Raw genomic sequence first — 220,470 nt, forward strand, 5'->3', positions numbered from 1 at the left:
TCCAAACATGAGCAAACCCTGACAGGCGGAATAATGGATTCAGTGATCCTTACTGTTTGAACACCTCCTCACTTCGTGGCCATGACAACTGCTACATCCATACAAACAGAATTATAGATTCAGGCTTTAAAACTGGGCCGTGAACAGGAAGAGACTGCTGATCTGGATTTTACACGCTGTTATTGCATTCAACATGAAATACACAGTCGAATCGTCACACTGCAATCCTCCCAATTAAAACAATGTTCAGCGTAAAATAGGAGCAGCAGGAGTTAACATGAGAAACACGAACAGGCCAGCTTTTCTTCCCTTGTAAAATAAAGTATATTTCAGTGTATTTTTATTAAATACAACCTAAAAGCATAAACTTCTGCTTTTGTGTGACACGTGAAGTTTAATGAAGGAGCACCAAGGCAACAACAGCCAGAGCAGTAATCCAAAGATCAGGAAACAGCATCAAAACCAAAAGAAGTTGGCAATATTTTGCAAAGGGAAGTTACAACCAAGTGCATCTTTTTGCCTGGGCTTAGAATAGAATTTTTAACAACACCAACATATGGATGGATGGTGTTGGTTGGTAGGCGTATGGGGCTTAAACCCCTCATAATTATATCAAAGTCCCTATTTTGTAATGTTTGTTTCTTCAGCGCATTAAAATGCATGCACGTCCTTTAGTGCTTTTTCTCATTTAAGGCACTTCACACATTAACATTTACAACCCCGCGCTCTGTAATTCCTCTCAAAGTCTACTCTCTGGTGACGTCAACAACACAAATTACTATAGGACAAGAGACCTACAAGGCAGGTAGTTTTCATAACACTAATTTACTATTTTAGAGCTGCAGATGAATACTAAAATGTAATACTAATTTAATTAAAAGGTTTGATAATGTTAATAAATAATGTTAGACTGATGTCAGCTTGACAGCCAGCCTGGAAAACATTTATTTGACAAGCTGATGTTACTGACAAACATCAGGTCAAAGTTTTATAGGTTTTAAATAATATGTACAACAGAATTAAAGGCAACGCAAAATATATAATAAAAAATGTTTAATGCTGTGTTGTAAAATGCGTCCACAATATTCTATATGTTCACCATATGTAAGGCATATGTATTGCTTACAATTAAATTAATTACACTTGTGTGATAGTCTCTGAATTCAGAATTCTAAAGTCTCTGAAGAATGGATCTTTTTATGGAAGAAGTTTCTTTTTATAGTCAGTATATCCATACGGTATGCGCACACATACATGTGGACACCAGTTTTAATGAACACAGTCAGTTACTTTAAGTTGCACATTGAGCATGTCTAGTCTCTGTAGAGAAGAAGAGTACTTTTGGGATGAGTTGGGGATGAGGTGGGATGGTGATCCTTCAACACCTTGAATGCAATCAAATCCTCACAGCAATGCTTCAATATCATAGCAAACATGTTAGCATTAGCATTAGCCAGAGGTGGAAAGTAACTAATTACATTTACTCACGTTACTGTAATTAAGTAGATTTTATGAATAATTTTTAATTTTCAAAGTAGTTTTTAAAATAGGTAATTTTACTTTTACTCAAGTACATTTTGACACAAGTATTTTACTTTATTGCTTTGGAAAACTCCCCGTTACTGAGTAACAAACAAAATGCTGGGAAAAAAAAACAAATTGTGTAAATAAAAAAAAAAGAGTTTTGTTCTCCATGGCAGTGCAGCTGAACTTCTCCATGCAGTGTTTATTACGGTTAGCAGGAGAGACGCTGTGTAAATCAGCTGTGCTCTGGAGAACTGGTGTTCTGTCGAGTTATGCTACCCATCAATATGTGCCTCTTCACGGCACTGCGCACGCGCCAAAAAACAGAATTTTTGTTTGATTTCATGTTTTTAATGATATTTCCTTAAGTTCTTATTGGAAACATTAAACAATCTGCTTGGGTGTTAAAAAAACATGTAAATAGCAGTTAAAGCAAAGCAATGGCAAGTTACAAAAAAATACAGTTTCTAGTCACATATATGACCAAACTTTATAACCTTTTAACAGTGAAGAAATGAAATGGATCATAGAAACCTATGCCACTTGTTCTTAAAAAATGTTTTATGGAGTGGTCTAAACAAATACTGCCTGAAAGGTCCAAATGTTTTAATTTAAAAATTATTTAATTTATGATTTGTTGTATTTTTTTACATCAAATAAATAAAAGTAACTATGTAACTTTTACTCAAAGTACATTTTAAATTGAGTACTTTTTTACTTTCACTCGAGTAGATTTTAAGATGGGTACTTTTACTCAGGTAGAATTTTAGCAAAGTAATTACAATTTCTCAGTACTTTTTCCACCTCTGGCATTAGCATTTCCCCCTGCATTTTCACTTTCATCTTTCATCTCATTTGGTGATCTCCTTTAAGATCTTTTCACTTTATGGAGCGAGGCATTTAGCAATATTTCCCAAGATATTTAAACTTTATGGATTGCGACATTTAATAATCTCCTTTTAGATCTTTTGATCATATCGAGTGAGGCATTTAGCAATCTCCTTCTTGCTCTATTAAACTGATGGAGTGGGCCTTTTTCAGGTAACGTATGCCATTAAAGAATATGAGAAAAAAAAAAACAGAAAGAAGAAAACCTTAAAAGAAAAAAGATAAAATAAATAAAAAATATGAGAAAACTGAAAAACAGACATGAAAAGAGGGGAAAATAAAACAAAAATGACCTTTTATCTGAATATTGTTCACCATGATGAAAGTAATGAATCTTGTAAAAATTATTTTAGTAGTCTTTATTATTTATTTAAAAAAAAAACACTCACAACATAACTAGAAAAATATGTTTTTTTTCCAATTTAGTCAAAGATTTGCATGTGGTGAATATATTGGAGGATATATTGGTGGATACAGTGCCTTGCAAATGGATCCGGCCCCCTTGAACTTTTCAAACTTTTGCCACATTTCAGGTCTCAAACATAAAGATATGAAATTGTATTTTTTTGTGAAGAATCAACAACAAGTGGGACACAATCGTGAAGTGGAACGACATTTATTGGACATTTTAAACGTTTTTTAGAAATAAAAAAGTGAAACGTGGGCCGTGCAATATTATTCAGCCCCTCTAATTTCAGTGCAGCAAACTCTCTCCAGACGTTCACTGAGGATCTCTGAATGATCCAATATTGACCTAAATGACTGATGATGATAAATAGAATCTACCTCTGTGTAATCAAGTCTCTGTATAAAAGCACCTGCTCTGTGATAGACTCAGAGTTCTGTTTAAAGCACAGAGAGCATCATGAAGACCAAGGAACACACCAGGCAGGTCCGAGATATTGTTGTGGAGAAGTTTAAAGCCGGATTTGGATACAAAATGATTTCCCAAGCTTTAAACATCTCAAGGAGCACTGTGCAAGTGATCATATTGAAATGGAAGGAGTTTCAGACGACTGCAAATCTACCAATACCCGGCCATCCCTCTAAACTATCAGCTCAAGGAGAAAGAGAAGGAGAAGACTGATCAGAGATGCAGCCAAGAAGCCAATGATCACTCTGGATCAGGGGTCACCAATCTTGTCCACATTGGGCCGGTGTGGGTGCAGGCTTTCATTACAACAAAGCTGTGGCACACCTGATTCCACCTGTTCAATCAGCCTCAGTCTCAGTCCCCAAACAGGTGGCCACCCATAGAGGGTGTGCCCGTGCCTGGTTGGAATGAAAACCCGCAACCACAGCGGCCCTTTCTGGACTGGATTGGTGACCCCTGCTCTGGATGATCTGCAAAGATCTACAGCTGAGGTGGGGGACTGTACATAGGACAACAATCAGTCGTACACTGCACAAATCTGGCCTTTATGGAAGAGTGGCAAGAAGAAAGACATTTCTCAAAGATATTCATAAAAAGTCTTGTTTAAACCACCTGGAAGAAACACCAACCATGTGGAAGGTGCTCTGGTCAGATGAAAACAAAATAAAACTTTTTGGCCACAAAGCATGGGAAGATGGATGAAGCCAAATACAGGACCATTCTGGAAGAAAACCTGTTGGAGTCTGTAAAAGACCTGAGACTGGGACAAAGATTTACCTTCCAACAAGACAATGATCCAAAACCTAAAGCAAAATCTACAATGGAATGAGTCACAAATAAACGTATGCAGGTGTTAGAATGGTCAAGTCAAAGTCCAGACCTGAGTACAATGGAGAATCCAAAGAGCTGAAAACTGCTGTTCACAAACGCTCTCCATCCAAGCTCACTGAGCTCCAGCTGTTTTGTAAGGAAGAATGGGCAAAAATGTCAGTCTCTCAATGTGCAAAACTGATAGAGACAAACCCCAAGCGACTTGCAGCTGTAATCGGGCGGGGGAGGGGAATAGTATTGCATTGTTGTTGATTCTTCACAAAAAATTACAATTTCCAAAAATTACAATCTTTATGTTTGAAGCCTAAAATGTGGCAAAAGAATACTTTTGCAAGGCACTGTAGATGGTGTGAGGAATCACTTCCAGAATCATTTAAATGTATGAAGTTGTAGATTGGACATTCTCTTCTATGTATTTTAATGCACCACAGAACATTCACCTCCAAGTTCTTTTATCTTCATCATTTGGGCCACTTAGCATTCCCTTTCACATATTTCCACCTGTACAGTGTGTGACATTTTACAATCTCTTTCAAGTTCTAAACGGTTTGAATTGGGGAATTTAGCACCATGTAAGACACAACTTGGGATAAAGTCCTTTTACACATCATTTTCAAACATGTAGTCTTATACAGCATTGTTTTTGTCTTTACGCTCTTATATAAGAATAACCACTCAATCACCAAGTTTGTTGCACACATACAGTGGTATGAAACAATTTGGGCACCACTGATCATTTTCATAAATTTCATTTAAATCATTGGTTGTTCTGAGTTTTTAGTTTTAGTTATTAGGATTTACAGAACGTGTGCAATAATTCTGTAAACTAAATTAGGCAGGTGTATAAATGTGGGCACCTCAACAGAAAATTTACATCAATATTTAGTAGATCCTTCTTTTGTAGTAATAACAGCCTCTTAACGCTTCCTATAGCTTCCATTGAGAGTCTGGCTTCTGGTTGAAGATATTTTGGATATTTTTTATTTACAAAACATCTCCAGTTCAGTCAGGTTTGATAGTGTCTGATCATAAACAGCTCGCTTTAAAATCACATCACAGATTTTAATAATATATAATACATTTTTAATAATATTCATGTCTGGGGACTGAATGTTGTACTTGTTCCTCTGCATAAATGCTTTAGTAGATTTTGAGCACAGTTAAGGGTCGTTGTCTTGTCCCATGGAGACCATTTTTGTATCTTTTTTGATACTGAATCATCAACAGTAAGACCTACAGTTCTTTAAATGGTGCTGTTTTTTTGGGACCTTCTGGATGAGTTGTTTATGCCCTTTTGGGGTAATTTCAGAAGGCTGGTCACTATTGTGAAGGTTTACCAGTGTTCCAAGTTTTCTCCATTTGTGAATGATAGCTCTTATTGTGGTCTGCTGGAGACCCAAAGCTTTAGACATGACTTTGTAACCTTTTCCAGATCATCTATCCTGCTTAATGCTGTCAGATAGGTTCTATTTTATTGATTCTTAATAAATCAAAATGAAATATATTTTATTTACTCAGGTTATATTTGTTTCATATTATAACCTGAAAAATGTAAAGTATGCAAAAAACAAACATACATTTTTTTTTTTAATCAAGATGTGTAAATGCTATGCTTGTTCACCAAAAATATTATTAAATAAATGTAAATATACCATAAACATATCATTTTTGTTGCCCCAATTTAGGGAAATAGGTTTCCAAATGTTTTATGATTTGAGACAGTTCTAAGAGTACATCTAAAAATAAACTCAGACACAGAGCTGCAGGGGGGTATTTTAGCTAAACACCTGTATAAAAAAAGACTGTAAAGACAACCTGGCACTTACAGATATGATCTGCATGCGCGCTGTGCGTTTTTCATTTTGTGTAGTTTAGAACACATTCTGTATATTTTACAGTGTGTGTATATTATACATTGTGCAGATTTGATGCATTAGTATTATGTTTCACATTACATTTTAACAGTTTACATTGTACATATTATGGTAATTTACTTTAAAGTCTATATTTTTACAGGTTAGTAAGATTGTGGTTTTAAAAAAGTATTTTAACTCCCAAACACACCACTCTTCAAAACACCTCAACAAAAGAAGTGGTGGAAGGTACGCTTGAAACTAAAGAGCTTCAGGAGCTTAGATACAAAAATAGCAAAGTAAGATCTGTTGCTCTGTAGTCGTCTGAGAATGTGGAGGTGTTTAACTGACAGTCTGACAGCTTGGCTTTGGGATAGCCCCTGATTCTGCTCCAAGTGGGACGTGTGTAACAGCTGCACACCTGTTGGCTGACAGGATCACAAGAGCGGACGCAGGTCCAGTCATGTTCCATTTACCCAAAAAAAAAAAAAACAAGTGTGATGCTGAAAATAAAGACATTGGCAGAAGATCTGAGGTAGGTTAGTTTGATGGTCCGAGCCAGTTTGAGTTCCAAAATGGATCATTGAAGCATGCCACATAAACACGTAATTACACAAACATCTTTACATTAAAAAAAAGGTTTATTTATCAATACAAAGATAAAAGGTTTTGTGTCTATATCAGACAGCACATAAATATCATCTTTCCCATTCCTCTGCTCTTTTTTAAATCATTTGACAATAATCTGTACAACACTTGCATTTTGAATGTACCACAGCAGAGCAGTACAATTACATCAATCCATTACATCACGAAAAGGTGCAACAGCAGAAGGTGTGTATAATGCATGCACAGGGGATATATGCACATTCCATTAACACCTAAAGGGGGATTCCACTGTATCAAGGTCAATGGTTAAAATGTAAACAAAGTCGTTCAGAGTGGTTTAAAGTGGAAATATGCAGGTCTATAAGAGCTTTTAAATGGCAAAACTGTTTTATCACAGTGGTGATGAATGGAACCAGATCATCTTGGGGTTAAAGGTATGTATAAATGGCTAAACCCCTAAAAGGTTTAATAAATGATTGTGAATACAAAATCAAACAATATTCATTCAGAGTATTCAGATACAAGGACTGAGAAATGTGAGCTAAAATCCGAGCTAAAATCCAGCGACAAGAAATCGGAGCATGATGTTCACATGACTACTTGAATAATCACAAAAAAAAAACTGCAGAAATCTGTTCATAATATCTGTTATGATTAGATTTCTGTGACTTCTACACTGAAGAAGCACATGCAAGGCATTGGGAAATAAAATAGACTCCATAGTTTGCCAATCACTATTTCAATATAACCATGAAATCAATGAAGACATGTGTATCTCTACAATGCACCAATCTGTATGACTTTGTCTTCTTTTTAACAACTGAGTTATGCAGAAATTGTGAAACATTGGTGGAACTACAATTTAAAGAACACGATCATTGCATCAATTTATGCTGTAAATAAGCTTAAAGCAACTCCATCCTGTCTTTTGAGTGAAGCCTCTGAAGTAGGAAAAAAGTACCGGTCCTAACCAGTTCTGCATGCACTCTCACAAAAGTTTAGTTTTGTCCTGTAAAAAGTAGAAAAAGGAGGTGTAGAGTGTGTAAAGACTGGTGCAGAGTGATGAAGCCGAGGTTTGCCTCATGTCACACATAAGCACCTGTTGCTGGATGGATACTGACCCTGACCTCAGACACTGGCCACCCAGGTCTAGCATGGCTTCAGCTGTTAGAAAATACTGTAGTAACATGAATTTGGTGCACACAACCGGTCAACAGTTAGAAACATACATACATAAGCATACATCTAACACACACACATTCTCAACACACTCATCTCTCTTTCTCTCTCACACACATGAAGTTAGGCTTTGGTTAAATATTACTTTTCTTCTTATACATGTATTTTACACAGTAGTGCTTCAGTTGCTGGTCGTGGACAGAAGACAGTCATTCATAAACTCCAAACTGACCAAGCTTTCTCTCACTGCTTCACGCACAGCATTAGGGGAAGACTTCACTCTGCCAGCAGATTGTCCAAAGCAGCCGGCAGCCTGCAAGAGTACCTCATTCATCATTATCTGCAGAGAGACAGAAAGTTAGAGAAAGACCAAAACAAAACGAAAGGGAGAGAAGAGGGAGAAAGGAGCTGCATGTTAAAAAGGTTCTACAGGTTCGGATCTGAACTTAAGTTTATACTGAGGTTTGTAGAGGTCAGGTTATTCTCAAAATACTAAATGCAAGTGATTACAAAATAAATAAAAAACAAAACATATGAAAATACTTTTTTTTAAATGTGGCACATGTTCTTTACAGGCTAACTGGATCTGTGCACAGAGAAATTCAAGGGGAATATAGCCTGTTCCTACATTAATTGAATTACTTGTGGTACACATACAGTTGCAAGGGGCGGGATTTAATTGTGATTTAACTGGTTGATCCTCCTCAACCAAACGTTTCCTGTAGTTCCTGACCAGACCTGAACAACAGTCAGGAGGAATATTGATCATTTCTCTTCACTAAACTGTTTCAGTTCAGCAATATTATTGGGATATCTGGTGTGAATCGCTCTCTTGAGGTCATGCCACAGCATCTCAACTGGGTTAAAGTCAGATCTCTCCAGAAGGTATATTTTCTTCTGTTTAAGCCATTTGGTTGTTGATTTACTTTTAGGTTTTGGGTCGTTGTCCTGTTGCATCATCCATCCTCTGTTGAGCTGCACTGTGAATGTTAACATGTTCAATAAAATCATGCAAACAATTTTTTGTAAGTTACTAGTTTAAGCAGACTGTGCTTGTCTATTGTTGTGACTTAGATGAAGATCAGAACACATTTAATGACCAATTTATGCAGAAATCCAAGTAATCCCAAAGGGCTCATATACTTTTTCTTGCAACTGATATGTCTCTTAGCTTGTCCAGAAATGAACAGTCACTGAAAGTGAAAAAATGTTAACTGAGATGTAATATTAAGTAATATTAAAGGAATTACATAAATATGACTGGTTATGCAGCAATACATGCAGTTATGCAGTTAAATTATGAAGTTAGCACCAGTTGCAACAAAAGTGGTGTTAAAACAGGTCAGTGGAGCAGCAACATGATTTAGAAGCTGTTATTTTTAGGTAAAATGCTACCAGCGCTACTGAACAGACACATTTCTCATACACTATATTGCTATTTGCATATACCTTCTTGGTATGCTCCATCTGCCATCACCAAGTGGAGGATCTTGGGATACAGATGCTGGTGTTTGGTTCCCAAAATGTTCTGGACCATGCTGGAGCCCATATCGATATTCTCGTCTTCATCTTCGTGGATGGCCTACCAAAACAAATAAGAAGTAGACAGCAGTACACAAGATTTAGTGAAAAGCTCAGTTGATATGAGATGTGTTTCAATTCATTTATCCCTTATGGATTTTAAAGGAGAATGCAGAGTTTTTTTTATCCATTTCCCCACATGATTCATTTTGACCAGACTCAACCGAACACATCACATAAGGATGAGTGATACTAGTTAGTAGAAAACTAAAATAAATGGACACATATGTTTTTAATACTGAAACAAATATAACAGGCATATTCTGCAGCAAGAAAGGAGACTATTATAGAAAACATGCAGTTTTGAAATTTCACCTTCCAGCCTTGCTTTTTTTTTGCTTAACACAACACTTGCATAATTAGTCTTTTAAACATTTTTACAATTTAAAAAACAAATTTTAAACAGTAAATAACAATACACTGTTAATTGTGGTCACTCAACTGGAAAATTGAGTGATGCTTTAGGCTCAAAAGAGAGAGAGTTACAGAAAGTGTAACAAGAGATAAATCAAGCTGACCAAATAGTGAAAAATGTTCACTAAAAAACTGAAGAAAAAAAAAACTGAAAAAACTGAGCGCGGATAGCTCGTTAGAGCCACCGCGAAAAAAGAAAGGCTATGGAGCTCTCTCTAACCGTGTGGACTCGGTTGTATCGGAGTTACACCAGCTAAAGAACCTGATCTTAGCTATGAACAGCCAGACACAGGACCGAGCAGGTGAGAGCCCCTCGGTTGAGTTTAAGGAGTCCGTTTCGCCGAGGCGGGAGGCTGAGTTTGACGTTCTCTCAACGGCTGCCTCCAACGCGAACTTTACGCAAGGGTCGGCTCTCGAGCACGAGATGGGGTTTGGATCTTTTCCGACCGATAGCTCTCCTGCACCCCCACACTCCCTGTCTTCGGATGGAGCCAAGGGAAGTGAGGACACACACCCCGCAGCCTCTCGCAGGGCTTCAGTGGAAGAGACGCTTAAGTTAGCCTTAGCTAGGCTAGGCCTGGATACACCAGCAGCAGGGAGCGTACGCTCTAACGCGCTGTTTAAACGCCTGGAAGCGGGTGCTTTCGCGGTGCCGCCTTGTCAGGACTTCGTGTCTGAATTCTCGGCTGCCTTTCAGAGCGAAAAAGCAGGTCGGCCGACGGAGACGGCGCGCTTGCTAGCATCCATGGACGGAGCGGCTGACTATGGACTGGCCTCCATGCCTGCGATCGACCCCTGTGTGGCTTCCACGGTGGTTTCGCCAGACGAAGCGCTACGGCCGGAACCTCGCTGCCCGAGCGCGGAGTGTAGGCGCACGGACGAGCTGGTTGTTAAACTGCACAACTCAGCGACGCGGATGGGGAGACTGCTGAATTCCCTCTGCATCCTACTCATTGCGCTGCACAATTCCCCCGCATCCACGGAGGACTCAAATAGCTCGGAGGAGCTTCTGAATCTAGCCCTCTTGACCGCGGTTTACATGACCCACGATACTGGTCGGCTCGTCGCTACGAGCCTGCATGCTCGGCGCCAGGTGTGGCTGGCCCAATCCTCTCTGCCCGAACCTTGCCGAGCTACGCTGCGGTCCGTGCCTCTCAAACCCGGGTCTCTCTTCGGACCAGCAGCCAAGGAAGCCCTGGAACGACAATCCTCCCTGACGGAGGCTCGAAAGCTGCATAATACCGGGCAACCACAGAGTTTTCGTCGCCCACTACAGCGGGCTCGAGGACACGATAGAGAGGCGCTTCGGAGCCGCAGCTCCGCCGCCGCGCCCCGCAGGCCCCACGGTCCCGCCGAGAGCGCCTAGGCGACCCCCCCACCCTTCCAAGCCGCGCGCAGCTGCCGCTGCTGACCGCCGCTGACATGCTACGGCCGGTGACGCTGTTGCTCTCACCATCACATTTGGCCTACTGGACAAAGATGATCTCAGACCCGTGGGCTCTGAGCACCATGACAGTGGGTTACAGACTGCAGTTTCGCCGCCGGCCACCAGTATGTTCTCGCCCTACGGTGACCAAAGTTCGGGATCCCGTTCGGGCTGCAAGCCTCTCCCAGGAGATAGGCTCCCTGCTGGCCAGAGGAGCCATAGAGTTAGTAGACCCTCACGTTCACCCCGAGGGGTTCTACTCAATTTATTTTGTTGTTCCGCAGAAAGACGGCGGTTTGAGACCGATCTTAGATCTCCGTCGCCTGAACAAATTTTTGAAAGTTCTTCCATTCCGGATGTTACACACCGCGACTGTTCTCCACGCGGTTTCCGAAGCGGAGTGGTTCACCCTAGTGGATCTCAAAGACGCCTACTTTCACGTTCCAATCGTTCCAGAACACAGACGGTTTCTCAGGTTCGCCTTCCGAGACAGGGTATTCCAGTTCAGAGTGCTACCGTTCGGCCTTTCACTGGCACCAAGGGTGTTCACGAGATGTATGCGGGCGGCCCTGTCCCCCCTTATGGCTCAGGGGCTGAAAATCTTGCCCTATCTAGACGACTGGCTGCTGTGTGCCCCCTCAGAGCAGAGGGCTCACACAGACACACTCAGATTACTGCAGCACACGCAAGCGCTGGGGCTCGCGGTGAACTGGAACAAGAGTGTTTTAATTCCTGCTCAGTCCATAACCTTTTTAGGCATGGTCTTGGATTCACGTCGCATGTTGGCCACCCTGCCTTCAGCTCGCGCTGCGGCTATACTATCGGCCATTCACAGCCTCAGGTGGGGCGCCAAGGTGCAGTATGTGAGGCTTTTGCGACTACAAGGTCTTCTCACCGCCGCTACGCAGGTGGTGGCACTGGGGAAGCTCCACATCCGACCATTTCAGATGTGGCTCATCAGTCTGAAACTGGATGCGGCACGGCACAGGCGCACACGCGTTCGCATTACCAGCGAGTGCTTGGCTGCCCTCGATGTCTGGAACTCTGCTCCCTTCCTGCTGTCAGGGGTAACGATGGGCCAGATTCCTTCTCGCAGAGAAGTGATCACTACAGACACGTCAGCCACAGGCTGGGGGGCTGTCTGGAACCACAGCGCAGTGCAGGGTGTTTGGTCCATGCGGCAGGCGCGAGACCACATCAACATCCTGGAGTTACGTGCCATAGTGCTCGCCCTGAGACATTTTCTCCCGGTGCTCCGCGGCAGACATGTCTTGGTGAGATCGGACAATGTGTCAGCAGTCTATCATGTAAACCACTTCGGCGGAACACGGTCCCGCAGGCTATTAATGCTGGCACAAGAACTCTGGACGTGGGCTCACCCCAGAGTGTTATCTCTGAGAGCATCTCATGTGACAGGCGCCACCAATGTCACGGCGGATGCGCTATCTCGCCGTTCTCTTCACCCAGGACGATGGAAGCTACACCCGCGTGTGGTACAGCTGGTGTGGGAACGGTTCGGGGAGGCTCGAGTAGACCTCTTTGCCTCTCCAGACACGACACACTGCCCTCTCTGGTTTTCGGAGATGGCACTATACAGCCCATTGGGCCAGGATGCCCTGGCTCACAGATGGCCGAGAACTCTGCTCTATGCCTTTCCCCCTTTGCCTCTGATTCCGGCTGTATTGGACAGAGTACGCCTGGAACAGCATCGGGTCCTCTTGGTGGCCCCGAAGTGGCCGTATCAAACATGGTTTCCAACGCTGCTGTCATTACTCCATGGGGTTCCATGGGAACTTCCGTGTCGAGCAGACCTGCTTTCACAGCTGAACGGACAGGTGTGGCACCCACGTCCGGAGCAACTCCGGCTATGGCTGTGGCCCTTAGGCCCACCAGCACCTTAGACTCGTGCACGGCCCAGGTCAGACGCACGATCGATAATGCTAGAGCTCCTTCTACGCGGGCTCTATACGAGGGCAGGTGGAAGGCTTTTGAAGCTTGGTGTATTAACCAAGGTGTGGTACCACACCTCTGCACACTACAGACTGTCTTGTCCTTTCTCCAGACGCTACTGGAGGAAGGCAGGGCCGCTTCGACGCTCAGGGTATACGTGGCGGCCTTAGCCTGTCACGTGATGCCGGTTGACGGTACTTCCTTGGGCTCTCATAAGCTTGTGACTGCTTTTTTGAAGGGAGCTAAGAGACTAGCTCCCCCTCGTAAGCCGCGGTATCCCCCCTGGGATCTTCCGCTAGTCTTGAACGCTCTCTGCAAGGCTCCTTTTGAACCGCTAGAGCGGGCAGAGCTGAAATGGATCTCTCTAAAGGCTGCTTTCCTGTTAGCTGTTTGCACAGCAAAGCGGAGCTGTGAGCTGCATGCGCTGTCTATCAGCCCCCTGTGTTTACAGTGGGGCTTGGATGATTGCAGTGTGAAACTGAGGCCGAACGCTGCGTTTCTGCCTAAGGTGTTGAATCCTGCTTTTGTGAACCAAACCATTGATCTTCCAGCCTATGGGGACGATTCTGATACCAGGAGGCTGAAGTTATGCCCTGTAAGAGCTCTACGGGCATATGTTTCTGCTACGACGGCTGTTCGTCAAACGGACCAGCTGTTTGTATGTTTTTCTGCTGCGAAGTTGGGGAAACCACTTTCGAAGCAACGGCTATCCCACTGGCTTGTGGAGGTTATTCAGGGGGCCTACAGGGCTGCAGATCGCCCTTTGCCTGCCCCGACTACAGGACATTCTGTCAGAGGCATCGCCACATCTTGGGCTGCGCTTCAAGGAGTGTCTCTACTAGAGATTTGTGCAGCGGCCACATGGTCGTCACCATGCACCTTCTCTCGTTACTACAGTGTGAACGTGGCAGCCGCCGAGGGCTTGTCTACGGCGGTTCTGTCTGGAATCTCCTCGTGACATCGCTGGTATGCATCATCCACATTAAGCACCGCCCTGGCGGTCAGTAACTATGAAACATAACGCTAGTTACGTATGTAACTGTGGTTATGTGAATAGTGGATGACCGCCAGGGTTCTTGGTCACTCGGATTGCGAGTAGAACCAAGTTTTGAGGAGGAGCAGCGAGTGCCAGGGGGCATTTATACCCCGCTTGCGTCACACGCTGTGTCACGTGTAGTGACTTCGTTGGTATACAACTCTCGGTTCGCCGTGGGCACGGCAGGGAATACATTCACATTAAGCACCGCCCTGGCGGTCATCCACTATTCACATAACCACAGTTACATACGTAACTAGCGTTTTTGGTAGACCGAAGCTCTCCACACTTTAGCATTGACTTCAAATAACAACTCAATAATTTCAGCTGGCCTTGCTAATTTGCTAATCAGGTTTAATAAATATGGCTAAAAGGTCATATCTACAAGGATTGGGGTGTGACACATTGTTGAGTCTCTTAAGCTGATCTGTCTTACAACACGTGCACACAGACCTTGATCTTGTTGTAGGCCTGGATGAAGTGCTCGAAGCCCATTGCCTGCTCCAAATGGAAGCGCAGCTCCTCCAGACGACTGAAGATACTGTCCTGCTGCTCACAATCACTCTCCTCCTCTTCCTCACTATCGTCTACTCCCAAACACACAAGAGACAAAAACACAAACACTTCAATATCTGGCCATAATTCACATTACTGCTTCATGATAATAGTGCCAGTGGACAATCTATAGAGAAGGCCTGTGCCAGTGATTAAACAGCGTTTCAACAGCTACAACTGACGGTAAACATTAACCTAATTACAACTGGTTTAAAAATCCTAATTCTTTAAATTATTAATTGATTTCATTTTTCCCTCCCTGGACGTGGCCGCAGGAGAAAAATTGACAACAAATCAAAGAGATGGATAATACGAATGGTAACAAAAAAGCCCAGAAAATCTTCTATAGAGATTAAAGGTGAACTTCAAGCTCAAGGAACATCAGTGTCAGATCACACCTTCCTTCCTTGTTTGACCAAAAGTGGGCTTAATGGAGACGACCAAACAAAACATAAAAAAGCCAGAATGGAATTTGCCAAACTACATGTTGACAACACACAAAGCTTCCGGGAGAATGTCCTGTAGACAGATGAGACAGATCAGCTCTATGGAAAAATTAACCATATCAAGAAAAGACATATGTGTTATAACTTATTATTAATGATTTTTAAGGCCTTTACAACCTAATTAGCAACAGTTAATAAACTAATTATAAACCATTTATAAACCCTTTATAAAAGGTAGTCTTATTTTAAAGTGGTACCAAAACATGCCATCTGGAAAAGGCAAAATACCTGCTGAAAGGTGCAGAAGTCTCATTAACAGTTACAGGAATTGTTTGAATGCAGTGATTGCCTCAAAAGGTTGTGCAATAAAATATTAATTTAAGGGTATCATCATTTCTGTCCAGGCCTTTTTATGAGTTTATTTTTTAAAGCAAATTGAAGCATGATTGAATTGAATTGAAAGCAACTGAAAAGCAATGACTTTCATTTGTTCATTTTCATAGCATTTATTAATACTTTTGTCAGATTTAAGTTACTTCTGTGAGCATTGTGGGTTTTTCTTTCATTAACCGAGGGGTACAAACTATTTTGTCCATGTGTATATTGTTTTTAATATGTGTTATATGTTTACCTGCATATGGAATAAAGAGGGAAATTAGTGTTTTAGCTTTATCTCATTTAACTAAACTATTTGCTATTACTAATACTAGTAATAATAAATAGGACATATGCAGCAAGTGCAGCAATCAAATCAAACAGTTGGAAAGGTAACTTGTAAAAAATAAACTAAATACTAAAAACTGTGTTTTGATATGTTAATATGATACAAATCAAATAAATCACATCGCATCAACATACCCGAGTGCCACTCTTCATCGAGCTGCCTCTCGCTACTCTGCTCTTCATCCTCTGCTACATCTAGTCCATTACTCATCAGCTCTCCTTCCTCTTCTGCAAGACTGACATCGGCACTCTCATCATCATCACCACAACCAAGATCACCACCACCATTCTCCACTTTAGCTGTAGTGCCATTCAAGCCTTCTTCTGCTGGACCGGTCTTGCTTTTTTTGTCAGGTTCATCTTCATCGGGAGGGCTACCATTAGAGTCACCATTGTCATCACCATCATCATCGTCTTCATTTTCATCGTCATCACTGCGCTGCTGCTGGAGCAATCTCTCCATTGATGCTCTGAGCTCTCTGAGGTCCTCATCCTCATACACACTGAGAGAAAGATGTCGAAAGTAAAGAGGGGGAAAAAATTGCAGATTAAACTTGATGCAGGTATGGGAAAGGACAGCTGAACAATAGCAATAGTTTACACGTTTCTTACTCTTCAGTTTCGGACTGTTCATCCTCTTTGTCTTCCAGGTCCTCTATCTCCAGATTCTGATCCTGGGTGGCAGCTCCATCAGGTTCTGTGAAGCCAGTGAAGAGTTTACCGAGATCTGGCAGAGAGCATGTCCTCAGCATCTAACATTTGAAGATATACGAACACAAAATCACAGGAACACACAGACAATTAGAAAGAATTACATTAGAGAAATACCCAGACACTCTCAGCCAACAACACTGAAATATTACAAGTATACATTGTAACAAGAAATACACAGATAAGTAGAGCGGACAGATGCAGACATCCAACATTTGCATGTTTGTGCACTGCTTACAGTAAAATCATTTTCACAAAAAAAAAAAAATCTATGCATCCAGCAGTATTAGCATTAGCCTCTAACCGCTAGCTCTTTCGCTGTTCACAAGTGAGAATTATCAGACTGATGTGTGTTTACCATGTTAAAACAAGCTACGTGGGACGAACCGCTAGCTGATATTACTGGCTAACCGCTAGCGGTTAGCACTAGCAGTTAGCTGCTAATGCTGCTGCACCCAGCTATAGTGGTAATCTGGAATTCTAAGCTTACTGTAAATAAACGAAAGCGCATTATTCACCCCCAATAAGAGAACTATATTAGAGAAATGAGAAACAGCCAGACACTCACAGCCAACAACACTGTGTATTTCTTGTTACAAAGTACACTTGTAATATTTCAGAGATATCAGACATTTGCATGTTTTTGCACCCCTTACAGTAAAATCATTTTCACAAAAAAATAAAAAATAAAAAATATATATAATAATAAATCAATGCATACCATATTTTTCGCACTAGAAGGTGCATTTAAAATCCTTTAATATTGCAAAAAAATCGTCAGTGCTCCTTATAATCTGGTGTATACATTTTACCAGTTGGATTGTAAGGAGCAGTAAAGGCACGCCGCTGAATTGCAGAGTAATACAGAAGTTTCAGTTTATTCCTTCAGCAGTATTAGTATTAGCCTCAAACCGCTAGCTCTTTCGCTGTTCACGGGTGAGAATTATCAGACTGTAGTCTGCGTGTTTACCATGTTAAAACAAGCTACGTGGGACGAACCGCTAGCTGATATTACTGGCTAACCGGAATATGTAGGGTTCTTCACTGTAGCAGCTAGCACTAGCGGTGAGCTGCTAATGCTGCTGCACCCAGCTATTGTGGTAATCTGGAATTCTAAGCTTACTGTAAATAAACGAAAGCGCATTATTAACCCCCAATAAACAGTTTTCAGAAAAAAAATCTGAGTAGATAAATGTCTAGCACTTTGTAATTTTGTAATTCTTAAAAATATTTTCTTTTTAAGTCTTAAGTCTTTTTGTTTACATAACTTAGCCATAAAAGGTCTTGCCCAGTGATGAGCTCGGCTGAATTAGAAGGAAAACATGGTGACACCCTTATTCCTTACTAGTGTCTCATAACACAACTTATAATCCAGTGCACGTTATAGTGTGAAAAATACAGTAAGTTAATGCAGAAAAACTTCTCGTCTGTGCTTAGTGGTTTAAAGTGTCTACATGGTCCTGCTCACACCTGGCATTAACATGAGTTCTGGATGATCTGATCGCCAAAAAAAATAAATAAATAAATAAAAAAAAAAATCACACCTGCTGTTGGGTATGCGTAGAGTTGCTTTGCTGTTCACAGTAGAGCTGTGACGATTTAAGATTGTGTTTACTGTGATACAGCAAGCAAGAGGTTTTGATTGGGTTTTCTGTTGTAATAAAAACTGTGACCTTTGCCACTAAAGGTCTAAGCGTAATGATGGACATGCGAACATGCTTACAGAGAGAAGTGTGGGAAAGAGGGATTGTTTAAGGTACGTGCATACATTTCACTGTGTGTGTGGGGGGGGGGATTAGCTGAAGGTATTATACTGTATGTACGTGCGTTTGTGCGCATGGGGGCGCAGGCTAGTGGACAGGCCTCTGGTATGTTGACACATCAGGGATGTGGAAGAATCACATTAATAACGCTTCACTCAGAAGCTCTGTTGTGTACTGGGCTTCTAACATAGCTTTGCCCTGCAGCACAGACACACACAGACACACACAGACACACACAGACACACACAGACACACACAGACACACACAGACACACACAGACACACACAGACCTAGATCATGCACTTGCACACTGAGCCTAAAACACACAGCTTTTCTCACGCATCAAAGCCCTGGAGCATGCGCACCAAGTAGAGCCTTTTTTCTTTTTTTTTATATACAAATTGTTGCCTTAAACATACAGAACAGTCATGCAGTCAGCTTCAAAACACACATTTGTAGTTCTTGCTCTACTGTGTGTATATTGTTTTTTTTTAAGTTCATTGTGGTATGTAGGACAGAATTTTATTAGGGAGAGGACTCATTAAGTCAGAAGCTGTAATTTTGGTAACTAATTAAAAAGACACTAAATAAGAAAGTCTGTTTCAGATTTTTAAAAAAACATGGCTTAAGGAAACAATTGCTTAACTTAATCGAAGAAACCAAAAAATTTTGGGCTGATAAAGTTCTTTATAAGAACTTTACATATATACATACATATACAGAGGATTATCACCCTCTTCACACAAAAAAATGTGTTTAGAGTGATGAATTTTATACACTATAAAAGGCATTTAAAGAGATGGCAAATTTATTAAGTCCTTACTTACTATCCATGGCAGTGCTCACCTTGGGATTGTTGGCATCAAAGAGACCGGTAGAGAGGCCAATGAGGAGCACGTCATCAGGACAGTGGGTGCGCAGTGGAGACACAGAGCGGGAACGGGACGCCACTGAAGAAGAGGAGTCTTCCACTGAAGACTGGGCAGAGAGGAGAGACAGCACCACTGTGCGGCGGTGCGCAGGACTGCAGGTCAGCTTCATAAATGCAGCCTCTTCATTCACTGAAAGGTTAGACAATCGTTTAAAAAAAAACAGACAGTATGTGAATGCTAAAACTACCTGTACAATTTTAAAAGTATCTGTAAAAATATCATATCATATATAACACCGGAGTAATTACACACATGCAAATATGCAAAATATAAATTTATATTGTGTGTAAAACAAGGATGTTTAATGATGTTCATCTGTCCAGTTTACATGGTACTGCAGTCTTACAAGCTTCAATACAGTATTTACTGGTTAAAGAATGCAATAAAATAAAGCAGGTATTATAAGAATAATCATTTTCCTGGAAAACCTAAAAATTGTAAAGTGAACAACACTATGAATTCACATAAGACGATTATAAAAGAAGAATAATAAACACTACACAAATTAAAACTGATTTTAAATATTTCAGCACCTGAACAGTGCATTTGAAAATATTTGGTGTAAAACTGATGTGTAAAATAAGAGTAGATTTTCCCATCTCTCCCATCTTTCTATTGATAACTTATCCCTCCCCTAGATAAAACATTTTTCCCAGACAAAGCATAAACATTTAGTCTTTTAATTAGAAAAGCATGCATCAGTCAGCCAGCAGATACCTTTGTTCTCAGTCTGCTTTGCCTGTTCTGGGTCTACTTTCTCCTCAGTCTTCTGTTTCTCAGTTAGAGCTGTCCCAACGTCCTGTCCCCATGCATGCATCACTGCAGCTGTGGGTTTGGAGACTTGCTGTGGATCCTCTTCCAGAATTAAAGACTCTACCTCATCTGCACCTACAGGCACTTAGCAATGAGAGAGATCAAGTACAACACAATTCTTTATTTTACATCAGCATGTTTTATGCTGTTTTTATGTATTTATATAAAAAAATAAAAAAATAATTTCAACATCTTAATATAGGGCAGAGATATACTGTACAAAATAAATGCTCAATATAAGATTCTTGATTACAATTTTGTTTTCTTTTTTGCTAAAATACACTGAACAAAAATATAAAATGTTCATGAGCTGAACTCAAAGATTCCTATGTACACAAAATACCTTTATGAGCCTATTTGGGATGTTCTGGATCAGCATATACGACAGCGTGTTTCAGTCCCTGCCAATATCCAGCAACTTCACACAGCCATTAAAGAGGAGTGGACCAATGTTCCACAGAACACAATCAACAACCTGACCAACTCATGATCAACATGTGAAGGAGATGTGTTGCACTATGAGAGGCAAATGAGGATTACAGCAGATACTGACTGGTTTTCAGAACCCCCTACATTCTTACAACACTGTAAAACTGCACATTTTAGAGTGGTCTTTTATTGTGGCCAGCCCGAGGAACACCTGTGTAATAATCACTGCGTCTAATCAGCACCTTGATATACCACACCTGTGACTGGTGGATGGTTTAGCTCAGCAAAGGAGAAGTGCTCACTAACAGATTGAGCCCCAATTGTGAACAAAATTAGAGAGAAAAGGGTATTTTGTGTAGATAGGAAAAGTCTTAGACCTTTTAGTGTAGCTCATTAATGATGGGTGCAAAATCAAAAGTATTGCATTTATATATGAAGCTTCGTTCAACCCTATAAACAGCTTTTATACTAAACAAAGTGCAAAAATAACCACTTTATATTTCAGTTAAGAACAAGTGCAAGATATATAAATATACCTGTAAAGAAATCTGGCAGTAATTTTAAAGAGAGTTTAAAAATATAAGTATATACAGCTCTGGAAAAAAGACCACTTAAAAATGATGAGTTTCTTTGGTTTTACCAAATTGAAAACAATTTTTACACCAGGAGTAAAGGCATCAAGTTATCCAAAAGCAGTGTGGCGGACTGGCGGAAGAGAACATGAGAAGATGCATAAAAACTGTGATTAAAAACCAGGATTATTCCACCAAATATTGATTTCTGAACTCTTTAAACTTTATGAATATGAACTTGTTTTTTGAACTTTGTTATTTGAGATCTGAAAGCTCTGCATCTTTTTTGATATTTCAGCCATGTCTCATTTTCTGCAAATACATGCTCTAAATGACAATATTTTTACGATATTTATAGAATAATGTATTTTTCGGTTAATTTTACTCAAACATATACCTATAAATAGCAAAGTCAGAGAAACTGATTCAGAACTGAAGTAATCCCTTAATTTTTTCCAGAGCTGTAAATACATCCACAGTTATATGTTTCAATTTTTCTGTTTAAAACAATTAAAATTGAATAATTTCATGGCAACATTGAGTTTGTGATAATTACCATCAGTCTCTCTTTCACCAGGGAGACTCTTCTGTGTCTTTTCTGCTGGGCAGGTCTGTTGTTCATGATTTCTGGCCTCCACTGAATCGGACACAGCCTCCATATTTTCAGACTGTTGCTCATGATCCTGGTCATTGGCAGTGTGAAATTTTTGGTCCTTGCCAAAGACAACCTGCTGTTGGTTCTTGCCAATGGAATCTCTGTTTTCATGGTCGTGGGCAGTGGCAGTTCTGCTTTTTTGGTCCTGGTCTGTGACAGCTTGACTTGGCTGAGGTTCTGGTATGGGTCCATCAGCAACATCTGAAGGCCCAACTTTAGTCTTATGGCTTTCTGCAGAGACAGACAATAGATAAAGTAGTATAAAGCAACCAATTCACAAGGTCTGAGGCAGTAGTAAATTCATTAGTGACTCACTGGTGAGTGTGTCGTCAGAGATGCTGATGTTATCCAGGCACTGAGTGATGGGCTGCAGCTCTGCCTCCTCTAGTATCTTCAAAACTTCTGAAATCGGAGTAGGTCCACATTCCTTATGCCCTTCTCCCTGCCAGGCTTCCATGGGAATTACCTCACCAGTTGTTCGTTCTGCAGCACAGAACACAAACAAATCATTAAAATCTAAAAAATACTATGAAACACAGTACAGACACTTCCATTATTCCTACAGAATTTACAGTGGTTCTCTTACCTGTATACCAAATGAAAAGAAAACAAGAACTCTGTTTCACTTCACTTTAGAAATGGGTTTATCTTTAGCATCTCTGTTGCTATGACTGTTTTAGGAACCAGTGTTGTAGCAGTCATTATGCACCACTGCACCCACTCCATGGAAACACAACAACAAACCAGTATATACGAGTTAACAATATGCAAGGTGCAAAACCAGTTTCAGTGTCAACAACAACAAAAAAATCCAGCCACATCAAGCATGGCTAAGATCATTCTCAAAGGGCTATATGCATTATTTGTCACAAAGGACATTTATCTCGCATCTAGAAAGTAGTGAGAGGCTTGATCTAATTTCACTAGCCTGGAAAGAATCTTTTATTTAAAGAAATAAAAAAACAAGGTTAGTCCAAGGTTAAGAATCAAAATTAAATGTAGCCGATACTAATCCAATACTAAATTAATTTTTTTTAATTAAAAATCTTATTGAACAGTAATGGATTACAATATGAAATTGTGTTCGTTCCAATGACTAGGATTATTCGATTTATAGTGTTAAAATAAAGTGTACAAAATAAATAAATCAGCTTTGAATGCCACTTTATCCCCACACCACAATGGAAAAATTTCTTAATAATTAGACTTATTAAAGCAAAAAAAAAAAAAAAAAAAAAAAAAAAAAAAAAATTATATATATATATATATTAAATGACAAGATCTCTGACTAAACAAGGGGAAATAAAATACAAGGTGGGGAAGGCAAAAGAGGTTGTATGCTAGATAGGGGTAAAAGAGGCATAAAGAGAAAATATGCATGTTATCGTATAGATAGGAAGGCTGAGGCATGGCAATTACTTAAGAATCTTTAATGTACTAAAAAAAAATGTATCCCATTTCGCATAATACTGTTTCATTCTGCCCATCAAAGAAAAAGAGATACACTCGTATGCGGCCACACTAGTAAGCAGATTATGCCGGTCTGTAACTGATGGCGCTGATTGTTGAGCAATCAATCGTCTACCCAACATAATGACAGTCTGAATCCCATCAGTGTCATCAGCTACAAAAAAAATACATCATCTCGACCGAATCAGCTTCAGCTGTTGCTTTACATTAAAGTAGTGCATCAGAATGCAAATTTAACACACCTACTATAATAAATAAATACATAAATAAGTAAATAGTGAGAGGGGAAATTGTTGATGAACATTTACAATGTAAAAATATTAACTCACCTGCTGTATTAATAGTGGTAGTCTGCAGAGTTTGTTGGGCCATAGATAGTGGAGCATCTCCAGCCTGCCACCTCCTCCTATCACCACCAGAGGGAGCACTTTGCTCTGGAGACACATCCTGAGAGACTGAAATGATGAAAGAACATTAAACTAAGAATTAGAACACAATAAACTGAATATAGAACGACTAGTAATCTAAATATTTGGCAAAAATGGATAAAGATGAAGACAGAAAAATGGCAGCAATGATGACAGAAAAATGTTTGTGGCAACTATATCACAAAATCAGACAATTTGAGACAGTATGCTTTTTTGCATAGTATGGTATTTTCCAACTAGTCATCAAATGCACAAATAAAAAGAAACAGAATGTAAATTAACTAGGCAATAATGTTTCCAGCTGCTGAATCCCATGCTACAGATTAGTAATTCATGTCAACCTTTTCTTTAGAGATGCTTTCTGTTCATACCTGCCATAGTGCTACAAGTGTCCTCCAAAGTCAACTGGGCTACTGAGAGAATGGGTGGCTCTCCAGCATCCCATTTGCGCCTGTCACCCCTAGTTTGTGGTCTCTCCTCTGCAACTGACTGGCTGGTCTGAGGAGTGGTTTCTGGCACATCAGGGGGCATCACTTTACCCTCATTGGCTTCAGCAGGAGTCTGAACCTTCAGGTTCTGATTTAGCCTTCGCAGAATTTCTTTTCGCTCACTCTGAAAGCATTAAATCAAAAAGGCCTCAGAAGTCACATCTAATAGAGCTTATTATCCGTCTACTTTAGGTAGGGTAATTTGTGCAAAAGATGCAGTTAATGAAACATGAAAAACCAATAAAGGCTGAATTGGAATCCAAAACATAACTCACCTGAACATCTACAGTCTCTGTTTTTGGGAGCTCCTCCTTTTTTGGGGAGGTATGCACAGTAGCAATCTTAAAATAAAAAGAACAAAAGAGTTTAAAAGTGTAAAACACTCAATATCACAGCAATCCTCACTTCTATATTGATGGATATATTTTGGGGCTTACTAAATTCATTTAGATGTCTGTTAAGGATACTTTAACTACATTCACAAAAACATCAAACTAAAGCTTTATCGGGACAGGATTAGTTTATCAGGGGGACGTCTGTAAAAAATATTTCACACTTCTAATCAGTGAGAAGAATCTTGCATCTGGACTGCAGTGAGTTTTTAGGTTTCTTGGTCACATGACATCACGTTCAATAGCTCCTCCATTTCCACTTGCTGTTGTGTTCACGTGGATCTCCATGGAAATTTGCTCCCAAAGTGCGTAGCAGTAGACAAAGTTATTTTATTAAACATGAGGTGACGAAACTCAGAGTTGTGCGTCCGGACGGGATTAAAATTATCAGAAGATAATTCAGCCTGTTATTTTTCTCAAAGGACGTCTGAGGAAAAAAAAAAAAAAAAACACATACATGGCCGTTCGGGAGGGGAATAAAAACACAGGACCCCCCTATAATAGAGAAAATTAACTCAGAACCGCCTGAGAAACTAATTCCATCCGGATAGGGTTTAACTAATAGCTAGAGGTTTGATGTTGATTATTAAGGTGTTAAATTTGCCTGGGGGCTTTTGAGTGACACCCAATCACCAGGAGGAATGGTTGTTGGTACCAGTGATGCCACAGCCATCTGTGGCCTAAAGTCACAGACAGAACAACTGTCTTCATTTTCTTTGAGTGAGAAGAATGACCCTCCCGCTCCCTGTCTGTTGGCTAGTTGGCGATTCTGTATTAGCAGTATTTAAAAAAAATAATAATAAAAAAAAATAAAAATTGGCTGGCATTATCACTGAGGAAGCTGTATAAACAATGAAACAAACAATAGTATGATGTCTGTCAGGACTGACCGCGCCCACGTCCTTCAGAGCTGCTGTCATTGAGATGGCCGGAGTGCTGGGTCTGCTGGAGGGTGTGACTTTAGTGACTACATCCTGAGGGGTTGGCTCAGGGTGAGGTGGTGGAGTAGGAGAAGGTGTAGCTGCATTTGCATTTGCAGGTCCAATAGCAGCCTTCACACCTCGAGCAAGCAGCTGTTTACACAAAGAGATCAGTTACATTCAGTAGAAGTATTTTTTATTGTAAACAAGTATTCCTGTATTTCTTACTTCAATAAGTATTTTGTAGTGCACATTTAACTTATTAAAAAAATACAATGAAAGGAAGTTGCCTCAACTTGAATTGAGCTGTTTATGTAAAAGATGTGCACCAGGCTTTTCATCAAACTATTCTCACAAGACCAGGATATGGTTTAATACACAAGATGCCAAACTTTGCTTAAGCTTGTACAATGTAATCAAGTAATGACTAACTAAAAGACATACAGGCAGAGAATGTGGGAAAATAACAAAAGAGAGAAAGTAACTGGAGATAGAGAGAGAAAGTTTACGTACATGATCCTCCCATGCTTTCTTTTCTCGCTCATAAGCTTCTCTCCTTTTCTTTTCCAGTTGTTCTTTCAGCACAGCTGCACGCGTTTTTGACTGGGCCTGCCACACATGGACACAGTAACGAGTATCCAAATTAAAGAGCTTCACACAGCAGTTACGAGCAGTTGGAAGAAATGCAGTATTTATTCACACTAGTATAAAAATCTGCAAAACAAACAGCTCACCTTCAGAGCTTCTATCTTTTTTCTCCTGAGCTCCAACTCTTCACTGGACTCCTGACTGTCTGAACACTCACTGTCATACTAAAACAATCCAAGACCAGAATATTACACTCACAGTAGGTGCAAAAACATTCAAAGTAGAAAACTTAATACAGATGAAAGGATGTCTTGTCCATTTAAGAAACACAAGCACTGATTCATAATAATAATAAAAATGTCAGGTTTAAATAATAGACAGGTTTCTTGTAAACCAACCTTGTATTAATGATGTAACAATATTTGTAAACATGTGTGTACTGAAAGATATAAAACCAACACCTTAATCATCTTAAATTAAATTTGTGCTCAACCTTAACATTAAGACCAATATTACAATTATTAAAATTAACAAATAGCTCCTAGGTAACTCAAACACTCTCTGGAAAACTAAATAAAGCATCATTATTTCTGCATGATCTCTAATTATTAACAACATTATAAATTAATCAGAATGTAAGATAACATTTTCTTCACTGTTGATCCTTTCCAATGGTGTAAATATACATTTCCACCAAATTATAACACCTTGTTATCTTTAGTATTTTATCAATTATTGTCTGTTTGCTCATTTAACCCGAATACTACCTGATCATGGACACCAGCTGCCACAGCAATGCAACATTTTATCTAACCCACTTTTTATTCAACTCAATAAATTAATTTTAATTTCTTTTTTCCAGCAGTGGTTTTGGATTATGCGAACACAGGAACAGATTGTTCATTTGCATGTGTGCACGTGAACGTGCGCGTACCTTTTCTCCTCTGAGGCGTGCTTTGATCTGCTGACGCTCATTAAAGTTCTGTAGCCTGATCTGCCTCAGCCTTGTCAAGTATTCCTGCAAGGCACACAAACAGTATGTTACAGACAGATCAAAATATCTACCCACAATCACTGTACACCTTCATATGCAGTGCGTACGAACAAGACACTTGCAAAATGCTCTCATGCGACATTTATATATAATACGGCCTTGTTAACATGTACATTCACATGGAACTTAACAATACCAATAATACCATGAAAAATACCACCAAAGGAATCATTCAAAATCAGGCAAAATATGTGACAATTAAACAGTTACATCTTATTAAACATGCATATGGGTAATAATATGGAGGGGAAATAAATAAAAAAAAACTCAAGGAGTGCTAAGATCAGGGTTGTTACGAGACAAAAACACTGAATTCAGACAGCAGGATGGGAAGCCACAGCTCATTTACTCTTACAAAAAAAACAAAAAAACAAAGGTGATCCAAAAGCAGGAGGAAAACAAAATTACACCAACAAAATAGTACCGTGCGAACCAATAAGTAACTTGGGTGTAAATGAAGTAGCATTTTTGATGTGTTGATAAAATGTTAAACACCACAGTGCAAGTGGGCAGTGCAGTTATCCAGTGGCACTGGTGAGTAATTACAGCACGAAACAAACAAGGTTGTGCGGGAAGACAACAAAACTTAAACAATGGAGGTTAGGTTGTGCAACGATGAGACGTAGGAGAAAAAAAAAAAAATGATTTGAGGAGGAGCACATGGTCGTATCCATCCTCCTACCTCCTCCTCTTTGTTGACCCTGGGCCTCCTGCATCTAGAAGAATTAGTCCGACTTGCAAAGATGGCGGCCAGGTTTTGTCGGGCACCCTGTTTGTTCATACCGTCAGTTTCAACAACGGCAACTTTACAGAACCCATACAATCCAAAACATGCAACCAACATCTAGGCCTTAATATTAAACATAAACTGTACTTACCAGCTGACCTTCAGCACGGACTTTATTAATCAAGGCTTCTCGCTTCCGCTGCAAGAACTCTTCTACCTGTTTGGACCGCTCTGCAGCCATCTGAGCTCTCAACCTGGAGTCAAGATTACAAAAAGTAATCCCCACTATGAAAACAGTAATACTGATATGCTATAGCCAATTACGCTCTAATTAAAAAGTGAAGATATGAAATGAGCTTAGCCCTACCTGCTAGCGTAGTCATTTTTAGAAACTGCGTCGCTCTGGAGGCTCGTCCTTCGTGGCTCTTTCTTAAGACATTTCCCTTTTGGGAGGCAGGGGTGACCATTTGGAATCCCATGGTCTCCTGCAGGCCTGTGTGTGAAAAGGTGGAGAAAAAAAAAAAAACACAACAATAAAAAACCATGAAAATCTTTCTGTAGAGCATTAAAATAGTGATAAACATATTCTGCTGTAACATTAATCATTAGAATGATAATAGGTCGTTTTTCTAATCAGTATTTGGAAGTTGTCTTTAATTAACCCTTTAATCCCCAACAGAGATAACAAATAATGGTCCAAGGGTTGGAAACAACTTTGAACAGAGATGAAGAAATGAACTGACTACACTAACAAATGCACAAATGTTAGGCCAAACTGAGAAAGGGAAAAAGAAAAATATTAAAAAATATATTGAAATGTTTAACTTCTATAAATTATTGCTGCTGCCAGAACTTAAAAAAAAAATAGCAATTTATAAAATAAATTAGCATTTATTTGACACAGCATGTTTGATACGCAGTAGAATGTTTAATGTTTAACCGATGTCTTGGCCACTTTATAAAGCCCACTGAATAAACAAAAATCCATTAGTTTACAAATAGAAAAATAATACAACTATCTGATCTGACAAAAATAGAATTTAAATTCTAACTACTGAAAACAAATCTGCTAAAAATTACTAAAAAATTATCAAATTGTTATTGCTTTTAAATGTGGTATTGCAGTGTATATCAGAGTAGTCATTTTAAAACACTAGTAAGTATTTAAAAGGCCTATTGTGACAGGATTAATTTTACATTGGAAGACGAGGTAATTCAATTTGACATCATTTAATTTTCATGCTATGCACCACAATGAGAGTAGTTCCTCGATTTGGGCATTTGGGGTAATGCCAAATAAATAAATAAATAAATAAATAAATAAATAAATGGTTTGGCATTCTCCCCCCCCCCCCCAAAGGGTTAAATAAAGCAAGGTTGGCCACCTTCCACTGTGCCACAAACGTGCAACATGAGTTAATGCTTAGTCAAGTGCTTCCATATTTAAGAAAACTATTGCTGTATATATAACTATATGTAATTTACTGAACAACATTTTTATTTTCATGGGTCATTCTATACATTGTCACACCTCCCCTAATAATAATAATAACATTTCTGAATATGGCTGAAGCCCTGGTGTTCACTCATTACCTCACTGGACTGACTTCTCTTGAAGCTTTTGGCCCCTCTTTGGGAGCAGGGGCTGGACAGGGCAGTGGAGCTGGGACGAGTGCAGGGCCGGGTAGAGGAGTGGGGCCAGGTGCAGGAGCAGGCTGGCCTCTTATGCCTCCACCACCATAAAACTATTATGACCAGGGCAGATTAAAAAATAAGCAGATTAAAACGTGAAACAATTAAACAAGACAGTTCACAGTTACGCCTTTTGAGATTCCTATTTGCTGACCATGCATTGTATATTGACTGAGCGAGTGATTTTTTTGGTTGTGCTCTCAAAAGGCGATGAGCATGAATACTGTACCTTTCTCTCTGGGCTGCTGCCTCCACTAGAGCTTAAAACGTGTCTCCAGCCTTGCTCCCGTGCACGATTGATCCGGTTAAGCTGAGGATCATATTCAAACTTAACATTTGATTTCATTTCTATACACAAATGTTTCTTTGTTCTCCACTGGACAAATTATACAGGCATTTAATTCTGAATGGGTAAATAAGTCATTTCTGTGCAACAAATAAATGGGTGGAATCATAAAATAAATAAAAAGGCATGTGCACATTTTTAATTGAGAAAAAAAAACAGAAATTGCATGTTGAATTTTGCACAAAAATGTATTTAGAACAACTAACTGTAGACTAAAAAACAACACAAAAAAAACACTACACACCTTTTCCCTCTCAAATCTTTTTACTTGAGCAGCTTTAAGAATGAACATCTGGATAAAAAACAAAAACGAAAATTCAGGTTAACATGATAGCTTAAAGAACAAATGCAGTACAATTATGCAACATATTTGCAGACATTTAAGATGGGATTTAGAGACAATCAGTAGGGAGACACAGTGTGATAGACTACAGGGACAAAAGCAGACCTGCTCTCTCTGTTTCCTTTCTCTCTCCATCAGTTCCATCCGTTTCTTCCTCACTCCTTCCTAGTATCAGAACACAACAGAGATATCACCACAGTGGCTTTAAACACACAGTTTTCTACAAAATATTGATGGATACTGATGGATAGAGCGCAACCAATTCTTTATAAAACAGTTTTAAATTAACTCAAGGCAGGTATTCTAAAGAAAATACAGATTCCTTCAAAATGTTTTCTGCTCCACTGATTTAACTATATTAAACTGATTGATTTAAACTGTATAAACAATTAAATGAAATGTAGGCAAATAAAGGATATTTATGGACATTACACTAAACGTGTAAATGTACTTTGTTCTAGTATTAACATGTAGGAATGTTGTCACTTATATAAGCACTTTAAAAAACTATTACTGCATATACTGTAATACAGTAAAAACATACAAACACACCACAGCAGTGCAAAATTCAGCAAGACTGGAATAGGTGCAGACTCAGACAGGATTGTTAAAAGAAAAAGAAAGAAAAGAAACGGTACTGGAGGGAAGCAGGAGGACACCACAAAGTGAGTATCAGAAAAATAATTTTCTACTCTTTTGTCTAAAATATTATAGAAGAAGAAACAAGAAATGGGATGTTCTAAAGCAGGGTTAGGCGATTTCATTCCTGGAGGTCCGAATTCCTGCACTGTTTGGAAACAGGTGTGCTTCAGCAGCAACAGATTCAATCACCTGTTAATTGCTAAGTCTATAAGAGCAGGGAAATCAGCAAACTGTGCTGGACTCCATCCCTGTTCTAAAAAGGAGGGTGCCAGGAAATGGTTGCCACTGACAATACGTCTACTTTTAAAATAATCTCAATAAAAGTGCTATGTTAAGTTTTTACTGATTTTTTTAGTACAAATGTAAAAAAAAAAAAAAAAAAATATATATATATATATATATATATATATATATATATATATATATATATATATATATATATATATATATATATATATATATATATATCACCCAAAAGAAATGAGCAAGAATAGTGGCGTGGTGGATACATTTGAGTTTAGATTCTCGGTCTGAGCCGGACCCGATGCCCAATCTGAACTTGAGTCGGGTCAGGCTCAAGGTAAATGGTCTGTGACGTAGGCCTACGTATTTAAAGCGTTTTTTAATATGTTTATAAAGCTATGGTGTGATGATCACAATATAGCAATGCAACAAATCACACTGTGATTGTTAAAAAAAAAGGCACTGGCCTGCACAATAAACAGTTTTCTTTAATAATAGGCCTATGCTTCTTCCCTGCTGCACTGTTTAATAACATCATTCTGAACATTCTAAAATTTCAGGCATTCAAGCAACTTGGAATTATAGTTAAAAATGTCGGTTTTTATTCTCTACTTACTTACAATTTTACAATATCGAACATAGCAAACGACTTCAGAAAGAGGAACTGATTTATATAGGCCAGCACAATATTTCATCTTGGACAAGAATATATTAGAACCCAAATCACAGATGTTTATTTAATAATTTTCTGCAAGTTTTATTTATATTTAAAAGAGAAGTTCAGTTGCAGGATCATCCTGTGGAAGAAGAGCCGTTTGTTATGTCGAAAATGAAATTAGGCTGCAATTCACATCATATACAGAGTCTCATTTACTGATTTTCTATTGCATTCCCATGACTGTGCTGACTTACTTTCTTAATATGGTGGAATTTAGAACAGGAACTTAAGCACAAGGATTTTCCATGACTGCACACAAACTATCCAAAATCCTCCTGCAAATCTGCTTAAACCAAGATAATATAAGCATGTGATAGTTGAGTTTTTCCAGGTCCAATATAAGTGGATGGGGTGGGCTTTTACTAAATCAAAGACAACCAACAACTCAATGTCTTGACATCTGAAAATAGGGGTCACAGGACCGGGTTAGGGATAGGGTTGTCAATCTAGTTAAAAAGGAGTAAGGAAAGGAGTTTGGGTGTGTTAGTACAGGGGGGTTGCCAATAGGGGGCACTCTGGTGTACCTCATACTTCCTCCTCTCCTCCTCCACCCGACTCACTCTCCTTTGACCTGCTGCTGGAGGGGGAGCCTGGACAATACATGACATTGAGGACGATCAAGCATTTCTCACTTGCACACACATATGTAGCACATCTAAACACACAAAATAATAAAACTGAACAAAAGCTTGACATCGCAGTCAAACAAATATGTATCTTATGTTAATTTCAATTATGGCAGTCGTTCTTTACATTGTGTAAAGATTAAAGATAAATTGACAAATATGCTATAAAATGATTTTCAATAAAATCTTATCACACAGAGTTTTGTTAAAAGTTAAGAAGGTTTCTTCCTGCTGTAAAGCTGAGGATTTGGATTTTGGAGATAAGGCTTTTCGTAACAAAGACGTCAAGCTCCTCACACAACAAATCAGCAATAAATAGTCAAGTATTTTTCTGCTGAATTGCCTCTGTTACAATGCATTCTCCAAATGCAGAACACACACAACCAGGTACAAACGCAAACGTTTGAAACCTCCTTTTCAAATGACAATTTGCTGCTTTTCTAAAGCAAAAGCAAAGACATCTTCAAAAACATTCTTAGATAGAGCACACGTCTGTAAATTGTGTTCCTTTAATATTTTAAATAAAGAATAACCCAATATTAAACTGCAGAATTGTGCTTCTTTCGGTGGATTTATACCCATTTCTACTTGGAAAAATGACAAAGGATGTAATTTGGGTTTTTTACATTATATAAGTAGCTGAAATCAATGTGCAGTCACCAATCACTGGTGTGTATTACCTGTTTAAGTTTGATCCCAGGCTTTCTCTCCACCTGTTTTTTGGCTGCATCAGCCACCTTTCTTCCAGCATCAGCAGGTCTCTTTACAGTTAAAGGCACTCCATATTTGGCAGCTGGTTTGGTGATTTTCTGAGCTGGGGTGATGGGGGATGGACCCGGGGCAGGACGCTTGGCTGGTGAAAGGGAATAAGCTTATGACTGACTAAAATAAACAGAACATTTTTTTATCAACTGGATGGTCCTAAAAATGCAGAACCATTTGTGTGCATGCGTGCTTGCATTAAGAGGCAGTATTGTGTGTACCTGGTAATCCCTGGGCAGGGGTTTTGGGTTGTCTGAGGAGAAGAGACTGGCTGAATTCCTGAGCAATGAGCTGAAACAGAATATAACCAATAGAATGAAGTGAGAAAACACATTTACTGTACATTTGATAAGGTAGATAATGTACACCCATGAAATCCCAAAACGCACCCTTTACTGGATTCATATGATGAGGAGTAATTTTAAACAGGTTAAAAATATCTAAATCTAAATGTATAAACTGTTGCAATATTTCTTGTTTAAATAAGCAGGATCAAAAATGCTATCGCAAAACCTGTAACCCCAGTATTTTGAGGGGAAGAAAAACCAGCAGAAACTCCAAAACAAGCGTTTAAAGTGAAACCATACCAAAGAACACAGCAACTTCATCCAGGCCAACACAGTTCAGCAGCAGTTTTCAGAAGGTGCATTTCTAAGACTGAAAATTACCCTCCTGACAGTGTAAAACTAAAACCAAATACAAAGAACTAGTAAAATTCTTGGTGCTGGATAACTAGCCCTCATCAGTGCAGGGTAAATGTTGATTTTTGCCAAATAATTGAACATTTAAAACAAAAGTTTCCTTTTATCTTCTCAGACCTACTTTACAGAAACATATTCTTCATAAAGAAATGTGTTAGTTTGGTTACTCAGTACTAAGGGGCTAACAGTACACTCTGCTCATGATTCAATTTGATCCATGATACTGAGATCACGATTTGATTTTATAATGATATTAAAAAATAAATATATTGTTTTTCTGAAGTGTAAACAACGTAAAACAATGACAATTTCATCTGCGGAGGTTTTCAATGATTTTTTTTTTTGCGATCAAGGGAAAGTAAATGCAATCAGTTCCAGTCAATAATACAAGCAATAAAACTTTTACTGATGGAGGAGGACTGTCTGTGTCTCATCAAATATACTGTGAAGCGTGATATGGATGGCAACGTTATGATACAATGTGGCATTGTGTTTATTGATTTAGTTCCAACTGTACACTATAAATATGAGGTAAGATAAATAATATAAAAATGTATATTGTGGAATTTGGGACAGTTCCATAAATGGCTAAAATGAGACCTGCTTTAAATCTGTAACACTATATACACAATTTACACAATAGCTGGTCTAAAATAATAATAATAATAAATTAACCAAATGTAATTCTAACAATTAGGACATATCATGATATTACACTAAAAACAATTATACTTTTCATAGAATTAATTTGTAAGCCTAATATAAATTTATGGTAAAAAGTAAAAACGTGTTTACAGTACTCAGGTGTACTCTGTCCTCTTCATCACGCAGTGTACTGAGATCAGGGGGGGGGGGGGTATAATTTCCGCAGGCATAAAAATGAAACTGCCAAATATCAGGTATTCAGAGGTGAACTTGGTTATCTTCACAGACTTGACGATTAAAGCTCTATTTAACATGTTCTCCTAATATTGAACAGTATGTCTGAAAGGCGCTCAGTCCTACAAATTATTGAGTACTGCAACACTAGCACTGCTGGAGTCTGTGTTCTTCATATCTTAATGTGTTCTTAGTGAAATATAATTATAAAGTGTTATTTACACTCAAAAACTTTAATTTCTTCAGCTTTTCATCCAAGCCTTCAACATAGCTGAGAGCACCAGCCTGAGAAATGAAGACAGGTTGCCGTTCACCAAGTTTTGTATTTATAGACCATTTGTGGTCACTTTCTATGAACTAGATATAGGACTACGAATAACAGTCTTTATAAAGTAGGTCAAACGGCATTTTAGCTCTCTTTCTTGCTCAAACGATCTGGGCCCTATTTTAGCGGTCTATAGCGCACCGTTCAATTGTGTATTTAGTGCAGCTGGATTTAGGGCATGTCAGAGTGTTGAGAGTGCAAAAAACAACTCATCTTGCTGCAGATGGAGTCACTGTACATCGTTTAGCTATTCAAAACACTTTACACAAGGAGAGGCTGTATGGGAGAGAAATGCACACGCCACAAACAGAGTCGCTTCAGATATGCTAAAGCACATTTAGACATGTCAGCTTCATTTTGGAATAAGGTTTTGTGGACTGATGAATCTAAAATTGAGTTACTTGGAGGACTGTATGCATCGTGGAAAAAGAACACAGCATTCCAAGAGAAACACTTTACTGCTCCCCACAGTAAAATGTGGTGGTGGTTCATCATGCTGTGGGTACTGGAACCTTGATAAAGTTGAGGGTCGCATGGATTTCAGTCAATATCAGCAGATTCTTAAGAACAATGTTCAGTAATCAGTGAAAGTTAAAGTTGCGCCGGGGCTGGATACTTCAACAAGACAATGACCCTAAACACTAAACTCTGCTCAGAATGTACTAAAGCATTCATACAGGAGGAACAAGTACAATGTTCTGGAATATGAATATTATTAAAATCTGTGGTGCGATGTAAAGCAGGCTGTTCATGATCCAAAATCATCAAACCGGACTAAACTGGAAATGTTTTGTAAAGAAGAAAGCCAAAACTTTTTTATGCCTTTGTATATATATATATATATATATATATATATATATATATATATATATATATATATATATATATATATATATATATATATACAGTGAGTCCAAGAAGTATTTGATCCCTTGCTGATTTTCTTTGTTTGCCCACTAATAAAGACACTATCCTTCTGCACTTTTAATGGTAGATATGTTCTAACATGGAGAGACAGAATATCAAGACAAAAATCCAGAAAATAATTTTAAAGAATATATTTTAATTAATTTGTATTTCAATGAGGAAAATAAGTATTTGATCCCTCTTGCCAAACACACTCAATACTTAGTGGCAAAGCCTTTGTTTGCAAGCACAGCGGTGAGACGTTTGTTGTAGTTAACCACAAGCTTAGCACACACACCAGGGGGAATTTTGGCCCACTCTTCTTTGCAGATCCTCTCTAAATCATGAAGGTTGGTGGGCTGTCGTTGGCAACTCTGACCTTCAGCTCCCTCCATAGATTTTCGATCGGATTGAGGTCTGGCGACTGGCTGGGCCACTCCATGACCTTAATGTGATTTTTCTTGAGCCAATCCTTTGCTGTATGTTTAGGGTCGTTATCATGTTGGAAGACCCAACCACGGCCCATTTTCAGATCCCTGGCAGAGGGGAGGAGGTTGTCCCTCAGGATTGTGCGGTACATGGCTCCATCCATCTTCCCAGTGATGCGGTGAAGTAGCCCTGTACCCTCGGCAGAGAAACACCCCCAAAACATTATGCTTCCACCTCCATGCTTGACGGTGGGCACAGCGTTCTTGGGGTCATAGGCAGCATTTTTCTTCCTCCACACATGGCGGGTGGAGTTGAGGCCAAAAAGTTCAATTTTGGTCTCGTCTGACCACAAAACCTTCTCCCAATAACTTGGTTCATCTTTCAAATGATCATTGGCATACTTGAGGCGTGCCTCCACATGTGCTCTCTTCAGCAGGGGTACCTTTCGGGCACTGCAGGATGTGAATCCATTGTTGCGCAAAGTGTTGCCAATTGTTTCCTTGCAAACTGTGGTCCCAGCTGCCTTCAGGTCATTTGCTAACTCCTGCCGAGTGGTTGCAGGACGATTTCTGACCGTTCTCAGCATCATTGCCACCCCACGAGGCGAAATCTTCTTTGGAGCACCGGGCCGAGGTCTGTTGATTGTCATGTTATACTCTTTAAACTTTCTGATAATTGCACCAATAGTTGTTACTTTCACATCCAACACCTTACTAATCTTTTTGTAGCCCATTCCAGCTTTGTGAAGGTCAACAATTCTGACTCTGAGGTCCTGTGACAGCTCTTTGGTTTTACCCATGTTGGAGACTTGAAATCTGTGTGATCTGTCTGATTCTGTGGACAGGTGTTTTTCACACAAGTGATTAGTGAGAACAGGTGGCTTCAGGTCAGGTAACAAGTTGATTGGGAGTGTCTAACTGGTCTGTAAAAGCCAGAACTGCTAATGAATACTAAGGGATCAAATACTTATTTCACTCCATGAAATACAAATCAATTAATATATATTCCTTAGATTTATTTTCTGGATTTTCTTTTTAATATTCTGTCTCTCCATGTAAGAATACATCTACCATTAAAAATATAGAATGATCATGTCTTTATTAGTGGGCCAACGAAGAAAATCAGCAAGGGATCAAATACTTCTTGGACTCACTGTATATATATATATATATATATATATATATATATATATATATATATATATATATATATATATATATATATATATATATATATATATATATATATATACACACAAAATGATACTTGCTGTTTTTGAAAGATGACACAGTTTATATGTTTCTGGGTATTTCACAAGCTCAGCTTTTCAAATGTGCAATTACTTAACCAGTGAATTGTTTTCTTATTGTATCTTATTTGGGACACAGAATACTGCCTTTTCCAAAATAAAATATATATAAAAAAATACATATTAGCAGATACTTGAAAACATGTTATTGGTACCGGAAGTAAAATAAATGTTGTATTAGTGCATCCTTAAGTTCATAGTCCTACCAAACACTAACTATCTGACTGGTTTACAGTCATTGTGGTATAATAGTCCTACCAATCGATTAATTAGGTATACTATGCAAACTAATAGTGTATTACGAGGAAACAAAGTTAAGATATGGTTAAACCTAAGAGGATTTACATGAATTAAATCATTAAACTAAATTAGCAACTTTGCATGTTTAAAAAATGTAAATATATATTATTTTATGTGTGTATGCAGATGTCTAACCTGTGGGGAGAGGAACCTGTGGATTCTGCGGACAAGGAAAGGTTTGTCCAGTATTGTGCAAACGGATGGTCTCTCACGGGGGTTACGCTTGAACAGAAGTCCCAGAAGAGAACGCAGGTCCTGCGAGTAGTGCATGGACACTGGGGGGTACGAACCACGGATAATCTTCAATACCAGGTTCTTCATGTTCCCAGCCTCAAACTAAAAGCCCATATTTAAAAAAAAACACAAGGCAAAAAGAATGTATATAAAGAGATTAGAACATGTGAATGTGATGTTAAAACATTTGTTTATTATTTTGGTAAAAAAAGAAAGCAGAAAGCAGCTTTTAAACTAAAAGAGCAAACAAATCAATGAGGATGTTTCTCTGCTCTCTCATTTCTTTTGCTGTATTGAGACAACATCTTTAAGCATGACATCTTTAACATGACATATTTAAGCCCTGAGAGTGAGACCACACAATTCCTGACTGTCCTACAGGAAAAAATGGTTTAGACAAAGTTCAGCATTGTCAATATACAATATAGGGCCCCATGTAGCTCCTCCACAGCAACCCATTATGTTATGTTATGAGATTTGTGTAGTCAATCTGTCTCTGCATCCTTTATTATCCACCTTTCACCCTGTTCTTCAATGGTCAGGAGCCCACAAGATCACAACAGAGCCATTGCTTCTCAGCACTGCAGTGACATTGACAGGGTGGTGGTATGATGTGTTTGTGTGTGTGTGTGTGTGTGTGTGTGTGTGTGTGTGTGTGTGTGTGTGTGTGTGTGTGTGTGTGTGTGTGTGTGTATGTATACGAATGGATCAGACATAGCAGTGCTGTTGGTGTTTTTAAAGGTCTCATTCGGCTAAAATCCATTTTTTCTAGTTCTTTGTGAAATGCAGTAGGTCTCTGAGTTGTATATGCATGCTGCATGAAACTCTTCCTCAGTCTCCATTGTCTGCAGTAGCTAGTAAAAGAAAATATTCAGAAAACCGAGTCAATCAGGAAAAGTATGGTGTCTACGTCAACCCGTAAAGTAATATTCATAGCCTCGCCCACCTTGGCTTGTGACCGTTTACAGGCAGAGCTGAAGCAAGCCAGGCATGTCTCGTCAGACAGGAGCTTACAGCGCTAGGAACAACATGGCAGTTCGTTATTTGTGCAAATATAACAATGTTATATGCTTTTCCCAGTAATTTAGAGTTAAGAAACAAATGATTAGGATTTGTCTATTCAACACCACCAGTGAAGTTCAACTGAGGCATGTGTAAACATCGACTCCGGGGTTTTGTTCCAACTGCCTGGGTGGCTCTGCTGCGGCTCAGCTAACAAAACCCCAGGAAAGATTTTTACTTTCTGGACCTGAACTAACCACCTCTGTGTGTTTACATAGGATCTCCGGTGGATTTGGTGTTTTACAGAGACTCTAAGACTAGGTCAGTGGCTGAACTGCACTTAGCAGGGCATTGCACATTTTGTAAAGTAACATCTCGCTGGTGTCGCAGTGCTGTTAGCCCATCAGAGGCGATATGTTTGCATATATGAATATTCATGAGCAAGACCCAAAATCCTTTTTCATCTTTTACATGAAAAGTCAGAAGCTCATTGCTATTGCTGGACAGTTTGTATTGGTCATCCCTTAGTTCTTAATCAGTGGTCACAGGACGCTGGTGGACTATTTTCAGTCCAACAGGGACAATCAAATGTTTAAAAACACTTCACTGTGTCTGTTAATTAAGCCATCTCTAATAAAACCAGCACAACACACACTAACAGCACCATTATGTCAGTGTCACTGCAGTGCTGATAATGACCCACCACCCAAATAATATCTGTTCGGAAGTGATTTTGTGAGATCCGGGCCATTAAATAACAGGGTAAAAAAAAGAGGATAATAAAGTATGCAGAGAAAGTCTGTAGCTGTAGAACTACAAAGTGCTCCTATATACAGTCAGTTTGTGGTTCTGAACATCTCTAAGGAAGTAAACATGTGCACTTGGATTTACTAACAAGATGGGTGTTCAAACATGGTCATACAGCAATATAGAGTAATATTAAACACAAACAGAGACGAGGACCAGAATACATGGGTTATGTGGTACTTACGGCATGCTTTAGCGTGCACATTTCATACAGGACACATCCCAAGGCCCAAATATCACTAACAGACAAAGAGAGACAGGGAAGAGCGGGGGATGAATAGGCACAAAGGCAGGAAATAAACTATCTGCATTTGGCACAGACACACAAAGATACAGACACACAAAGTTTTTCTAATCAGAATAAGTCATCCAAAATCAGGACACCCAACCTATCAAAATGTTTTTGATGTTCAATCTGTTAAACAGGCAGACTTTGCAGATGGTACATTGCTGCTTTGGTCTGACAAAGAAAAAAAAATTCAAATCATATACTAAAAATTTTAGTTTAGTGTGGATCATTACATTTGTAATATTTGTTCTTATATTTAGTAATCTGAAAAGGGTCCCTTGACATAAAGTTCAGATCAAGCTAAAGAAATACTTTTCATACGAAGTCCCCAATAAGCAAGGTAGGTATGAAAGCGTCTAAAGGGTGCATTCATATTTATTAAAACAAAACAAAACAAAACAAAAAGGCATGATTGCACAGTCAGTGCCATTCACTTAAACAAGTAAAAATGTTGCCAAATAAAAACGAAATGGTGTCCACTAAATAATTGTACCAAGACCCCTTAAGCAAAGTCAGGTGCAGTTAAATAGCAATGTGAATGCAAAACAAAACTTCAGCATCTAAAAGCTATTTTCACTCACAGATTATCATCTCTTCACACATTCTAAAAGGGTAAGCACAGAGGGGGTTTTACAATGAGGTGTGGGAACACAGCAATTTTATAAACACTTAGTATAGACACAAACACGAAAATTATACTGTGTATTTAAAGGTTTTCAACATTTTTTAAACCATTTAGTCACTCAAGGACATGAGTTTGTTATTTAATACAGGTTTACCATATGGAAGGACAATAGGAATGCGAAGTTTATTACTGTAGATTAGAATATGACAAGACTTGTGCCCAGTTTTACCAGACTACAGCCTGGTTTGCAAACAACTGTACCCCAGTTATTGTTGGCAAATGGGTTCAATAAATATACAATTAAATCATACTGTTAACTGTATGACAGACTTCTGGGTAAAAAAAAAATCTGAATTGCAAAGAAAGTGGCATGGTTTACTGTACAAACTAATTATGTTTATTTTTTTGTAGAGACCAACAAAATAAGCACGAACTTGCCCCAAAAATGGCAGCTTAATAGTTAGTGTTAAACTAATAGTTAGTGTATAACTTCCAAACAGTTCTTTATAAATACATAATATAAGTCTAGTTAGTTCTGGTTAATTTGAGAGCATATTAGTTAGTAAGACCCTGGGAAATACATATTTTTCTCACTATAATCTACACAGATTTCTCTCCTGAAAACAGTTTATTTAGGTGAGTAAAGCACTTCCATTCATTTACAGTAAGCTGAGATTCCCAGAATTACACTAAGGCTGGGTGCAGCATTAGCATTAGCATTAACTGTGGCCCGACAGAGCTACACTGAGGAACCTTGAGTATTCTGGTAAGCCCGGGCGCCATCAGCTAGCGGTTCGTCCCATGTACCTTAGTTTAACACGGTAAACAAGCAAACTACAGTCTGATATACTCACCTCTGAGTGGCAAAAGAGCTAGTACTAAGCAAGATTAGCAGCTAATGCTAATACTGCTCTAGCAGTGCCAGCCGGGGTTAGCAGCAGGCTATGGGCTGCTAATATCAGCTAGCGGTTCGCCCCACGTAGCTTGTTTAAACACGGTAAACATGCACACTACAGTCCGATATACTCACCTCTAAATAGCGAAAGAGCTAGCGCTTAGTTAAAGCTAATACTGCTGGAGAACTAAACTGAAACTCCTGTATAACGCTGCACTTTACTCATACATAAAGGTGCACTGACAATTTAGGGGAAAATTAAAGATTTTAAGTGCTTATCATTACTAAGCCTTCGGGTTACACAGTTTTTACACAGAAAGGTAAAGATAAAATGATATGACATGATTGTACTGACACTATGTCCATGCCCTTAAAACTAGAATATCTTGGGAAATGCCAAACATTAATTACGGTCTACATACACATATACCACTTGAGGATCCATCAACAGGGGAGCAACAGCAGTGAAAGGACTGGGTCAGGATGATTGGGTTACACTGAGCATAGAAATAAAAGTGCCCAGAGAGATCAATATCTAGCTGAATCTCCAAGCCAACACATGTATTCTCATAGCCTGTGCAGGAATACAGGAATAGCATTACCAATTATCAGCATAATGACTCAGCATTCAGTAAACGTGTCTGTAGTCACTATGTGCCATTTACCATACAAGCAAAAGGTCCAAGAATTTAACATGACATACAAACACAAACATGCACAGATATTTAGAAGCACTACCTTTTGTTGTTGTACGGTTTATTTTCACATATCTCAGGTGAAAGGTAGTAAGGCGTGCCGATGCAGGTTCTGGCCAACTCCACAGTACTGCACACAGAAAACATCCAGTACTACGCAAGTTCTGTACATAAACACAAAAAAATTCTCTTACAGGTTATCCAGTTAAAAGCTGTTAGTTATACAGTGGTTTACCTGTTTAAAACTCTGGCAATGCCAAAGTCCCCAAGTTGTATCGTACCATCCTTAGTCAGAAAAATATTCTAGAAAGAAAGGACAAGCTGGTGAATGCCAACATATATCTAAAAATATTTGGAAAAGGCACTGTGAATGTGCAATAACCTGTGTGCATGTGTGTGAACAGTACCTGTGACTTAATATCTCTGTGCAAGATCTTGCGATCGTGCACATGTTTGAGAGCTAGGCATATCTGCACAAACCAGTCAAGTATCTGCAGGACCCAAAAAAAAAAAAAAAAAAAAACAGAAAAGGAAAAACAACATTAGAAATCAATTATGTTATAAAATTATGTCAAATTAACAGCATATGAGGCCATGCAAAGTGTCCTTTATATGTTGTTAATAAAAATAATAATTAAAAAAAAGACTGTAGTAGTAAACTATATTTTTCCATTTAATAGAAATTCTCCATTCAAAATTTAAATATACAGTTTTGTATGTATTCTTATGAAGGTCACGATCACAGAAAAAAAATATGTTAATGGTTGACAGGGTAAAGACATTAAAATATAACTTCATATAAGAAAAATAAACTTTTTCCAAAGGGTGGAATCTCTCGTACTGTGGCTGCCAATACAAATGAGTCACAAAGTCTAATCACAACAGTGCACTGGGAGGCCACAGCTGACATGCAGTTATAGGAAAACTCCAGCATCATAAAACTGATATATCTGTAAATATCAGTTACTGCAATTACAGTTTTTGTTTATGGACATTTAGACTGTTGTGTGTTGAACTTAGTACCGAACCAAAGGGAATGCACAGGCTTAATTAGAGTGCTCTACTCACTTGCTCCTCAGTGAACAGAACTCCTTTCTGATTATTGATCTTCTTGAACAGGTCACCTCCCTCACAGTAGTCCATAACTATATACAAGCAGCCACCCTCTGCAGAGACAGGCAGGGCAGGGGGAAAACGGTAAAACAGTTTCCAGTCAAACATTAAACACTAAACGCTTCATGGCACAGTTTAAGTACCTCTTTGACATTTGCATTTCATTGGTATATTCATCAAAAGTGATGTACTGCCTTATCACAACAACCAACAGCAGAGTGATTTCTTCTTTGCCCCACTCTCAAGCTGCTGCACAGCTTAATATGGGCTAGCAAGGAATTAGCTCATGCAGATCCTCTCTACAATTAAATTCAATGGCTTTTAGCTTCCTCCATCACTCAAGCTTTGCTGGCCTGTCAAACAGTGTGCTATCTACAGATGGAACATGCAAAATGGGAAGCTCGTCCTCATTCTTTGCTAGAAAGATTTCTTTCAGCAGATCTTATTCATTTTGACAGGTTAATAAAACATGCATTTCAGTTTGACAAGGGAACAACTGAGAGCAGCCGATCAACCAAGGCAAATGTTTGCCAACAAGCAAGTTGAAGATAAACGATAAGCAATGGAAAAGGAAAACTATTACAGGGAGGACCAAAACCTTTGAAATCTCTTTTATAGGTAAATGTTGGGCACTTCAACAAGAGCCTTTGGGACATTTTATCTATAAGCAGAGTGGTCAAGTGAAATCTTTCTAGGGCTGGGCAATATATCATAAAATAATTCAATGCAAAACTTAAAACCTCTAACTAACATAATGTTGCTCAATTGAAATAACCAACATAATATTTTCAATTACTCATTTTCTTATTATGTTAATTGTGCTAAGTTTTTTTTTTTTCCCAATAAATCTGGGATGTGGAAACAACATAAACGAGAACTCAAATGCATAACCAACTGAGACAACTCAAGCAGTACCCACCAAAGACACATTATGTTTTTTAATCAATAAAATAACAGTCCACTCAGTACGGTTGGGCAAAATAGCCCTAAAATAAGATTACAATATTTCAGGGTATTTTTGTGATAATTTTGGCAATAGGACATAACATTCTGAAAAATATTTTAAAAATTCTTATAAATTTGTGCCTATTTCATAAACAGTAACTTGATAAAACAATAATTTATACAGTATTTATACACGAATGTATAAATTAGTGTAACAAAATAAAAAATGGAACAAAAATAAACAAATGTAACAGCAAAAATCTACCACAAAACTAAAGTGCCACATATTTATTGCATGTGTATAAACTTAGATAAATAAAAATTTAATACAGTAAATATTAAAACAGATACAAAACACACAGCTTCCAAAAAATAGCATTATCACAACATGGAGTTTTTTCATGTGTCAACAATTTTGCTGATGTTATTGCATTAGATACAATATGGCGCTCCCCTGTCACCAATCAACAAAATGTTCTTCCTTTTAGCTTAATATTAGCTTTAATCTGAGAGTGGAAACTGAAAACAAATCTGATTTGTACCAAATTAAGGACTTTACCTTCAAAGGACTCCTTGTATTGCACAATGTTAGGATGGCTCATGTTAGCAAGAACTGCCACTTCTTTGCGTGACTCCTGCCTCTCTTTGTTTGACATCTGTGAAAGAACCATCAGTGCAACATTAAACAACCAATCAACCATATAAAAGGGCATTACATTTACAGTTGCATTATGCATTATGTTTACAGTATTACATAAACTGAACATACTAGTAGTAGGTCTCAAAGATATCACATGAGAATTCTTGGAAATGTCAAAAGCTTACTCTAGAGATGCCAATCTCTTTGATGACATATTGATGGCCATCTTCCTTGGACCTCACCAAAATGGCTTTCCCAAAAGAGCCCTCGCCAATCTTCTTCACCTTCTCATATTTGTCCATGTCTGGCTTGATCTCTCATACTGTGGCTGCCAATACAAATGAGTCACAAAGCCTAATCACAACAGAGCACTGGAAGGCCACAGCTGACATGCAGTTACAGGAATACAGGAATCACTGCATCTAAAACTAATATATCTGTGAATAACAGTCAGTTACTGCAGTTTCAGTTTTTGTTTATGGACATTCTGAAATTACAATCGACTTAATGATAAAACTCTGGAATAGGGGTAGGTGATATGGTTCTAAAATAATATCTTGATATTTCATGGTATTTTTGTGATAACATTGCTCTTGGCAATATGACAAAACACTGAATTAAAAGATTTTTTTTTCAAGAATACACTACTGCAACAAAATGAAAATTTTATTTTATTATTGCATATGATATGGCACACCCCTAACTGAGATATTACTAGATACTAGGGTTGCAACGGTATGAGATTTTCACGGTATGATAACCGTCTCAGAAAATACCGCGGTATCACGGTTATCACGGTATCACAGTTTGTTACATATATTATTAAACTGACCCTTAAAGAAATTACAACAAAGTTTTTTGTTCAATTAACTATTTATTGTAGAAACCTGGAACAACTATATAGATAATGTCTCCTTAAAAAAAATAAACTGTACACCATTAGGTGAAGGAAACCAGGTTTTTCCACTACTCTTAAGGTCATTAAGGGTGTATATAATATATATATATATATATATATATATATATATATATATATATATATATATATATATATATATATATATATATATATATATATACACACACACACACACACACACACACACACACACAAACACACGTGTCACACATTACATGTCCTCTAAGAAGTAAAGATCCTGTGTTTAAACTATTCAGTACAATTATTTAAGTTTAAATTATTTAATATCTGATAAACTGAGTCTGAGTCTGGGTCAGTGTCTGATCAACAACTGTTGTAAACGTCCGTTTTACTGCCAAGTTGGTATATAACCAGATAGAGGGGATTTATTTCTGAGTCTGGTTTTAACATATGAAAAACAGGCACGTCAGAATTTGAAAATTAACGCATGTAAATGAATGGCGTCTTTCACATCCAGTCCGGCGAGCACCTTTACACGGACACGTGAATCCGTCGTAGCACGCACTTCACGCCTGTACCTGCGTGCCCAAATTTCGGATAACTCAGCGCTTTTGCGGGCGCTTACCGCATGGGTTGTGCACGACTACAAAGAGATTTTATTTATGTTCAGATTAAAATTATAAACTAAACACATACTTTGCGCTGCACGGCGGGGTGGTGTTCTTGGAGATGGGAGAACAGGTTTGACGTATGTCCACCTTTAGCTGTGACTTTACGGCCACATTGATTATAAATCGGATAACCATCCTCGGGTGCGTTCGGCGGGTCTCTGAAATAGTCCCACACTGCTGATTTTAGTTTAGCCTTTTTTTAGGCGGACGGAGATTTGTTTAGTCTGATGCACTTTCTGCTGTTCTCACCGCTGTGTGCTGAGCAGCTGAAGCGGAGCAGAGTTGCGCATGCGCGGGTGAGTTTCTCCGCTGGCTTGCGTTTTACCGGTAATAAGCAAACACACACGGTATGATAACCGTGCATTTTAATACCATGGTATACCGTGAAACCGGTTACCGCTGCAACCCTACTAGATACTAGATATTTTTTCAGATTTGTAACAAGTCAATGATCCATAATGTCATGATACTAATAATGCACTTTAAATATCTCCATATATCCAGAACTAAAGTAAAATGAATGATACTGGCCAGATATAATCTGTCTTTAGTAAATACATCATGCCAAATATTGCTAAAGTATACCCTGATGTAATACTAAGGGGTGGGTGATATGGCACGATATTTCAGGGTATAATGACGTTTACGATATACAAAAATGTTGGCAATATGAATGCGTACGGTATAATATGACACACCTCTATTCTGGAGTACATAGGAATTGGGGACCAATGTAAATATCTAATAACCTAAAAAACATATATACACAGCTCTGGAAAAAAATGAGACCATTTAAAAATTATGAGTTGTTTTGATTTTACTTAATTGAAAACCTCTGGAATATAATCAAGAGGAAGAGAAATGATCATGAGCCATCAACCCAAGCTTAACTGCTTAAATGTTTGCACCATGAGTGGCATAAAATTATCCCAAAGCAGTGTGTAAGACTGGTGGAGAAGAAACATGCCAAGATGCATGAAAACTGTAGTTAAAAACCAGTCTTTTTTCAGAGCTGTGTACAATGTACAATGTGTACAATGTACAACAATCAGTCAATCAAAACATATGTCCAACAGTGAAAAAGTTTTTTTTTTAATACACATCATAGCACAAAAACTAAACACAACTAAATAAACAAATAAACGTGAAGCAGATTTCATCCTGTATGCTCACTTCCCAATTACTAAGCCATTCTACCTCATTACACAACATATTTAATGCCTGGCATCGAGAGTTAACTTGAACATCCTTGTATCTGGTCCAGTATGGGTTATAAATCAGTTTATTTCTCGTTAAGCCAGAGTACTGCCCTGCGGAGGGGCTCTGGTTCCTCCCATTGAAACGAAGGTTAAATATAGACGCCCTGCAGACTCCCAGATAGCACCTTATTACAATTTCCATCTGCTCTGTGCACTGACCAGAGCAGCTTTGAGCTTTAGAAAGAATCTAACCCACGAAAGGCAACATAGAGATATTAAATGAAAGAGCAGTGTGTTAAGAAAGGAATCAAAAGCAACCGAAAAAGCAGGAGAACACACTGTGCAAATGGGCTGCTGAATTAAAGATGATGTGTCAAAAATAATTATCCAATGGCCTTTTATCTCTCAAGTTATAAAGGGAGGGACCTAGACAGATGTGAGCTACAGCAAACAAATATTTTTAATTTTACTGTCTGAAAGTGCAATCAATTAGGCACTTCGAAATTCTGTTAATGTGTAACGTTAGGCCATATAGGACTATAAGAGGAGGGGGCATCTAGTTCATCGGTTTTAAAGCGACAGGAGGAGTTATAGGAGTGTGGGGGTGCAGCTGCAGCAGCATGATGATGATGATACTACTGAATTAGCCCACTCAGGTAAAGCGTGGTAAAGTATTGGTTAGGCAATTAAGATACCAAACCGTGCAGCAGGATCATAACACAGACCCTTAAGCGCTCCCTTAGCTAACAAGAATCATCCTCAGCAGCAGATCAACTGTTAACTGGTTAGTTTACCGCTAGCTAACTAATTACCGTCTTCTGCTCGCCAGCCAGCCCGCTAACATGGCTGCTTATATACCGCTGCTGAAACCCTCAGTTCATCAGCTGCTGAGGCACCGGCGCTGTTATATGAGGACTAAACAGTGAAGAAAGAGAAAGGCTGTACCTGCCCGTCTGTAGAGTGAAGAAGCTCCTACAGCTCCAAACCGCCACATTCAGCTCTGTTACTCTGCTCAACCAAGCCGCCTCTATAGCCTGACGCGATTAAGAAACACAGCTGTCTTATTGGTTGAGCGCTTGAGTTCTGTGTTCTGATTGGTCCGCTGATCTGTCAATCGATCACGCAGCCGACAATGGGTTAGGTTGTGAATGTTTGGTGGGAAATCTCTCCTAGCAACCGTCACCGGCTGGTACAAGAGACTGAACACAGAAGTACTATAATAATAATAATAATAATAATAATAATAATAATAATAATAATAATAATAATAATAATAATAATAATAATATAGCCGCAAGCGGCGATTTACGGGGTTCGAGCGTTACAGGCAAAGAGACCTCTGGAGGCCAGTTAGGCTTAAAACATGTTGCCGGTTGACCGGCATCGCCAAACTGGATGAGGATGACCAGCATGACCGTGAAGACCAAGCTAGATTACCAGCATGACTAATCTGGATGACAAACTTGTTGACCATATTGACCAAGCTGGAAGACCATAATGACCAGACTGGATGACCAGCATGGCAAAGGTGGTTGGCCAGTATGACCAAGCTGGAAGACCACCATTACTATGAGGACAAAGCTGAATGACCAGCAGGACCATAATTACCAATGTGAATGGCCAGCATGACCAAGCTGGATGGCCAGCATAACCAAGCTGGGTGACCAGCGTGACCATAAAGACCATAATGGCAATGCTAGATGAGTGGTGTGAGTAAACTAGTTGAAAAGCATTGATAAATTGAGCTGTAGTGTTCATCAGGTTTTATGTGGTGTCTTACTGCACTCTAGTGCGCATTTGGTGAAACAAATTCAGTTCTTAAATTGAAAAAACACAAGGCATAAAAAGGGCATATAAATAACCCGTATATAGTATATAAGTTTTGACCTGATTAACATTCTGCCTGTTAAAAGCTTGCTGGAATGTGATTGGCTAATAGTGACCACAAAAGTGTCCATATCAAATTTTCATTTGGTGTACCATTAGTGCATGGGCCACAGATGATAATTGGCTAGGATGACCTTGATAGCTTGTATGGTTCTAGAGAAACAGCTATCGAGTGTTATAAGTGTTAAAGACATTTTACTGCACCATGGTAGAACTCATTTGCATATGGCGGCCATATTGTTTATAAATGTAAAGATTTTTTTTAATAATTATTGAGGAGTAAGCTCTGCTGAACTGTTTGACACCAAACATGTCATGATTGGTCAAGGATCCAAGGACAAGATCTCAAAAGTAGGTTTTGCATATTATGCAAATTTTAAAAAAAATTAAGTGGGTGGAGCATAAACAAGAATGACCCAGGCGGCTGACCAGCATGAACAAGAAGGATAAATATGTTCAATTAAGCAAGACAAGCAAGATTGAATAAGTTCAGCAGAGCTTTAATTTAGAATAATTCACCTGTAGCTGTTCCACCAAATGACCACCAGAGCGCAGCAAGAGACCACATATAACCTGCTGGAAATCTATCACTCTATCAGAAAGACAGAACATTCCCTATCAGTGTGTTTCTATTTATTAAAAAGAGAAGAAACGTCCGATTGGGCTCCAAATTGGTACTCATGATCAAGTGGTCTGTATATACATGTATGTAAATTTGTGTGTTGATAGGGTCAAAGGTTCCTGACTTCTGACCATTTAGGTTTGAAAAAAGTGATAATACAGGCTTATGGCCTACAAAATGGCTGTTGCTCTTTGGCCATATTAGAGGCATAAAATATCTGAATTGGCTCAAAATTTGCAAACAGGATCACAATATCAGTCTATATATGTATGTCAATTTCTGTGTCAATAGGGTCAAAGGTTCCTGACTTCTGTCCATTTAGATTTGAAAAAAGCGATAATACAGGCTTGAGGCCTACAAAATCGCTGTAGTTTTCCAGCAGTTGTAGAGGCAAAACATGTCCGATTTGGCTGAAAATTTGCAATCAAGATCAGATTATCAGTCTATATATGTGTATAAATTTGTGTGTTGATAGGGTGAAAGGTTCCTGTCTTCTGTCCATTTAGGTTGTAAAATAGCGATAAATAGAATAAATTGAAAATAGTTATTTTTTCACTGTAGAGCCTACTGAAGACTTATTTGGCTCATACTTGGCACATGTACTTCAAATGTCATTGTTAATTAGTAGCTTCAACAGTTTTGGCATGTTTTAAACTTTGACAGAGTTTTGGCCAAATAACTCTGAAAAGGCTTTCACGTACATGTTTGATCAAGGTTTATGGGCCTCAAATAGTTAAAATGTCAAGATTTTTTTGATAATTATTTACCTACAGGGTCTCAAGATTGCATCAAGACCAAATTTGTTTTGATTGATTGAGGATTGAAAGACAAGTTCGAAAAGAGACATTTTTACGCTTTTGGCCATTGATGAAAATCTTTGCATTTTTGGTAAACACATGTAATTACAAAGTTGTAAAGGCTACAGCAAAGTATACAACTAAAAAAGAATAACAAGCCTAGGCCACTTGTACCTTTAGATATAACTGATTTTCTGCTATAGCGCCCCCTTGAGGCCAATCAACGCCATATTTTAATGGATGATAGAAGGCCCTGAGATACATGTAGGGTATAAGTATCGTCCTGATTGGTCATTGTTTAGCATGTCAAAAGCTTGCTGGAATCTGATTGGCTAATAACGATCGCAAAAATTTGCATATCAAATTTTCCTTCTGTAAAACATTAGGACATAGGCCATAGATGATACATGTCAAAGGAGAGCTTCATAGCTTGTACGGTTCCTGAGAAACAGATTTTTAGCTTTGGCTCCGCCCCCTGTGGGCGTATGTCTACACAGATTGACGGGCTACCTCAGAATCATGTTGGCATCAAAGTTGTAAAGTGGCATTAGTGTAGGTTTAAGCATTCAAAAGTTACAGCTGTTAGAGTAAATTTGGGAGTGCCACGGTAAGATTAATTTGCATATGGCGGCCATATTGTTTAAAAATTTCTCAATTTTTTCGATAATTATTGAGTTTGGGACTCTGCTGAGTTGTTTGACACCAAATATGACAGGATTGGTCAATGACCCTAGGACAAGTTCTCAAAAGTAGGTTTTGCATATTATGCTAAATAGCAAAAAATCTAAGTGGGCGGAGCTTAGTGGTTCTATTGACCTTTTAGATTTGCCATTAACCAAGGAATCATATAATGCAAGAATTTTTGCTCTAGCTATCAGGGCGTAGGAGTTACGAGGCCAAACGCGTTGACCTTCGCCATAGCGCCCCCTTGAGGCCGATCGGGCTCATCTTTTGAATCTGAGTAGCGGTGAGAAGTACTACCATATGACCAAGTCTCAGCCCTGTAGGCCTTACGGTTTCTTCTGCCCAATCACTTCTATGGCAGAAAAAGAATAAGAAATATAGCCGCAAGCGGCGATTTACGGGGTTCGAGCGTTACAGGCAAAGAGACCCCTGGAGGCCAGTTAGGCTTAAAACATGTTGCCGGTTGACCGGCATCGCCAAACTGGATGAGGATGACCAGAATGACCGTGAAGACCAAGCTAGATTACCAGCATGAGTAATCTGGATGACAAACTTGTTGACCATATTGACCAAGCTGGAAGACCATAATGACCAAACTGGATGACCAGCATGGCAAAGGTGGTTGGCCAGTATGACCAAGCTGGAAGACCACCATTACTATGAGGACAAAGCTGAATGACCAGCAGGACCATAATGACCAATGTGAATGGCCAGCATGACCAAGCTGGATGGCCAGCATAACCAAGCTGGGTGACCAGCGTGACCATAAAGACCATAATGGCAATGCTAAATGAGTGGTGTGAGTAAACTAGTTGAAAAGCATTGATAAATTGAGCTGTAGTGTTCATCAGGTTTTATGTGGTGTCTTACTGCACTCTAGTGGGCATTTGGTGAAACAAATTCAGTTCTTAAATTGAAAAAACACAAGGCATAAAAAGGGCATATAAATAACCCGTATATAGTATATAAGTTTTGACCTGATTAACATTCCGCCTGTTAAAAGCTTGCTGGAATGTGATTGGCTAATAGTGACCACAAAAGTGTCCATATCAAATTTTCATTTGGTGTACCATTAGTGCATGGGCCATAGATGATAATTGGCAAAGATGACCTTGATAGCTTGTATGGTTCTAGAGAAACAGCTATCGAGCATTGGCCCCGCCCCGTAGAGGTGTATGTCTACTTAAACTGACAGGGTATCTGAGAATCATGTAATGATCAAAGGACTGAAGTGGTATTAGTGTCAGGTTAAGCATTCAAAAGTTATAAGTGTGAAAGACATTTTACTGCACCATGGTAGAACTCAGTTGCATATGGCGGCCATATTGTTTATAAATGTAAAGATTTTTTTTAATAATTATTGAGGAGTAAGCTCTGCTGAACTGTTTGACACCAAACATGTCATGATTGGTCAAGGATCCAAGGACAAGATCTCAAAAGTAGGTTTTGCATATTATGCAAATTAAAAAAAAATTAATTGGGTGGAGCATAAACAAGAATGACCCAGGCGGCTGACCATCATGAAGAAGAAGGATAAATATGTTCAATTAAGCAAGACAAGCAAGATTGAATAAGTTCAACAGAGCTTTAATTTAGAATAATTCACCTGTAGCTGTTTCACCAAATGACCACCAGAGTGCAGCAAGAGACCACATATAACCTGCTGGAAATCTATCACTCTATAAGTAAGACAGAACAATCCCTATCAGTGTGTTTCTATTTATTAAAAAGAGAAGAAAAGTCCGATTGGGCTCCAAATTGGTACTCATGATCAAGTCGTCTGTATATATATGTGTGTAAATTTGTGTGTTGATAGGGTCAAATGTTCCTGACTTCTGTCCATTTAGGCTTGAAAAAAGCGATAATACAGGCTTATGGCCTACAAAATGGCTGTTGCTCTTTGGCCATATTAGAGGCAAAAAATATCTGATTTGGCTCAAAATTTGCATTCAAGATCACAATATCAGTCTATATATGTATGTCAATTTATGTGTCGATAGGGTCAAAGGTTCCTGACTTCTGTCCATTTAGATTTGAAAAAAGCGATAATACAGGCTTGAGGCCTACAAAATCGCTGTAGTTTTCCAGCCGTTGTAGAGGCAAAACAAGTCCGATTTGGCTGAAAATTTGCAATCAAGATCAGATTAACAGTCTATATATGTGTATAAATTTGTGTGTTGATAGGGTGAAAGGTTCCTGTCTTCTGTCCACTTAGGTTGGAAAATAGCGATAAATAGAATAAATTGAAAATAGTTATTTTTTCACTGTAGAGCCTACTGAAGACTTATTTGGCTCATACTTGGCACATGTGCTTCAAATGTCATTGTTAATTAGTAGCTTCAACAGTTTTGGCATGTTTTAAACTTTGACAGAGTTTTGGCCAAATAACTCTGAAAAGGCTTTCACGTACATGTTTGATCAAGGTTTATGGGCCTCAAATAGTTAAAATGTCAAGATTTTTTTGATAATTATTTACCTACACGGTCTGAAGATTGCATCAAGACCTAATTTGTTTTGATTGATTAAGGACTTAAAGACAAGTTCGAAAAGAGCAATTTTTACTCTTTTGGCCACTGATGAAAATCTTTGCATTTTTGGTAAACACATGTAATTACAAAGTTGTAAAGGCTACAGCAAAGTATACAACTAAAAAAGAATAACAAGCCTAGGCCACTTGTACCTTTAGATATAACTGATTTTCTGCTATAGCGCCCCCTTGAGGCCAATCAACGCCATATTTTAATGGATGATAGAAGGCCCTGAGATACATGTAGGGTATAAGTATCGTCCTGATTGGTCATTGTTTAGCATGTCAAAAGCTTGCTGGAATCTGATTGGCTAATAACGATCGCAAAAATTTGCATATCAAATTTTCCTTCTGTAAAACATTAGGACATAGGCCATAGATGATACATGCCAAAGGAGAGCTTCATAGCTTGTACGGTTCCTGAGAAACAGATTTTTAGCTTTGGCTCCGCCCCCTGGGGGCGTATGTCTACACAGATTGACGGGCTACCTCAGAATCATGTTGGCATCAAAGTTTTAAAGTGGCATTAGTGTAGGTTTAAGCATTCAAAAGTTACAGCTGTTAGAGTAAATTTGGGTGTGCCACGGTAAGATTAATTTGCATATGGCGGCCATATAGTTTACAAATTTCACAATTTTTTTGATAATTATTGAGGTTGGGACTCTGCTGAGTTGTTTGACACCAAATATGACAGGATTGGTCAATGACCCTAGGACAAGTTCTCAAAAGTAGGTTTTTCATATTATGCTAAATAGCAAAAAATCTAAGTGGGCGGAGCTTAGTGGTTCTATTGACCTTTTTGATTTGCCATTAACCAAGGAATCATATAATGCAAGAATTTTTGCTCTAGCTATCAGGGCGTAGGAGTTACGAGGCCAAACGCGTTGACCTTCGCCATAGCGCCCCCTTGAGGCCGATCGGGCTCATCTTTTGAATCTGAGTAGCGGTGAGAAGTACTACCATATGACCAAGTCTCAGCCCTGTAGGCCTTACGGTTTCTTCTGCCCAATCACTTCTATGGCAGAAAAAGAATAAGAATAATAATAAATATAGCCGCAAGCGGCGATTTACGGGGTTCGAGCGTTACAGGCAAAGAGGCCCCTGGAGGCCAGTTAGGCTTAAAACCTGTTGCTAGTTGACCGTCATCACCAAACTGGATAACCAAGGTGGGTGACCAGTATGACCATAAAGACCCAGGTGTTAGACCAGCATGACCATAAAGACCCAGCTGGTAGACCAGCATGACCATAAAGACCCAGCTGATTGACCAGCATGAACATAAAGACCCAGCTGGTTGACTAGCATGAACATAAAGACCCAGCTGGTTGACCAGCATGACCAAAATACCCAGCTGGTTGACCAGCATGACCAAAATACCCAGCTAGTTGACCAGAATGAAAATAAGGACCAAGCTGGTTGACTAGCATGACCATAATAACCATGCTAGATGAGTGATGTGAGTAAACTAGTTGTAAAAAGCATTGATAAATTGAGCTGTAGTGTTCAGCAGGTTTTATGTGGTGTTTTTCTGCACTCTAGTGGGCATTTGGTGAAACAACATCAGTTCTTAAATTGAAAAATACAAACCACATTAATCCTGATGGGAGCCTAGTGGTGAGGCATAAAAAGGCCACATATAAATAACTCACATATGGTGTATAAGTTTTGACCTGATTAACATTTCGCCTGTTAAAAGCTTGCTGGAATGTGATTGGCTAATAGTGACCACAAAAGTGTCCATATCAAATTTTCATTTGGTGTACCATTAGTGCATGGGCCATAGATGATAATTGGCTAGGATGACCTTGATAGCTTGTATGGTTCTAGAGAAACAGCTATCGAGCATTGGCCCCGCCCCCTGGGGGTGTATGTCTACTTAAACTGACAGGGTATCTGAGAATCATGTAATGATCAAAGGACTGAAGTGGTATTAGTGTCAGGTTAAGCATTCAAAAGTTATAAGTGTTAAAGACATTTTACTGCACCATGGTAGAACTCATTTGCATATGGCGGCCATATTGTTTATAAATGTAAAGTTTTTTTTTTATAATTATTGAGGAGTAAGCTCTGCTGAACTGTTTGACACCAAACATGTCATGATTGGTCAAGGAGGCAAAGACAAGATCTCAAAAGTAGGTTTTGCATATTATGCAAATTAAAAAAAAATTAAGTGGGTGGAGCATAAATAAGAATGACCCAGGTGGCTGACTAGCATGACCAAGAAGGATAAATATGTTCAATTAAGCAAGACAAAAATGATTAAATAAGTTCAGCAGAGCTTTAATTTAGAATAATTCAAATGTAGCTGTTTCACCAAATGACCACCAGAGCGCAGCAAGAGACCACATATAACCTGCTGGAAATCTATCACTCTATAAGTAAGACAGAACATTCCCTATCAGTGTGTTTCTATTTATTAAAAAGAGAAGAAAAGTCCGATTGGGCTCCAAATTGGTACTCATGATCAAGTGGTCTGCATATATATGTGTTTAAATTTGTGTGTTGATAGGGTCAAAGGTTCCTGACTTCTGTCCATTTAGGTTTGAAAAAAGCGATAATACAGGCTTATGGCCTACAAAATGGCTGTTGCTCTTTGGCCATATTAGAGGCAAAAAATATCTGATTTGGCTCAAAATTTGCAATCAAGATCACAATATCAGTCTATATATGTATGTCAATTTCTGTGTCGATAGGGTCAAAGGTTCCTGACTTATGTCCATTTAGGTTTGAAAAAAGCGATAATACAGGCTTGAGGCCTACAAAATCGCTGTAGTTTTCCAGCCGTTGTAGAGGGAAAACATGTCCGATTTGGCTGAAAATTTGCAATCAAGATCAGATTATCAGTCTATATATGTGTATAAATTTGTGTGTTGATAGGGTGAAAGGTTCCTGTCTTCTGTCCATTTAGGTTGGAAAATAGCGATAAATAGAATAAATTGAAAATAGTTATTTTTTCACTGTAGAGCCTACTGAAGACTTATTTGGCTCATACTTGGCAAATGTGCTTCAAATGTCATTGTTAATTAGTAGCTTCAACAGTTTTGGCATGTTTTAAACTTTGACAGAGTTTTGGCCAAATAACTCTGAAAAGGCTTTCACGTACATGTTTGATCAAGGTTTATGGGCCTCAAATAGTTAAAATGTCAAGATTTTTTTGATAATTATTTACCTACAGGGTCTCAAGATTGCATCAAGACCAAAGTTATTTTGATTGATTAAGGACTTAAAGACAAGTTCGAAAAGAGCAATTTTTACTCTTTTGGCCACTGATGAAAATCTTTCCATTTTTGGTAAATACATGTAATTACAAAGTTGTAAAGGCTACAGCAAAGTATACAACTAAAAAAGAATAACAAGCCTAGGCCACTTGTACCTTTAGATATAACTGATTTTCTGCTATAGCGCCCCCTTGAGGCCAATCAACGCCATATTTTAATGGATGATAGAAGGCCCTGAGATACATGTAGGGTATAAGTATCGTCCTGATTGGTCATTGTTTAGCCTGTCAAAAGCTTGCTGGAAACTGATTGGCTAATAACGATCGCAAAAATTTGCATATCAAATTTTCCTTCTGTAAAACATTAGGACATAGGCCATAGATGATACATGCCAAAGGAGAGCTTCATAGCTTGTACGGTTCCTGAGAAACAGATTTTTAGCTTTGGCTCCACCCCCTGGGGGCGTATGTCTACACAGATTGACGGGCTACCTCAGAATCATGTTGGCATCAACGGTCTAAAGAGGCATTAGTGTAGGTTTAAGCATTCAAAAGTTACAGCTGTTAGAGTAAATTTGGGTGTGCCACGGTAAGATTAATTTGCATATGGCGGCCATATTGTTTACAAATTTCACAATTTTTTTGATAATTATTGAGGTTGGGACTCTGCTGAGTTGTTTGACACCAAATATGACAGGATTGGTCAATGACCCTAGGACAAGTTCTCAAAAGTAGGTTTCGCATATTATGCTAAATAGCAAAAAATCTAAGTGGGCGGAGCTTAGTGGTTCTATTGACCTTTTTGATTTGCCATTAACCAAGGAATCATGTAATGCAAGAATTTTTGCTCTAGCTATCAGGGCGTGGCAGTTACGAGGCCTAACGCGTTGACCTTCGCCATAGCGCCCCCTTGAGGCCGATCGGGCTCATCTTTTGAATCTGAGTAGCGGTGAGAAGTACTACCATATGACCAAGTCTCAGCCCTGTAGGCCTTACGGTTTCTTCTGCCCGATCACTTCTATGGCAGAAAAAGAATAAGAATAACAAGTTCTCAAAAGTAGGTTTTGCATATTATGCTAAATAGCAAAAAATCTAAGTGGGCGGAGCTTAGTGGTTCTATTGACCTTTTTGGCTTGCCATTAACCAAGGAATCATATAGTGCAAGAATTTTTGCTCTATCTATCAGGGCGTGGGAGTTACAAGGCCTAACGCATTGACCTTCGCCATAGCGCCCCCTTGAGGCCGATCGGGACTCATGTCATGCGGCTGAGTGGGGGTCTAAAGTACTACCATATGACCAAGTCTCAGCTCTCTAGGCCTTACGGTTTGTTCTGTGCAATCACTTCTAGGTCAGAAAAAGCAAGGGAAGCGATTATAAATACCAATATAGCCGCAAGCGGCGATTTACGGGGTTCGAGCGTTACAGGCAAAGAGACCCCTGGAGGCCAGTTAGGCTTAAAACATGTTGCCGGTTGACCGGCATCGCCAAACTGGATGAGGATGACCAGCATGACCGTGAAGACCAAGCTAGATTACCAGCATGACTAATCTGGATGACAAACTTGTTGACCATATTGACCAAGCTGGAGGACCATAATGACCAAACTGGATGACCAGCATGGCAAAGGTGGTTGGCCAGTATGACCAAGCTGGAAGACCACCATTACTATGAGGACAAAGCTGAATGACCAGCAGGACCATAATGACCAATGTGAATGGCCAGCATGACCAAGCTGGATGGCCAGCATAACCAAGCTGGGTGACCAGCGTGACCATAAAGACCATAATGGCAATGCTAGATGAGTGGTGTGAGTAAACTAGTTGAAAAGCATTGATAAATTGAGCTGTAGTGTTCATCAGGTTTTATGTGGTGTCTTACTGCACTCTAGTGGGCATTTGGTCAAATTCAGTTCTTAAATTGAAAAAACACAAGGCATAAAAAGGGCATATAAATAACCCGTATATAGTATATAAGTTTTGACCTGATTAACATTCCGCCTGTTAAAAGCTTGCTGGAATGTGATTGGCTAATAGTGACCACAAAAGTGTCCATATCAAATTTTCATTTGGTGTACCATTAGTGCATGGGCCATAGATGATAATTGGCTAGGATGACCTTGATAGCTTGTATGGTTCTAGAGAAACAGCTATCGAGCATTGGCCCCGCCCCCTGGGAGTGTATGCCTACTTAAACTGACAGGGTATCTGAGAATCATGTAATGATCAAAGGACTGAAGTGGTATTAGTGTCAGGTTAAGCATTCAAAAGTTATGTGTTAAAGACATTTTAGTGCACCATGGTAGAACTCATTTGCATATGGCGGCCATATTGTTTATAAATGTAAAGATTTTTTTAATAATTATTGAGGAGTAAGCTCTGCTGAACTGTTTGACACCAAACATGTCATGATTGGTCAAGGAGCCAAGGACAAGATCTCAAAAGTATGTTTTGCATATTATGCAAATAAAAAAGAAATTAAGTGGGTGGAGCATAAACAAGAATGACCCAGGCGGCTGACTAGCATGACCAAGAAGGATAAAGATCTTCAATTAAGCAAGACAAGCAAGATTGAATAAGTTCAGCAGAGCTTTAATTTAGAATAATTCAACTGTAACTGTTTCACCAAATGACCACCAGAGCGCAGCAAGAGACCACATATAACCTGCTGGAAATCTATCACTCTATAAGTAAGACAGAACATTCCCTATCAGTGTGTTTCTATTTATTAAAAAGAGAAGAAAAGTCTGATTGGGCTCCAAATTGGTACTCATGATCAAGTGGTCTGCATATACATGAATGTAAATTTGTGTGTTGATAGGGTCAAAGGTTCCTGACTTCTGACCATTTAGGTTTGAAAAAAGTGATAATACAGGCTTATGGCCTACAAAATGGCTGTTGCTCTTTGGCCATATTAGAGGCAAAAAATATCTGATTTGGCTCAAAATTTGCAATCAAGATCACAATATCAGTCTATATATGTATGTCAATTTCTGTGTCAATAGGGTCAAAGGTTCCTGACTTCTGTCAATTTAGATTTGAAAAAAGCGATAATACAGGCTTGAGGCCTACAAAATCGTTGTAGTTTTCCAGCCGTTGTAGAGGCAAAACATGTCCGATTTGGCTGAAAATTTGCAATCAAGATCACAATATCAGTCTATATATGTGTATAAATTTGTGTGTTGATAGGGTGAAAGGTTCCTGTCTTCTGTCCATTTAGGTTGGAAAATAGCGATAAATAGAATAAATTGAAAATAGTTATTGTTTCACTGTAGAGCCTACTGACGACTTATTTGGCTCATATTTGGCAAATGTGCTTCAAATGTCATTGTTAATTAGTAGCTTCAACAGTTTTGGCATGTTTTAAACTTTGACAGAGTTTTGGCCAAATAACTCTGAAAAGGCTTTCACGTACATGTTTGATCAAGGTTTATGGGCCTCAATTAGTTAAAATGTCAAGATTTTTTTGATAATTATTTACCTACAGGGTCTCAAGATTGCATCAAGACCAAAGTTATTTTGATTGATTAAGGACTTAAAGACAAGTTCGAAAAGAGCAATTTTTACTCTTTTGGCCACTGATGAAAATCTTTGCATTTTTGGTAAATACATGTAATTACAAAGTTGTAAAGGCTACAGCAAAGTATACAACTAAAAAAGAATAACAAGCCTAGGCCACTTGTACCTTTAGATATAACTGATTTTCTGCTATAGCGCCCCCTTGAGGCCAATCAACGCCATATTTTAATGGATGATAGAAGGCCCTGAGATACATGTAGGGTATAAGTATCGTCCTGATTGGTCATTGTTTAGCCTGTCAAAAGCTTGCTGGAATCTGATTGGCTAATAACGATTGCAAAAATTTGCATATCAAATTTTCCTTCTGTAAAACATTAGGACATAGGCCATAGATGATACATGCCAAAGGAGAGCTTCATAGCTTGTACGGTTCCTGAGAAACAGATTTTTAGCTTTGGCTCCGCCCCCTGTGGGCGTATGTCTACACAGATTGACGGGCTACCTCAGAATCATGTTGGCATGAACGGTCTAAAGTGGCATTAGTGTAGGTTTAAGCATTCAAAAGTTACAGCTGTTAGAGTAAATTTGGGTGTGCCACGGTAAGATTAATTTGCATATGGCGGCCATATTGTTTACAAATTTCACAATTTTTTTGATAATTATTGAGTTTGGGACTCTGCTGAGTTGTTTGACACCAAATATCACAGGATTGGTCAATGACCCTAGGACAAGTTCTCAAAAGTAGGTTTTGCATATTATGCTAAATAGCAAAAAATATAAGTGGGCGGAGCTTAGTGTTTCTATTGACCTTTTTGATTTGCCATTAACCAAGGAATCATATAGTGCAAGAATTTTTGCTCTAGCTATCAGGGCGTAGGAGTTACGGGGCCAAACGCGTTGACCTTCGCCATAGCGCCCCCTTGAGGCCGATCGGGCTCATCTTTTGAATCTGAGTAGCGGTGAGAAGTACTACCATATGACCAAGTCTCAGCCCTGTAGGCCTTACGGTTTCTTCTGCCCAATCACTTCTATGGCAGAAAAAGAATAAGAATAATAATAATAAATATAGCCGCAAGCGGCGATTTACGGGGTTCGAGCGTCACAGGCAAAGAGGCCCCTGGAGGCCAGTTAGGCTTAAAACCTGTTGCTGGTTGACCGTCATCACCAAACTGGATAACCAAGCTGGGTAACCAGCGTGACCATAAAGACCATAATGACAATGCTAGATGAGTGGTGTGAGTAAACTAGTTGAAAAGCATTGATAAATTGAGCTGTAGTGTTCATCAGGTTTTATGTGGTGTCTTGCTGCACTCTAGTGGGCATTTGGTGAAACAACTTCAGTTCTTAAAAAAAAACACAAGGCATAAAAAGGGCATATAAATAACCCATATATAGTGTATAAGTTTTGACCTGATAAACATTCTGCCTGTCAACAGCTTGCTGGAATGTGATTGGCTAATAGTGACCACAAAAGTGTCCATATCAAATTTTCATTTGGTGTACCATTAGTGCATGAGCCATAGATGATAATTGGCAAGGATGACCTTGATAGCTTGTATGGTTGTAGAGAAACAGCTATCGAGCATTGGCCCCGCCCCCTGGGGGTGTATGTCTACTTAAACTCACAGGGTATCTGAGAATCATGTAATGATCAAAGGACTGAAGTGGTATTAATGTCAGGTTAAGCATTCAAAAGTTATAAGTGTTAGAAGACATTTTACTGCACCATGGTAAAACTAATTTGCATATGGCGGCCATATTGTTTATAAATGTAAAGATTTTTTTTAATAATTATTGAGGAGTAAGCTCTGCTGAACTGTTTGACACCAAACATGTCATGATTGGTCAAGGATCCAAGGACAAGATCTCAAAAGTAGGTTTTGCATATTATGCAAATTTTTTAAAAAATTAAGTGGGTGGGCATAAACAAGAATGATCCAGGTGGCTGACCATCATGAACAAGAAGGATAAATATGTTCAATTAAGCAAGACAAGCAAGATTGAATAAGTTCAGCAGAGCTTTAATTTAGAATAATTCACCTGTAGCTGTTTCACCAAATGACCACCAGAGCGCAGCAAGAGACCACATATAACCTGCTGGAAATCTATCACTCTATAAGTAAGACAGAACATTCCCTATCAGTGTGTTTCTATTTATTAAAAAGAGAAGAAAAGTCCGATTGGGCTCCAAATTGGTACTCATGATCAAGTGGTCTGCATATATATGTGTGTAAATTTGTGTGTTGATAGGGTCAAAGGTTCCTGACTTCTGTCCATTTAGGTTTGAAAAAAGTGATAATACAGGCTTATGGCCTACAAAATGGCTGTTGCTCTTTGGCCATATTAGAGGCAAAAAATGTCTGATTTGGCTCAAAATTTGCAATCAAGATCACAATATCAGTCTATATACGTATGTAAATTTCTGTGTCGATAGGGTCAAAGGTTCCTGACTTCTGTCCATTTAGATTTGAAAAAAGCGATAATACAGGCTTGAGGCCTACAAAATCGCTGCAGTTTTCCAGCCTTTGTAGAGGGAAAACATGTCCGATTTGGCTGAAAATTTGCAATCAAGATCAGATTATCAGTCTATATATGTGTATAAATTTGTGTGTTGATAGGGTGAAAGGTTCCTGTCTTCTGTCCATTTAGGTTGGAAAATAGCGATAAATAGAATAAATTGAAAATAGTTTTTTTTTCACTGTAGAGCCTACTGAAGACTTATTTGGCTCATACTTGGCACATGTGCTTGAAATGTCATTGTTAATTAGTAGCTTCAACAGTTTTGGCATGTTTTAAACTTTGACAGAGTTTTGGCCAAATAACTCTGAAAAGGCTTTCACGTACATGTTTGATCAAGGTTTATGGGCCTCAAATGGTTAAAATGTCAAGATTTTTTTGATAATTATTTACCTACAGGGTCTCAAGATTGCATCAAGACCAAATTTGTTTTGATTGATTAAGGACTTAAAGAGAAGTTCGAAAAGAGCAAGTTTTACTCTTTTGGCCACTGATGAAAATCTTTGCATTTTTGGTAAACACATGTAATTACAAAGTTGTAAAGGCTACAGCAAAGTATACAACTAAAAAAGAATAAAAAGCCTAGGCCACTTGTACCTTTAGATATAACTGATTTTCTGCTATAGCGCCCCCTTGAGGCCAATCAACGCCATATTTTAATGGATGATAGAAGGCCCTGAGATACATGTAGGGTATAAGTATCGTCCTGATTGGTCATTGTTTAGCCTGTCAAAAGCTTGCTGGAATCTGATTGGCTAATAACGATTGCAAAAATTTGCATATCAAATTTTCCTTCTGTAAAACATTAGGACATAGGCCATAGATGATACATGTCAAAGGAGAGCTTCATAGCTTGTACGGTTCCTGAGAAACAGATTTTTAGCTTTGGCTCCGCCCCCTGGGGGCGTATGTCTACACAGATTGACGGGCTACCTCAGAATCATGTTGGCATCAAAGTTGTAAAGTGGCATTAGTGTAGGTTTAAGCATTCAAAAGTTACAGCTGTTAGAGTAAATTTGGATGTGCCACGGTAAGATTAATTTGCATATGGCGGCCATATTGTTTACAAATTTCAAGATTTTTTCGATAATTATTGAGGTTGGGACTCTGCTGAGTTGTTTGATACCAAATATGACAGGATTGGTCAATGACCCTAGGACAAGTTCTCAAAAGTAGGTTTTGCATATTATGCTAAATAGCAAAAAATCTAAGTGGGCGGAGCTTAGTGGTTCTATTGACCTTTTTGATTTGCCATTAACCAAGGAATCATATAATGCAAGAATTTTTGCTCTAGCTATCAGGGCGTAGGATTTACGAGGCCAAACGCGTTGACCTTCGCCATAGCGCCCCCTTGAGGCCGATCGGGCTCATCTTTTGAATCTGAGTAGCGGTGAGAAGTACTACCATATGACCAAGTCTCAGCCCTGTAGGCCTTACGGTTTCTTCTGCCCAATCACTTCTATGGCAGAAAAAGAATAAGAACTATAATAATAATAATAATAATAATAATAATAATCAGAACAATTACAATAGGGTTTCTAGCACTACGTGCTCGAACCCCTAATAATCAGAACAATTACAATAGGGTTTCTAGCACTACGTGCTCGAACCCCTAATAATAATAATAATAATAATAATCAGAACAATTACAATAGGGTTTCTAGCACTACGTGCTCGAACCCCTAATAAATATAGCCGCAAGCGGCGATTTACGGCGTTCGAGCGTTACAGGCAAAGAGACCCCTGGAGGCCAGTTAGGCTTAAAACATGTTGCCGGTTGACCGGCATCGCCAAACTGGATGAGGATGACCAGCATGACCGTGAAGACCAAGCTAGATTACCAGCATGACTAATCTGAATGACAAACTTGTTGACCATATTGACCAAGATGGAAGACCATAATGACCAAACTGGATGACCAGCATGGCAAAGGTGGTTGGCCAGTATGACCAAGCTGGAAGACCACCATTACTATGAGGACAAAGCTGAATGACCAGCAGGACCATAATGACCAATGTGAATGGCCAGCATGACCAAGCTGGATGGCCAGCATAACCAAGCTGGGTGACCAGCGTGACCATAAAGACCATAATGGCAATGCTAGATGAGTGGTGTGAGTAAACTAGTTGAAAAGCATTGATAAATTGAGCTGTAGTGTTCATCAGGTTTTATGTGGTGTCTTACTGCACTCTATTGCGCATTTGGTGAAACAAATTCAGTTCTTAAATTGAAAAAACACAAGGCATAAAAAGGGCATATAAATAACCCGTATATAGTATATAAGTTTTGACCTGATTAACATTCCGCCTGTCAAAAGCTTACTGGAATGCGATTGGCTTATAGTGACCACAAAAGTGTCCATATCAAATTTTCATTTGGTGTACCATTAGTGCATGGGCCATAGATGATAATTGGCAAAGATGACCTTGATAGCTTGTATGGTTCTAGAGAAACAGCTATCGAGCATTGGCTCCGCCCCCTGGGGGTGTATGTCTACTTAAACTGACAGGGTATCTGAGAGTCATGTAATGATCAAAGGACTGAAGTGGTATTAGTGTCAGGTTAAGCATTCAAAAGTTATAAGTGTTAAAGACATTTTACTGCACCATGGAAAAAGTAATTTGCACATAGCGGCCATATTGTTTATAAATGTAAAGATTTTGTTTAATAATTATTGAGGAGTAAACTCTGCTGAACTGTTTGACACCAAACATGTCATGATTGGTCAAGGAGGCAAAGACAAGATCTCAAAAGTAGGTTTTGCATATTATGCAAATTAAAAAAAAAATTATTGGGTGGAGCATAAACAAGAATGACCCAGGTGGCTGAGCAGCATGACCAAGAAGGATAAAGATGTTCAATTAAGCCAGACAAGCAAGATTAAATAAGTTCAGCAGAGCTTTAATTTAGAATAATTCACCTGTAGCTGTTTCACCAAATGACCACCAGAGCGCAGCAAGAGACCACATATAACCTGCTGGAAATCTATCATTCTATCAGAAAGACAGAACATTCCCTATCAGTGTGTTTCTATTTATTAAAAAGAGAAGAAAAGTCCGATTGTGCTCCAAATTGGTGCTCATGATCAAGTGGTCTGTATATTTATGTGTGTAAATTTGTGTGTTGATAGGGTCAAAGGTTCCTGACTTCTGTCCATTTAGGCTTGAAAAAAGCGATAATACAGGCTTATGGCCTACAAAATGGCTGTTGCTCTTTGGCCATATTAGAGGCAAAAAATATCTGATTTGGCTCGAAATTTGCAATCAAGATCACAATATCAGTCTATATATGTATGTCAATTTCTGTGTCAATAGGGTCAAAGGTTCCTGACTTCTGTCCATTTAGATTTGAAAAAAGCGATAATACAGGCTTGAGGCCTACAAAATCGCTGTAGTTTTCCAGCCGTTGTAGAGGCAAAACATGTCCGATTTGGCTGAAAATTTGCAATCAAGATCAGATTATCAGTCTATATATGTGTATAAATTTGTGTGTTGATAGGGTGAAAGGTTCCTGTCTTCTGTCCATTTAGGTTGGAAAATAGCGATAAATAGAATAAATTGAAAATAGTTATTTTTTCACTGTAGAGCCTACTGAAGACTTATTTGGCTCATACTTGGCACATGTACTTCAAATGTCATGGTTAATTAGTAGCTTCAACAGTTTTGGCATGTTTTAAACTTTGACAGAGTTTTGGCCAAATAACTCTGAAAAGGCTTTCACGTACATGTTTGATCAAGGTTTATGGGCCTCGAATAGTAAAAATGTCAAGATTTTTTTGATAATTATTTACCTACAGTGTCTCAAGATTGCACCAAGACCAAATTTGTTTTGATTGATTAAGGACTTAAAGACAAGTTCGAAAAGAGGAATTTTTACTCTTTTGGCCACTGATGAAAATCTTTGCATTTTTGGTAAACATATGTAATTACAAAGTTGTAAAGGCTACAGCAACGTATACAACTAAAAAAGAATAACAAGCCTAGGCCACTTGTACCTTTAGATATAACTGATTTTCTGCTATAGCGCCCCCTTGAGGCCAATCAACGCCATATTTTAATGGATGATAGAAGGCCCTGAGATACATGTAGGGTATATGTATTGTCCTGATTGGTCATTGTTTAGCCTGTCAAAAGCTTGCTGGAATCTGATTGGCTAATAACGATCGCAAAAATTTGCATATCAACTTTTCCTTCTGTAAAACATTAGGACATAGGCCATAGATGATACATGCCAAAGGAGAGCTTCATAGCTTGTACGGTTCCTGAGAAACAGATTTTTAGCTTTGGCTCCGCCCCCTGGGGGCGTATGTCTACACAGATTGACGGGCTACCTCAGAATCATGTTGGCATCAAAGATGTAAAGTGGCATTAGTGTAGGTTTAAGCATTCAAAAGTTACAGCTGTTAGAGTAAATTTAGGTGTGCCACGGTAAGATTAATTTGCATATGGCGGCCATATTGTTTAAAAATTTCTCAATTTTTTCGATAATTATTGAGGATGGGACTCTGCTGAGTTGTTTGACACCAAATATGACAGGATTGGTCAATGACCCTAGGACAAGTTCTCAAAAGTAGGTTTTGCATATTATGCTAAATAGCAAAAAATCTAAGTGGGCGGAGCTTAGTGGTTCTATTGACCTTTTTGATTTGCCATTAACCAAGGAATCATATAATGCAAGAATTTTTGCTCTAGCTATCAGGGCGTAGGAGTTACGAGGCCAAACGCGTTGACCTTCGCCATAGCGCCCCCTTGAGGCCGATCGGGCTCATCTTTTGAATCTGAGTAGCGGTGAGAAGTACTATCATATGACCAAGTCTCAGCCCTGTAGGCCTTACGGTTTCTTCTGCCCAATCACTTCTATGGCAGAAAAAGAATAAGAACTATAATAATAATAATAATAATAATAATAATAATAATAATCAGAACAATTACAATAGGGTTTCTAGCACTACGTGCTCGAACCCCTAATAATAATAATAATAATAATAATAATAATAATAATAATAATAATCAGAACAATTACAATAGGGTTTCTAGCACTACGTGCTCGAACCCCTAATAATAATCAGAACAATTACAATAGGGTTTCTAGCACTACGTGCTCGAACCCCTAAATAACTACAACAACAATTATTATTATTGTATAGAAGGTCTATTAAGAAAATAATATATTTCTATCTAATTGTCTTATATTATTATTCATAGTTATGTAAGATATAACATTTTTATATGAACATCCTTTAGTTAACCAAAAGTGTCCATGCTAAATTGCCCCCGAAAAGTGAGTTTGTTTATAAGTAACTTAGTTGTGTGTAGTACCCTGTGATGGGTTCTCATATGGGTACATTACATTTACATGATACCTAATATTTTTAAAAAGTTGACCCTGATATGAAGACACTGCCCATAACATCTATGGTCACATGGCAACAATACAATCAATTTAAGATGCAGAAATTTGAGCCAGGTAACTAGGCTAATTACTTACTCTAGAAAGCGAAATTTTGTTTTCAGACTATTTGTGTCCTTCTGATCCCAAATGTCAAGGATCATTTTTACATGTTAAAACAAATCTACTGTGCACTAAGCGAAATCCTCTATCTATGGAGGTTAATGTTAAAGAAATTAGCAATACAGAATACATGCAGAATTATGCAGTAAGCAAAAAGTGTTAAACAAACGAGAGTATACTTTGTATTTCAAATTCTTTTTCGAGGGCAGATCTGAACACTCTTGTTATTTTAATCTCAGTGTCTTGATGAGGTAGAGTCACATGGAATAGTTTTCTCAGCATCTTGAAGGAGTTCATGGAGGTGCTGAACAATAGTTGCTGCTTTTCCTTCATGCTGTAAAGCTCCAGCTCATCCCAAATCACCATCTCAGTGGAGTTTAGGTCAGGGGAATGTGGAGGTCAAACACTATATTGTTTACTACGTAATTCCATTCCGTATGTGTCACATTGTCTTTAATATTAAACTAAAACGTAGAAAATCAGTAAAAAAAACTAGAATATAGCAAGACATTGAATAGAAATGTATGTCCAAACTTTTCACTGGTAGTGGTATACTTAGACTTTACTGTACAACTCTCAGTGTAAGTCAAAAATACTTTAGTATAATTTTGGTTAGTGCATCACTGACAAGAACATAAAAAAGTAAACTGAAAGAATACTATGTTTTTAGTTTAGAATAAATATACTAATGGCATACTTAGAAAAGTCTTGTATGTGAGTGTTGTGTCTCACAATACATTGTGTTACTGTGTAAATCTTTGTTCTATTAATAAACCTTCTATAAATCATGCAGGATGTTTGGACCACTTGCTTAACCATCAGATGATTTCAGTGCAACACTTACATCATTGTAGACATTTCTGAAATATCTTGGCCACCTCTTTATTCTGAGCTGTGGGGAAACTCTTCACTGAACTCGTTTTTCGGTCTGCCTGTTACCAACCACAAACCTTTATAGCGACTGGACATCATTTGTTGTCTGATGTTTCCAAAATAGAGATATGACCAGTCCTGCCTACCAACAGAGCTGTAATCACTAAACTAAACTCAGACAGTCAAAAACACAAGTCAGCTATGGTCTCCTGTTAAATTCATCTCTTACATTATTGCAAACTGTAAAAAAGTATTGAGATTAAAATATCACTTTCATACTGTTGTCCCTGGAGTTATTTTGGTTAAAATGTAGCCTACTGCTCCAAATGATGGAGAACAATACAAAAATCTACAAATCTACATTTAAAGCTGATCCTCCCAGCAGTTTCCTTTATCTGATCTCTTTTAACTTGTATCTAATTTCACACTATTATTTCTGTAGTTAATGATGTAATGATGACGAGTGAAGTGACAGAGTGATTAGCAAAGGTTGTGAGAGATTATGTAAATGAAGAAATGATGCAGTGACTGTTGAGGCTTCCTGATATGAAAGAGAGACAAAGGCATCTGGTTGAGTGAGTGTTTTTGTGGTAGTGATAATGGAGTGTGTGTATCTTTTGCTGGTTGTGTTTCACTTCACTGCAGGTGAGAGCAGATATTTCACATCTTCATCCAGAGAAATGTGTGTTTTTATAATTTATATTCATGTTTGTGTGTGTATGTATGTGTGTGTGTGTAGGCTGCACTCTCTCAGGCCAGAGATACAGGGAGTTCACAGGACTTTCTGGTGGTTCAGTTCTGCTGCCCTGCTCCTGCTCTGACCTGCAGACGACCCCTCAGAGAATCAGCTGGAAGGCAAAGACAAGAACAGCAGATTTTACTGAAGTGATCACTGATGATCAGTACAGAGACAGAGTTCATCTGTTTAATAAAGATTCTCCTGCTAATCTCTCTCTGCTCATATCTGATCTGAGAGAAGAAGATGGTGGAGACTACATTTGTCAGACTGAGAAGGAAACCAGAATGTTCAGGCTATTAGTTAAAGGTAAAAAAATTGATACACCAAACTTTATGTTCTTTTTTTACTTTACTTTACTTTTATTTTAAGTATTCTAGATCTCAAAGAAACACATTTAGACCCTTTAAAGAATTACCAAACAAAAACACACAAAATACTGCAGTCAGTTAAACTAAGACCTGATTCTCTTTTGAATATATATATATATATATATATATATATATATATATATATATATATATATATATATATATATATATATATATATATTCTCAATGAACACATTATTAAGAACACACTACTAAAAATCAGACTGTAATTAGTGAGCTTAAGAAGGTGATTTTTTTTCATAACTGGTCCAATAACTAATTTCATGACAATAGCATGCAATGGTTGAAACATTAGAAACATTAGGCAGAAACATAAGTGTTTAAAAACCTGTTGGCACATGATCAAGTAAACATTTAAGTATTTATAACTTAATAAATAAGCAAATACTTTTCATTGGCTGAGCTAAAGTACTCTCCATGTGCTTCTGGACTATTAAGACATTCATCTGTATATATGGTTTTGAAATGACTACTAAAATCAGAAAGAACCAGAAAGAACAACAGTGATGTTTCCTTACTGTTACCAGTTATTTTAGAGACAGCGCTAAAAAGCCGCAACAACTAAGCGTACTTGTGTTTTGTGAATAGTTGCTGTTAAAAATAAAAGCAGTGACTGTGAATACTGAAAGCTGTGCTGATCTTAACTGTAAGATTTATTTCTGCAGGTTGTGATCTGGTAAATAGTGGAAAGATTGAGGAAGTGACGGGTTTCTCTGGAGAATCTGTATTGCTGCCCTGCTCCTGCACCAACCTTCACTTCAAACCCAGCACTGTTAGATGGGAGTTTAATCCAAGAAATTCTGGAACTGCTGATGAAGAAATCTACCCTAATCAGAATAAACAGCACAGAAACAGAGCTAGACTAACCAATCAGAACTCAAGAAACCTCACTCTACTCATATCAAACCTGACTGCAGAGGATCAGGGAGTCTACAGGTGTTCAGTACAGCATGATCATAAATATATCAGACTTTATATTAAAGGTAAAAATCGGTCAAAAAATCATTATTTTTATATTATTTGTGACCAGTGTCCTTGTTGATGATGGTTACAGAGAAAGTGTGTGTATGTGTGTGTGTGTGTGTGTGTGTGTGTGTGTGTGTTTGGTTGTGGCTTATTGTTACTTATCCTTACAGCGAGAGAAACTCCAAAACACCGTCCATCAGAAGAGCCTCCAGCTACAGGTGATACTGAAAAGGAGAGAATGTGAGTTGAGCGTCCTCACATTCAGAGTCCAGAATAACTAAAACATTTTACACACACTAAACAAGCCTTCATATGTACAACTAGTGATAATGAAGATGAAGAAGATCATTTCTAAATAAATCACCAACATTTAACAGATCATACACTCATCATATCTCATACTGAACCGCATGTGTGTGTGTGTTCTCTACAGGTGGTGTATTGAGCTTTAGGGACAAGGAAATCTGAAGAAGCAACACAATCTTTCTCTGATTCACATCTGAAGAAAGTTTCCACTGGTCTGTGTGTTTGTTGTGTAGCAGAATCAGATTCTTTTCTTTTCCAAATTGTAGCTTTTCCATCACATTGGTAAAGGTTAACGTCTCATCAGTCCATTATCAGTTCATGGGCTTGTCTCTGTACTTCATAGCAGATTCCAGCCTAGTCTTCCTATTCTTCTGGGTAATTAGTGGTTTTCATCTTCATGTGGATTTTATGGATTTCTGTTCATTAAGTCCTTTGTGAACAGTAGACTGTATTACCTTCATCCCTGCCCTCTGGAGGATGTTGCTAATGTTATCAACAGTTGTTTTAGGGTTTTTCTTTACAGCACTCCCGTCATCAACTGCTTTGGTTTTCCTTGAACTACCTGTTCAACAGCTGTTACTTAGTACACCAGTGGCGAGGGCTGTTTTAAGGCCCTTTTTTTAGGCCCCAAGCAAAATGGACCCCACCCTCTCTGACACCCTTGGACCACAGCAAAACAAAATATATAACAACCAACTTATAAAGAAATTTGTAGTGTTGCATAGTAACTATGAAGGAGGGCCCCATATTCAAAAATCTAAATAATGTCCAGTAAAAATATTTGTGATCATTTTATAACAATGTTACATATTGAAATTAACTATTAACAGTTTAGAGAAATTTACTGTACCTTCAGTGCAGTAATTTATCCAATGTAAATTATGGCTTACCACTGTTGTTTTATTTTTATTTATTTCTCTCCTTTCTTTTCTGGCTTCCTGAATGGTTAAATAACTGAGCTTAAACATTTAGTATTTTGCCGGCTGCAGGACTAATGACAATGGCTCACTGACAACTGTCATTAACTAGTAGAAGGGGGGCCCCAGATTCTTTCCTACATTGACCATCACAGAACTCACACATTTTATCGTTGTATTTAATTCAAACACAAGTCATTGTCTGGGGGACCCAGGCCATCTCGAAGCCCCAGATCAGTGTGCGGTCCTAGGGCATTGATTTGTTTGCTTGTCTTGTTGCAGCAGTTGTACTGGTCATAGCCAGTATTTGTGCAATATCTCTGATTTTCCATCTTTTCTCAGCTTCAAAATTGTCTATAGACATTTCTCTGGTTTTCATGTTGGTTACTTCTTTAACCATAAATGCACAGTCTGCACAGGCCAAACCCAATGTAAAACTGAGCGTAGACATTTAGCACTATTTTTTTTTAAATGTATCAGGACACACCTGGGCACCCAAACACAACTGCCAGTCACATGTTCCAATACGTTAGCTCCCAAGAAAACTGGGTGGATTCATACAAAGGGTGCTATCTGTTTATCTAACTGTATATCAGATTCAGATGTAAATACCTGCAAATAAAAGCTGAAATGTTGATCTTCTGTCTCATATTCATCTTTTAATATTGATCACAAATGTTTTCAGTTTACAGTAGAAATAAAGGGATTTGCATTACTGTTTTAATATGTTTTGAGGGGACTGTATATCTCCATGTTTAACCTGATCTCTGAGCAGAAGATCTGATCTGTTCATTAATGATCATCCAGTCTTTATATGAACTGTGAATAAACTCGTCAAAATGAGTTTCGTTTTACTGTCTTTCTACAGTCACTAGTGGATCTGATCTGATTTTCAGACAGCACAGTAGTGTGATCCTCATTTCTTAAATGGAAAACTACATTATAATAATAGTAGAGTAAATTTGATTTCACTGTCTGATCTCTAAAAACCTCTAAATCATTCCTTTATATAGTCTGAACACATTAATACTGAGACTGAGTCTGTGGCCCTATTTCTTTTAAGATTTAATGTGTATTATAGGAGAGTGTTTCCAATGTAATACCATCAGGGGGAGCCACAGTGCTGTAACCCTACTGTACTGCTGTGGGTCCCGCTGTGATAGACTTCTTTACACCAGTTTATACAATAATGAGCAATGTACAGTGGTATGAAAAAGTTTGGGCATCCTTGATCATTTTCAGGATTTTCCTTTATTGGTTGGTTGGATCAGCAATTTCAGTTAAATATATCATAAAGCAGATGAACACAGTGATATTTAACAAATGAAATTAAGTTTATAGATTTACAAAAAGTGTGCAATAATTATTTAAACAAAATTAGGCAGGTGCATAAATTTGGGCACCCTTGCCGTTTTATTAATTTTAATACTTTTAGCAATAATTATTGGAAAACAAAATTCATTTGGTAAGCTCATTGACCCTTGACCTACATACACAGGTGAATCCAATTATGAGAAAGGGTTAAGTGGTCAAGTTTTTCTCCTCTTTGTATCTTCTCTGAAGAGTGGCAACATGGGAGTCTCAAAACAACAACTCTCAAATGACCTGAAAACAAAGATTGTTCAACATCATGGTTTAGAGGAAGGATACAAAAAGCTCTCTCAGAGATTTCAGCTGATCAGTTTCCACTGTGACGAACAGAGTGAGGAAATGGAAGATCACAGACACAGTTCTAGTTAAGACCTGAAGTGACAGAACAAGAAAAATCTCAGATAATCAGAGGGGAAGGATGGTGAGAACAGTCGTAGTCAACCCAAAGATCAGCTCCAAAGACCTCCATCATCATCTTACTGCAGATGGAGTCACTGTCCATCATTCAGACATTCAGCGCACTTTGCACAAGGAGAGGCTGTATGGAAGAGTTAAGGCAGAAGAAGCCTTTTCTGAGCACACGCCACAAACAGAGTCGCTTGAGGTATGCTAAAGTACATCTGAACAAGTCCACTTTATTTTGGAATAAGGTTTTGTGGATTGATGAAACTAAAATTGAGTTATTTTGAGGGCGGTATGCATGGCGGAAAAATAACACAGCCTTCCAAAATAAACACTTTACTGATCTTCACAGGAAAAATTGGTGGTGGTTATGCTGTGGGGCCGTGAGACCGGTGCAGATACTGGAATCTTGTTAAAGTTGAGGTTCTCATGGATTTCAGTCAATATCAGCAGATTCTTCAGAACAATGTTCAAGAATCAGTGAGAAAGTTGCGCTGGGGCTGGATACCTTAACAAGAGAACGACCCTAAACTCTGCTCAAAATCTACTAAAGCATTCATGCAGAGGAACAAGTACAATGTTCTGGAATGATCATCTCAGTCCTCAGACCTGAATATTATTATAAATCTGTGGTATGATTTAAAGCGGTTTGTTCATGCTCAGAAACCATCAATCCTGACTGAACTGGAAATGTTTGGTAAAGATGAATGGTCCAAAATCTCTTCAACCAGAAGCCAGACTCTGATTGGAAGCTATGGGAAACGTTTAGAGGCTGTTATTTCTGCAAAAGGAGGAGCTACTAAATATTGATGTAATTTTTCTGTTGGGTTGCCCAAATTTATGCACTTTCTGTACATCCTATTAACTTCATTTCACTTCTCAAATATCACTAAATATCAAATTAAATTTCAGTATGTAACTGAAATTGCTGATCTGAACAACCATTGATTTTATAAAGGAATTATCAGAAATTATCAGGGGTGCCGAAACCTTTTCTTACCACTGTAAGAAGGCTTTGTGGTAAATGTTTCAATACTACCCTTTCTGTGAAGCAACGCACTTCCCTAACTGCTGGCGTGATGATCTGTTCCTGTTGAGGTTTCCTGAGAACCAGTATAAAAGAGAGACACAGACAGTGCATGTGTGTGCGTTTGAGGGACGGTAGTGTGTGTTTGTGTGAGTGTTTTTGTGGTAGTGATAATGGAGTGTGTGTATCTTTTGCTGGTTGTGTTTCACTTCACTGCAGGTGAGAGCAGATATTTCACATCTTCATCCAGAGAAATGTGTGTTTTTATAATTTATATTCATGTTTGTGTGTGTATGTATGTGTGTGTGTGTAGGCTGCACTCTCTCAGGCCAGAGATACAGGGAGTTCACAGGACTTTCTGGTGGTTCAGTTCTCTTCTACACTCTCAATGCTTTCCTAAAAAAAATAATTTTAATAACAAATGTAATGATTTTAATGCCCCTTTTTACTTTGCTAGACAACAGTACAGGCTAAAAGAATAGAAAACAAACATTATATAGATGTTTAATGTAAGTTTAATCCAAGCATACATATTAAAGCATAACTTTGAATTAATGTGCACATACAGCTCTGGAACAAAACACTGAAAAATGATGTGTTTCTTTGATTTTACCAAATTGAAAACCTCTTGAATATAATCAAGAGAAAGGTGGAAGATCACAAGCCATCAAACCAAGCTGAACTGCTTAAATCTTTGCACCAGGAGTGGCATAAAATTATCCAAAAGCAGTGTGTAAGACTGGTGGAGGAGAACATGCCAAGATGCATGAAAACAGCGATTAAAAACCAGGTTTATTCCACCAAATATTGATTTCTGAACTCTTATTTGTACTTTATGAATATGAACTTGTTTTCTTTGCATTATTTGAGGTCTGAAAGCTCTGCAACTTTTTTTATTTCGGCCATTTCTCATTTCTGCAAATAAATGTTTTTTGGAATGTGGGAGAAATGTTATCTGTAGTTTATAGAATAAAACAACAATGTTCATTTTACTCAAACATATATCTAAAAATAACAAAATCAGAGAAACTGATTCAGAAACTAAAGTCTCTTACTTTTTTCCAGAGCTGTATGAATCAATTCTGAAATTAGAGATCAGGGTTTTTTAATGCATTAGAGATAGAAAAATAAATGCTAATTCAACATTTATTTGCTATCTGTAAAGGTTTTACCCAGCACACCCCAAAGATGCTTTTGGGTTTGTATAAAAATGATGTCTCATGTTGAATCACTCTTTCATAGTATGAGCCTGATGTATCCTGAATCACTCATGCAGTAATTATCCAGTGGAAGACTTTTATCTATTTGTTTACTGATATTCAGGTGGTGACCTTTTTTGTCCAGACAGTGTATTTAATTAATATTAAAGTGACTGAAGCTCACAGGTTGCTCAAGCTTAGTTAAATCCATCAGTAAAAACTGAAAGAAATCTGGCACATAAATGTAAATGTGAAAATCTGCCTAGAGCAGACCATGCTCACAAACTTTGACTACTCTGAAGCAGCTGAAAAGGGAGATACTCTTCATACAACAACTGATACAGCTGACAGCTGGCTGCATCAGTTTAACCCCTTTAGAGTAGTCACAGGTGTCTTGGTGAACTACCTCACTCGTTACCTTCTTACACAGTAACTCAGTTTGGGGGAGTGAAGAGTGCAGAAAGAAATGAGAGAGAGAGAGAGAGAGAGAGAGAGAGAGAGAGAGAGAGATTGATTGGATATAAATCCAAGCTGAAATACTTAATGAAGGCTATTATTTGGGGGTAGGTACACAGCTACTGTGGCATTACTTTTTCTAATTTTATTGATGAACAAAAAATTTGATATCAGACTGTAATAAGTGAGCTCAAGAGGGTGAAGAGATTTTTTTTGATAACTGGTTAGATGGATATACATGTTTATTTATCCAGTGCTCTGGGATGCTCTGGCATCCCTCTCCCTGGGCTGCCACCTTATCGTGGTGGAGGGGTTTGAGTGTCTCAAGGATCCTAGGAGCTATGTTGTCAGGGGCTTCATGCCCCCGGTAGGGACACCCAAGGCAAACAGGTCCTAGGTGAGGGACCAGACGAAGTGCAGCCCAAACGACCCCAATGAAGAGATACAACATTGGATTAAGTGTTCCCTCGCCCGGACGCGGGTCACCGGGGCCCCACTCTGGAGCCAGGCCTGGAGGTGGGGCACGCTGGCGAGCGCCTGGTGGCCGGGCTTTTGCCCATGGAGCTCGGCCGGGCATAGCCCGAAGAGGAGACAGGGGCCCCCCTTCCCATGGGCTCACCACCTGTGGGAGGGGCCAAAGGGGTCGGGTGCAGTGTGATTTGGGTGGCGGCCGAAGGCATGGACCCTGGCGATCTGATCCTCGGCTGCAGAAGTTGGCTCTTGGGACGTGGAATGTCACCTCTCTGGAGGGGAAGGAGCCGGAGTTGGTGTGCGAGTTAGAGAGGTTCCGGCTAGAAATAGTCGGGCTCACCTCGATGCACGGCTCTGGCTCTGGAACCAGTCTCCTTGAGAGGGGTTGGACACTCTTTCACTCTGGAGTTGCCCCGGGAGAGAGGCGCCGAGCTGGGGTTGGCATACTTGTTGCCCCCCATCTCGGGGCCTGTACGTTGGGGTTCACCGCAGTGAACGAGAGGGTAGCCTCCCTTCGCCTACGGGTGGGGGGACGGGTCCTGACTGTTGTTTGTGCCTATGCACCGAACAGCAGTTCAGGCTACCCACCCCTTTTGGAGTCTTTGGAGGGGGTGTTGGAGAGCACCCCTCTAGGGGACTCCCTTGTTCTGCTGGGGGACTTCAACGCTCACGTGGGTAATGACAGTGAGACCTGGAGAGGTGTGGTTTGGAGAAATGGCCCTCCCGATCATAACCCGAGTGGTGTTTTGTTATTGGACTTCTGTGCTCGTCATGGATTGTCCATAACCAACACCATGTTCAAGCATAAGGGTGCCCATATGTGCACTTGGCACCAGGACACCCTAGGCCGCAGTTCAATGATAGACTTTGTTGTCGTGTCATCTGATCTGCGGCCGCATGTCTTGGACACTCGGGTGAAGAGGGGAGCGGAGCTCTCCACTGACCACTACCTGGTGGTGAGTTGGCTCCGATGGTGGGGAAGGATGCCGGTCAGACCTGGCAGACCTAAACGAATTGTGAGGGTCTGCTGGGAACGGTTGGCAGAGTCTCCTGTCAGACGGAGTTTCAACTCCCACCTCCGGGAGAGCTTCAAACACGTTCCGGGGGAGGTTGGGGATATTGAGTCCGAGTGGGCCGTGTTCCGCACCTCCATTGCTGAAGCGGCCTACCTGAGCTGTGGCCGCAAGGTTGTCGGTGCCTGTCGTGGCGGCAATCCTCGAACCCGCTGGTGGACACCGGCGGTGAGGGATGCTGTCAGGCTGAAGAAGGAGTCCTATCGGGCCTTTCTGGCCCGTGGGACTCCGGAAGCAGCTGACGGTTACCGGCAGTCCAAGCGGCATGCGGCACGGGTGGTTGCTGAGGCAAAAACTCGGGCGTGGGAGGAGTTTGGAGAGGCCATGGAAAATGACTTCCGTACGGCTTCGAGGCGATTCTGGTCCACCATACGGCGTCTCAGGGGGGGGAAGCAGTATCCCACAAACACTATTTATAGTGGGTGTGGTGTGCTGTTGACCTCAACTCGGGACGTTGTGGGCCGGTGGGCAGAGTACTTCGAAGACCTCCTCAATCCCACCAGCACGCCTTCCATTGAGGAAGCAGAGCCGGGGGACCTTGGGGTGGGCTCTCCAATTTTGGATGCTGAGGTCACCGAGGTGGTTAAAAAGCTGGATGAGATCCGCCCGGAGTTCCTTAAGGCTCTGGATGTTGTAGGGTTGTGTTGGTTAACGCGACTCTGCAACATTGCGTGGACATTGAGGGCAGTTTCTGTGGATTGGCAGACCGGGGTGGTTGTCCCCTTATTCAAAAAGGGGGACAGGAGAGTGTGTTCCAACTACAGGGGAATCACACTCTTAAGCCTCCCTGGTAAGGTCTATTCGGGGGTCCTGGAGAGGAGGGTTCGTCGGATAGTCGAACCTCGGATACAGGAGGAGCAGTGTGGTTTTCATCCTGGCCGTGGAACACTGGATCAGCTCTATACCCTCAGCAGGGTCTTGGAGGGGTCATGGGAGTTCGCCCAACCAGTCTACATGTGTTTTGTGGACTTGGAGAAGGCGTTCGATCGTGTCCCTCGGGGAGTCTTGTGGGGGGTACTCCGGGAGTATGGGGTACCGGGCCCTTTGATACGGGCTGTCAGGTCCCTGTATGACCGGTGTCAGTGCTTGGTCCGCATTGCCGGCAGTAAGTCGGACTCGTTTCCAGTGAGGGTTGGACTCCGCCAAGGTTGCCCTCTGTCACCGATTCTGTTCATAACTTTTATGGATAGAATTTCTAGGCGCAGCCAAGGTGTTGAGGGGATCCGTTTTGGTGGCCTTGGGATAGCATCTCTGCTTTTTGCAGATGATGTGGTCCTATTGGCTTCATCAGCTCGTGATCTACAACTCGCACTGGAGCAGTTCGCAGCCGAGTGTGAAATGGCCGGGATGAGAATCAGCGCCTCCAAGTCCGAGGCCATGGTCCTGAGCCGGAAAAGGGTAGAATGCCTTCTCTGGGTTGGGGAGGAGGTCCTGCCTCAAGTGGAGGAGTTTAAGTATCTTGGGGTCTTGTTCACGAATGAGGGAAAGATGGAGCGGGAGATCGACAGACGGATCGGTGCTGCGTCAGCAGTCATGCGGGCGCTGTACAGGTCCGTCGTGGTGAAGAGAGAGCTGAGCCAAAAAGCAAAGCTCTCGGTTTACCAGTCGATCTACGTTCCTACCCTCATCTATGGTCATGAGCTTTGGGTCATGACCGAAAGAACGAGATCACGGATACAAGCGGCCGAAATGAGTTTCCTCCGCAGGGTGTCTGGGCTCTCCCTTAGAGATAGGGTGAGAAGCTCAGTCATCCGGGAGGGACTCAGAGTAGAGCCGCTGCTTCTCCACATCGAGAGGAGCCAGTTGAGGTGGCTTGGGCATCTTTTTTTTTTTTTTTTTTTTTTCTTTATTTAACCAGGCAGATCATTAAGAACAAGTTCTTATTTACAGTGATGGCCTGACATAAAACACAAATAAGTAACACTTAAAAAAAAAACAACAAACAAAAACATAAAAACAGGATAAGAAAAAACATTAAAAACCATTAAATCAGCAGGCCTAGGTATAGAGGCAGGAAACTAAACTGAAGGATTAGATGGAGGGGAAACATTTGCAGGGATCCGTGAGATGGTGGGAAATAAAACGTTTGAAGGCTGGGACGGAGATAAAAGTAACCAGTTTGAGGTGAGTTTGTAGTGCATTCCAGTCTGTGGCAGCAGCTGACTGGAATGATGCACGGCCAAGTATAGATCTGGTTTGAGGAATTGTTAGCAAAATACGAAGAGAGGACCGAGTGTTATACATGGTAGGTAAACGGTGCAATAGACGAGACAAATAAGGGGGTGTCTGATTAAGAATGGTCTTATAGATAAGAGTGAGCCAGTGAATATGACGACGAGTATGAAGCGATGGCCAATTTACCAGAGAGTAAAGACTGCAATGATGAGTATGTAGGGGGGCATTTATAGCAAAACGAATGGCAGAATGATAGAGTGTGTCCAGTTTAGCAAGAGTGCCTTTAGAGGCAGTTCTATAGATAGTATCTCCAAAATCAAGTGTGGGAAGAATAGTCATTTTTATAAGCGTGAGTTTAGAAGAGAAAGTAAAAGCGTGACGGTGGCGGTAAAGGAAACCAAGTTTGGCCCGCACCTTGGACTGTAACTGAGAGATGTGATGTGAGAAACACAATGTAGAGTCTAGCCAAATACCCAGGTATTTGTAGGTAGAGACTTCCTCCAAAATTTCCCCCTCACAGGTTGATCTGATTAGGATGCCTCCTGGACGCCTCCCTGGTGAGGTGTTTCGGGCACGTCCCACCGGGAGGAGGCCCAGGGGAAGACCCAGGACACGCTGGAGGGACTATGTCTCTCGGCTGGCCTGGGAACGCCTTGGAATTCCCCCGGACGAGCTGGCCCAAGTGGCTGGGGAGAGGGAAGTCTGGGTTTCCCTGCTTAGGCTGCTGCCCCCGCGACCCGACCCTGGATAAGCGGAGGAAAATGGATGGATGGATGGATGGATGCTCTGCGATTACTTGATTATAACATAAAATAGGTGGCAAGATTTGTTCAAATACTGTCTGGTACAGGAGTCAGTATAAAGAAAGACATTTTTGATTAACTAATTAACAAAGCAAATCCTTTCATTAACTGGGATAAAATACTCTAAGCGTGCCTTTAGAATAGTGTGGCATCATCTAGAAAAACAGTAGCTTGGACAGAATTAAATCTGCTTTAAAATTTAACTAGCATTTTAATCTTAAAAATGTGTTTAAATCTTTAGTAAAAAATCTGAAAGGATAACAACAAGAGTTGTTTCTTTATTGCTACCAGTTAGTCTCTGAATGAAAGACTTAAGAACTGAGTGTCAGGATAGGCTTTACTTGTATTTAGTGAATTGTTGCTGCCTCTGTTGCTGTTTTTGCAGGTTGTAATCTGGTGAAGAGTGGGGAGGATTTGGAGGAAGTGACGGGTTTCTCTGGAGAATCTGTATTGCTGCCCTGCTCCTGCACCAACCTTCACTCTAAACCCAGCACTGTTACATGGAAGTTTACGTCAAGGGAATCTTCTGCTGATGAAGAAATCTACCCTAATCAGAATAACCAGCACAGAAACAGAGTTAGACTGACCAATCAAAACTCAGGAAACCTTACTTTACTCATATCAGACCTGACTGCAAAGGATCATGGAGTCTACAGGTGTTCAGTACAGCATGGCCACAAATATATCAGACTTTATATTAAAGGTAAAACTAATTATTTCCTCTAAAAAGTGAGAATCACTGTGTTTAGTGTTAAAACAGACAGAAAGAGTTCATATTAATAGTGTGTGTGTGCGTGCGTGTGTGTGTGTATGTGTGCGCATGTGTTTGGTTATTTATTTTTGCAGTACGAGAAACTACAGTCGCTCCACCAAGGCCACACTACACAACCACACCAGTTCAAACAACAGGTAAAATTAACATCAGAAATGAAAGAAGTATGAAATGAATAGTGATGACAAATTTGTGCAGGAAATAGCAAGAGCCTTTAGACCAGAGGTGTCCAAACTACGGCCCGTGGGCCATTTGCGGCCCGTTTCCTTTTTTGGAGCGGCCCGCGAGGTATTTTTAGAAATAAAATGAAAGTTGGCCCGCTGTTAAGCAGGTTTTTGTAATGTGAGATTCAAAGTTTAAACGCTAGGTGTCAGAAACGGGCCAAAGAGTCGGAGAGGGAACCCATTTCTAGCGCAAAAATGGGGCAAAGAATCTAAAAGCGGAGAGGGTGCGCATTTCTAGCGCAGAAAAACGGGCCAAAGAGTCTAAAAGCGGAGAGGGTGTGCATTTCTAGCGCAGAAAAACGGGCCAAAGAGTCTAAAAGCAGAGAGGGTGCGCATTTCTAGCGCAGAAAAACTGGGCAAAGAGTCTAAAAGCAGAGAGGGTGCGCATTTCTAGCGCAGAAAAACAGGCCAAAGAGTCTAAAAGCGGAAAAACGGGGCAAAGAGTCTAAAAGCAGGGAGGGTGTGCATTTCTAGCGCAGAAAAACGGGCCAAAGAGTCTGAAAGTTGCCGTAATTAAGGAGTTTTATATTAAGAGTTAGGGTTAGTTTTCTCAGCATCTTGAAGGAGTTCATGGAGATGCTGAACAATAGTTGCTGCTTTTCCATCATGCTGTAAAGCTCCAGCTCATCCCAAATCACCATCTCAGTGGAGTTTAGGTCAGGGGAATGTGGAGGTCAAACACTATATTGTTTACTACGTAATTCCATTCCGTATGTGTCACATTGTCTTTAATATTAAACTAAAACGTAGAAAATCAGTAAAAAAAACTAGAATATAGCAAGACATTGAATAGAAATGTATGTCCAAACTTTTCACTGGTAGTGGTATACTTAGACTTTACTGTACAACTCTCAGTGTAAGTCAAAAATACTTTAGTATAATTTTGGTTAGTGCATCACTGACAAGAACATAAAAAAGTAAACTGAAAGAATACTATGTTTTTAGTTTAGAATAAATATACTAATGGCATACTTAGAAAAGTCTTGTATGTGAGTGTTGTGTCTCACAATACATTGTGTTACTGTGTAAATCTTTGTTCTATTAATAAACCTTCTATAAATCATGCAGGATGTTTGGACCACTTGCTTAACCATCAGATGATTTCAGTGCAACACTTACATCATTGTAGACATTTCTGAAATATCTTGGCCACCTCTTTATTCTGAGCTGTGGGGAGACGCTTCACTGAACTCGTTTTTCGGTCTGCCTGTCACCAACCACAAACCTTTATAGCAACTGGACATCATTTGTTATCTGATGTTTCCAAAATAGAGATATGACCAGTCCTGCCTACCAACAGAGCTGTAATCACTAAACTAAACTCAGACAGTCAAAAACACAAGTCAGCTATGGTCTCCTGTTAAATTCATCTCTTACATTATTGCAAACTGTAAAAAAGTATTGAGATTAAAATATCACTTTCATACTGTTGTCCCTGGAGTTATTTTGGTTAAAATGTAGCCTACTGCTCCAAATGACGGAGAACAATACAAAAATCTACAAATCTACATTTAAAGCTGATCCTCCCAGCAGTTTCCTTTATCTGATCTCTTTTAGCTTGTATCTAATTTCACACTATTATTTCTGTAGTTAATGATGTAATGATGACGAGTGAAGTGACAGAGTGATTAGCAAAGGTTGTGAGAGATTATGTAAATGAAGAAATGATGCAGTGACTGTTGAGGCTTCCTGATATGAAAGAGAGACAAAGGCATCTGGTTGGGTGAGTGTTTTTGTGGTAGTGATAATGGAGTGTGTGTATCTTTTGCTGGTTGTGTTTCACTTCACTGCAGGTGAGAGCAGATATTTCACATCTTCATCCAGAGAAATGTGTGTTTTTATAATTTATATTCATGTTTGTGTGTGTATGTATGTGTGTGTGTAGGCTGCACTCTCTCAGGCCAGATATCTACCCTAATCAGAATAAACAGCACAGAAACAGAGCTAGACTAACCAATCAGAACTCAAGAAACCTCACTCTACTCATATCAAACCTGACTGCAGAGGATCAGGGAGTCTACAGGTGTTCAGTACAGCATGATCAAAAATATATCAGACTTTATATTAAAGGTAAAAAACGGTCAAAAAATTTGGAATCATTATTTTTATATTATTTGTGACCAGTGTCCTTGCTGATGATGGTTACAGAGAAAGTGTGTGTATGTGTGTGTGTGTGTGTGTGTGTGTGTGTGTTTGTGTTTGGTTGTGGCTTATTGTTACTTATCCTTACAGCGAGAGAAACTCCAAAACACCGTCCATCAGAAGAGCCTCCAGCTACAGGTGATACTGAAAAGGAGAGAATGTGAGTTGAGCGTCCTCACATTCAGAGTCCAGAATAACTAAAACATTTTACACACACTAAACAAGCCTTCATATGTACAACTAGTGATAATGAAGATGAAGAAGATCATTTCTAAATAAATCACCAACATTTAACAGATCATACACTCATCATATCTCATACTGAACCGCATGTGTGTGTGTGTGTTCTCTACAGGTGGTGTATTGAGCTTTAGGGACAAGGAAATCTGAAGAAGCAACACAATCTTTCTCTGATTCACATCTGAAGAAAGTTTCCACTGGTCTGTGTGTTTGTTGTGTAACAGAATCAGATTCTTTTCTTTTCCAAATTGTAGCTTTTCCATCACATTGGTAAAGGTTAACGTCTCATCAGTCCATTATCAGTTCATGGGCTTGTCTCTGTACTTCATAGCAGATTCCAGCCTAGTCTTCCTATTCTTCTGGGTAATTAGTGGTTTTCATCTTCATGTGGATTTTATGGATTTCTGTTCATTAAGTCCTTTGTGAACAGTAGACTGTATTACCTTCATCCCTGCCCTCTGGAGGATGTTGCTAATGTTATCAACAGTTGTTTTAGGGTTTTTCTTTACAGCACTCCCGTCATCAACTGCTTTGGTTTTCCTTGAACTACCTGTTCAACAGCTGTTACTTAGTACACCAGTGGCGAGGGCTGTTTTAAGGCCCTTTTTTTAGGCCCCAAGCAAAATGGACCCCACCCTCTCTGACACCCTTGGACCACAGCAAAACAAAATATATAACAACCAACTTATAAAGAAATTTGTAGTGTTGCATAGTAACTATGAAGGAGGGCCCCATATTCAAAAATCTAAATAATGTCCAGTAAAAATATTTGTGATCATTTTATAACGATGTTACATATTGAAATTAACTATTAACAGTTTAGAGAAATTTACTGTACCTTCAGTGCAGTAATTTATCCAATGTAAATTATGGCTTACCACTGTTGTTTTATTTTTATTTATTTCTCTCCTTTCTTTTCTGGCTTCCTGGATGGTTAAATAACTGAGCTTAAACATTTAGTATTTTGCCGGCTGCAGGACTAATGACAATGGCTCACTGACAACTGTCATTAACTAGTAGAAGGGGGGCCCCAGATTCTTTCCTACATTGACCATCACAGAACTCACACATTTTATCGTTGTATTTAATTCAAACACAAGTCATTGTCTGGGGGACCCAGGCCATCTCGAGGCCCCAGGTCAGCGTGCGGTCCTAGGGCATTGATTTGTTTGCTTGTCTTGTTGCAGCAGTTGTACTGGTCATAGCCAGTATTTGTGCAATATCTCTGATTTTCCATCTTTTCTCAGCTTCAAAATTGCCCATAGACATTTCTCTGGTTTTCATGTTGGTTACTTCTTTAACTATAAATACACAGTCTGCACAGGCAAAACCCAATGTAAAACTGAGCGTAGACATTTAGCACTATTATTTTTTTAAATGTATCAGGACACACCTGGGCACCCAAACACAACTGCCAGTCACATGTTCCAATACGTTAGCTCCCAAGAAAACTGGGTGGATTCATACAAAGGGTGCTATCTGTTTATCTAACTGTATATCAGATTCAGATGTAAATACCTGCAAATAAAAGCTGAAATGTTGATCTTCTGTCTTATATTCATCTTTTAATATTGAACACAAATGTTTTCAGTTTACAGTAGAAATAAAGGGATTTGCATTACTGTTTTAATATGTTTTGAGGGGACTGCATATCTCCATGTTTAACCTGATCTCTGAGCAGAAGATCTGATCTGTTCATTAATGATCATCCAGTCTTTATATGAACTGAGAATATACTGATCAGAACAAGACTCATTTTACTGTGTTTCTACAGTCACTAGTGGATCTGATCTGATTTTCAGACAGCACAGTAGTGTGATCCTCATTTCTTAAATGAAAAACTACATTATAATAATAGTAGAGTAAATTTGATTTCACTGTCTGATCTCTAAAAACCTCTAAATCATTCCTTTATATAATCTGAACACATTAATACTGAGACTGAGTCTGTGGCCCTATTTCTTTTAAGATTTAATGTGTATTATAGGAGAGTGTTTCCAATGTAATACCATCAGGGGGAGCCACAGTGCTGTAACCCTGCTGTACTGCTGTGGGTCCCGCTGTGATAGACTTCTTTACACCAGTTTATACAATAATGAGCAATGTACAGTGGTATGAAAAAGTTTGGGCATCCTTGATCATTTTCAGGATTTTCCTTTATTGGTTGGTTGGATCAGCAATTTCAGTTAAATATATCATAAAGCAGATGAACACAGTGATATTTAACAAATGAAATTAAGTTTATAGATTTACAAAAAGTGTGCAATAATTATTTAAACAAAATTAGGCAGGTGCATAAATTTGGGCACCCTTGCCGTTTTATTAATTTTAATACTTTTAGCAATAATTATTGGAAAACAAAATTCATTTGGTAAGCTCATTGACCCTTGACCTACATACACAGGTGAATCCAATTATGAGAAAGGGGTAAGTGGTCAAGTTTTTCTCATCTTTGTATCTTCTCTGGCAACATGGGAGTCTCAAAACAACAACTCTCAAATGACCTGAAAACAAAGATTGTTTGACATCATGGTTTAGAGGAAGGAAACAAAAAGCTCTCTCAGAGATTTCAGCTGATCAGTTTCCACTGTGAGGAACAGAGTGAGGAAATGGAAAATCACAGACACAGTTCTAGTTAAGACCTGAAGTGACAGAACAAGAAAAATCTCAGATAATCAGAGGGGAAGGATGGTGAGAACAGTCATAGTCAACCCAAAGATCAGCTCCAAAGACCTCCATCATCATCTTACTGCAGATAGAGTCACTGTGCATCATTCAGACATTCAGCGCACTTTGCACAAGGAGAGGCTCTATGGAAGAGTTAAGGCAGAAGAAGCCTTTTCTGAGCACACGCCACAAACAGAGTCGCTTGAGGTATGCTAAAGTACATCTGAACAAGTCCGCTTTATTTTGGAATAAGGTTTTGTGGACTGATGAAACTAAAATTGAGTTATTTAGAGGGCGGTATGCATGGCGGAAAAATAACACAGCATTCCAAGATAAACATCTTCACAGGAAAAATTGGTGGTGGTTATGCTGTGGGGCCGTGAGACCGGTGCAGATACTGGAATCTTGTTAAAGTTGAGGTTCTCATGGATTTCAGTCAATATCAGCAGATTCTTCAGAACAATGTTCAAGAATCAGTGAGAAAGTTGCGCTGGGGCTGGATACCTTAACAAGACAACGACCCTAAACACTAAACACTGCTCAAAATCTACTAAAGCATTCATGCAGAGGAACAAGTACAATGTTCTGGAATGATCATTTCAGTCCTCAGACCTGAATATTATTATAAATCTGTGGTGTGATTTAAAGCGGTTTGTTCATGCTCAGAAACCATCAATCCTGACTGAACTGGAAATGTTTGGTAAAGATGAATGGTCCAAAATTTCTTCAACCAGAAGCCAGACTCTGATTGGAAGCTATGGGAAATGTTTAGAGGCTGTTATTTCTGCAAAAGGAGGAGCTACTAAATATTGATGTAATTTTTCTGTTGGGTTGCCCAAATTTATGCACTTTCTGTACATCCTATTAACTTCATTTCACTTCTCAAATATCACTAAATATCAAATTAAATTTCAATATGTAACTGAAATTGCTGATCTGAACAACCATTGATTTTATAAAGGAAAATCATGAAAATTATCAGGGGTGCCGAAACCTTTTCTTACCACTGTATGAAGGCTTTGTGGTAAATGTTTCAATACTACCCTTTCTGTGAAGCAACGCACTTCCCTAACTGCTGGCGTGATGATCTGTTCCTGTTGAGGTTTCCTGAGAACCAGTATAAAAGAGAGACACAGACAGTGCATGTGTGTGCGTTTGAGGGACGGTAGTGTGTGTTTGTGTGTGTGTTTTTGTGGTAGTGATAATGGAGTGTGTGTATCTTTTGCTGGTTGTGTTTCACTTCACTGCAGGTGAGAGCAGATATTTCACATCTTCATCCAGAGAAATGTGTGTTTTTATAATTTATATTCATGTTTGTGTGTGTATGTATGTGTGTGTGTGTAGGCTGCACTCTCTCAGGCCAGAGATACAGGGAGTTCACAGGACTTTCTGGTGGTTCAGTTCTGCTGCCCTGCTCCTGCTCTGACCTGCAGTCGACCCCTCAGAGAATCAGCTGGAAGGCAAAGACAAGAACAGCAGATTTTACTGAAGTGATCACTGATGATCAGTACAGAGACAGAGTTCATCTGTTTAATAAAGATTCTCCTGCTAATCTCTCTCTGCTCATATCTGATCTGAGAGAAGAAGATGGTGGAGACTACATTTGTCAGACTGAGAAGGAAACCAGAAACTTCAGGCTATTTGTTGAAGGTAAAAAACTTAATTCACAAAACGTAAAAGTCTTTATTTAAAGTCTTTTGGATTTTAAAAAGAGACAGATTTACACCCTTTACAGAGCTACCAAACAAAAACTTAAGATACATTGAATAAAAAAATATTCTGGTTTATGATGGAGAAACAACCTCAAATTTAGTTTGCTAAATGTTAAAATTCTGACATTGAATCAATCTTCTAGACTCTTCTACACTCTCAATGCTTTCCCAAAATAATAATTTTAATAACAAATGTAATTATTTTAATGCCCCTTTTTACTTTGCTAGACAACAGTACAGGCTAAAAGAATAGAAAACAGACATTATATAGATGTTTAATGTAAGTTTAATCCGAGCATACATATTAAAGCTTAACTTTGAATTAATGTGCACATACAGCTCTGCGAAAAAAAAAAAACACTGAAAAGTTCCTTTTATTTTACCAAATTGAAAACCTCTTGAATATAATCAAGAGAAAGGTGGAAGATCACAAGCCATCAAACCAAGCTGAACTGCTTAAATCTTTGCACCAGGAGTGGCATAAAATTATCCAAAAGACGTGTGTAAGACTGGTGGAGGAGAACATGCCAAGATGCATGAAAACAGTGATTAAAAACCAGGGTTATTGCACCAAATATTGATTTCTGAACTCTTATTTGTACTTTATGAATATGAACTTGTTTTCTTTGCATTATTTGAGGTCTGAAAGCTCTGCATCTTTTTTTATTTCGGCCATTTCTCATTTCTGCAAATAAATGTTTTTTGGAATGTGGGAGAAATGTTATCTGTAGTTTATAGAATAAAACAACAATGTTCATTTTACTCAAACATATATCTAAAAATAACAAAATCAGAGAAACTGATTCAGAAACTAAAGTCTCTTACTTTTTTCCAGAGCTGTATGAATCAATTCTGAAATTAGAGATCAGGGTTTTTTAATGCATTAGAGATAGAAAAATAAATGCTGATTCAACATTTATTTGCTATCTGTAAAGGTTTTACCCAGCACACCCCAAAGATGCTTTTGGGTTTGTATAAAAATGATGTCTCATGTTGAATCACTCTTTCATAGTATGAGCCTGATGTATCCTGAATCACTCATGCAGTAATTATCCAGTGGAAGACTTTTATCTATTTGTTTACTGATATTCAGGTGGTGACCTTTTTTGTCCAGACAGTGTATTTAATTAATATTAAAGTGACTGAAGCTCACAGGTTGCTCAAGCTTAGTTAAATCCATCAGTAAAAACAGAAAGAAATCTGGCACATAAATGTAAATGTGAAAATCTGCCTAGAGCAGACCATGCTCACAAACTTTGACTACTCTGAAGCAGCTGAAAAGGGAGATACTCTTCATACAACAACTGATACAGCTGACAGCTGGCTGCATCAGTTTAACCCCTTTAGAGTAGTCACAGGTGTCTTGGTGAACTACCTCACTCGTTACCTTCTTACACAGTAACTCAGTTTGGGGGAATGAAGAGTGAAACAGAAAGAAATGAGAGAGAGAGAGAGAGAGAGAGAGATTGATTGATTGGATATAAATCCAAGCTGAAATACTTAATGAAGGCTATTATTTGGGGGTAGGTACACAGCTACTGTGGCATTACTTTTTCAAATTTTATTGATGAACAAAAAATTTGATATCAGACTGTAATTAGTGAGCTCAAGAGGGTGAGGAGATTTTTTTTGATAACTGGTTTGATGGATATACATGTGTATTTATCCAGTGCTCAGGGATTACTTGATTATAACATAAAATAGATGGCAAGATTTGTTCAAATACTGTCTGGTACAGGAGTCAGTATAAAGAAAGACATTTTTGATTAACTAATTAACAAAGCAAATCCTTTCATTAACTGGGATAAAATACTCTAAGCGTGCCTTTAGAATAGTGTGGCATCATCTAGAAAAACAGTAGCTTGGACAGAATTAAATCTTCTTTCAAATTTAACTAGCATTTTAATCTTAAAAAAGTGTTTAAATCTTTAGTAAAAAATCTGAAAGGATAACAACAAGAGTTGTTTCTTTATTGCTACCAGTTAGTCTCTGAATGAAAGACTTAAGAACTGAGTGTCAGGATAGGCTTTACTTGTAATTAGTGAATTGTTGCTGCCTCTGTTGCTGTTTTTGCAGGTTGTGATCTGGTGAAGAGTGGGGAGGATTTGGAGGAAGTGACGGGTTTCTCTGGAGAATCTGTATTGCTGCCCTGCTCCTGCAGCAACCTTCACTCTAAACCCAGCACTGTTACATGGAAGTTTATGTCAAGGGAATCTAAAACTTCTGCTGATGAAGAAATCTACCCTAATCAGAATACACAGCACAGAAATAGAGTTAGACTGACCAATCAGAACTCAGGAAACCTTACTTTACTCATATCAAACCTGACTGCAGAGGATCAGGGATTCTACAGGTGTTCAGTACAGCATGATCATAAATATATCAGACTTTATATTAAAGGTAAAACAACGGTCAAAAAATTTGGAATCATTATTTTTATATTATTTGTGACCAGTGTCCTTGTTGATGATGGTTACAGAGAAAGTGTGTGTATGTGTGTGTGTGTGTGTGTGTGTGTGTGTGTGTGTGTGTTTGGTTGTGGCTTATTGTTACTTATCCTTACAGCGAGAGAAACTCCAACACACCGTCCATCAGAAGAGCCTCCAGCTACAGGTGATACTGAAAAGGAGAGAATGTGAGTTGAGCGTCCTCACATTCAGAGTCCAGAATAACTAAAACATTTTACACACACTAAACAAGCCTTCATATGTACAACTAGTGATAATGAAGATGAAGAAGATCATTTCTAAATAAATCACCAACATTTAACAGATCATACACTCATCATATCTCATACTGAACCGCATGTGTGTGTGTGTGTGTTCTCTACAGGTGGTGTATTGAGCTTTAGGGACAAGGAAATCTGAAGAAGCAACACAATCTTTCTCTGATTCCCATCTGAAGAAAGTTTCCACTGGTCTGTGTGTTTGTTGTGTAACAGAATCAGATTCTTTTCTTTTCCAAATTGTAGCTTTTCCATTACATTGGTAAAGGTTAACGTCTCATCAGTCCATTATCAGTTCATGGGCTTGTCTCTGTACTTCATAGCAGATTCCAGCCTAGTCTTCCTATTCTTCTGGGTAATTAGTGGTTTTCATCTTCATGTGGATTTTATGGATTTCTGTTCATTAAGTCCTTTATGAACAGTAGACTGTATTACCTTCATCCCTGCCCTCTGGAGGATGTTGCTAATGTTATTAACAGTTGTTTTAGGGTTTTTCTTTACAGCACTCCCGTCATCAACTGCTGTGGTTTTCCTTGAACTACCTGTTCAACAGCTGTTACTTAGTACACCAGTGGCGAGGGTTGTTTTAAGGCATTTTTAGGCCCCAAGCAAAATGGACCCCACCCTCTCTGACACCCTTGGACCACAGCAAAAAAAATATATAACAACCAACTTATAAAGAAATTTGTAGTGTTGCATAGTAACTATGAAGGAGGGCCCCATATTCAAAAATCTAAATAATGTCCAGTAAAAAATATTTGTGATCATTTTATAACAATGTTACATATTGAAATTAACTATTAACAGTTTAGAGAAATTTACTATACCTTCAGTGCAGTAATTTATCCAATGTAAATTATGGCTTACCACTGTTGTTTTATTTTTATTTTTATTTATTTCTCTCCTTTCTTTTCTGGCTTCCTGGATGGTTAAATAACTGAGCTTAAACATTTAGTATTTTGCCGGCTGCAGGACTAATGACAATGGCTCACTGACAACTGTCATTAACTAGTAGAAGGGGGGCCCCAGATTCTTTCCTACATTGACCATCACAGAACTCACACATTTTATCGTTGTATTTAATTCAAACACAAGTCATTGTCTGGGGGACCCAGGCCATCTTGAGGAGCCAGGTCAGCGTGCGATCCTAGGGCATTGATTTGTTTGCTTGTCTTGTTGCAGCAGTTGTACTGGTCATAGCCAGTATTTGTGCAATATCTCTGATTTTCCATCTTTTCTCAGCTTCAAAATTGCCCATAGACATTTCTCTGGTTTTCATGTTGGTTACTTCTTTAACTATAAATACACAGTCTGCACAGGCAAAACCCAATGTAAAACTGAGCGTAGACATTTAGCACTATTATTTTTTTAAATGTATCAGGACACACCTGGGCACCCAAACACAACTGCCAGTCACATGTTCCAATACGTTAGCTCCCAAGAAAACTGGGTGGATTCATACAAAGGGTGCTATCTGTTTATCTAACTGTATATCAGATTCAGATGTAAATACCTGCAAATAAAAGCTGAAATGTTGATCTTCTGTCTTATATTCATCTTTTAATATTGAACACAAATGTTTTCAGTTTACAGTAGAAATAAAGGGATTTGCATTACTGTTTTAATATGTTTTGAGGGGACTGCATATCTCCATGTTTAACCTGATCTCTGAGCAGAAGATCTGATCTGTTCATTAATGATCATCCAGTCTTTATATGAACTGAGAATATACTGATCAGAACAAGACTCATTTTACTGTGTTTCTACAGTCACTAGTGGATCTGATCTGATTTTCAGACAGCACAGTAGTGTGATCCTCATTTCTTAAATGAAAAACTACATTATAATAATAGTAGAGTAAATTTGATTTCACTGTCTAATCTCTAAAAACCTCTAAATCATTCCTTTATATAATCTGAACACATTAATACTGAGACTGAGTCTGTGGCCCTATTTCTTTTAAGATTTAATGTGTATTATAGGAGAGTGTTTCCAATGTAATACCATCAGGGGGAGCCACAGTGCTGTAACCCTGCTGTACTGCTGTGGGTCCCGCTGTGATAGACTTCTTTACACCAGTTTATACAATAATGAGCAATGTACAGTGGTATGAAAAAGTTTGGGCATCCTTGATCATTTTCAGGATTTTCCTTTATTGGTTGGTTGGATCAGCAATTTCAGTTAAATATATCATAAAGCAGATGAACACAGTGATATTTAACAAATGAAATTAAGTTTATAGATTTACAAAAAGTGTGCAATAATTATTTAAACAAAATTAGGCAGGTGCATAAATTTGGGCACCCTTGCCGTTTTATTAATTTTAATACTTTTAGCAATAATTATTGGAAAACAAAATTCATTTGGTAAGCTCATTGACCCTTGACCTACATACACAGGTGAATCCAATTATGAGAAAGGGGTAAGTGGTCAAGTTTTTCTCATCTTTGTATCTTCTCTGGCAACATGGGAGTCTCAAAACAACAACTCTCAAATGACCTGAAAACAAAGATTGTTTGACATCATGGTTTAGAGGAAGGAAACAAAAAGCTCTCTCAGAGATTTCAGCTGATCAGTTTCCACTGTGAGGAACAGAGTGAGGAAATGGAAAATCACAGACACAGTTCTAGTTAAGACCTGAAGTGACAGAACAAGAAAAATCTCAGATAATCAGAGGGGAAGGATGGTGAGAACAGTCATAGTCAACCCAAAGATCAGCTCCAAAGACCTCCATCATCATCTTACTGCAGATAGAGTCACTGTGCATCATTCAGACATTCAGCGCACTTTGCACAAGGAGAGGCTCTATGGAAGAGTTAAGGCAGAAGAAGCCTTTTCTGAGCACACGCCACAAACAGAGTCGCTTGAGGTATGCTAAAGTACATCTGAACAAGTCCGCTTTATTTTGGAATAAGGTTTTGTGGACTGATGAAACTAAAATTGAGTTATTTAGAGGGCGGTATGCATGGCGGAAAAATAACACAGCATTCCAAGATAAACATCTTCACAGGAAAAATTGGTGGTGGTTATGCTGTGGGGCCGTGAGACCGGTGCAGATACTGGAATCTTGTTAAAGTTGAGGTTCTCATGGATTTCAGTCAATATCAGCAGATTCTTCAGAACAATGTTCAAGAATCAGTGAGAAAGTTGCGCTGGGGCTGGATACCTTAACAAGACAACGACCCTAAACACTAAACACTGCTCAAAATCTACTAAAGCATTCATGCAGAGGAACAAGTACAATGTTCTGGAATGATCATTTCAGTCCTCAGACCTGAATATTATTATAAATCTGTGGTGTGATTTAAAGCGGTTTGTTCATGCTCAGAAACCATCAATCCTGACTGAACTGGAAATGTTTGGTAAAGATGAATGGTCCAAAATTTCTTCAACCAGAAGCCAGACTCTGATTGGAAGCTATGGGAAATGTTTAGAGGCTGTTATTTCTGCAAAAGGAGGAGCTACTAAATATTGATGTAATTTTTCTGTTGGGTTGCCCAAATTTATGCACTTTCTGTACATCCTATTAACTTCATTTCACTTCTCAAATATCACTAAATATCAAATTAAATTTCAATATGTAACTGAAATTGCTGATCTGAACAACCATTGATTTTATAAAGGAAAATCATGAAAATTATCAGGGGTGCCGAAACCTTTTCTTACCACTGTATGAAGGCTTTGTGGTAAATGTTTCAATACTACCCTTTCTGTGAAGCAACGCACTTCCCTAACTGCTGGCGTGATGATCTGTTCCTGTTGAGGTTTCCTGAGAACCAGTATAAAAGAGAGACACAGACAGTGCATGTGTGTGCGTTTGAGGGACGGTAGTGTGTGTTTGTGTGTGTGTTTTTGTGGTAGTGATAATGGAGTGTGTGTATCTTTTGCTGGTTGTGTTTCACTTCACTGCAGGTGAGAGCAGATATTTCACATCTTCATCCAGAGAAATGTGTGTTTTTATAATTTATATTCATGTTTGTGTGTGTATGTATGTGTGTGTGTGTGTAGGCTGCACTCTCTCAGGCCAGAGATACAGGGAGTTCACAGGACTTTCTGGTGGTTCAGTTCTGCTGCCCTGCTCCTGCTCTGACCTGCAGTCGACCCCTCAGAGAATCAGCTGGAAGGCAAAGACAAGAACAGCAGATTTTACTGAAGTGATCACTGATGATCAGTACAGAGACAGAGTTCATCTGTTTAATAAAGATTCTCCTGCTAATCTCTCTCTGCTCATATCTGATCTGAGAGAAGAAGATGGTGGAGACTACATTTGTCAGACTGAGAAGGAAACCAGAAACTTCAGGCTATTTGTTGAAGGTAAAAAACTTAATTCACAAAACGTAAAAGTCTTTATTTAAAGTCTTTTGGATTTTAAAAAGAGACAGATTTACACCCTTTACAGAGCTACCAAACAAAAACTTAAGATACATTGAATAAAAAAATATTCTGGTTTATGATGGAGAAACAACCTCAAATTTAGTTTGCTAAATGTTAAAATTCTGACATTGAATCAATCTTCTAGACTCTTCTACACTCTCAATGCTTTCCCAAAATAATAATTTTAATAACAAATGTAATTATTTTAATGCCCCTTTTTACTTTGCTAGACAACAGTACAGGCTAAAAGAATAGAAAACAGACATTATATAGATGTTTAATGTAAGTTTAATCCGAGCATACATATTAAAGCTTAACTTTGAATTAATGTGCACATACAGCTCTGCGAAAAAAAAAAAACACTGAAAAGTTCCTTTTATTTTACCAAATTGAAAACCTCTTGAATATAATCAAGAGAAAGGTGGAAGATCACAAGCCATCAAACCAAGCTGAACTGCTTAAATCTTTGCACCAGGAGTGGCATAAAATTATCCAAAAGACGTGTGTAAGACTGGTGGAGGAGAACATGCCAAGATGCATGAAAACAGTGATTAAAAACCAGGGTTATTGCACCAAATATTGATTTCTGAACTCTTATTTGTACTTTATGAATATGAACTTGTTTTCTTTGCATTATTTGAGGTCTGAAAGCTCTGCATCTTTTTTTATTTCGGCCATTTCTCATTTCTGCAAATAAATGTTTTTTGGAATGTGGGAGAAATGTTATCTGTAGTTTATAGAATAAAACAACAATGTTCATTTTACTCAAACATATATCTAAAAATAACAAAATCAGAGAAACTGATTCAGAAACTAAAGTCTCTTACTTTTTTCCAGAGCTGTATGAATCAATTCTGAAATTAGAGATCAGGGTTTTTTAATGCATTAGAGATAGAAAAATAAATGCTGATTCAACATTTATTTGCTATCTGTAAAGGTTTTACCCAGCACACCCCAAAGATGCTTTTGGGTTTGTATAAAAATGATGTCTCATGTTGAATCACTCTTTCATAGTATGAGCCTGATGTATCCTGAATCACTCATGCAGTAATTATCCAGTGGAAGACTTTTATCTATTTGTTTACTGATATTCAGGTGGTGACCTTTTTTGTCCAGACAGTGTATTTAATTAATATTAAAGTGACTGAAGCTCACAGGTTGCTCAAGCTTAGTTAAATCCATCAGTAAAAACAGAAAGAAATCTGGCACATAAATGTAAATGTGAAAATCTGCCTAGAGCAGACCATGCTCACAAACTTTGACTACTCTGAAGCAGCTGAAAAGGGAGATACTCTTCATACAACAACTGATACAGCTGACAGCTGGCTGCATCAGTTTAACCCCTTTAGAGTAGTCACAGGTGTCTTGGTGAACTACCTCACTCGTTACCTTCTTACACAGTAACTCAGTTTGGGGGAATGAAGAGTGAAACAGAAAGAAATGAGAGAGAGAGAGAGAGAGAGAGAGATTGATTGATTGGATATAAATCCAAGCTGAAATACTTAATGAAGGCTATTATTTGGGGGTAGGTACACAGCTACTGTGGCATTACTTTTTCAAATTTTATTGATGAACAAAAAATTTGATATCAGACTGTAATTAGTGAGCTCAAGAGGGTGAGGAGATTTTTTTTGATAACTGGTTTGATGGATATACATGTGTATTTATCCAGTGCTCAGGGATTACTTGATTATAACATAAAATAGATGGCAAGATTTGTTCAAATACTGTCTGGTACAGGAGTCAGTATAAAGAAAGACATTTTTGATTAACTAATTAACAAAGCAAATCCTTTCATTAACTGGGATAAAATACTCTAAGCGTGCCTTTAGAATAGTGTGGCATCATCTAGAAAAACAGTAGCTTGGACAGAATTAAATCTTCTTTCAAATTTAACTAGCATTTTAATCTTAAAAAAGTGTTTAAATCTTTAGTAAAAAATCTGAAAGGATAACAACAAGAGTTGTTTCTTTATTGCTACCAGTTAGTCTCTGAATGAAAGACTTAAGAACTGAGTGTCAGGATAGGCTTTACTTGTAATTAGTGAATTGTTGCTGCCTCTGTTGCTGTTTTTGCAGGTTGTGATCTGGTGAAGAGTGGGGAGGATTTGGAGGAAGTGACGGGTTTCTCTGGAGAATCTGTATTGCTGCCCTGCTCCTGCAGCAACCTTCACTCTAAACCCAGCACTGTTACATGGAAGTTTGCGTCAAGGGAATCTTCTGCTGATGAAGAAATCTACCCTAATCAGAATAACCAGCACAGAAACAGAGTTAGACTGACCAATCAGAACTCAGGAAACCTTACTTTACTCATATCAGACCTGACTGCAGAGGATCATGGACACTACAGGTGTTCAGTACAGCATGATCATAAATATATCAGACTTAATATTAAAGGTAAAACTAATTATTTTCTCTAAAAAGTGAGAATCACTGTGTTCAGTGTTAAAACAGACAGAAAGAGTTCATATCAATAGTGTGTGTGTGTGCGTGCGTGTGTGTGTGTATGTGTGCGCATGTGTTTGGTTATTTATTTTTGCAGTACGAGAAACTACAGTCGCTCCACCAAGGCCACACTACACAACCACACCAGTTCAAACAACAGGTAAAATTAACATCAGAAATGAAAGAAGTATGAAATGAATAGTGATGACAAATTTGTGCAGGAAATAGCAAGAGCCTTTAGACTAGGGGTGTCCAAACTACGGCCCGTGGGCCATTTCCTTTTTTGGAGCGGCCCGCGAGGTATTTTTAGAAATAAAATGAAAGTTGGCCCGCTGTTAAGCAGGTTTTTATAATGTGAGATTCAAAGTTTAAACGCTAGGTGTCAGAAACGGGCCAAAGAGACGGAGAGGGTGCGCATTTCTAGCGCAAAAACGGGGCAAAGAGTCTAAAAGCAGAGAGGGTGTGCATTTCTAGCGCAGAAAAACAGGCCAAAGAGTCTAAAAGCAGAGAGGGTGCGCATTTCTAGCGCAGAAAAACAGGCCAAAGAGTCTAAAAGCGGAAAAACGGGGCAAAGAGTCTAAAAGCGGAGAGGGTGCGCATTTCTAGCGCAGAAAAACGGGCCAAAGAGTCTGAAAGTTGCCGTAATTAAGGAGACATCATGAAATTAAAAATCAATTTGAAAAATTTTAGTTTACACAACACTGTCAAAAATAAAGATAGTTAGTCAAGTAAAATGGTGTGTAAATGAAATAATGAGGAAAAAAGTATTATTTAAATTGGTATATTTCATTATTTGTTTTATTACAGAGTGTGGCCCGTGACTTCAAATATATTTCTCCTTCTGGCCCCCAACAAAAAAAAATTGGACACCCCTGCTTTAGACTCTCTAGCTTCTGCTAAACAGGATTTTATTTAGGATTTAGAAGAAATGAGAATGGAAAACTAGATGTCCAAGCTTAAGGATCTAAAGGATCATCAGACTGACCAGATCTAAATGACCTATATTGGTGAACTAATACAGAACTAAAATGGACAGCGGTAAATTTAGAATATGTTAATGTCTCTAAAACGGTAGTGAAGGATCCATTTACTGTGGTTGAATTCTGGAATAATGGAATAGTCTATCAGCTGCAAGGTAGAGCATCAGGATAAATATTGCTGGAATTTTAAAGAATAAAGCAGCTACAATGTCGGTCTAGCTTGAGGCTTTAAAGAAAAGCTGACCAAACTGTCATTTGCTGATCATTCAGTACCTCATACTATTTTTTAGAAATGTTGTATTTAGCAAGGAGAATCTTATATTCCATGTGAAAGCACGTCTACAGATTCTCCCAACTAGATATTACCTTTCGCTTTAGTATCTAGCCACTCACACTTTTTTATGCTGCACAACTCAATGCGATATCTGGAGTCTGTTGCTCATATACTGAATGGTTGTAGTTTGCTTAAAGGCTTGTATATTGCCCAACATGACAGAATGGTGGACCTTACAGCTGCTCAGCTTCCACACTGATTTTTGAACACTCCACAGTTAGATCTGAGTGGTTTGATTTATTGCTTGAGTTTTGATCATTCAGTTTTTCATATTATTTTTAGAAATGCTGTAGTTAGTGAGGAGATATTTATATTCTGCGTGAAAGCACGTCTACAGATTCTCCCAACTAGATGTAACCTTTCGCTTTTATTTTGATAGCTGCTCAGCTTCCACACAAATGAAATAAATATATTTTTAAACTCTTCAGTTAGATCTGAGTGGATTTATGTATCGCTTGAGGTTTGTTCAGGAATTGATAACACACCAGATATTGTTTGTGTGTCCCAGAGTCCCAGGAAGGTTGTGCTATATAAAATATCATGTGTTCAATCTGTATTTGGAAGAGTCATATATCTCAAAAATGATGAAGTACCAAACACTGAAAACATAGGATTGGTAAAGTTTTGCTCTATTTCAGCTTACTTCTGTGAGCATATTTGAAAAAGGCGCCGTTTTCTTTATCTATAAATAGAGAAAACTGTATGAACTGTATGTCACTATGTTTCAACAATTTTCTGGAATATTTTGTTTCCTATTATTGTTTTATATTGCATACAATATAACAAAATAAAGTATTGTTTTTTTTTCGCAGTGCGAGAAACTACAGTCTCTCCACCATGGCCACACCACACAACCACACCAGTTCAAACAACAGGTACAATTAACATCAGCAATGAAAGAAAGACACGTTCCTTAACCTTAGTGTGTATTTGATTTACTATGTAATCCTCAATTAATTAGTGTGACTTGATCTTAAATCTTAGTGTATTTTTTTATTAAAGGCACAATAGTTGTTTCCCATAAAAACTGTAAGAATTATTATTAGTAACTCTATCAGGAAGTGAGTGATTGACACACCAGTTCAAGCATACATTAATATTGTTAATTATTTATTTTTAATTGTTTATTCACATACTGACTGACAGCAGACCCAAAAACAGGAGGTCAGGATCCTTCTAAACAAGTCCAACATTTAGGTAAAAGAAAAAAATCCATTTGATTCAGCATAAAAGACTGCATCATTTTTAACTCTTATGGTTACAGTTGTGTGTGTTTCATTTTATGCAGTTATTGGTGTCCTGATGGTTGTGTTGCTTCTGTTATTTGGAGTAGTGGTGTTCATCTGTTGGAGATGCAGAGGTACATGTGTGTCAGTTTAACACACACACACACACACACACACACGTTCATCTGTACAATTCAAGTATTCACACAATAATATTACATCACAACATCTCACTATACATTCTTAGCCTACCTCACACTTAAAGAACCAGTGGCAATGTAAAAGTTGGGCTGTGACATGATGGGCCCTATTGTACACCCTGCACAAGGCGTGCGAGATAAACAGCACTGTTAAAATAGCGTCTTAATAGAGTTTAGTAATAAATCTATACTGATGAGTGTGGTGGTCTGGAAGTGAGGAGTGTTTAGGTTAATTTCTGACATACTGCTATTTTGGCAGTGGAAAAAACAGATGCATCACTGGCTTAAATGAACCTACAGTCATTTGTCAGAGTCCATTCTTATAGGTGTGCCATGTGCGCAGACATCCCAAGTTGCAAAAGTTGATTTCAGGGAGGCCCCCCCCCCCACCAAGGCGGCAAAAAAAAAAAAAAAAAAAAAATCAACCAACTCACCAAATGATAACGAAACTTTAATTTTATATTAATTAATTTTACGTTTTTTTTTTTTATATAAAATTAAGAGTATTCAGAGTTGAAATAAAATGAGTTTTATCTTTTTTCTTTTTGGAAGGCCCTGCCTCTGCTTTCCTGCCTATGCTTTTTTTTTATATTGACAAAAATTGACAGTAACAATATCACAAGAAATTGAACAAAATCAAAAACATTTCATATCATATTACAATAATTATTAATATTGCCTCTGCCATGATCTGCTTTCTCTCACTCTCTTAACAAATCCCATCCGGGAGGGGGGAAAAACACTGCCCGCCCACACTAAAAACTGATTGGCTGTCTCGCAGACTCTTTGCAGAGAACAGGCCAATCAGAACCCTCTCTGTTTTCTCTCTTTCCTTCCCACATGCGATTAGAGAAAAAAATCCTGTCGTCTGTGTGCGCGTTTGCATGCAGTGCGCGTTTGAGGGTCGTTCTGAATTCCGGGAGATTATATGTGACTCGCGGGCATCAAGGAGCCACTGCCGAAATGCGGGAGACTCCCGCAGCTTCAGGGAGACTTGGTTTGTCTGTGTGCGCCATGTGCGCCTGGTGCACGCACACATACGCTGTTAAGATACAAACTCATGACAACTGGCCCACTAATTGGTTTATTTCACGTTATGCCTAAAACAAACCCATGAATAATTATGAGAATTAGTACATCCATTTGTACATTATGAGCTGCAGTGCAAAGCATATTTTTTGTACCCCCTTGATACCAAAGACACACAGACATGCCCTAAATTCAGCTGTGTGATCCGAAATTTACAGGTTGCACTACAGATCGCTAAAATAGGGCCCAAATGAATGTTATACCAGCCCAAGCGCTTGATCATGGATCACATTTCCAGTGGAGGTGAATGCAGCATTAGAGGTTATTCCCAAAGAAGTTACTGACAGGCAAATCACATCCTGCCAGCGGAAGGCTTTTATTGTACCCACTACATGAAACCAGTCACGTCAATGCACGTTAACACAAAAACAGGCAACTCTTCGCTCTGTTTGACTGAATCAGAACTTGAAAGATAAACAAAGTAACATTTCTTTACCCTCACCTCAACTTATTTTTCTTTTAGGAAGCAGAGACGTCAGACAGAGTGTGAGCACTGGTGGACATCTGGGCCTTGACAAAAAGCAGGAGATTCAAGTTAGCACCCTTAACTTTTGTGATACTGAAGTTTAAATTTCTATCTTGATTTTTTTTATATACTGTTTATGTAAAGGAAATATGTGAACTGAACTTGTTATGCAGTCTTGACGATGAATAGGCTAATCTGTAATTCTGTTTACAAAACTAAACACATTTCAGAAGTGTATTGTAATTGGAAAATGCTTCCATTTAACTTACAGCTGGGTTTTATTGTTTTATTATGGCAACGTAGTGATCATGTACTGTACACACCTACACACCAATTAGCAATAAGATACATTTGTTTATTTCCTTCATACATTTTCATACACTGTATGCTTCTACTTCTTTATTCATTTTGTGAGAAGTAGATAAGAATCATGGAACCTCAGTTTTTCAGTTAAACAGTTTTACTGTCTGTTTCTGTATGAGAGCTCTGTCTTAAATGATTATTTACTCTATTTTTTCTCTTTCCACAGGTTCATTCTGTTGAAGTGACATACTCTACTATAGCCCACCTTAACATAACCACACCAGCACATGTTCAAATTAACACCGAGGAGAAAACTGAATATGCCTGCATCATAAAGTAAATCCTTTATTTAAAGTTTTTATTTGAAGAAACATTTTTGGTTGCCATGTGAGTCCTGCACATTTGTTTATGTTTATGTTTACATTTAATAACATGTTTCTTGTGTTTCTTTTTGTTTAGACTAATATTTTTCTATTTAAATATGCACTTAAATTTTATTCAGGCAATCTAATAGAACATCACAGTAAAATTACCTAATTTCTCTATATTTTTCATTCTATCCAAAAAAAAAAAAAACTTTATGCATAACTTTAAGATTCAATGATCCAGACATTTTGTTGCTGACTGAATCAAAGTTAAAACAGTTTATTAGGAATTAGCCCTTACAGCATAAGTGCCTTCCTGTGCTGTCACTGAAAACTACTATAACTTATCTCTCTAAATGCTCAAAAATCACCATAGACCCTATTTAATAAGATTTCAACAGATTTCTAATCTTTCCACAAAGATTCTGGTATTTTTCTTAGGACAATGGGAACCATCATTATAAACTGTGATTATAGCTGTGAACAATTCTGTGGTTGAGAAAATCTGCTTTTAGCTACAGTGCACCAGTAAAAAACTAATGCTCTAACCCCATTCTTTTTATTCATGTGTCATACTCTATCAAAAAAATAAATAAATAAAAGAAGAACCTAACTTGGTGTGATTTGTTTTTACAAAATTATGTGGAATGAATGCCATAAAGATTTTAAGCTGGCTTAAGAGTAAAAGCAGGCCTTACCCAGTATTAGCATAGTGTTCCTACTAAGATACTAGTGGGTGTATATGACCACGTGTATTTGCTAGTTTAAAAAGGGGGCATGCGTGAGTGTTGCCAGTAATTTTACCCTATTTGGTGTCATGGGAAGCCATGGTCATTGGTGACAGCTCGCTTTAGAAAATGACAACACAACACAGGAAATACAACCCTCAAGACAAAACTACTTTATCACTTGTGACTTTCTATCCATATATTTTATCCCTTGTTCACATCTTTTGGTTTGATATCTAATCAAAAGTACAGTTTGAAATAGTTTGAAGCAATAAAAAGCTAAAATCTAATTTTAGCCAAGAAATGTGTTACAGATTTTACATGTGTATCATTTATATTTGCTTTGTAGAACCAAAATTGTGTTTAACCTCAGATAGACTCAAAGCTACAGAGATCTTTGTGATCCACTGCGCACTGTGAGCAACAGTATTATAAAGTTTACAGCACAAGTGAATCTTGCTAACCTCCCTGGATGTGGACAGAAGAGAAAAAAATAGATAAAAGACTGCAAACGGTTTGGTAAACTAGTTGCAAAAGAAACATTCTTAATACATTCTAGCTGACCTGCAGGCACAACGTGTCACTTTACACTCTCAGTCACTATTTGAATGAAAAGGGACATCATCTGATTTATTTGCTTGTGTTAAATCAGCACTTTTTGAGAGGCATGAACGATAAGAGTGCTGATTTAACACAGGCAAGTTTACTGGTATGCGATGCAGAAGAACAGAGTATCATTCCCCAGAAAAAGAAATGAGGCACTCATTTCCCTAGTCCCTACAGTCAGGAGGAAGTTTAAATAGGTTTTGGGGACTTGGAGACCTGAAGCAGTTGACAAAACAAGAGTAGCCAGGAATTCCAGTGGACACTAGTAAAAAAACTAATTCATGGTCACAGAAAGTGTCTGATTGTTTCTAAAGGGTGTGCTACCAAATAAAATAATAATTTTGTCCAGTTAATTTCTATAGTTCTGTGTAGAATCACAGAATTGTATCAGAATATGGTCAGTCATATTAGTCATACATTCATATATTTTCACAAATATACAGGCTATAGGTGTGTTCCAATTCAGGGGCTGCATCCTTCGAAGGACTCATTTGAAGGCCGATTACGCGGAAACGAAGGATCCACCGGGTGTATTCTTCACAGCCTACAGTATCCCAAGATTCATTGCGTGCCGGCTTATTTTAGCAAAGAAAGGGCGGTGCCAGCAGAGGAGTCGGCTGTATTATGTATTATTATGCATAATGTAGTTTATAGATATATAAATACTTATAGATATTAATAATATGTATATATATATATATATATATATATATATATATATATATATATATATATATATATATATAGTATTTATATATCTATAAACTACATAGTACTATATATATATATATATATATATATATATATATATATATATATATATATATATATATATATATATATAAATATATATATACAGTGAGTCCAAGAAGTATTTGATCCCTTGCTGATTTTCTTTGTTTGCCCACTAATAAAGACACTATCCTTCTGCACTTTTAATGGTAGATGTATTCTAACATGGAGAGACAGAATATCAAGACAAAAATCCAGAATATAATTTTAAAGAATATATTTTAATTAATGTGTATTTCAATGAGGAAAATAAGTATTTGATCCCTCTTGCCAAACACACTCAATACTTAGTGGCAAAGCCTTTGTTTGCAAGCACAGCGGTGAGACGTTTGTTGTAGTTAACCACAAGTTTAGCACACACACCAGGGGGAATTTTGGCCCACTCTTCTTTGCAGATCCTCTCTAAATCATGAAGGTTGGTGGGCTGTCGCTTGGCAACTCTGACCTTCAGCTCCCTCCATAGATTTTCGATCGGATTGAGGTCTGGCGACTGGCTGGGCCACTCCATGACCTTAATGTGATTTTTCTTGAGCCAATCCTTTGTTGCCTTTGCTGTATGTTTAGGGTCGTTATCATGTTGGAAGACCCAACCACGGCCCATTTTCAGATCCCTGGCAGAGGGGAGGAGGTTGTCCCTCAGGATTGTGCGGTACATGGCTCCATCCATCTTCCCAGTGATGCGGTGAAGTAGCCCTGTACCCTTGGCAGAGAAACACCCCCAAAACATTATGCTTCCACCTCCATGCTTGACGGTGGGCACAGTGTTCTTGGGGTCATAGGCAGCATTTTTCTTCCTCCACACATGGCGGGTGGAGTTGAGGCCAAAAAGTTCAATTTTGGTCTCGTCTGACCACAAAACCTTCTCCCAATAACTTGGTTCATCTTTCAAATGATCATTGGCATACTTGAGGCACGCCTCCATATGTGCTCTCTTCAGCAGGGGTACCTTTCGGGCACTGCAGGATGTGAATCCATTGTTGCGCAAAGTGTTGCCAATTGTTTCCTTGCAAACTGTGGTCCCAGCTGCCTTCAGGTCATTTGCTAACTCCTGCCGAGTGGTTGCAGGACGATTTCTGACCGTTCTCAGCATCATTGCCACCCCACGAGGCGAAATCTTCTTTGGAGCACCGGGCCGAGGTCTGTGGATTGTCATGTTATACTCTTTAAACTTTCTGATAATTGCACCAATAGTTGTTACTTTCACATCCAAAACCTTACTAATCTTTTTGTAGCCCATTCCAGCTTTGTGAAGGTCAACAATTCTGACTCTGAGGTCCTGTGACAGCTCTTTGGTTTTACCCATGTTGGAGACTTCAGGTCTCCAAGTCCCCAAAACCTATTTAAACTTCCTCCTGACTGTAGGGACTAGGGAAATGAGTGCCTCATTTCTTTTTCTGGGGAATGATACTCTGTTCTTCTGCATCGCATACCAGTAAACTTGCCTGTGTTAAATCAGCACTCTTATCGTTCATGCCTCTCAAAAAGTGCTGATTTAACACAAGCAAATAAATCAGATGATGTCCCTTTTCATTCAAATAGTGACTGAGAGTGTAAAGTGACACGTTGTGCCTGCAGGTCAGCTAGAATGTATTAAGAATGTTTCTTTTGCAACTAGTTTACCAAACCGTTTGCAGTCTTTTATCTATTTTTTTCTCTTCTGTCCACATCCAGGGAGGTTAGCAAGATTCACTTGTGCTGTAAACTTTATAATACTGTTGCTCACAGTGCGCAGTGGATCACAAAGATCTCTGTAGCTTTGAGTCTATCTGAGGTTAAACACAATTTTGGTTCTACAAAGCAAATATAAATGATACACATGTAAAATCTGTAACACATTTCTTGGCTAAAATTAGATTTTAGCTTTTTATTGCTTCAAACTATTTCAAACTGTACTTTTGATTAGATATCAAACCAAAAGATGTGAACAAGGGATAAAATATATGGATAGAAAGTCACAAGTGATAAAGTAGTTTTGTCTTGAGGGTTGTATTTCCTGTGTTGTGTTGTCATTTTCTAAAGCGAGCTGTCACCAATGACCATGGCTTCCCATGACACCAAATAGGGTAAAATTACTGGCAACACTCACGCATGCCCCCTTTTTAAACTAGCAAATACACGTGGTCATATACACCCACTAGTATCTTAGTAGGAACACTATGCTAATACTGGGTAAGGCCTGCTTTTACTCTTAAGCCAGCTTAAAATCTTTATGGCATTCATTCCACATAATTTTGTAAAAACAAATCACACCAAGTTAGGTTCTTCTTTTATTTATTTATTTTTTTGATAGAGTATGACACATGAATAAAAAGAATGGGGTTAGAGCATTAGTTTTTTACTGGTGCACTGTAGCTAAAAGCAGATTTTCTCAACCACAGAATTGTTCACAGCTATAATCACAGTTTATAATGATGGTTCCCATTGTCCTAAGAAAAATACCAGAATCTTTGTGGAAAGATTAGAAATCTGTTGAAATCTTATTAAATAGGGTCTATGGTGATTTTTGAGCATTTAGAGAGATAAGTTATAGTAGTTTTCAGTGACAGCACAGGAAGGCACTTATGCTGTAAGGGCTAATTCCTAATAAACTGTTTTAACTTTGATTCAGTCAGCAACAAAATGTCTGGATCATTGAATCTTAAAGTTATGCATAAAGTTTTTTTTTTTTTTTGGATAGAATGAAAAATATAGAGAAATTAGGTAATTTTACTGTGATGTTCTATTAGATTGCCTGAATAAAATTTAAGTGCATATTTAAATAGAAAAATATTAGTCTAAACAAAAAGAAACACAAGAAACATGTTATTAAATGTAAACATAAACATAAACAAATGTGCAGGACTCACATGGCAACCAAAAATGTTTCTTCAAATAAAAACTTTAAATAAAGGATTTACTTTATGATGCAGGCATATTCAGTTTTCTCCTCGGTGTTAATTTGAACATGTGCTGGTGTGGTTATGTTAAGGTGGGCTATAGTAGAGTATGTCACTTCAACAGAATGAACCTGTGGAAAGAGAAAAAATAGAGTAAATAATCATTTAAGACAGAGCTCTCATACAGAAACAGACAGTAAAACTGTTTAACTGAAAAACTGAGGTTCCATGATTCTTATCTACTTCTCACAAAATGAATAAAGAAGTAGAAGCATACAGTGTATGAAAATGTATGAAGGAAATAAACAAATGTATCTTATTGCTAATTGGTGTGTAGGTGTGTACAGTACATGATCACTACGTTGCCATAATAAAACAATAAAACCCAGCTGTAAGTTAAATGGAAGCATTTTCCAATTACAATACACTTCTGAAATGTGTTTAGTTTTGTAAACAGAATTACAGATTAGCCTATTCATCGTCAAGACTGCATAACAAGTTCAGTTCACATATTTCCTTTACATAAACAGTATATAAAAAAAATCAAGATAGAAATTTAAACTTCAGTATCACAAAAGTTAAGGGTGCTAACTTGAATCTCCTGCTTATATCTCCTGTGTATATATATATATATATATATATATATATATATATATATATATATATATATATATACACACACTAAATAATACTTTATTCTAAGCTATTCTCTTTTTTCCAACTTCATTTCAAACGCACTGTTTATGTTCAGTTCCACCCGTTCACATTTAAAACATTTAAGTATTTGCACAGTTAATTAACCTGGACTTAATTAATTTGGTATTTTGTGGTCTGAAGCAAAACTAGAATCAAAATCTCTGCCTCATTTCTTAGCTCTGACTTTGGTTGTGGCGGGTAGAATCTCAAACAGGAAATACTCCGTAGGGTAGACTGTCCCATTTCAGTACTGCCACGCAGCCTACCCATCCTTCGAAGGACACACCTTCGTAGACAGAGTCCTTTAATGGATGCAGCCCCTGAATTGAGACACACTGTATACATGCATAATTAGTACCTAACCGCTATTAAGTTAAACACAATCATGTAATGTTTGACACAAACAGCCAAAACAGGTGTCTATACATGTGTGTATATATACTTGTATCCCAATTTCAGAAATCCTTTATTTTTGCCGATGAAAAAATTTATGTTGAACTCTGAGTGCCAAATATGGGCATAACATGGACTTAAGAATCATGGCATAAGTGGTCTATCTATGTCTCACTGCCTAAGAGATAGCACTTTACAAATTTACATGTACAGTAACATCCTACTACTAAACATTACCACTTAATTAAAAAACAGATTGGGATATAAAATGTGTTTATTTTTTACAATTACGTGAGTGCCTGGCAATTATTCTGTGCTTGCCTTTCGCTGCTTACTGAAATGTTGCGACAATCTGTAAACGTATGTAATTAAACTAGAAACTATTGTAACATAGACAGAATGCATATTAAATTGTGTAACCCTATGATGGAATGTTTCTTATAATTTAACTTCTTCATACAATCACTGTGCTTGTACAGATTTTAAAATAGATACTTTTCTTAGGTTTTTAGTGACAATAGACGTTTCTGGTAGAACATGTCCTCAGCTATGTCTTATTGTAATTCATATTTCTATTTTCAATAAACTGCAAAATGCCAACTGTTGTCGTGGAAAAAAAGAAAACCTGATTGGATTTCGTTACAAATCTGGAACAAGACCATTTAGACAAATAAAACCACAATGAACATGAAATGATGAGAAAACAAGAAAACATCTGTTAAACACGGTGGTGGGAGTGTTATAGGATCGGCATAACTGGCAACAAATTGTGCTACTGGTGTTTATAGATGGTGTGAAGGATGATAGAAGTGGCTGAAATTTCCCATGGTAAAAACCCACAAGCCTGCACATCATCTGTCACTCAATTTTCTAAAAAGGGAAGTGGCCTGTCCTTCCTGAACTGTGGTCTCTGAATCTGTGAATTTCTCACAGTCAAAGGTGTCAAAAATATTCACATTCATTAAACATACTTCTGTATATGTTGAATTATCAACCATAGCCATGATGACTATTATGTTATATTTAAATGGTAATGATGAAAAACGTTGCGTATGCGTTAGACTCCCTGTTTCAGCTGCTTACAGTCCCCTCCAAAAGGATTAATTTCCGATCTAGACAGAAAATACTTGAATTTGAAATTTAAAGATTAATATGAGACAGAGGATTTTATGAGACCGAGCTTTTATGTTCAGGTACTTACATCTAGATCTGATACAAAGTTCAGAAGACAGCACCTTCTGTCTGAAAACACACATTTTTATTGTGAGCAAAAGTATTGAAATATGTGACTGTCAGGGGTGTTTTGTTGTTCATGTGTGTCTTGATACATTAATTATTTTAATAAAATAAAAAGCACTAAATGTCTACATTCAGTTTCAGATTTGGGTTTTATCTGTGCAGACTGTGCATTTATAGAGCAGTATCCAACAAAAAACCAGAGAGCTGTATATGAGTGACAAACAAGCAACTGTGAAGCTGAGAGAAGTTGGAAAATGATTTAGAGCCATTACACAAACATTGTCCATGGCCAGAACAACTGTTTAATATGTCCTGAAGAAGAAAGTCATATATAAATAACAGATATTAAAACAGGTAGACCAAGGAAAACCACAGCAGTTGATGATGGAAATATTGTGAGTTCTGTAAAGAAAGAACTTAAAACAACTGTTAGTGACATCAGCAACAACCTCCAGAGAGCAGGAGTGAAGGTATCAAAATCTACTGTTCCTTATCATGCAAGATAATGACCCAATACACACTGCCTGGAAAAGCATCACAGAAGAGGAACGCAGAAGTTTAGTGATTTCAGAGGGTCACAGAAATGATGCAGATACTGCCAGTCCGTGCCAGACCGCCTGAGAGAGATCTAGCTTCACCACCTGCCTGAGCTTTTTGAGACATGCTGAGGCTTTTTAAGCTGTGTAACAACTAAGGTTTAAGTGAACCAGCCCTGCTAGCTTCTGTGCTATACCACTGATTATTTGCTGTAATGTAGGTAATGGCCACCTCGGGGGTGGAGTTAGTGTTGGGGAACGAGCAGCAGACGGAGTCGCCATAGTAAACACAGATACCCGGGACGCACTGCACACTCCAAATAGGAACGTACTGACTGAAGCCCTGTTGACAGGAGCTGCCAGTGCTTTAACTCAGCATGTTTTCTTAATATCTGATGATACATCCTGATAATTTTATCATATCATTTTTTTATCAATATTACAAATAATATGTATTTTATGCATGCACTGGTACTTTTATGCTTATAGACAAAATGTTTAATGTGCTCTGCCTTTAAAAAGGCCAATAGACCAGACATGTTGTTTTGTAGTTGACAACATATTGTTTATGTCCATTCTTAGTACTTCTAGGTTCTAATGTCGATTTCAATGTACGAAGTTAAACAGGGTTTCCAAACCCTTCCAACATCACATTCTGTTGTTAATAAATACAGTATATGTTCAGAACCCTATACATTCATACGGTCCAGTAATATTTAGGAAACTTCTGTACATAGAAAAAAAAAACATGTACAGGGATCCATGGGCGTGGTAGTGGGGGGGGGGGGGGGTGGGTGGGGGGGGGGAAGTGGACCTGACATCCCAGGGCCCGATTTGGAAGATGGCCCATGAAAATCCTGATTTGTGTTTTTGCTCACATTTCTTGTGTATTGGCATGGATAGGGGCCCACTGACATTGAGAGTGTACAGGGCCCAGAATTTGCTGCTATGCCCCTGCAGGAATCTAAACATATTCTTTTACCACAGCACGACATCCACTTCTGCCATTAAAAATAAATGCTGAACCCTGAGTGCCAAATATGGGCATAACAGGCCTACAGAGTGACTCATGACATCAGTGATCTATGTCTCACTGCCTGAGAGAGATAGCACTTCACTTATTTACATGTACATTAAAAACAGTAATACTTATTTAAAGAACATAAAACATAAGAGAGTTCATTAATTGAGTTCTGTCACATCACCACCAATCCTGTCACACAGGATATTAAAAGGGAAATAAGGAGGTTGTGCTGTGTGCTGATGAAAATGTTTTCTATTCACCACTGCATGTTTGTAAATGAGTGCCAATTATTCTATTAATTCAGACCAATTAGGAAAATATTTTAACATACACAGATTGATCTGTGAAGAGGCCTAACATTATAGGTGTGAAATGCCTATTAAATTGTTTTAAGCTTAGACAGACCAATATATGTTTCTTATAATTTAACTTCTCCACAATATCACTTAATGTGCAGGTTTATACTAAAATATACTTTTCTTAGGTTTTTAGAAGTGGCAATATAAGTTGTATAAATCACTGTAAATGCAGTTCAAAATGGTGTCAATGCAAATAAAGAAGCCATCACTAAGAGACCGCAAAAAGTTGTTTCAGTTTTTAAAAAGACTTGTCCAGTTCTGAAACAAGACCATTTGAACAAATGAACCACAATTAGATGAGAATTGATGAGAAAAGAATGGGCTTAGCTGCCAACAGAAGAGGGGTACTGGTGTTTATGGATGGTGTAAAGGATGACATAAGTGCCTGGATGAATTCTGAAGTATATAGTAAGTTAAAGTAATTAAAATGTGTTTCTATAGCACATTTAAACCAAAATGTTTAACATTGCAACAGAAAACTAAAGGCAAAGTCAGAATCAGACCACTCTATATGGTCACTACGCACACTACTGGTGAATCTCAAAAATTAGAACATCAGTGAAAAGTTACTTTATTAGTAATCAATAATTTTGTTTAAAATATGAAAAATATATGTATTACACATGTAAATAGATGTATTACACAAATCAATTGGTACTTTTGGCACTGTTGGCAATGTACCAGTTAGTCTAATAATCTAATTTTCTGAGATACTGAAATAAAGTAACTAGTCAACTGTATTAAATTTTTTAAAATGCACCTGTATAAAGGTCTTCTCTACTTTGTGAAAGCTCCACCTCTCCCCCTTGTGCCAAGGTAGTAAGAGTTAGTGTTCCATATCAATCAGAAGATGTGGCGAAACTACCGTTTAGGACATGAAAAGTTTAAAGCAGAAAAGTGAAAAGTGACTACATGTGGTCACAGATGTACAGTGAATTCTGTCACTGTCTAAAAACTAATGAATGTATCTAAAAGACAAAATAACAAACAAGAACATAAAATAATGTAAAAGGGCAGTTAAAAAATGACAATCAATTCCATGAGCTGCAGTAGATGAAGTTACAGTGCCTTGCAAAAGTATTTCAGCCCTCTTGAACTTTAGCCACATTTTAAGCTTCAAATATAAAGATATGAAATTGTAATTTTTTTGTGAAGAATCAACAACAAGTGGGACTCAATCGTAAAGTGGAAAGAAATTTATTGGATATTTTTAACATTTTTTAGAAAAAAAAGTGGGGCGTGCAATATTATTCAGCCCCTTTACTTTCAGTGCAGCAAACTCACTCCAGAGGTTTACTGAGGATCTCTGAATGATCCAGTGTTGACCTAAATAACTGATGATGATAAATATAATCCACCTCTGTGTAATCAAGTCTGTGTAGTTATCTGGACAGGACAACTATAAGTAGTGCACTCCACAAATCTGGCCTAATGGAGGAGTGGCAAGAAGAAAGCCAATGTTGAAAGAAAGACATAGGACGTTTGTACAGCAAACATGTGAAAGAAGGTTTTGTGGTCAGATGAGGCCAAAGTTGATCTTTTTGGCCTAAATATAAAGTGCTTTGTGTGGCTAAAAAGGTAACACTGCTCATCATCCTGAACACACCATCCCCAAAGTAAAACATGGTGGTGGCAGCATCATGGTTTGGGCCTGTTTTTCTTCAGCAGCGACAGAGAAGATGGTTAAAATTGATGGGAAGATGGATGGAGCTAAATACAGGATCATTATGGAAGAAAACCTGTTGGAGTCTGCAAAAGACCTGAGACTGGGACGGAGATTTGTCTTCCAACAAGACAATGATCCAAAACCTAAAGCAAAATCTACAATGAAATGATTCACAAATAAACGTATCCAGGTGTTAGAATGGTCAAGTCAATGTCCAGACCTGAATCCAATGGAGAATCTGTGGAAAAAGCTGAAAACTGCTGCCGTTTAAAAAACGCTTTCATCTATTACTAAGAAAAAGGCAAAAATATCAGTCTGCAAAACTGATAGAGACAAACCCCAAGCGACTTGCAGCTGTAATCGCAGTAAAAGGTGGCGCTACAAAGTATTAACGCAAGGGTTCCAAATAATATTGCACGCCCCACTTTTCAGTTTTTATTTCTAAAAAAACGCTTAAAATATACAATAAATTTTGTTCCACTTGACGATTGTGTCCCACTTGTTGTTGATTCTTCACAAAAAAAAATACAATTTCATATCTTTATGTTTGAAGCCAGAAATGTGGCAAAAGGATGAAAAGTTCAAGGGGACCGAATACTTTTGCAAGGCACTGCAGCTGTACTTATTTATGGTTTGACACCCACAGAAGCTATGAAGCAAATTTTCCACTCTCTTTATGCTAGATTTGTATCACCATCAGGATGTTGAGGTTATTTTCATTCCATCCCTAATAAGTAAATGTTTCTTAAATGGTACTACTGAGTATTCAACTCAACATGTTTGAGAAGAAGCAGTTCAGTTATTGTTATTCAGTTATTATAATGTTTATGTACTCATACTTTTATACTCTGTAAATAAGTACTCAAAAACACTAGAAATATGTAAGTAAAGTATAAACTATAGTACACATTGATATGATGATCACAGGGTATGGTAAATATACTATAGTAATTACTATGTATAGTATAGTAAAATGAACAGTGTGGTTTTAGTTGCAACACTTTGGCGCCCCCTATTGGATTCATATTGATAAACTGACATGCCACATACATGCACAGAACTGCAGGGATATGTGTGAATAAATATAAATGTACTACTTGTCTGTTTGCATGGACCAAAATGTGGGCCACAATTCTTTTTTTTTTTATAAAGATAGAATTACTCTATTACCTATAAATCTCACACAGCACAATGATGCAGGTTTTAATGGATATATGTAGTTCAACATGGATAAAAAACATTTCAAGTATATATTTCAAATATGCCTCAATTAAATAATCCTAAATTACTTTATATTACATCCATGGGTTAAGACTGTGTATATTTCTTAGAGACAAGACACAAACCATGTCTGAAACGTAAACAATGCTGCCTACTTAGAAAGAGCTCTATAAGCAGGAGGAACACAGGCATGCCTAAATTGACTAACTTGACTAATGTTCAATGTTAACAGCTAATGACAACACAGTTAATACCAGCATACCTTGCAGTGAAATGGTATTTTATGGCAATTTTATGACAAAGCATTGCCTTTAATTGTGTTAATATTCAAAACCCTGCTGTAAGATAAAGCTCTAGACCAGTTTTTGCTGGTAATTTAGTTTTTCATGGTCAAGGTAGTTAAAAAGCTGTTCAGCCATATAAAAAAGTAACCCCATACTAACTGGTTAACCAGCTCTTTTAGATTAGCTTAGCTTTAACTTTATTGTCATTATGCAGATTACAGGTACAGAGCCAAGAAGTGCAATATACTGTATTATTTACATAAAGTGACATAGTAACCATGACAGATGGTGCACTGGTCTTGACCAGTATAGTGTATGGTGCCTTTGATTTTGTTCATGCCAAGCTTGAGTATAAGTTCTCGACATTGTCCCCATTCGAAATCTGATTGGCCCCTGATGTGCCCCTGTCCTGTCACTCATCTGTCCTTCGCCAGAGAGCAATGATCAGATTATAGGTGGATGCAAGCATAAATCATGCAAGCAGAATTTCAAGAAAAATGAAAAGGAGAATCTTCTTATGATTTTCAGATTTGTCCGTTTTTGTATCTTGTTACACAATTCTGATGGTACTATTCAACGTGCAATATGCAAAAACGAAAAAAAAAAAAAAAAAAAAAACAGAAAATAAAGATTAATTTTCCTGAAATACAGATTGTGAGGGGCAGAGATGAAAAAAACTAAAATTGGAAAAAATGGATAAAAATGTATTTCTTGTACACTGCACTTAATAAAAATAAATAAATAACTAATGAGTTCTTACATCCAATTTTCTATTTTTGCATGTAGCCTATTATGAAGAAAATTGAATTAATAAACTTTACACTAAGTCCAAACCTTTGCATGGCCCTATAAATACAACACATTCTAGTAAACATGCACTGCTTGTTTGTGACCTGTTTTTTGAAAGTTCACTAAATAGATTTTACATTTTGAATACATTTTCATTACTGTTTTAGGCTAAATGCAAATATAGAAAATTGGATGTAAACTTATTACTTAATTGTTTTATGTACTACAGTGTACAAGAAATCATTTTTCATCCATTTTTTCCAATTTTCAATCAGAATTCAGGAAAAATAAAAAATAAATAATATTTTCTTTATTTTCAGATTTTTCTACTCTACAAGTTGGATTATACAATCAGATTTGTGTAACAAGATACAAAAACGGAAAAAATTGAAAATCGAGAGAAGATTAAACTTCTCATTTTCCTTAAAATTCTGTTTGTAAAAGGCCAAAATGAAAAACTAGATAATTGAAGAAATTGGATCAAAACACATTTCTTCAATCTCTACTGAATGAAAAAGTTTAATTTAAAAGAATTAAATTTTATACACAGTTTTCTATTTTTGATTTTAGTTTGATACAGTCAGAAAATTAAACTGCTAAACATTACACTGACCAAAAGCAACCAAAAACTCGGTGTAAAGCTGAAGCGTTGTGCGCATGACAAACGAAAAACTTGCGTTTTGGCGCGAAATCACTCCAACTCCGGTACTTACAGATAAAGCAGCTCGTTGGTACAGTGAAAACCCTGGTTTCCTGCAGCTGCTATGCTTCGGTCAGGGGGCTGTGTGGGTTTTCTGAGCTGTCCGGTGTGTCTGGAGCGTCTCCGGGATCCGGTAACGATACCGTGTGGTCACAGTTACTGTAAGAGGTGTATCTCTCAGTGCTGGGATGAGGAGCAGCTCCAGAAGAAGGCGGTGAGCTGCCCGCAGTGCAGGGGCTGCTTCCCGGCGAGGCCTGCCCTCAACCGGAGCACCGTGCTGTCTGAAGTGCTGGACAGTGTGGAGCCCAGCCCCGCGGAGCCTCGGGGCTCCAGCCCGGGCTCAGCCTCGCTCGGGGGGGAGTGTAACTTCTGCAGCGGAGCGGTGAAGAGCAGGGCCGTGAAGTCCTGCCTCACCTGCGTGGCCTCCTTCTGTGAGACACACCTCAGACCTCACCTCCAGTTCCCCGTCCTCCAGAGACACGCGCTGGTAGAAGCGACTTCAGGCCTGCAGGAGATGATCTGCTCCCGACACAACAAGCTCCTGGAGGTCTTCTGTGTCCAGGACAAGCGCTGTATCTGCCTGCTGTGCGCTATGGACGAGCACAGTGGCCACACCACAGTCTCTGCTGCTAAAGAGTGGTGCAGACTACAGCAGGTGAGATCAGAGCTGAGTTAGGGCTGCAGCTTCTACAGATACATTATCAAGAAGGGGGTGACTAAATATTAGATTAGATATTTTGTATGGAAGAGGTAAAAGTTCATATTTACACACAATTCAAAACAACAAATTAATAGGGCTGCAACGATTATCAGTATAATCAAGAATTAATTCATTCATTTGTAGTTAACTTTTTAACAGCACTGCACTACACGAAGTGCTGGCAATAGAAACTCAACAGAGAACAATTGAGTGTTCAAACACAACACACTTCATATCTACTCTCTAAATATCAGTACTTTCAACATTTAAACATGTTCTAGCCATTTTAAGGGCACAAATCTCACGTTCACCTGTCCTCTGAGGTAATCAACAGATTAGTTTACTACCAAAATAGTCATTAGTTGCAGCCCTACAAATGACTGGTTACAAATTCTTACATTAAAAATACAAATTTGTCCTTTCATCGGTTCTTACAATGAAACAGCAAAGAGTTTTTTTTGTTCACTCACACACACAAACACAGACACACAAACACTTACTTTCTACCTAACAAATCATTTAATTTACTTAATAAAAGAGAAAATATCAAACAATGTATTAATCTCTCAGGGGGAATTAAACTGTTCCAGGAACTTGTACAGAGAACTTGTCAGATTGCAAAGAGTATCGTTATCACAAAAATCTTATGAAATATTGTGATATTATTTTAGGGTCATATCGCTGACCCCTAATTTTAAATGTCTAATATATTGTTTCTTAAGTCTGACAAATCTGATGCCTTGAGAATTAGGCCCAAAGTGCATTTTGACCATATCTTATGATATTACATGCACTCTTCACAGGGTCCTTTCTAAAAAAAAAAAAAAACAGTAATATTTGTTTTTTTAGCCTTTTATCAGTTTAATGTATTGTGTCCTAACTCTGACAGTTTTTTGAGACGACTTGAGAATGAAGAGATGATTCCTTGAGATTCAGACCCAAAGTGCAGTTTAACCATTCATTCTATGGGTCGTTATGGAGAATATCGACAGTAAAATTTGTTCTTTACAACTTTTTTTTAGTCCGAAATATTGTTTCCTACGCCTGACAGTCAGTGTTTTTAAAACATAAAACTGATTAAATGCTGCTCTGGAAATTAGACCCAAAGTGCAATCTGACAATCAAATCGGTTAAATAACATACTATTTTCAGTATATTTAAACAATATATCAGAAGTACTATTTGCTCTGAGCTGTATCTTGCATCTACACTTACATGCACATTTTTATTCTTCCTCTAATTGTTATTTTAATTAGTAATATAGTATAGCAGTATATGGACATCTCTTGGTTAAAAGCCTCTTTTCATTGTTAAAATTCACGATCTACAGGCGCCCGCATGTAACTGCAGCAAGCGTTTATGATGGAACAGAAATCTGGATAAGACGCTGGTAAATACAGTGAGTCCAATAAGTATTTGATCCCTTGCTGATTTTCTTTGTTTGCCCACTAATAAAGACACTATCCTTCTGCACTTTTAATGGTAGATATATTCTAACATGGAGAGACAGAATATCAAGACAAAAATCCAGAATATAATTTTAAAGAATATATTTTAATTAATTTGTATTTCAATGAGGAAAATAAGTATTTGATCCCTCTTGCCAAACACACTCAATACTTAGTGGCAAAGCCTTTGTTTGCAAGCACAGCGGTGAGACGTTTGTTGTAGTTAACCACAAGTTTAGCACACACACCAGGGGGAATTTTGGCCGACTCTTCTTTGCAGATCCTCTCTAAATCATGAAGGTTGGTGGGCTGTCGCTTGGCAACTCTGACCTTCAGCTCCCTCCATAGATTTTCGATCGGATTGAGGTCTGGCGACTGGCTGGGCCACTCCATGACCTTAATGTGATTTTTCTTGAGCCAATCCTTTGTTGCCTTTGCTGTATGTTTAGGGTCGTTATCATGTTGGAAGACCCAACCACGGCCCATTTTCAGATCCCTGGCAGAGGGGAGGAGGTTGTTCCTCAGGATTGTGCGGTACATGGCTCCATCCATCTTCCCAGTGATGCGGTGAAGTAGCCCTGTACCCTTGGCAGAGAAACACCCCCAAAACATTATGCTTCCACCTCCATGCTTGACGGTGGGCACAGTGTTCTTGGGGTCATAGGCAGCATTTTTCTTCCTCCACACATGGCGGGCTGAGTTGAGGCCAAAAAGTTCAATTTTGGTCTCGTCTGACCACAAAACCTTCTCCCAATAACTTGGTTCATCTTTCAAATGATCATTGGCATACTTGAGGCGCGCCTCCACATGTGCTCTCTTCAGCAGGGGTACCTTTCGGGCACTGCAGGATGTGAATCCATTGTTGTGCAAAGTGTTGCCAATTGTTTCCTTGCAAACTGTGGTCCCAGCTGCCTTCAGGTCATTTGCTAACTCCTGCCGAGTGGTTGCAGGACGATTTCTGACCGTTCTCAGCATCATTGCCACCCCACGAGGCGAAATCTTCTTTGGAGCACCGGGCCGAGGTCTGTTGATTGTCATGTTATACTCTTTAAACTTTCTGATAATTGCACCAATAGTTGTTACTTTCACATCCAACACCTTACTACCGTATTTTTCGGGCTATAAGGCGCACTTAAAATACTTATTTTTTCCCAAAAATCGTCATTGCGCCTTATAATGCAGTGCGCCTTGTGTATGGATTTTGCTTGTGTTTACTGACCTCGATTTTTATGTGGTACACGGCGCTCTGTTGTGCAGAATTCCTCACCCACGCCAGAAAAAGATCCCCCTCTTGGGCTAGCGCGCGGTTACCTTTGACTGCCGTACTGCCTCTCGGCTGTGGTTCAGGGTAGCTAGTTTCCACTGTAGCTCCGTGGCCAGAACAAGGTGCCGGTAAACTTTCCTTTCCACCCGTTCTGGGGTAATAGCACAAACTGTTTCTTTTTAGCGCCCACTTCTAAGTAAAGTTAACCTCTTAACACGCGCTGGCCCACCGGCGGGCCAGAAATATTTAATATTTCATAACTGGCTGTGTTTCTGAATAGTTATGAACAGTTACAGGTTCAATATAGACATCCAATATACCATTTTAAAGCTTAGAATCTCTGCTTTTGAGCTATTTAGCCTATTTAGCGGAATATCCTTTCAGAAAATAAACATTTAGGGCGAAATATGCCTTGGTTATGATTTTAATAATTCATAACTCTCATATTTGCGTTTATCGTTCGTCCATATTTCATCGAATGCGGTCATGTCATACACCATTCGAACCGTCTGGCTCTCCGGATTCCAGAACTGTGCTTTTACTGTAGGATGTATGTTTCATGAATTAGAGCTGCGTCAGAGCGCATGTTTCCAGTAATAAAAGGCTCTCCTTTTGTCCTGGGGTAACCTCCGGTCACTGCCGCCACCCCCCCGAACACACACCCGCGCTCAGCCACAGGTCCTACCTTCAAAACGCGTCCAGACTAAAGAGAATCCATCAATCCAGTCTCCTGTAATCCACAGTTATATCCAAACAGCGCTGGAAATCACTTCATCCAGAAATGAAACTTATCCAATCTTTATCTCTGTTTTAAAACCGTTTTATTCACCGAATTCGGCACAACACGCTATTATAGTCAGAAGCCTCGCGGAGTAATGCGGTACTTGCTGTGCTTCAAGTAGTATTATGGTCTGTCGGAGCGTTGCGGCTACCGTTGTCAGGAGCCTCGCGGAGTAATGCGGTACTTGCTGTGCTTCAAGTAGTATTATGGTCTGTCGGAGCGTTGCGGCTACCGTTGTCAGGAGCCTCGCGGAGTAATACGTACTTGCTGTGCTTCAACATAATATTATGGTCTGTCGGAGCGTTGCGGCTACCGTTGTCAGGAGCCTCGCGGAGTAATACGTACTTGCTGTGCTTCAACATAATATTATGGTCTGTCGGAGCGTTGCGGCTACCGTTGTCAGGAGCGTCGCGGAGTAATACGTACTTGCTGTGCTTCAACATAATATTATGGTCTGTCGGAGCGTTGCGGCTACCGTTGTCAGGAGCGTCGCGGAGTAATACGTACTTGCTGTGCTTGTTGATTTATTGCTCAGAGATGTTGTTATTTTTCACAGATATTGTGAAGGATTTATTGCTCAGAGTTATTGTTACTGATATAAATAAAGTTTCATTTAGTGCGCCTTATAATCCAGTGCGCCTTGTGTATGGACTAACACTAAAAATAGACCGTTCACTCATCGTGCGCCTTATAATACGGTGCGCCTTATAGTCCGAAAAATACGGTAATCTTTTTGTAGCCCATTCCAGCTTTGTGAAGGTCAACAATTCTGACTCTGAGGTCCTGTGACAGCTCTTTGGTTTTACCCATGTTGGAGACTTGAAATCTGTGTGATCTGTCTGATTCTGTGGACAGGTGTTTTTCACACAAGTGATTAGTGAGAACAGGTGGCTTCAGGTCAGGTAACAAGTTGATTGGGAGTGTCTAACTGGTCTGTAAAAGCCAGAACTGCTAATGAATACTAAGGGATCAAATACTTATTTCACTCCATGAAATACAAATCAATTAATATATATTCCTTAGATTTATTTTCTGGATTTTCTTTTTAATATTCTGTCTCTCCATGTAAGAATACATCTACCATTAAAAGTATAGAATGATCATGTCTTTATTAGTGGGCCAACGAAGAAAATCAGCAAGGGATCAAATACTTCTTGGACTCACTGTAAATAAGAAACTTCAGCGTTGTATAAATAATGCTGTTGTCATTTTATGCCACTAATATACTGAGAGAAATGCAGTTATACAATTTAACTTAAATATCCTAAGTAACTAAAAATAAAGGAATTAAGAACAAATGCCGACTTATTCAAACAAATATTATAAACAATAATTTCATGATTTTTTTTACGATAAACACATCACATAAATTGGGATAGCATTGTGAATAACAGCAAACTCATATTGCACACTACACACTGCAGATACACACACATACACATCAAACTACTTTTAATTGATCACTTTTTACATTAATATTGGTATATATTCACATTGTGTGCGTTATCCATAGTAGTTATTGGTGTCATCGCTGTAAGTTAGCAAAGCCATTAAAAGAGCAACAGATGACCATGTTTTTTTTGTTTTGTTTTTTTTGTAAAAATAAATTGCACAACATGTTAAATATTAATTTGTGTTTCTATTCCATGCTGGAGCATGTTACAGGAGGACTTGCACTCTGAATTATCCCAAAGGATTCAGATTTAGTGATGCGGTTTAATCATAAGATCTGCACACTACTAACAGTAAAAGTAAACCCCTGTATGAGTGTGTGATTTGGTGTCTGCTTTTGTATTGTTGTTTTAGAAACCACTGCAAAAGATCCAAGAAAGATTTCATGCACTAATACAGTGTCGGGAAAAAGAGTTGCAGGCACTTAATGAGGCTGTGAAGGCTTACTCCGTAAGTTTTGTTTTAATTTTGTTATTCAAATTAGTGCTTTTTGTAATTAAATCTTTTATGTACTGATTTATTTGTGTGGTATTTGAACCAGACTTCAGCACAGGCGGCCATGGACTTAAGTAAGGAGTTCCTGGCTGAGATAACTAAGTACATGGAGAAGAACCTGTCTCTGTTCTGTTACATGATCCAATACTATGAGAAGAAAGAGTTGCACCAAACACACATGCTCCAGAAGAAGCTGGAGCAGGTGATTGCTCATCTTAAGCGGAGTGACGCTGAATGCAGTCAGCTGAAACACACTGATGACCCCATACTCTGCCTGCAGGTAATGACACTGGTCCTATTTTTGACCATTCTCATTGACTATACAACAGTGCATTTCAGATTAGTTAATCATCTTTTTTTTGTGTTTCGATAGAAATTCCTTTCTCTCACTGCAGTTGCTGAGTCTGAGGTCCCCAGAAGCAACCCTGTGAGCAACAATCACTCATTTCTGAGTGCCAGTCATCTTTTATTAGGGCTGAAGGAGCAGATGAAGAAACTCTTTGATGAGGAAATGATAGAGATGAACACTGGTGGTAAAATGATTTATAAAATAGATTCAAGGTGTTTAAGGCCATTTGGTTCATAATAACATGTATTTCTTCTATTTCTCTTTTTCTGCAGTTAAACAAATTAATATAATCCTGCCACCCAAACCCAAGACCAGACTGGAGTTCAAAAAGCGTAGGTCTATCCATCCAACATTCACACAGTATCTGAAATGCACTCTTAAGACAGTTCTTGTAGCCCTGTGCAGATTGTGTGGTGCTGTGTACCTTACTCTTTTTAAAACAGATTAGAGACTGTTTTACTCCCAAACATGTACATGTATTTGAATGATATGTTAATGTTTTTATATAAAAGTAACTGGAAGTGTACAGTCAACATTTTTGAAGAAATTCCCATTTGTAAAAACAAACCTGCTTTTCAGAATTGAATTCTGAATGGATCTCAGGGCCAGACAGTCTTCATTGCTATGGTCCTTCATGCAATAAAATTGACTAAAGCATCTAGGGTGCCTACAGTTATGCTTCAACATTTGTGAAACAGTTAGAATGTTCTATATTTAAGCAATAAACCACTCTATGTACATGCTATGACGTGTGATATTGGCACTGCTGTGCTGCAGTTGTAGGCACGAGGCCGCAGGCCAAATATTACGTTATAGCAATAATAATTAGGGGTATGAAGAGACACTAATATCACAAGACGAGACACGATACTGGGTTCACGAGAACGAGATTTAAAAATAAAATTTAAAAGAAAACCTCAAAAAAAAACTAGTTTTATTTGACAAAATCATATAACGTAAACTTCACAGACTGGTTTCTCTCAAATATTGATTTTATAAGTAATAGAAATAAGAATAAGATTAAAGAAATAATATAGTTATATATTGCAAACAATAAGTGCAAACCACAACCAGTCATATTAAGACTATGGTTTGTGTTTTTTTTTTTTCTCTAAATCTCTTGTAATTTAACTATTCATAACCATAGCCAGTCATATTAAGCCTATGCTTGAAGTGCAAACAGAGACAGAACATTTGTTTAAATACAGTACAGAGCTAAGGGATTAGTACAACTGCCTATGAAACAGTCACGTGTATGATTTACAGATTTACATATGGTTTGTGTCTTTTTGGTCACTCTGTTACCGTTTATTGTTTCCAAAATGCAGCCAGACATACAACTTAAAAAGGGGGTATACAGCCTATGCGACGCATATGGGGGCTGCACTAAAAGGGGCGCCAAATGAAAGCCCCAAATAATTTTTTTCTCAGGAGAAACCAATCAGCTTGCTGGTTTTGTGGAGCGTCGTGGGCTAGTTTGCATACACCACAAACAGAAAGTAGTTGCACTCCTGCTGTGTTGCCAGATCCCGCTTAAAAAGTCCACACTAAACTTTTTTTTCCACGAGACAGGTTAAAGCTTGAAGAGAAATATCATCACATTTAGTCTCGCGAGATCTCGTCACACCCCTAGTAATAATGCATATTTTCGAATCGCTGGGCTTATTTGTGGGACTGCATCTTTGCTTGTGCCGCCTATTGGAAACATGGTTTGTATTTGGTTTGTAAGAGCTGGATCGTTGCACAACATTTCAATTGGATTAATGTCAGGAAATTGACTTGACCATTCCAAAATATAACGCTTATTCTTCTGTATCCATTCTTTGGTAGAGTGACTTGTGTGATTAGGGCCAATGTCTTGCTGCCTTACCCATGTTTGCTAAACATTCAGTTCACAGACAGAAGTCCTGACATTTTCCTTCAGAATTTGCCTGGACAAATCTATTGTACCATCACTGTAGTTAAGCTGCCATTATCACATATAAGAATAGGTTTTTATGGTGACATACAGTGATTTCCTTTCTCCAGATAAAATGCTACATTGTTACAGTAGTCTTCTGGCTTACCTGTCTTATAAAAACAATATTCAGTATACATTTTGTAAATAAATACATGAATATTAGCCAGTGTTGACCTGCTAATCAAAAAAGTACAGTGTAATTTGACCATGTCTAATGTCTTTGTTTCCGTTTGATGTGGTTCCCTTATCTACTTTCAGGAGTTTTAGGTCAAATTTATGCTGAAATATTTAAAATTAAATTAACCTGTTTTTCATAAGAAAATATATAAAAATAATATAGAATTATAAAAAATAAATTTATAAAAATCTAAAAGTAATCCATTACATTGATTCTGCAGTGTGATGCATATGCACGTGAGGGAGAGTCAAATTCTGGCATGGAGAATTCAGCACAACAAACAGAAAGGCAACTTGCAGAACTGGAAACATTCTACAAACCAATCGTCAAGTATGGAGGGAGGCAGCCCACTTATGGCTAATTGGTCTGCTCAGTAAACTATGGCGTGGAACCAAAACTACCGTATTTTTCGGACTATAAGGTGCACTTAAAAACTTTTAATTTTCACAAAAATTGACAGTGCGTCTTATAATACGGTGCGCCTTTTGTATGGATTTTACTGGTCAGGTTGTAAGGAGCAGTAAACACACACTCCGTGCAGCGTTATAGAGAGTTTCAGTGCTATACAGAGTCCAGAGCCGTGCAGCTCCAAGGCTGAGCAGCAATAGCATTAGCTAGATGCTAACCGCTAAGCTAGCTAGCTTATTCACTGAGATCAGTATTATCTAAATTTTACTCGTCAGGTTGTAAGGAGCAGTAAACACACACTCCGTGCAGCGTTATACAGAGTTTCAGTGCTATACAGAGTCCAGAGCCGTGCAGCTCCGAGGCTGGAGCAGCAAATAGCATTAGCTAGCTTATTCACTGTTCAGAGATCAGTATTATCTAAATTTTACCCGTCAGGTGTAAGGAGCAGTAAACACACACTCCGTGCAGAGCCGTGCCGCTCCGAGGCTGGAGCAGGCAATAGCATTAGCTAGATGCTAACCGCTTAGCTAGCTAGCTTTTTCACTGTTCAGAGATCAGTATTTTCTAAATTTAGCACTTTTAATACTGCTGGAGCAGTATTATTAGAGTTAGATGCTAATCGCTAAGCGTTCACCGTTCAGAGGTGAGTTATCGGCCTGTAAGTCTGTGCTGCTTTGCCTGGCTAGCATTAGCTAGATGCTAAGCGCTAACTCTCTCAGAGGTGAGTTTTATCAGCCTGTAATCTGCTTGTTTACCGTGTTAAAACAAGCTACGGGGGACGAATCGCTAGCTAATATCTCACTGTCTTACCAGAACACGCAGGATTACTCAGTGTAACGCTGTCGTTTAAGTTTGGGTTAACTTTACTAGTTTAGGTGACTAGCTAGCGTGCTAGCGGATAGCTATGCTAACGCTGGTGCAGCAAGCCTTAGTGGACATCTGGAAATCTAAGCTTACTGTAAATAAACTGAAGCACGTTACTCACCCAAATAAACAGTTTTCAGGAGAGGAATCTGTGTAGATTAATATCCAGCACTCGTTTGACTTTGAAAGAGCTAACGTTAGATTTGTATACTGAGACGCTCCACCGGCAAGCGACCACCCCCGGTGGGGGAAGGGAAACATGGCGCCACCCCTGTTCACTTTGATATAGGCACCCTTTCTAGTGTCACTTAACGCGCCTTATAATGCGATGCGCCCTATGTATGGAAAAATAGCAGAAAATAGGCGTTCTTTGATAGTGCGTCTTATAATACGGTGCGCCTTATAGTCCGAAAAATACGGTAATACAAAACGTTTGTGCCAGGTAAATTAAAACTGCACTTTGGTATGTTGCCTTGTTTAAGGTGGCCACTGTAAGCTGGTTAAAGCAGCAGCGACAGTCACAAAGGCAGGAAGTAAGTAATGAAATTCTTCTCAGGCAGTGCAAGCCGTGAATCAAACATTAAAGCACAGGGATATGGTAGGAGAGCTTCAACATAGGAGCCCAGGACTAGGGTCTGGGGAATGTTGGGATCCGTTGGAGGCATTCAACAAGGCCATGTTACCTGAGAGTAGACAATTGGTTACTAGTTTTATTCAAGAGCAAGGGAAGGAAATATGGCATGCAACTTCAGCCTCGCAAGTTACATTATGTGCTGGGAATGGGACTTTGAAACACATTCTATGTGCGAGTGTAATGTTAAACAAATGCAAACTATGAATATTTGGTAAATGGGCTTATGGACAAGATGGGAGTTGATGTAGGTTTAATTCTGCTGATTGCATCTTAGCTCTTGGGTGCCATATAGAGATGGACAGCTCAGGGATTTTGGGGGCAATTGCCAGTTATCTTTTATCTTAACTAATTCAAAAGGTGGGGATAGGTGCTGCCTTAACCTCTCCAGATAAATGTGTGAGGCATAAGTTTGCCATGTTTTCTCTCCTACCTGGTTTAATTTGCCTGTTTCTCTGCTAGCGATGTTTGATTAGAAGTTATTGTGCTGTTTTTGTGGGATGATTGTTTGATTCTGTCTCTTTTTTTTAGATTACTGCCAGCTGAAGCTGTCACCCGACTCATGTAACTCGTCTCTACAGCTGTCTGAAGAGAACCGTAAGGTTCAGTTCCTTTCATATGGAACATATTCCACTGCTGAGCCTCATGCAGACAGATTTATTCATACAAATCAAGTTCTCTGTGATGGTGCCGTAAGAGGGTGCTGTTACTGGGAGGTTAAGTGGCAGGACAAGGTCAATATCGCTCTGTCTTATGGAAGTATAGTCAGGAATGCATGTGGTGACAGTAGCAAGTTTGGATATAACGATCAGTCTTGGAGCTTGGAATGTGATCGTTATTTTTGCAAATTCCGACACAACAGCATTGTCACAGAAGTCTCCACATATCCACCAGAACATATAGGAGTTTATCTAGATGAAGATGCAGGTGTATTGGCTTTCTATCGTGTTTGTTCCCAAGGCCCTATGACACTGCTGTACAAAACACAGGCCGAGTTCACCAAACCCCTTTATCCTGGCTTTACACTCGATTCCTTTTTGGGTTCCTCATCTGTGACTCTGTGCTAGAAACCACTGTGGGCTATGGGTTGCTTATAATACTGCATAATGTTTTGTTTATGCCATGTGAGGAAAGTCCTATCAAATAGTTTGGTGGATAATGGTTTTTGAGTTAAAGCGTTTGCTTGCATACCCATGTCAGTTTCCTAGGCTTGATCCCTTTCTCTGAAACTGACTTAAATCAGGCGATTGTGTTCCTTCACACAACTGAACTTATTATTTATGTTTCATTACATTATTTACTTTAAGAGTGTCAGTAGTAGTAGCAGGAGTCACTTATATGACAAAAGAAAATCACACAACTTGTAGACATATTGTTAATGTATGTTCGGTTTCTGTGGTTCTGTAAGTTTTAACAAGTTAGTGCGGTTCTGAACACTTAAAACTCTGAACTGAAATAAATCTAGTTAAACAGGACTAAGTATACGTTCCAACTTTTGTGCCATTTCAATGTTCTGCAAGTACTGGCAGTATGCTATTGAAAGAGTTAATTAGTATAATGCTATACAAATGCTGCACTTTTTGGGGCACCCCTGGGCAAAATACTTGTTACCTTGAACAGCTAACTAACCAGATGGTGTGCTGGTGATTTTTAAATGCCATTAAACATTTAAATGCCAGTGTATAAGGTTAAAATCTAGTGATGTTTAGTTTGACATGTTTTATAAAGAAGTGATTCATTGTTTAGTTAACTTTTTTTTCACTTACTTGTTGATCATGTGTGTATAACCAAATAAATAAAAGTAAATACTATGCATATTATCTAGTTTGTATTTGTTTATTTCTTTAATTAGTGCATTACAGACTTTACTATCAACTACTTTGGAAATTTGGGACTTCACTATGGTAAACAAACAAGTTCTAATGTCAATCGGATAAACTGTTGATTTTCTTCAGTGATCTATATTCTTTAGTACAGATGGAGGCATTACTAAGCCAAAGTTTGAAGAACCACTGCTGCTGTGTAATAAGTTGGCACCTAAGTAACAGACCCATGGGTTTGTCAACATATAATTCTAAAACCAGAATCCTGCATCAGAGCCAATGTCTTTCTTTGGAATTTGCACGTATAAAATTCTACTTTTTTTTTTATTCTAACAGCACAAAAAAGTTTGTGATTTTGCCATAAACAGTGCTTTAAAGTAATATATTGTTTCTGTTTTGTTTTTGATATTTAAAAAGTCACCAGGATTCACAAGAAGTGTTAAAAATAGAGGTTATTTGGTTAGGTTTATTTTAATGTAATATAATTACTTTTCTGATTGCATTGGTTTTTGTGTCCAATCATACAATACGCAAAACACATATAATACACACATGTAGATAAAATCATTTTAAATGTTTTTTGTAATAATCTTTATGATAAGGTATTTCATGTTTGAATAAATCCTGCAATACTGTTAATATGCTGAACATCAGCTGTTTTGTTTTTGGGTGGTTTTCTATGCATTTTAGCGGACAAAATTGTTTTACCAAGCAACTTGTTTTTAACTCAAGCTGTTTAGCTGATTAGTCCAACAAAAAAAAAAAAAGCTAAAGATAAAGAAATATTAACAAGAGGCTGTCACAAATTCTTTCGTTTTTAGACATTTAGACATCATATTTTGGTATTGAAGTATTTACAGGGGTGAATGTAGTATTTACTCAATAAAATAAAATATTAAAAATACTCAATATCTAGGTCAATGCATGAAAAAAGCATATTATATCCCCATGGTTCAGATTCACAGAGATGTTGGTTTTCTTTTAAAAGAAAGAAGCAAAGTCTCACACAAAATTTAGATACAATGGACATTTAAAAGAAAGATGTGGTACTGATTCACGTTCTGATTGACAAAACGAGAATTCAACATCTATTTATTTTTAAATTTTGCAATTCTCTCGTTCATAGTGTTGATGGACAACTATCTTTGTCCCGCGTGTTCGTTTTGATAGGAAAAACAGAAGACGTAGAGAATTGCAAACAAAACAGAGTTTATTTAAAAACAGGATCCTGGGGAGAAAACCATACAAAAATTAAGACATCCTACAGCTATCCCTGGGTGTTTTCTCCTACATCCCAAATCTGACTCCCCACTATTATACCGAAAATGACGTACATCTTGTTGCTATGGTGTTACTAAGGATTGTAGGTGGTCTTTTACTGTAAGTTTACCATTCATGGGATTTCTTAAGTTTTGCAACTGTCTCTTTGTTTTTACCAAATACGGGTTCTCGTTAAGAAGTAGTGTCTTAATGTAACTGGGTTCAATCAAACTTTTGTCAGCTAATTTCCTGCTGAAGCAGCAAAGGAAAAGGAGTATACCTGTTCCTCTGCCAGAAAACATCCCGTTAGGCTCACCACCCACAGGCAAGAAGACAGTGTGTTCCGGTGATTAATTGTTGTGCTTTGGTGCATCGAGTACAAGTAAGGATTATATGCTGTCTATAATATCAGGAAATGTGACAAGTATAACAATCAATAAATGCATAAAGGATATATGATTACATTCAATAAATACATATAATGTATATGATTATATTTAATGGATATATGAATCACATATAAATGGTACACTTTTGATTATAATGTTTGCTTGTATTAATAATCAGAGGTGAGGAATCAAGGCATAAAATGAACACAAGTAAAAATATAAGACAAAAAGGTTTAAATCTGCAACAATAGGAAATATGTTGTAAAGTATTTTTAAATGCACTTCCTTAGCTTTATTAGGGATACAAAATGTATAGGGTAAAAGCAATGCTTTCTTACAGTTTATATCTTGGATCAAGATATTCTAAAAGGAAAAATCCATATTTTCTTGAATGAAACACATTTGGGATTGCTTTTATGACAGTTAAATTCTGTATGAACAACAAATAAACAGTGTTTACTTAAAGTTACAGTAGATATAAAGGTTCCCATCTTCATCACATAAATAAAGCAGATAATATATTCCTTTACTATGCCAGTTCTCAAGATAAAGTGATTTACATCTTGTCATATAATTCATTATTCCATAATTTTCCAGAAACTGTGTACAAAGCAAAGCTTCCATGCTAAGAGAGCCTTGGTAGGAGAGAAATTACAAGAAAGAAGGAATTCTAAACCACCTACACTTTGTGAGGGATTAAAAAATATATATTGAATCAGATGACCTAATACATCTTTTAACACAATTGACTTTGAAGGTATTATTCACATAAAAAAAATCAAACCAATCCTCCATTTGCTTTCCCTGCACATAGAACAGCCTTTTATTTCTTTTATTTATGGAATCCTGTATATGGATGGTTGACATATTTGGATAAAAAAATGTAAAAAAAAAAAAAAAAAAAAAAAAAAAAAGTCATGGTAATCACTGGGTTACATTCTACCAACTCTTTTATCTTTCCAAACCTATATATGGTGTTGTAGATTTTTTTCTTGAAATTTACATTTATTTACTAGTTTATGGTCTTAGTGACCAAAATTGTCATATGGTGTGACATGAATTTTATTGTGTATTAAATTAAAAATGGGTATAATGTGATTATGTAAGTCAATTTATCCTGATTCTTTATTATAACTATATAAAAGAATAGCATCGTTCACACGCAAATATGCTACCTTTTGCATTATTTTTCATTATCTACACGAGTAGTAAGGCGTTTAATTGAATTCTTTCAATATACTTTAAATTATTTTCGGAATACCTTGTTATAAAAGTACCAGAATTCTTGTAACATTTGCTGGCACTATTTCCCATCTGTCTCATAAATAACCAAAATCCTTTTTTTTTTTTTTTTATTCTGAATGTCACACCATATGACATGGCGTCACACCATGTGACGAATCACACCACACAACAATCTGTATGCAAAATCTGTATTAGCTGCATTTAGCAAACAAACAAGCTTGGTTTGGCAAGTGATTAAAATCATTTTCAGTTACAGCAGAAACACAGAAGAATGTTTATAACATATCCACTTACTGTATTTCTTAGATGTTGTACTTTTTATTTTAATCTGTTGAATGTTAGCTACAGGAACTTTAATAATCTTTAATAAACTTTATTAAACTTAAAGAGTAGAACCAAGTAATGAACTGGATGTTCAGGTGTGCTACAGTGGACTGACACTGGGTCAGACTGAACTTTTCACTTATATACTATACAAATATGTTAAATATTTAAAAAACTTAACTAGTAGTTATAATATATGTATCTAAGAGCATTATTTATGTATTTAAATACAGTTCATATCATATAGCTTGACAAAATAGTCATATGGTGTGACAAGAAAACCCTGTATGACATTGTGTAACACCACATGACGTTTCATGTACTTAAAATGACTTTAAGCAATGTGGCTTTATGCTAGCATCATAAAATCATGCTAACTGCAATATGACAATATGGTTTTAAAGGAAATATTGACTGAAAAGTAATTTCATGTGGGCCATTTTTGTGTAAAATGTGTCACACCGTATGACAGTGCAAAATGGAACTGAAGCAGGAGTAGTAGATATACTTGATTTTTCTAAAAGAATAAAAAGCGATAACAAACCTTGTAACTGTCAGTGTCCCTTTAAAATTTTGTTCTTTCTCCCTAAAAGAGGAACCCCCCACTTACCTAAGGTGTCCAATAGCCCGTTTAAAAAGAGGAGTGTGGCGTCACAACATATGAAATTTATTTTTGAGACAAAATGTTTTAGTTAATGGTGGCTTTACAATATTATGCCCGAACCTTTAGCCAAGTAGACCCACAAGTAGACACCTGGATTATTAATACATGATTGATTAAACAGAAAATAAATTAATTTGCTTGTTTTTTTCAAAATCTAACTTTGTCAAATGTGATTGGGACAGACTCGCCATATGAGCTTTTTCTGGTTTGACTGAATTTGTGGAAAAAATTAAATGTTAATCTAATGAATGCTCTGTAAATTCATATAAAACAGCACTTTCTGAACAATATCATCAGTTTTTGACATTTTTGTCTATAATTTACATATATTTGACAAACTGGACCAAAAATAAATGCCATGTCAACCACCCATGAACAATGACAGTCCTGGGTAAACAAAACGTGACAAGTATAGAAAAATATCTTAGCTTTTGTGTTGCATGTTCGTTGATCCAAGGAATTCAGACGACACAGAGATTGAGAGTGAACAAGTATGATTTTTTTCAGATCTGGGAAGAACATTACAGGCATGCATCCCAGCCTAAGCTAGACGTCGCCCCAAGTTCTTCAACCTCGTAGCTTCTGACTCCATATTATATACCCCTCTCTGACGTATCTAGGTTGCTAGGTGGTTGCTAGGCATGAATGAGTAATAGATCTCGTTTTATGCTTATTCTTCCAAATATGATATAGTTATGCATTACACTTTAGTTTTTTAGACCTTCTCGGGACCTGTGAGATGTATTGATTGACCTTTGTCCAGTAGGCCCTCTGGGGAATCGTGGGTTGCTAACTTCCCTTGCTTCGGTGACAAGGGGAAGGTTCATTTCCCCTTTGTGACAGGCCTTGGGTTCATCAAGGTTCACATTCTCTCTTGATCATGCTTTCCTACATTTACAGTAGCCCAGTTCATACTCTCTGTTGATAATAGTTTTACTACATCTACAGTAAGATTAGTTAGTTAGTATATCTTTAACAAAGCTTGAAGCTGTATGTATAATTTTGTAGACGCAATCTTTTAATGTAAGGTTACAAAATGTACTTTATTCATTGGTTTCAATCTAGCTGTCCTCTGCTTGACCTGTCCCTAGACCGTAGGAGTAAAAAGAGGAACCCTTTAGTCTGCTAACCTCTGTAACCTCAAGATGTTTAGCATTTGAAGATATATTTGTGTAATATGTGTTTTAATTATAGGTTAAGGCTTTGGCTAGCATGATTATTTTAAGCTAAGCTTGTTATCTTAAGGCCAATCTTTCACACAAGCCTTCTGCTTTTTATAAAATAATTCTTTCTAGAAATGAGAATAATCAAGCATTAAATTCGTGTTCTTTAGTCTGTTTGCAATTGTTTTTTCTGACTGGCCTGAATCGTTTTGTATATGTGGATACCTGGATGATTCTTAATGGGTATTCTCCTCACTAGCATGAAGCGCTCAGCATGAAGCTCTCCTATTGGTCCGTGTTTGACAACGCAGCGCACCAATCAGAGCTGTGCAATGCGCGGAGGTTGAGCTGAAGCACTTCCTGTGGGCTGAGTGTGGAGAAGAGCTACAGCGCTGCTGTGTGAGACTGAGGGGCTGTGGTGATCCGAGTGTCTCTCTCTGAAAACTGTTCACCACAGGACCGGACTGAGAGTGACCGGGGGCCGGGATCAGGGCTGCTGGTGTGTAAGAGAGATCCATGCTTTAATTTGGGTTGTGTCCGGTGTAAAACAGCTCCGGTAACGCTAGCAACAAGCTAATAATATGACTTAGATAATGTCAACAGTAAACTTTACTCTTCAGCTGTTCACACTTTAAACAAGCCAGTTAATCTAGGTTAGCTAAGTTAAGTTAGCTAGCTCAATATTGCTCTTATAACGTTAGTAATGGTGAGCCGGTGCCGCGTATTCAACACTGTTGACGTGGGTTATTTTTTTAAACAACGTTCTTCATCAGCTAACTACATTAATGCTAGTTAACTAGTTACAGTGTTTACTGTATAGTTAGCTAGATGACAATAACTCATAAGCTGCTGTCAGTACAGCTAGCTAGCACTGTCTCAAAGGTTAGAGTAGATAACCTCTCATTACTAACACTTTATTACACTTCATAATAATGCTTACAATAAGTTACAATAATGGTTAACAGTACTAATTAACTCATTATTAGCTAGCTAGCTAATTTGCACACCTTAAAGCATTATTAAGCATTTATACATTTAAACTAATGTCCCTCATTATTATTATTATTTTGTGATGCCTAATAACGTCTTAACTAATGACAATGAATTAGCTAGCAACTTGAGTCATTATTTAACCGTTTAACAATGTTTTTGTTTAAAGTGGAAAGTAGAAGTACTATTAATTAGTGCTGGACGATATGGCCAAAATTCATATCACGATATATTCCTTAATTTCGGTCGATACGATATAATTTCGATATCGATATAAATACTTAGAAGGCCACAGAAAACTGCGAAGAATCCCTGCAATGGAAATATGTACCTACTACTGTCTGAAAATTTAATTTAAGTCTTTGAAACCTCCTTTCACAAAAACATTATAATACTTAAGAAATAAAAAATAGTCAAGATAAATCAATGCTCAATTTTATTTGCATATAGCAAAATAAAAACATGACATCCCTGTCAAACATAAGCCTATATAACTATTACCAATAAAAATAACTTTAAATTAGGACAGAAGCAGAGCTTCTTATTCTTTTGTAAACAAATTTAACAGATCAAAACAAAAGTGTTTCAACTAGGATAAAGAATAAAAGAAGCCTTTATATACATAAAAGCAACAAGATTTTCCCGTCAAATAAACAAACCTATAGGGTTTATCAACTATAAATAACTTAGTTACAATATAAGCTACAAAAGTGCTTCAGCCAAAATACAACTCTTTATAAACATAAAAGGAACATGATATCCCCGTCAAATAAACAAACCTAAAGGATTCATAAACTTTAAATAACTTAAATAACTTACAACATACGCTATAAAAGTGATTCAGCCAGTATAAGGAAAATATTGTATGTAGTGGAACTGATTGAGGTGGTGGAACAGATTAGATGTTTTAACGTTACCGCTGCTAACCTGCTCCACTCTCCGGCACAATTTGCAGCAAACTGAAGTTTAGCAGACCTTCGAGAGTTGAACCAAATCCTCACCACTGAATTAGACCTCCCTCCTTCAATTGATCACTTGTGGAAGCGGCAGGGGCATTCATTTTGCATCAAAAATGTCCCGTGCTGGGAGCCAAGAGGACCCGCGGCTGACCGAGAGGACCCGCGACTGACCGCTGACCGAGCGGACCCGTGGGTGGACCGAGCGGACCCGTGGGTGGACCGAGCGGACCCGTGGGCGGACCGAGCGGACCCGAGGCTAGGCTCGGCTCGGCTCGGCTTGGTTCCGCTCCGTTCCACTCCAGCGCGGAGCATTTCAGATGCGAACCGAGCCTACCTTAGCCTTGGATCCGCTCGTCCCGGCTCCGTTTGGCTCCAGCGCGAGGCATTTTAGATGCGTAGCGGACCCGAGCCTAGCCTAGCGTAGCCAAATCTAGCCTAGCCTAGCCTAGCCTATCTGGCTACGTGCCTATGTGATTACATCATCACGCACAGAGATAGTCCAGCTACGGAGGCTGATTGTGTTCAGCTGTGCGGCGAGCTGACGCCAGTAAAACGCCTGTCCGTGACAGATTCTGTAAATAATACATATCGATATACCACAAAAATGATATCACCGTTATTGAAACATTTCTTATCGCGATAAATACCGATATCGAATTATTGTCCAGGCCTACTATTAATTATTGTGTCCTTATTCTTAAGTGTTATCCAACACTCTTTACTGAGCCCTTAATGTTCATTGAGACTTCATTCAGCTTTGCTAGCTAATATTTCAAGTACTTTTATTTTCACTACAGAGACATTCAATGTTAAACTCTATTGTAGCTCTACAGTTGTGGTTAAAATTATTCAGCCTCCACTGCATTAAACTGTTTTAGCAAGTTTAACATTTATTTTTTATCTTGTTCACAATCAGATCAAATAAGGACTTGTATAATAGTAGGGCTGCAACGATTAGTCAATATAATCAACAATGTCGATTCATTAAATTTGTTGACTACAAATTTCATTGTCGACAAATCATTAATTTGTAACATGGAAAATGGCTCATTCACACAGTTTATACTCCACTCCAAAAGTGCCCAAACCCAACTGATAACATATTTACTTACTAAACATCAGTAATTTCCACATTCAAACAACACCTATACATTTAAATACATTTTTAAATATCATGTTCAGCTGTTTCCATTGTTTTAGAGATGGAAGACATGACAGAAATAATCGTTGAATAATTAATTAGTCGACTGCCAAAATAATCATCAGTTGTAGCCCTGTACAGTAGACAAATTCAAGTTAAATTACAACCACATTTTTATATACCAAAGTCCTTTTTGTGATTTTCTCATTGATAAAATTATTCAACCCCTTAAAGATAGCCACTCTCAAGAACAGAAGTTTAAATCAGGCATTAAAAGCACCTGTAGATCTGAATAGAACTATAACGAGCAGCAATTAAACAGATTTAGATACTCAGCTCCTTCTAGACAGTTAATGTGCCTTTGCAACATGGTGAAATCTAGGGAATGTTCAGAGTCTAGAAAGGAGGTAATTGTTCTTCCTAAGCAAGGATATGGATATACAATATTAAAAACACAAACAAATGGAAGGATATTTTACAAGTTTTAAGATGAGACAAAATTGGAACTCTTTTGTGCTATGGCTCAGCAATATGTCTGGTGGAGGAAGAACGAGGCTTATACAGAAAAGAACACCTTGCCTACTGGGAAGCATGGTGTGGGTCAGTCATGCTATGGGGCTGTTTCACTTCATCAGGTACATGAAATCTCCACCGAAGAGATTTGGGGTTGAATAATTTTAGACACATCTTTATAGGTATGTTGAGCTAAATGTCCTTAATACAAAAAGAAGCAGTAGCGCAGGTTTCCGATATCCCACATCTAGTTGTATTAATTGGCAATAGTTACTGCAGTCACTGAACATTAATGTTTATTATACCAGATTGTATTTTCTTGTCCTCTTTAACTCAATATCCTTTAATATCAGTGATAATGGAACTGTGGTATAATCGCAATAATACACTCGAGGTTCGTGCTATACTGTGTAATATTGGCATTGCTGTGCTGATCTACGACCGCAGCACAGCAGTGCCAGTAATACATGTTGTTATAGCACTCCCTTTCATGTATTAATGCTTAAATATGCATAGCGGCTGGGTGATATAAAAAAAAAAAAGAATAAATCTCTTTTCTTTTTTTTCCCCCAAATACATGGCCAATACAAATACAAGGTCAAAATAGAAACACGGCATCATTTAGAGCTATCAAATTAGCAAACTAGTTTTTTTTTTCTTTTCAATTTTCTGTCATTATTGTGTGTCCCCAGTTCTAAATAGAGCGAACACATTTATTTCACTGCAGTGTGTAAAGTATGTTTGTACCTGTGCCCAGTTAATGTGATAGTAACACCTTTGTTCTTTATCACAGACAACCAAAATGCCCAAAGAAAGAGCTAAAACAAAAAAACACAAGAAGGAAAAGAAAAGATCGTCCACACCCCGCCGTGAGGATCCAGTGAAGGTAAGGTTATTGGTTATCAATACACCAGTCTTAATTGTTCAGTGTTATTATTATGGATTAACATATTGATTTTGTATTTTCATTTTTTTAGCATAGAGATGACCACAGCACTCCTGGTGATCCCAAAGATAGAAACTCACACAAGTATGTGGCCAGGTGAGACTGAGTTTAGCTAACTGAGTTTAGACCAGTGGCTTTCTACTTTTTTCTTTGTTCATTGTTCAGCTCTGAATAGTTTTTCTTGCTTTCTCTGCAGAAGAAAAAGTAAAGATTATTCACCATATTCGTCAGAAGACCACAAAAAAAAGAAACATGAAAAATCAGATGGGCAAAAGAAGCAGACAATATGCAAAGAAAGCAGAGCATCTCAGGGCGGTGATCACAGAGCATTTTGTGGCTCAGTGAAACGATCCTCTTCAGGGCATTATGTCCTCAGTCCAGGTAAAAGCTCAGGTGGCCACACTTCATCCAAATCTGATCACAGTGTCTCGTCCAAAAAGCTGGAGGAGCAGAATAAGAGGCTGGTTAAGAAAAGGTCGACACCACTGGAGCCCAAGCAGAGAACACCTGAGGCTGCTGTTCGCTCTGAGGAGAAGAGCAAAAAGCGAGAAAAGAGGATTTCCTCAACAGATGAGGATTATCAAGCAGCAAAGATGCGAAGCATCAAAGAAGGACGGGTTGATATTGATGAGATCTGCCGAAAGTCTAAGGAGTTGAGTCAGCAGAGAAGGAAGCAGGTGGAGAAGAGATCCGAAGAGGCTTTGCCAGTAGAGAAATGCTGTGGTGATAAGAGAGAAAGCAGCCGTTCCAAAGAGGGTTTATCCTCCGTCAAAAATGTGCCATCTGCTGTTATACCTAAAGTTACACAACATGTCAGTCCCAAACAGCAGGATAATGACAGAAAAAGACGACTCTCTGAGGCTACAAGTTGTCCAACCTCAGAAGAAAAGCGGTTATCACATCTTCCTCCTCCACTCACTTTCAAGATCCCAAAGAAACCCAGTGTTCTAAAAGCTCAGACCAACACAGACATTTGGGACAGTATTGATAAAACTCCTGCTGTCTGCAAAAAGACCCCTGCCCCTGTTTCTGTTACCACAAGATTATCATCATCATCATCATCATCATCATCTACACTTGCTTCCACAGCTCACAATAAACTGAAACCCTTACCTTTGCTCTCCCGCTCTCGTAAACCCTTTTCTTCACCTAAGGTCCAGCTGCCACATTCTAGTCCGGTGAGGGACTCGAGCTCACCAAGCAACACTCCAACAGATCATGTAAGGCAATATGTTTTTTCTTTAGTTTTGTATTTAAGATTAAATGGGAAATTTTACATATTTTTTACAAATGCTAGTTTTAGAACATTTCTTTATAGGGATAGTAAAAGGAAGTCCTCCAATAAATTAAAACAGCTGGAAACAGAAAAAACAGAGCTCTTTTTCACAAGGGCATTCACATGGCATTCATTCATAGTAGAAACTACCAAAACAATTGTGAAAAAATATGAAATGAGACCCTTAAGCTAACGTTTTGTAGCTATTGGAGGAATCATACCCTGTGGGTGTCTCATAAGCAATTACTACCCCAACACAAAATTTCTGTTTATCTGGTTATTAAGTATAACGCCATACCTTACATTATAGCCATAGGTACAAATGCAGAACTTGTAAAACCATTTACTGTAAATTCTTTCTTAAGATGTTCAAAAGCAAATGTTTGTTTCTATTTATACAGTTGCAAATGCAAGTTAAATTACAATTTTTTTTTTATATACCAAACTTTTTGTAATTTTCTCATTGACAAAATTATTCAACCCCTTAAAGATAGCCACTCTCAAGAACAAAAATTTTAAATTGGGCGTTTTTAAATCAGGCATTAAAAGCACCTATAGATATGAATAGAACCATAACGAGCAGCAATTAAACAGATTTAAAGGGACTTAGATACTCAGCTCCTTCTAGACAGTTAATGTGTCTTTGAAACATGGTGAAATCTAGGGAATGTTCAGAGAAGTCAAGAAAGGAGGTAATTGTTCTTCCTAAGCAAGGATATGGATATGAAATATTAAAAAGACAAACAAATGGAAGCATAATTCACAAGTTTAAGATGAGACAAAATTGGAACTCTTTAGTCCTATGGCTCAGCAATATGTCTGAAGGAGGAAGAACAAGGCTTATACAGAAAAGAACACCTTGCCTACTGTGAAGCATGGTGTGGGTCAGTCATGCTCTGGGGCTGTTTCGTTTCATCAGGTACATGAAATCTCCACCAAAGAGATTGAAGGTACCATAAATTCAGTTTACTACCAGGAGATCTTTGGTGAAAATGTCATGCAGTCAGTGCTTCACTACTTTGGGGTTGAATAATTTTAGACACATCTTTATATCATCATCTACACTTGCTTCCACAGCTCAAAATAAACTGAAACCCTTACCTTTGCTCTCCCGCTCTCGTAAACCCTTTTCTTCACCTAAGGTCCAGCTGCCACATTCTAGTCCGGTGAGGGACTCGAGCTCACCAAGCAACACTCCAACAGATCATGTAAGGCAATATGTTTTTTCTTTAGTTTTGTATTTAAGATTAAAAGGGAAATTTTACATATTTTTACAAATGCTAGTTTTAGAACATTTCTTTATAGGGATGGGGAAAGGACCCTTAAGCTAACGTTTTGTAGCTATTGGGGGAATCATACTCTGTGGGTGTCTCCTAAGCAATTACTACCCCAACACAAAATCTCTGTTTATCTGGTTATTAAGTAGGGATCTCTCGAGATTAAAACGTGACTATATTTCTCGTCAAGCTTAGTAGGTGAGCTCCGCGGTACAGTTAAAAAGCTCAGTGCAACAGTGCTCTCACTGTCCCAAAGATTTACAGTCCTAGTAAATACTGTAAGTAAATCCTACATGTGACTGTTTCATAGGCAGGTGTACTAATCACTTAGCTCTGTACTGTATTTAAAAAAATGTTCTGTCTCTGTTTGCACTTCAAGCATAGTCTTTTATTTCATAGGTTTTTTTATTCTTATTCTTTTTCTTATTTCTATTTCTTATAGAATCAATGTGTAAAAGAAACCAGTCTGTTAAGTTTGCGTTATATAATTTTGTCAAATAAAACTCTAGGGTTTTCAAGCCATTTTTCATTTTTAACGTTTTCTTTCAAATTTTATTTTAAAATCTCATCTTGTCTCGTTCTCGTGAACCCAACATCGTGTCTCGTCTCGTCTTGTGATATTAGTGTCTTGTCACACCCCTATTATTAAGTATAACGCCATACCTTACATTATAGCCATTTCAAGGTACAAATGCAGAACTGGTTAACCCATTTACTGTAATTTTTTTCTTAAGATTTTCAAATGCAAATGTTTGTTTCTATTTATACAATTGTTTTTTCAATTCCTAACACTTAAGAATATCTTGCTTTTTAGGCTGCTTGTCAAGGTACATCAGCAGAGTGCACTCAAATGTATGACAATGACCAAGAGGTGAGTCTCATTGGAATTTCATCTCCATCTTTTTAAAATTTTATTTCTAATTTTACCTCAATTTGAAAAGCCAGTTACCCAACACTCATTTAAAAGAATTCTGCTAGCGCTAGTAATGCCTTCAGCTAGCATGTCTTCAGTGCCTCTTTTTAAACCACCTCTTATGGCCAGTTGACACTGTGCGTTTTTTGGTTCAATCGTGTGTTGTGCATCGTATAGTTTACATGGAGTAACGAGGAGCGATTTAACACTTCACGACCAGCTCCCGATCAGAAATCGCATGCTCGCAAGAAAATCAGACGTGTTTGAAATTCAAATTGCTCCTCGTGAGAGTTTCGCACTGTTGAAGCAGTGCCACAAGCTGAGCCACCGCAAAAACAGCAGCAGACGTGTAATCGAGTAGATGGGCCAGCATGGCGGCGCAGCGAGTGATTTTGACAGAAGCAATGGAGGCTCAACTAGTAGAACTCTGGCAGGCTCACCCGAGCCTATACGACGTGGCTTCACAGAGTTACCATGACCGCAACAACCGTGAAAAAAGTTGCAGGGAGATTGCCGCACAATTGCAGCTACCTGGTATGTTTTTCTCAATGTTGACATGTAGCTAAACTGAGCTGCATAGTTGCTAGTTACAATTATGGAAATGTTATGTCATTTTAAACCCACACATCATCACTGCCAGAGCAGTATATAGCACTGTCACCGGGTTTAATGTACTGCTGCTATTGCCAAAGGAACTGTGAGTGTTCTATGAACATTTGAAATAATATAAACAATATGATATTCAAACGTCTAACTGCTTTCTGTAATAACGGAAGCGTTCCCTCCCATGTCCATGCTCCTTTCACCAGCTGATGGTTGGCATCCTCAGAATCCACATAGCCGAGTGGTACGTAGGCATCAGATCTCTGGTGCCGGAGAAAGTTGTGCAGACATGCGAAAACAATGATGACATCCTTGTCTGGATCCAGGCAAATAGTTGTTCTGAAAATTCTAAAGCGATTGACAGAATTCTGAAAGCATTCTGAACAATGCGGCATGCTCTAGAGAGGGGGTAATTGTAGATCCTCTACATGTTTTTGAGGTTACAAAAGGGATAGGGCTTCATGAGATCTGGTCGTAGGGGATAAGCGTCATCACCAATAAACACGTATGGAAGTTCAGCGTGCCTGTGTCCGTAGCAACTCTCAGGTCGGAATCGGGGCACACTCCAGCATCAGACACCCTTCCCTGTGTTCCTGCGCTTGCATACAAAAACTTGTAATTGTCATCAACTACAGCCATAAATGTGATGGAAAATCTTGATTTGTAATTTTAAAAAATGATTCCACTTTTTGCAGGGGGTTGAATGAAGATGTGTTTCCCATCTATAGCCCCTAAGCAGTGTGAACACTGCCACTTGTTTGCAAAGTCGTGAACAACAGCCTTCCACTCTGCGAAACCATCGACTTAACCATATGTTGTTACATTCAGAGTTTTTGGCAAAAATAAGTTATTCAGTTAACTGAAGGGACAATTTTTGACAATCTGCAAGTCAACCTTTCAATAGTATTAAAATTAGTGTATTTTCAGTCAAATTTACCTTCAAGTAATCTTCATGTAGTACAGAGGTAAGGCTAGTGCATGTTTCCATAACAATCCTGCTCAGTGTGGTACTTCCAATCCTATATTGAAAACTTAATGAGTTGAAGGTGTCAAAGTGAAGAAAGTTGATTAGATGTCAGATGGATTTGGATGGTTAATGCATTGGAAAGTGCACATGGATTGATCTTGATAGGTTGACAGAATTTAGTTAATGGATGGAGGAGAACAAAATGTATTAGTAGTACTAGTATGTAGGTTGATAGATGGTAGAAAGCTGAAGGTTAGATAGTGTAGCCTGGATGTATGTAGTTGAATGGGTGAATTGGTTTTTAATGCAACATAGATAGGTAACCTTGAATCATGTCCACCTTTCTATAGTTTAATATGGAGTGTTACAGAAATGTAATTTATGTGCACACACTCGCCTGTTGCCAAAAACCTTTAGGTAACAGAAAGCCTCTCCCTGGGGCTGATGTATCCCTCTTGAGTTACCCTCTCCAGGAGATAACTGAAGTCCTCCACAGACATTCGGAGAAAGTCCCGAAACCCCTTCATATCATCTACCTGTTTTTAAATAACACCCCATAATAATAAATCAGCATTATATATGTTGAATGCTATTGCCTATTTAAAACTCTGAAAATAACAGGTGGTGGAATCTTTTGTACTGTAGACTTAACAAAAAACTTAAATTTAACCAAGCACCTGAAAGTGACAATATTACAATTCTTACAGTATCTTGCTTAATGCAATGTCTGCAATGTAATTTATTTATTTATTTATTTATTATTAAATGTGGCACATTATAGCACAAGCATCTGAAAAGTTCTGCTCATGGTTCTGCAGGGAATATATCTGAGCAAACGGTCCACGTTAGCCTCCTGACTGCAAATCCACTCTGTTGCAGTTGGCACGGCAGTGCAGTGACCGCACCTGCACCAGGTAAAGTTAGTGTCTCGCTCCCCACCGGCTCGAATACAGAAGCCATTGGGTTTCTAGGAATCTGATTAAAACTCAGTTCAGCTTCGTCTTCATCCATAATCTCCACAAACAACAAGCTCTTTACGTTCACCCTGACCGCTAGCTATGTACCTGGGCTCTTCAACCAACCAACCTCTTGACGTCACCAGTGCTGCACGGGCAAAATGGCGGAGGACTAGGGCAAACGTTTAGAGTAGTGTTGTAGAAAAGAAAATGAAAGGTGGGTCAACACCCACCTCTTGTCCGGGGTACAACTCCCCTGCGTGTTCGTTTGATAGAGAGAGTCAGACAGGTGGAGTGAAGTTGAAAGCAAACCAAGTATTTATTACACAGAACTGGATCCAGGAGAACATACAAAGAAACGGTTATCAGCCGTCCCAGTATAAGTTCTGACCCCCCTCTGATCTGACTCCATGTTTATACCCCAAATGACGTGAAACCTGCTGATGAGGCGTTGCTAAAATCATCTCATGTTAGTATGCATAATTTCACGTGTTAGTGCTCAAGTTTCACAGGTCTGACCGGACCACTAGTGTTTGGCCTTGATTGTGTCCAGCCGGACAGTGTGGTATTGTTTTAAGAATTGACTGGGTCCAGTCAGACAGTGTGATATTGTTCCAGTAATTAGACAGTGCCGCCCCCCCCCCTCATGTGCGCGCGTCCTCCCGCTTTGGTAGGTGAAGAAATGCTTCAAGCATGAGCTACACAAGCCTCACAACAGATCTCATGTGTTATATGTTAATGTGTTAGTGGCGCGTGGTTAGACCGCCATACAATAGACCCTATGTGTTAGTAAACACCTTATGTATCGTGTGGGTTAATTTGTCATAATAAAGTCTGTGTTAGTCACATGCCTGATCAAACAATGTTTTACTATATATGTAAAGAATATATTGTGATTATTGCTTAATCTTCTATATAAATGCATGTAAAATACACTGTGAGTGAAAATGATCAAATGTAAGGTGAGTATTGGTTAATGCATATAAAATACAAGGTTTCACACAATGATTATGTAATTATAGATACTAAGATAAGTAATCATAACTGAAAGATATTTGTCAATACACCCAAAGTGTAATAAACAGTTACTCTTCAGTAGTAACGTTTAGAGTAGTAACAAACATGAATGTATTTTAATTTAGTGTGTAAACATTTTATATAAAAAATCCCCACAAATAAATGTTATCATGTTTAATCCCTTAGAAAACTTGTACAAAATGAAATGTGTCATGTCCAATTTTAACCCTGCAACCTAGTCGTACAATTTGAGCTGGATCTGAGGGACACGATTGAAAACATCATACAATGTCTGCTCACCTTTAGCTGACAAACTCAGACACTTATTCTGGCTGCTGATGGCGAGCAGCAAGATCCGGCGTTTAAATACTTGGACCCCAGTTCATAGTGCCAGTGGCTTTTTCTGCTGGACCACTCGGAGCCCCTTTCATCTGCACTTGTTGAGTTTCTTAGCTCTATATTTGTTGTGTTTGGGCTTGTAGATGCAGCTGGTTGAAGAGCTACATCTGGCCCGCTTTGACCTGCGACTCCAGGTGAATGTGGGCTATGGAGAGCTTACCTGCATGGATGTGGACCCGCCCGAGGAGGGCAGCACCATTTCACTTAGTATTGTGTCCATTTCAGAAATTTATCTACTTAAACCCCAAAATTATTAATGAAAATAAAGATGCGAATGTTTTACTTGTTTCTTTCATGCGTTTTTTTTACTCAGGTGAGGGGCAGCACCAGCAGAATGTCCTAATTGTATTGGACACCAATATTCTCATTAGCCACCTGGACTTTGTAAAGAAGATGCACTCAGATGGACTTGGAGGTACAAAAGAAGGAGTTGTTTTCTATGTCGCATCTATGTAAAACATAGCAGTAGATTAATTAAAGTTTCATTTAAAAGCTTTCTGAGTCTTTTCACTGAAGTTGTAAACAGATACTTCATCTTATCAGCTTCTCCTCTCACTTTGCTCCAGTTCCTCTAGGATTTTTTTATTTTTTTTTTTTAAACACAAAGTTATTACTTATTGCTCAAGTCTTTCCCCCTTAACGTTGGTCTTGTGTTGTGTCTCCTGTGGGCTCCAGCTCTAGGCTATCCCACTCTGCTTGTACCTTGGGTGGTTCTTCAGGAGCTGGATTCGCTAAAGAATGGGAAGCTGTCCGAGGAAGTAAAGTTAAAAGCCAGAGCACCTGTCCATTATATCTACTGCTGCCTGAAGAGCCAGGTACCTCGTCTCTGGGGCCAGTCCATGCAGCAAGCCTCCCAAATTTTACGTGGGTGTTTCTGTGTTTTATGGTTGGTAGTTCTGTGTTGTGCGATACATTTTCTCAAAACAAAACTCAAAACTAAATTATTAATCTCATAATGGGTATTGATGTTTCTCAAATGTTCCGGATCTTAATTTACTTTTTTCATTTTCTGAAAAATTGGCCATAGCTTGGGGTATCAGACAGCTTTGGAGTATTAAGTCAAGCCTAAAGACGTTTTATTGTCGGTTCTTCAGAGCACAAATACACAGTGCAAAGAAATGACTACACAGTGCAACATTGAACAAAAATACAATGTAGACAATAAAGTGCAACATGCTGTACCGACACAAGTACAGTTTAAAATGTGTGTGGTGAGGGTAAAGTGCAGAGAAAAGTAGCATTCTATAACATATAGGTTATACATGATCACAGCAGGTAATGAGGTGGAGAGAATATAGTAGCAGCTATTATTGCTGACTGCAGATTACTTGTGAATTATGTAAAGTATGTTTTTTTATTTATTTTTTTTTTTATTGCTCTCAAAGACAAAAGTATTGCTTATCATGTTGTTGGTGGTCAACCAGGTCTTGCACAGCTGCTGGGAAACTTGTTTTTTAATTTTTTTTATTTAAAGTATTCACAATCAAAACGTCTTGAATTACTTTAATTTCATCTCAGTATTGAACGTGATATACACTTTGTTAATATGAGTGTGCTTCATCAGCTCACCAGTGGAGGGAGCTCTTTGTTAATATTAGATGTACATCCTCTCAGGTGGACCGGGTATAATGAATAATGATGACCGAGTGCTGCAATGCTGTCTGCAGTACCAGGAGTTGTATCCAGAGGGCACGCTCATTCTCTGCACGTGAGCACATATTCTCTCATCACACTGTTTGTATCGTTTCAGGTCTAAAATCATCTCTAACATTTGCTTTCTCTGGTTTATAGTAATGATAAGAACCTGTGCAGTAAAGCGCTGCTGAGTGGTGTCAAGGCCCTGAGTAAAGCAGATCTAGTTGAGGAGGCAAATGCAAACCCTGGACTGTTAAATCGCCGCTGTAGCCAACACACTGCCCGTCTGTCTGCAGGGCGCACCAGTGAAGGTCAGTCACTGATCGCTCACATGCCTCAGGTAAAACTGTAGAAAGGAAGACAGTTTAGGGTCTGTATAGCTACAGAATGGCAGTCAAGAGGATTGAATACACTGCCCTATGGAACAGTGTTGGTGCATTAAGAGTTAAGACTCTTAAAAATTAACAGTCACCTATGATTGGTATTGAACTATTTGTTTTTGTTTAAATACAGCATGTGATAAAGTTAATTCCCACAATTTAAAAGGGTATGATGGGAAACACTCTTTATAGGTAGTGTATTTACACACCAACAATTAACGGCTACTTACATTGTTTTATGAAAAGAACATCTGCCCAAATTTTAAGCGTTAAGGGTGATTTCGTTAGGCTTTGGGCTTGTGTTGCAGGAAGAGCACAGAGAACATTTAACCGGGAGAAGAAAGAGTACGTTTAAATAAATACCAGCAAATTCCGGAAACCAACATCACACTGTCTGAAAAGTCTCATTCCATTATTTATTTTTTTATTTATTTTTAAAATGTCTAGTTGTGGTTTCTAGTATAAATCAATGCCATGTGAGCTGTTTTTTTTTTGTAAAACAATGTGCACAGGTGTTTCTATTTAGCCCTGCTTTATTTCACTTAATTACTGGTCTCTGAAGAAAGACAGCATGCAAACATATTACCTCTAAATTTTCTGAACAGCACTGCAGCAGTGACCTGCCTACCCCCCAAGTCAATTTTACAGCTCTAAAACTCAAAGGACAAAATGTTTTTAGAGATACAGCCTTTCTTATAAAGATATAGCACTGAGTGCTAGGTAAAGTTAACCCTTAAACTTTACTTAAGGATTCGGTGCTTGGGCAGTTTCACCACGTTGAAGCCCTATATCATAAAATCCAACAACAAAAAGTTGTGCTACCTTGTTAAATAATGCTCCCCTAGTGTATATTTAAGGTCTTTGTAAAACGCAGAATCAACCCGGAGATACGATGTAAACCTAAAGTTACTTACACAAGATATATAACATTAAATAGCTGTGTGAACAGAAGCTGTAAGCTCTACCTTCAAATCAGGTCCGCCTGTGGGCGAGGCCATGAACTCACTGGTTGACGTAGAAACCTAATATATCTCTGATCAACTCGTATTTCTGAGGATTTTCTTTTACTAGACAATAGAGGCTGAGAAACAGTTTTATGTGCAGCATCATATACAACTCAGAAAGACCTATAGTATTATACAAAAAAAAAAAAAGGATTTTGGCCGAATGAGACCTTTAAACAAAGATATATATGAAGTTATACAAAAATTCACAATCAGCTTCTTCTATAAGCTGAAGGTTTTGATGCTTAAATATATTTGAAGAAATGTGTGATTTTAAACTTTAGTGTCTTGGTAATCAGGCAATTTTTACTCGCTTCTAGTCACTGTTCTCTTCCATTTCACAATTCGTAATTTCTGAGATATGTTCTATGCATTATATTTCTCTACCACTTCATAAGAAAGATAAAATGTTCCTTTGTGATGATGTACACAGAGCAGAAGAGAAAGCAGTGTAAGGACGAGGAGGTTTCAGAGCAGGAACTGTGCGAGTGTGTGTCTGTGCTGGAGAGCAACCTGCAGACTGCTCTGTCTGCTGTGCTGGAGGAAGAAATGAAGGCTGCATATGAAGAACTATGGTTGGAGGTGACATTGAGAGACACACAACGTTTATATTTCTGTAAACCTTATAGCTCAGATCCATTCACTTTTTTACTTCTCAGTCTGTACTTTAATCCACTTTAATTTGACTAATGTAAAAAATATACACACATTCAAATATGTAGACAGGAGGGGGGCAACACTTTCATACTACTGTGTTTAATATTAGGTAATTAAAATGGATGGTGAAAAGATGAATACAGATCAGATTCCTTTTGGGTCAGACTAGACTGATATACATGTACATGGAAATAGTGTTTATTATACAGCTTTTGTAAAACGTCTTCATCCTTCATCTAGGAAAATAGGTGTTCAAACCATAAAGTATATCTTTATATTTAGGTTCTTGTATTTGTTTTTCTGTACATCAACTAGCAGCATTAGATAAAATGGCACTTCACATCTTTCTGTCAGACAAAAACTTGTCTATCTCTTTTGTCCACATTTTTAGCTGGAAAAGTAATGGTTATGCAATAAAGGACAGATCACTTACTCATGACATGCAACATTTTGTGGTTCTACAACCCCTGGCAAAAATTATGGAATCACCGGCCTTGGGGGATGTTCATTCAGTTGTTAAATTTTGTAGAAAAAAGCAGATCACAGACATGACACAAAACTAAAGTCATTTCAAATGGCAACTTTCTGGCTTTAAGAAACACTATAAGAAAACAAGAAAATAAATTGTGGCAGTCAATAACAATTAATTATTTAGACCAAACAGAGAGAAAATTATGGAATCACTCAATTCTGAGGAAATAATTATGAAATTATGAAAAACAAACAAAAGAACACTCCACCACATCGCTAGTATTTTGCTGCACCACCTCTGGCTTTTATAACAGGTTGCAGTCTCTGAGGCATGGACTTAATAAGTGACAAACAGTACTCTTCATCAATCTGGTCAAGGACCATTTTATTCAGCTTCCACCAAAGATTTTCAATTGATGGAATAAGAAAGGTGTCCAAAATATCATAATAAACTTATGCATTTATTGAAGATGTAATGACAGCCATCTCCCCAGTGCCTTTGCCTGACATGCAGCCTCATATCATCAATGACTGTGGAAATTTACATGTTCTCTTCAAGCAGTCATCTTTATAAAACTCAGGGTGGTTTTCTACCAGCATGGTGCTGGTTCCAGGTTAGCGAACGGTTCTTTGCGTTTCCACCGCAAAATCACAGGTTCTGGGCCAGAAAAGCCGGTTCCGTTCTGGCCCCACAATCTTGCTGGTCTGGAACCAGTGAACCTGTGACGCAAGCGGCCAAAGGGCGGGGCTTTTCTGTATATCTGTATATAAATCCCATTTCCTTTCGGTGGTTTCTTACAGTTCGGTCACAGACATTGACTCCAGTTTCCTTCTATTCGTTCCTGATTTATTTTGTTGTGCATTTCCTGTTTTTAGGACATATTGTTTTTTCTGTCTTGACACTGTAAAAAAATGTCTTCCTTTGTCTACCAGTATGTTTGCCTTTAACAACCTTCCCATGTTGTTTGTATTTGGTCCAGATTTTAGACACAGCTGACTGTGAACAACCAACATCTTTTGCCACATTGCGTGATGATTTACAATCTTAAGAGTTTGATAATCCTCTCCTTTGTTTCGAATGACATCTCTCGTGTTGGAGCCATGATTCATGCCAGTCCACTTGGTGCAGCAGCTCTCCAAGGTGTGATCACTCCTTTTTAGATGTAGCTAAGCTAACTATGTAAACGAGCAGATCTAATTTGATGCAGGTGTTAGTTTTGGGAATGAAAATGTACAGGGTGATTCCATAATTTTTTCCTCAGAATTGAGTGATTCTATCATTTTTCCCTCTGCTTGGTCTAAATAATTAACCGTTACTGACTGCCACAATTTATTTCTTAATTTCTTGTAGTGTTTCTTAAAGCCAGAAAGTTGCCGTTTGAAATGACTTTAGTTTTGTGTCATGTCTGTGATCTGCTTTTTTTCTACAAAATTAAACAACTGAATGAACATCCTCCGAGGCCGGTGATTCCATAATTTTTGCAGGTGATCATTTTTTTCTACCCTATTAACCTTAGGCTTTCAAAATGATATGCAACCTTTCCAGAAGTGTCTAAGCTACCTTAAGGATTTATAATATGTAAACATATATAATTATTAGTATGAAATGATGATACAGTTTGCTGTTTGTGAATGTAGGCTAGGCATCCTGCGGGACATGTGTGTATCCATAGTTCTGAAGCACAGTTCTAGGCAGCCACAGTAGTTTACACTTTGAGCACATCATAAGGGCTTAAGGAACACTGATTCAGCTGTATGTTTTGCAAAGAGTGTAAAATAATTTCAGTATATTTTAAATCAAAGTTAATATTATGGAATTATGGAATAGTATTTGAACTGTGTTTTTAGGGTTCTGTCACTAATGATGCATTTTGTCTGTAATGACCAGTATTGCAAAAAATATTGTTATTGCTAGTGTGTAACTCGTGTTTAATTTTGACATTAATGTTCTGTTCTACCCATTCATGTTCATTTTATTAAGTGTGTTTTAGCCTGGATTGATTTATAGATTATGCACAAATTAGGATAACCGATCAACAGGGCTAAATTACATAATTTAAATTGTTGTCATTTTTAAGATGATGTGTTTTTTTTTTTTAGCTGTATGTCTTTTTTTTCATGCTTCCTGGTGTGAACATGATGACCTACTTAGACCTACTCATCTTCAGTATGCTTCAATAAAAACATCTTAAAGTTTATTTTTATAAGGAAAAGTATCTCATGTCAGTTTCATCTGAAAGCAGCACACTCTGACATGGAAGAAACGACCCCATTGTGTTTTGCCTCTCTTAAATTGGACTCACATGAACAGGTTATTTAATTAACTTGCACAATATGCTGCTGTATTAGCTTGCACAGTATTTCAGTTTCCTAAAGACCTTTTGGATTGTAGAGCCATTTTAGTATTTTGTGGTGTTTATTTTTATTGTTTTGTGTTTTGTTAAATTGTGTGTGTGTGTGTGTGTGTGTGTGTGTGTGTCTTTGCAGATTGTGTATTTGAAACCTCCCTGGACGTTAAAGTCTGTCCTGCAGTGTTTTCAGAAGCACTGGATAGCTGTGTTTGGCAGCATCATCCAGAGAAATCTGCTGAGAAGTGTGGAGACGCTCAGCAGCTGTCTTTGCACAGGTGGGTGTTTTAAAACACTTTCATCATTGCAGGTTAGAATTGTGTTGAGTTTGAAACATTATCCAATTATACCGTCCCAGCAGCACAGGCCTTTCGCTTTTAGAAACTCAAGACTGAATAGAGCTGTTGTAGTGAATAGTTGTGTGTGTGTGTGAATGTGGGGCCAGGTGTGGGGAGAGAAGGAGAGAAGTAGAGGGTGGGAAAAGGAGGGAGGGTTAGATGGAGGAAAGGCAGGCGTAAGAGTTTGTGGAGGAGTGGAAAAGTACAACCCCCCCTCCTCTGTGCCCAGGATATCGTGCCTGCCTGTATCTATCTGATGTATTGCTTATGGTTTGTGTGTATGTGTGGGTGTTGGTATGACCTCTAAAAAGGGTGACTTGTGTTCTGGAGGAACATTTGGATTTGCTTGTGTATGCACATAAAAAGATTGCTTTAGATCTTTTTCCTTCTCTTTCTCTTTCTCTTCCTAGTTCTACATTATTTTTTTCTGTTTTACCAGTCTTCTTTTATCCCTGTTATGAAATTAGATATAATATCACATGTTATTATAATATACTTGATAACTGTAATATTACAAACCTGTACCCCAAAGCATGGACCCCAAAACAACTGATTAAATAGTGCTGTTAAAAAAAATAACTTACAGGCTGACTTTTTTTAAAGTTAAAAAATAGTCAACATCCGTGGTAGACCTAAAGTACACCCTTCAGATAAACAGCAACCACTGCATTCATTTTTGCCAGAAATAAAAGTCCAACTGCATCCTTTGGCTGTGAGAAGACGCTTGAATTCTGGGGTCTGAAAATATGTGGGGTTGATTTTAAAGAAGCTTTGGCAAAACAAAAAACATTATCAATTAAAGCAAACCGTTAATACTGCTGCGGTTGTACTCAGAGAATGTTAGAGTATGCGCTGTTTAAGGTAGTAATGGATGCTCCTGTCCTCCTGATTCCAGTAGGTAGTTTGTTCCACCATTGAGAAACTAGGTAGGAGAACAGTCTGGATTGATATGTGTGAATGTTTGGCAAGGAAAAGTTATGCTTGATCAATTTATTGATTTTTGACCCAATGACTTAACTTGCAGTGCGTTTCTGAAGGCTGTGAAAGTGATTTTGTTGCCCTTCTGTGTCTGCAGGTGCGCCAGTGGAGCAAAAGTCTGTTTTGACTGCATTGCATGGGGCTGAGGAGCTGCTGAATGCATTTAGCAGCAGGTCTCAGTACAGTGGCCACCTGACCTCTGCTCTCTCCTGCATCCAGAATGTACGACACAAGCTTCTAGGCCAGGTGACTTCCAACACGCACGATCATAATGCAGTGCCTGTAGTCCAGCACAGTTTGCTGATTTTCTTCCTCTATTAAGATGTACTAAATCTGGCAGTTAGCTGATAAGGTAAATCAGATGTACCTCAGCAGGAAAAAGGACAGATATTCCATTCTATGGAGTTCTTAAATCTGGTTTTGGAATAATAGTGCACTGTTTATTATTTTTCATGGTGAAGGCTCTAAGGTCGAAAAGAAGCCTCAAACCTTGATGCTTCCTACACTATGTTTCACAGTTTGGATGAAAATATGATATTGATGTCTAGTGTTATTTTTCCTGCAGACACTCTTTTTCCACAGTTCCACAGTACTGTGACAAACCCAGCTAGTTCAAAATATGTGAGATGTGTTCATGTATATGTGTTTTAGCCTCAGAAAACTCCAGTGGAGGACACGAGTGATGAAGACACCCTGATGGCTGAGGCAGTGGAGGATATATCACCATCATCCCAGATGTCTCATCAGGAAGTGTGGGCTTTTTTTGAGAGCCTCTGGAACAACTTGTGTCACATCAGGTGAGATGAAGTTCACACTGGAAAAAAAGAGAATTAATTTGCAGGAATCAAATAGGATACTTTTTTTTAATATATGAATTGTTAGTGTTAAGTTAGTTGTTTGAATATAAAATTTTACATGGTCAGTTACAGCAAGACATACAGTTTTGAGAAAACTTCTGCTGCACTTTGTAAGTTGGACAGAGCTCAGAAGACCTCCTCCAATAACTGCGTAGCTTTGCGTAACCTAGTCATATTCATGTAAAATCCTGTAATTTTACTCTTGACGCTTTCACTTCACTCATTAACTTTAACTTTAGGCGGGCCCTGGTCTAAAATGACCATTTCTGGCATAATGCTGCTTGACTTTTGTTTTCAAGTATTTAGTTAAAGACATAAACACAGTACAATTTTTTTGTTGTTGTTGTTCTGAGTTTCACAACATGCTACCAATGTTACTACACTGCTCAAAAAATAAAGGGAACACTAAAATAACACATCCTAGATCTCAATGAATAAAATATTCCAGTTGAAACTTTATTTATTACATAGTGCAATGCATTGAGTACAATATATTATAAAATTGATCAATGTAAATCAAAATTATCCCATGGAGGTCTGGATTTGGAATCATACTTAAAATCAAAGTGGAAAATCAAATGACAGGCTGATCCAACTTCAGTAGAAATTCCCCAAGACAGTAGTGTGAGTGCCTGTATGATCTCCCTACAACACCTGGGCTGCTCCTGATGAGGCGGCGGATGTTCTCCTGAGGAATCTCCTCCCAGACCTGGATTAAAGCATCAGTCACTCCTGGACAGTCTGTGGTGCAGTGTGGTGTTGGTGGATGAAATGAGACATGATGTTCCAGATGGATTGGATTCAGGTCTGGGGAACCTGCAGGACAGTTCATAGCATCAATGCTGACACAATTCAGTCACATGAGGTCTAGCGTTGTCCTGCATCAGAAGGAACCCAGGGCTTACTGCACCAGCATATGTTCTCACTAGGTTCAGCTTCCCCACACCATTACTGACCCACTGCCAAACTGGTCATGCTGGAGTATGTAGCATCAGCAAAACGATCTCCACGGCGTCTCCAGACTCTTTCACGTCTATCCCGTGTGCTTAGTGTGAACCTGCTCTCATCCGTGAAGAGCACAGAGCGCCAATGGCGAATACGCCAATCTTGGTGTTCACTGGCAAATGCCAATTGCCCTGCACGGTGTTGGGCTGTGAACACAATCTCCACCTCCACAATCTGTGGATGTCGGGCCCTCATACCACCCTCATGGAGTCTGTTTCTGACAGTTTGAGCAGAAACATGGGTGTAAGTGGCCTGCTGAAAGTAATTTTGCTGGGCGTTTGCACTGCTCCTCCTGTTCCTTCTTGCACAAAGGAGGAGGTAGCAGTCCTGCTGCTGGGTTGTTGTTGCCCTCCTACTGCCCCATGCTTCATGCTCTGGACACTGTGCTGACAGACACAACAAACCTTCTTGCCACAGCTCGTATTGATGTGCCATCCTGGATGAGCTGCACTACCTGAAAAACTTCTGTGGGTTGTAAACACCGCCTCATGCTACTTCTATAGTGAGAGAACTGACAAAATACAAAAGTGACCCAAACATCAGCCAGAAAGGATGAGAACAGTGAAAAGGTCTATGGTCTCCACATGCAGAACCACTGCTTTATAGGGGTTGTCTTGCTAATTGACTCTCATTTCTACCTGTTCTCTGTTCCATTTGCACAACAGCAGGTTAAATTGATTCACAATCAGTGTTTCTTACTAACTGGACAGGTTGATTTTACTACACAAGTGTGCTTGATTTGGAGTTACATTGTGTTGTTTAATTATTACCTTTATTTTTTTGAGCACTGTGTATTAATAACTATCCTATTAATCTGTCTTTTCTGTGTCTGTATATTTTAATGTTTAACATTTAGCTACTCCCCATATTTAATGCATGAAAGGTCCGTGGTGTGTTCTTTTATAACGTATTGTAAAAAATTCATCCCCATCTCTCAGCTCGGCTGTGTTCTCGGCACTACACTACTCTCCGGGCTCAGCGGAGACAGTGCAGCCATTCTCCACACCGCCACCTCAGGACGCCCTTGACTATCTTCACAAGCTCTCTGCTGCTACCAGACAGCTGCTGGAGGCCTTCCAGAGGTACACAAATCCTATCACTCTTTCCCTTTTTTCATTGGTCTATACCCGGTGTGATAAGCAGCTGTAGAAGCATGAGGAATTTAGAGTTTTAATTGTGTGTGTGTGTGTTTTATTTTTTTATGTTGGGGGGGCATATATTTGTTCTATATCCAGTTTGTTCTATATATGTAGTGATCTTTTATGTAATCAGATGTTTTTGACCCCAGTCTTAATCTCAATAATCACATTTAAGTTTTACGTAATGAAAGGCATTTTACAATGTCAGGAACGTTTTGTTGATACTGATAAGGTCTATTTTTCCTACAAAGTTAGGGACCTTTGTCCTGAAAATGTACAAAACACACACACACACACACACACACTCACACTGTAGCTGGCCTTGATTACTGCCTTCCTGAATCCCATAGTTTTTATAGTCTCATAGTTTTGAAGTGGTACTGTGTTTAGTGGAAGCTATGGGCAACCCTGTTCATGATTCACTGCTACTGTAAATATTAAAGTTTGTAGAAGGTGAACTGATCTTCAAAAGAATGTTTGTATGAATGAAAAGAATGTTTGGGCATGTTGTATCCTTAACTAGCTTGTTTAGTTGATGCAAAATTCAAAGCTTTATCAGAATTGATCAGAATTGATAAGCTAAGTATTGGTACCTGCCAGTTTTCAACCAAAGTACACGATCAGTTAATAATGCTGGTCAGATTATTTGATCCTTGGGTTCTGCAGTTCTTTAGATGTTGTTCTGGGTTGTTTTGTGACCTTCTGAATGAGTTGTTCATGCCCTTTTGGAGTAATTTTGTCACTTTTTTTTTTTTTCATTTGTGAATAATACCTCACAATGTTTTTTATTTTCCACATATGGCCAGGTTGGTTTGGACTGTTTTTTTCTCTTATTAAATGACATTTGAGAAAAAAGAAAAGTCATTTGAAAAATATTTTTTGTGTTTACTCATGTCATTTTTTTGTTTGATATTAAAGTTTGTTTTATAATCTGAAAAGTGTAAATTCTATGAAAAGAGAGTATAAATATAAAGAGAGCATGGCATTTTCATACATTAATAATAATGTAATTAGGAAATTGCAGTTCACTGGAACAATGGAGATTGAAATTTGAAAGATCTAGAGAATGTTCAGAGAACTGCTTGTAGTATTGCTAGAAAACAAATTGAAACTTCAGATTGACCGAGCAAGGTATTCAGAAAGATTTATTTGGCTCTGGAGTAGTGTTGCACCGATACCTATTTACCTACTTAATTTCTTTTAGTGTACATTTTTATTTTTTCCTAACTTTGAAACTTTACTTACCCAGTTAATGCAGTCCCTTCAGTCCTATCCTACCTTATTTAGGATGCAGAACACTACAGTTAACAACTATAACCAATGGAACGCTCTAAATCAGGGGTGTCCAATCTACGGCCAGCTGGCCATTTGCGGCCCCTTTCCTTTTTTGGAGCGGCCCGCTAGGTATTTTAGAAATAGAATGAAAGTTGGCCCGCTGTTAAGCAGTTTTTTAAAATGTGAGATTCAAAGTTTGAACGCTAGGTGTCAGAAACGGGCCAAAGAGTCGGAGAGGGTGCGCATTTCTAGCGCAGAAAAACTTGGCAAAAGAGTATAAAAGCGGAGATGGTGCGCATTTCTAGCACAGAAAAACGGGCCAAAGACTCTAAAAGCGGAGAGAGTGCGCATTTCTAGCGCAGAAAAAACAGGGCAAAGAGTCTAAAAGCAGAGAGGGTGCGCATTTCTAGCGCAGAAAAACGGGCCAAAGACTCTAAAAGCGGAGAGGGTGCGCATTTCTAGCGCAGAAAAAACAGGGCAAAGAGTCTAAAAGCAGAGAGGGTGCGCATTTCTAGCGCAGAAAAACGGGCCAAAGACTCTAAAAGCGGAGAGGGTGCGCATTTCTAGCGCAGAAAAACGGGCCAAAGAGTCTAAAAGTTGCCGTAATTAAGATGTTTTATATTAAGAGACATCATGAAATTAAACATCAATTTATAAAATTTTAGTTTACACAACACTGTCAAAGATAAAGATAGTAAGTCAAGTAAAATGGTGTGTAAATGAAATAATCAGGAAAATGTATTATTTAAAGTGGTATACTTCATTATTTGTTTTATTACAGAGTCTGTGGCCCGTGACTTAATATATTTCTCTTTCTGGCCCCCAACAAAAAAGGTTTGGACACCCCTGCTCTAAATGTTGGGATTTATTTGTGCCTTTTAAGTTTTTAAGTCAAAGTTGAATCAGTACTCTTGCAAAATGGGGAATTTGGGATTTATTTATTTTTTATTATTTAGAAGCTGTAAAAATAGAATAAAAAATAACAATCTTGTTTAAATTATTCAGTAAATGCTTAATCTTTTTATCTTATGGAATTCATGTGATCTTTTACTTGCTTAGCTATTCAAAGTGACAGGCATTTGACCATGGTGCTTATGCTTGCGTGTGTAATAGTTTTCTGTTTGAATAGCGTAAAGTACAGAGCAGAAAGTACAGATATCGCTGTTGTGAAGGATTCAGGGTTACACGCCTGCATGGTGGAGACTGCAGCCTCTTAGCATTCCAGACAGGTGCCTCACTAATGGAATTTTTGCCTGTGTGCCTCTAGAGTGCATTTTTCAGAGGAGGATTGCTATGAGGTTCACTAACAGCTGCTCATTACTACAAGGTCACCTGTGTGTGGATGGGCACAGAGGCCGTGCTTTGTTGATACAAACACATTGCCAGACCTTGTGATTCTAAGCATCAGACGCACCTTAGAACATAATACACCCAGTTTATTTGTTGTAATTAGAATGGTTTTAAGTAATAAAGTGGTTGATTTGATTTGCACAAAATATGTAGTTGATTGGTTTGCCTTAATTAGGTAGCTGTATATGATACTGACATCCAGAATTAGAATTAGCTTTTTTTATCTTGCTGTAGAGATGTATGCTTTTCTATATTAATCACACTAAAAGTCCCATAACAACGTCTGAACAAAGCTATGGAAATTAGTGCTATCAAATATTAATGAACTAATTGATTAAATTAAGTAATAATCATTTAATAAATGATTCACATTTAATTGCATTAATCATCAAACTGTATTGAAACTTATTGATTTTAGGCTATGGGGCAAATTAATAAATGAATGACTGAAGTAGCTTTTAAAGCTTCCTGTAATAAACATCAGTCAGTAACAGATGCTGTAGTTACTGTATATCTCTTACAACCCTAGACAAGGTTTTATAGCTTTACCTTTATACAACTTAATATTATAAAAACATATAAAAGATGGTCACACGTGCCAGAGGTTATTTTCAGAAGATTCTAGACTACTCAAATATGTCTGTAGAGTAACTACACTCAAACACATTTTTACATTAATAGTTAAAACGTGTTGCTCTGTAATAATAACATATACCAGCCTTGCTTAAAATCCTAAAAAAATGAGACACATATTAAAATTATTTTAAAATATAATATATAAATATCGTCCAAAAATATATATTTTTGTATTTTAGTTAATTCAGTCATTAACATTTATACGTCTTTTCATTGTAAGATCTGCTCTGGAGCTTTTATAATGAAGTTTAAAATGGCGGATCAGACATGGCTAAAAGGTAAATAGGCTGTTTTCTGAGCTGAATTAATAGCTTATATTTGATAACAGATGGATGGTGCTGTGCTGGTTAGATTAGTAGGGTCTGGTGTTTGATAACAGGTGAATGGTGATGTGCTGGTTAGATTAGTAGGTTCTGGGCTTTGATAACAGGTGAATGGTGATGTGCTGGTTATATTAGTAGGTTCTGGGATTTGATAACAGATGGATGGCGCTCTGCTGGTTATATTAGTAGGTTCTGGGGTTTGATAACAGATGGATGGTGCTGTGCTGGTTATATTAGTAGGGTCTGGGGTTTGATAACAGATGGATGGTGATGTGCTGGTTAGATTAGTAGGTTCTGGGGTTTGATTACAGATGGATGGTGCTGTGCTGGTTATATTAGTAGGGTCTGGTGTTTGATAACAGATGGATGGTGATGTGCTGGTTAGATTAGTCGGGTCTGGGGTTTGATAACAGATGGACGGCGCTGTGCTGGTTGGATTAGTAGGTTCTAATGTTCTTTGGGAAAACACCCTTTTTTGTATAGTAAATAGTAAATAAGAATCTGATTACCACGATCATAATATTTTATTTATTATTTAATTTTTTAATACAGACTTTATTGTTTAGGGCGATACAATATGGCACACCCTCATACGGCATCAAATACGTTTTATAATTAATTGCATATTTTGCCTGGATTACAATTGACGAAAACTTTTATAGATACAGTAGACATAGGATACTGTTGACATAGAATTTTTCTTTGGTACATAGTGCTCAAGTTGCTAAGTTGTTATTTGATGGTCAAGGTGGTTAAAAAGCTGCTCATCCAGACTTACAAACATGCCAGATGTTGTTTTGTTTCTGGACATGCTGGTTGACCACAGTGGTCTTCCTGGTTATGCCAGTCTACCAGCTTGGTCTTGTCTGAAATGCTTGCCAACCAGCTTGGTCAGTCTTGGTCATATTGGTTGTTTAGCTCAGTATCCCCTGATTCTGTCATTTTACATTGACAGAGTGAGTTGCTTTTGTTCCCAGTCATTTACTTTTTGTTATATCCCTGACAGTTGACTGTGCAATAATTAGTAGTGAAAAAAATTCACGACTGGACTTGTTGCACCTTGTTGTGACGTTTTATTGCTATAACATATTAGATTTCACTGAGCTCCTGAGAGCTACCCATTCTTTTACTAATGTTTATAGAAGCAGTCTGCATATCTAGGTGTTTGATTTTATACACCTGTGGCCATGAAAGTGACTTAAGCATGAGTTTAATGATTTGTATGGGTGAACAAATGCTTTTGGCAATGTAGTTTATCATAATTGCCAAAAGAACAATGATGCAACTGTGTATTTCATTAAGAGAGCATAAGTAATCCAGTTTAATTTGATTATTTGCAATGTATTTTAAATGGCTGGGATGGGATGTTGTATAATTGTGTTTTTGAGGAGACTGAGCTGCTTAAGATGGCCATGTGTTTGATTTTTTCAGCAAAGATATGACCTTTATATAAATGTATGTGTAATTAGTAGTGGACAGGAGTGGACCTTGGAGTAGTACTGTTCCTCTGTACTGACTGTACTGCTTTACACAGAGGCTCTGTGTTGAAACTGACTTTGCCCTGGTCAGGCAGCTCTGATGGGTATCAGCTCACATGGGTTGATTTGCATTAAAAAAAGCTTTAGCTGTAAATGAGGTGTGTATTAATCTTCTTTTATACACACCCAGTCTGAAACACCCTCAGGTGTGTGTTTGGGTTTTGAGGTGACTATCCCGAGTGTGTAGAGGGCTGGCAATGGAGGCAGATTTGCTGCTGTTTCCATGGAGGCGGCTCAGTGTAGTCTCCATGTGCTGGAAGCAGAGAGATGACTCATCACAGTGAACACACACACACACACACCTTCCCACTGTCCTCTCTCCCTGTCTCAATCTCTTTTTGCCCTGGAACAGGAAAAAAATAAGGGTGCCTGTGTAATGCAGAAATTGCTTTCTCCTCTCGTTCCTCCTTTCTCCATCTTTTCCTCCCTCCCTCTTTTGCTCATTGCCCTTCATATTGTTCTCTTTGTTCTTTCTACCTCCCAGGCTCTAGAGGTTACTAAGAACGGTGGAATAAAGAGAAAAAAACATTACAGAAGCAGATTTTAGTTCTATGACTGATTTTAAGCTGTGGTTTTACAAAACCAGCTCACCAAACCTGGCTAAAGAGAGCACTCCCAGTCCAACTCAGGCAGGGCTAAATAATTAATTAATTAACAAGTTGGACTGGGAGCAAAAAAGCATGATTAGGTAGTGCTCTTCCAGAGCATGCATTGGATAAAGGTCTGCCGTGTATAAATGAGTGATTGCATTGTGGATTTTTCCTCTTTTAGGTTACTCTCTGTGACCAGCAATGTCGGGGACGCTCAGGCCTTGCTCACTGTGATTTTCGATAATAAGGTAAGCAAGGGCATCTGTGTGACTTTTTATAAATACAGTACCTTTTTGAATGTTGACTTATTAGATTTTCTTTAATGGATTGGTTAACAGTACTATATATATATATATATATATATATATATATATTTGATAGACAAACAGGTTCAAATTCAGTATAATTTTGATGTTTCTCATATCAATGCCATGTGTGAATATTCACACATGTTACTAAAATTCAACTTTTTGACTTCTTGACTTCTTGTTTTGATTGTATTACAGCACTATTTGGAAGCATGTGAACTGCTCACAGTATGAGCTATCCGGACTAAAGTACTGCCTTCACACTGTGGGTTTAGTTGTTCGTTATTATACATCTGCAGAAACAATGGGCAAATGTTTTCTCATTGGCAGACGTAGTCATTGTTTAGAAGTGTTTTAATTCTTTAAAAACTTTGTGCATAAAAAAAAGATATTTATCAAAAACATTATGGTCTAAAATAACTAATATGCTGTACTTCTACATGGCACCAAAATAGTGTGCTTTTACAACGGCCTTCAAACGTTTTGTTTTGGTCCAAGTCAAAATAGCAGAACTAAAAATGCTGCAGATCATGGCATGATCGTTTGCAGTACAAAACATTTTGTAGATGATTTTATAGGAAGTTGATGCGGTACATTGTCACATATTAAAAAATAAAAGTAGAACAAATAATGGTCTTCTGAAATGACCTTTCTCATACATGCTTGTCACACAGTGGTATTGGGCAACTGTAAGTGTAGATTAGTCCTGTTTGATAGATCATATAAACACATTGCAAGAGATACAATAATATTTTGAGAGGAAACTCAAATTGCACTACCTGTGTTTAGCAACAGAGGGAGCTTAGGCTGCAGACTACTTCTTAACCTGAGAGAAATGTGCAGCCAAACCAAGTGATGAAAAACCTTTAAAGGTCTCATTCCATCATTTTTATTCATTAAATATCTAGTTGATGTCTCTTAATGCCATGTGAGCTAATTTTTGTGAAAAAAAAAAGTGCTCCGTTGTTTCTGTATAGCCCTGCTTTATTTCACTGAATTACTGGTCTCTATAGAAGGACAGGATTTTGGCTCTTGCCTATGAATATTCATACATGCAAATATATCCCATCTGATTGGCTCACAGCACTGCAGCAGAGAACGCTACCTGTCTTCGCCCCACAGTCATTGTTACAGCTCTAAAATGTTTTCAGAGATAAAGCCTTATTTATAAAGATATAGCACTGAGTGCTAGGTAAAGTTAACCCTTAAGCTTCACTTAACGTCAGACTCTCGGCGTTGCTCGGCTGCAGGGTGAGCAACGGCTGCTTACTCGCCGGGCAACGCTGCTCGCCCCGTGGCATTGATAACGTTTCTTTTAGCTAAACTAAATCAGACTTAGTGATTCGGTGCTTGGTCAGTTTCACCACGTTCTATATCATAAAATGAGATGCGAACAGCGCCCGCTTTGACCAGTGTTCTGTCAAGTTGTGCTACCTTGTCAGATTTTAGCCGAAGGAGACCTTAAAGAAATTCAAATTGATTTATTGGACATCACTTTTTTTTATATATATATATATATATATATATATATATATATATATATATATATATATATATATATATATATATATATATATATATATATGTTTATTTATAAACAGAAATAAAAGGAATATGAGGGTAATCTCCTTTTGCTTAGTTACACAGTTGCAGTCAAAGAGAGCCAGGTTAAGGTACTGAATTGACAATGCACAAACATCAAGCCCATGCCCAACTATGCAGTATCAAATTCAGGGAGATGCAGTCCATGTAGGTGATGATGACAAGACATAGCAATGTTCATTAATCCCTCACTGTAAAACCAAAGCTAACTGCACTAAGTGTAAACAGTGTAATAACATGAATTTCGGTCCAGAGTCCTAACTTAAAATATATAATGGTGTCCTGAGGTATCTGGAAATCAAAGCATTACAGCAGGTCATTTAAGTGCAGTAAGTTGTAAAGTACATCTACTATAGAAGACCACTACAAACCAGAACTGGCCAGACAGGACAAAAGAACTACAAGAGCTGTTCAGATATTATCATTAATGTTTGGTGCTGGAAATAGTAAAAAACAAATAAATATTAGCTTGTTCTCCTTTTGTCTACTACCTGGGAAAGAAAGGGACTACAGGTTAGGTAAAGTGTGAACTTTGGTGTAAATAACAACAAAAATGCTCTTTTTTTCCCCCAGATTGCCACTGTGGAACCTCAGTTCAGTGCCAAGGACCTCTTTGAATGCCTGTCCCAACCAGACTACAGGTCAGTGTACTCTCAGTCTGAAAGCTAATATAAACATAATATAATATCAAAATATATACACTCACACAATATGTGATTCCTGTCAGTAAGATAGCTGTGAATGTGTCTCTCTTTATGAGGCTATCTGAAGCTGTTGCAGGATATTGCTTCAGCTTGTGCAGGTGTTTTTTGCCTGGGATGATCCGCTGCCCAGTGTCCTCTTTAACGGTTGCATTGCATCACAGTCTCTACCGTGATCCTGCATTCAGTTCACCATGTGTTCTATTGTTAAACATGGGGCCATCTAATGAGTGAACTGAATTCTTAATGAAGTGCCCCCCAGTCTGCTCCCTATTTAGTTTATCTTTCTTTCCCTCTGAAATTTTCCATAAGCTTTAAAAAATACAAGCACTTCTTGAATATTAGTAGTTTTCGAGTAAGAAGGTTTGTTGCAAACACATGAATCTTGTAAAAGTAATTTTTTTCAGCATCATTAGTTATGATAGTACTGCAAAAACGCATAAGTTTTGGCCAACAATGTTTATTATACAACCTCAAACGTATATAAATGTGTAAAATGTAAATAAATGGATATAAACAGAATGCAATGATATGCAAATCTCATCTCAACTCATTTTTATTCACTATAGAAATAAAAAATACAAATGTCAGATGTTGAAAGTGACACATTTTAACATTTCATGAAAAACACTTATTTAGAACTTGATGGCAGAAATGCATCTAAATAAAAGTTGGGACAGGGCCACTCCTACCTCTATGTAGGAGTGCAACGGAAGAGAAAGTTTACTTTTCAGTTCAGACTGTGATATAAACCCCATGGTTTGGTACGTGTTTGGTACAGTTGGTGTAAAAAATAAAGAGGCTGGGCATTCTGTATAGCCTCACCTTTATTAAATTCATAACAATGGAACTTCATTAAAACCATGTTTTGTTTCACACTCCTATGCATGGTTTATACAAGTTAACAGTAGGCTCCAAACTGAGAAAAAAAATGTGATTTAAAAATACTTCAGTAATGGCTTGGGACCTGTCTGATTTTACATCTAGGGGCCAGTTGTTCAAAGGAAATCTGATCGGATTTTGGTTATCGGATTGGATCAAATCTGAAAAACGGGTTGTTCAAAAGGAAAAGAAGCATTCTGAAATCGGATCAGATCACGTAATCCAATCCTAGTTTGTAAATGGATCAAACCTTCAGTTTCTGTTGTTCAAAACTTTTCAGTAGGATTTGGATAACTTTGATCCAAAAAAACAGGATTACCCTGATCCCAACAAGGGGTAGGATTTCAAAGTGGATTTCATGAAGAAAATGTGGTAAAACTTTAAAATCAAAGTTTTAAAGTAAAAAAAAAAAAATACATTTGTACAATTTAGTGTATATACTTTTATTTCTGTTTTGCACTTGACCTGTTTAACCGTTACAGTGATAAAGCAGACATTGGCTACCAATTAAGCCTTTTTCTATAGTAACGTAAAAATAAAAACAATCTTGACCCCATTAAATAAACCCCTAAAAGATTTCAATAACAAACAAAAATAATAAATTGATTTTTTTCATCTACGTCACTGTCGTTCATCACTGTATATTAATGTCAAAGAAACATTCATCAGATATGAAGCTGTCAAAAATAATTTCGAACAATTGCAAAGAACACCAGAGTTTGTTCTGGTTCTTCAACAGGCTCAGGTGCATCATAAACATCACAGAGAGGGACATTGCGTCTGGTAGCAACATTGGGCAGGACAATACATGCAAGTGTTATGTTGCATGCTCCCTGTGGTTCGACTCGCAAATAGTTAAGTCATGCAAAGCGTCTCTGCAGAACGCTCAATTGCTCGTATTGTTTTGCAATAAGCAGTATCTTGTTACTGCAAGAAAAGGAGTCATCAATCCCCGTTTGTTGGTTCTTCTATCTGTTTTTTACATAGCTAGTAATCCGGATTAGGTAATCCTGAAAACTGTGTTTCTGGATGAGGTTGATCCAATCCAATATTGCTTTGAAAAACTGGCTTAAAAGTAAGACAGATCACCTGATCCTGGATAGCAAAAAATGTGATTACCAAATCTGGATAATTTTGATCCGGATTACATTTTTTGAACAACTGGCCCAAGAGGCTGCCTAAAAGCAGTGGGGATAAGTAGTTGGTTAGAACGTACTTTTTTCTTTTGTTCTGGTTATGGTAGATCTGGATGATTCCACCGAATGCGTTAGCATGTTAATTGTGTTTCCACAAACATACCTTATAGCTGCCGTGGAGCGGCGATGAGAAATTGATTATTTCCAAACATTACTTAACTATTTTGAGTAAGGTGAACATTTGTGGCCACATAAACATTGAAAAGGAGATCTTTGAGTTGAATCAACTTAAATAAAACTGAGTTTAGTCTATTGCCTTTGACTGTTTCTTTTCTATGGGCATTTGAATCCATCGATTTGCATACTATGTACGTCTCCTAGTTTCTGACGCACAGCGCAAGTGTGTAGTAATGACCCCAGGGCACCGTAGGTAAACTTGTAGATCATGTTGTAAATTATGATTACCGTATTTTTCGGACTATAAGGCGCACTTAAAAACTTTTAATTTTCACAAAAATTGACAGTGCGTCTTATAATACGGTGCGCCTTTTGTATGGATTTTACCCGTCAGGTTGTAAGGAGCAGTAAACACACACTCCGTGCAGCGTTATAGAGAGTTTCAGTGCTATACAGAGTCCAGAGCCGTGCAGCTCCGAGGCTGGAGCAGCAATAGCATTAGCTAGCTTATTCACTGTTCAGAGATCAGTATTATCTAAATTATCTAAAGTAAACACACACTCCGTGCAGAGCCGTGCAGCTCCGAGGCTGGAGCAGCAATAGCATTAGCTAGATGCTAACTGCTAAGCTAGCTAGCTTTTTCACTGTTCAGAGATCAGTATTTTCTAAATTTAGCACTTTTAATACTGCTGGAGCAGTATTATTAGAGTTAGATGCTAATCGCTAAGCGTTCCCTGTTCAGAGGTGAGTTATCGGCCTGTAAGTCTGTGCTGCTTTGCCTGGCTAGCATTAGCTAGATGCTAAGCACTAACTCTCTCAGAGGTCAGTTTTATCAGCCTGTAATCTGCTTGTTTACCGTGTTAAAACAAGCTACGGGGGACGAATCGCTAGCTAATATCTCACTGTCTTACCAGAACACGCAGGATTACTCAGTGTAACGCTGTCGTTTAAGTTTGGGTTAACTTTACTAGTTTAGGGGACTAGCTAGCGTGCTAGCGGATAACTATGCTAACGCTGGTGCAGCAAGCCTTAGTGGAAATCTGGAAATCTAAGCTTACTGTAAATAAACTGAAGCACTTTACTCACCCAAATAAACAGTTTTCAGGAGAGGAATCTGTGTAGATTAATATCCAGCACTCGTTTGACTTTGAGAGAGCTAGATTTGTATACTGAGACGCTCCACCGGCAAATGTTCTTTGTCATATGATTTTGTATGAGTATTTTAAATCTGTATTTTACTTGAAAAGAAGACTAAATATACATATTTAATTCACATGACCATATAAATCAAAGTACAATTACTGTGATATAACAAAATTAAGGAAATTACATTACAATTTAGGCATAATAACTAAATCTAATTAACCACTTATTTGTTCCTGATGTGCCAAATGTTTGTATTTGTTGCATTAAAACAGAGCTAACGCACTTTTGAAAACGCACTTTTTAAAATCTTGGCTGCAATTTAACAGCAGTACTGTTCTATCAATGTTTCTTCATGATTCTACAAGTTTCTCTAAATGTGTACACAGAACAGGATTTCCAATAATACTAATAATATTAATAATAATAATAATAATAATTATTATATTAATATTAATGTAGTTGGTTTTGATTTCATTTGTTTTAGTAGTTAATATGTGGGATGTTTTATTAGTTTGATACTTTTTTTATTTAAGTCTGGCCATGATCCCAGTCAGACTTGAGTCCAGGTACGACTGTGCCGTCCTGTTTGTCTCATTTCTCTAGCTCTGTTAGGGGCCTCTTCACGCAATATGAAAACAGTAGCCCTGCAGGAGGTCCCATACCAGCTGTTTCTTAGACAAACTTTTCTGAATGTTCCATCACAACGTGGTTCTGTTACTGTGGAAAAATCAACTGGCTGATATTTGATTTGGCTTAAACTGTTTAGTTACATTGTTATTTCAAGGACTGGCAAGAGGACAGACTGTGGAATAGCTCACCTCACTGCACTTATAATGCAAACTGTACACAACAATATAGTTTTTTGCTAAGGCCTGGAAAACCTTTGTTCGTTTTTGTTTCGTTTTTTTTTTTATGTGTAAATAATAAAAAACAGGAACATTTAATACTTTTTATAACAAAATGTCTGTGTGTTTACTGACAAATGAAGCAAATAAACAGTAAAACAGTAATTGTACTGTTCAGGACCCAGCAACTAAGGTAACATGGTGTGTGATGAGACCTGGTCATCAACCATAACACCCAGATTCCCAGCAACTTTTGACAAGGAGAGTGAGAGTGAGTTGATGGTTATGGTGAAGATGTGTTGGGTTAATTGTTTTTCTGTACAAGATTCTGGATTTTCTGTTTGTCTTTGGTTAAAATGCAGATGTTTATTAACCTTCAAACCTTTCTGACATTTGGGAGAATAGCCATGTACAAGTGTCAGGAAAAATATATTATTAATCAGTTATATCACAGCACATTTCCCATCACAACACTTAATATCATAGCGGTTGCTATTTTCATTTTAAATCAGTGTGCCCTAAATCATGGAAAGAGAGGCCTTTTCTTCACCTCCATTAGTATTTTGTCCATTTTGTATAGTGCAGGTGCTGAGTTGAATGTTTATACCTCACATGATTTACCGCAGACTCTTTTTGTTGTGAAACAAACAGCTTTTTGCCATTCAAACCGAGGGTTTAAGATGATTTTCTGTGCACATCTTTGTTTCTCTCAGACATGGTCGTTGCTGTCTATTGAAACATGTAGAAGACACCTGTACCATAAGAATGACAGTATATGCTATAAAGAACAGAATATGTTCTAAAAAGTGTATGTGTGTGTTGTATATATTTTATATATTGCTGTCTCTATTTAAAAATATATTTATTTAAACCTAATGTTAAATGGGTTAAATGATACCCATTCAGGTTTCTAATTCAGTTTTGTACTTTAAAAAAAACATATAATTTTAAATTTCCCTCTTCTTTTGTATTTGAGCATCCCTTGATAATGTTTCCCAGGGTACAAAGTCCCATGCTTAGGAAATGTTCATAGTTAATCAAAACCTTTGCACAGTGCTGCATTTCTTTTAATTTGTTATTTATTTATCAAAACGAGGCAATGACATTGTTAATAATTTATCAGCAGTGACTATAGTAAAAAAAAAAATAATAATAACTCGTCCTTTGCTTTAAGACACCAGCAATTCACAAGTCTGCTCATATGATATGAGCAGTTGTTGTCACAAGACACAGGAGGAAGTGTTTAGGGCGATTTAGTTTCTGTTAGTTTTAGCTTTATTCACTGTTACTTAAAAAAGCCTTATTGCAGACAGAACTTTGAAATAATCATTAGTTGCATCTTAAGTGTTTTATGTGCGGAGCGCCTCTGTCTTTGTTACTTTCAGACAGACAGTAAGTGGATTCTTTCTTCCACTACTCTGCAGTGGAAGCTGCAGGTACATTAATAGAAAGCTGAGTGCTCGGGAGTGATTAGTGGAGCCAGCGTATAGTTATATTTACCCCTGTGAGCAGACCCACTAGGCAGAATATGACTGAGCGGTGTGTACAGAGCACTCTTATATAGTCAGTGGGTGAATGCTCCTGGAGTTTGGTGTGTTCAAAAAGCTTTGTGGTTAAATCAACCAGACCTCATTGTATTATGTTGTTTTCATAGAGCGTGTTTGCTTGTTTCTACAATGATGATGGGATTTGGTATCTCCAAATATCTTAAAGAACAACTGATCTGCCTTGAATATATATATAAGAGATGTATGTACATGTATGTGCACATACCTGCTTATGAGTGTGTCAGGCCAGCCTTCTGAGTGGTCTTTGGTCACCATGGCCGCAGAGTGGCCATGATAATAGCAGTGTCGGTCTAATGGGGCACTTGTAGTGTTCTTTTCTGATCTCATGTGACCCATGGGTTAAGTCTGCACACTCTCATGTCCATGTTTCTTTGCAAAGATTTTCTCTAATTTGGACCTGGATTAAAATAAAAATTGGTGTAACATCAGCTACCGGAGCCCTGAGAGAGCACAATTGGCCTTGATCTCTCTGGGTGCATTGATGGCGCTCTCTCTCCCAACATCTCTCCAAGGTGTGATGTTGATCAGCACAAGGCATCTGTGAGCTGATGTATCGGAACCAAGTCTCTGCATTTTCCTCCAAGCGCGCTGTGATGCTGCTCTGCAAGCAGACTTCATAGATGTGATGCTGACTTCATATTTGTTGGAGGAGGCATGTGCTAGTCTTCACCCTTCTGGTGTTGGGGCATCACTTGTGATAGGGGGAGTCCTAATGAGTGGGTTGGGTAATTGGCCGTGTAAATTGGGGAGAAAGTGGGGAAAAAATTACAATTAAAATAAAAATAAAATAAAAAATGGTGAGAGGGAGTTGTGGTGATAGAATTCAGAGTTGACAGAAGATTTTACCAGAAATAACCATAAGCCAGTGATTCAACATGTTGTAATAATTCCCTCTGTGTTTTAAAGATTGGAGGAGGATTTGGGATGTATTCTGTCTTTGGTAGGCACAGAAAAAGAAAAAAAATCTTATACTTGGTATAAAAATGATGATCTTGTAATAACGCATCTGCCACACTAATTACCATCTGTTTGTTTTAAAAGAACGTAAATGGAAGATGACACTTAACAGAGTACAGTCTTGTGCAGGTACAATGTCATAGAAACATTGTAATTAAAGGAGCATTATCAATGTAATCCTGTGCAGTTTACTGATTGCAGTTGTCTTATTTATGTTTATTATTGAAGCACTACTTGCTAGGGGTATCTTTTGAGTGGACAGCTATGCACTAAATTGCTCTGTTAAGTTGCATCTGCTAAATGCCAAATATGTAAATGAGTAGGACTGACAGACTACCTTGTGCTGTGAGCTGCAGCGGCAGATCTTGTGTTCAGATAGTGATCTTATAACTAATTGGCATATTGAGTGATGAAGCCAGTAATGAAGCCAGCACTATACTTACCCACAGATGTCCTTGTCTTCTTGCAGTGACACAGGTTAAGAGCATGGATTACGTAAGTACAGCCGGGTGATGCTGGCAGAGCTTTAGTATCTTGTATTCCACAGGCTGCTGGAGTGCCAGCATACTGACTCAAACTACTGGCTCTGTTAAAACTGCTCTCCAGACTAAATAAGTAGATTTCCATTCAGGTGCCAGCTAGTTAAGAGCTTTGTCATTGATTCCTAGCACCCTTAATGGAGCGCAAACATTTTGTCACAAAAAAACATTAGAATATCAGTTTCTACTAGTCCACTGAGTAATCTGGACATTGCCAGGTTGAGGTTATATGATTTTGTCAAATAAAACTCTAGTTTTCAAGCCGTTTTTCCTTTTTGACGTTTTCTTTAAAATTGTATTTTTAAATCTCGTCTCGTCTCGTTCTCGTGAACCCAGTATCGTGTCTCGCCTCGTCTCATGAGATTAGTGTCTGTTCACACCCCTATTGTGTACCATTACTTAACTTAACATTACTTGATGAAAACTAGCTAACAGTGACATTAAAAACATAAAATATAAAGTAAAAAATATTTTTAAGTTTTAAAGTTTTAAAAGCTATATGTTATTCACATGTGCAACATCACAAACACCACAACAGCACTCTGGGGGGAAAAAATCTAGTCCACACTAGTTTCGATTGACTGGTCATATAAAGTAGTATATCCAGTCTATTGAATGCTATTGTGGTGTTTTTCTGATGGTGGGTGGGTAGGAACCAGTTGGTCACTGCCATTGGTTTGGTCAGTTGTAATGAACTATTAGAAATGATGGTAATTTGTAGGGATGGTTTTTTTAGCCTGGATAAAACGTTCTTCACTATGATAGAAAATTCTTGCATATGGCTGTGTAAGGAACCTTTATGGAGAACAAAATCTTTAAAATAGCAACCCCTTTTAGCACTGCGTGAAACACTTTTTTTTTATTTAGTTATAAAGGCAATTGTGATTTTGTAATGTACAAAGTTATTTGCTCTTATTTGCAGAATTCCTGTTTGACTGGAAGATATCTTTTGTAAAATGTATTAGACTCTGGAATGGTGCACTTTTCTACTAATATGACTTTAAATTAAGAGCCATCAGAAGAAAACCTTTTTCAACCTTTTTGAAGTCACTAATATATTTTGGCAACAAGTCCTGTGGATTAATTAAGTTAAGAACATCTCTTCAACTGTACAGCAATTTGATAAGCAGTCACAATGTCTGAAGATAATCTACAAATGGATTTTTATTGCACTTTTGTTTCTTTTTGTTATTTTGAAACTATAAAACACAAACAAAAATGTCATCTCGGTTAGTCCTATGTGTTTTTTATCTTTAACATTTTACCTTTAGGAAATCAGGTCACCTTATTCTTTCTTTACTATTAACAGTGATGGAGCTTTAGATCAAGGTTCTTTTCACATGCTACTGTATGATATTTCCAGTGTGTTACTCAGGGGAAGATCTAAAGATACATTCCATGAAATTAGGTCATGCTATACATTCAAGTGAATGACTGGTGAAAGTAATAGCGCTGTTTTTTTGACCTCCTTATAAAGTGCCTTTTGCACTCAAACGTGTGCATTATGGATCTTCTCCGTGTCTGCGACTGTGCACCTTGGCACAGTCAGTAAGCTAGCCCTGTTCCAGCCAGCAATGAGCAGAATTATATAAACAGACGTACAGAAAAGAGGACAAGCTAGAGAAAGAGTGAGCACTGTGGGGGCGGATGTGCACATGATTACATTTCTTTTTTTCTTTTTTGGCTGTTATGTAACGTGTAACAGTGAACAAAAGCAATGAAGACTGAACAAACAAGCAGCAACAGGCTGGGAGGGGAGCAGGGGGGGGGTGGTTGGGTAGGGGGGATGTAAGCACAAGTGAGACCCTCTCTACACAGACTGTGGCTCTAAAGCTCTGTGTCACTAGAGGATCTGGTGTTTTGCTTTTTTAGTGGGGCTTTCGACATTAATGCATTAACACATTAACTAGTTGTTGTTTTTTTTAAATGCAAATTCCTTCTGTAATTCCTTTTTTACAGAGCCTGATAACATTTTTCATTTTGTTATATAAACGTTGTCACTACTGGTGAGTTCAGAAGTAGATTGTTGAATCAAAACTACCCTTAGAATCAGAGCTGGATTAGGAACCAGAACTATTTTCTAGACAAGCCACTACAATCACCGAAACTACAAACACAGAAACCCCATCAGCTCCTCTATATTAAGGTTTCATACGTCACAACAGCTCCATTCTAGTACAACTCAAGTAAGAAGTAATGTAATAATCATGGGTAAACCTCATTAAAAGAGTAGTTTTATGAGCAGATCATTGTTTTTCTGCAAAGCAAACTATCAAAAATGTTAGACACCATAGTACAAAAAAACAGACACCATAGTACAAAGTATGTTTTCTACATTTTGAATTTTCTTAAATGGCTCAATAGGAGACTTTCATTTCTGCCTGTCTGTGATTGGCTAATGTGGACCAATATGCAATTCAAAGTTAGAATAATGGAATCAGGCCATTTTTATCTCTTTCAAGTGGCCCCCAAGCAGAGCATCCCACTGGGTACTTCCAATGGTCAATCCACCCCTTCTTTATTATACATTATTATAATATATAAAAAATCGACTGTTTGCCAGACACATCACACTACACAAGTACCAGAGAACCTGGGATGTACCTGTATTACATTTTTTCAATCATGATGAATCATATTGTATTTTTGTGATTATTACAGTTATTGTTTTCAGCAATTGACATTACTAATATAAATATTTATTTTTGTCTTTTAATTACGTTTAAATATTTACTAGAACAAGTGCCATTATTCACAAAATATTGTTGTGATTTAATACAATACAACCACTAGTTTTAATAAACATGATTGGCTTGTTAATTTAGATTCCACATGTTTTCTTGATTGATAAAGTTTTTTATTAAAGATTTTACTGGTTAATAATTTTAAGTTTACTGTTTGTGGCTCGTGATTTAAATGGGTTGCTGATGGTAGCTTTAGTTGCTTTTATAGTATTGACTAGAATTTATCTGTCTGCTACAGATTCTTTAACGATTCTTCACAGACTTTATGCAAAAGTTCCATTTGGTCTTGGCCCTCAGCCACTTCCTGTGTACGTGTGATCTGCTTCCTGTTTGCAGCTTACAGTGTGGACTGGAAGTCATCGGCAAGTCAAGCTTGTGTGAGATGTGCCAGGATAGAGAGCTCAGGAATGGAGTTCCATATCCGTTCAGCTGGAATCTGATAACATCAGGAATGTTTTGTGGCGTTCTTCCAGTTTAGAGACTCTTAGTCCTTCTGTGTGAACAGCTGGACTTTATAGAGAAGATTTTGTAGGTGTTATGTAAAGTTAATTCATTGTAAAGTAACTTTTTTACACAGTTGCTCCATTTTCAGTGTAATTTATATATAGATCATTCTATTTATTTCACTGTATTGTTTGGATTATTATTCTTCTGTTCTGAGGAGCCGTTTTCACAGCTTTGAATTATTTGACAATCACATCAAAAGGTTTAACTTTTATGCAATTCAGACTTTACCCTGATACATCTGTTAGCACTTACATCATCAGTAACCATCCAGTACCATCAGTTCATACGTACCCATGCCAGAACACTAACCCACCATATTTAACAAATGTTATGATTTTAGCCTTGGATCACAAACCATTTATTTTCTAGAGGTTCAATAACTTGGCAATCTGTTTTGAATGTATTCAAGCAGTTAAATGTGACCTAAACCCAGCCTGCAAATCTGAGAAACAACCTAGCCAGACCTGACACTTACGTCTAAAATTAAAAGCTGAAAATGCTCGAGAGATTTAAGTTTGCTCACATGAAACCTCTTTTTTTTTCAGGTACACAATAAAAATTGACAAATCAAATATTTATTTGCCGAATTAAATGTAAAAATTTAAATAGATCAATATACAAAAAACATATTCCTCCATTAATAAACGAAGACCAGAGTATCATATAGATCTACACACATCATAGCAAACACCAGAACTTACTCTTAATTGAGCACGGTAATATCATTCTGCACAGCCAAAGAATTTATCTCAGAAAAACAGTTAGTATTGCCAGTAAGCTGGCAGCCATCTTCATTGACACAATCAGTTTGTTAACCTAGCTATAACTGGACTGGCAGCTGTAAGAGATTGAGCCTTAGATTGTAAGAGAGATACAGTTTATACAGCATTTTTTTTACTGACTGTTGTTCGTTACAGGACACTGACGTCAGTTTACTGCATTTAACAGCAACAGAAACAGCAGAACACTATAGGTTAATTGTGGCATTTGTTATTATTAATTTCAAATTTATATTGTATCAATCAAAATTAAGAAATATATCACTCTATAAATTTGGGCCATATCATCCAGCACCGCTCATGCTGCAATTTGTTCACTGATTCATTAATTTTCACTAATTGAGCCAGACAAAGAGTGTTTTTTTTCCCCAGCCAGATACGTTTTTGTGTATCCATAATTTGCAACTAGGAGCCTAAAGACCTATCTGGATGGGATTAGTTTATCAGAGGGACATCTGTGATTTTTTTTTTCACACTTCTACTTAGTGATAAAACTCTTACATCCGGACTGATTGAAAAAAACAGGAGAATCAGTAAATTAAACGTGAGGAGACAGATCTCAGAGATGCGAGTCCGGACGGGACTAAAATTACCAGAGGACCACAGAGTTCAGTGAAAAGCAGTAGATAATTCAGCCTGTAATTTTCTTTTAAAAATGCCCCACATTAGAAAGCTAAAAAAACATAGTTATGAAACGGTGGCTTGTGGGTTTCACCTTCTAGGTTATCAGGTTTAAGCTCTTTTTATATTTGTGTGTTTGTTGGTTCTTTCTAGGGAAAAGCTGTGTGTGGGAGGAGCCCAGCTGATGGAGCTAAGAACAAATCTGGATTGCTGTGCTGCTGCTGTGTGTGGTCGGAGTGGAAGCAATACCTAAACCTGGGATTTAAAAACATCCAAACTACACTGACTTACTGACTATACCAAATATAATAAATGGACATTAATGACATTAATAGATAGTGGGTGCAGAGATGTGACCATAGCCAAAATGTCTCCTTATTGGAGCTACTCTGGACCACCAGACTAACCTCAGTCTGAACACTAAATCATATACTCTTTTAAATTAGGGAGTTGTTCATGCAGCTTGACCTTTTCTAGTCAGTTGGATTTCTCTTTGATTTTCTCTTCAAGAAGCTGAATGTAGGCATTATTAGTTTCATGCCGTAAGTTCCATATGAGTAACAAATTTTTTATTGAGAAAACATGCAAGAATCATATTCTCACTGTACCTTGGTTCTGCCTCTTTCGAAACCTGTTTCTGACCAGTTTAGATTTGGTTTTGGTTTTACTTTAAAAAATCTGAAAAAAAAGATGCACTTCTGTTTACACTTGAATACCGAATAGTATTGAGCTGAGCTTCTGTTGTAGATAGTGGTATTTTTTATGTTGATCCAATATGTAAATAACTTATCTGTCTGAGAACTGAAAAGCTACCTCCAAACGATATGTTTACTAATAATACAGCATAGATCGTAAGAACCAGCTAAACTCTTAAGTTTCTTTAGCAATACCGTAGAAGAACCACTTTTGCTTCCAGAAGGAACAATTATGTTTAATAGAGATGTATAGTTAATAGTGAACCTATTAAAATGAAAGAAACTTTATATAATGTATTTTTTTTACACAAATATAAAGGTTTCTCGCTCACAAACCTTCAAAATGGTTCTTCTATAGCATTACTTAAAGAAACTTTAATGTAGCTTCATACAGCAGGCATTTTCCAGTCATATTTGCAATTATTGGGTGAATCTCTTTCATATGCTGTGCAATACTGAAAGTGACTCCAAATTAAAAGACCTGATGTTTTCTTAGTTATCTTTGGATTCGTTCCTGGTTGATGGTATCTAGTCCTCACAGACTCTTTAGAAAGAGTGTTCCATGTGCTCTTTTCAGTGTAGAGTTCAGCCGTTAACACTGTGGGTTGTTTAAAAACACTGAAGCCACTGGGCACTTTGATGCTGCTAATTGGTGCTGTAGTGCCTTGCAGATTTGACATTTTTTATTTACATTTTAGTTTTTTTACCTTTTCTGGTCAGGCCAGTGATCATAATGCAGTGAACCGAGCAGACACATTAGCTCATAACTAACTGCCCTCCTCATCAGATGACATCATCAGATGGTGTTCGGATGGTGATGTAATGATGCCCACAGGGGTCGTTCATTTCAGGGATGTCAATAATTAATACGCAGACTTGCGTCATTGGGCTTTTCTTTCTCTTCCACTCTCTTGCTCACTCGTTTGCTCACTTGTGTGCATTCTCTCCCTTGTTTTCTCTCTCACACGTGTGCATGCATTCTCTCTTTCTCTTTCTCTCTCTGTCTCCCTGTCCCCTGCACAATCTGTCATTCTTTCTCTCTTTCTCGACCATTCACTCTTTCACTTGGACCCTTTTCTTTTTTGCTTCATTGCAATCTTACTTTCTCTCACACACTTTTTTTTTTCTCCTCTCCTGTCACTCCTTCTCTCACTCTCATGCTGTTTCTTCCTTGTGCCGTGTCAGCTTCACCGGTGCTCACTCTCTCACGTGTTCTCTCTCTCTATATAGGTCTCTTTTACTCTCTGGCACTTTTGCTCTCTCGCTCTGTCTCTTTCTCTCTTGCTTGCTTTCTCTCTCTCTCTCTCTCTCTCTCTATATATATATATATATATATATATATATTTCTCTCTTTTGCTTGCTGCTCGTTCACTCGCTTTCTCTTTCTCTCTTTCCCTTGCTGCTTGTTCTCTCTCTCTCTCTCTCTCTCTCTCTCTCTCTCTGTAGCTGCTTGTTCACTCTCACGCTCTCATTCTCTCTTTTGCTGCTTGTTCACTCTCTCGTTCTCTCTCTCTTAGGTCAGTGAATTTGGTCAGGCTTCTGATCAGGCCATCAAACATCAGAAGCATGTGACAGTCACCCATGTGTACAGAAAGTACATCAGATGGAAAATTGCTCAATGAAAATGTTCAGTGGGTGTGAATATGGACGAGCTATGCAGTCATTTCTGTAAATGTTTTCAACAGGGTTTTTATTTGAAATTTTATACAGTAAAAAGCGTTTTGTATTTGTGGGAAAAAAACAGTTGTAAATAATATATTTCTGTTGGTGTATTTGCTTTCAATTAAACTTTTTGACTTTTCTCGAGTGTCCTGTCCATTGTGTTCCGTATTGTCTAAAGATACTGCCAAGGGCGTCTAGCTTGGGACCGAGGCCGAGGAGGCACTGCCAGTTCTGAAAGGATCAGCAGAGGTGAGAGTAGCTCCTGAAGATTATACCTACTCCCATTAACACTAGCAAGATAAAGTTGCTCGCCTCTGACGTAATCGTACGATGAGGTCAGCAAAGGATTTAGCTTGAACTGCTCCTGACTTCACTTCTCTCACACTGCGCTCTAGTCAGAGGACACTGAGAGTCTGCCGTACTCAGAGTGAAAGCACACACAGAACATGCACTGTGAAACATCCACTGCCAGGAGTGAATCAGTAGGGGCTATGAGAGTATGTGCACAATATGGGAAATTACATTGTTTTCCATTTGAAATGCATGGATATTTTGTAGCACCAAGCTAAAATTACGTTTCCCATTTTGTAAGGGGGCCAAGTGGCTTCTGCACCTGAGACGTCTCAGTATCTGATTATCCAGTGTTTTTTGAGCTGAATCATACAGTGCAGGTGGACTGCAGGATTAGAGCTGGGGTAAGCAGCATATACACATTCACACCTGCTTGTTCATGCAATATTTACTCAGCCAATCATGTGGTAGAAGTGCCGTGCATAGAATCATACAGATACACCAACCATCAGAAATGCCACAAAAGACTCTAGCATTTATTTAGAATAGTAGAATAAAGAAAATGTACAGTGAGTGTCATTTATGTGGATGGAAACACCTTGTTTGTGGGAGAGAGGGTCAGACTGCTTTTTATCTAAACTAAAAAAATCTACTATAACACATACAGCTCTGAAAAAAATAAGAGACCACTTAAAAATGATACGTTTCTTTGATTTTGATTTTGATTTTTCCAAATTGAAAACCTCTGGAATGTAATCAAGAGGAAGATGGATGATTGCAAGCATCAAACCACAATGACAATATTTTTATTTGGCAGAAATGTTGTCCGTAGTTTATAGAATAAAACAACAGTGTTCATTTTACTCAAACATAAACCTATAAATAGCAAAATCAGAGAAACTGATTCAGAAACATGAAGTGGTTTCTTCCAAAACCATATAACCACTCTGTACAGTTCACATCGTAGAATGTACAGCAACTTTGAGGCAGATGGACTGCACCAGCAAAAAAAAACTTCAGCTTCCACTTCCTTTAGTCAAGAACAGAAAGAGGCTGCTGTGAACAGACTTATCAAAACATGGACAGTTAAAGTACCATTAATGATTATATTTAGATCAGATATAAAGAAAACATGCTGAGTTTAAGCTGTAAAAGCAGAGCTTCATACAGTATTTTCTTATTTTGTTTGTGCAGTATGTGGCGTGAATATGGGCATTTTTGCCACTGTGTGTCAATCTGGCAACCTGCATGAGCCTTGTGTCTGGGGAGGAGTGTGTGGGACAGAAACTTAAGAAATTAAACTTCTGTATCCATTTCTTACACTCGATTGCATTTATTACTGATTGATCCTTTTAAAAATTGGTCCGATTAGTCTTAATTTCTGGTGTTTGGAGGTGGATGTTTGGCTCTTTTAATGACTAGTTCCAGCATAATAATGTGCCAGTCTAAAGTTTCAAAGAGAGTCCAGTGTTTTCCTGTGGAATTCATGCATATTTATACACAGTTGTTAAATATAAAAACACAGTAGGTTTAAATAATCTGCAGGTTAGCATGGTGTAATGTTTGATTTTTGTTTTTGGTCAGTGCAGTATGCCCACAGAGACAACAAAAAAAACCAGAGGAATACAGGAGTGCAATGCAGTGAACTACAGTACCAACATGGAATCACCTTGGATCATAGGTGAATTATGCAGTGATTATTACAAGGTTTCTGTGGGTCCCTAAAAATCTGGGTAATTAAGGTCTGAAATTGTCTTAAATTTACTGTAAATTTGCAGTAGATATTAAATTTTAGCTGGTGCATTTAATCCAGGTGAGAAAATGCAGTGGCCTATCATAACATTAACATCTAATCCAGGGAGATGACTAAGATTAATGGAGAGCTAGCTAACATTAGCAGTGAGTTAGCTAACATATTGACTTTAGTGGTAAGCTTGCTTACATACTAACATTAGCTAGCTAAAGCAAGCAAGCTAATATTACCAGAGATAGATTTAAGGTTAGCGGAAAGCTAGCTAACATTAGTGACAAAATAGCTAATTACTAACGTTAGCAGCAAACTACCTAACATACTAATTTTAGCTAGCTAAAGCAAGCTAGCTAATAATACCAGAGATTGAATTTAGGTTAGCAGTGAGTTAGCTAATATACTAACGTGAGCAGAAAGTTAGCTAACGTTACCAGGGAGAGAACTAAAAGTATTATGTCTACATTTTGGGGTCTTTAAAGTATATTTATTGAGGTCTTAAAAAGTTATTTAAAAAAAAATCATTAAATTTGACTTTTAAAATGATGCAAGAACCCTGTACTAGTAGGCAACAGCCTGAATTGGAATGTCTTTTAGCGCTCAACATGTTTCATTGTAGGGCCTATAAAATATGTTTTAACTATACAGGTCCTTCTAAAAAAAAATTGTATATTGTGATAAAGTTCATTATTTTCTGTAATGTACTGATAAACATCAGACGTTCATATATTTTAGATTCATTTCACACAACTGAAGTAGTTCAAGCCTTAACAAAGTAATAACAATATTAACAATAAAAGACCTGAAATATTTCAGTTGGTGTGCACTGAATCTAAAATATATGAAAGCTTAATTGTTATTATTTCATTACGGAAAAGAATTAACTTTATCACAATATGCAATTTTTTTGAGAAGGACCTGTAGGACTGTCATTAAGAATGAACTAGAGTAAACTATTTGGTTAAGTGTGAAACACAAGCAATATGAAGTGAAAACGTCATATTTTAGGGCATGCAATTTTCTGAGGTCATGTGGTGTACCACCTTAGGGTGCTTTACATACGGCCACGCGTACCCCAGATTGAGAAACAGTGTAATAGAACACCTTTGATATGTGGGAGCATGAGAGATGCATAGCAAATCCAAGGCACTACTAAAAACCCAGCATCTTGTGAAATCCATGAAATAAAAATATAAGAAAAGGTTTTGAAAGCAAAATTATGCTTTAACCATTATTAGGTATATTGTTTTTTTTTAAAAAGGGCTTGTTGTGTATAGATGATATGCAAAATGACTGGACATTTGAATGGTTTGAATAATTTACATCAAATGGAAAGTGTCATCTCACTTTTCTCTCCACTTCTGGACAAACCTCATGGAAATTAGCCAAGCGATGACCAGTCATATCACTGAAATGTGTTAAGGTAAGACTGATTTTGCTATTTATAGGTATATGTTTGACCAAATTGAACATTATTGTATTATTCTATAAACTATGGACAACATTTCTCCCAAATTCCAAATAAAAATATTGTCATTTAGAGCATTTATTTGCAGAAAATGAAATAACGAAAAAGATGCAGATAGTACATATTATATTATATCAATATTTTTAGTCTCTTATTTTTTCCAGAGCTGTATGTATACACCAATCAGCCATAATTTTAACACCATCTCCTTGTTTCTACACCCATTACATTCATTTTATCAGTTCCACTGATCATACAGGAGCATTTACTCTATATGCATTACTATTAGAAGCTGGTAAATAAGTGATGAGTGTCTGTGATGACCTCAGCCTAATACTTCGCTGTGCACATAGGTTGGGGATGTGATGACACTGCTGTGGCATCGCGCCCAAGTCTAGTGGGCGGTCAGCTCCGGAAACGGCCTCCTAATTCCTTTTGAACTCCATGGCCTGCCTCTGTGGCCTACTTCCTGTCTGTCACTACTGCTTACACTCTAATAAATGAGTGGAAAGCGGGAGGGTGGTGCTTGGACAGGATTTGGGCTTCTGACGAGTGTCAGTTAAAGGAAATGTTACATCATGTGTCCAGTCTGTTGATTGCTGGATAAAAAAATGTTTCTGCTGATCACACTAAAATATCTGAAATGGAACCCATGAAAACATTAATATATAGATGTTTTTTTTTGTTTGTTTTAATGCCAAAGCTAAATTGTTGGTTCGTGTGAAATAATAAGTAACTATTAGTGTCGTTAAACTCTTATTCTGTGAGATTCCATTTCTAGTGTCTTCTCACAGTCATGGAAAATATGACTCTGGTCCACCCATCTATTCTCTACTGATCCTTTACTCCTACTGCAAGATAATCTGTACCTACACATGCCAGATTAAAGTAATCCCACTGGAATTAGACACAGGACCTAGAGTCTCTTAAAATGCCTTCAAAAGCTTGTGAATCACCAAGTGTTAAGGGCCCGTATCATTAACAACCAAATATTCCCTGCTTTTTTTTTTTTTATAAGAGCGACACATTTTGGTGCACTTAATAAAACCAAACAAAATGATTACAGTCTGTATTTTGTTTCTAAACTGAAAGCAAAAGCATTTTTAAGTGAAGAAGGGATAAAATATTGTGTTTAATGGTACCGGTGTGCCATCCCTGCTACAATGGTACCATCCCTGCAAAGCCTAATATATATATATATATATTCATTCTAAAAACTGGGGTGTCTGGTTGTTTTTCTGTTGTGGTTCTTTTGTCCACGTCACACGTCTTTACAGATTCATTCCCTCTGAAAGGAGACCGCATCACACCCGCCCAGTTTAAAATAATTCTTCTGCATGCTCTGAGCAATTACCTATTCTCACCAGAGAGCGCCTTAAATCCCCCAAATCCCAAAATTTACGGAAATCAACTTTAACAAACTCCTTAACTGATTTAGGTGAGTAAACAACTATAGGTGTCCATTTAGTTTCAATCCCTCTTTCATCCAGTCCATATATTCAACCTAAAGCATCTCAGCTCTGCCTTTTCATGCCGACATTTAAGTAATGTTTCAACATATTTAGACTGCTTTCTGAATGAGACAAAATCCAAGTACGCCTATTAGAGCAGAGCTTATTGGCATAGAGATGTTTTAAAGGTACTGTGAATAAATGGTTCATTTATACCCTTATAGTTCTTATTACTTAAAACCACACATACAATTTCAGTCATGTTCAAATCTTAAAAGTTCATGTCTGAAAGCTCGATGCCTTCAACCAACCATAAAAGAAGTTTAAAGGATATATAAATCAACACTGCAAGAATTCACATGTTGAAATGATTTATTAGTTAAGAAATATTGGTTCGTAACAAATGGGATACAGAATTTCACCCCCTATTTAGTCTAATGTGAAAACAAAACCTTGGAGATCTAGTTTCCTTTCAAAATCTTAACACAAGAAAGATTTAAACAGAAGGTATTAAGAAAAAAAAAAACATTTTTTGATGAGTTAGTCAAAATTGCAGTAACAAAATATAGTTAGCAGGAATGTGAAAACATGGTCAAAGTAAGAGTGTGTGTACGCATTTGTAGAACACACTTGTGTAACTGAACTGGCACTGATTAAAGTTGAAAACTCAAGACTTATGTGCGTCTTCTAGCTCATCTATCTATCTATCTATCTATAGGTTAATCAGCAGTGTATCAAAAATATAAAAAAGGCCATCATCAAAGATTGGTAAAGCAATCCCACAGAATGGGTAATGCTAAAAAGGAAAGCTATGTAAGTGATCATCTTTTGTTGAATAAGGCTTTTATATATCCACAGAGCATCAATATGTGAGCTAATATTACAAAATGCAAAGAAAAAAAAATAATGCAACTGAATTACCGCCTTTATCAATTCAACCAATTAATCCTGCTGATAATTTATGCTTGTGCAAGAACTTGCTGGGTCACCAGTACCACTGAAGGTAACCAATAACTCAATTTGCTTGCTGGAAATCCCAAACACTACAAATCCAAACCTTTTCAGCTCAAAAAACAACAAACAAAAAAAGTACACTCAGTGTGCAATTAAAGTTGGCATTCTTTGTCAATTAAAGCAAAAATAAAGATCGAAAGAAATAACACAGTAATATTTACAACAAAAAATATTGTATGCAATATGCAAAAGCTTTATGTTGCTTTCTGCAACCCCCGAAGAACTCAAAACCCTCCCAAGCCCCACCCTCTTGCACTGTAACGAGACGGTCTTCACTGAAGACCCCTGCCATTCCCTCCCCTTTCCCATCTCCATCTCCGAGCCCCACCCTAACCCGCTCACATACACACATCACGAAGCACGATTACATCACTAAGCCTGTTAGTTTGAGAGAGAGGTTACTCTGACCCTCCCCTGCTGCTCCAACCGCCCCACGCCCCCGACCTCCCCTGTGCTCAAGCTCCCGCCAGCGTTTAGGTGCTGGCGAAAGCCTCAGTGCAGGCGCTCCACTCGTCCAGCTCGGGGTCGTACGCTTCCATGGTGTTGAGGAAGTCGTTGCCATCAAAGCCGCCCACGGCGAAGATCAGGTCATCCAGCACGGCCACGCCCGCGTTGCTACGCGCCGAGTTCATGCTCCCCAGCATCCTCCACTCGTTGCGGGCAGGGTCGAAAACCTCCACGCAGCGCAAGGCGTGGGAGCCGTCAAACCCACCCACCACAAACAGCTTCCCTGTGAAGAGACACGAGAGGACACTAGGACACCTTCTCAACTGCAGTTAACAAACAGTAAGAAACATTAAGCTTGTCTTGCTTTCTGTTACATGTCTATACGCTCATCTATCCATCCCTGTACAATCCCTGTTCGGTCAGTGTTGCTGCAGTGTGGTAGGTCTTCAGGATTAAGGATTGAGCATTTACCTCCAACACTAATTTTATACACCTGATTTGTGTAATGAGGGTCTGGAGAAGCATAGAAATAGTAGAGACAGGTGTGTTGTGTCTGATCTCTATAGAACAAGGAAGGATAGAGCACCCTTGACATAAACCAAGCCATTTAAAGGATGGTTTGGTCAATAGTTTGGATTTGTAATCAGCAACACACTTGATCCAACTAATTAGCTCATTAAAAACCCATAATTAATATAATGTGGGTGTGTTGAAGCAGAAGGCACTAAACTGTGCTGAGCAGTGGACCACCAGGACCAGGGTTGTGAAACACTGATCTGAGCAATATTAGGTTCCAAAAGACTGATCAGGTAGATGTAAAGAGGTAGAGTACTGAGCTGTTAGAACTGGAACATATGGGAAAATGGATCTGCCATTGAGCCCCCAAGCACTTTAATTTACAGTTTCCTTGACTAGGAGCTTACCTGCATAAATGCCTACACCAGCCCCTCGGCGTGCCACGTTCATGGGGGCAGTGAGGGTCCAGGTGTTGTTCTCAGGATTGTAGCGTTCCACAGTGTTCAGACAGTTCCAAGATTCAGCTCCACCAATCACGTACATAAAGCCATCCAACTCGCACACGGCTGCCTGGTGCCTCCCTACACACACACACACAAACGTATTTATTTTAGATCAGAAGAGCCAAAACCCGTAAGAAGTGCTTAAGGTATTGGTTGAAATGGAAAGCTTCAAAAAGCACAAGACAGACAGACACTCACTGATGTTTAATGGGGCACAGCTGCTCCACTCCTTAGTCACAGGATCAAAAGCGTCACAGTTCTTCAGACCCTTCTGCCCGCAAGGGTCTGATCCCCCAACAACATAAAGCTTGTTGTTAAGAGAGCAGACACCTAGATAAAGAAAAAGAAAACCAAATTGGGTTAATCAGACCAAACAATAAAAAAACTTATTCCTGTACATTTTTAAACAAGACATCCACACACCTGCATTGCAGCGATTGGTCCTCAACTCTGGCACTTGAGTCCACTCATCCGTGTTTGGGTTGTAGGTCTCCCCGCAGCTCAGCTCATCCGAATGGCCATTGGAACCACCCATTACATAGAGTTGACCCTGATTGGTCGAAGAAAGGGATTTTAGGCAATTTAAATTAATCCAGACTTCAGACAACTCTGACAGTTATTACTTCAAGTGAGGAAACATACCATGAGCACAGCCATCTGAAAGCGAGCCCGTGGTGTCCTCATTGGGGCAATAAAACTCCAGCTGTCAGTCTTCAGATCGTAACATTCCACAGTCCTTAAGCACTCCTCACGGTTATAACCGCCTGAGGAACAGACACAAGTATTTCTGTAATTTATAACACTTTACACTCAAGCCTTACAACAGCATAACACTACCTGCACCAGCAGATCAGATAAAACTGATATATAATACTGATATATTATACATCTAAACCTTAAACTTAAACTACATGCCCAGATCGAACAGTCTAAAAGCCACTGACCTGCAGCAATGAGTCTTCCATTGAGGGCAGCAGTACCCAGGCCAGAGCGAGCATAGTGCATGGGAGCCAGCAGCCGTTCCGGTTCTTCCTCCACAGGCTGAGCCTCAAAGCTCAGGCTCTTCTGCAGGCATGGAGTGGCTGATGGCGAGGCCTGGGGACTGCTCCGTCCATGAAGGGAGATCACACACAGCATGCCGTTCAGTACCGCCAGGCACAGGTACGTACTGTCTGTAAAAGATCAAACAATTGTAGAGCGGGTGTGAAATTTGATGAGGACAATGAGAAAAGAGCATCTCTACTGTACTATAGGTACATTTCTGTGCAGATAAATGCAGATCAACTAGAAGATTGCTTTTTCAGGCTAGATTTATTACAGGAATGGATTGTATTCAACTTGACGTTATCTAGCATGGCTAGTATGATACAACACAGGATTTGCTAAGTGCAGACCACGCTTGAGAGAACTAATGGAAATAAAAAGAAATTGGGGGAAACTGCATATCCCCCCTTGAGGAAAGTGGTAGTAGATTGGAGGAAGGGGGTTGCAGGGGAGGTGGTGGGTTTGCGAACATTTGTTTTTTTTATAGGTGGTCAGTTGAAAGGGGTGGAGTGTGGTCCTTCTCCCAAACTTTTCTTATTGAATATCTCAAATTAGTTTGACCTACATATGTGGGATAATATGCACTTTTAACACAAAACATCTGTAAAACATACAACTGATTTGCACAGAATAAGACATCTTCGCATTAATCGCTGAGGTGGGAGTTGATACTTAATTTACATTTTGCAATCACCTCCAAAAAACATGATTATATCCAATCTTATAACCTACTTTGTTTTGTAAAAAAGAATTGCTCCTTTCACTAGTTCTATGGCTCAATCCTTGGCTCAAGCTTGCTTTACAGAAGGTAAAAGTGACCGACATGGCGCCTTCAAATAAGACAGAACTATAATTGTTACATGACCCCACATTCCCTTCCCCTGTAAATAAAAGTAATCCCATCCAAACAGGGCTTTAGATAACATTACCTACTGTAAGTATGGTATAGGTTTTAAATCTCTGGGTTGTAGCACTAGAGTGTTTGCAGAGATAAACTGTATCTTATGATTGGTTGGAAAATCTTACGAAAGACACAAAGCACATAGGTTTGACTACCTGCTGCACTCTTTGGACACTTACTGTTGGTTTTCTCAGAGGCGATGTACTTCCACTCTTGCTTGCAGGGCTGCTTGACCGAGCCGGGGGAGAGGCTTCCGGAGGAACTGGTGCTCAGCTGCCTGTGAATATTCTCACGCGGGGGCTTCTTCTGCAAAGGGCACAGCGCAGCTACAGACACCCTGCCCAAACTCGCTCACTTATTCATTCACTTACTCACTACTTAACCCCAGTTTCCCTCAACCCCTATGAAGCTAATGTTTCTCTGGATTAAAGCTGATCATACAATTCTGGATTCAGCAGAAGACGTTTACAAGAAGTGTAAAACTAAAGATACTAGTAAAAAACAAATGTATTCCCAATTCAGGGCACTATAAGCAGCACCACACACACACACACACACTCCTACACACTGCATAGTGCACACATTAGCGCAATCACCTACGCTATGCTCTCTTACAGAACAAGAGCTCATCGGCTTTAAAAAGCCTATAAAAAGCATGAAGCGTTTGCTCTATCCTAGTCATTTAGCTCAAAGCTAAAGATAAAAAAAAAAAACACAACACTGCTCTAAGGTCAGCGCTCAGTGTAGTGAGCAGCAGGGCTAACAGAGCAGCACTAACAGGCCTGCGGTCCGGCCTGGGAGGGGCCTGGTGCTGGTTTAGTGTACCTGCACAAACTGAATGTGGTCATCCTCAGCGCCAAACACCTCAGCCTGGCCCTCAAGCAGGCCCCCATCGAGCAGCTTGTGATCGGCCGAGTAGTACAGCGTTTGCACCTGCAAGACACACAGCGACACAAGAACCCATGTGGCTGTCTCCATGGCAACAGTGCACCCGGCAACATGGGAGGAAGGGAGAGAGAGATTGAGGGAGGGAAGGGAGACGTCGCAAGCTTGCCACCGGGCTGCTAGACACTGGTGAGAAAGCCTCTTTAAAAGACTGCAAACACAATGTGGCTTCTGTTCAGGCAGGGTTTGGATTTAGGATGGCACAAAAAGATAAATAAAAAAAGGGGAGATCTTCTGTGGACGCTCCCGAGGCCACCGCCGCTTTCAGTCCTGCAGATTTAGACTCTCGCTAAACACTGTCGGCAGCATCGCAGCCCAGAAACTAGTTTGTTAAGTTTGAAGAGGAAACAAAAGAAAAAAGGTCTGCCATTGGTCATCGCCCGCAGAGAAGGCCTTCGGTGCTGCCCGTCGTCTTCTTGGCTGAGGAGGTTAGTTAGGCTGAAGTAAGATCACACACATTTCCAAGGAAACTTAAGCAGTTTTACAGATTGCTTCAACAGCTCCTTCCACCAAAGAATCTGGGCAGAGACGAGGACTCCACTGTTGTCCTCAAGCTACAATTACCATCTTCTTTACAGTTAAATGAATGCAAAAACACAAACTCAAGAAGGCATAAATTAAAAGAAAGAAAAAAAAGTACATACAGCCAGAACAGAAAATGTAAATCAGAAGAAGCATTAAAAAAAGAAAAAAGCAGTGAAAACTGTGCAGAGCCACAGTGCTTCACTGTTTAATCCAGTGAGCAACTGTTAAAACAGCTGGCAGAAGGTCATAGCTTTATTATTAATGATTTATTAATAATAAAGCTATTAGATATTATGTAGGCATACAAAAGTAAAGTCAATGCCGCGTTCCCAGATCCATTTCTTTTAAATTTATTATGTGTAGTAGCCAAATTGTAAAAATTATCATTTGAGATTTATATCAAAAGAAACTTGTGCCTGGATCTCTGTAAAGCTGCTTTGTGACAACATTCTTTATGAAAACTGCTTTAAAAATAAACTAGAATTTGAACTGAATTGGTATTAACATTATTCCAGGCAGAATGAATAAAGGGTTGATTAATTGCAGTCACATGCATGATTTCTTTTCTAAAACTGGGTTACACATCTCTTTGCCTTTATATTTCAGGATGAAAGCTGAAGGGTGTATAGATTCACATTTGTGTGTGAAGTTTGACTGACTAGCTCTCAGTTCCTGACTTCCTATACATCTCAAAATTCTCAATATGGAAGTAAGGGTGTAAGAACATTTTAATACAGTCAAGAGTCAAGAATATAATCAAGAGGAAGATGGATGAACACAAGCCATCAAACCAAGCTTAACTGTTTGAATCTTTGCACTGGAAGTGGCATAATCTTATCCAAATCAGTGTGTAAGACTGGTGGAGGAGAACATGCCAAGATGCATTAAACTGACTAAAAAACAGGGTTATTCCACCAAATATGGATTTCTGAACTCTTAAAACTTTGTGAATATGAATTTCTTTTCTTTGTTTTTGCATCTTTTTTGTTATTTTAGCCCTTTCTCATTTTCTGAAAATAAATGCTCTTAATTACAATATTTTTATTTGGAATTTGGGAAAAATGTTGTCTGTAGTTTATAGAATAAAACAACAATGTTCATTTTAGTCAAACATACACATATAAATAGCAAAATCAGAAAAAACTGATTTAGAAACTGTATATTGATAAAACGATTGCAATATGTTTTGCAATACTTTATTGTTTTTAAAAAACACAGTATTAATTGTGTTTTATTTAACAGTTTTGATTGCATAACTCTGATTTTATGCATATGGCAGCAGGTGTGGTAACCATGGTGCCCTGTAAATTTGCACTCAGTTAGGGGAATCTATCTATCTGTCCATCCCTCGATCCACGACAGGACTTGTTACCAAGGATGATGTGCAACCAAGTATTAGGAAAGACATGAAGCATGTGACTAGTCTGGTGAGGTTATTTCAGTGTGCTAATGACATGAACACTGAAATTGGGCTTTTATTTAAATGACCGTGTGTTGGTAATTAGGCAATTTGGAGATGCTTGAGGCCAGACTGAATTTGTGTTGCTCAAAGCTGTATTTGTGCTCGTGTGAGTGCGGTGCGTCGACAGATGGGAGCTCAGCACTCCTTTGACTGTGGCTCTTCTGTCTCCTTTTTTTTTTTTTTAATTCCTTTTTCTTTTTTGCTCTGACTCATTACCCTGGTGGCCTCAGTCGTGGCTTCTTCAGTCTGCTCAGAGTCCTGTAGATGTTTGCTTTAAAAAACCTAAAGAGAAACAAATCAACGGGGAGGAAAAGCTGTTAGTGCGGATGTCCAAATCCTCCACACGAACACACATACACATATATATATATATGAATACACACTCACACACAGGCACACCTGCTCAGGAAAGAGAGAAACATAAGTGTGACGGCAATAAAGGCTCTCTGTCAGTTTGGAAGGAGCAGTTGCAGTGGCGGTTACTGTACAGGCGGCTTTAGAGTTCTGCTCACCTGGACTAACCTCTCGGCTTTGCAGAGTGTGTAACAGCCTCGCACTGTACCTACTGCAAAATATATACCCTTAAAACCTGGGGGGTGAGGGGAGTTTGTGGTAAGGGGAAGGAGAAGAACAAAAAAATGGAAGACAGATAAAACAAAAACATCCAGCCCATGGGCTGAGTGAAAGCTGGTGTGAAAAGACCCATTGAATTGTTGAATGGGAGACGGTTTTAATGAAAAAAAGAAAGAAAAAAAGAGAAGGAGACAGAAGGAGAAGAAAAGGCTTGCAGAGGAGTGCAGTACTGACCTCCTCCATCAATCTCTCCAGTGGCTCTCCGTTCTCCCACAAGCTGCGCTGGACCCAGCTGATCACCTTGGAGTACAACTTTCCATTACTGGGCAGAGTCAGATGATCCTCCATCATCACCTCCAACTGCATATGCAATAAATACACATCATTACTACAAGTTCATTTAATCCACATGATGCTAAAAGCACCCAGAAGTACAACTAAATACAATATAACCGATCTTAGGGGTGACCCCTGGGGAACTCACCTTCAAGCGGGGCAATTTGAGGAAGTCGTCCTGCTCCGATACTTCCAGAAGATTCTCCTGAATGTAGGCGTCAATCTTTGCTAGAAGACGGACGTCCCCCATGCTGCTAGCAAAGTTGCGATAGAGAATTGCATTCTGGGAGTCCATCTTAGAGAGCAGGTAGTCTCCACAAATCTGAAAACATGGTGTACTGAAGGTCAGGCAGAGCAACTACAGAGTCATTTACATGTCAGCAGACATGTAGGAAAGGAATTTGCATTAGAGCAAATTTCTTTCCACACTGGAGAACCACAACAAGCAAGGGTGTTTTTCAGATGTGCCAGAGAAGAGAACTACTGCACTATGAATCATAATAACTAAATGTGCCAAAACATTTTCCAAATGTTTTTTTAATCAATCTTAGACAGACAATCTTAGTCTACCTGCTTCACTCTTTCCATCTTGAGCCTTTTGGCTGCAGAGTAGACATCCTTAACCAACTCCTTATCTGCCTTCAACCTGTAGAGACAAAAACAAGACAAATGCACAAGCAATAAGACACTTGGATGATACTTAAAACATCCACATTTTAAAATAACATAGGGAAAGAAATATCATATTTATGTCAATGTATTTATAAAATGCATTTTAAAAATAGGCAATTAATTATTTTTGTCCTTATGTACTACACTGAACTACATTTTGACAAAAAAAAATCTATGTTAATATAAACAGCTCTAGAAAAAGACCACTTCAGTTTCTCAATCAGTTTCTCTGATTTTGGTATTTATAGGTATATGTTTGAGTAAAATTAACATTTTTGTTTTATTCTATAAACTACAGACATTTCTTCCAAATTTCTAATAAAAATATTGTCATTTAGAGCATTTATTTGCAGAAAATGAAAAATGGCAGAAATAACAAAAAAAAATCAAATAATGCAAAGAAAACAAGTTCATATTCATAAAGTTTTAAGAGTTCAGAAATCAATATTTGGTGCAATAACCATGTTTCTTGCATTTTGGAATGTTCTACTCCACCAGTCTTGCACACTGCTTTTGGGTAATTTTTTTTGCGGAGCTGTATATACATGCCCATATATTTCTTTTTCATGTGGGATGGTCTCTCCTAATTGTACTTGTGAGAAACCCACTATTTTCATTGCAGAGTTAGTTTCAGACGTGTCAGGACTGCTACAGTGGACTTACTGGGCAGTGTAGGCGTAGTTAAGCAGGACCTCCACAGCCTCAGGGTCCAGATCTTCAAATTTTACATGGGAGATGCCGTGAGGCTCCAGGTCGCTGTTAAAGATCTCAAACAGGTACGGGCTGCAGCATGCCAGCACTGCGCGGTGTGCCATCAGTTCATGACCACACACCTGAGAAGGTCAAAGAACAAAAGGGTTATTTATCACCTGATCACACTGAATGCCTTACCTCAGTCCATCCGACACACTCAAGTAGATAATAGCGGCCATTATCATGACATAAAACAGACACCACAGGTGCTTTAAAATGCAAACAAAAGCAGATTAAAAAGTACAAAGTAACAATCAATTCTGATAACCAAGAATTATGCAGGATTTCCAGGCACACCTCATTTTTAATTAGCTGCAGTCTAGGCACTTCAGACATAGTCAAGATTTCTTCATTGTGGATTTTTAATCAAAGTCTTGCTCCAGGCATGTGTTACTGTACCCACTCGGAACTAGGACATATTCGATTTAGCCTGACAGTTTTTTTTTTGTTTTGTTTTCTTCCCCCCATAGAGTGTTTCATTCACAGGTTAATGGAAGCCACTTGGCTTACGGCCACTGATAGTTCCTGGAATTCAGTCTCCCTGACTAAACTACTGATTAAATCACCTCTCTGGTCATACAGCTTCATGTTTCAGGAGTGACTCAGCTTAAACCCTTTACCTATAACTCTGCAGTAAGACCAGGTCATCAAGATCTCAAATGAGCCAATTTTTGCTTTAGAAACGACAAACTGCTGACAGGTACTCATTAATTTTCCTTCTGACTGCCCTTAATGCTGCTTTACTCCTCATCTCTATTGTCTGTGTGTGTGTGGGGTTGCTAAGAGAAGGTGTCAAACATGCTTTAGTAAGACGTCATCTGGTTACAGATAGGCTGACGCATCTGAGGAGGGAAAGCAGCTTTGTTTTCTCTTACCTGAAGTCGAACATCGCAGAACTGGCCACTCTTCCTGAGTGCATTCATCTTGGCAACGGTGGAATCCAGGAAACTCTCATCCTCAAAGATCAAATATCCATTGGGAATCATTTTGGCAGTTTTTGGAAAGTTGAGCCTTTAAGAACAGATAAAACATATTTGAAGAATTTAGTATTTTACTATGAATTTATTTATTAATACAAATGTGCATACTATTGCCGTTTTTATCTGACAGTAGTTCTTCACATTGTCTAAATGCATATGCTCCTAAATGAATAGCAATATAAAAAATTTACAATGACTCCCATTGAAAATTAATAAGGTTGTTTTTCTTTTCCTGTGCAAATGCAATTGAACATGTTTGCATGACAGCAGTGATGTACACTCGCATGTAAAATGCATGAGCCTGACGTAAGGCAACAAAACCAAAGCCTCCCTCAATTAATTTATAATCACATTTTTCACCTCATTGTCTGCACGCAGCAATTATGGCCATGAATGAGTAATGTGCTTACCTAATCAGAACTGACGTAATTCAGGGAGAAACACTTGTGCTGGGAAGCTGAACGATGTCACTCAGGTCTTTCCTTCACTGTAGAGCGGGCGGCAGAGGTGATGCCAGGTACGCCGCGGGGCTCGGAGCAGGGGGGAAGTGGGGGGTTAGCCGCACTAACAAACTCTCAGGCTTAGATCGACTGTAATCAAGTCCTCGCGATCCCGTTGGCTATAGGGTCAAACCTTTTCTGTGTTGATCGTGTATTATAACCTGCAAGACAAACAGAGTGGGGAAAACATGAGCTTATCTTTTTTATAAACGAGAACACATGACAAGATTATCACTGGGGTGACTTAGATAGAGATTGCTGTAGATCAATAGGCATATCTGGGTCCCAGCACATTAGGCGATGGTCCAACTCACAGTCCAACTCTCAGTCCAATACTGTGAAAAGTCAGCCAAATTCACACAGTAGCAGCAAAACAAAAAAGTCATACTGAGGACAGACCATTTCCAAAAAGCTTACTGATACAATACTTGTAATTAGTTATATATGTGAACAAACAAATAAAAAAACACAATAGGCAATATCACGATTATCAAAAATTACAGAGGTCATGTTAATTTATTGTACGATAAATCGATATTGCAATTATTGTGACAGGCCTACTTGTAATGTGATAGTACTGGACTGAAGGTATATATATATATATATATATATATATATATATATATATATATATATATATATATATATATATAAAATGTTCAAATTTCATATTTTTAGCTTCGCAGTAAGTAACAAAACAAATACAAAACCTCTGCAATCAAGACTAAACAAATTGTTTTACCATTTTACAAATTATAACAATACTATCATTTCTGATATGATGACAATATGGCACATTATGGCTAGCATACATACACAGATATGTACCGGTACTTAAAATCCCTAAGCCCAGATCAGCCTGCACTCCTCCAGCCAGGTGCCTCACACTTCCAGACAGGAGTTAATAATCTAGCAGCAGCTCAGCCTCCTGCAGTGCTCCTCAACCACAGACTGATTAAAAAAAAATCTACACAACCTAACATATTCTACCTCACACACACCCACACATGCATTATCATACACACCCCACTCCCCCAGATCAATTCTGTAATCCGGACAAAAGCCCATCACTCCACCCATCCGAAGTGCCATGCATGCTTGCACATGCTTTTTTCTTCTCTTTTCACCAATAGCGTAGCTTCTCCCTGCAAACACACCGCCCCCCCGTTCAGTCCGGCCTCCTGACCAACTGTTTGTGAGCAGGAGTTCAACATGTGTCCCAGTTTTCAGGCTAGTTTTGAAAGCTAGAGATAAAATAGTGGGAACTCCTCAGTAATCTACCACATTCTCACAAGGTTTCATAAGCAGCAAGAAGGGGAGGGAAAAAACCCCTGGGAACACAGACTGTGTGTGAAAAGCTGCTGATCTGTTTTTCTCCACTCACTTCACACACTTCATATCTTCAGCTCACACAGGTGAGCCAAGTGATGACCTCTCAGGACAGTCTACATGAAAAGCTCATAGCTAAAGAAAATAGCTATATAAAGATAGATATATCAGAAGATATCATGGTTACGTTCACATTGCAGGCCCTATTAATTAACCACAATTTTTGTTTTGGACATCTGGAAGGTTCACAATTATCTATAAATGTAAGTAAATCATATCCGTCTGTACGGAAAATTAATCTGTACCTGAAACAGCACACTTTTACCTCAGCAGAGATCTTATGAATGAGAAGACTGATCACTGGCTGAAATATGACTAAAATGATTCGTAACATTTAACACGGTGTCTGTTTACGTCTCGAGTTTCACCCCCTGGTTACACTGTGAGCTGAGGATGGTCAACATGCTAATGAGCCAAAAAATCATATTCCTGTGCTTTAATAAGCCATGGGCTACAAACTATATGATTTATTATATCAGTAATTTGACCTACAGTTTTAAAGTATTTTGGTCTCCCCCATTTATAGAGATCAGAGCCTGTTTTAATGTGACTGGACATAAAGATGGCCATTAAGTGAACAGACTTTCCTATTATTAGGACTCTATTAGGTTTCTATCACCAACAGCACTAAAAGCATGTGTGAAGCAAAAAAATCTAACTGTTCACATTCATGTTGCATGCACACAAATAACATAAAATATGTTTCCAATGTAGATTTACATAAAAATTATATGATCTTCCTCACATTAAGCCAAAAAAATCAAATAAAATGTATTTAAGACACTTTACATTAAATGTAATGTAAATGTAGATTGTATGTTTCGTATGGATAAGGACATGTTGGCCTTGTGTGGATCAGTAAAGTACAGAAAGCTCTTGTAAAAAGAGGGAACAGCTTTAAAATCTGAAACTCAGCATTGAGCAATTTTCTCCAGCTGTCCCTGATTTCCTTTTTCTTCTGGGTGTGCTGAAATGTATTAAAGAAGTGATGCCTAAATTCAATCAGCCTGGAGGAAAGCTGCAGTAATTGCTTAGAAATTAAAGCTTTATGGCAAATCAACATACTGAACTGTTTGTAGTGTCTCCTGGAAGTGTGAAGATATTTAAAATATCCAACTGATCCTTCAGCCACTGTATTAGCTCAAGCTGGTTATCCAGATTATCGAATGGTTTAGCTGGTCCACCAGCATGACCATACTGGTCAACCGGAATGACTTTGCTAGTGAATTAACAACTCAACCAAAGTGCTACTCTTATTTAAGCTCCTCACTTAAGATGAGAGTCTAAAAAGTAGGTCATCATGCATAGACTTCACATTACACAGCGTTTGTGTGGGTGTGCTATTTCAGGCTAGATTTGTTACAGGATTGGGCCAAAATTGTTCTTATTTACTTCTGCAGATATCCAACCCAGAAATATTCTCTGCTGATATCACCCTGACACCATTATGTCACCTTCAGCATATGTACTTTCATAATAATCCAACAGAGCAATGGCATTGACTAGGGTTGTATCATATGAACAAAAATGTTACGTGTGATAACATTGTTGGATATCTTGAAATCCTAAATTAAATTTAAATTAAAAAGTATGCGATTATCAGAGCACAGTAGAACCTTCAGACTGGACTGATATGTTTTTACCTTGTGTGCTGTGAAAACAGGGCTAGAATCTCCGTAGCATTCATAAATGCTCACAAGATAAATATATGTGCATTTGTTTTTAAAGGATGTTCGTGTCCAACCTATGGAGCGTGACCACAGTATGCAGCCTCTCTCTCTTGCTCTTTTAATGTGCGTATTATTAGACTCATATCGCAATAACTTTAAAAACATTTCACTCACAAATTCACCTCTAACCGAATGTGTCAATATTTTTTTTATTAGTATGCATTTATTACTTTATAATACTACAGCACAGTCCATCTGAAGAAGTATTCAGTGGTTACTAACCATTTGAGACAAATGTGATGGACAGAGGTCAGTTTAAAAAAGCCATGGTGTAATCATTTAATGCTTGGGCGACTGCTCCACTCTTTATCAGTGACTTTAGAAGAGGGTCTTTGAGGGTCAGCTGCAGATAAAGCCTTGGTGTGACTCAGCTGAACATGCAGACAGTGTCCTCTACAGAAGGAGGTGGGCAGGATAAGGACAGAGCCAAGGACAGAAAATTGACAGTTCTAGAAAAAGAGGCTAGCAATGAAGGAACGCAGAACATGCATTCCTCTTTATTGTGGCTCTGACCTCTGTAACAGTGCACAGTGCAAGTGAGAAATGGAGTGAGAGACAGAAAGAGAGAGAGAGAGAGAGAGAGAGAGAGAGACAGAGAGAGATGGAGGGATGACAAACCACAGGATTTGTTCTGCTGCCTGCTAAAGTGTTTAGCAGATATTCTGGAATGCATAAAGCAATGCAGTGAATCTGTGGAAAAACGGGATGCAATGTTCTGCTCATGTGATTCCAGATATAACTGCCAGCCCTCTAACAAGCTCTTTCTCCCCTGTCGCCAAAGCATAGAACCAGTTGTGTACGTGCATGTGTGTGTGTGTGTTTACTAATCTGTACCATGGGACACTTCCTCATGCTAGTCACGCTCCACACAGGGACCTCAGCCAAGCCTCTAAAATCTAAAATCACTGGACTACATATCCCAGCAGCCCTCTCTCTCTGTCTCACAGGCACTGAAAGAGTTGTTTACTTCTTTGCTTCAAAGAAAAGTATTCTCTGTAGTGTTTGAGGTTCATCTAGAGGGACTGAGCAGACAAGATCAGACTGTTCTGGTGTTGATTTAAAAAAAAAAAAAAAATTACATGCCTCTTAGCTTTTAAGCACACGCGAGTCTTACACAACTAACACAAAAAAAGTCATGGTTTGAACAGAATGTACATTGAAGGCAGCTGAAGGGAGAGGCGAAATGAATCATTTATTGCAGCACTCTCAGAAAAACAGAGAGGAAGCTCATAGCCACAGCAGAAAAAAAAATAAAAAGGGAAGAGAAGTCAAAGTCTCATCGTGTAGAGCTGTAAATGTTATTCAGGAGGCCGTGGGTTTTGGAATGCTTTAGTGGAGTGAGGAGGAGGAGGAGGGGAAGGAGGAGGAGAGAACCGGCATGGTGAAAAAGCTCTTTATGTGCAGATGTGTGCTCGCTCAGGCAGCCTCAATTTCCAGTTAGGTAACATCTGGTAATATATGCATGGCCTGCTTGTCTCTCTCCCCCTCTTTCTCCCACTCTGGCTGTTCTTTCCATTTACACATAAAGCCAAGCAACCAGAACCTCAGAACTTTGACTCACTCCATCCAAACACACCCGTACACACACATGCGCACACCAAAAGGCCCGTATAATAGAAAAAAATATATTGTTTTTTTGTAAAAAACAGCTAAAACGCGAAAAGTGTAAGAAATGGGCCTTTAAACTGGACTAGTGCTTGACTTATCAGATCACAATCGTATTCTATTAACCACTGCTTTGGGAAAGCAAAGAGGAAAGCAGCTTTTGCACAGCCTCTAGACACTGATTATTCGAGCTATTACAGAGTGCAGCCCTTCCTAAGCCTTATCCTCCTGTAATAATGTTTTAACTTAAGTGCAGGAGTTAACCAGGGAATAGAAATCACAGTTTGGCTTCAGTGGAATAACTGACAGCCGATCCGTGTGGGAAATTCATTCTACTTAGATCAGGATTACTACTGAAATTAAATAAATAAACAAACAGTAGAGCATTGTCTACTTTCATAATTACAGTGGGGGAGTTATCTTCTGTTCTGTTATCTAAAAGGTCATACCAGCATGCATCAGGCAGAGCTTGCTTGGAAACATTGACATCTCGTAGAAGAGCCTGCACGGGTCACTGGGGAATTTTACAGAACTTTTAGGGAACTTTACTTTTACTTGCAACAAAGTACTGAACTGGAATCTGAGCACATCACAACCAGATTCCTCACATGCTGAGTGGATTTCCCCTGTACTTTTACTGGATAACCATCCTTCTTCTTGTTCTCAGGAATGAGTAATAGAATGGTGTTGAATACAAATACAACAGAAACTGTACTTTTACACCTAGAGCATTATACAGGCACAGAGAATTTGCTGACTCATATACCAAACACTGAAGAACAGAATATACATTACAGGGCCTGAATGCTTTGCTTGTTAACAGCAAATGTATATCAACAGCTACAGTTAAGCATTTGGCTTGTCATTGACAATAACAACCCTGCCTTTATGACCTCGTGATAGGTGCTTAACATACTGTGTTAAGAGTCAATTATCCTTCATTGTATCTTCAGAAATTGTGCAACACTGAAACAAGAACCTAAAAAACTAACAGCTACAATGACCATTTTAATATTATAATACATTTCATAGCCCACTATGCACTTTCTTTCAAGGCCTGAATGATAAATGTGTCTGAGTTTACTCTCCTGGTGTGCAGATTACAGTTTCTATTGCTGCATGCTGTTGCCACTGTTCCTTCCTCCTAAACGTTTTTTTTACTAATTATGCCAAAATCATAAACACATTTTTATCATGAAGAATTAAAGCAAGTTGTAATCCACAAATCACCTGACAATGCATCTGGTCATTTATGCAGAAGAAAATATTAAACCAACACCAATAAAAATAGTAAACCACCCACAAAGTGAACAACAGACTAAACAAGCTTGTGTCAGTCTGTAAACGGAAGAGAAGGAAGTGACGGTTTAGGAAACAGCTTGACTTCTAGAGTGTTCTACTTTTTGATTAACAAGTGTGACAACTCAAGAGTGCAGCCTTCACCTGGGTGTATGGCTGAGGAATGCTCAAAAGGTCTAGACAGCAGAATACAGGCAGTAATTAATGTTTTATAGCGCATGCCCACACAGACTACAGAAATCCAGAAGCACCAGAGGCACTGCATCTCAATGCCATTTCAGGGACATGTTGGCAGCTATTAAACAGCACTAAATCATTAGTGACTGGTGACAAAGGCTGGCACTAACTCATGCCACAATCCTATTATCTCTGGCAGGATGTGCATTTGGACATTGCACCTTGCACACTGGCACTGCTGCTCGTTTCCTGTTGAAAAAAGAAAGGGCTTAAGAAGACTGTCCGGCAATGACGCACAACCAGAAAGAGAACTATCTGCTTCCTGCACACAAGTGTGACCAGAATACGTTCGTATTCAGCAATATGTGGGGGAAATCAGAGGGGACTGTGCTTACTAATTGTATTCTTTCGAGTGGTGGGTGGTGGTATTGAGTTGAAACTAAGTAACTAATAGCAAACCCTGTTTTAATAGTCATATCATTCGCATAAACTACTGCATTCCAAAATTACTAAATGCATTGGACAGCCCTTATTCTGGAACATTTTTAAATTTTCACTGAAGTCATTATGACTCAAGAAGTGAGAGAACAATTTACTTGTTTTGAGTGAATTATACTGAGATCCAACTTTTTTGGTGAAATGACAGTGCTGTTGCTTTCTGTACCAGCAATTCTTTTTCCAATCTTTCTTTATCCGGTCTATATAAAAGATATGTTTTTGTTGTTGCACCTTTACAATATGTAAATTATGTTTGGTATGATTGGCTGCAGTATTCTGCATCTCATTTGAGAAGCAGGCCAGGATGAAACACTTTGCATAACAGCAGAGTGAAAGAGTGGGGTTCAACTGCTGGACAAATAAACAGATGAATGCATACAGTTAGATTTTTGTTAGTTTCCGTTTACACATTTTATAAGAAAGGGTTAACTATATATTTATATATTTGTCACACATAAACTAAACTGGAATCTTCTTTACAATATCATTCCTTTAGTACTATCTTCTCCTCCTACAACACTGCATATTAATATAACCAAATAGCAAAGGTTTTAGGTTAACACTTTTTATTTTAATTTAAGACAACAAAGATACACATCTTCTGATTATATATTAAACAAGCCAAATATATGTAGCCTTTAGTGTTAAGCTGGTGTAATATCACAAAAACAGCAAAGCATTCTGTTTTTGCTGCTTCCATATTTACGCAATTTTAAACACACAGTCTTATTATTAATTGGCCCCTTTAATGCTTTAAAGTGCGGGTTCTCACAGACCACCAGCCATAGAAAATGACTAAAGGCATCTCAATGACACTTCAGGGACGTGTTGGCCTGCAGCTAAACAGCAATGAATACTCCGTGACCAGAAAGGCTAACACAGACTGTGTTTAGTCCTGTCTAATTCCAGACCTGCAGACTGTGAAAAGATTTGTACTGGGAGCTGCACCTTGCAGCTTAACAAGCAAGACTTAAAAATAAAAAATCCTGCTGAAACCAGAGAAGCACAGGCGCATGCCCCGTACAATCGAGACGAGGGACAATGCCAAGGCATAGGGGAAACTAGTAGCAACATGTCTATCTTATGTTCTTAAAAAAAACTCCAATACAGACAGTGTTTTGGCTGTAAAACTGATCATGAAAAACACTTAATTTTCTCCAGCTTCAGTTCGAATTTACCAGTCCGTCTTAAATGCTGCATCAGTTACAGTCGGCCGACTGTCTACAGTGACTGTAACTACAAGACCATATAAGGTGGACCTGAAAATTGGAACTAATAATGTGGCCAACACTTAGCGAGCTAACTTCACCATCGTCATTAATAACGATAGTTACATATACACACACTGTTACTGCATACATAATATTCGGTTTCTCATTATCCACAATTCCTCCACAATTCAGCACAGAAAACCCGACAACACCCGCCTCCACATCCACCACAGCCACGCTCCTTGGTATCGCAGCCGCGCATGCGCAGCAACGCCAGTCGACACCTTCAGGGAAAGCCGATTGGCCAGAGCCGCCACTGTAAGCGACGCTATTGGACGACTGGCCTTTCAATCACTGGCCTCAGGCTCCGCCCACACTGCAATTATTACCAGTAGAGCAGCTCTTGCATCATGTCTCGCTTTTCTATTAGAGACCCACTCAGCCCGCCACTAAGACCACGGCAGTCTCAAAAAGTAGGTCAGTGGGACTACAAAATTAAAATTAAACACAAATAAATAATTCAGTAACGAAATCTATAAAATAATAATAATAAAACACAAGAGGAAAAGGCTAACCCTAATCTAAGCTAACCCTAGCTAGGTTAGGTTAGCTTAGATTAACAAGCTAGCAATAGTTCTCAAATTCCACACACTTATTTTCTACATTAACAGAGTCAAAAAGTCACTTCTTAGCATTCACGAATAAACCAGCATTGGATTAGAGAAGATCGCTCCTGTATCCTGTACATAACCGCCTGCATTATTTTATACTGTATCTACACATTATTCAATATTATCTAGCTAGCTACATCTTAAATTATCCATCTGTACAACTGCTGCCTTGTGGGTTTCAATTATGTCTATAGTTCCTCAAGATCATACCTCAGGTTTATGTCATTACATTTTTCAAGCTCCTGCTTTTCATATAAGACTGTATTATTAATTCTAGCTAACTACATTGTCTATTTTTGCGCTTTTATTTATTTATGTTTTAAATACATATTAAATTCCTGTTCGTTATGTGTGAACACCGTTGGTATTGCTAGATAATTTACTATTGCGTTGTATTCTGTTCAATGACAGTGAAGTAACCTAGCCATACAATGACAGTATGGCTAGGTTAGCTAGCTAGTAAAACTAATCTAAGGATAATAGAGAAGGACATAAGGACCCGCTGTATCCGCGCAATTCACAATTCACCCACACTAACCTAGACCGTTTTAACAGGTGAGTAGTCCAGCGGTGACACGTAGCTAGCTATTTCTACCAAATTTAGCTTACTGACCACTGACCGTGTATTAAAACACACCTACTACTCGTCTCTCTTTGTCCTCGTGTCTTATAGTTACTAGTTAGTGCACTCACATAACTGAGCTGTTAGAACAGAGGGGGCATCAGTGTAGGCAGAACACACACACACACAGTTCACTGTGATCAGTGCGTTTAGGGAAAATTGGTTATTTGTAACAAATCACTTATCAATGAAACCATTGAGCTCAAGAGACCACATGGAGCATGAGCGCGCAAATCCGGGAACTGAGTGACACACACACACACACACACACACATACACACACACACACACACACACACACACACACACACACACACACACACAGCCTCCACAGGCATGCAGTACACTAGTTATAATACATTAATACTAATAACCCGATAAGGAGGCTGTGCAGCCTGTTCTCTGTCAAAGTCCAGCTGTTTTAGCTAACGTGGTGGCGCGCGCGCGCCCGCGCGCACACACACACACACTCTCTCTCTAATAAACTGTAAAGGTGTAATTAAAGCACCTCTTACCTGATCAGGTTGACAGTAGACGATGGTAGACATATTTAGGGTAAATTCAAAGGCGACAGACACGGGTATCGCTGTACCAGGAGGGCTGTAGGTGGCTGTGTGTGAGGGATCGTGTGCGTGCCTGTGCTGAGCCTCGCGCTGCGGGGTATGCGAGCTCGGGCTGGCGCGCGCCGCTAAAGCCACACCGCGATGACGTAGCGCCGCAGCCCCGCCCACGGAAAAGTACGGAGCGGAGGAGGGGGGCTAGAGGGAGACAGAGGAGGAGGAGGAGGAGGATGAAACCGGTCCAGCTAGATCTCCTGTAGCCCTGAGACAACACTGAGCTCGCTCTCTGGGCTTCATACATTGTTCCAACTCTGTCTAACCTGCTACAGTCTCAGAGTATAGTTAGTTAATGTATAGTATAGTAAAGTATAGTATAGTAAGTTAATGAATAAGATAACCCTAATTAAACACTGAGCAAGACTCTCAATTCTCTCTATTTTAAATTTACACTGACCTTGAACCTTCAGTTCCTGAATACAGAAGAAGTAATGTGTGTTTGTTTATTTAAACATACATGTATTGCATTAATATTGACTTTAAACCTTCATGGTATGAAAAAAAAACAGCCAAAACTGTTGAATTTCTATTGTTGGTAAACCCACCAGTAATTAATAACTGCCAAAATAATTGTTTGTATGTTTAGTAAATTTTAGTGGATAAATGTAGTTTTTTGAACATATTGTGGATATTGTCAATACCTAAAGAACACTGACCAACTACATGTTTCATTATAGAGAGTGTAAAAAGTCCTGTATAATTGCATACGAAGCATCATATTTTTTTGAGAATCTGCATTTTCTCTGAATGTCAAAATACTGTGGTAAATATTGCAGATCCTCAAATGATATTTAAATTTAGTGATATGATATTTTTACCATATCACCCAGCCCTACAAGATTAATAAGGATCATGTTTATTATGCCAGTTGTGCACTTTGTCTGTAATATAAGATCTACAGAAAGGTAACCACTGTTAGGTCTATAAAAACGCATTTCCTTTCCTAAAGTATTCTTGTCTTTTTTTAACAAAAAAACTTGAAGCATTAAGCTTTTTTTCCATCTTACCCCACAATCTGATTTTCTAATTTTGATTATATAGCCTAAAATAAAACATTATGACCTTATGGCTGCTTCTTAACTGGATAATCTCTTCCCCCTGTGGTGAAGAATCTTCTAGCTCCTGGATGGTGATAGAGATTCTCCACGATGTAAGGAATCTTCTAGCTGGCTTGTAAAGCAGGTAAGAAGCTATCTGATGTCAGAGCAATGAGATCTCCCTCTGTCTGCCATGCAGGTAAGCCTCTCCCTTTCTCCATGAGAGTTGTAAGTGCTAATTAGATTATTGGATCCACACCACGACTGTATACTCCATGAACCTGGACATGAGTGCTAATCCGCTCATTCAGTGGCAGCCAGCCTCTGTAATGTCATGACAGCAGAATAGCAGTAGCAGGGCGTTAGAAACATGCAACAGGGCCTTTGTGTTCAAAAGAACCTCGCTAACAAACGGCAGCTCGTCAACACATGGATCAGGTCACCCCAAAACAAAGTTACGTTTGTGCTTGAGGGATGGGATTAAACTAGAGATCCTGTTTACAGCCAGAGCTATTGTGATTCTGCTGTGGTGGAAGCAAGGAGTGTCCAGTCCGGGAGGCCTGGGTCTATGTTTGTAATAACAGGGATTTGTGTTGTGGATATTCAGTGAAGATCTGATGTCTGTTACTAAGCAACAAGAGTTCAGGACTACTTATCTCTTTCTAAAGGAGTTTCACAGTGTTGGATGCCGAAGACCTAAACCTTGTACATTGTATGTGCTGTTGTGATGTTGCTTCATGTAAGTGATTCTATCCTCTGGCCTACCCAATCATCTGTCCCTTACAGTACTGGCACAGTTCTTGTCCCCTGCCCCAGTCACCATACAGTCTTTTCTTCACCTGCCTCTATTTTTCCTTCTATTTCTGATACGATACAGACTCTCCAGTTTCTTTTTTTTATCAATCTTTATTACATCCGTTTGTTGTTTGAATTTCAGAATATGTATAATGATATTGATTACAACACATTACTGTTTTTTGGACGTAATAGTGAATAAATACTGCATATTAAACAGTGCTGATTCAATGTTTGCGGTTCAACTGAGCGCTCTGTTTTGGGGGAGGAGGCAACAAAGACTTCTTTGAACGCGTTCATTAATTTTCACTTTAAGAAGATCTTTGGGAAACTCTCGCAGTACTGGCTTGTTCTTATCTTATGTCATGCGTTAGTTTGTTCTTTATTTGCAAAGATTGACCATTTTCGGGAAACCCACCCCAAATTTGTAGGGATGTGGAATGTGGAGGTTTACCTGGGATACGTACATCTTCAGTGGATTGCAAGGATTCCACCTGGCTAAAATAACAGCCATGGTTTTCCAAAGACCACACCAAAGCCACACATATGCCCCCTTAGAAGCAAAAACTGCAACTAAACACAGTATTTTTAATATAACATCTCACAGCATTGTTAAGGAACTTTGTCCCACTTTTTTAACTGCTTCAGCTCAGTGATGTTAGTAGGTCATTTACGAACTGGTAACTTTAGGTCCTGCAACAACATTAGGATTTAAGTTAGGTGTGCTTGTGAGCTTAGGGACATTATCTTGTTGCATGGCCTAATTGTGCTTTAGCTCTTAGACAGCATGCTTCAAAAATGGCAAATCAACCAATGTCCATCACTTCTGACTATGACTTTATATATTTCTGTCTATAGCATGGGTATGGTAGTGGGGGAAAAGTGGACCTGACTACCCAGGGCCCGAGTAGGCAGAGGCCCATGAAAATCCTGATTTTTTTTTTTTCCTTTTTTTTTTGCTAACATTCCTTGTGTACTGGTATGGATAGGGGCCCACTGACATTGAAAGTGTATAGGGTCCAGAATTTTCTGCTACGCCCCTGGTCTAAGGCATGTTGTTCCAGGAGTATCATCCAAATGTGAGGTGGTCAGACAAGCATTTATTTTATTGTTAGTTAGCTAAGATTTATATCAAGCTTTTCTGACATATATCTCCATTATATTATTCAGTGTTTTTCTGATGATCGATTCATAAACGAAGACCTTAACTGAGAGCAGAGAGGCTTGCAGTTCTCTTTAGATGTTGTTTATAAGGTCTTGTCTCTTTGGATGATCTGTGTTATAGAATATTTAAGAGAATGTCAGATCATGTACTAAGCCATGTACTAAACAATCAGTCAGAAATTCATACAGGGGGCAAACACTTTCTCAAACACTGTATTTGTTTTAGGTGGAGTTAGCATCTCAATGTGTTCAGGCAGGGAGCTTAAGAATGAAGTCCGGCCTCTGCTCGCTGAACAGTCTAAGGAATGTGATGAGATTGGAGATGTCAGCTTTGCTCCAGCACTGTGTGCACCATCCCGCGAGATTCAGCCTGACACTCTGCCTGTCTGATTCACAGACGGGGTGAGGGGTTGGAGGGGTTATGGAGGATGGGGAGGAGACAGAATGAGACTCATGCACTGCATGATCTCTATTTAGCAGTAGTACATCAAAATGGAGCAGCTAGAAAATAATTCAAAAGTCTCTGTGTTGTGTGAGTCATAGTGCAATGCCTAGACAGAGGAATAAATGGGTGCAAACATGTTCCTTTTATCAGGAGAATGAAATGCAGCAATATAAACCAGGAATGTGAAACAGTGCAGAAAGTGACTGAAAGAACTGAAAACAGATCTTTTTTTTAACAGGCTCTAATCAAAAACATCTTCCGAATCTTGAGAACACATTAGCAAAATAAAAATAGTTAAAGTAGTTATTTAAAGACAATTTTGTTGCTCTTTAAAAATAATTTATTTATCACATTCCACCTTTTTTAATACAGTTAATAGCCAGAAACCTGAAACAAATTACTTAATTTTCCTGCCTCAGTAAGCAGAGGATTAACTGACCTCCAGACATTATGATGATAAATAGGAAACATTATTTTTAATACTTTAAACAAGATTGTTTTTGTTATGTTTTTTTTTTCATTGCAGTATTATTTTACAATGTAAAAAGAATAAAAAGAATACCACAAGAGATTAAAGCTTTCAAATAACTTTTACTATGGTCTCAGCTAGTTGTTCGGCTTATAGCTTGTTAGCAATAATTAGAAAATACCAGATGATGCAAATTTCAAAGGCAAAAATATTGTGACTCCTAAACTCTTGTTCCAGCAATCTATAGCCATGGGCTCCTCTAAGCAGCTGCAACTGAATTAACAAATTAAACCCACAAAGAAGGAAATGCATGCCGTGAAGGCCATTTCTTGTTTTTGTTATTTTGAAATTGTAATATGTCAACTTCATGCCTTTCGGTAATCAATTTTTCCCACTTTGACTACTTTGACAAGAAGCGCCCAAAGGTTACTGTTAACTTTTTGCAATCCCTGCCATAATTACTGGCTTTATCTATTTGGAACTCCATAGGAAATGTAAGAAAGAACAAAGTGTACATGTGTAATGCATGTCGGCATGTGGGAGTGTGACACTGAGGGACTGTACTGCAGTTCTGTATCTCAGTGTGGTCACATCCTTATTATGAAATTCTCATGTGTAAGAAACCAGTTCTCATAACAGAAGCTCACATTTGACGTCACCGACACCTAAAGCATAGAAAGTGGTTTGGTTTAAGCCTCTGAATCAGCATTGGGCAAAATGTTTCACATTGCACAAAGACGAGCTTTCAGTAAAAAACTGGTGATGGTTACAGACAAGCTGCAAGTCCAAGCTGGTTCAGTGTACAGAACTGCTGTGGGATTTTGGGCCCTATGGGATTTGAAACAACACCCTGCTGCATCACCAATCTATTCACTAACTCTACAAATAGCCATTCTCCCAGTGTACGAAAGCTCTTTTGTAGTCTTGAGAACAAACTTTTGCACTGGAAGCACAAGGCTTTCTGTTTAAAAAAGGCTCTCTATGACTAAATCTAATATGTGTGTTAAGAAATCAAATTATTTAGACATTTTTTTTCTGTACATGGTTTAAAGCTTTAAAACATACAAAGATCTAAAAGCTAAATTCCTGCTGATCTTAAAAATTCAATCAGGCAGATTTGTGAAGCAGGGATGATACATAATAACAACATCACCAATTACAACACAGCACATTTACATACATACTTTATATACATGTTAAATTATCATAGGCACATTGTCGCTGTTTTAATTTGTGTTAATCCTTTACTTTTTATTTACAGGTTGTCTAAGAATCCACAGGACCCTCTCCATCCCTGAAGGTATATTCACCCAACAAGGATAAGGTGATCTGGATCACCTCCCTTTACACCCTGTCCCTCTCTGCAGAACGATTAAAAGATAGATACATGCAATCTGAACCATACTTTAACACACATTTTGACCAAGAGTTCCGTGCTTACTTTGGTAATTGGCTACATTGTCTTTTCACAGAAGGCATTACCACCCAGAGTTGACTGCAAAGTTGGTGGTAATGATCGTGAGTGGCCGCATATAGCTAGAATTATCAGTGCAAACAGACAAGCAACTGTGGCAGAAATCTCATACAGATTCAAAGTAGCAGACACCACACAGGTCAGTGCAAAATTTTACGACTTCAGTACTACTCCCATGCCTTATGATATCTGGCTTGTGAGTGTAAAGAAAGCTAGAAGTAGTATTATCATGTACATCATGATATTAGTAGTGTATCATATATATCAGTCTTTTCAGTGATAGTATGTATTGTCTATCAATCATTTTGACGATAGTATATCCTAATGTCATCACAGGTATGGGCTGTATGTATGTATGTTTGATCTGTACGTAACACTGACATACATAGTCAGTTTTATTATATGATAGGTTGGTATGACTCAGCAGTAAAATGCTATGTTAAAACCAGCACCCATGTTTTCCAAAGCTTTGTTGCTTCTCTTTTCTCTTTATCTCCTTGTAGAGCATGTTAGTATGCTTGGGCGCACATCAGTATGACTGAGCATAATAACTATAGAGAAGACTGCAGTCATTGTGTGAGCTAAAACCTGCTCAGGCCTGATACTTCTCTTATCTCTGAAGTGATCCAACCCCTGGAAAGCATCTGAACAAGGTGCCATAATCTGCAAATGACAACACCTACTGATAAGAAGCAGCTGATTTAACGTGCAGGCAGACACACACACGTACAGCATACTGTACAGAATGACCTTGTCTGAAGTGAGGCAGTAGGTTTGTGTCTCTGTGGTTTGAGGCCCAGTTAAAGAATGACACACTTTCTCAGTATAGCCTGGAGTCAGAGAGATGCTGCAGCAGCAGCTTCCTACTCTCTGACTCACCCTCTGAATGGGGTAATTCATGCCGCATTATTTATATAAGTAGTCAGCATGCTCATTTATGTCGCTAGCCGCATGACCAAGTTGTTAATAAGTGGTTTAGAAGGGAAAGTGACATTGCTGATTAATCAACGCCATCCTTCGGATCATGTGCCACACATTAACCCACCTAGGTTCACTGTTGTAAATGGGGAAGAGTGAGACACGTTTGATTTTTGCTAAATAATTTTATTTAATAATAATAAAGTATGATATATAATAGCCTGTACTGTTCCTCAGTACTGTCTGTGTATGGAGTAGCGTATAGACTAACCAGCGTTCATGATATTTAGCCTAATGTTTTACTCTCTCTCTCTTTCTCTCTACTTCTCTCTCTTCCTCTATTCCTATTTCTCACTGTCTTTCTACTTCTCTTTCTCCCTCTCTTTTTATTTCTTTCTTTTTTTTCTCTCCCTTTTTCCTTTCTCTCTCGCTGCACTCTTTGCATTTCACTATTTGGTCAAATGTTTTTAGACTTAAACACTTTTGAAAATTATGAACTATTACTTTTTACAAATTTAAGGTAACATTCAAGGCAGCAGTGGATTTAAGGTAGTCCTTTATTCCTTTTACATTTACTTTTTAAACTTTCTACGGTTTTTATCAAATCTGTTTAATGTTATAAGCGAATAAACTTAAAGTTTATCAAACTTCATTTTACGTTATTTTAAATATTGTAGATAAGACACTGAATCAACTTCAGAAATCATTTGATTTGATAGCTAGCAATACCCTTGCAATACCCTCCAATAACATTTTAATCACCAGAAGTAACACAGCATTCATATTGCAACATTCTAGCATCCACCTGGAATAATTTTCGAGTCACTTAGCACCACACTATTGAAAAACCCTTTTTAACCAAATAGCAATACATGCCACACTTGAACTAAAATACTATAGAAACTGCTTAGAAATATTTAACTTAGTTAAAGTTAACTATGCCATTTATTTAAACTATATGTTTAGATACATTATGATTGTTTTATCAGCTATCTTGTTTTGCAGGCCTGGCCATTTGTGTTTGTACTGTTGCTGGGTGGTCAGGTAATGTGGAAAGCAGGTGTTCATTACCAGAGGCACCAGGTGCTATTCCTCACAGATCACAAAAAGCTTTCCATTAACTGTACAGGTTCGCTTGTACATCCTCAGCATCCCCAGTGGACGCAGGTTTGTTTTTAACAACGTCCCCTGAGCATGTCACTGTACCGCTCGCTAAGGCTTGATATTACTTTCATAATCCCCGCCTGAGCCTTGGAAACGACTCAATTGGCAGTCCACTCCTATTTTACAATCTAATGAGTTATCACTGCATGATGATCGCTGATGATTCTGAGCTGGCAAAAAAACAAGCGGTGATTATGAGTCGACCCAGTTCCCAGAACACCTCTTAGCGCAAGTGGGTTGTTCATCGATAGATGCTGCTTCTGTAAGACCATCAATATTCAACTGTGGCCATTTTTAATGGCCCATCTGTTATTTATTTTGGCCTGTAGACTTTTAACGTTGCCGTTTACGTGCTGGATCTCGCATCAGCTGAAATGACTGGCTTTGTTTCAAAGAATGCTATTTCCTAGTTGGAGGTTTATGAGCTCGTTCATAAATCAAACAGGGTCAGATTAGGTTAAATGGACATTTAAAGCAATAATTGTTACAGTCTTTAAGGGAGGGAATAAAGACAAGATTCATGCTTTGCTTTGAAAATAGGCAATGAGAAATCCAATCAACCTGTAAAGTGACTGTATAACGGTTACTTTCTTATAGTAAAATCATATGTTTACAGGACTGTTTTAGTGAAAGCAATTAGTATAAGTACAGTAGACAGTTTGACAGTAAATGTCAGGTAATGGTACAGAGTATAGATTACAAATCCTTTACGATGTTTTGCATCCTTTCGTCAAACAAGCACAGCTTTCAAAACTTTCACACAATGTGTTTGCAAATACACTTTCTCCTGATGATTCAACATCCTGGAACATCCTGCAATAGTCTGCATGTTACTGGACAGTGAGACACTGTTGATTTTGATCAACACAATTTGTAAAATAAACCCTTATACTCCCAGACTAAAATGTTATATTATGGTTTATTTTTAAGGTAATTTAATCCTTTACTTGGAGGGAATGTGGGATCCAGAGGGGATTATCAGAACAAATTAAATGTTTAATGGATGGAGACAGAGCCCAGTAAGCAATGAGCTTCAGCTGAGGTTAGCGTAAATTAATAAATTTATCACAACAATTAGTAGGGATGAGAATTTAAGTACTTATTATTATACAATACTATTATTCTATACCATTATACTATTATAGGTATATAATTTATATACATTTGAGTTCTTGCAGTGAGTATTTGCAATAAAGTGATTCAGACTATTGTTACATAATGTAACAATATGCTAACGTTAACTGTTTATCAGTCATAACAGATAAGCAGGGGGATGCTTGTTCATGTAGTGTTCAGTGTTCTCAACCTGGCAACCCTTGTTAATATGTGGGCAGACAACTCTTTCCAGTGTTTTAAAATTGGACTGCAGTAGCCATTTCACAAGTTACTCCCTTAATGCAGAGAGCAGGTTGAGAACAGGACTTTCAGGTGCTGTAAATATTGAGGTCTTTTAAAAAGACGTTCCTATATGACACATGATCAAGCACACACTTTCTTCAGCATGCCTTTTTTCCATCAGTGACTGTCTATTGATTGTCTGACGTCTGCAGGCTTTCAGCTAATTATCAAGCACACTGATGTGTGACATGACATTGAAAGGCCGACATGCTGCTGTGTGGAGTGTAAAAGGAAGCTCTCAGAAACGGAACAGAGAGTGTGTCCCTTTGACGCATCATGCAGATCAGACACCCTGTGTGAAAGGAGGGTTTCAGAATAAGGTCAGAATCTTGAATTTCTCCTCCCCTGGGTGGGTGAATTCGTAGTGTGTGTGTGTGTGTGTTTATCTGTGAGTGACCCTGATTCATTTGCAGCACTGCAGACTTTAGTCTGCCCTGCAATTTCCAACCTCAAAATCTCTTTCCCTCTTTTGATTCTTAATCTCTCCTTCATGCACACACTCACAATTATACAACCACACTTGCAAATAAACACAAGCACACACAAACACACAAGAGGATCATGGAACTTAACACGCACATGAAAAGCATGGCATGTGCAGTCCCTGATATGAAAGCATGTTTCAAATAATTTACATGAGCTAGAAATTAGTGTGTAAGAGAAGCCACGTGTTAAACCTCTGCTGCTTCCTAAGAACAGTTCTTTGTGTTGACAGTAAACAGCCATGGTGTCTACTAAGCATGTGACCTGTGTGTTCGTGGGTGTATGAATGTGTTTATGTGTCAGTGACCCCTGTCAGCATCTCATCATGGCATTAGCAAACAGTCATTCTGAATACAGGCCAGTGCATCAGTCCACCACTGTTGCTCTCTATGAGCTATAGGCCAAAATGTTAAACATTTAAACTAATGTTTAAACTAACTTACTAAACACAGACATCTCAAGTCTCCCGGAAGTCGCAGGAGTCTACCGCATATCAATAACGGCTCCCTGATGCCCACCAGTCTACCATGCCTACCAGGGACTAAATGATTGCAAAAGGCATGTTGAGGTAAGTGAATCCATCTATATATTTAATATATACATTCTAAGTCCAGGTCCGGGGGTACCTCCCTAAAATTAATCTGTAAACATATGATCTATAATTTAAAGTATTACATCATTTATAGAGATAAGCTTTAAGCTGAATTGCTCAGACATTTAGATTTCTATAGTAACATCCTAGTTGTCTAATTATCTGTATTAATACATGAACACACATATATGCAGGCGTTCTGTACTACATAAATGAACACATCTGCTAAATTTACATTCCAAATGTCAAAAGTCAGAAACTAAAATGGAGATGTAAAAGGGTATATCATTTTTTTTTAAACGCACGTTTCTAGTAGCTAACAGGTAAAGTATATAAAATGTAATCTTTAAAAATGTGAAAAATACCTTAATAATGAATAATTTACATACTCAAAATTAGAAATACAAATATATTTTACTTTGATTTAGGGTTGTATCACTAATCATGATATTATGTTATGTAGCGTAACTAGTCAAACACTGCAAGCCAGAATTAGTAGTTAGGACTTACTTATCACACTGTGCTCCCAGTTCTGGGAGAATGAAGGTTGTTTATTCCAAGTGAGATGAAGCTAAATAACCACACATGGATGGCTGTGGCATCTCCAGCGTAGGTTGCTTTCTCTGCTCTGAATCACTTAATGAGTTTGTTAACTTGGAGCGTTTTCTCTTATTGATCAGATTTGGCTTAGGAACCTGAAAATATTTTAACGGTTTCATTTTAATCAACAAAAATAACAAATAAATTCTAATCTAATTCTGTAAATGACAAAACTGCAGTTCTCAGTTTAAATCTTGAGTTTAAAAGGCACCTGTTGTGTGAGAGGCTCTTTATGTGTGTGACATACCAAACTATTCTTCCCCAACTGGACACACATAGTGTGGCTGCTGTACTCATTTGAGTAAAGTTAAACTCTGCTGAACTTATGATGCTCTCAAACCAACGCAACCCTTCATGCAAAGCAGTATGTGGCAGCTGTGTCTATTAAAATAAATAGGATGCGTCACGGAAAAATGGCAAATTAGAGTGGCTTTGCCACTCAGGAGACCAGAGGATTTTATTTGTTGTTAGAAAAATTATTTGTTGATTTGATTCAGAACTTTTTATTTCGAAGGCTTTTGAAACCTCAGCAAACTTCTGTGCTCATATCCTTTGTGTAGGCACTTGTCCCTATGATAATTTGTTATGTTCTCATTGGGCATAATACAAAGTGTGTTTAAGTTATTAAAGAGGAAAGAACAGGCTGTTTGACCTTCTCATCTGTTGAGCTAACACATAGTCCTACCTCTCTCTAACTCACTCTATTCTGGTCTCTCACTGTTTTTAACTTTTTTCTGTGCAAGCATGTGCTTATGTTTGTGTGTGTGAGTGTGTGTTTTATCTGAAAAAAATCTGGGTCAGATTGGAGCCCACACACTGCTGAACCGTGCTTCTTTGCTTTTGGCACCAAACCCTGTTTACTTCTCTTAGTGTGTTCTGGTGGGTCAGCACGACTCTCAGTGCTGGCTGTAGCACCATGACCCAGTGTAAAATCCTCCATCATTAACCCCTTAAACTGCAGATTGATTATTATGGTTTTCATATAAATTCTTATTATTCAATAACTAATATTAAAATGACTTGTACTTGTACTGTAAGATGCGAGTGAGGATTTGTATTGTCTACTCTAGATTCATTCATTTGTTCTGTGAATTTACTTTCTTCCCTTTTTGTTAGCTTTTCCTTATGTCTTTTTCTCATTATATCTTCTGTTCTGTGTGATTTAAATAATTCCACTGTAGCTCTGACTGTATGTTTAGAGTCATTGTCTTGAATCTCCTTTCCAGTGTCAAGTCTTGTGTAGCCTTTAACAGGTTTTCTTCCTGGATTGCCTTGTATTTAGCCTCATCCAACGTTTTATCATCTCTGACCAACTTCTCTGTCACTGCTGAAGAAAAGCATCCCCAAAGCATGATGCTACCACCACCATGTTTCTATTTGGGGATGGTGTGTTCAGGATGATGGGCCACACAAAGCACTTTGTATTTAGGCCAAAAAGTTCAACTTTGGTCTGATCTGACCACAGAACCTTCTTCCACGTGTTTGCTGTACAAACAACACTTCTTTTGTCTTTCTTTTAACAGTTGCTTTCAACAGAGTGCATGACTTATAGTTGTCCTATAGACAGATCTTTCCACCTGAGTTTTCTGCAGCTCCTCCAGAGTGACCATGAGCCTCTTGGCTGCTTTTCTGACCAGTGCTCTCTATGCTTGATCTGTCAGTTTGGGTGAACGGCCATGTCTTGGTAGGTTTGCAGTTGTAGAATACTTTTTCTATTTTTGGATGATGGATTGTACAGTGCTCTTTGGGATGCTTAAAGCTTGGGATATGGTTTTATAACCTGACCATCTTTTAAACGTCTCCACAACTATATCTCTGACCTGTTTGTTGAGTTTCCTTGCTCTTCAAGATGCTGTTTGTTCACTAGTGTTCTCTAACAAACCACTGAGGTCTTCACAGAACAAGTGTATTTATACTGAGACTAAATTACACACAGCTGCACTCTAACTTATTCAGTGGCTTCTGAAGGCAGTTGACTACACTTGATTTTTTTAGGGGGTTCCACTTCACAATTATGTGCTATTTGTTGGTTTATTACTTAAAATCATACATTACATTTTTTGTTTGTACAAATACAAGTTTGTGGTTGTAAAGTGACAACATGTGAAAAAGTCCAAGGGGTATGACTATTATTTTTGCAAGCCACTGTAGTTCTTGATAAAATAAAATATTTTATTTTGTTTTACAATGCTGCATAATAGAAAAACATACCACCTCAGATTTGTGGTGGACATAATATACACAGTAAACAGAAAGGAGGGATAAGATTTAATTAGTATATGGGCTATGGAATTTGCACTTTTAGAACCTGGCCCTATGTTACAGTGATTTACAAGTTTTTTTTTTGTTTTTTTTAGTTTAGATTATTTTAATCTTTCTCTTGTGAGCACTAAATATACATGAACAAAGTATGTAGGATCAATAGTGGTCCTGTGGTGAGTTGGCACCATTTCTTTAGTTTAATCTACTTTTCTCAATTAATAACATAATACCTTATTTATGTAGCATTTAGCTAATATATAATGAACGTGATCTAATAAAGCCCAAATGCTCTAAATGAGCTCACAGAGT

At 38.3% G+C, this 220,470-nt stretch overlaps 6 protein-coding genes and 1 long non-coding RNA gene across 22 annotated transcripts; 5 read left to right on the forward strand and 2 right to left on the reverse strand.

Annotated features, from left to right (window-relative positions):
- Positions 1 to 6,592: 6,592 nt before the first annotated feature.
- Positions 6,593 to 49,106, reverse strand: nek1 (NIMA-related kinase 1). 3 transcript variants are annotated; one of them, XM_007255233.4, is made up of 35 exons: positions 48,994 to 49,106; positions 45,484 to 45,626; positions 45,218 to 45,314; positions 43,669 to 43,766; positions 43,008 to 43,091; positions 42,836 to 42,903; positions 42,644 to 42,730; positions 40,281 to 40,335; positions 38,189 to 38,389; positions 33,426 to 33,495; positions 33,123 to 33,295; positions 32,341 to 32,406; positions 30,319 to 30,378; positions 30,115 to 30,162; positions 29,754 to 29,834; positions 29,426 to 29,577; positions 28,200 to 28,325; positions 27,984 to 28,086; positions 27,788 to 27,874; positions 26,986 to 27,069; positions 26,198 to 26,275; positions 25,977 to 26,072; positions 25,434 to 25,616; positions 24,427 to 24,492; positions 24,035 to 24,275; positions 23,565 to 23,690; positions 22,081 to 22,248; positions 21,667 to 21,996; positions 20,014 to 20,193; positions 19,211 to 19,425; positions 16,502 to 16,641; positions 16,025 to 16,392; positions 14,619 to 14,752; positions 9,208 to 9,340; positions 6,593 to 8,098 (listed from the first exon to the last, which is right to left on the reverse strand). In XM_007255233.4, exons 2-35 carry the CDS (start codon positions 45,598 to 45,600, stop codon positions 8,085 to 8,087), a joined length of 4,329 nt encoding a protein of 1,442 aa, XP_007255295.3. In that variant the 5' UTR covers positions 45,601 to 45,626; positions 48,994 to 49,106; the 3' UTR covers positions 6,593 to 8,084. The 3 variants fall into 3 exon arrangements, with proteins under 3 accessions (XP_007255295.3, XP_015462834.3, XP_015462835.3); XM_015607348.3 differs by lacking the exon at positions 32,341 to 32,406; XM_015607349.3 differs by lacking the exon at positions 27,788 to 27,874.
- A 21,586-nt stretch (positions 49,107 to 70,692) lies between these two features.
- On the forward strand, positions 70,693 to 86,087 carry LOC125802261 (uncharacterized). 3 transcript variants are annotated; one of them, XM_049479717.1, is made up of 5 exons: positions 70,693 to 70,844; positions 70,939 to 71,244; positions 71,993 to 72,310; positions 72,464 to 72,533; positions 85,987 to 86,087. In XM_049479717.1, the coding sequence occupies exons 1-5, from the start codon at positions 70,799 to 70,801 to the stop codon at positions 86,003 to 86,005; spliced, it is 759 nt and encodes a 252-aa protein (XP_049335674.1). In that variant the 5' UTR covers positions 70,693 to 70,798; the 3' UTR covers positions 86,006 to 86,087. The 3 variants fall into 3 exon arrangements, with proteins under 3 accessions (XP_049335674.1, XP_049335664.1, XP_049335659.1); XM_049479707.1 differs by lacking the exon at positions 72,464 to 72,533 and adding an exon at positions 85,722 to 85,791; XM_049479702.1 differs by lacking the exon at positions 85,987 to 86,087 and adding an exon at positions 72,727 to 73,734.
- A 3,451-nt stretch (positions 86,088 to 89,538) lies between these two features.
- On the forward strand, positions 89,539 to 105,369 carry LOC103027733 (polymeric immunoglobulin receptor). Of its 6 annotated transcripts, none has more exons than XM_049479682.1 (10): positions 89,540 to 89,788; positions 89,883 to 90,188; positions 96,984 to 97,289; positions 99,428 to 99,745; positions 99,891 to 99,953; positions 101,920 to 101,982; positions 102,254 to 102,304; positions 102,396 to 102,467; positions 104,086 to 104,156; positions 104,618 to 105,369. In XM_049479682.1, exons 1-10 carry the CDS (start codon positions 89,743 to 89,745, stop codon positions 104,729 to 104,731), a joined length of 1,410 nt encoding a protein of 469 aa, XP_049335639.1. In that variant the 5' UTR covers positions 89,540 to 89,742; the 3' UTR covers positions 104,732 to 105,369. The 6 variants fall into 6 exon arrangements, with proteins under 6 accessions (XP_049335642.1, XP_049335651.1, XP_049335655.1 ...); XM_049479684.1 differs by having other exon boundaries at positions 102,257 to 102,304; XM_049479685.1 differs by lacking the exon at positions 101,920 to 101,982 and having other exon boundaries at positions 89,539 to 89,788.
- On the forward strand, positions 92,814 to 94,511 carry LOC125802262 (uncharacterized). The gene is made up of 2 exons (XR_007439288.1): positions 92,814 to 92,885; positions 93,083 to 94,511. It is a non-coding gene; the product is annotated as an uncharacterized LOC125802262 (long non-coding RNA).
- A 13,302-nt stretch (positions 105,370 to 118,671) lies between the features above and the next one.
- Positions 118,672 to 131,015, forward strand: LOC103028999 (E3 ubiquitin/ISG15 ligase TRIM25-like). Of its 2 annotated transcripts, none has more exons than XM_007255235.4 (6): positions 118,672 to 119,320; positions 124,665 to 124,760; positions 124,852 to 125,085; positions 125,179 to 125,338; positions 125,427 to 125,486; positions 129,727 to 131,015. In XM_007255235.4, the coding sequence occupies exons 1-6, from the start codon at positions 118,730 to 118,732 to the stop codon at positions 130,260 to 130,262; spliced, it is 1,677 nt and encodes a 558-aa protein (XP_007255297.3). In that variant the 5' UTR covers positions 118,672 to 118,729; the 3' UTR covers positions 130,263 to 131,015. The 2 variants fall into 2 exon arrangements, with proteins under 2 accessions (XP_007255297.3, XP_007255298.3); XM_007255236.4 differs by having other exon boundaries at positions 125,179 to 125,335.
- Positions 131,016 to 136,405: 5,390 nt separating this feature from the next.
- On the forward strand, positions 136,406 to 181,552 carry swt1 (SWT1 RNA endoribonuclease homolog). 6 transcript variants are annotated; one of them, XM_049479734.1, is made up of 19 exons: positions 136,406 to 136,562; positions 140,460 to 140,552; positions 140,644 to 140,708; positions 140,809 to 141,832; positions 143,031 to 143,096; positions 143,980 to 144,036; positions 148,104 to 148,227; positions 148,334 to 148,435; positions 148,696 to 148,884; positions 149,635 to 149,728; positions 149,812 to 149,966; positions 151,473 to 151,621; positions 154,655 to 154,793; positions 155,929 to 156,077; positions 156,483 to 156,628; positions 158,632 to 158,775; positions 164,726 to 164,792; positions 167,028 to 167,095; positions 179,210 to 181,552. In XM_049479734.1, exons 2-19 carry the CDS (start codon positions 140,469 to 140,471, stop codon positions 179,307 to 179,309), a joined length of 2,922 nt encoding a protein of 973 aa, XP_049335691.1. In that variant the 5' UTR covers positions 136,406 to 136,562; positions 140,460 to 140,468; the 3' UTR covers positions 179,310 to 181,552. The 6 variants fall into 6 exon arrangements, with proteins under 6 accessions (XP_049335691.1, XP_049335688.1, XP_049335685.1 ...); XM_049479731.1 differs by lacking the exon at positions 179,210 to 181,552 and adding an exon at positions 177,486 to 179,177 and having other exon boundaries at positions 140,644 to 140,696; XM_049479728.1 differs by lacking the exon at positions 179,210 to 181,552 and adding an exon at positions 177,486 to 179,175 and having other exon boundaries at positions 136,406 to 136,566.
- A 5,172-nt stretch (positions 181,553 to 186,724) lies between these two features.
- On the reverse strand, positions 186,725 to 207,416 carry ivns1abpa (influenza virus NS1A binding protein a). Its single transcript, XM_007238290.4, has 15 exons — positions 207,259 to 207,416; positions 197,452 to 197,702; positions 196,937 to 197,072; positions 195,972 to 196,141; positions 195,207 to 195,282; positions 194,785 to 194,958; positions 194,535 to 194,660; positions 191,621 to 191,728; positions 190,975 to 191,101; positions 189,795 to 190,022; positions 189,493 to 189,614; positions 189,274 to 189,400; positions 189,049 to 189,180; positions 188,755 to 188,928; positions 186,725 to 188,114 (listed from the first exon to the last, which is right to left on the reverse strand). Exons 3-15 carry the CDS (start codon positions 197,045 to 197,047, stop codon positions 187,858 to 187,860), a joined length of 1,932 nt encoding a protein of 643 aa, XP_007238352.3. The 5' UTR covers positions 197,048 to 197,072; positions 197,452 to 197,702; positions 207,259 to 207,416; the 3' UTR covers positions 186,725 to 187,857.
- Positions 207,417 to 220,470: the final 13,054 nt, after the last annotated feature.

This window comes from Astyanax mexicanus, chromosome 1, assembly GCF_023375975.1.
Source record: "Astyanax mexicanus isolate ESR-SI-001 chromosome 1, AstMex3_surface, whole genome shotgun sequence".
NCBI lineage: Eukaryota > Metazoa > Chordata > Actinopteri > Characiformes > Acestrorhamphidae > Astyanax > Astyanax mexicanus.

Excerpts from the sequence above, each read along its gene's own strand:
- LOC125802261 (XM_049479717.1), top strand. The coding sequence starts at position 70,799 with ATGGAGTGTGTGTATCTTTTGCTGGTTGTGTTTCACTTCACTGCAG. Across the intron at positions 70,845-70,938 it reads TGTGTTTCACTTCACTGCAG|GCTGCACTCTCTCAGGCCAG; the intron begins GTGAGAGCAGAT and ends GTGTGTGTGTAG. Across the intron at positions 72,311-72,463 it reads TATCAGACTTTATATTAAAG|CGAGAGAAACTCCAAAACAC; the intron begins GTAAAAATCGGT and ends TTATCCTTACAG.
- nek1 (XM_007255233.4), bottom strand. The coding sequence starts at position 45,600 with ATGGACAAATATGAGAAGGTGAAGAAGATTGGCGAGGGCTCTTTTGGG. Across the intron at positions 43,092-43,668 it reads TTCTGTTCACTGAGGAGCAA|ATACTTGACTGGTTTGTGCA; the intron begins GTGAGTAGAGCA and ends TGGGTCCTGCAG. Across the intron at positions 29,578-29,753 it reads GCAGCAGCCCAGAGAGAAAG|TTTTATGGTGGTGGAGGCAT; the intron begins GTACAGTATTCA and ends TGGTCATAATAG.
- LOC103028999 (XM_007255235.4), top strand. The coding sequence starts at position 118,730 with ATGCTTCGGTCAGGGGGCTGTGTGGGTTTTCTGAGCTGTCCGGTGTGT. Across the intron at positions 124,761-124,851 it reads AGGCTGTGAAGGCTTACTCC|ACTTCAGCACAGGCGGCCAT; the intron begins GTAAGTTTTGTT and ends TATTTGAACCAG. Across the intron at positions 125,086-125,178 it reads ACCCCATACTCTGCCTGCAG|AAATTCCTTTCTCTCACTGC; the intron begins GTAATGACACTG and ends GTGTTTCGATAG.
- swt1 (XM_049479728.1), top strand. The coding sequence starts at position 140,469 with ATGCCCAAAGAAAGAGCTAAAACAAAAAAACACAAGAAGGAAAAGAAA. Across the intron at positions 149,729-149,811 it reads GGCACGCTCATTCTCTGCAC|TAATGATAAGAACCTGTGCA; the intron begins GTGAGCACATAT and ends TCTGGTTTATAG. Across the intron at positions 156,078-156,482 it reads GACACAAGCTTCTAGGCCAG|CCTCAGAAAACTCCAGTGGA; the intron begins GTGACTTCCAAC and ends TATGTGTTTTAG.
- ivns1abpa (XM_007238290.4), bottom strand. The coding sequence starts at position 197,047 with ATGATTCCCAATGGATATTTGATCTTTGAGGATGAGAGTTTCCTGGAT. Across the intron at positions 196,142-196,936 it reads TCTGCGATGTTCGACTTCAG|GTGTGTGGTCATGAACTGAT; the intron begins GTAAGAGAAAAC and ends TGACCTTCTCAG. Across the intron at positions 189,615-189,794 it reads TGGAAGACTCATTGCTGCAG|GCGGTTATAACCGTGAGGAG; the intron begins GTCAGTGGCTTT and ends TCTGTTCCTCAG.
- LOC103027733 (XM_049479682.1), top strand. The coding sequence starts at position 89,743 with ATGGAGTGTGTGTATCTTTTGCTGGTTGTGTTTCACTTCACTGCAG. Across the intron at positions 97,290-99,427 it reads CTTCAGGCTATTTGTTGAAG|GTTGTGATCTGGTGAAGAGT; the intron begins GTAAAAAACTTA and ends CTGTTTTTGCAG. Across the intron at positions 99,746-99,890 it reads TATCAGACTTAATATTAAAG|TACGAGAAACTACAGTCGCT; the intron begins GTAAAACTAATT and ends TTATTTTTGCAG.